Source organism: Chanos chanos, chromosome 6 (genome assembly GCF_902362185.1).
Source record: "Chanos chanos chromosome 6, fChaCha1.1, whole genome shotgun sequence".
In the NCBI taxonomy this organism is placed as follows: domain Eukaryota; kingdom Metazoa; phylum Chordata; class Actinopteri; order Gonorynchiformes; family Chanidae; genus Chanos; species Chanos chanos.
The window spans coordinates 35,193,468-35,469,482 of NC_044500.1; the positions used below are offsets into that span (position 1 = coordinate 35,193,468).

Here is a 276,015-nt window from a genome sequence, read left to right on the forward strand (position 1 = left end):
CTTTCTTGTTCTTTAGTGTCCCTAAAATAGGAGCTAATGTGGAGATCAGATGACTGTATAGTGTGCAAAGAGCCACGTGTTTTTTTTTTGTTTGTTTGTTTTGGGTTTTTTTTCCCCTAAATGTTTGTCAAATCTGCTCTTTTTTTTCCCCCCTCAATTTCTTAATATATTAATTTACCTCTCAATAAACCACAAAAACATGAAAAGATCCAAGTAGTTTTCATTGTTTAATATTTAGTGTCTTTTTTTCCCCCTTATTTTTTCTCTACACTTCATATTAATTCAGACTTTAGGAAAAGTCTGTAGGAAAATGAACTATGCAGGCTGTCATTGCGTTGCAGTTTCAGTTCAACGAGTTTTCAAATAGTCGCAGGCCCTTGATTGATTTTTTTGTTTGTTTTTTTTTTCCGCCAACCTCTAAATAACTGACAGTTTTCGTGCAAGCATAAGCTGTCGACAATCTCCATCCATATCTTTGACATGTTTTTGTTGGACGCCGTGCGCTTGCGATATCTTATTGGCAACGATTGGAGCAGAAAAAGAGGTTTGTGCCGTCGTGCTTATTGTGAAGTGGAAAATGCCGCGTGGAGTGATCAGTGATCTTGATGAGAAAAAAAAAAAAAAGTAAAGAAAGAAACTTCTTTGACTCAACTACCTCGTTTAGTTTCTCAGTCCACTTGTATCTTAAGTGTAGCCATTTTCACTCATAGGGCTTCTATTCTACTGCACCTGATGTTTGCTGTGTGGCAGTCCTCTGTTAACCCAGCGTACACAATGTATGTTTCACGATGGTGCTTTTCCAAATCTGCATGAAATTACAGAAATATTCTCTTTTGATTTGTGTTCTCACTGTTTCTCCACACGCTGTCGTTGCTCACCTTTTGACTGAATCTTTATACGGCGAGTGCATTTTGTGGATCTTGTGGATTCAGAATGTGCATTGTCCTGTGTCAAACTGTGTGCTTAATACATGTAACCCAAATGATTTTCCCCCTTTAGTTTGACACCAGTTGTTTGGGGGGGGTTTGCCCCATTGTTCCAAGCAGTTTTCATTCTGGGCTGCAGCATTCTCTCTGATTAGATTCCAGACTAGATTAAGAGACATATGGTAGTGCCCTTTTCAAACAGCAAAAAACAGTGTGGTGCTTTTCATATGACCGGCATGATAGTTTAGTTATTTGGGTTGATTCTTGAAGGAATATGACATGTTTTGGTTGATTACACAGGGAAACCTGACAATGCGTATGTTTGTTTCTTTGGATTTTCTTTCCTGCTTGCACATGTAGACATTTTGGGAGATTTGATCATTCAAAAAGTAAATCAAAGGTTCATTTGTTATTGTCATATTTCCTGTCTCTTTACACATTAAAAATGATGACCATGTGAGTTAAGCAGCTGCCATAAAACAATTTTGCCCTTTACTTGGAAAAAAATATTCTGTAGAGTAAATTCATTACATGTGGGGATGTACAATTTGTTGTTGTTGTTTTTTTTGTTTGTTTTTTTTAAAGACTCGATGATGTAATGATGTCTCAAAATGAAATATTCACAAGTCCAAACAAAACAAATTATGCCAGTTGATCTTGTTGATACACAGCAAATTGACTTTTTTTTCTTGACTTTTCTTTTTTTTTCTTTTTTCTTTTTTTTTGCTTTTGATAGCTAAGGTTAATGTGTTTTATTTAAAAGTAGTGTGGAATTGTCTAAGCCCTGAATTGTACGGTCTGTTGTTTTTATATGCCTTTAGTTTTCAAACAGCATTCATACTATCAATATATTATAATGACAGTTGATAGGTTGCTTTTGACAGTAATTTTGTGTTTTATGCCATTGACAACAGTGGGATGTCATGCCACTGCTTCTTTGTTGGTGTTTTTTTTTTTTTTGGATTTATTTTCTCACTCTTGTTTTCGGAGATAATTATGATTTCACATTAAATTGCTGCAGTTGTCTCCTGTACCACACATGGTCCTTCAAGGGTTCTGTCTCTTCTAAATTCTCAAATCTCATCAGAAATACTGCACTGACAAAGGAATTTTTTAAGTTCTTGAAAAAAGAAAAAAAATGTTTTGGGGTTGACAGGTTTTTTTTTTTTCCTAGCGCATAGTTGATAAAATTGGGGCATGTTTATGGGGTTTTTTTTGGGGGGGGGGTATATTTAGGAACAGATGTTAGGTGTTAGAATGAAATTGCAGAATTTTTAAAGATGAGGCAATATTGGTGTTCAAACTCAGACGTAATCTAGCCTCGACTTGCAGCTGTCTTTTTGTTTTTAGTAACTTGACTTGCTGCTGAATTCAAATGTAATGTAGTTAGAAAACGTCCTGAACTGGCTATCCTGTTCCGATGCCCAGTGCAGGCCCTCTCTCCCATGTCTCCAGTACTGTGCAGCTGGACGCTACTTATACATCAGTCACAAGCAGGCCCCTGTAGAGACTTATTGCACATTCTTTTTCACAATGCTTCTTGACTTGGTTTTATTTAATTCAGTTTGTGAATTTAATATAATTATCATAGCAACCTTAATAATAATAAATTCTCACTCCTTAAATATTGTCTGTCTGTTTGATTAACCATGTCAACAAGCTTGAGTGTTTTTAAGTTTTTCACTTAACAACTGGCTGGCTGGCACTAAGGACTGATCTTATCAGAAAAACATAAACAAGCCCATAGTAGGTTGTAACAAAGAAAGGAGAAAGGCTCATGTATGTGATTCTTTACAAGTATGATTAGATTTGAAGGGTACAGCACTCAATAAGGTTTGCTCTGCAAAGATGTGAACACGTAAACAATTTGCTCCAAAATGTACACCGTTCTTACTACTCAGGCTATACATAATACTGTGGTTTCATTGTGTGACTGCAAAGATGAAACGTTGTGCTTCTAAAAGAAGAAAAAGCCTTGAAGTGTTTGGCATGAAACATAATTTATTTCACAGTCACACACAACTGTTGCAGCGGTGGGACCGTGTCTTCATAGTAATAGTAACCATCTTTTCCGGTCACTCTGCAAGCTGCAATGTGAGAGAGAAAAAAAACACCCATGAAAACACTAACATCTTTTGTCTGTGGTTCTATGATACATTTGGTCATGTTTCATCCAGCTATGAATAGTTTTTTATGAGAGTAAAAAAAAAAAAAATCTAGCGCAATTAGTTGTCAAAAAGAGACCACATGAAGCCACATTCTGCTCTTCATGCAGAGTCAGTAGAAGGAAAGGTTTTGTATTGTGCCTTGCCTTATTGCCTTGCTCTCTGGTGCGGACGCGTAGCTTGTTGACCTGAGTCTCAGCCATCTCTGCTCTCTCTTCTGCATCATCCAGCTCATGCTGGACCTTCCTGTACTTGGTCAGGTTGGTATTGGCCTGCTCCTCCTGAAATGGACACCACACAGCTGGTTAGAGATTCAACCCGCCAAATGGGCATTGATATCGAGGCATGTACTGGTGTGTAGGAAGAGTATTCAGTGGTGTGTGTTTTTAATGTAATATGCGACTCACCGCTTCCTCAGTCTGCCTCTTGTAGGACTTCACCTTGGACTGCAGCTTGTCAATGAGCTCCTGCAGGCGGACCGTGTTCTTCCTGTCTTCTTCAGTCTGCAGAGACAGCAAGGGGGGGGGGGGATACATGATCTGACTGACTGCTACGTAAAGCAACTCAAGGACAAATACATTTCTATAAAATATGGAAATTTTTATAGGCACAGAGATGATAAGATCATTTTGGTAGAACAACAAGGTCTAACACAGCTGTACTCAATAGCTTATTATCTCAATAGACAATAAGAACTATCCAGTAAAGTTCTTAATATAATTCTGTAACAGCATCATCTCACTCTTTATTGATGTTTTTTTTTTACACAATTGAAATAAAATGAGTATAAGAGAAAATTTCAAAAGACAGAAGCATACAGTGTCTGGTCTGGTGAAACGTGGGGGTTGGTACCTGGTAGGTCAGTTCTTTGATTCTTCTCTCATACTTGCGGACACCTTTCTGGAACTCGTTGCTTTTCTTCTGCTCACTCTCCAGCTCATTCTCCAACTCTCTCACCTGTCAGAGAGAAAAAAACAGATAACACCATCTCTGCAGTCACGATGTAGTATATTCTCATCTCATTGTAAATGTGGTCTATCATTGCACGATGATGTGTTTGGTTTGTAGGTCTATTTGGAGTATCCACTGCTAAAAAATGCCACCAAAGACATTTGAAAACCCTACCTTGGTCATAATTAATTAACTGAAAAAGTACCACATTTAGAAAAAGCAGCTTCATTTAGCTTAAATACATTTCAGTGGTACTGCAATATATACCTCAAAAACACAACTCCTTTGAACTGCATTAATGGACATGTAAAATACTCAGGCATATACATGGAAATTCACCTAAAGTGTGCCTCTTCTCACCTTGCTCTCCAGTTTCTGGATCTGTTTTTTACCCCCTTTGAGGGCAACCTGCTCAGCCTCATCTAAACGTAACTGGAGGTCTTTGATGGTCTGCTCCATGTTCTTCTTCATGCGTTCCAGATGTGCACAGGTGTCTTGTTCTTTCTTCAGCTCCTCTGCCATCATGGCTGCCTGTATGGAGATTGTGAAGGATAAAGACATAAGAATACAAGAGTGGAATCGTTACTAAGCCAGAGAATGTGATCTCAGATATTAAAACTGGTCCACTGATTTAACATGATTAGATCCATGTAGCACAGTCTCAGCTTCACTGAAATAGGGGTAGATATGATGGGGCTCACATCAGTGATGGCCTTCTTGGCCTTCTCCTCAGCATTGCGGCACTCTTGCACTGCCTCATCCACCTCCCCGGACAGCGTGGACAGATCACCCTCAAGCTTCTTCTTCTGACTCACCAGTGCCATGTTCTGAGGGAGAGAATGCAGAAGAAGTTGTGGTCGTCTCTGTACCTCATTTACATCCCCACGTAAGAGTTATGTCCCTATTCTTATGTTTTCCCCTGGTTATGGTGATGATTATCATTGCGGTTATGATTATCATTGTGATTGTTATTGTGATTATAAGCATAATTATGGTAATTACTGTGACTGCAGGTATGATTACGATGATGGTCATGATTGTAATTATGACCGTGATTGTGATTACAATTATGATCACAATCAATTATGACTGTGATTGTGATTTTGATCAGGATTATGATCTTGGTCATGGTTGTGGTTATGAACATGACTGTGATTGTGATTTTCACTTTGTTAACTCTTGTTTGCTCCTGTCGCTGATGTTCACCTGTGAATGCAATAAGTTGACCCTCTCACTAGTTTCCAGGAGCTCATGTTCAGCTAGTTTGCGGGCACGATCATTCTGCTCCAGCAAGCCCCTAAGCTCTTCCACTTCTGCTGCCAGCAGGTTGTTCCTACGCTCTGTCACTGCAGACTGCTCTCTCAAATCCTCATTCTGGTGCACTGTTTCATCCAACTCCAGCTGGAGATCCTGTCATTTACACACCACAGCTTCTGTTAGGTCAATGTCTCATTTTGCAAAACATCACTGTTTACCTCTAAAATAATATTTAAGGCAAGAGTGAAATAAGGCAAGAGTGAAATAAGAACAAGGGTGGAGCTTGAGGTCATATGTGGCTGTGATCTGACAACACATACAACAGTAAAAGAAACATTTTTATTTTCAGGGCATTTGTTTCAGTCTCTTAGAGAAGTCAAGTAATAACTTAATATGAAAGGTTGTTGCAAAGTCTCGATGTCCTCTGTAAGTGTTTAGAACTTACTTTAATCTGGGTCTGCAAGTGGCGCACTGTTTTCTGGGACTCAGAAGCCAGTCGGTTGGCATGGTTGAGCTGAATCTCCATTTCATTCAGGTCTCCTTCCATCTTCTTCTTCAAGCGAATGGCCTCGTTGCGAGACTTTGCCTCTGCATCAAGTGTGGTCTGCATGGACTCCAAAGCACGCTGATGGTTACGGCTGATGAGCAGAAAATTGAGAGGCAGAATTTAGTTGTCAAAGACATTTGGTCTGGTGCTATTTATGATCCAAAGTCTTGAAACCTTTTGTTTTCATGAATGATATGATGGGTGAAACAATGGTCCTGAGTCCAACTCACCGTAGGTTGTCAACTTCCTCATCTTTCTCCGCCAGCTTCCTGTCGATGTCTGCTTTGAGCTGGTTTAGCTCCAGCTGGATACGCAGTGTTTTACTCTCCTCGTGTTCCAGAGTGCTCTGAAACATGTAGTCACTCAGTTAGACTACCACACTACCCTACCTTATGGTACAAGGTTATCTTTTCAAAGCAGCGACATCTACCTCAGCTTCTTCCAGCGCAGCCTGGATCTCACTCTTCTCAATGTCCAGGGCCTTTTTGATCTTCTCAAGTTCATGGATTGTCTTCCCTCCCTGACTGATCTGGTCTGTCAAGTCAGTAATCTCCTCTATGGGGTTAATATAATCAGCATATCAGCACTGATCACAGTAATGACCTTTACATAATAACACCAAATGACAAATACATTTTTTTAGGATCTTTTTGTTTTTTAACACAATACTGGTTGAATTGTTTAATTCAAGTGGTGGAGCTGTGTGCAGACCATACCTTGGAGGTTCTTGTTCTCCCGTTTCATTGTTTCCAAGTGGTCCAGAGCCTCCTCATAAGAGTTCTTGAGTTTGAAGAGCTCTGTACTCAGGGAGCGGGATTCCTTCTGTGATGTTTCCAACTCAGACTGGCACTCCTCATACTTCTGCTTCCACTCTGCCAGGACCTTGTCAAAGCTCCGTTGTTTCTTATCCAAGGCAGCAGCTGCAGCATTGGCTCGCTCAAGGTCCAAAACCAGGTCTTCAATCTCGGTTTGCAAACGGTGCTTGGTCTTCTCAAGGGAAGAGCACTTAGCATTTGATGCCTCTACTGACTCTTCAGCGTCCTGAAGCCGTGTCGCCAGTTTCTTTCTGTTTCGTAAAAGGTTTCATTATTTCACAGGAGGGCATCATGATTGTTTGTTTGAAAAGAGGTACTGAGATACGTATGGCTGTCAAGACTACCATTTCTTAATAGTACATCTATTAAGTCACGTCCTTATGTGTACTGATGCTTTCCCTTGGAAATTTCACTTAAAACTGAGAACCATAGCCAAGGTGTTTGAAGATTTTTATTTGATTACAGATGATATCTCGTCTACTAATACCCGATGTGTTCAAATACCTAAAAATGATATGGCATACTCACTTTGCCTCCTCCAGTTCCTCAGTCCTCTGGATGGCATCAGTCTCATACTTAGTCCTCCACTGGGCAACCTCAGTATTGGCCTTGGACAGTGATCGCTGTAGCTCAGATTTGGCCTCCTGTTCTTCTTCATACTGCTCTCTAAGCAGGTCACAGTCATGCCTGGATGACTGCAGGGCATGGGCCAATGCACTTTTTGCCTGAGGGCAGTAGCAAAAATGATTTAGCATTATGTTTTTCATCACAAAAACCTACTGAGCCAATCCTTGCTATCAGATAATAATTGCTGAGATTGGAAAGAATGAGTTAATAGCAAAAGGACATGCATTTTTTAAAACACTTCCTCAGCAAACTTGGCTAATATGGCCTTGTCTAAGTCAAAACTGAGTGTTGGTCTCAACACTGTCCCTTACTTTATTCTCCTCATCCAACTGCTTCTTGAGCTCCTCTATAGTTTGGCTGTAGGAGTTCTTGGTGCGTTGCAGCTGTGAAACCAGAGTCTCTCGCTCCTCCAACTTACGGCCCAGCTCCGCTGTGTCATGGAGCAATTGAGAGGCAAAACAGTCAACACAGGCCAGAAACCAAAGTGAAAGGTGAGAATTTGGAACTGTCTTGTACAATATGCATTTTGATACTTCTGTCAACATCCATAAGCACATAGCCTGTGACGTGACCCCTTCAGTAATGAAATTGTTATGTTTTGCTAGCTCTGCTAACAGAAGGATATCAATTTTAGAGGTTTTGAGAGTATGCTGCCTGCTGTATAAACCACGCTTAATACGTGGCACAGAATAATCAAATTACTTCATCCAGGTGAATCTGACTCACCGCTCTCAGCCTGAGCTCGGGCTTTATGCATGTTTGTATCACTGAGCTGCCTCTGGAGCTCCTCTGCTTTCGCCTTTGACTCACTCAACTGATCTTCATACAGCCGACACATCTTCTCAGTTGTAGCCTGCGTGACAAGACAAAACAGAGCCTCCTTAAACACATTCTATCAAATAGCAGCTTAGACAATATGCCATTATTTATTACCAAGTCATTATTTTAGATGATAAATGCAAATAATTTACATTATATATGTAACTGAGTACGAGATGTTAGTTTGCATGTTCTCACTGCAGGATGATATAACTTGTGCCCTTACACAGTTGTCATACCTTGCTCTTGGCCAGCTGCTCCAAGGTAGATGCCAGGTCATCTACTTCCATCTTGGTTTCACTGCGCTCCTTTTCCAGCTTCTGTTTGACTCGCTGTAGGCTGTCGATCTGTTCCCCCAGCTCAGCCACAGAATCAGCATGCTTCTTGCGCAATGCTGCAGTTGTGGCTTCATGGTGTAGCATGGCCTCCTCCAGGTCACGCCGAAGCTTCAGGAAGTCTGCTTCCCGTTTTTTGTTCATCTCTATTTGGGCAGAGGTGGCACCTCCTGCCTCTTCAAGACGTTCACTCAGCTCCTCCAGCTCTCTGCTCACATCACCCCGCTGTTTCTCCAACTTTGCTCTGGTGGCTCGTTCAGCCTCCAGCTCCTCCTCCAGCTCCTCAATACGAGCCTGAGATATGCAGCATCATCAAAAATCATTCTATCAAACATATGTCTTGAGACATGCTTATGTGAAATAAGAATTGCGTCAAATGAACAGAATATCGTGCTGCAAAAACACTGGTATTCCAAACCTGCAATTCCTTGATTTTCTTCTGAAGCTGAATGACTAGGGCTTGCTCATCTTCGATCTTTGAGCTGATTTGATTCATCTCAAAGTCTTTCCTGATAAAAGTAAAAACATATATATTCTTTTAAGATGCAATAAAATACAATTACGAAGAACAAAGTTAGAGATTTGAAAGGTTCTACTGTCTTAAACACAACACGTCCTCACTTTTTAAGCTTCTCCTCCAGCTGTTGTTTGTCATTCTCCAGGTCCATGACAGACTCCAAGGACAGCTTGAGATCCCCCTCTAACTTACGCTTGGCCCGTTCCAGGTCCAGACGCAATTTTTTCTCCTGCTCCAAAGAGCCCTCCAACTGAGAGGACAGAAAGGGCGACATTAACATATTGCGAGAAATAAATTAAGCTCATATTTTTGTGCGCATTGGATTTAGCCATTATTTAAGAACCAATAGCAGACACAGTGAAGATAAAGCACCAGTTAAGTTAACAATGGAAATACTGCAGGTGGCTCACTTACATCATCTACTTGCTGCTCCAGCTTTGCCTTTGCCTTGGTCAGAGTGTTAACTTTGTCTTCCTCTGCCTGCAGGTCGTCAAGCGTTGACTGGTGGCTCTCTTGAAGGGCCTTCTTCTCCTTTGTCAGCTTCAGGATGGTCTCATCTAGAGTTGCCATCTCATCAATCAGGTTCTTCACCTAAGTTAGGGATAGAGAGTTTCTTAAATATTTTACATGTAGCTGTGTGTTGAATGAATGAATCACACATCTGTCTTTTTCAGCAAATTCAAATGTGTTAAATATCTTCTCCTCACTATTGTTTGTCATCACCATCTTGAGTCTGTCTTACACTGCTCTCTTCACAAGAATGTTTGCTCATCTTCAGACTTTGCACTGGAGGTTTTCTTCTCTCACCTTGTTCTCAGTGGCATGTTTTTCTTTTTCAACTTTAGCCAGGGTGATCTCCAAATCATCAATGTCCTTCTTGAGCTCTGTGCATTCATCTTCCAGCTTGCGTTTCTTGGAGAGCACATTGGCATTCAGTTCTTCCTCATCCTCCAGCCGCTCAGTAATCTCCTTAACCTTGGCCTCCAGCTGGATCTTCGTCTTGATGAGGAGATCACAACGATCCTCTGCGTCCGCTAAATTATCTTGCTCCTGAAGGAAAAAAAAAAATTAAAAACTGGTTAACTTCAGCAAAAAGCTATGTCAAGAAAAGTTAAAGACTGACCATGCAGCCCCTGTACAGTAAATGTACAAAAGGAGTCCTGAGATCTCCATTTTTTAAATGATCTTTAGCACTTTAGAACAAGGAAGAACAAAGTGCTAGGCTTGGCTTCAGTTACAAAACCGAGCATGTTAGATCAACACGTGGGACGCCAAGATGAGTATTTTGACTTTATTTGGAGCATTTTTAGTTTTCTATGCAAAAAAAAAAAATCACTCGTCGAAAGACACTCACGGCCTGAAGCTGCAAGGAGAGGTCATTCTTCTCTTGGATCAGAGTGACCTGCTTTTCCTCCAGCTCCTTACGTTTTGCCTCTGACTTCTCCAGAGCCTCTTTCAACTTTTGGAACTCATCTTTCAAAGCAGCCAGTTCTTTCTCTGTAGCTGCACTCTTCAGCAGGGGCTTAATCTTAAAGAACAGCCTCATCCATGGCCAGTGCTTTACTGCGTTAAAGGCCCGAATGTTCCACTGTATGATCATCACAGCCTCTCTAAGGAGAAGAGGGAACAACAGGTGACACTGGGGACTGAAGATTATCTCTCAGACTGTTGCCAGTGTGACTGATATATCCATATTTAATGTATGATTGCAATTTTCCTCCCATGCACACTTCTCCCTTAAAATATAATGCATGCCTGATTGTGATCAAATGAAACAAGGTTTAAATAGGATTGTGACCTTCAAACACAAGTTCCTGGCTGTTGTCCATGACTAAATATGAAGGCCGGGTCAGTCCCACTTATTGCACGGGCCATTTTCAGATCTGTCATGTGCTACATGTCACAGTTCTTCCGTACAGGCAGAGTGAAAGCTTATGTATTACAGCAGTGCGTGTGTATGTGTGTGTTTTGTAACGGTGGTGGTGGGTGGAGACCTCTTGACCAAATACCGATCATGACTCTATACCCCAGGTCACTCAAAGGTGAGGTACATACTGTTTATTTAGAAACTAAAGTCCTCTGTCAAACCAACTACTTTAATCCTCTACAACGCGTCAGATATGCTGTGTATGTGGTCACTTAGAAGTTCAGGCGCCTTGACAGAAGAGGCCTGTGAGAAAGGGGCTGATCTGTATTTTTAGGTGGAACTAAGCAGCTGTCACATGACACACATCACCATTGGGCTTTTAAGACACCGTCAGTATTGTCTAATATAGGGAGGGAGTGGAAGGTGTGTGGAATTGTGTAAAGGACATTTCTGACCACATGCATACAAAGCAAATGCAAGTTTGAACACTCCCTCCTTAAATATTCTTGTTCTCCAGTATGTTCCAGTATGTCTCATATTCCATAAGCACTGAGGTATTACACTGCTAAAATACATTTATTACATAGGTATTATTGGCATTATTACTAATCAATCAGTGGGCTATTGCCATAAGATATGTGCCAGTATGTACTCAGCAGTACAGAACCCGGTGTGGGAAACACTTTACTACCCACTGTACTGAGCTACCCTGTTCACAGCATCAGTGATAATCAAAGGTTCATGTCTTACTTCCTCTCCATCATGCGTTGGAGCTCCATCCTCATGATCTTGCCGCGGCTTACGGCCTGCAGCATCGTGAGGATTTTAGCCAGTCGCTCATCTCTCATCTCCTCCAACTGACCCAACAGACCAGTCTTGAAAAACACCTACAAAATAGAAGAACACGCAGACATTTTGGCTCGGAACACAACACAAATGCTTCCAGGTTGACGTGTATAATTAAGTGTGGAATAGTCATAACCTTAGTGTGACCAAATCTATATTGGTTGTGGTCGATGTCCAATGATGCCAGAAGCTTCTCAGCAGCTTTTCTGCTGTCCACAAACGTGTCATCAGGAATGGCTTGGGGGTTCAGGATACGATACCTGTTAGGGAGAAAGGAAACATACATCTTTTTTTTCTGTTCAGCTTTGTTTGTTTGTTTGTTTTTTAATTCATTCTTCAAAAAACACAAGCAGTTTTCATATTCTAGAAACTTCAATGACTTTTTTTTCATACTTAACAAAAAAGATATCTATTTCTATCTGCAGATCCTGAACAAAACTGAGATTAAAATGTGATTATAAAAGCACCTCATACAAAAAACCCTACCTTTTTCCCCTTGTTGATTTGTGATTTTAATTCATTGTCCAGTAAACATTAAGTATATCTGTCTATGACTCATAGACTCTTTAGACCTAAATTGTAAATGCTTTGCTGACCTTTGTCTGAACTCTGCATAGAGGATGCGGTTAGGAAAGCCTTTTCGGCAGATACGGATGCCTTCCAGCACACCGTTACAGCGCAACTGATGCAGCACCAGGAAGGCATCCATGGTCCCTACAGAGATCAGAATAAATTTTAGACATGCACGCAAAGCACACAGCATGGCGCTCAGCACAGCATTCTGTTAAGCCTCGCTCAATGTGTTAATTCTTGTTGTAACATCATGACTGTTTTGGGATGTGGCTATTGCTCTGGTGTACCTGGAGTCTTGGTCTCATTGGGGATAATGCATCTGACAAAGTGAGGCTGAGTGCTGCGCAGGTTTGTCATGAGCTTGTTCAGATTTTCCTGCAGTCAGATAAATGGACAGAACGAAGAGACGCTGTCAGTAACAGCAAGTACTGTATATTAAAGCACGAATTGGGAAAGTGTTGCTGAACTGACAACAACATATTCTTTAGAGAAGACAAACTCTATGAAACTTACCTGGCCTTTGCTGGAACAACGATTAGCAGCACAAAAGAGGGGAGTCAGCACAGACTTAAAGTGATGTTCATGTATTCATTTCTCTAAACATCACTGCAAGTCTTAACTGTCTCCCTCTTATGGTGTTGGACTGATATGTGCCACCAACAATAACAGTTACACTGAGGTACTATGACATTTCTCCAACTTATTTTAAACACTGTAAAAGTATTCTGAAGACAAAAGATTGTTAAGGTTGAAACACAAGGAACAGTCTCACCTTGTGCAGCTGTGACACAGTCTGGAAAGACGCTGCCTTCTTCCTCTTCTCCTTGCCACCAGCTTTATGTTCGGAGGCTGAAAAGAGACCAAATTATCGTTTTCATTCATGCCCATATCCCTTAGGCACTCCCTAGAGGTCACAGATTCCTGAGTCTACTCTAATGTACCTGAGTCAGAGCCGACATAATTCTCATAAAGGGAAGCTAAGAGCTTATTAGCTGATTTTTGGAAGCAGGCCACCACCGTCTCATTCAGGGGGTCTTTGTTTTTGTCCAACCAGCCAAGGATGTTATACGGTACCTGAAAGAACAGACGCAGATCAGCATTTAAGGTATCTCAAAGAACACGTTCAACTTGTCAGAAGCTTTGTCTGTACAAATCAAACAGATCTAGAATATATAACATCAATACAGTTTTAATGTTGACGCTAATGAGAAAAATGTAATCATCTGGAATCATTTAAGATCCCTTTCTTTATTAAATACTCACCACTCCAGCATAGTGCACTAACTCAAAATGAGTCTCATACTTCCGCTTTTTGTCAGGCCGCGGCTTTTGGAAGTTTGGTGACTTGCCAGCATGATTGTCATACAGCTTGGCCTTGAAAGTTTGGTCTGTGGCCTTTGGGAACATGCATTCCTCTTCAAGAATGGACATGATTCCCAGTGGCTTGGAGGTGTAAGATGGAGAGTTTTATATATGAACAATCATTATCATATGCAACATGGAAATGCAAAAAAAAAAAAAAATCAAAGAGACCAAATACATACCAATTCATCTAATAGTTCAAATGAAGCAAGAAACTTTGATTTCGGAAATGACTAGTTTTTTCATAACATTAATGATCTTTTCAAATTTACTAAAATCAAGGTAATCTCATATTCTATTCTGAGAAATTTGATGCAAACTTTTCAGCACAGATATTGTAACGTATGCATTTTGTACCTTTTCAATGAGATCAATACAGGCCTGAAGGTCAAGACCAAAGTCAATGAATGTCCACTCTATGCCTTCCCTCTTATACTCCTCTTGCTCTAAGATGAACATGTGATGGTTGAAAAACTGTTGCAGTTTCTCATTAGTGAAGTTGATGCAGAGCTGTTCAAAGCTATTTAGCTGGGGAAAAGCAGATGGGACACAATCAGAGAAAGACACAACATTAAAAGAATCGATGGTGATTTAAATCTAACACACATTTTCTCAAATCACACACAAAAAAGACTTACGTCAAAGATTTCAAAGCCAGCGATGTCCAGCACTCCAATGAAGAACTGGCGAGGTAAGACTGTATAGAGGGTTTTATTGATGCGTCCTACCAGCCATTTGAACATGCGGTCGTAAGTGGCTTTGGCCAGGGCTCCAACCGCATAGTTTACCTATATAGCCCAAGTACACAGCCACACAACACACACATACAGACAAAGACACATACAGAGAACACAGATACCACGGCTGTCATTAACATGGATTCGCACAGTTGCCTGGAGATCAGACTGATTCAAAATTAGGTAGTGCCCCTGGTGTCTCATCAGATCATCAAATCATGGCTCAGCAGAGGATTTATGTTATACTCATCGTAATCAGCCAAGCTGTCAGCAGAGATTGATTAAAAAGTCTATTTCTCAACCCTGCATGTGCTTGCTTCTCTATGCATAAACACATTGCATAGGCAAAGAAAGTATTCATAATCATTTGAACCGAATTATTTCTGACAAATGAGGTGACTGGCCGCTGTGGCATCCTCACCTGCTCAACATTCTGTCCCTTCACGACATACTCGTTGCCCACCTTCACTCGTGGATGCAGGAGCCCTTTGATGAGGTCAGCTGAGCTGACTCCCATTAGATAAGAGGCCTTATCAGCACCTAGACGAGAAGAGACACAAACCAAATAAGACAGAGAAAACAGTAATTCTGCTCACACAAGCTGGAAAGCAAAATAATATAGTAATTGATTTATGATGACTCATATGTGGGATTTGAGTCACTGTGCTTTGATGCAGAGCTGAGATAATTTTGCAATTTTCCACACCAGGCAGAATCTCTCTCATTCTAAAAGAGGCTTTCGCAGCCTTCCTACAGTTTCATACTTACTTTCAGTGCCATCTGCCTCAGCCTGCTCCTCACGCGGCTTCTGCTTGAACTTCATGTTCCCAAAGTGCATGATGGCGCCTACTATTTTATAGCAGCCGTACTTCTCATCAGGACTGAAGCCAAGGATGTCCATGGCACGCTGATTAAAAACAGAATCATTATTTTTAGGTTAGGTCTTATTCAGTACTAGGGGGGCTCAAAATTAAGATCCCATCATTAGATCATAATATTAGAATGGCTCCACTAAACGATGACGTCACTGTTCCCAGCTCAGTCTCAGACATGTGCTTAGAGACAGCAGACAACTGTGGCTTGTCAGGGCTTTGGTTTCAGTTCTAGGGTTTAATGTGTCAGTCATGTGAGCAGATCTTACATCAGTTGCCAGGAGTTCATCCCCATCATCCATACTTTCCACTGTGGTCACTCCTTGAGAGCAGAAGTGATAGTCATATGGGTTTGTGGAGACCAGAAGCATATCTGTAAGATAGGCAAAGCATTAGATGGTATGGATGACATTTGGGGTCTGTTCACTGAAAATGACATGTATTGCATTGTTGGATGGCTCTGGTTAATGGTGAAGTGTATATTGCTGTGGAGTGATTGTAATAATCTGATTAAAGAAGTTACCAGATAACATACCTAGAAGTTCAGGTTTTTTCTGAGACATGATCTGATAGTAGATGTGGTAGCTTCGCTCCCCAGGTTGCTGAAATATAACTCTGGATTTTTCCAAAAGATCTAGAATTGCAGGAAATGTTTCAGATTTATTCTGGACAAGCCAACAGAATGATCTGTTTGGTCTGGAATTTAAAAATTTGATCCTAACACCTACTGCTTTTTACTTACATATGTCAATATCAGCAGAAGCAAGCTTCCCTGTAGGCCCAAAGTGGATCCTGATAAACTTACCCTGTTGAAAAGGAGGACTTATAAACTCAAAAAAACATTGAACAAAACAAGCTGACTGCCTGATACAACTAACCCTGTATCAGAATATTAGCCCAGTTCAAAATATCAGTAGTTAAAAGATCTGTTGTGCTTACTGTCTCTAGAATCTCCTTTCCAGAGCAGTTGTTGAACTACAGTTACCATAAATATGCATGCTGCCCTCTATCGGTCAATCAAATATTTACATTTTTACAACTTGTGTCACATATCTTGCAGATACTTACAAAGCGGGACGAGTTGTCGTTCCTCACTGTTTTAGCATTGCCAAAAGCCTCCATAGCAGGATTAGCTTCAATAATCTGGTCCTCTAGGGTGCCCTGAGAAGGACACATTGTATAGTGAAGTAATATGGATGCAATTGTTTGTTTGTCAACTACCCTCTGTATGAAATTGACTTACCCCTGTTTTAGCACCAGGACCCAAGAATTACAAATCATTGTTAATGTTAGTGCTACCATGAAAAAAATTCTGGAATTGGTTATAGAATAAAGTACTGTACATTCATGAGCCTTCTCTGGGGTGATGGAACATCAACAGAGCCATATCCTGGATATCAGATATACTCTACACCATGAAAATTTTAATTCAGAAACTGTGATAATAGTCTTTACCGTACATACATATGCCCTGTACAGCAAATTCACCAGTGTTATGTTAACTCTGATAGTGTTTATCTATTGTTAAATACTCATTAGTGCATGCAAATAAACACTCTGAGAGTGAATTTACTATATGGGTGGATGGCAAGGGTGACCAAGGGAACACCACAAGGAACATTTCTCTCTAAGGCAATGAAATATCATATCTAGCTTTGTTAGTCCACACTTATATCTCATGATGACCAAAGCCACTAGTACATAGACACAATGGAGTTTAAGGAATGATGGAGTGAAAATTTAAATAAAACCATTGGGAACAAGGTCAAAATGAAAACAATATCAACTTGAAACCAAAAAAAAGTAATTTCAGATGTTAATGACACATTGTTTTGAACAAGAGCTGAAAACAAAAATGAAAAAGGGAAAGTGAGAAAGCACAAAAATTGATTCAAAAAATGAGAGGGAATGTGTGGAATATGAAAAGTCAAGCCTCAAAAAAAAAAAAGCAAATAACAGCAGAAACCCCAAAAGACAAGGGCTGGGTTTCAGATTTCACACTGATGATTATCAGTAGGGTTTGGCACTACTTTACATTAGATATCCTTCGACATTATTGCATCATCTGTATAGTAGCTACTCCAGTACATATGACGTAACTTCTCTGTAGGTGCACATTTGGCCACTATTTATTCTCTGTTCACTACACTGCAGTAAATATGTAAGCTTATCTTCAATAATGCCAAATGTACACCTAAACAGAAGTGAAAAAATACATTCTGTGTGTGTGGTTGTTACAAAATTAAGATGGACATCTATTATAAAGTAGCAGCTGGTTTAATACTGCAATGAAGAGAAAGAAAATTTTGAAATGGGAAAAGTCTAAAAAAAAGAAGATAAAAAAGAATGAAGCTGCAAAATGAAGGGAGAAAAAGTCGAAAAAAAAAATTCAAGAAAAAGAAAAACTTCTGGTCTTACTCCTTTTTTAGCAGCTGCTTCACCCAGGGCCGCTACTATGGCAAAATACTGAATTACACGTTTCGTGTTGACAGTTTTGCCAGCACCGGATTCTCCACTAGGAAAAATATGTGACATATAGAAAAAACATACAGACCAGAGGACTCAAAAGACCCACACTTCACCATCCAAAAAAGTGCTATAAATCAAGACAAATGTCCACAAAAAAATGTTGAAAATCAAAGACCTTGTCCACAAAAAGAAATTTATGTTGTCAAAAATTGAAATCCATTTTATAAATGTCAAATATTAATGCATGTTCTGTAAAAAAAAATTGCATTAATATCTCTAAATACAAAGTGGCTGTATTTAGTACTTTTAAAAAAAATGTCAATGCACTGTCACATTGGAGACATGCATTTGTATTACAACTCTTTCTCAAATTAAAAACTATCAAAGAAAAAAAGGGGCCCACACTTACGTAATAAGCATGGATTGATTCTCTCGATCTGTGTGAGAAAAACATCATAGGATATATACATTAGACGCTGAACAAATCTGACCTCTGCATATTAAAAAATACAATGTTTTAAAATATTTTAAATGTTCTAACAGAGGCTGTCATGATAGCTCTCCAACAACACAGATTTCAAAACACTTTTAACGGAATATCACATTCAAATAATTCAGTCTTCGGTTAATGACTGTAAGACTTGCATGAAGGAAGGCATGAACTTCAGAGCGGATACTCACTGCGCAGCATGTCATTGTAGGCATTGTCGGCAATGGAGTAAATGTGTGGTGGGGCCTCGGAGCGGCGCTTGCCTTTGTAGGCAGCTACCACGGGAGCTGTATACACAGGGAGCCATTTGTATGGATTCACTGTGACACAGAAAAGCCCAGAGTAGGTCTGCAAATAAAAAAGAGAAACCAACATTTCATTAATTCTGTAATGCACAAATGATTAAATCATGTTCATGTTGTGACAGAACCAAAGTATCAGCACCACAGCCTAAAAGGAGTTAGTTTCAGTTATAGTTATATAGCCCAAAGCACTCTAGTAAAATTACCACCTGTTCTTTTATCCCCTCCCTAAAACATCTATTAAAATGGGCTTCATATGTGGGCTGATAAACATAAATGTACCATTAACGTTTATCCAGGACACATCTCTGGAGAATTTATACGATTTTACCCCTTGGCAAAGACAGGCAATAAATATATTATTCATTCTGTGATGTTCCATGAATAAACCTCACTATATTTAATGTCTCTTTAGGTTATTTGTGCCGACATAGATTAGTGAGAAAGGGCAGTTCCATTCTTTGCTTTGCTGTGATGGTACTAACATAGATCATCCAGTTGCTGTAGCGCCTCCGCAGATTGTACAGCACGGAAGCTTCATTCAGGTGCGTGAGCATAGCCATGTCTTCAATCATGTCGAACTTCGGTGGATTCATTTGTTGAATGTCACCTTCCTTAACAGTACGGGACTATAATTTTCAAGACAGAGAAAGGGAGATTGATAGAAGAATGAACAGCGCGGTTAATAAAGTATATTTTATTATCATGCGTTCTAGAGTAGCCCAATACATTTGGAAGAGAAGTTAAAACTTCTCAAACTTGTAAAACGCAATAACTGTTTCCACATATTGGGATTTTACAGCTGAACTGACGCGGGCCCATTTAAAGTCTCGATTGATGCACAGAATAAATAATCAGTGCAGCTTCAAGTAAGCTGTGTTTTGTGGAAAGCCACTCTCAGTCTTACTTTCCCATCCTTAGTTTCAACGATGACTTTGTCGCCGCTGGTTTCCTTGATCTCAACCTCGATGTAAGCCTCCTTGTCATCAGGTATCCAGACTCGTTTTTTACCTGTGCAAACGTATCAAAAGAAAAGGCGTCCGTCACTGGTGCGTAATTGCGCATTCTGGTTTCTTCATATGATGGTTGTTTTTTGTCACTTCTCTGGAAGAGTTTACAACTGCTGACCGCATACTATACTTTTTCATGGAAACTGCATGTCTGAGTATGGTCCAGATGAGCGTGACCCAAAAGCACGTGTTACAATCACTACAAAAAATAACCATTCAGTTTAACGACTGCAGTTGCACGATTTGCTTAGAATTCTAAAACCAACGACAGCTCGAAAAAATACATGAGTATCAGTACCGTCAGGCGCCACAGTATGCACGGACAGCAGTTCGATGTCAGTCTTGCGCAGAAAGCGCGCAGCCTCCCCAAACTCCTTCATCTCCATTAAGCGGGACATGGTGGTAAATCCACAGCCCGATTACGCATCGAAGTTCCAGTGAACGTTCACGTTGCAAATACCTTGGCAGAAAACAAATATGTTTTCCTCTTAATGTCAAAATCAATTAGCCAAAACGAAACAAAACAAATGCATCGGGGACTGATTTGGGAAAGAAAAACAGATGGGTTAATGGTTAAGGTCATTCAAAATTCAAACTTCACACGTGTGTCGCTGGGATTTAAAAAAAAAATGAAATCAGTAGTGTTTACTCCAGAAAGATGAAAGTTGCTCTTCAAAGTTGTTATGATCAGAAAGTAAATATTATGTCATAAAAAACTGAAGAACGTTTTTTTCAGCGGTTGAGTGGATGAAGATATCAGCAACGTGTAGGCTAGCATATAAAAGCGCACCAAACTGTTCTGCTAACATATCCGTTTGTAAGTTACGGCTTTATGAATAAAGAATTTAGAAACTAACCTTTACGCGCACGGAATGGGTGGAGGGACCGGAACGGAGTTGCTCCTTTTATTGTCTCCATCAAGGTCATGGTCAGGGGAGAGATGTCAGAAATTATCATATGTCACCTCCTCCACCGCCTATTGGTGCCGGCCGTGTGTCTCAATTGACACAAAAGGCAAGCTGCATTTTTATCTTTGCACAAACCTAAGCAGGTTATTTTTATAACGGTATTATGTTATGTACGCTAAGTGGATGGGAGGGGAGAAAGTAATGCTGTCAAAAGAACCGAATTTATGGCACTAATCGTGTCATTGACAACTATTGAATCACTGTCCAACCGTTAACTTTACAGGAGTTTTGATCATTTGTGCATAATTATTCAGATACTTTGAATAGTGCAGCTTTGTGCCTCACTGCTCATTAAATTAGTCAGAGAACTTTTGTGTTGTGAATTGTATTTATATTTAGCCCATTATCTGTTTTTGTGTATAATATATTTCGTTATTTTATATTTTGTCGTATTATAATTTCACTCTGTCGAACATGAAAGATATATTTACATTGTCCCAGGCTTGAAGTGTGTGGTGATTCCAACTGGTCCTTCCTACTGGGGGCACATTAGTGAGACCTACTCAGCGCCGACAAGCAACACTCTTACCAGGGCCCCTTTAACATCTCTCCAAGAACTCGTCAACAATTCTCTCTTCAACATACAGCTAGGTATTGGGTGAACATAATGGCCATGTGTTCAGTCTTCTCTCTTACTCTAATTGCTTGTTTGCGGCATCCTTTGTTGTAAACGCCAACAGGGAGGTCTGCCATTGTGTGTGTGGTCACAGTAAGTGCAACCCTAGACGAGATTATTTCAGTGCCCTTATGCTTGACATTAAATAGGGGTCTAAAAATATATCATAATATTAGGAGAAACACATTGCCCTTAATGACCGTGGACTGTGAGGAAGGTCTTGCGTTTCAGAAAAGAGCTGGATGTTTGGTGGATGCTCTGATTTTGAGAGAGAAAAAAAGATCATACAGGGAGTGGGAGTGTCCAGAGGGCATCCCAATTTTGCTTCAAAGGAGATATCTCACTTAGTTGGAAATGGACCCAGGATGGGATAGGTGAGGAAGACAGAGAAATATATTACTTAAAAAAAGCTTCCAGACATTGGCAGTGTGTTAAAAATCAATCATTCTAAATGTATCACTCTAGGGATTGAAACAGTCCTTAGAATTAGAAAGTAATGATTACACTGGCAGAAATGTTTAAATTGCATAAAATTAGATAATGTGGGATTGTGTACATGATTTGAAAGATTTGCTCCGTGTTTGCTGAAATGGCTGCTAACTGGCCTCATTAGCTGCCTTGGCACTTCACTTCACAACAGACATGAACTGTTGATGTTCAAAATGGCAGGCGCCACTGAGAACTTTCCAGATAAAGTGTTAATAGAACAGGACTATATTCAGCTTATTATTCCAGCAGCTAGTGCCACATTTCCACCATAGTGTCAGTGCAGTAATTGACCATGGAGTGGTGGAGTTCCTCTTTTTACACTGAGGCCCCTGAGGATTTGACCTTGAGATCAGTGTCCTTGTATGTGGAAGGGGTAAGAGTGTGGATGTTAGGGAGGGGGCTCATAGTGTCCCAAAATAGACAAGAATACACCCCCACATCAATGCCAAAGGCCAGCATTCCTGAAAGAGAGCTTTGCTGTTAGAGAGGTCTATTGTTAAAGACATAGAGCCCAGCTACACTGAACTGAATGTTGAAATGATGTGGCAAAACAATGAGTAAAAAACATCTTTGCCAAAAAAAAAGGGGGGGGGGGGAAATGGAAAGTGTTATATTCATGACTGAGCTTGTCCAAACACAGAGAAACACATTTGTTTAACAACATGAGCATACTCACCCTCTTAATACGGTTCCTGTGTGTTCCTGTGTAGATCGTATCTCAGAGCTATTTAGCAGAGTAAACAGAAATGCTGCAACTGATCTTTGTTGATGGCACCACAGCTATCTCTTGGCAAAGAGTGAAGTGTTACATTGATGACTGAAACTTTCTTGAGCATAAGTTAGATATAGAAGGCCTGTCTAGAGCTATTCTGGGACCTAGAGCACTTCAGAAGAGTGGAGTCTGTGTTATGTACAGACTCACTTGTTGTCTGGTTAAAAAAGGTCAATGCGTTGATAAAAAAAAAAGTGAGACGCTGAGTCCCGGCAGTTGAAAAACTGCAAATATTGACCATTAAAAACATATATTTTATACTTTGAAATTTACCAGATATGTGTGCAGGGTATGAACAGTTTCACATTTGTTGGTTCATTACTTTCCAAAAGGGATATTACAGACTACATCATCGGATCGGGAATACGTTCAAACTATTCAAGGATCAAGGGAAGGCTATTTCTTTTGACAGTGTTTATGGACATGCTTGATCTATTACTTTATTGATCAAAATGTTGGCTGATCTCATTGAATGAAATAAAGAGAGAGTTTTGGATCACCCAGTCAAAACTGGGATTCCTGGAATCAACTGTGGGATTGCAGTTGGGTCACAGTTGTTTTAGATCATCGTGCACCAAATGCCAGCAGGCTTAGACACTGAAGCGGAGGCAGGCTGAGATTTACAAGCCTACATACAGGCACTGAACTGACTAGAATATTATATGCAAACGTTCAGTTTAATCAAAAGATGCTGTTAATTCATCACTCGGTCTAAGTGGTAACAGAACAATAAAAGATGCTTTCCATTGTTTCAGTAACAACTCAAAGCTAGAACAACACTATCAATTAAAATCCTCCCCCAGACAATACTGAGGCATCCCCTTGCATCATGACTCTACTCCATCATCATTTGAACTTTTTGTCGTTGGCTAATCATTGTGCGATGCTTCTCAAAACCTTGCAGCAACTGTGTAGACTTAGGTCATCAGATCATCCAACAGAAGACATGGAAGCATGTTCAGCAGATGCCAGCTAATGCCTCAGTTATTCTGTAATCTCACTCATTGCCCCATCTAGCTTAGCACTAGCACACACAGACAGAAGTGACACTGGCCAGTCGGTCTTTTAGCTATGGGGTTATGGCGAGAGGACCCTGCGGTTACCCCTGTGGTTCCAGACAATGGACTGTCTTTCATTGTGTTAAGTCACGGCCTTTGGCCCTGTTAAGAGTTCCAGTACCCTCAGCTGTCTTTCTATTTCCAGCGTGTTGAGGCATACCTCTACCCCTTCATTTCATCTGCTGCCACAGGCACGTGGCTTTATCTAAACCAACGCAGACAACCAGTCGCACTCTTGGATATCACTAAAACCCTTGTTTCAGTCCATTATTTAGTGAGGATACGCATCAGTTTTCTAGCACAAACACAATTTGAACCAGTCAAGGTTTGTGGAGATTGCTGTTTTGGATTCTTTGTGGTTTTGTGCATCAGCTTAGTGGAAAAGGGTATTTTTACTGACCTTGTTTGATCTCTTTGTCAGAGAGTAGTTAGCATCATTTTCCACAATGATAAGCCCAGAGAATATGTTCACCTCATCTGTTGTGTCATCTACCAATGTGCAACACACAGATGACCTTAATTCTGTGGACCCTTTGGGGCCTTTAACCAGGGGTTATACTGTCTACACATGGCCTACTGCAGCGATTTTCTGAATATTTAGATATTAAAGCCTTAGGACAGAGTTACATTCCAGCAGGCCAGTGTTAGGCCTTAAAATGACATGGAATGCGGGGGGTTCACCCAACTCCTAAGACAGTTTATTCTTCCCCCACCCTCCTGCTGCTCCATGCTCTCAGGGGACCTTGGCACCTGTCTCCCACGGCAACTGCTCAAATACAGACAAACAGCCGATCCTGGATACGGCTGGCTCACACCATGCCTCTGTTTAGGGTTCAAAACCAGCCAGGGATCTGAAAGCCTCTCGGTTAACCATGGTTTGACTTTGATGACTACTGGCTCAGATCATTTTGTTTCACTGACTTATTCTGCGCATGTAAATCTACACTCTAAGTCAGTGTCTGATCTTTTGTCGCACATGTGGAGTGATATGTGTTTAATACGAATGCACAATGGGGTTTTCTTCAGATAAGACATATACGCATTGCCTACTCCAGCAATTTCTATAATACAGTTAAACAGTAGTAATCTGTCAAAGCCTCGTTATTACCCATTTTTTCAGCCGATCAAATATGCTTCATGTAAGCTCTACCTTAAGACTCACCGTTTATTGCATTTGGGTTTATGTTGGATTGTTTGCTTGTTGTGTTTGGTACGTTGGTATATATTTAGGTTTAGATTCACAAACCTTAATATGAATCATGGATCAAATCCTTTCATATATATATTTTTCCTTTTTATGACTTTCAAAATTAAATTTATTTTTATGAGGAAATGAATGAATATAGCCCTTAAAAGGTGAAGAACAAACGCTAACTGAAATATGTCCCTATTCATTATGTCACCGGTGAGCAAGAGGGCACCAAAGTCCTGACCTATTGCCAATCAATATCTAGGAAAAGCCTGTGGGTTGCCAAAATCCATCCTGCCAGACCTGAAAACCAGAAGAGGGTTCCTGAGCTGAAAGTGACAGGAGGGGCATTTGGAGAAGAGTCCTCGGCCTGTACAAGCTCCAACATTGTGGGCTAATAGTGTGATCCGCAAGGCATCCTGAGAAGTGCTACCTCCTGGCAGGGTGCCAGCCACTTGAGCTGCGTCACTCAGACCCATCTGTCCCTACTGTTAACGCTGGCATAAGATAGACCCTCTTGAAAGTGTAAACCTACATAAGAGATGTTCTGTGTCAAATGGAATAAGTCTCAACAAATTAACAACTCCATGCCAGCATAATTTCAGTTGGAAAACTCAAGTCTACAACTAAGTCTTGCAAGTGATGCCTAAGAGTTAATGCTTTAGTTTTGTAGACTGAGTGCCCACATCTTTGCTCCTTTATGTTATTTTTCCTCCATTTAGTTTAAAAAATATAAGCAAATGCTCATCTTAATCAATTATCAGAGAAAGAGAGGGAAAGAGAGAAAGAGAGAGTTAGTGAGTGTATTCTGTTGCCCTCTGCTGGGCCTCATCTGACCTACTGTCATCCAGATCTAGCTGAGAGTCTCCAGTCACAGAAAGACAAACAAACACAAATGGTTTGTTTCATCATTCCTGCAAGTTAAGTGAAAGAAAAAGAAGAAGAGGAAGAAGAAGAAGGGGAAGAAGAAGAAGAAGAAGAAGAAGAAGAAGAAGAAGAAGAAGAAGAAGATGAAGAAGAAGATTAAACAATAAAAGTTCAAATGTGTCAGGTCAGAAAGTTGGCTAGGGGACAGTAGACTGGCTTGCAATATTTTACACATAGGTAGAGATGCAATGATTTAAAAGCCATGATACAGAAGTGAACAACCTAAAACATAGAATTTTACTTGGCACAGAAACATGATCATTAGGGAGGAGACAGAACAAGAAGGGGTGAACTGATTGAACAATTTATTTGCTGTCACCTTTTCATTGAAAGATCATTTTTATTGTCTTTATTGCCTTGTCTCAACCACTTTTAATTTATTTGCTAAAGACACTGGGAATTATACAGTTAATCAAAAAATGGTTTCTAATACCGTAGATACTGTAAATCTGTCATTTTTGTCATTGTCATTGGCCCATAACTCCAGTCTAGTTGTTTGATCCATTTATAGTGTCTCTTTTTTACGGTTTTAAGATGTTTAAGGTCTTTTAAAGGGTTAAGGTAAAGTCAGGGCCAGGATGAGAAGCAGGACGTCTGTGATGTCACTGGCCCTGGATAAACATTTTTAATTCTCTTTTTGCCAACTCATGGCTCCAGAAAAAGGCTCCAAACAGCTGGTCAGGAACCACAAGTCTGAGACAGCAGTTTTGGCTCTTCTCTGTTGTACTTCTGTACTGTTCTGTACAGCTGCACTGTTGTCTTTCAACTCAGTAGCTATACCTAACATCCACCAGCAGGGGGATCCTTGTTCTTTCCTGAACGCCATAGTAGTTGTGGGTAAAAGGGTATTTATACATTATACCAAAAAAGCTGATATGGCATCATGAACATACATCATTGAAGATGATTTGCAGCCAGTGTCGACAACAATAATAATTGTTTGTGTTGTTTTGATTTTTGCACCTCTAGATCAGCGTTTTTATTTCATTTTTTTAATGTACTGCTGTCTTTAACAACTGTGATTTAAGGAATATACTGTGACTGTACTTTGCATTGTTTATAAACTTTGCATGGTTTGATGTAGGCATAGGGGCTACAGAAAGTGTTTGTGGTGTAATCGCCTATTCTCATATTATGAGATTTCTATAGACAAATGTGTTTCAGAGTCCAAGTAAATATTTTTTTTCAAAGTATTGTCCGTGAGTTCACACACCAGTATTGTGTCAAACATGACCAGGTAGACTGAGAAAACCCTTTTCATATGTGTGAATGTAGTGTAAATGACAAAGTCCCTGCACATGAGGGACCACATGCAACTTTCGCACTCTCTAATGGAGTCTGTTTATGAGCCCTCTCTTTCCCGCCCAGCACTCAGGCAGCCTGGCTGAGAGTGTTTATACAATACTTGGCTTCCAGCCCCGATAAAAATCCTATATTTAGAGTTTTATTTAAACATCCACGCTGTTGTAATTTTGTTTTCCCTCGCAGTAAAATCCTGCAGTCATCATCGCTGGCTCGTATCTCCGTGATGCAGTGTAAACTGCACCTCAGCACACTAGCTGAGATATTTAACCGCAGGTTAACAGTCAGCAGTGAAAACGAGAAAATGGCGTATCATTGATTAGATCTTTCAAAAATAAAACAACAACAAAAAAAAACCTCTCACTGACTAATGTTTCTTTTTTTTCCCCTCTCAAAGGATTTTCTCTGTGTGACGTTCGGACAGGAAGGGGTTATCTGAAAGGAAGTGGAAGTGCTCCTGCCTCCCTATCCTGTAGCTGAAATTCTGTGAGGCAGGAACCCTCTCCACCCCTTCACCCTCCTCCTCGCGCTCCCACCGGAGGGCATGGTTGCCCGCTTATGTTTGGGTAATCTTCATCTACCCTGACCTGCTGGCCCACTATTGGCGCCAGCAGTCTATGTGCCTCTCTCTCTCTCTCCACCCCAAGTACACCCCCGACTAATTCATACCAGCTGTTGCAAGGTGCCTCAGCCGCCCCCATCTAGTCCCTACACTTGCCATTTCCCTTACTAAAACACTGCCCATCCAGGAAAAGTCTGCTAGACTCTCAGCTGCCTTCAGTTTCCTCTTGCTCTTTCAATGGGACACATTCCATTATGACCTCATGATATGTGTTTACTGTGAAGAAAGATGTTCTCTGTATATACATGTGCACTGTCGGGAGAGTTTAATTAAGTTTTTTTTTTAAGCCAGAACATAAATTGGGTGAATGGGAATGGCAAAACATAATTTCCACATGGGATAATTAGAGTATGACACACACACACCCATTGCTGAATGTACATTATATTTTACAGTTTTAACTGAAAGACTGCACAGTCACGTAAAATGTATGTAATGTTACAATGTATATGGTTTCTTAATGTTCTTTCTCTTTCTTTCCCTCTCGCTTTCTCTCTCTCTCTCGCTTTCTCTCTCCCTCTCTCTCTCTCTCTCACACACACACACACGCTCATTTACACACTTATTTACACACAGAGACATTCACTGAGAGTGCTGTCTCTGTATTGGAATCACATGAAGAGCATGAGTGGAGGACTGAATGGGCAGATGATAGAGAAAACCCTGTTCCCTCCACTGTGGATGAGAGCAAAGGAATGTAGGATTATGAGGGGTGAGAAACTCCAATAAACACCCAGATCTGCCCCTTTGTACATGGACAAAGTTTAAGACAAATGAATGCAATTTGCTTGACTTAATACATCTGTGTTGTATATTTATCTGTGTCTGATAGCACACACAGTAAGTGGATACACCTCAGAGATATGTTTAAAAGTAAAGTACTGAGAAATGTGGGGCACATTTGGCTTTCAGATAACCCCTCAGGAAAGGTGCCTCTTTGTCTGTTTTTGCAGAACTGTTCTAAATGACCAAATGACCATGGGGACCACAGAGCGTTTGATCTCTCCCCACCAGTGTGTGTGCGTGTGTGTGCGTGTGTGTGTGTGCGTGTGTGTGCGCGTGTGTGTGCGTGTGTGTGTGTGCGTGTGTGTGTGTGTGCGTGTGTGTGTGTGCGCGTGTGCGTGTGCGTGTGCGCATGTGTGTGTGTGTGTGTGCGCGCGCGTGCATTTGTGTGTGTGTGCATGTGTGTGTGAGTGTGTGAGTGTGTGTGTGCGTGTGTGTGTGCATGAGTGTGTGTGTGTTTTAGGAGTTAGACACAGAGTGGATGTGAACTGTGGCCTGATGCTGGTGGAGCTCAAATGGAGGTCAGGTTGCTCAGGGATTTCCTGTCTTGGCTCTCTGATGTCTCCCTCTTTCTCTTCATCTCTCTTTTATTCCTTTCCACTCTCTGATTTTTTGCATTGTTTCATACCTAACTGTGTGTTCTGTTGCTCAGTTTACATGAATCTCCAGTTTTCAGAGCTGTACATATGAAATACATTGTTGCCAAGGTAATCTTAAAATTAAACAAACAAATTAATGGTCTTGTCAGATAAGTGAATATTTTATTCCGTAGAACTTAAAATGTGTGAAATAAATGGAATAAACATGGAACTAACTTAAAAACTACATGTTGTTTGAAGATTGCTGTTCAAGTAAGCACCTTTTTTATTACTGTTTGTTTCTCAAATTCACATATTACTGTTTCTGTTGCTGATTGTCATTCGTGTGTTACCTCATGATTGCTGTGAAAGTTGCAAAAAAAACCTCTCCACCTAACTGAACACAACACATTTCACACTACACCACAGCACTCCTGCATCCTAAAGTAAGAATGCTTCCCACAGCTGATGTTGCACAGGTGATTGTTTCAGACAGCCATCACTGGGCTTGAAAAGACAGGTGTTTCAGCATTTGCTTCCATAGACCTATTGTGGTGGTGTGAGCAGTCAGACCTGGCATTTGGGGGAGGGGGGGGCAGGGGGAGGGGGTGTTACTGTTAGCAGTCCTTCACTCATGTGTGACCAAAGCCCTTGTCTGTGAAACTTTGATCCAAGGTGCGAATGTCCACACTTGAGAACAAGTGTTAGTCATTTAGTGGTGCAGTGAGAGCAGGATGCTTTTGATGGAGCTTTGCATTAAGGTGGTGTTGTGAAAGGCTGGGCAGTTATCTTGGTGCTGTTAAATGCAGCCAAAGAGGAAGAACTCAAGTTGTTTGGGAGCCTGAGAATGGCTGTTCTTAATATAGTCTTTTACATCTGGGCTGGTAAACAAGGCGCTGTTAGGTTTGGTCCTTCCTCATAGATGGTTACATTTCTATATAAAGGTCAAGGGTTTGTCTCTTTTCAGACAACTGTGTTTGTTCTATGTCCTAAATCCATACATGAGCATGGAAAATAACAGAGTCCTAGAAACAGAATTCTCCTTTTCATGGTTCGATTTCATGGGCCACCAACAGCATCTCAATTTGACGTCAAGGACTTCGGGACATTTGGTGCTCGGTTTTAGACAATGGTGCTGTCTTTACTGACATAATTGTAATACAGTAAATCTATTAATCTATCTCAGAAGTGTTTTTACTCTTCAGAGACTTTAAGGGAGACTTTCTTGTGTGTTTTCACATGCTCCATTGCATTCTTTACATTTCAGGCTAACTTCCCATATCCTAAAGCTGAACTGGATGGCAAATCTTTCAACATTTTTCTTGGGTAGAGAAAACAACAAGCTGCAGGATAATCACTTCAGCATGTGTGTTGTAAAGAGGGGCTGAAAGTGGAGAAAGAGAAGAAAAGGGGTGTATAGCTTCCTGTGTGTGTTTGTGTGAGTACCCCTTAGTAGGTTTGGAACAGTTTCATCTCATTTCCTGTCTGAAATCCATGCCATTAATAAATAACACCCCCCCTCTCTTTCTCATAATATGTTAGTTTAAGATTCTAGGTTGTCAGACACTTACGAACAACAGGATGACAGGATCAGATTGGTCTTTTTCTTTGGATTAGAAATAAACTACAGACAAGAGTGACTGAAAGGTTGGAAATTGCTTCGTGTCAAAATATGGTTGCAGCCTTGGCCTCTGTAGAAGAAAAGAATTTGTGGGTATCGCAGAAAAGAGCAAGGTGTGAAGTTCAGAGACAGCACTTAACGGCTGTGTGTCTGAGTGTTTGTTGGCCTTTTTTACTTAAAATGGAGACACAGACACAGGCCACTTGTATTTAGTAGACTCATGTGCCTTGCAGAGGTCCTTAGAGTTTCTGTAGCGAACAAGAGCATCATTGATTTGTGTCCTCAGCTTTTAATAAGTAGCCATGACTTCTTTACATTCCACTCATGTTCTCATTTTCCCACATAACCCACCCAGTATGTTCATATTGTGCCTTACTACACCATCTCTCTCTCTCTCTCTCTCTCTCTCTCTCTCTCTCTCCCAGAAAACTCTAAACAAAAGTTCTCAAGTCAATGACAAGAGGGGATTTTAGTGTCAAAGGGTCAGGGCTGAGAAGAATTTCATTGATGTTTGTGTCAGTAAAAGTTTGACACTTGTCCATCTGGATTTGGTCCTGTGAACTGTGACACTCCACTGTCTCTGCTTAGGCACACATGCGTAGGGGGAAAACCCTGGGTAAAGGCAGGGAGTTAGCACAGGATACAAGCCAGTGTGGTCAGGAACACGTTATGACCCACAGGGCAGAACCTAAAATTGGACAACATCCTCCATGTGCCTCACTTCCTTTCAGTTCCAGTATATCAGCCAACACCTACATTCATGTGTACAGTCAGCGACATTTTTTTTTTTCACTTCTGACGACTACTTCTGTTTCACAAAAGAAGAACCTCTACATCTGATTGAGCAATAACCATTTATCATCAATCATGTATATCAGCAGTTTGTAATTTCTTACCAAAAAACAATGATTGTAATAATGTGTGGTGAAATACCACTGATAGTAATAATTTCAGAGTCTTTCATGATCCTTCTTTCACTAGATATTATCTCTACTGATTGGGAGCTGTTTGCGTGATGAGCATAATATGGATTTGAGCTGAGTCTTGAGACATGTTGGGGAAGTAACTGTACAGAAAGTGAATGGTGCACACATAGAGGGAGGGGCTTTTTTTTCACAAGTATGGTTTATTAGGATCACTTTGCTGCAGCGTGCTTCCTGCCCTGAATTTACATGGTTTATTTTTCCCAGCATATCCCCCCCTTCCCTCCCTCCCCATCCAGCCGCAGTCTCAGTGTGAGGCAATGTCAAAGAGAGAGAGAGAGAGAGAGGGAGAGCAGAGGCGCCATGCATCCTCACACGACTCCCCCTCTCTGAGCTTCTCACTGGCACCGAGTCCACAGCAACACATGTCTCTGATCAAGTGTAGCCTGCGTCATTGGTTAGTAAACTCACTGCTCCAGGAAAACCAACAGAGAGCACATTCATCCCAGGCAACCCTGTGACTGAGTGTGTGATTCATTATTCTGTAATAAGGCCTCTCCATTCCCCCAGCACCACTCCCCGACGGCCCTCTAGGCTAGTCCGCAGCCATCAGAGAGAACTCATGAAGCTTCATTACTGTTGTTTATTGTTTTGCTAAAATGTGATTATACATGGGAGACTCAAAGACAGAGAGAATATATAGCCTGTTCTCAGGAACCGGAGTGATGAGTTTGAATTCGCTCCTTGACAGACAGAGCTGAAGACGAGTGTGCAAAATGTTACGATGATGTGGCAACGTCGCCTGCCTTGAGAGGACACGGCTCATATCCCACAGAACATGATCTAACACACACCTACCTCTGTCATTTTGGTGATTTGTTTACGTGCACGAAGGAATCTTGTCAAATCCAGTTCATCTTAAATGCGGGTCCTGAAATGTGTCACCGAAGTGGAGCGACTGTTAGGGATAATACAGAAAGTTCAAAGATGCTTTGTCACTATATTTAGTCACACGAGTTGGTCTTGGAGAAGAGCAGTGAACAATTGTAACTGTGAAGAAGAGCGGTGTGTGTTTAATATAGACAGTAATGGCAGCCACGAAGCGTACCCCCCAGGCTCTATGTGTCACGGTTGCAGGACAAGTCATGTTTATAGGAGCCTGACAGCTTCTTCCTGTATCCCAGGCCCTGAGCCCTGGCGGCTCTCCCCCCTGGCTGACTGGGAGAGCGGGCGTGGGAGGGAGACAGTGTTGGGGGATGGGATGCTGCTGGAGAACGGAGCACTTCAGCCCACTTGTTCTCTCTCTGCTAAGCAGGCCAATGTAAACTCCCATTTCCTGCCTGGGACACTGGCTGTCTCTAAGGGAGAGAGATGATCCTCCCGAGAAGTGAGGCAAGACTTGCATTGAGGCAAAAAAAAAAAAAAACACATCTCACAATCAATGTATACTTATATATATACATAAATAGCCATGAGGAACAAGAAGAGGGCCAGGGATAGAGAGACAGTCTTAGAAGCACACACAGGCCCGGAGAGAGAGAGTTGGAATGTTAAACACATGCTTTATGGCATGAGCAGCAGCCACTTATGGTAAATTACAGTGAACGTTCTGGCACTTGGGAACACACAGCGGGGAGGAGTTCTCCGATTTCAGAGCCAGGCATCTTATTATCGCCAAGGAATGAGTGTGAGAGCGCATATTTAGTTTTCATTTCTCAGCAAAGAGAGAAATATGCGCTTCTAAATTTTGCTGCGGGTAACATTACAGTGAGGTTTTTCAGAGCTGGGAGCTTACTAACATGTTAGCACAACATAAGCCTTCAAGGTTTTTTTTTTTTTTTTTTTTATCACAGTTAGTCTGGAATTTGGCTGTTACTTGAATACCAACAGACTTCAAGACTTAAGTCTCAAATATATATATATTTTTTTTCTGACTCCTTAGAAAGCCTATTCAGATTTCCTTAGGTTACTCAATACAACTTGGCATGTACTGTCATCCAATTCATTCAGCAGCCTCACCCTTGCCTCTGGGCACGCTACGAATCTACCACATGTAACTGTTCTGCTTCCATTTGACACAGCTGTTTTCTGCTTTTTATTGGAGATGTTGAAGGAGTGGATCCTGTCTCAGCTGCAGAGCACTGAAAGCATTAGGCCTAGTCTGATTACATCACTAAACTCAGTACGTGGGCCAAGGTTCTTAGAGCCCCTTCTCCTCACTATCCCACACCCCTCAAGCGTTGTAAAATCTTTCCACCAGTAATTCCTGTGCCAGCAATTTCCACATGTATGCCTGTGATGATGTACTTATTAAACTGCAGATATCTTGATAACAATGAGGGGAAAATAACTGAATCTGTGTAAAAGTTTGTGGTTTGAATACTATATATGGAGCAGACAGGGGGAAGGAGGGTTTACCTCATTCGGTACTTCATTTGCTCAGGGCTTCTTGGGTCTTAAACACTCAGGAGGCTATGGGAACTTCAGCTAGTCTGACAGGCTCTGACTCACCGTCTGGCCCCTGCTGTTCAGCTCTCAGATACATACCTAGATTTGACTTTGCCAACAGGTCTGCAGTTCCCCTAGAGCACTTTAGATTTGCTCTCAAACCCTCATGAAAATATATACAAAAAATTCCATTTGCTTGCCCACGAGCGATTTGTCTTCGAAGATCTGCTCTACTTTGCATGGAGTGAACGTTAGGAACATTCGTATGAATTTTATCGTTTATATATTATCTACCAAACCATCTTGATACAACGTAAAAAAAAAAAGCCTAATTTATTCAACGTTCATGTGAAAGGGATCGACCTGATCGCACATGCATGCTATTCACACAGACAGACGTGGGATGGAGTGGCAGGCGGTTGTTAGTCAGCTGCGCTGTTTACTCAGAGTGAGTGGGAAGAGTGTATGACAGGTGCTGCGGTGGAGCAGGTGCATGCAGTTGTCCCTGTGCTGTCACTCAGTGTATTCACCTGCTCACCTGCCACCAAACAAACAGAAGTCACAAACAGACGCCTTTCAACTGAGAACAAGTAAAGAACGCATCCATTCATCAGAGATGTGATACATCTACCTATTCATCCAGAAACAGCTTCATTATTTAGACGTTTCCAGAGGAGCGAATGTTTTTTTTTTTGTATTCATTTAAATAAAAAGAAAATAAAAGCTATCTGTGTCGACTTTGGAAGAAAGAAAACATCTGTCTTGTTTAAAGAATTTGTTACCCAATTGACCATATGCTAATATAATTAACTGACAAAGCACCAGAGATAAAAGACATCAATAACAAAAGACAAATGCTTTTTTAAAAACATAAATTACTTTATTGAATGCAAATTTAAGACTGTACATTCAGAAAGAGTTGAAATATCATAAAATCTAGAGATTGCACTGCACTTGGTAACAAAATGGATGGAAAACACAGAATCTCTCACTGATTGTCTTTGGTCTGGTACATAGGACAGGCACTTCATTTTCACCTGCTCTCTGATATCATAATTTGGTCTCTTTGGTAGAATCAGTCAGGAATGAGACTGGACAGAATATTCAAGAATTTTCCTTTAGAGAGGCCTCTGGTCCTCACCAAATTAATATCTTCCTGCTAAAGGCTAATACTGCAATGTATTGTTATTATAACCAAAAACAAATGAGGTATTTACGCAAACTCTTTAATACCTGTATATTTTATAGAAATGGCTTTCATTTAAAACATCCTATCAACTTATCTTTTGCATTTAAAAAAATGGCACAAGATTAACACTTGCTGGAAAATTGAATTGTATTTAAAAAATAAAAGTTAATCACTGACAACAGGAAGACTATAATTCACATACAAAACAAACTGAGCCCTGCACAATAATTAAGATCTGGGTGCTTAAAAAAGATTTAAAAATCTCATTCAAACCAACTATTAAACAGGATACACTGACTTCATTTTCCTTTATCCATTAATCCTCTCCATGTATTCTCAGGAAAAGGGATGTATGTCACCTGTTATCATGGCAGTGAAGGTCAGGGCCAGCGCACCTGTTAGCATACTGCCTCCGCAACACAGTACAGAGCACAGCTGTCTTTCCACGTATATGTGTGTGTGTGTGTGTGTGTGTGTGTGTGTGCGTGCATGTGCGTGTGTGTGTGTGTGACATGCTGAGAGACGTACCCAGGCTATGTGTCCAACCCTCCCCCCACCTGATGGCAGCTGTCTCTGGGCCAAAATCCCAAGTTGCCTGGCACTAAGACACATTCATGGACAACTGTAATGAATAGTAGACCTGCAGCACCACCCCTCCACATTTCCTTTATTTGTGTCCTGAAGGGGAGGCCAAAAAAAATGGATTGGGAATGTGTAGCCCGTCCACCATTTAAAGTTTAAAAAGTCTGAAATGTTTGACTTATGGACCTCTCTTGTCACCCAGGCTGTGTTGCGTCTACTCGTGATTACTGTGGAGCGACACAAGGAGAATTTATTTTATCAGAAAAGCCAGCATGTCCTAAATAAACGCTTCTATCATTACGGAAACGTTGCTCTCCATACTTCAATGGAAAATGTAGCTCATAATGGTCTCCACTGCTGCGCTCTCTCATGCCGAGCTGCTGCTGCAGCAGCCTGCTGCGCTGTGTTTCTGGAGCAGGGACATGCGACTGAAGGTGCGGGAGCACGTGCCACACTGGTACTTCTTTACGTCTGCGTGTGTCTGCAGGTGCGCCCGCAAGTTCGAGCGATCGGCAAAAGCTCGGTTACAGTGCGGGCAAGAGAAAGGACGTTCTCCTGAAGAGATAAAAGCAAAGAGTTGTTCATCATTTCTTTCTGTTTCCACTGATCTTTAAAATGAAACAGGATATAAACATGAAAAAAATGAAATGGAAATAAAATGTCTTTACTTTGTCATGTTAGTATGGTGTGCTGGCATCAGTTTTGACACAGTGCTAAACATTTGTCTTTATAGAGGTTTTGTCGTGTTTTAGCTGAATTCACTGATGTCACATTGTATATCCCACAAGTTTTAAAATATAAATATGTTTTTTTTTTTAAACCCACTTAGTTATCTTTGATTCTGTAAAGCCATCTGACAAAACATTCAGTAAACTACAGTACTTAATAACTCCTTTCAGTCAGACTGATTGAATTAGCCACAAACTAATGTAAGGGGCACAAAACAAGTAAGTAGTCTGAAATAATGATAATAAGATTTGCTCCCTGTGCTTTTTGATCCCTTTATCACAATGCTATCCACATGCTGCTTCATGTGAATGCTACCGTGAAGATTACTCCCACTAAGCCATTGTTCACGATGCTGATAACACAATGAGTGATCAATGAAGAGAGCAATCAGTCAAGTCTCCTCACATGATTGTATCACTACGCAGAGTCTTAAACTAATCAGTTCTTACAGTGGCCTCTGACATCAGAGCTAATACCCTCAAGCCAGATCAGAGATCGTTACAATCTCTTTGACATGGCTAAGATACACAAATGTGCTAGAACATGGTATATTTAAAAATAATTTTGTTTTAATCACCAGATTCCATGGAAAAGTTATTCAGATGACTACATCTATCTCCATATGAGTAGCAATACCTGTGTGTGTGCGAATGTGCCCCCTCAGCAACCAAGGTCTGGAAAATGCCTTCCCACAGGTTGGACACACACAGGGTAATGTGTGTGAACGAATGTGCATCTTCAAAGCCCCCAAGCTGTTGTACTCTTTGGGACAGTGTTTACAAAAAAAGGCAGGGCGTGTTGCAGTGACAGGGGTTTCTCTCTTGTCCTCTCTGGGGCCTGCTCTGGTCTTGCTGCCGCGTCGTGGACGCTGTTGTTGGGGATGGTAGCTGTCTGTTGGCTCAGGACTGGGTGGGTCAGAGGTACGTCCTTCATCCTCTTCCCCACTGCTGCTACAACTCACACTGGATGGGGAACTGAGGTCCAGTGGCCCTGGGGTTGAAGAATGATTTTCTGGGGAGGCAGGAACATGAAGGGCAGGCAATAAACTCACATCCCAGACCAGTCCAGTTGTTAAACAGGTGACTGGAAAGCCACCATTGCCTGTTGGAAGTTCTGCTAGCGGGTATCTCTCAGGCAGGGTGTCTGCAAGTTAGGGTAAAGGACTGAATTAGAATAATATTACAGTAACAATGAATATCTGAGTACATGACATCATGTGTCAGCAGTTAACTCTGCGATTTCTCCAACTAAACTGTTAGTGAAAAACTTCAGCACATGCGCATCTCACATGAATGCATCTTAAATGTGTGCACGGGGTTGCTGAAGAATACGTGCACTGTCTGGTTGAAAAGGCATTTCATGGAAGAACGAGGCTCATCCTGTTTACGAACGTCTAAGACTTTTTCAGAACTGACAACTAAAATGATTCCAGTGGTTCAGTTTAACTTTTTTTCCCCCTCACTGGCTACGTGGCTGATCATGCAATGAACGTTTCGGCACTCGTTTTAGCTAAAAGTGAAACAATTCACTTGTTTCTAGACTTGGTGGAATATCAATTACTTTTTTTTTGTTTAATTTTTAAAAAATTGTTTCAGATTTGTAACTTACCATTCTGACATTCCAGTTCGCTATAATTCGGTCGTTTGTTGGTAAAATATTTTTTGACCAAGAAAGACCGAGGCATACTGATCTCTCTAGGTTATAGATTCCAGTAATGTCCAGAAGTAAATCCCGCAGATGAAAAGGTGAACTTGAATCTAATGTGAGGAGTCAAACTTCCTGAAGAAGTTAGAAAAAGTAATACTGCTACGTAAAAAAATGGTGAATGTGCTGGATATCTTAATTTTCGCAGAGTTAGTGCAGATCACAGTACCAAGCCTGTCTATAGACCAGAATTATTTGGGTAGACTGTGAAGGCTTCTCATTTAAAGTAGTATGACAGTGTATGTGGGAATACGACAGCTAAGACCCGCCCTGGGCACAGCCTACTGCAATCGATGTCGTCAGTGCTAAGTAGGCTAAATTACTCCGCAGTTAGATGAGTGATAGGTGTGAAGTGAGTCTTTCGCAAGTAATATACATCTGATATCCTATTGTTCAAAATTTATCCATACCTACAAAGATAATGTAAATTAGACTTCCAAATTCATCGCTGTCTTTCCAGGTCAAAGTAGGCTAGCGGCGTGCTGAAAAACTAAAACGACTGTCCATTCAGATGCATTGTTAGGGAGCCCTTGACGATGTTCCGTCGTCTGGTCAATTGAACAATAAAACAATGGGATGGGTTTTAGAATAATAAAGTAAAACGCTCATTCATGAGCCAACGTTTTTGTATTTATTCAGTTAACAGGTGCTCTTGCCAGTGACAATTTATGACAATTCTATTGGTGTGTTTTATGTAAAGTGACATTATACAGAATATCTACAATAAATTACAGTACGAACTCTATCTTAAGTATAAGAGATAACTTTCAGACTTGTCCTAATTCAGAATTTGTTTTGAGCGTGTTAAATATGCTCGAACTGTCCAGTAGGTGGCAGAATGTGCCCATGTTAGGTGATGTGTGCCCCGATAAAGGATGAGCGTTCACCTTTCGTCTACATTTACTGGCTCCAGTAAACTGCTTAGCTTGTTTTCTGAGGGTACATTTTGTTAGAGAGGAAGGCTTGACCGATGGAAATTATAGAGGAAATAATGTTATCTTATTATATAAGAGTGCCTACATCTTTACTGATATTTGCGGAACCATTGCCAGCTGTTCCTGAAATTAATTAAGCTGGCCTTGTGTGTTAATGTTCCTGCATGCTGGGGGTTACAATGACATTTCATAGTCTGTAGAGTTCACACAATCCCTCAGTGTAACATTTTTGAGCATCCAAATAAATTCTGACTGAACTGATAATGATTACATAAAAAATTCCCCTCATATCTACATAACAATTCTTTTGTGCATGTGGTTTGTTTTCCCAGTCTTACAAGCAGTAAGCCAGCAATTCTTCAGGATGATGGATGGACATCTCTTCTCCATATCGTCAACAATCCTTTGGGTTAGATGTCCTGGACATGAGTGTGAATAAAAATCATCTGTAGCTTTGTTTTTAGTGCAGTATCCTTGTGCTTTGGGTGGTAGCAAAAGCACACCTCTTTAATAAAATTCAAGGTTGTATCAGGTTTCTGTACAATGAAGAGAATTTTCAATTTTAATATTGGACAAACAAAAAGGACTGTATAAAATGAATAACAAAAGAACTGAAGTATACTGAAGTAATTTGCAAGCAACAGAAATTCCATTCTACTATTACAATGATCAGACAAATAACTCCTCTAAATGTACAAATGTACTTCAAAATGCAACAGATTTTCACCCTCAATCACTTAATCTATCACAACAAAGACATTTTTTCTGACGTTACAGGAAATATTTGGGGGGGGGGGGGGGGGGGTCCAAATCTCTCACCATTTTGGTAGGCCCTTAAAATCTCTGTTTGTTGATTGTACACTCTGTACAACTCTCTTCTCAATTCTCTGTAGAAATTGCTCAGTACACACTGTTGCAACTCACTGAATATTTGGCTTCATATCCCATATCCCATAAGATTAAGTCACATTTTATGAATTGCTGTGGTCTTTAAATATTCTTTGCCTCCCAAAGCTGTCTCACTGTGTATAAGGATGGTTAAGTCAAGCACATAAAACAATGTTGCTGTGGTTTTAAACACATTGATGGCCTAATGGTGGTAAGTGGTGTATTTGGGATATTTATTTTTGCAACAATCACTTATTTTGAAGGTCAGCTGCAATTTCTCTCCCTCCAGGACTTATTGGGCTTTCCCCATGATAATGGATAACAAATGGGTTTTATGTTTCTTTCGCCACAATTCTGCAAGACTGAAATGAACTTAGAATGACAATGGAAACATTATTTATTTATTTATGTGCTTACTTATTTACAATTTTATTCCTTGTATGGGAAACTATTGCAACTTTTGAGAAGAAACATACTACTCAAAAATATTTTCTCTGTGATTTTGTTTTCTAAAAATAAATATATAAACACATAACTATGACTTATCTTGTATGTATTTGCACTATGTATATTAAATTTATGTGGTACTATTTAAACATTGTCTACATAAAAAGAAATATAAGAACTTCAGATGTTAGGTGCACATTTCAGGATTTACTCATTAAATGATTCAATATTTGTCATAGTTCAATCTTAGTATTTTAGTTGTGAAATTAAGATAAGCAGGTGTTTGAACATACTTCCTGTGAATATAAAACGTAAATATTAAAGGGATGAAACCATGGCATCTGGAAAACAAGATGAAGAAATCAGAGAAGGGGAGACACCAGGCATATAGTGGCAGGAACTTAACATAAACAGCCACCAGTCTCGGGATATGAGAACGGAAATGCCCAGAGAAAATTAAAGTGATTAATTCAATTATAAGTGGAACGTAACACCAATAGTGAGGTGTAACAGGGTGGGAAAAAGACATGCACCAGGTAACTATTTCAGCCCTGTAGCGGACATTTTATTCAGTAGAACCAGGTTACATGCATACTTGTTAAAGGTCCGGGGGCGATTAGACCAGTGCAAGGGGTTTCAGGTATGGCTGTGCTCTGTGCAGGGGCAATCTGGGTCCCTGCCCCAGACTCTTGCTTTTATCCTGCAGTTAATGGGCTCCCATGAGTCACAGGTACTGCTCTTCATCGAGCACCCAGACATGCCTTCTTGATGTTTGTTGAAGACTTCTCCCCATGCACCTTTGTAAACTTTGTCTTACGCTGACATGGGGCTAGATAGCACAATGCTTTAATTCCATCGGTACATTGGCTCATAGATTCGCAGAACAAAGCCCCTCCGCTGTTGTTGTAAAAAACTCAAGGTGGTCATTTTCAGTCTATACAATATGCAGGCCCAAAGTCCCATAGGGGACTTTGCAATCCATCCACCCATCTTTCCATCTATCCCTCTCTTTGTTTCTCTCTTGGTTGGATGGCACAGTGGATAACACCTCCGTCTAGTATTGGTAGACTGGGGGTTTGATTCCATGCACAAGCACATTATTACGGGCAGCCCTGGTCTAAAGGTTGGAGAACCTGGCTTGTGATCGGAGGGTTGCCGGTTCGATTCCCAGGCCCAACATCCACAGGCTGTGTGCCCCTGAGCAAGGCACTTAACCCTAATGCTCCCTGGGCGCAGAGGAATGCTCCTGCGTCTGTTGTGTGTTCACTACTGGTGTGTTGGATGGGTTAAATGCGGAGACAAATTCACTGTTCACAGTGTGTTTGTGCAATCACAGAGACTTTACTTTACTCTCCCTCTCTGTGTAGAAATTCATATCTTATGTTGAAGCCAAAATGAAACAACAGGGAGTTATTTGAACTCATCCAGCACATTTCTCAGTGGCTTACTATGGTTGTTCACCTCTTTAGACTGAAAGCACACTGTGAGGGTTTTATGCTGTGTTTATTCCCCTGGCCACTGGTTATACTGCCACCTGTTCTGAGCTTTGCCAAGGACACAGAGCTGCAGGTTTTTTGCCCTTGTAAGGGATCTGTTAGCAAGACAGCAAAATGTTCTGGTAGGCACTATAGAGAGAGTGGGCCTAAAGAGGAACAAACAATGAGAAAAAATTCTTTTGAAATTGAAACACGCATGGGCTCCATTACTGCCCTTTAAGAGGTCAAATGTGATTAAAGACCGGTCAGTTGATCAGAGGCGTACGATTTCAATCATAATCCGTGTTAGAATGATTATCAGTTTGTACTACATCTTACAAAAGAGATCATACAAAGAGATGTGAATACCAACCCCGCCTCTGACTTTACCCATTTGTAACTTTTCATTCGCCCCTTATATTTTATATGAGTTACCTTTAAAAGTAATTCATTTATCATTACCTTACGGTGATCTATTACAGTGACATTTCCCTGTAAGCTGAAACATTCATCTGTGCAGTGAATGGTTCCAAATGTAGTTAGAATTTCTTGAGGGACTCCATGACAGTCCAAATTCTGATCACTCATTGGCAGACGACTGTAATGCAACATTCAAACCGGGTCCCACTGTGAATGGTCACTACAAAGACCAGTCTAGACAGATTCAGGTAGGTTAGACGAGTAACAGTACACTATCACTAGAGAGATTGAATGTTGTAATGATTACAGTATTTCAAAATCCTGTAGAACCTGTACCATCATAAGAAATAAAAGTTTGATTTTTGGTGTTTCCGAGTCAAGCATTCGTGATCTTATGGAATGACCAGTTCTTTTCTGGATCATCTCTGAAGAGTTGCATTTCGGTTCACGTAACAATGACTGGCGTATAGGATGGAACATTAGATAGCCTTCGTTACTGCACTGATCAATTTCAATACCACTGTTTCTGCTCAGCTAACAAAACACTTTCTGCTAGTTGTCTGCAGTCTGGGTACGGGAGTAAGTACTTTTACTTTCAGCATTTGTAAAAGTTAAACATTTTCTGCTTTTCAATGCCATGTTTACGTTTAAGAATACCAACTGTCACTCCTGTTCTGTGCCTGCTCGAGCTGGATATCAGCGAGACATATCGATTTAGAAATAGTGCTCTTGAAATTAAACTGATACTGTTCGATTTCTTCCTTTTTTCTCTTCATACGTTTAAGCTACCCAGACTGTTACGGGCCCGGTAAGAAATTTAAAAGAACAACACGCTCATTAAACGGGAGCTCCTCCTCTTAGTTTGTGTACGATTGCTATTGGACAAGCCGAGCTAGTGGGTGGACTGTAAACGGTTCTGATACCACAATCAGCTGTTTATTGTAGACTGTTATGTAGTGGCCCAATTTGAACATATATTGAAAGGAGTATACAAATGTGAATTAAAACAAGCTGCTTCCTCGCGTATATTTCTGAACAGGTTGAAAAATTACCAGTGTTTTCTTCCTTTTTTTCTTTTGGAGCGATTACTGGGTTAGCCCTCAGATCAAACTTAACCTGCTCCACAGAGTCTGGTAAGATTCATTCATTTGCTTCTCCAAACGTTTAAACTCATATAGGTTGTAGTCGATAGTGATACTGTAAGGTGGCAGTCTTACTCACACAGTTGTGTTTTTTGAATTTCAAATTTAATAATGTGCTTTTCAAATTCATGTTTTGTTTCCAGTTAAGCCGTCCACAAATATTTCGTGCATCATAATTATGTATTGTGTGTACTGTAGCCTACTGGAGAGGTTTCATTAGGTTACGAAAGGATGTTCTGTTCTATAGGCAGTTTTCAGCCGATCAGACTATAAAGGTTTGCGCTTACATGCTATTTGCCTGGAAGTCGTAGTCCAATACGTAAACACATACACTGAATAAAGTATTTATGTATGTATGTATCTATCTATCCATCCATCCATCCTGATGACGAAATATTTTGATTATTCATTGTATAATCTAGTAGCGTTGCGATGTGTTATGAATAATGAAATCCTCTGGACATTTGGTCATTGTGTGTTATGGTTTGAATCATCTGTTTCTAACTGGTTCTCAAAACACCCAGGCACTGGGTTGGGGCGGGACCTACGGTGACGTCAAAGTACAGTAGCATCCCAGATTTTTTTGAATGTCAAATCCTCATAGACATTCCGTTCAATGTACTGCCGACATAGGGACGTAAGAGCCATCAGCTTATTTGAATTTATTTGAAGTTACATGTAGGCAAATAAAGTAGGATTGTTTTATATTATTTACCAGCATTACACGTTAGGCATCGGAGGAATTTTATGCAAAGATGGCCACAGTATGATTTGTTAGGTCCAAAGTAAGAGGTCAAGGGATGTCAAAGAATGACAAAGAAAGACCTGTTGTATTAAATTGTGAAAATTGTCTACTTTGAACCACAATTTCACCTTGATGGAAATTTGAGAATTCTACAAGGGTGTGTATTCAAGCACTGTATATTTTATGGTATTTTTTATGGCTCTTTTCTTAATTAATTGTGCCAAATATTATATGTTCCTGTCAATTTTAGTAACAGCGTTTTTTTGGGGGGTTTTTTACTATCCAGGAGGTTGACTCAGGACACTGCGGGAGACATTTCTGCCCTAGACAAACCACCTGCCTCATTGGAGACACAGCCAGAGGAGAGGAGGGAACACATATAAAGACCCAAGCTTCGAATAACCAAACCAAGGAAAAAAAAAACAGAATTCACTCATGTTCCAGCGACTTACAAATCTGTTTTTTGGAAAAAACGATGAAACTTCCAACGAAGATGTTCTTTCAAAAGATGGACCCCTAGAAATGGATGAGGACGACTGGCTCTTTGTTAGCTGGCCCGGTGAGGGTTCTTATGTCACATTTTTAGTAAGGACTCAAAGATTTTATGCAGTTAAGTTTGTAATGAACAGTAAAGGATGTCAACAAATCATTCAGCCAGTATGACCCCTGTTTTAAACTTGATGAACTAATCTCTTCTTTTGACTGGGTCTACCTCCCATCTGCAAAATAAGCTGAGAAAATTTAGCACAGAGGCACCTCTCTCATGTCCACGTTAGCACTGTTCTTCATCTCATTTAAGCTCTTTCTCTGCAGAGGGAGAAACTTGCTCTGAACACAGCTCAGAAACTCCATTCACATCTGCTTGTAGGCCACATACAAGTCAGCTGAGCACTGAAAATAGTGCATCCACCCTGATCAGTGATTCCAGGTAAGGGAATGTGAAGAAGTTCAGAGCTATATTTCATAATGTGTTTTTCCTCAAACAGTGATATGTGAGCATATGTGTTTGTGTGCTCATATTTGCACAGCACATCAGGACCAGAGGTTCCTGTGGCAAGAAGCAGCACACCTGGTCAGGTGTACCATGGGCTGCTCTTTCAAACAGGAGCCCTGGCCAAAGTCACCCAGCTGTCCAGGGTGCAACACGCTCAGGCCCGAGCTGACCGTCACCTGCTCGGACGCCGTTGTATTCGGAGACGAAACTATGTTCAACAGCGGGTACCCCATCATACCGCCCGCAAATGCCCCAATCTCATCCACCAGCCTGGCCATCGCAACCTAAGTCGCTGAGAGAGAGAGAGAGATCAAGTCAAAACATTCACAGCAGGCAATTACTGTTGGGGTTACAGGCACTCAGTTTGTTTTCACACTCACACACACCACCTCACTGTCACTCATACACACCATTGTTGATCATGGGTCAATAGATTTTGTTCCATTACTTGAAATAAAATCTTGACTCAGTGATATCTTGTACAATGTTTTCACTTTGACTTTTTAATTTTGAGCTTCCCTCTATCCATTCCAATGACCACGTCAAACATTCTTGCGGAAAAAAAAGTCAAGTATGGCAGCTGATTAAGTGCATCCAAAAAGAATAACTGTAGCTTTTTTTTTTTTTTAAAGAAATGATACTGATAGCCTTGTCTTTGATTGTGTATTCGCAAACATTTTTTTAAATAAAACAATAGTACAAAGAGAATGGTAAAATAGTTATGTCATCAGTATGTGTTCTGCGGGTTTTGACAGTGGCAAAACAGCATTCATGAAATTCATTTAGAACTTTCATTAGCATTTTAGAAATCTACCTGACTGTTTTTCAGTCCATTTATGCTCCACACACTAGAGACTGAGTTTTAAAGATTAATAATCAAGCATTTGTCATGACTGGACAAAATACATTGAAAAAGTACACTGTCAAACATAACCAGTAATGTATTCAGCCACAGTACTCAAAAACAGTAACTTACACAGATTTAGAATTCAGATATTCAGAGTACATCTTCAAGTTATTTATACTGCATTTCTGCTTGTTCCTTTGCATTATTGGTTGGCAGCTTCCTTGACGTAATGCCTTTCTGGATAGTGAATTTGTTAATTACCCTGTGTATAGTATAGCACTCAAGTTGTGTAAACCATCTCTATTCTGTGCCGTTATCACTCCAGGCTGATTTAGCCTGAATCAAGTCAGATCATAAGGGGAAAAACTGTATCAAAAGTACAACAAATTTACACAGCTGACATAGTGTACAATTAAACATTTTATATGGGTTGAAATAAGCAAAAATAATCAAACCCATGCTTATCAAAATCAAACATTAAAGGAATTTTTAAATTTAAGTTTTCCATTGCTGCATTGCTGAACTAGACTGACTAAACTAAACAGAGGATATCCATGTCTCGCAAACTGCATTACACTATACAGTGAGAAAGTCATCCAATGAATGGAGGCTTTTGTTAGACTTCCCTAAATACTTGATGAGTTTGTCTTCCACATTTCTTTGTGGTCCACTCTTAGATCCAGGTCAAAAAAGAGAAAAATCATCCTTTTGTTATTCTGTAAATCTACAGAATCAGCCATTTTGTGCTCTGACAGGGCTGAGTCCCCAAGGCTGAACACGCACAGTCTTTGTCATCCCTGCACAGCTAGCAATGCTGTTGTGATCTGAGTATCCTGGCTCGAGAACAACTGTTGGAATTGAGAATCAGCTGTTGTAATAACTATGGATAATATGAGCATGGAAGTGCACTCAAGGCTGCTTTTCATACAGCTTTGTCGTAAAGGTGAGAATTGAGTGTGTGACATACTCCTCCAAGTAGGCAAATTCACTCCTATGTGCCTTTCATGTATCTGTTTCTTTGTTTCTTCCCTGCTGAACCCCTATTTCTGGTCCATCACAAATAAAGGTTTTGTAAAAGGAAAAACGGCCTGAGCATTTTGGGGGGGAGGGGACTAAATCCGGATAGTATGACAATATTTATAAAGTACTGTAAAATATTGCTGTGATGTAAAAGTAACATCTGGGCAGGTATAAGTTTCTCCCCTCGAGTGGGACAACGAACGGGCGCAAACAAAGCAGCATAGAGAGGTAAGTGGGTGCTGCTAGGGACTACATAAGGCCATGGTGCTCTGTAGTTCATTTTCATTTAGTCACACACGTTCAGTGTACAGCAGAAACAGGAACATTATTTCCACTCCCTGATTCACACTGGAGGTGCTGACGATAACGTCACGACCTGAGGGCGCCTATTATCGCGCTATATGCGGACCATCTGCCAAGTGCTGCTACGCGCTACCGGTGTATGTTACCTGCTGTAGGCTACATAAAAAGTAGCCTATAGTTCTTTTTGGAGGCACCAACGGACCCACATATTGGTAACACTAAATTTAGACACATTCACATCTTTTGCTTTTATGGGCAGCCAGTCTTCTGGAGGGAGTCGTTGTTTTTTCCAAAAAGGGGGCCTTTGTTTTGGGGGTTGGCAGAATGGCGTTATACCCCTCATCCCCAGCACATATCCCTCGCTATCGTTTTCGGTATCGTGAAGCCTGAACCAACAATTATCCTGATGCGGACTCGCTTACTTAACGTTCTGAAAACGGGTCCTCTAAAATTTCTTTCCTCGCCTTTAATAAATATCATTGAGTTCGTATTCACGGCTAATTGTAGAATTGTACACAAAATAATGATGCATGTAAAGGTAAACAGTAGTCTATATTAGGATTTCAGTCTGAGTTAACCTCCTCCCAATTTCGGTTTGTAACAGACACATGGACGGGTCTTTGCGAAGTCAGCCGAGGGCTGAGTTAGAAAAGTGCAACGAAAGAAAGCTTGTAAGTTGTGTTCCATCGCATTACAGAAGCTTCCAAGTAACCAAGGGTGTCGATTCGGCAAAGAATACCCTTTCTGGATATCAAGAAAAGGGCAACATTTTTTCCGAAGATATGTCGGGTAACAGCTCTGTGCCATCACCTTCTCTGTCCAGAGCAGCCATGTTCTGTGGTTGATATTCATGATTTGCTTATGAAATGTATTGTAAAATGCCTCTGTGGCCAGGCCTGGTTGATTGAAGCAATGTAAAATTCTGCATGGTTACAAACACAAACACACACACACATACACACAATGATGCAGTTGCCATGTTACAGACTAAAGTTTATTTATTTAGCTTGCTCACAACCTAGGCACAGACCCATCTGTTAAATTTGCCATTTCCCTTGCGAAGCTGACCCCTGCTTGGTTTGCCTTTGCAGGTATTGCCTTGCCCTCCTCAAAGGAAATGATGACTGACAATATGGCAGGAGGGCTCGGGAAACCTTACTGGGATGAGGGATTCAGTGCTGTTCTTGCTGTCTGTCTCACCTTTACACTGGGGATCACCATTGCTCTTGTTTTGCACATATGTATTGGACCACCACAGGCATGTGTACACACAATACCCTTTATCTGTATGTCAAAAATAGACAACTTTATTGATTTAATTAATTGTGTCTTAGGTTTACCACAGTGGTGTGGTAGTCACAGACAGCAAGATTTGCACATTGTTGGGGCGTAAGGTGTTGGAGGATCAAGGCTCAAGCATAGATAGTGCAATTGCAGCTGTCCTGTGTTCAGGCATAGTTCACCCCCATAGATCTGGCCTGGGAGGGTTAGTATCCAAGAATGCCATTTTGGATGTTGTTTAACATTTATAAGTTGTCCTTCTTTACTAACAATGTATTAAAGACCCTGGTGGACTGGAGGACTTTTTGGTGGTCTAGTTGTTCTAGCTTTACAGGGCAACTACTATTTTCACAGAGGTGGCATGATCTTGGTCCATGATGTGCAAAAAAATCAAAGCAGGATTGTTGATTTTCGAGAAACAGCACCCTCTGCACTCACTGCTGAGATGTTGCAGCAGGATCTGCACTTAAAGGTAATGAACTGTGAGGTGGACAAAAGCTTGATACTAGGGATGTCTACTGAAATTTAGTGGATTGTATGGTGTTGTCCTCCTTTAGCCAGGCCTGCTAGTGGCTGTACCTGGCATGCTTAGCGGGTTACACCAAGCCCATGAACTATATGGAAGGTGAGTTCTTCTAGTTCAACCTCTAAAAAAGTTACTATATAATGTTGTAGTCTTACCATTTGATAATTACTAGTGAAATTAATGATTCCATTTTGTCATTTAACTTGTGTGTCTACCTCACTAAGTATTACTGAACTTCAATTTGTGTGTTGACTTGTATTTGACATTGCTCCTCAGATTGCAGTGGAAGAATGTGGTCTCCAGGGCTGCTGCAGTTGCGAGAGAGGGATTTAGGGTTTCTCATAGTCTGTGTAGGTATTTTCTGGTTTTTGTTTTGACTAAAACTAACGAGAATTTGGATTGCGTCTTAAAACTAAAAATCAATCACTGTTTCACCCTACAGCAGAGGCTTTGTCCACAGTGAGAGATCAGTATGTATCAGAACACTTTAGGAATGTGCTCTTGCCAGATGGACAGGCCGTCCTGCCTGGTATTGTTCTGAGACAGCATGCTCTCGCCACTCTTTTGGACAGGGTTGCAGAGTATGGGGTGTCAGAATTCTACCATGGGCATATCTCACAGGATATAGCATCTGAGGTACTTTCCTCCCAAAGTAATCATGGATGTAAAGAATGATGCCTTCATATGGTTGTGCAGATTTAATTTTTTTTATGCTTTTCCCATGTTATGGATTTAATGTCACATTACATGGTTATCTGTGGGGTAATCATTCATTATTTTAAATAAAAGTAATATAAAGAGGCAGCTAATGGTGACTCGAGGGATTTGGTGACAGAACTTTCTATTTTTACAATGTTTTCCTGGTGCAGATACAAGCTAGAGGTGGAGTTCTTACTGAGCAAGATCTGAACAACTACACTGCTATAATCAGGCAACCTTTGGAGAGTATCTACCAGGGTGAGTCCTCATCTTGCTATAGAACTATGCACAACACTATCTTTCCAAATGGAGGTTTGGTATATTTTGTGTAAACAGTGTGACTCTTGCAAGTATTAGACATTACTGAATTTTGAAATCATACAGATACAGACCCCAGAAATAACTTTGAAAAGTTTAAAAAGGTGTCGTCTTTTCTGCCCTTTCCAGGGCAGCTGCTTTTGACTTCCCCTCCTCCCTATGGTGGAGCAGCCCTAATCTCAGCTCTCAACGTTGTAGAGGCCCTAAATCTCACAGCAAGAGACCAGAGAAAGAATACATATCACTGGATTGTTGAGGTATCACTGATGATATTCTCCATTGAAAATGAAAAAGCTTTCTTTTGTTTGATATGCTACAATAGTAAGGTTAGATCACGATATGTGTGCTGTGCCATGTCTGTTCATGAAGTTAAAAGTGTTGTGTTTGTCCTTGAGTCTCTGAGAGCAGCATTGGGCATGGGGAGTGGATTAGGAGACCCTAGGTATGACTCTGCAGTATCTGACTCTGACTCTGGCAACAATCATGAGATACCTAATGTGAATTGTTGAGATAATTCAGAACTATTTCAGATCTTATTCTGGATTTAAACTACATTCCCTTGTATTAATGACTGTTTGTTCAGTTTTTAGGAATATTTCATTCAAGATTGCTTCATTACAAACTTTGCCGAGCAATTTTACGCAAGTTTTGTGCTGTTTTGTGCTCGCTTTCTCAAGTAAGTCACAAGCTGCTGCTCTGTCTAAGATGATCAGTGATTCTCAGGCCTACCCAGCCAAGCACTATAAACATTTCTCCAGCCTAAAGAGTGGAGCTGACGCTAGTCAAGTCATCGTCATGGGTCAGGATGATCTCATTGTGTCAGCTGTAAGGTATTGTCCCGATGTCAGTACTATGAGCTTAAAATATTAATATATTCTGTAACCATTTTGTTTTGTTTTTGTACTGCAGTACTCTGAATAGGCCATTTGGAAGTAAAATCCTAACCAGTTGTGGAGTTCTCTTAAACAGCCAGATCCTAGACTTTTCATGGCCAGATAAGACTAAGGACATGAATCATTTCAATTCAGTAAGAGCAAATGGTTTGTCAAAGCAAATTTGCACTTCTATGTGTACATCTCTCAGTTAATGTGTGTCATTCAGGTCATCACGTGTATTATAGATCAAACTGCTCTGTTTTCATATGGGCAAAAAACAAATAATGAAAAAACTTATATCAAATATATCACTTCTATGATATATCACGCTAGAGCCTTGAATTCCAAGCACATACAAATGCAGTCATTTTCAGTTTTATGATCTGATGTGAAACAGTGAACTTATTAATGACTATCATGAAATGGTGAATATGTCAATCATAATACAACCTAATGGGAGTTACCCATCTTAAGTGTGTTTCACCTTGGCTTGCTTTGTAGCGAAACCAGATCCAGCCAGGAAAAAGACCCATGTCCTTTCTTACTCCCACTGTAGTGAGGCCTTTGTGGGGGAAATGTGGGACTTATGTGGCCCTTAGTTCCTCTAATGGTGACTACAGCATCAGTGGAATCACCCAGGCCAGTCAGAGGGTTTTTTTTTTGGGGGGGGGGGGGGGGGTTATTTCACTATTTGGTTATACGGTTTTTCATTCTGAATCATTGCTGCCTAAAATGTATAAAATCATTAATATGTGTTTATCGTTTCAATATGTGTATATTGTTTCATTTCAAAATAGCTAAATCAAATTTCTATTAGACAGGATGCTTTCACATAAATTGAGATATTTTATACAACATACAATGTCTTATAGTACAGCATGTATCTACAGCATGTATCTGTTTTTCACTGAAAGGCCTTGTGTTTTGTTTCAGGTGTTGGTCAACGTCTTATCATTCCACAAAAATTTAAGTGACAGCGTTGCCTCAGGGAGGCTTCATCCCCAACCAAAGACCAAAACTCTTCTTGTGGACAGTGAGCTTTTTTCTTTCTTTTATTTCCCCCCACGTTTACTGAACTTGAGTCACAGTCGTTATGTAACTGTGACCAACACCATTATATTTTTGCAAAAGCTTTTCAGAGTGGCAGCACTTATCTTACCTACCATTCATACCTGCATTTTTATGCAAAGATGAGACTAGGATAAGAGATGAGATTGTTATGAACAAGCTATATAAATGGCAAACTCTTCTCCAATTTGTGTGGTCTGCATCGACATGTATCGCTTTGCTCTTCAGCTGAATTTCTTGAGCGGGATGAAAAAGCACTGCAGCTGAAGAATCACAGAGTTCAGAGGGTGGCAGCACTGTCTGTGGTGCATGGAGCGGAGAGGATAAATGACATTGTCAGAGGCATAACAGATCCACGAGATAAAGAGGCTTCAGCCTTAATGACTTCAGAAGCATAATATCATAGGATATGACAACTGTCTCTCAGTTAATGTATTTGATTGTCTTTCCCAGTACTCTGTATAATGCAACATTATGCCTGATATGTAGTGAAACACATAGTATTCTGGAAAAATGCCTGTTTTGTTTTTTTTTAAATGCACAAGAATTTTGAATAAAATCTGTTGAACTCGTATATGAAAATGTCTCTGATTTGATGTCATTGATTAAATAATAACATCAAAGTCTTCACCGTGCTTTGATCTCTCAGCCAGAACACTTGTGCGAGAACAGATGGTGAAAGAGAATGCTGACCATTAAAAGTGGTCAGGTTGATGTGTTAAGGAAGCTCTGTGTCTGCTCTGAACTTATTACAACCTGCTTCTTAAACCTCCCAAAACCACGTCAATGGCTGATAGTCATCAATCAAATAGCTCTGCTGCCATGGCAGGTCACTTGACTTTTTTTTTTTTTTTTTTAATTTGCTGTGACGTTTTTGCTGATTATTTCCTCTGATACATTAGTAGAAAAAGAAAGACAGTTGGAATACCACAAATGCTGGTTTAGCACGCTAATGTAACAACAGTTCTATGATGGTCCAGAAGATTTGATTTTTTTGTTAAGGTTGTAATCTTCATCTCCACATGAGTTAATGACTGTCACATGATGCTGAGCACATAGGTTAGGGTAAATACACTTATCCTGGTATGTCAGGTTCACCTGGTAAACACATGAACTTCACCTCCAGATAGAACTGCCAATCATTCTTAGAAAGTGACTACTGAGTCAAAACATATCAGTTCCTTGCTCTTGATTTGATAAAGCATTGATACATTTGACTGTTCTGCAATGCTCATGATCAAAAGTTTTTTTTTCTGGGATTCTGGGACTATTTTAAAAAGACTGGCCACATTTTGGTAATTACCAAATATGCAGTACATTTTCTGTTTACCAATAGTGCAAAACCTCTGGCTTGGATCTCGCAAATATACTCAGTCTGTATTTTTTAAAGTTTTAACAAAGGTACAAAAGAGGCCTAAGGGTATCAGTAGTAGGAGGAATATTTTTCAGTTTGAGACATAGTACGTGCGCTCCAGGAGAAACCGTCAGGAAAAGGACAGATGAGTTGCCACACAGTGCTGAACTGCACGGCTCAACAAATTGTTAAAGTTACTTTCATATCGATCACGTAAACATTTGAATAGTCTGCGACAATTTTACCTTTGTCTCCACCATTCTATATCTTAGACCTGCATTAATTTTCGAATGCAGATGGTTTCCCGTTGCAGGTGCGCCTTCTCCCAACGATCTCTACAATTTAAATCGCGAATTACCTCTTACGACATAAACCTGGATAGCATTTGATACCTTTTACGAGACAAAGTATGTAACCGCTGAAGTTCGGTAAAAACCTACTCCTCGACACAAACATGTCAAATCTTGATTTTATCTGGCATCTCGCCAGAAACGTACGGCTTATCATTCATTTAAAAGCAGTAAAACGGTCTATAATCAAAGTATAATTTTAGCAATATGTTTTCAGTTTTGCTAGTCTAATAAGATCACAGTTTAAGATTTCTTAATTTGCAACACGGAAAAAGAAAAGCAGAAAAAAGCTTTTTTTCCTGTCGATGGACGAATGTAATACCGAATGTCGAAATATTTTCAGGTCTGTCTGACGAGTCCTCTTACTGAACTCTCACATCACCTGACTTTCAGTTGAGCAGTTTAACATGTGAAGAATGTTCTGTGGCATATCTTCAACATCAAGAACCGAGCTAGTGATAGCGTCACAACAAGGACACAATATTGTCTCAGTGGGCGTAGTCGGTGACAATAAAGTCACACCTTGCACCCTTTTCAATCGCAGTTTCCGTGGAACAGTTTCAGTCAAGTGCTGGAAAACAAGAATCTGAAGGACTTCTCGTTGGTCCCGGGGTAAGTTTGAGCCAGTGTTAAAATTATATGTGTACATTTTGATAAACAGCAAGACATTTTATGCAATCTTCCAACATGTGTTTGCTCAGACAATATGACATGCTTAGCTACTTTGTCGTTAATGTGAAGTACAGATGTCAGATGTCTACAAAAATCACAAAATCTTGACATTAAAAGTCTAAAAGAAACTTGACTGTGATGTGACATACTATATGTGCTAAGTGACCAACGCAGCACGTTCATAGGTTTTAATTCGTGGAAATGAACAGTTCTTCCCACTGCAAATTAGATAAGGCTCGGGATAAAATCCGGCAGATCCCTCTCAAGACTGCAATTATTGGTTTTAATTAGTATTTCCCTTTTCCGTCAGTTGTCAGAAACGCAGCAGCCGTCAGTCACAGCTGCTGCGTTGACAGACCTGCTTTATCTGCACATTCCCAAAGTTCAATAGTTTGGCTTTTTATGCAGGCGTTTGCACAATGAATGTTAAATGTATAAAAAACAATACATGAGGAAGTCCACGATGCAATTAATCGTTTAGCCTGTTGTGCAAGTACAATTGTTCGCTATCCTCTTTGCACGTTATACTCTAAATGGCTGCAAAATACAAGGTTTCTTGCGTCATTTCCCAGTTTGTATACTGTTGTGTCTCTCTCTTGATAAGGTGCCTAGTCACACACCACTTGTTCACTGCTTGGCAAAAGACCTAAGGTGTCTGAGGGCAGCTGTACAGCAGTTTGATTGTGCACCCATGGAGCGGAACGAGGAAGGAAAGGACCAGTTCTTCATTGTCACCAATGGGAAGAATAGGAAGGGCTTGACCCGAGGCTGCATCGGTTCTGTGGATGCAGAGACAAAGAGTGGAGAGCTGATTGTACAAGTTTACGGGGGGAGCAGCGGAGGCAATGCTGCGAGTAGTGCTACGATAAAGAAGGAGGACATTTATCCTCTGACTCGTCACCAGGCCCAGCTGCTGCTGTTTGTGTCCCCAGCCAGCAGACGTCTGGAGGTTCTGTGCAATGTTCAGCTCTTCAGTGCCATCTGTAACCTGGCCCAGGAGGACTTGGTGGTGGTGAAATACAAAAAGGGCTATGAGCCATGCCTGGTGAAGAACTTAGTACAAATCGGCAAAAAGGACAGTCCAGGAGACTTGCCCATGCTGGGCTTTGAACTGGAATTGATGGTGGGTGCATCTGCTTGCTCTTGTGTGATGACATAGACTGTATAGATATTCATGTACAATAGCGTTTGCAACCAAACTGAATTTGAATGCTGGCTGAACTGCTTTTTACAGTTTCAGAACAGCAAGGGTACTAAAGATGCACAGTGTTCAATTACTAACATTTGTTTAATTGCTTACGTTAACATTTGAACTTATTTTTGCAATCGTAATTATAACTTTTGCACAGCGCTTCATGTTATGCTCACTATTAGAAAGCATGAAGTAAAGCTGTACAGAAAAAGTGTAAAATATTTTGGTTCCATGCAAAGATAGGAAATCTTTTGAAAAAAAAAAAAAACAGATCTACCTCAGAAAGATTTGAAATGTTATCTTTGTGAAAAGGTCATATCACCAGCATCACATGACTGATGACTGATTTTAACTTTGTCAGAGCACTCGGTGATTGTTTACTTACATCTTGATAGCGTTGTTTCAGTAGATCTGCAAATTGTTAATAGAGATGGTCTGATTATGAAATTTCATAATTGCTATTTTTTATATTTTATCTATTTTTTTTTCTTTTACACAGGACCCTGAAAAGTTTTCATCCAAGAAAGCAGTCCCACTTCCTCTATTTAATGCAAGTGACATTGTCCAGGTGGCTCCGGGGTACCACTCAAACACACGACAGCCTCTGAGGGACAATCAGTCTTTAGGTGGGTATCGCTGCAAGTACAGGCCCATTTGCTTAGATTTTAGTATTGTAATCCTTTTAGCTGTTTACTTATTTAGGATTTTTGTTTTGTTTGTTTGTTTGTTTTGTTTTGTTGGTATGTACTTGCCTCAGGGGTTTCATGCCTTTAAGAGTTGGGCAGGGGGGGGGGGGGGGGTGTCAGTTGCTCACCTCACCATGTGATGCACCTGCAGACAGACAAAAAAAAACAGTTTCATAACTGAAGCGGGTTAGGTGCCACTGAAGGTTACAAGGAGATCTTATGACTCGGGAAAATTATCTTCATGCAGGACTTGAAAAACCAGCTTAGGAATTTTGAAGTACGAAAGAGAAGCGGTCACACTGTGTAACATACATGTCATGCTCAGAACTCCCTTCATTCCTCGTGCAAATATTGAGGATATTTTCTGACATTGGGTCGTTCTCGTGACTTGAGATATGCAAGTCAGATGATAGTGTGAGCCATCATATGACCTCTATCCTTTTTTTTCCCCCCGTAGGTTCAAATCGAAAAGGTCTCTCTCGGATCAATTCGATGCCTGCTCTGAGTTCTCGCAATGCTCAGTTGGGAAGTAAATTATCCATTCGGGACGTTTCTGCCAAACAAACCCTGTCTCATCACCGTCTGGAGGTGGGATCCGTGGTGGAAGTGATGTCAGGGAATGGGGTCATCATTTATGGGGTGATTAGATGGCTTGGGATTCCAGAGGGGAAAAAAAGTGACTGGGCCGGACTTGAGTTGGTGAGTTATCATATTATCACCATTTCCTATTTGAAAATGCAATGTAATTGTTATTTCCTCTTAATCTGAAACATATTTAACAATTCCTCAATCTGCAACTTTGCACTTATCCATCCAGGACAATGAGCTGACCACTAATTCAGATGGGAAGTTTGGTACTAAACGCTACTTCACCTGCAAAGGCAACAGAGCATTATTTGTGCCGTTGGACCGCTGCAAGCCAGACGGCAGATTCCTGTCCAACAGCCATCAGAATTACACTCCAAATGTCCCAGAGCCTCCTCCAGGTGAATCTCACAGTCATTGCTGTACTCACAACATGTGTAAAGGGGTCTGTTAACAGTCAAAGTCAGCCAACAAATTTTAAAATGCATACCTGTCATAAATTTCAAAAAACCCTGCCTTAAAATATGTGCCAAATTATTTACTATGCGCACTACTGTTTATGTTTCCATTACATTCCTAATATATTGAACTTTTTGGCTTTCAGTCATTCCTGTGGAGGAATTAGATGAGGATATTCCTCCAGTCCCTCAGTCAGAAGTCTTGTCTCTGTTGGAGGGGAGAATGAAAGGAATTCAGGGTCACTTTAACTCCTGCTATCTAGACGCTACTCTTTTCAGGTAGGTTTCCTCTTCAGTTTTCTGGCCTTGCATGATATCATGAGATATAACTGAGGTCTAAGCAACCAGATAATCTTGCTTTATGTTTATTACAGTACAAGAGAATCTCATTTTTATCTCCTGTTCTTACAGTTTGTTTTTCTTTATTCGTTTTTTGTAGTCTTTTCAGTTCATCTATGACCTTGGACAGTGTTTGTCACAGCTCAGCTCATACAGAGGGAAGCATTGCAAACACTTTAAGGAGGGACATTGTGAATCGTTTACGCAGGTATGAACTCTTCATATGCAAACTCATCATACAGGATCTGTGGAAAGTATAAATCTTTTATGAGAGTTACATAGTTGAGAGTAGAGAGTTGCCCAGGTTCATTGACGTGGTTTGTGAAAATACTTTTGGTACTGTATATTTGTCCTTTTGAACATTCTTGCTGCATTGTGTGTAACATTACTGCTCTCCACAGACAGGGCTTCGTGCCAGCTGAGAGTGTGATGACCTTCCGTCAGCAGCTTGGCTGTAAATCATTTGTGACCGAGGAGAAAGGTACTCATCTCATGTCAGTTGCTCGCTAGCTCGAATTGTTCCGAACAAACATATGAGGAGATGCGGGCTCTTTACTCTTTGTATTTGCATTGTGTCCTTGATCTTGTACATTTGATAGCATTTCGAGATGTTTTGTGCTCACTGCAGTTTGACTTCATGGAAAACTGGGCGCAGTGTTGTGTAAACATCCAAGTCCAGTAACAGGATGTTTTAGATTGAGACAGCAGGCTACTGATCATGATTGCTGACCTGGCGTTGCTGTGTTTTCACACAGATCCTGAAGAGTTCATCAACGTTCTCCTCAAAGATGTGTTGTGTATGCAGCCATTGCTTAAACTGAGGTATGCCAGCATGTCCCTTGGCCCTCTGTTTATCACTGATACATTTCCATTTATTCATTCGGCAGACACTTTTATCCAAAGCGACTTCCAAGTCAGGCAAAATACAAACCAAACCTACAGCCATTAAGGAGCTGTCTGTTGCACAAGGGCCACGACCAACTGTTCTGTTTTTCAGAACTCCTCACTCCAGATTTTTTTCATTTAATAATTTAAGGGTTACACAACACAACAGCATATTGACAGATGTTATTTCAGGCATTTAAGAGGAGTTGGAAGAGGCTTCTTAATTCTTTTAAACCTTTATTTAGCAACCAGTGTCTGTATTGCTAAAAAGTTTGGATTACTCTGCATATTTTAACATCCACATGTTCACCAGGTCGAACGGGGATACATTTCAAGAGGCTTACACTTACCAAATCATCCTGGAGAAGAATCAGGTTGGCCCCTCACCCTCTGTTCAGGAACTGCTGGAGACCTCTTTCCAGTCATGTGATCTCAAGTTTGAAGAGGTAGGTTAATATCTATAACTTAGACAACAGCAGACCTTTGCAACATATTTAAGCATGCCCTACACTTGAAATATGCCATGTCACACTGATTTCTCTCTTGTATTGTAGATCCCATCGTGTCTCATGGTCCAGATGCCAAGGTTTGGAAAGAAGTTTAAGATGTTTCCTCACATCATTCCCTCAACAGTGTTGGACATCACAGACCTTTTACACAATAGTGAGTTTAGCTAGGAATCATTTTTAGGAAACATTAGGTATTGGTATGGGTTTTAAACATAACACTTCATTGCTGACCCTTTGCTCCCTCCTTCTCCTACAGGCCCTCGAGAGTGCTTTGTCTGTGGACAGCCAGCTGAGTATGAATGTGCTGAATGCTTAAAAGACCGCAAACTCCAGCCAGGCAGGATCAAGCAGTACTGCTCTACTTGCAACACGCAGGTAAATACTCAAGTGTATTGAAGTAAAATAGCTCAGTTGTTGCACTGTCATCCTTGACCCTTGTGATTGGGACATCCTATTCTTCCTGAAGCCTAATAAACAATTAACTCCTCCTCTCCCTCTAGGTGCATACACACTCCACACGACAGGGGCACATCCCACAAATGATTGCGGTGTCAGAGCAGTTGCAAGAGCAAACTCCTGTGCTAAGGCATCAGATGCAGTTGTTTGCTGTTTTATGTATTAACACCAGCCATTATGTGTCTTTCGTGAAATATGGCCCTGATCCACACTCCTGGCTTTTCTTCGACAGCATGGCTGACCGATGCGGTAAGACGGCTGGATTTCATATAAAAGTGAAAGTTTGTGATGTAAAAATTACTGAATGCGAGTAGCATTCAGTGTGCGTATTGGCTCAAGTATAGTGAAGATGATTTCCGCAGAACATTAGATTACCATGTTATCATTGCAGTCACTTACACAATGCCATTCTGTTTCTAGCTGGTATAACCAGATGAAGAGATTCGTTCTTTTATTCATTTTGATGCTCAGTTTCATTTCATATCCCTCCCTCAGGTGATGACAACAATGGGTACAACATTCCGGTAATCAGGGCGTGTCCAGAGGTGGGAGACTTCCTGTCTCAACCTGAGGAAGAGCTTGCACATGTTGACTTATCTCAGACCAGTGAGCTGGTCAGTCGACTGCTCTGTGACTCTTACATGTGTCTGTACCAGAGCACAGCAAACCTCCCGTACAGATAAAGACGGCTTGGACTTTCAGAATATTATACTCTGTAGCAGGGCAGGCTTTTACTGGAGTGTTTTGGTAACCCTGAGACAGTCACCATGGCCTGTTGACATCATCACAGTAAAGCCCTAAGGACAATGGTAATGAACTGGACCTCTCCGTTCTCCTCTTTACAGAAAAAAACCCAAACAGAAAAAAACCCAGTGTGTCAATTTGAAATAGGTATTTTAATGAGAAAAGACAAAAGGGAAGGTCCCTGCTTATGCCACTTTTTTTGCTTTGTTTTGAGATTGTTATTCATGCAAATGTGCTATCAGATATGTTGGGGCAGGATTGTGAAGACATTATTTATTTCTAAGCAAATGCTGATTAAAAAGTTTGTATTTCTTATAAATAAAAATTTAAATTTAAAAATGAAATTGTATCAAATCAAGCCCATTATTTTTCAACATCTGTCCATACCTGTGCTACCCCAAATTTTGCCAGATAAAATTCTGGCCCATCAGAAGCCACCAAACAGTATTGCAAAAGACTCTATTACCTACCAGAACTCCAGTGGAGAGGTGTGAGGCCACCCTGAGAAATGTTATGTCTTTTGTTGTTGGTGAACATTGTTTACATTGTTTTCATATTCAACAAATGAGGGTTGGGGCTACATCAGCCTAGAAAGCATCTCTCCTGTCTCAACAGAAACATGACCCAATGTGATTTTTATAAACATTTATTAATTTATCAAAAGCAATGTCTGCTTATTACTTTCTCTGTAAGCAGCTACACAACACTAGAGCATCCTTGGGTTTAAGTGTCTTGCTTACGGATATATCAAATCGTCATGCTTTGGGATCTGAACTCACAACCCTCTGGTTATTGCCATTACTACACTGTAGACCATGATGACTTCTGACTCAACATGACCTTGTATTTACTTGGAGTTTAGCTTGCCCTTTTCTCTTGGACTCTAGCCCTGGGTAGACCAAAATCGTCCCGAGAAAATAGTACCCAAATGATAACAGAGCGACGAGAACTCTTCACCATGGGGAAGAGTACTCAGGCTTGTAGGTTTCTTTTAGTATGACTTTAACCTTGTGTATTAGACCAGTGATTCTCAATTCCAATCCTGGGGGCCCCCCCGTCCCACGCATCTTTGTTCAAACTCTTCATTATCACAGTTAATTGAGTTAATCAAGGGCTTGATGATTAACTGATAAGTAGAATCAGGTGTGTCAGTCCTGTGTTAAAACAAAGACATGCAGGACAGTGGGTTCCCAGGACTGGATTTGAGAATCACTGTATTAGACCATCCTCTATGTTATTTGTACCATCTCATTCACAAACATGAATTAATAAGAGGGTAACCACTACAACCTGATCATAGTATCCCTCTTTGAAGTTGTTGTGTACTGTTTTTGATGAAACTGCCTGGTCACACCTTCATATCTACAGTCAACTAATTCAGAGTTTCTCATCTGTTTCACATTGGATCTCAAACATATTAAACATAACATATGGGTATTGGTTGGAGAGTGTGTACTTTTAACTGACAGTGTTTCTCACTCAAACCTCCATAAAATTGCCTAAGCCACTGTTCCTCATGGAAAACTACCAAGGTAAGCCACCCATGTCATCTAAACACTTGCCAAACAAGCTTAAACACTTACTCTTTTTCAAAATCAATAGCCATAGTAACCAAAATAATAGGCTACTGAAGCATGACGGCATATTCATCGCTTAATCAACTCAGAAGCCACACCTGTGTGGAGGCAACTGCTTTCATTATACTTGGTATGGCCCATTCACCCAAGTTCTTCATTTTTGCAGTTTTCTCATTATTCATAATGTGTCGTGAGCCCTTACTGTTTTGAAATGTAAATGACTACCTGAGACTGGTATGGAACAAAAGGTAGAAACGGTAGATATGAAACATCAGGACACAAACAAAAATTCAAGAGAGAGATGGAGCGATACCTGCCATGAAAATCTATATATTATCTACATTTGGCATCATTAAGGTTATGCAGTTCCTTACTTGCGAACTTCCTGTACAGTAAGGATCATAAGAAAGTGCTCTGCTGGTCTGACCTACTTTGGTTTAGCTGCAACATCGTTTCTCAGTTTTCTACGCTTAAGCGAGTGTGACAGGTTTTGAAAATAGAGCAGGTTGCCATAACTATGAGTGAGGGAACTTTCATGTGGTCGTGGATGTTAATCAATTACGTGCTTAATTGATTAAAAAACTAACATTGTAACAGGTCTTCTAAAAGGCTTTTCCAGGCTACAAATGAATAACCTAACAGTGATATGCATACGAATTATAACAGGTACTGGCCATTGATGTTTGTGTAACAATGGTAAAGTATCGGTTATATCTGCAAGATCAGTCTGGTCGTCACAGTAAAGCATCTCCTCTCTTAACTGAAAAGGGCTGCTTATAGGACATGAGGGGAAAGATTAAGCAAAGGTAATTGTTTAAAGCTGAGTTGCCCTCTTGTGGACAGAGTAGAAAGTGCAGCTGTTCCTGAGACTTACTTGTTTACTTGAAACAGCATAAACATAAACTCGTTTATGAGTTTACATTCAGTTCCGCTCGCCAGTGTTAGTATACATAGCATTATAAGTATGGTAAAAGAATATTCTATGTATTACTATTGCCTTATCACAATTGTTGCATATGGTGAAGGGAAAATAGGTTGCTTCTACGAAACAGAGACATCAATTACTGCACAAACCGTAGAGTCACTCTCATGGAATTCGGGTTACAGGTCGAAATGCAACCAAAAGCTTTAAAGCAATTTAATTTGGCGGGGAAATGAGCAAAAATCAAACTGTCGGCATCGTGAAAGATACTGCTTACAGACATTGGGAATGAACACGTGGAAAAAAAGATGTTGTCGGAGAGCACTGTGCTGCCCGTAGAAGCTCTCCGAAGACTCCCTGATTTGTACTTTGACAGTGAACGTATACAGAGTAGCATTATCTTGGGAAAAAGATCAGAGCGGTATTTTCTAATCGAACAGAAACTACACTAGAATTGCGCAATACTGTTCTTGTCATAATACCAGTTACTGTTTCACACTGCCAATTCTAACGTGACAAAATACCCACATTTCATGTTATTTTATTTCTACATGGGTCATATTCAACATACCGAACCCCGCTTTTTTTCTTTGATGAATCGTGTTTCTTCCTATATATGATTTACAAAAATCAGCTAAAAAATTCTTTGAGTAGCTGACATCCTGAAATTAAAATAGTCCATTCAGCGAAAATTTCAATCAAATCCTGATTGTAAGCATACAAAACAATATACCGGAGCATGGCAGACTTTGCTTTGGAAGCCTTTTAACTTTACTTCGTTGCCACATCGATAGCGTGGAACTTCCCTGTCACTATGTGGGCAGGACAAACCACAGCGCTTTAAGTCTATGGGACTGTCGGCATCCCGAGATGGGAGGAGCTAAGGTCTGCGGGCCTCAACCACGTTTTTTCACCCTTTTAAAAAGACTTGAGCGTGCGCAGTGACTGAAATTTCGGACTTAGTCTGTTACACAACTGTGTCTTTCTTCATTCTGCCTACATCTCATCGCCGGCGTTTTAATCTTACGCGTTTTAACTTTGTTTTTTAAAAATAACGGCTGTGGAAATGAGTGGGGATTATTCCCACAACGATTCCCAGGTAAAGTTTGGAAAATGTTGAAGTGTCATCGCTTGTCCTATTTGATTATTTGTATAGTGGCTAGCTTGCTGATTTAATTGCCTCCGCAGCAGGCTTTTCCCAGCAAGCTAAGCTAGTTCGCTAACGTTAGCTTTTAGTTGGCACCAGACAAGTTGTATTTTAACGTACGTTGCTTTCAATATAACTTGTCAACCCATAATGATCTTTTCCGTGATTTGGAAACAGATGTTCTGTTATGAACCTGCAATAATTGGTATACACAATTAGTATGGCATTTTTAAGATCTACACTGTTCGCAAACTAGCCAACCTAGCTATTCTCGAAGCTATTATCAACCGGTAGGATGGCTGACTAGCTAACTGGCTAGCGAGCAGGTTGAAAGTTAGCAAGCAATTGACCTAGCTTTACTAAACCTATTAAAACATTTTGTGTTTCACAGATTGACTCTGGATCCCGATACAATGGTAAGTGTAATTTGTGAGAACGACACATTTCATTCAGTTATAGTTTATCACTTCCCTAAAGCTGACGACCTTACCATTCTGTAGCTCGCTTGACGGGCAGTTAGTTTTACAGACAGAAATGGCGTCCCAGAGACTAAGTCCCCTCTCGCTCACTAACAGGCACCTATTGTTCACATTGGGGCCTCACAGATCATATTTGTATTTCTTTTATGGAGATCCGACATTAGATTTCAATAGAGGGGGAGATATTTTGTCTGAAAATCATCATATATTGTCTTTTGAGTGAGGATGAAGGCTCTAATTCCGGATCTGAAAGTAGAGGTTTTGGGGTTGAGGACTTAGTCTCTGCGCCATTTTATTTTTCTCTGCCTAGCGGTCTGCATGTAGAAAACATAAAGTGCAGATCGACGTGATATGGAGGCGAAGTATGGAAAGGCGTTCAGGTTTGAATCCCGGGGCAAATCGCACGCCGTCTCCGCTTAAGTTGTCATTAGTTAAACACCAGTTGCTCAGTAATAAATAAATAAATCCATGATGCATAAATTGATTTATAGACTGCAACGGTCAGTTCAGGTACATCTCTCTTTTGTACCAAATTTTTTAAAAGTCCATAATGCTTGATTTAACCAAAGAGCAGTTAATGGATAGCTGTAGTGGTTTATGAAAAGTGGGTGGAAGTGGGATGCTTATTTGGACCTTAGTGAGCTTGCAAACATGAATAAGTATGTATTGGTTTGTTTAACTTGTACAAGTTTTTTAGGAAGTAAGTTTAGGTAAAGCTTGAAATTCATTAGTATACTTCTGAATTTTTCTCACATGGATGTGAGATCTCGATAAAAATAGTTAGGCTTGAATACAAGGAGAGGTTTTGTTTAGTTCCAGAATGGCGAGAGCTTTGACAAGCCTCTGCAAGCATCTCCACACTATTTAGACTCTCAACAATTTACCTCAGTATTTGTTTTTCCACAGAAGGCAGCATCAATATCCACCTTACTTCACATAAAATTGCACTCATGTTAAATTCCATCTGCTTTAGCAGTGGGCAGAGTGCTGAAGGGTTTGGTGTACAGATATTAATGTGCACCTACCTATTAAGTTTGAAAGAATTTTTAATTTGATGAAAAGACAAATAAATCAAAACAGTCACAAACTGGCAATGGTTAATGATTGCATTACTCCAGACTTGACGTACACTTGTACAGATAGAAAGCTTATAGGCATAAATCTATATATTGAACTAGTTACATATCTCATAGCTACCAGTGCAGACATAATCTCACATGAATGATCCTAGAATACCAGTTATTTTTGCACAAGGTTTTGTAAACATCACTGCACATCTATTTTCTGATAATCATTCCACACTTGGAAATGTTGTGGAGTTCACTTTTGATATCACAGCCCTAGGATGTATGCAAAACTGTTCTCATTTTATGACCTTGTAACTTGGCTGGGTAGAGGTTCTCACCACAAATGTCTTCTGTGCTGTGGTACACTAGCATCCTTTAAAGACTTGATTGGTAAATGAATGGGTTTTTGGCACTAGAGGGTGCTGTTTACTAATATGTTTCACCTCATGTATAAGTTCACTAGTTTCTGCACAAGACAAAGTTAATAAGATAGAAACCACTGTGTAGTTAAGTTGAACTCATTTAACATTAAATCGTCTTTTAAAAAAAGGTCTCTTTTTGATTGCACTGCAACCCCTCATATACAAACTGAGTTTTAATAAGTTCTTGGTTTGAAGAAAACTTGGAGTGTACTACGGTGAGGCATCACGTGTGCCTCTGTCTCTTTGTTTTGCACACGCTTGCTCATGACATAGCGTAAGGATTACTGTACCTGGGGCATGTTGTAACAGTTCTCACTCCCTTTATGGGCCCTGTCAGTCTGATAGAGTTTCAGTGGAACACTCTCACCCTCTGTAATTCGATCCACAGCACCATATACATCCGAAAGCAATGGTCATCTCCCAAGCAAGCGAATTCAGATGGGTCCTGCAGAGAAAAGGCTTAATGTGGGCAGATTTGTTGCTTTGTAGATGCATGCTGCACTAACTAACTAACTTAAAGTAGAAGGACGTGTCAAAAACTTACAGGGAGTTACCAGTAATGGGTGAGGCAGGTCAGACAGGGAATTTGGTAACTATGGTGTTACAAACAGTCGTGTTTTGTTTTTCAGTTAAGTTGTCTCTGTGTTTGCATACAGTAAGATGTCTTTCCTTGACCATCTGAAAATACGTTTCATGACTAGATGCAAGGAGGGTTCATTACTGTGGCACTTGCTGAGGCCAAAGACAATAGTTAAGTGTTATGTGTTAGTGTTAGAAGGTCCTCAATTTGACAGTGTTTATAGAAGCTTTAGGCAAGGGTTACCATGGAGAAGACGGTTCACAAGTATCATATAAATGTGGATATTTAGTGCTGTCATCTCTTATGATGTGCCATTGTTAATTTTTACTGCTAAATCAGAGTCTTGCAATTTAAGAGAGTATCCTGATTTGGTCTAGATAGTATTGCTTCTCATATTCATGGTATTGCATGTGTAACATGCTGTGCTCAATGTCAAATGTTTTTCTTTTGACAGATTCCCATAAGCACAAAGAGAAATATAAAGAGAAGGAACACAAACACAAGGAACACAAGAAAGACAAAGACCGTGACAAGTCAAAGTACAGTAATAGGTATGTTTCATGGCTTCTGTTTAATTCCATTTAAATCAGTTGTAGTGATCTGTCATTGCATGTTCAAGCTACAAGAGAACAGTAGTAGTCCAGATGACCGCAGCATTCTCTGTTAAAATCGGGGGATGTGCCTTGCTTTTGGTAATATGGATTTGTATGCTCTGCTACACATAGTCAGAGTTTTAGTACTCCACTTGGAGTGAAATATGCACAGATGTGCTCTCTCACACAGTGTTTGGGCTTTGTGATAAGCAGGGTGTGTTCCAGAGATTACTCAGGCCAAGGGGAAAGGAATGCTTGTTTTATTACCATTTCCTCTCATAAGCATTGCCTCCTATTGCTGTAAATATAGTTGATGAAGGAGATGAACTCACATGTTGTGTGTGTGTGTGTGTTTTTTTCTTTCTTTCTTTTTGCACCAGTGAACACAAGGACTACTCTGAGAAAAAACACAAAGATAAAGAGAAAGAGAGACTGAAGCACAAAGATGGCTCCTCAGACAAGCCAAAGGACAAGTACAAAGACAAGGAAAAGAGGAAAGAGGAGAAGGTGTCGCACTCTGTTTACTTCTAATGTTGATATGCAAGAATGAATCTATAGAGTTTCAAACCTCTCTTGTCGTTGCGTTCTTTTTTTTTTTTTTTTTTTAATGTTTCTTATACCGTTGTCCGTGTACAGAACACTCATTCGCTTTTGTTGGTTTTGCTCTAACAGCTGTACGATGGCAGGCTCAAGAAAGAAAAAGAGAATGGCTTTGCTAGGTGAGTGACAGCTTTAGTATAAGTTTTTGGATGTTTTATTTGTATGTGTGTGTGTGTGTGTGTGTGTGTGTGAAAATCAAATCAATATTTAAGTAGAGTTGAGCATGTTTTTATTCTGTTTATTTTATGTAACTTGCTTTCCTGTAGATGTTTTGAATCGTGATCCTTAAACAAATCTATGAGCTTTGTTACTTATTGATGTTTAAATTAATTTCTGACTGTTTTTGTATCTGGCCTTTGCAGTCCTCTACACGTAAAATCAGAGCCTGAAAGTGACGACTTCTACCTTTCTCCCAAGTCCCTAAAGCGAGAGCGTGACGATGATGAGTAGGTGGCCTTTTGTACTGGAGCTTTGTCTAATCTGCCATTCTTATGTCAGATTACAGAGTATGGGGAAAAAATCCTGCCTCTGTTGCCTATTTAATGATGTGCTTGATATTGTTCTTTACATACTCAGTGGGGTTTTTTTCTATCGAGGGGGTTTTCTTTAAAGGGTACAGAACTCGAAAGAGTATTGTGGTGGATGTGGGAAGGTATTTGATTTTAATCTTTGTTTTGAAACTGAACTTATGTCTGTGTGTCTTTTCAGTTCTGAATACAAGCCAAAGAAAATGAAAGTAGAAAATGAGGATAAAAGTGAAAAGAAGGCAAAGAAAAGAAAACAGGAGGATGAAGTAAGTTAACTGCTCTGTCCCCCTTTTCTCTGGGTCTCCCTTTTGTCTTTTTTTGACGGTGAGGGGAAAAAGTAGGCTCTTATAACCACTGCTCTTTCTCTTGAAAGAATACAAAAACGAAAAAGAAGACAAAAGATAAGAAGGGGGAAGTTGCTGATGGGAAGAAGAAGGCAAAGAAAGAGCCAGAAGAAAAGTGGAAATGGTTAGTTTCACATCCCACCATCCTAGATTCTGTGTTGTACGAATTGAATGTGAGCCGTATGACCGAGGCTGATTTTGATCTGTGTGTATTTGCATCGCTGAATGGTAGTCATGTGATGGTCCCTCGGGTTTTTGTGCGTACCTCTGACCCTCGGTGCTTTTTTGCTGACCTTTAGGTGGGAAGAGGAGAGATATACAGACGGTGTTAAATGGAAGTTTCTGGAGCACAAAGGGCCGGTTTTTGCACCACCTTATGAACCTCTTCCTGAACATGTCAGATTCTATTATGATGGTAAGTCTTAACTGTGTGGCTGCAGGCTTCCATAAACGTGTGTAACATCTTTTTGTGGAGATGGAAATCATGCTGACTTCCATTCCATTTTCTGACTGTACTTTAATAGTAGAATATTAAAGCTGTTAAGCACAGTATTGTTTCCAGGAGATGAATACAAATAATTCATCCTGTGTTTTTTCTTCTGTTAAATCTATTATTAAAAGCATAAAAGTTAATTATTTAAAGAAATTATGTGCTGTCCTACAGTAACCTGAAATATAAGGTGTCTCGTAGATGCACCCTGGTGTTCTGTATATTCTGTGAATCTGGTGCAAGCAGAAATGTTATCCACAGTTCTTAGCATTGTCTTAGAAATTTGAAGGATGATCTAGTGAGAGATTTCCTGTAGAATCAGCATTGATGTGTTCATAGATTAATTCATGTGTAACTTTTTTTTTTTTTTGTCCTCTCTATCCAGGGAAGCCCATGAGACTCAGTCCAGAAGCTGAGGAAGTGGCCACATTCTTTGCTAAAATGCTGGACCATGAATATACCACCAAGGATGTGTTTCGGAAAAACTTCTTCAAAGACTGGAGAAAGGTATCCTCGAAGTCTTTTGCTGAGTCAGTTTAATGGTTGTTTCTTACAGTGGAAGATGCACTGTTTAGAAAAAGCCAGTTGTGGAATGAAATTAAAAATGTTTCCTTTATTGTAGGAAATGACTTCAGAGGAGAAAGGCAAGATCACAGACCTAAATAAGTGTAACTTCACTGAGATGCATGAATACTTCAAAGCTCAGTCAGAGGCCAGGAAGCAGATGTCCAAAGAGGAGAAACAGGTCAGTCCAGAGCTCCTGCTCTTTTTTCCATCACCAGTGTGTAGGCAAAGGGGTTACATGGAAGGGTGTGTGTTTGTACTATGAACCAGAACTTATATTCCTGGAAACACCAATTTGAAATACTGGTATATATCCAAAAAAAAAAAAAGATATATATATATATATATATATATATATATATATATATATATATATATAAAATCAATTCTCATCCTCCACCCTTGTTCCCCTCAGAAAATCAAAGAGGAAAATGAGCGTATTCTCCAGGAGTATGGCTTCTGTATTATGGACAACCACAGAGAGCGCATTGCAAACTTCCGTATTGAGCCCCCGGGCTTGTTCCGTGGCAGAGGAGACCACCCCAAGATGGGTATGCTGAAGCGTCGTATCAGGCCCGAAGACATCATCATCAACTGCAGCAAGTAAGTTTGGCACCAGATGGCAGAGTGCTGTTCCACTGTCATGTCAGTTTCCTAGAAAATAACTGAAGGCCTTGGCTGCTGCCTGGTTCGCAGAGATTCAAAGCAACCCAAACCACCACCTGGCACCAAATGGAAAGAAGTTCGTCATGACAACAAAGTCACATGGCTGGTATCCTGGACAGAGAACATTCAAGGCTCCATCAAATATATCATGCTGAACCCAAGCTCAAGAATTAAGGTAACGTCTCCCTGTTCCGTAAGCTAATTTTTACTTCTTGAAACGTTAGGCTGTGTAATCACTCTTTTTTTTTTTTTTTTTTTTTTTTTTTTTTTTGACTTGATCTACAACGATAGACAAAATATGTATGACCAAATAAGGAGCCTGGGAGGCCTTTAGCCTCAGACCAGTTTTTGTTGCTCTTGGGATACTGTTACAGGTTTTGAGTGGTTTCTGGTGGGATTACGGCTGTGCAGTATAATGCTCCATGTTACAGTAGGAACCTTTGTACAGTAATGATGAGGTTAAAAAATGGAATATGTCTAGTTTTGTTAAAATGATCAGTAGGCTTAACTATATATAAAAAGAACAAGAGGAAGAAAATGCAGCGACTTATACATACAAACACTTCATGGCGCAGAGACATCCTACCATCATATTCTGTTGCCGGACATTGCACCCTGATAGAGTTTGACTACACCTCCTGTTTCAACAGTTGGGCTGGTGGACTGTCCTTCAAGAATATTTGTAGTTATTGGAGAGATGAAAGAGGTGGAAATCTGCTTCTCTCCCAGATATTCTCTTTGTTCCAAAACTTCCCAGAAAGGTTCATTGATGTTTAGATTAGAGAGGCCATGCATGATTTGATTCCATTTCAGTTAAGAAAAAAAAAAAAAAGAAACTCTTGAATCCACTCAGCAAAGTGGACAGCGGTATTAAAGTTTTGAAATATGGGAGCCTTTGGGTGAAACTGTGTCAGCGAGTTCTTTTAGTCGACTGACGTACATTTGTACTCTTTAGCCACGAGCACTGTGTTTCACTGTCAGGTAATGAACTTAAGGACCATGCTGTCTCCAACCATAATTCAGTCCATATGCAGGAAAGACAAAAACATATCGGTTGTTCAAATTATTTTTACTTGCTGCTCAGAATCCCAGATTTTGTACTTATGCCAACTTTCACATTCATATGTTTTGGTTTTGATCATGTGCAGTTTCTGAATGGTAAATGTACCATTAATATTAGGTTTTGAAGCTTGAAACCTATGGGTTTCCATGCTGCCAGATCAGAGTGCAAATGGACTCCTGTGGTAAATTGAGCCCATCAAGTTTTGTTTTTCAGCTGTTGGACAGCTTTCTTTTGAATCTCGTCCTTCAGTTGCAATTACCTTTACTTTGTCTTGATGCGTCTTTCCTGCTTTTGCATAGTTCATCATGATGTTACACAGTTTTTCAATTTTTGTATTTTTTTTGTGACTTAAAGCCCATTCTAAATTGCCCATTAACTGTCTTGGCTGTGTCAGCAGTGAATTTATGAACAAACTGTTTTCTTTTACCCCCTTGGCGTTCAAAATAAAGACCTATTTATTGACAGTGAAGTGATTTCTAAATGATGTGTAAACTTTTTGTTTTTACTGGTCCTCATTTGTGCTCAGAGAAGGTAGGGTGAAAAGAGCATCTTTACCACTCGCCTTGAAGACGGGACGCAAAGCTGTTGTCAGCCAAGAAATGGATTTTTTTTTTCTGAATGAAAACTACGAAAACTTTGTTACATGTTGGTCTGCAGTGATACGGTATCAGAAAAAAAATGTTATAGCAATATAGTTTCAAGGATGCAATTGTTGAAATTGAGCCAAATGTCAAAGGTGAACTTCCCCTTCAAAAGATTAAATTGTAAGGAATTTTTAATGGCAGAAACGTATTGGTATGGACTGTTGACCTTAATGAGAGAGTTGAAATGGTCCTGGATTTTATGTCTTTCCATCATTTTGTCTTCTGCTTGTATGTCTGTTTAGTCCAAGAACAACTACTTCACATAATTTTGTCCCATCCAGTGATTTTTGTTCTGTAGGGTTCACACTATTGTACGTTGTTGTCTATGTGTTTGCTAAACAGGGAGAGAAGGATTGGCAGAAATACGAGACAGCCCGACGGTTGAAGAGTTGCGTGGACCGGCTGCGCGCACAATACAGAGAGGACTGGAAGTCAAAGGAGATGAAAATCCGACAAAGAGCTGTAGCCCTCTACTTCATTGACAAGGTGAGATGGCCCGCAATGCGTGCAGCGCACGAAAGACGAATGGAGTCTACCGGTCTTAGCATTTGAACATTTGCCTATTTCACTTACTCATGCAGTCAGGATTTCAGTAGTGACCCTGTTTGTGGACATTTGACACAAGACAGTTTCAGAGCGTCACAGGATTTGAGTCATTACTGACCCAGTTTGTGTTCATTCACAGCTGGCTTTGAGAGCTGGTAACGAGAAGGAGGAGGGAGAGACTGCAGACACAGTGGGCTGCTGCTCTCTCAGAGTGGAACACATTACTCTTCACCCCGAGAAGGATGGCCAAGAGTTTGTGGTAGAGTTTGACTTCCTGGGAAAAGACTCTATCCGCTACTACAACAAAGTCCCCGTGGAGAAAAGGGTATGTGTATCTTAATCCAGTTTGATCTTCCCATCCCTGCTCCTCATTCTCGGAGGAACGCGTCATTTTCCCATTGGTCACGTGTTTCGGATTGGAATTCACGTCGGTATTTCAACCCTCAGGTTTTCAAGAACCTTCAGCTTTTCATGGAGAATAAGCAACCAGAAGACGACTTATTTGACCGTCTCAACGTAAGTGTTTCGACTTTGTGATGGAGTGTCTGTTCTTTCTGTTGATTCATATAAACAAGGGCAATTTTCATGAAATGTTCTACCGTTCTGCAGACCACCATTCTGAACAAGCACCTTCAAGAGCTGATGGATGGATTGACGGCTAAAGTGTTCCGTACATACAACGCCTCCATCACCCTACAACAACAGTTGAAGGAGCTCACCACTGGTAAGTTTCGTCTGCTTTAACGGAGGACGTCTCCGTATGGGCAGCTATCTTGCAGCCGTGCCCTTTGCCAGATGGGGAAGATGGTTCCGGCGAAGCCCAAAGATGACTTTAATTTAATCTGTACGCAACGTGATCCTTACTCTGTCCTTGTCGCACTTCACAGCTGATGAAAACATCCCTGCAAAGATCCTGTCCTACAACAGGGCCAACAGAGCTGTGGCCATCCTCTGTAACCACCAGAGGGCACCACCCAAGACCTTTGAGAAGTCCATGCAGAACCTTCAGACAAAGGTGCTTAATGGGTTAGGGCACTAACCGTAGTGTTCATTCTGACAGCAGTGTCAAATGGCAGTTCACATGTGGCTCAGTGTAGTTGTTTGTAAATTTCTTTCCTGTGTTCATTCACGCGTCTTCTTTTCGCATTACATCCAGATTGATGCAAAGAAAGAACAGCTTGCTGATGCAAAGAGACAACTAAAGAGTGCCAAGGCTGATCACAGAGTATGCAAAGATGAGAAAAGCAAGAAGTGAGTATGGAAACATTAGTTAGTTTGGAGCCCAGCGTTGAAATGGCCTCAGATGTTAGGGGACGTTTTATTGTGCAGAGCTCATTTTCTCTCTTGTTTATTATAACAAAGAGCTATGGAGGCCAAGAAGAAAGCAGTGCAGAGAATAGAGGAGCAGCTGATGAAGTTGGAGGTACAGGCGACAGACCGTGAGGAAAACAAGCAAATAGCCTTGGGTACCTCCAAACTCAACTACCTGGACCCCCGCATCTCAGTGGCCTGGTGAGCACTGACACACACACACACACACACACACACACACATCTGCTCACATCAAATGCGGGTTAATGAAAGCTGCACACTGAGACATGAGACTTCAGAACTCTTTGAGCTTTCACTAATGAGATGTTAATTAAGAGGTTCACCACTGTATTGTCTGTTTATCAAGTTATTTTTAGATGTTTCTCATTTATTCTGTTTTTTCTCCCCCCACCCACACACAGGTGCAAGAAATGGGGCGTTCCCATTGAGAAGATCTATAATAAAACTCAACGTGAGAAGTTTGCTTGGGCTATTGACATGGCTGATGAAGACTTTGAATTTTAAACCTGGTTTGCAGTTCCTTGTTTCTTTCCTTCATTTTATTTGGAAATATCTTTAAGCATAAATGATTCCAGCAGGTTGCAAACCTATCAAGGGAATAGAGGATTTAGAGAAATGAGTATGGTGACAGGAAGGCTGGAGCACAGAGGGTAGGGGTGAAGATATTTAGGCCATTACCTGGTGATCAGCAGGGTTTGGTTTGGGTTAGTCTCTGAATTTTGAAGACTGACCAAGACCTGTCACCTCAAGGTCACATGGTCGCTCCTTGGACTGGAGAACGAAACAGTGGCTTGATGTTTTCGCCTGTTCACTGATTTTTTTTTTTTTTAATTTTAATAATTTTATTTTTGTTTTTCCTTTTTATCCCCTCCCTGCCTCTGGGTATAAGGGCCTGAGGATGTCTGAACTATGAACTCTGTGGTCCTATAGCTACTGTATTCAGCAACAAATTGCTTTGTGTACCTTTTTTATTGTTGGTCTGTATTTTTAGCCATCCTGTATTATTAATGAATTCTATATTTTAATAGAAGAAAAGAGATGAATCAGAGAATTCCTTAAGTACACCCACACGCCTTGTTAGGAAACAGTTAAGTGTACTGAGGTTATGAATTAGGGGAAAATTTGACCATGAAAGCTGTGTGTTTGGGTGTATGTGTGATGTGAAATGTTTTTAAACTGGACTTGGAACTGTGTTGAACTATATTCATGCCACAAACCAGAAAGATTGCGGGAGAAAGGGAGAAACACAAGCTTGACATTGACGATTTCTCCATAAACAGGCAGAATGTGAACTTTTTTTTTTTCTTTTTTACAACCTTTATCAGGGACTTGTTTTGAATCTAAATGTGAACGAATATTTCCCTATGCATTGCCACAGTGATACCGCTCTCTCCGCTCTCTTCACAGTTCGAAATCTCCATCTGGTTTTAATTCAATCATTTCTAGTGACTGTTTCTAAGAGGAAAAGAAAAAAAAAACTCCCCTATCTGTTACTTGAAGTTATCACTACTTTAATGTGTTGTTTTAAAGGTAGTTGAAAGGAAAAAAATTCTTCCAAAAGGTATGTGAGGGATGTCGATTTTGCCAAAAAGAAAATAAGTCCGTGTTACAAGCCTAGGCAATTTATTTTTAATTGTGTAAAGATCAAGGACAAATATTTTAACATGAATTTTAATGTGAAATTCTTTGTAAAGTTTATTCCACTTTATCTGCCTTTACAAAAAGTAAAGTTGATGGCAATTTAACTTCCTCTTTCATTTTATCAAGTTCATGTCATGGCTTCTAATCATGTTTTTTTTTTTTTTTTCTCCTTGGTTTTGTTTTTATTTCTTGCCCCCCCCCATTGTAGGTTATTTAAGAATAAAACCCTACAACAATGAAATCATGATGGATGTTCTACCCAGTAACATTGTGTTCTCTTCTGGGTTCAGATTCATTTAATTTTTTTAAACACTGTATACACTCTGCACTGACCCTGGGTGTTTGTTATAAGTTGGCCTTACATGTGAGAATAGGATGCTTATTTCTACACTTACAATAACTGGATCAAAGACTTTCCTGTGTTCCCAGAACCTCAGTGAAATTCCAGTCTGACTTGAGAACAGTCTCCAAAAAGAATCTGGAGGGGAAAGGATCCAACTTGTTTGTCTTGGAAGCAGTGACTGCAAGAGGCTTAAGCCAAGCTATGGTTTCAGGCAGGGTTTCAGCAAAAAGTTTGAGAACTGCACCTTAAATCTCAAACTGACATTACCCCTCTGAAAAGTATGCTCTGTAGTCATTTGTCTCTGTGTATTGGATGTGCATGTGTTAACACATCAAGGTTTAGTCCAGTAGTAACTTGTAATTTTTGGGGCACAATTGATTATTCCTGTAGTCTGAGAAGCAAATAATGGCTTCTCAAACTATAACAATCGGTGGTTTCTGTATTACAGAAACATCATGGTTCTCTGATGTACAATACTTGAAAAGAATCAAAAAGGCTCCTATTGTGAAATTCCCTTTGGCTCTGCTCTGGTATGTGAATGAGCAGACGCTACAGAAAGTTTATTTGAAGATCCGACCCTTTTTCATTTGAATAAGGAGTAGGAATGTGCGATCTAAACAGCCTGCGAGGGTTTTCTGTTCTAAAAGCCAACCAACATTAAAGAAAATGCTTACTGATGAACAATATTCTTTTCACTTCATCACATAAAGCTTAATTTATTTAATTTATGTCATTTAATTTTAATCAAAGTCGATAATAAGTTCACATAAGGAAATGGTAAATATACACAACAACAGCTGCTGGTGTTTAAAGATCTTCAAGCAAACTGTATTTGCAAGGAGCAGAAAGGAACACTTTTGGATAACAAACATGTGAGTAAATGCTTGAAAAGCTATGGAGTTCTCTCTAAAATATGCTGTATTAAATGTATTGTTGAAAAGTGAAAAGGAAAACAACAGGCATAAAAATATAGTAAGTGCAAGGTTGTTTTTTTTTTTACACTATTCAACTGAAAAACAGACAATACACATAACTGCTTAGTGTGCTGGATGAAGAGCATCTGTGCATCTGTTCTTGCTGTGGATGGATTTGCATTCATTTTTCAATATATACAAAAAGAGCTCATTTGAGATGTTATTGTATAGATGTGATTGATGGGCCAGTAAACTACAAACAAAGGGATGTGTCCACTTGGCAGGGCACTTTTCGTTACTGTTCAGACTTTTTTTTTGGTTCTTTCTTTTTTTTATTATTTTGCTTTTCCCAATTTCATATTTAAATTTCTAAGTACCATTTCAGAGGTCCTTTTTTGGCTTCATTACTACCAATTTACATGTTATGTTTTTACATGTTTTCAAAGAAGCCAGGTGTGAAGCAGGTAGAAACAAAGTGTGTAAAACGTAAGAGTCACAGTGTTAACATTTCATATGTGTGCTGAGTGCAGACAAGGCTATGTGATCTTTTTTTTCTTCAAATATTCCTTCAGTTATTCTGTTAATTAGGTTTTGTGATGACACATGAATGTATCTGTTAGCTAAACTTACAGTTGTCCACAAAGGGTGAACTAAACTCAAGGCAGTGCTGTTTACTAAAAATAGTAAGAAAAATATCACAATGTCTCAATGACACCATCTTTCTCCAGTTTTAATACAAACACTCCTCCTCCGCTGTGCAGTTCAAATCATATACATCTAATTTCTTCTTCCGCTTGCTGTTAATCCACTTGCTCTGTAGTCCCCAGGTTTAGCCTGAGCATTAATTTAAATCTTGTCTCCCAATGAGGTTCACATCATTATTTATGTCTATTACCCATCAAAGATCTGATACAATCTTATGAGCTGTCATATCCAAAGAAATAAAATAACCCTCCATCAACAACAGTCCTCCATTCATTTCTGACTGAGTCTCCCTGACATGGAGTCCTCACACCTTCAGCAGCTCTCCTATCAGGCAGTCTCTGCAAACGCACAAGATACAATCATGTTCGCATCCAACATTACACTGAGCAATCTATGTATCTTTATGTCTCTGCAGACATAAATATACAAGCATATTCACATCAAACATTAAATTGAGTGATCCTTATTATTTGCATTTAGTATGACTGTTGTTTGGAAACACGACAATTCTCAAAGCTCAAGGATGACTGCTGTACCATACGTTACTTTGATCATTTATATACGTATATGAATTATTTATATACATATATTAACACACGCACTGAAAATATAAATCAGTGGCATTTGACAAAAGCAGATGATTCAGGCACACCTTTGTAAGAATTAAACCCCACATTAAAAATACCATGCCCCCCGGCCCCCCTTTCCTCTGACCCATCTTATTACAAAATAAGACTGATGTTGTTTGGCACAGTTAAATCTGTAAATTTGTGAAAGTTGTAATATTTACCAAATCCACTGCACCACAAGTCTTTAGCTGAATTCTAGAAGAAAAAAAATTACCTGGACTCATTATCTTGAACCTGATGACCTTTTAATCTGTGGCTGTCAGCAGGTGGTATGGGCTCCTTTTTGACGACCCAGCAATTCTGTTGCATTCCTTCCATTTCATCTGATTTGTCCTCTTGCAGCATTTCAGTTTCTGAGCTTTGAGCTGTACTCTGTTGTTCAAGGCTGAGAAGGCCAGGTTTCACCAACTGATCCGTAGTTTTGCTTTGTTCATCTGGCGTCTGTACCTCCAGGTTATCTTTAACACAGTGTTTATCCTCTTCAATAAACTGTTTCTTAGTTTCTTCTGGTGCATCCTGGGAGCTTTGCAGGCACTTCAGTGTCCCATTCTCTTGAGAGCGGCGACGGTTACTGGGCCAGCAGACCACCTCCACCTGTGGCATTCTTCTTTTGTTGGTCAGAGATTCAGACTGCTGAGTGCTGAACCACTGATTGTGGCCTATGTTTGATTTCTGGTTCAAAGAAACTTGTGAAAGCGGTGCTATTGTAATCTCAGATTCATGCTTGACTTCTTGGCCACTTTTTGCATCTGGATGAGTTAAATTGTGCATCTTAAGGTTTGTCTTTAGCTCATGAGAGGAGCTGCTGCCTTCACAAAGGTCTTTTTCTTCCTGCTGCTCTAAGACTGACGCCCCCTGCTCAACGTGGTGGACAACGGGGAAATTCTGGGACTGGACATTGGGTGCTTGTATGGCTACTGTTGGACAACTCTGTTTCTGAGGTGAAGGAGGAAGGCTTTTTGAGGGCTGCTTGGTTTTGATGTCCTCATCAGGAAGGTATGAATAATTTGAAGGATCGGCAGAGTGGAGAGATCTTGAGCGCACATTTTCCAACGAGGGTTCTTCGGCTACCTGTAAGCCTTTCAAACTGTGACCAAGGTATTTTCCATCACCTATCCATTTATGAACTTCCCTTGGCAACATGTCTGGAGCCCTCATAAGCTGCCCATCTTCGCTCTGATCTTGGAACTGGCAGTGGACAGAGCTTTGCCTAAGGTTTCCCAGCTGCTCATGGGACCTGACATCCTTACAGAAATTATTCAAGACACTGCCAGTTTGAGCGCAGGAATACCAGGATAGTGTTTGTGAAACTGCCTCCGTTTCAAGGCTGTTGCTGCAGCTAGTGTCAATGTTGACGGTTTTGCTGGTTTGATCTGAGGTGCTGCCTTCATCATTAGTGCTAATCTTAGAGTGAAGAGTGCTTTTATTAATGCTTCCATTGCTGGATCTGCTGGTGGTGTAATCTTTGCTGCTCTCATTAATATCACTAGCAGCTTTATGTGGGCTGAAGGTATTAAGGCCATAAGACTTGGAGCTGATGTTGGATGAGCTGATGTAATCTGAACTTCGGTTACATTTATTTACATTACAATCTATTTTCCTGACAATGTCAGTCAGACTAATTATGCTTCCATTACTATAAACACTGCGTTCGGAGCCATTTTTTGGCTTGCTGTCATGTTTTCCATTGTTGGTTTTATTAATGACAGGCAATCCACCGGCTTTGATGTTATTATAAGTACCCAATCTAATGTCACCTTTCTCGCTATGTTCATAATTAACTGAAGTGCTATTGATGATATTTCTGCTGCAGCTGGTGCCTCTGCTTGTAATACTGTTGCCTCCAGCTGTCCTTATCAGAACGCACTCTTCATTGTCAGTTTCCTTGAGCTTGGCCACACACTGATTGACTAACTGTTGTGTTCGGACAGTTGACTGTTGTTTTAAAGTAGTGACTGGGAGAGTGCCGGGCTGCGTAACTATGGTGCTAGACTTCCATCCTAAAACACCCCCCTTAGATGCTTTTGATTCTCTGTAGTTAGAGCCCTTAGATGATGGCTGGACAGAAACACTGTGTTGAGCAGCATAGTGATGGGGCTGCTGTTTTTTAGATGCTATTGGTGCTGCCTGAAATATAGTTCTGAACATCTTCTTGCGTGCTTCTTCAATTTCTTCAGGGGACCAGCTAATCCCCTGCCTCAAACGCTGAGCAGTGAACCAGAGCTTAATCTGTTCCTCTGGATAATCAGAAACTACAGTCAGGTAACAAAGTTCTGCTTTAGTGGGGTAAGGAAATTTGCTAAATGAAGTCTTTAGGAAGCTGCATGCATCCATAGCAGCATCATAGGTAGGAATACTACTCAAGGGAATCATAACTTTTGGGAGATCTTTGGTGGAATCAGCCGAAATAGCAGACTGCCAGAGAGGCCTCCTGTCCTGCATTGTTAGTATGTAAGGTATGTTTGATGCTTCCTGTACAGCTGCTGGAGTGAAGGACTGTCCTGCAGTCCCATTCATCTTTGTAAACGGTACATTGATTAGCTGGGTGGTATCTCCCATCAGCCCAACATTGCCTTGGTAAGCCTTTTGTGCCTCAACAGTGTGAGAAACCACGATCCTCTTGTAGTCCTCTTTGCCCATTGTCTTCATTATGGGTGTCTTCATACTGGAAATCTTAGACTCGCTTAAATTGTCTTCTCCTTCTATGAAAAGCGTCTGCTCGACAGTTAAAACACCATCCCTTTTAGTAACTTTCAAGGACGCCTTCACGTGGTTCCCGAGTTCAGAGTGTGCCTCCGCATTGTGCAGGGCCAAAGCTTCCAACTTAACAGCAGTGACCTTGCAGCTCAGACAGTAAAAGTTTGGCTGTGCATGGAAGTCCAAATGACAGCTGTCCATGTGATTGAGAAAATGGCTCAGAGCTCTGGACTCAAAACAACAGGGTGGACAGCAGCATATCACTTCTTTCCATAATCTGGTGTAACCCTTAGGTTTAGAGAAATCATGGGAGGATTGTGCTTGATCATCTTCCCCTGAGATGCTGAGGATACTGTCCTCAGGTATTGTGGGTAAGAGCTCAGGCAAGCATCCCAGTATGATCTCTTCCCGGGCATGTTTGCTTTTTGATGGTAGCATGCAAGGAACTGTGGACTTTCTTTTGCTGGCCATTACCAGAAGGGAGTATCCTGTAGGTTGTGCTAATGGATGAAGTGTAAAACCAGATGCTGGGATGAGATGAAGCTTCAGTGTCATGGATCAGTCATGATGTCACAATAATATGATTCGCTCCTCAGGTCTTAGGACTTCTTTCCCCATCACTGTATGTACGGAGAGACCCAGAAACTGACTAAAAAAAAAGGAGAAAAATAGTACTAATAGTACCAATTATTACTACATTTTATTACTAAAATGACATAACAACATGATATAAAATAACATAAATTGAAATATATTTTCTAAATAAACCAAGATGTAAAATCGAAGAGTAGTGAAAATGGAAGAAAATATTGAAGTAGGCATGGCTAATTTAACAATCTACATGAAAAAAAAACTTCACCACAAAACACTTCAGCTGATCATTTGATAAATTCTCACTTTACTATTTTTATCTATGCCATTCTCTCTGCTCTTTTGTTCTCCCTCTCATAACAAGAGGAAGAAAAGAAAACACTTCCACTGGGCAGCTGAGTTCAGGTGTGCTTGGATCCAGTGGTAATTTTATATGATTGCAATAACATGACTATTTGCCTGACACTGCATTCATTATCCTGTGTGGTTGGAACCAATTATCATATAATCTAAATGCTCTCACAGCTTGTGCTCTCCACCAGCACTTTTAGGATTATTTGTAGTCCAACCACTCAAATCTTTCATACATTGTTCATGTTGTTTTACCTTTATATAAAAGACAAATAGCTTTATTCCTAAACTAGATGCACTTATACTGAGTTTCATGGCAAAGCTAGGAAATAAACAACTGAAAAGATATTTTTTAGTGCTTCTTCGTGTTGCTTGACACACACTGAAATAATTTTCATTTGATAAAAATATGCTGGAATTCATTCTCTTACATGTGTACCACATCCACATCTCTGTGCTTTACAAGACACACATCTAAATAAATCTTCCCCTTCCTGCAGAGACTTCACTGCACAGTACACTTGAGGCAGTTCAGGGTTTTTTCAGGATAAGGTTCACCTGTGGTTCACATTTTTTGTTTTGTTTTTTTCTCGTTCTGTTTTAACAATTAGGCCTATGTAGATGTATTTTCATAATTCTATTGTGGGCCTCTGCCATATGTAGGCCTCTTTATGAGCTATCTTGTATCTTCCCCTTCGAATAACCCCCCTACCCTCCCTTTCTTAGCTGGTATGGAGTTGTGTGTTTATGACAGGTAGGAATGTCATATCAGCTGTAAACCTCCTTCCCTCCTCTCCAGGACAGCAGAGTACTTATATTAGTCCACTTCACCTGGAAAGTGTCACGTGTGAAATGACAAAATGAGTGGACTTCTATTTAATCACTCATATGCAGAGATATACAGCACTGCTTCATATTACCAGTAAGCATTCATGAGTTTACAGACCTGTCCAATTATTCCTCTGGATCTGGCTTTCTTCTCTAAATATGTTTTTTTCATGGGCATATTAAGCTTTCAGATGACTTCAGATAAAACAATGTGGCCTCCATGTGCATTTTCCACTGTGGTCTGCTAACCTTTAAATAAAAGATACTTTTATTAAGGATATTATTCTCGAATTAAAAACTCTGAATGCTTGCCCAGAATACATTGTGCTCCCAGACGGGCCATGACGTCCTCTTTACAACTGACTCTTTTAATTTCTCATGACGGCTGCCTTCCTGTTGAAAAAAAAAGAAAAAAAAAAAAGAAAAAACTAGGTCACCAGCATCTTATGCTGTAATCCTGGTCCTCTGCATTCAGACATGGGCATTTATTGTATGTTCAGCCCTTGGAGAGGTCATGATACAATCCATCAGTGATGAGACAATTCATCTGCTCCTTATAAAGAGTATTGTGTTTTCAGAGAAAACATGATGAGGGGCATCCAGGATAAGGATTAACCTTTTATTTTACATACATTCCAAGCACCTACAAACACTTGTGACAACCCTAAGTCTCCCCTAAAAATGTTTAAAACCATTTTACTATGAATACTACAATTAAAATGAGAACAGTCTGAGAAATGACACAGAAACATAATCATCGAACACTCAGCAGACAAGAAATAGTACAAAAATGTTATATAAAAAAACAGGTCACATATCAAAGAATGGGATGCTTTATCTGGCAGCTGAGACGTGCGATTAAACACAAGACAAGAGGTTTGCAGACAGTGCGCTATTGAAACGAGAGCTCTGAAAAGAGGGGCCTCGTGTTTCAGCACTAGGGTGAACTTTGTCATCTCTGACAAAACAGTCTCCCCAGCTACTGGGTGTCCTGTACTTTTGTTTCCTCTGTAACAGAACTAAAGGTCTTTTCATCTCCAGAAAATCACAGTGGTTGCAATGAGGTGGCCATTACTGCTCAAATTCAGCAAACTCTGACATCTACTACATTTACAGTTAGTATCATATCATTCCATACTATTTACTCTGCAAGAGTGGTAAAAGAAACGGCTGCTATTTCAACTATGACTATGTTGGAAAATAGGTTGCAGGGTGTTGGTTGTATGGGAAATGAAGTTTATCTTAATATATAAAATAACTACACACCATAAGAGTAAAGGAGAACAAGATAGTGATTTATAAGGTGCCTGTGAATGGAGCGGATTTCCAATTGTGAGATATATTCTTCCCCTTTCAATCCACCTTAAATCGAATACACCAAAAGTCCATTTCTCCCCATATCAAAGTGACGGTATCCAGATTAATGAGGCTGCAATGTCATCCTTTCTTTGTCACAACCATATATTATCCCTAGATCAGTTTCCCAGGCATGCAGGCTGACTGCATTGGTCTGATCCTCTAGTTTTGCAGAGGGAAACTTAACATTAACATTAACATTAACGTTGGGATTGAAAAAGAATTTTTGCTATACGTAAACAGAGGTTGGTAAAAATAAGACAATGTTTAATTAAACAATGGACATCTATCATCAGTTTAAACATAGCAAAGACTATTATTTCTTGTACTAGCACAAGATATCCACACAGTTTTGCCTTTTTCAAAAAAATATAATACTAACAGAGAAGACACGAGCAATGCCCTTAACATTGGCTTACTTTTATCACATTTCTTGGGTGCCCAGGTGCATGTGCCAACCTGCATAATGAGTGTGTAGTTATATGCTGCCATCTTAAAGTGTGCTATGTGGATATTATCAGCATGCAAGACCTCTGAGTCTAATATGTCCACATTAATTATAAATAGATGGAAGCTCCCCTGGGATATCCAAAAACAGTTCACCTTTATTAAAGAAGCGACTCATTAGTAGAATGCCAATAAAGCAGGTCTTTGAAGTACCATCAGCTATCCGTGGTTCTCCCATGCGTGCATACCTGCATGTGAATAATGCACAGAGCAGTTCTGTTCTTATTACCCTTTTTACACCCCCCCCACCAGAATGACTACAGCATGGTCTGATGAGAGACCAATCAGCACTGCCACTCATGTGTTAATATCGCCATAGCAACCTCTGTCTTCTCTTTGCCCACAATACAAACACACATACACACAACACATACACACATTGGAGGAAATCCTTGCCCCCCACCCCCCCACCCCCACCAGAAACACATACTTGATGGATTCTGCAATATCTCAGAGCTGCTAAAATACTGTGGTTTTCCTTGTACAAAACTATCCTCACACACATCACCACTGAACAGATGGAAAGAGAGGGACATCTTACATCTCTGAATTCAGGGTGTTATTATGAATGCTGCTAATATTTACTATCTGCTACGGGACACAAGCATCATAGGTGCTTATGGACATGAAGTAATTGTTCTAAGGTTTAAAGGGCAGCTTTTGCGATTAACATACTGGGTGGAAAAATCTCATTAAACTCTGGAAATTACAGCAGCCCAAGCCAGGACTGTGGCCTCTTCCTTATTCAAGATAAGCATTCAGTATTTAGTCTATTGCGTGCCTAAAACCATTCTATTCAGTAACCCACAGGCACATTTGATTGACAGTTATTAACTCAATGTCTAATCCTGTCATTTTTGTGAATTTCAATTTGGTTGCTAGGGCTGTAGATTTAAAAGCAGATAAAATCAGCAGCACACTGTGCAGTGTCTCATCCAGCGTGAAATGGCTGACATTTTAAGCCATTACAACTGCCATGTCTTAACTGTTCCTCCACACAAAATTGCTTTACCAGTTGAAATTCTGATTTGGGGTCTCTCCTTGGTCAAGCCCCCATGTGTTTTCGAATGGTACAAATCTCTTACAAAGGAAGCTGTGCAAAAACAACATGCCATCTCAAAGAGGCTTAAGGGTTTCTTTGTAATCACTGTGATCATCCATGTGTGCCGATAAAAGATACACAGACTCTTTATTTTAACAAAGCAGTACACATTAAGCAACGACACAGGGTTAAATGGACGTTTGTTACCATTTTTGAAAAGGTTGAACTTTGCGTTTTATTGTAACAGAGCAGGGATACTCGTTACTTTTGTTCACAGCAATGGTTAGAATCATTGTAGAACTGGTTAGTACTGAACAACCGATTTGCCATTCTTATTTGAAAGAATGTTAAATTAATTACCAGCAGCCCAAACATCTCTAATGCTAATACTATTTTACTGGAAACTGAAGGAAAGCTTAGTGCGTTCTAACATGTGACGTTCGCTTACTAATAAACTGAAATTACTGGCTAGCTCTCAGTTTATGCAAAATGGTACAGAATGAAACAAATAGAAAGGCAATATTCCTGTCCTCGCCACACCAATTCAGGTAGGAGAGTAAGAGGGATATTGCCTGGTTTTCTCAAATATGAAACAGTCTATAACTCAAGGAAAATATTTTAGTATCGCTCAAGTGTCAAACAAAATTAACACTAAATAGCACCATACACCTAAAACGTTTATCGACGCTCATAAAAACATTAGCTGTAGTTTTTCTCCTAAATTCGAACATCACAGCTGATAATGCTATCACCAATAAGGAATAAAATCTTAAAAATGTTTCATAAATGATATGCTCAACACTATCAACTGGAGATCAGTAGGTCTATTTGCCTATAATTTACCTAATATAACCGTCAAACTTCTTACTCTTTAGTTGTACCTTCGTCATTATAGGCTATCATCCTAAATTAAATTCTGACTCCCTATTTAAGTTTTAGCATTTTAATTATGCTGAATCGTATTCGGATGTGGCTTAAGTACTTGCGTAGAACATTTGAAATGAAATATCTTTAAGAGCACAAAATTAAGTTTGGACATATTCGGAATTTTCATTGGGAGGATAATTGGACATTTGTAATATTGTAACTGCTCATGCTATACTGTAACTGCGTATTTTTAATAAACAGGGATGGAATTCGTGACAAAGTTAACCCATGGTTAAGTTTAAATCTCAGCCAGAATTAGAGCATGGTTGTGCGGAGCAATGTATTTCCCTTAAAACTGTGTGGCAAGAAATTAGAGACTATGTATACGAAAAAACAGGTGAAAAAAAACGAGAAGCTCATCTTAGACTGAACCTAACATATCAAAATATTTACTGTAATTTGAACAGAAACTAATTTCTTGGTGTGTATCAATCCGTTATTACTTAGCAACTCATTAAACACAGTTTAACGGCTGGAGTTTTCACGGTATGTAGGCTACTAGTTGACGGGGGAAATGGTACAGAAATCTTGTTGTTGCGTGTGATTAAATTAACTAAATTGTACTCAGAAAGAACATTGAGCAACCTACATTCTTTGAAACACCAACAAACTGATGCGTTAACTCTTTCACTTCAGATTAAGTCGCTGGAAACCCCTATCCAGTAAGACATACTAAAGAGTTAGAGTGTTATTTATCAAGACAGACAATCATAAATCAGTCTATTCCAAAATTTAAACTGAGCTCTCCGCGTCTACTGTCGCCATTTTATACATTGACGACTTCATGTAAACTGCCCCGACTACTGCACCACAAATGAGTAGAATACCAAGCTATGGCAGCTAATGGAAAAACTACTTTAAGAACAGTCGTATTTCTAAGCGAAAGAAGTAATGGGGTCTTACCTTTTGCTTGATCTAGTGGAATCAAATGGAATTCCGTTATTGGCACAGAAATGATTAACATTACATTAGCTGCGCTCAGTGGAAGAGGAGGGGCTGAGACCTCTCCTCAGATGAACCTCGTGAACTAGCGTGAACCCACCACTGACCACGCTTGATAACCTAAATCCACGTATGTCCGTATGCACTGAATGTGTACGAGCAACACAAGCTGCGAGACAAGAATGGAACGAAATAAACAGCGTGCGTCCGTGAGGAGCACGTGGTTCAAAGCGTCACGCAAACCCAAAAAGCTTATCCGTTTTTAGGATGGAGTCGTAATACGTCGATACCAACAATCATGACCGATGATATCTGGTTCGTCGTCTTTTTTCGCTTTTGCTCGGAATTAGAATTCTTGCTGTGAAATCAGTTAGCTTCACTCTAAAACTGGGTAGGAATATAAATTTAACAGACAGGAGGACACTCACTGCTCATAAGAGGGTACTGACATTTAATTCATCCTTGATTTGCAGATGAAGAATACGCCCTACTTAATCTCTTGAAACCAGAGTAGAAAAACAATAAAAAGAACATTTTTGTATAGTAGGAGATGGCAAATTATTGGCTGGTGGTCTTCTTGAGGGCTTATACACAGCCTGTTTTGAAAACAGGTGTATAAAGACTCTATACATCTGTCAGCATTTGCCACAAGCATGTATCCCATTGGGCCACACATTTGTTGCCAAATGAGAATAATAAATAAATCTTCTGATATACTGCAAATGACTAAGAGTGCTATGGTATGAGGAACTGACACTAGGTAATGAAACAGAACTATCATGCTACAATATACCACTAATGTCATGTAGTGTACCAACAGAGAATGATCGTTGAAAAGCAGGTTTAGAGTTACAGTATCTAACAAAGAGACTCAATACATTGTCAAAATTGACAACTAAACTCACATCTATGCCTTCAGTGCTTCATGCAGCCACCTGTTCACAAATAATGTAGAGCTACAGCTGATTGGCAGAAACAAAGCTCCCCTCTGGCTGCTGCGTAAAATGCAATCTAATCCCTTATAGCTCTGGACAGACAGGAAACAGCCCTGCACAGAACTGAAAATAGATTCAGCTGGGATCAATTAGTCATAGATTAGATCATTCATTTAAGATAATGTTCACCTCTAGTGACGTATGGGGCCATTTCAACGATTACATCCTTGCAATTTAATATCCAGTCAAATCTTTCTAATAACATGTTTACGTAAAACAGTATTAAGAATGTTTGTGTTTATATTTTAAAATCCAGTATGACTGCATAACTTTTTGTCTGATTGCTACTTCAAACTTAACCTTGACATGACAGAAATCCTCTTCCTTCCAAAGGAAGGCTGCCCACTCCGTGACCTCTGCGCCACAGTAAACAATACCGCTATATCTCCGTCTGAAACAATAGCGTCAGAACGACCGTGGACAGGTGGCGGACGCTTGGCTCTCATCTCTCATTGACAGCTCAGCCTTGTAGACTCACATTTTACAACAGCGAAAGAAATCACGTCATTACCTCTGGTCTTGTCATTTCATATTGCTGGGCTACTGCACGGCTCTCTTGGCTTGACTCCCTATCTGTACCATTAGACCTCTGCAGTATGCTTGGTATTTGATCTCCCCAAATTCTCTAACGTCACTCCCCTCCTCTGTTCACCTCACTGGCTGCCTGTGGCAACCCTTATTCAATTCCAGATCCTATTTCTTGCCTGCAGTGCTGCAAAGGGAACTGCATGCCTATCTACAGGATATGATCTGTCCTCGCACCCTAAGTATGTCTACTCTGTTCTGCCTCATCCAGGAACCCTTACAGTTCCCAGTTCCATCACTACACCACATGCTCCAAATTGAAACTGCATTTTTTCAGGACACACCTCAACATCTCTAACCCAATATCTCCTCTCTAACACATCACGTAGAGTTACAAAAAAAAGCAATCCTGTGGTGAATACTTTCACTTTTTCATATAAAGGCGCTATATGATGATAATGACATTATGTTCATTTCCCATTCAATCTTAATGAATTTCTTGTGAGTCAGTCTGGAGAAATTATAATTTACAGGGTGGCTGACAAACAATTTGTACATTTGCAGAGTATCTGAGTGAAAATAGCCTCATATCTTAAAGACTGATAGTAAAACACACTGACTTGCTCCATGATTGCATGAGCACAGCATCAACCAGACTGTACACCATGTGGAACACCTTGTGCTGGCCAGAAAGAGGGCATGTTAAAAATGGGCGAACCCATATCCTCTGTGGTACCACCTCCTGGTAAGGAAGAATTGGGTTACACCAGCCTGGAAGCAGCATTATATGAAGAGACATAAACATATTCCAACATGGGGAGGCTAATTGTTTGAATCCCTTGAGTCAGCCTAATCAACAGAGACAATCACCATACGCACAACGGGATTGGGGGGGGCTACTCCATCATACTCTAGGTGAGCTCACACCTTTCCAGCAAAGAGATAAAGCAGGGTGCTGGGTGCTAATTGCCAAGGGGTGTCTGGTGTTGCATAAAGCAGGACCTCTCCCAAGAGCTACTGGCAGAATTTGAGGTATCAGAGTGTACTGGCAGCTCCAGATGCTTGTGAGGCTGTTCCTTGTTCTTAAACAGACTCCAGAATTGTTCAGTTGAATCCTAGGTGGGCAGCCGTGGTCTAAAGGTTAGAGAACTGGGCTTGTCACTGGAGGGTTGCCGGTTCGATTCAATTCCCAGGCCCAACATCCACAGCTGTGTGCCCTTGAGCAAGGCACTTAACCCCAATGCTCCCTGGGCGCTCCCCAAGGAATGCTGCCCACTGCTGGTGTGTTCACTACTGGTGTGTTGGATGGGTTAGATGCAGAGGACAAATCCACTGTTCACAGTGTGTGTGTGAAATCACAGAAACTTAAAAAAAAATTTAGACAGTCAGCCCAAAGAGTTAACTGATTTTTAATCTGCCTGCAGTGGTCAACATTTGCCATTACAGTGAGAGACTACTGAAGGTAATAATGTTCTGGTGGGGCAAGTAGCATCTGTCTGAAATCACACCAGCTTGCAACAGTTACAGGATGCATACCATCACTTTCTGCAGCTCTGTTGTGATTTGAGAATGAGCCACACACCAAGGTCTCTTTCTGTTTGCCCTTCTAGAGCACCATTTTGCAGCTGGTGTTAATGGTTCCACACATTGGTTCTGGCCCAGAGGCTGAGAGCTCATGATCAAGGCATAAGGGCTTTAAAGGGGAAATTAACCTTGTTTGCATATGGTGGCAATAAAAACCCACATCCTCAGCATTTGCACTTTTTTTCTCTTTTTTTCACAAAAATACAGTGGCTTCATTGACAGTGATTTTCCAGATAAATAATTTTGTCAAAAAATGTCAAGCGGATGAAACAAACAAACACCTGTTTCTTACCAGTGCAGCATCTTTGGTGTGATATGCAATTTTCTTGCTGCTGTTCCCATTGAGTTTTTTGGGAGGGCAGACGAAGCAGCATCTTTTAATACTGGTCTTTAAGACAAAATGTAGAGACATAAATTGATATACTTAAAATATGCCAAACACACTGGTAACTACTGTTTCATGAAAATGAATTTTTAAAAAATACTTTACCCATAGAATAAATGATAATAAGAACTGTAGAAAGGTTCAGATACTGATATGCGGATCGATAGACCACCAACAACGAAATAATACATTACTGAAACTATTAATCAAAATGGCCTAACACAAAAATTACAGTGTTGTGTCCACCCCTCACATGCAAATCACTCAAATAAAAATAAAAATCACGTAATTGTGATCATTTGTGTCAGCAATGCAGTTTGGTCCGTAGAGGAGTTCTCAAATAAAATGACGTCGTAGTAAGGTAATTGGCCGTATAACCGGAAGCTTGTGGGCACAAATCCCATATATTACAGCCTACTATATATACCCCTCGGAAAGGTACTTAACCTTAAGGTTACTCCAGAGGTGTGTAACCTCTGTTATAGATAACTGTAAGATGGTCATAACTGTCGTTCTGGATCAAACATGTGCACGAGATACTCTTCCGGACTGTTGTCAAGCGTGCAAAGTTCCTTTCTAATGAGAAAAGGAAGGTCGTCGCACTTTGGCAACTGTAAAAAGGAGTATGAGTTCTCATTTTGACAATGAGAATCTCATTTTTCGCTTGCTCTATGTACTCCATATAATTGTTGCGTTAGTCACCCTATATCAAATTCTTCCGACTTAGGTACAGACTGTTTTCATCCTCCCAACAAGAGGAAATGCGGCACCGACATGTGGAAAGCCCCATTTCCTGTAATACAGAATTTCGACGCGTTCAAAAAATCTGAAACGTAAACAACGTAAACGCAACAGTACCCAGAATATTATTCACTAGCTCTGACAAGTAAGGTTCTCCCTGTGCTCCAGATCGAGGAAATGTTTGCGTGTAAATTCAAACTATTGGCCAATGAACGCTAAGCATCCTACCGAATAGAGCTGCAAGTCAATGTACATGTGACAAGGTCAGCTTGCCAGACAACTCCCTGTAAGCCAATGCCGTCTAGTGGTGGGTTGGCTTTATTTGAAAAACAGGATACAAAGACACACTTTGAAAGGTTCAAGGGAGACGTTGCTGATCGTTACCTGTGAGATAACCTGCTCGGAGAGATCAGACATGGCTTTATCCCAGTGCTTAGAGGACTCACCGGGCTGGCGGACGCCAAGCGTGGCTCAAGATCTGAACTTTAAAGACTTGTATAATGAAAGACACCGACTTGCTCTAGAGGAGCTGGTTGCTGGAGGGATTGGATCTTTCATGGAATTCCTTAAGAAAGAGAAAATTCCCAACTTTCTCTCCGAGGACGAGATTAAACGGATCTCTCGTTCTACCATAGTACCACGGAGCATTTCTTTAATTGGCGAGGACGCGCTTTTGGACCATTCTGTCAGTGGAACAGTAGACTGCTCATCTGTAACTTATTTCCCTGAGATTTCAGATATAGAGCCCCCAATTTTAGAGATGGGATGGCCAGCGTTTACTACAGGATCATTCCGAGGGGTGACGCGCGCTGTCGCTTACTTCCAGCCGAGTTATGGAGAATGCATCTACAGTTGCAAAGAAGCGGCAAGAAGAATGATAAAAAGTGCAAAGGAGGTAATAAAGACGTTTTAGGGCGTGCTACGAGTATAGAATCTGACAGCCTTTTGTTGTCATATGTGGCCTCTCACCTTAACCTCGTATAAAAGTACATCAGGTTAAAATGAAAAACTGAAGCCACCTCGACTCTATACGTAAGATAAATCTTTCTGCATTTAAAACTGTAGTTACAGTTACGTTTTCTGTCTCTCTCAGTTTCTCTGTGATACAGATGTTATCAGTTGAAGTTGAGATGACTTTTTTCAGGATACATAACGGAACCTACTTTGACTTTTCCTCCCCCAGCAGTTGGAAGAATATTTAAAACCCCACTCTTAATTGTGTAGCATAAAGAAATGTTTGGACTGGAAAGTTCTACATCCTTGCAAAAGACCTGGTCTTTTAGTGAATTATCCTTGTGGAATTGTCAGAATGGAAACTGAAATCTCTTTCGAATGAAATGTAAACCCTCAGGAACTGCACCTGGAGCATTGAAGATGCTGTAACATGTCTTTTGCAGACTTGACTTTCAAACCTTCCATTTAAATGATCTGAATGTAGTGCAGCAGGGCCCCTAGGTGCTTGGATCGGCTGTTGAGTGTATCTGTTTGGAAGCCAAGCGAAATAGCAATCTGTCAAGGTGTATGGCTAAGGGGCTTTTAGTCAGTGCTGTGGAACTTACAGCTTCTTACATGCCTATGGCTGTCCCCGTAAATCTAGAGAGATTATGTTGGTTTTTGTAGTTGAATTCCCATGAATAGATAAATACCCTGTAACCAGAGTGTTTCGCGCAATGAATAACAGTGCAGACAGCTCTAAGAAGTCTGTCTCACTCTGATACATTTTGTGAGTTATAATAAAGTCCATCAGTCATTGTTCTCTCTTAATGGTGCTTATTACAGGTCATCGCCATAGTGACAGACTCCTTGACAGACCTTGATATCTTTCGGGATCTGCAGGAGGCCTGCACACTACGCAGGGTTCCTGTATACGTCCTCCTGGACCAGTCCAGTGTATCATCATTTCTTCAGATGTGCACCAATATTAATGTGCGCTTAGATGATCTTCGGGTGAGCCTACATTTGTGTGCTGTATTGCTGGAATGGTGTACTGTTTTTCATTCTTTAAAAAAGATACTCTTTTGGTAGCTTGAGATCTTTGGATTGCTTATGCTCCAAAACAGTGCTCAATTTGAAATTTATTTTGTATCAGTGAAAGCACTAGTCCAGATTTGTTGTTAGTAATTAATATTTCAGAAAACATTTTTTCCACTGTATGTAACTTTCTTTTTAGCACAATATCTGTTTCTCTAACAAATTTATCTTGCTTTCTGAAGCTCATGAGAGTGCGGACTATAACAGGCTCTACATACTTCCTGAGATCAGGAGCCAGGATCACCGGGAAGGTCCATGAAAGATTCATGTTGATTGATGGGAACAGAGTGGCTACAGGTTCGTACAGGTAAGCTTCACTTGCTTTTTTTCCCTTCTCTCTCAGACATATTTTTTCCACAGGTGAAGCGAGATACAAATAGAGACTGATGAAAAGAGTCGAGAGCATAATGGACAGAGCTGAGTTTTGCAAGAGCCTCAAACCAGGAAGTATTCTTAGGGTTGATTTTGTTGTTTAAAAGGTTGCATTTTTTTAGCATTAAATGAACTAAAACATGAAAACCTTTCTTGAATTTATATGTGCTTTTATATACTTCCTGTATGTAGAACAACATTTACTAATCAAAAAGAAAAATAACATCTCTCCAGATTTAGCCCCAGTACAGTGACCGTTATGTTTCCATATAAGACAATATTCTGTCTGTGTCGTGCCAGCTTTGACTTTGGATTCAAACACTGCTAGTGCACATCAGAAATCCATGCATAGAATCAGTTAGTTCTTTTCATTAGGATTCGTTTTGGGTTTTTGGTACATTTGTATTTTGTGTGCTTTTAGATTTAATTGGACCGATGGAAAACTCAATAGCAGCAATCTGATTGAGCTCTCTGGCCAAATCACAGAGAACTTTGATGAAGAATTCCGTATCCTTTACGCGCAGTCCCTACCATTAAACATGAGGGCACCGTCTAGTGCACGAAACAGTGGTATTTATGACCATCTGCTCCTCAAGCCCCCTGCCACCCCTCCTCCCCAGCCCTCCCAGTTGGTAGTGCCCGAACCTGTGCTACCTGTATGTATGACCAGCACCCCCGCACGCCCCAAGGCCCCAGAGGACCAGCAGCCCAGTAAAGAGACTGAAGACAAGGACCATGAGAGCAACCCAGTTTCTGATACCTCTACCTTCGGGGATGACTGGATGGAGCAAAAGCACAGGAATGAGGTTCTAACCTCAGATGTACCCCCATGTTTACTGAAAGAAGTGACTGACCATGCCACCAACACATCTGCGGTGGACATGATGGTCCCTTCCCCTCGACCCTCCTGTCATATTTCTACTCAGACCAGTTACTCGACGGTGGAGCGTGCAGTGCAGACTGAGAGGGACACCTTTCTCAAACCAACCAAACGTCCTTCCTTGATCTCCACCCCCAGCACTCAGACCAGCAACAGCCCAAGCTCCTCATCTGGTTCCAGCACTCGCGATCACTGTTCAGCCGCTAACAGGGTCAGCCTTCGTCCACCGATCCGGTGTGGACCTGCTCCTCCCGACAGCAGCCTGAGAGAGTGTTTCCGCAAGCTGACCAAGGAACGGCAGTACCATTACTCCACCATCCGCTCCAAGCTGGACCACATGGTGTCACTGCTCTCACAAAGACGGGAGCTGGTCGACCTCACCAACTTGGCCCTGGGCTCAAGCCCACACAGGGGCCGTAAGGCCCATCAGCAGGAAGGCAGGCATGTGTCTGGGCTGGTGGACAATGCGCTCATGGGTACCTGGCCAAGGTCCAGGTGTCTTCACTAAAGGGAATTATGTGAAGGAGGAGCAGGTGGTGGGTGACTATCGGGTATAAATTATGTGAAATATGTGGCAGTTAGGGGATTTGTATGAGTGCGTCTGTCTTTAAGGTTTCGCTAAAGAATGTTCTGGATGTTGTCTTGAGGGTACACTACAACAAAAACACTGTATCTTACTTTCACTGTAACTTCTTTCAGTATTTGGTGAATTTCATGTGGATTTCTTAAACACTGTATGGCTATGTGTACTGCTGTAAAAAAAAAAAATGAAAGGGAATGTTAATGTGTAGGAAAATGCTAAAGACACTCTTATGAGTGCAACACTCTTTTTTTACATTTAGGTGGTGAGATCTGTCTCTCGCTTTGTGATTACACAGTTTTAGTGCTAGACACCTAAGCTACTTAAAAATAGTGATATCAGATTTCATAGACTAAAAGATTCTGCTCTCAAGCAAAAAACTTGGATGTCAGGGCTACGCCAAATGCAGTTCTTGAGAATAAAATAAAGCAATAAATATTTCAATAAAAACTTAGAATAGTCATGTCTAATTCAAGCTGATCATCTTCTTTAAGAAGAAGCTATCACAGGCCTGGCAAATCATGTTTAATAGGATTTAATCATTTCTGAGGAGCTGCATAGTCTACTGGTGCAGTTACCTATGCAGTAGAGGTGGTCTAGAATTCTTTTATTTTACATATGATCATTTTATTGCTGCTGTTATCTGAAATGCTGGTTAAGTCATATTGCATTCTTTTTTTTCTTTTTCTCTCTTTCTCTTTTTTTAAATGTTTCCTCTTAATTATGATACATCTATGGCAGTGTTCCAAGTGCCATAGATGTGTCATAATAAAGAAGGGTTTTCATGTTTTTTTTGCACGCTCAAAATATTTTTGTACCTTACACTAATGAGGCTTGCATGTACACTTTGTCCATGTTAGAAATGAGAAGAAAATCAGTTCAAAGCATACAAAAAATATTATGACATGTTAGTACTATTGCCACATCAATATGCACAAAGCATTTAGGAGTTAATTTTCAGAACGCTAATTTATATTTAATCACCAAAGACTCTTATTTATAAATATGAATGTGTTCTGTAATGTTAGTTCCCTCTCATTTTAAATTGTTATATTATTAGTGATTGCTTTGTTGCATAAACTTTATTCCTCAAACTGTGTAAAAATGAGCAGAGTGGTGAAAACCAAAGTAATGTTTCAATTCCATTAAAACTCTCCCTGCAATCAGTGTGTTACCTAGGGTGTGCATTTTGTAATATTTAACCAAAGTGAAGAGGTATGTTCTACAGAGACTGCCAGGCCATTTAATTACCCAATGCTGGGTAAAGTTTGTTTAAAAAAACAAAACAAAACATTTGCTTTGTTTGGTGGTAATGACTTTTGTAACACTGACAGTGTGGGCACACTAGATTTCATTGTACAGTAATGCAATAAAAACAGTATTTGAAAACTGTCTGGTTGTCTTAAAGAACACCTTAATAATTATCCTCTTATGATTAAGAAAGTAATAACAAAATGTCAAATGATGTCTGGTAATGTTTTAGTATTATATGACTCATACCTCAAAAAATGAACACCAGTATTTCTCTGCTGAAATATGTGGGTGAACACTACAATGTGCAGATTTTATGACAAATGGGGAAACACAGTAACTATGTCAGTCCTTTTTACAATTCAGCATATTAACTACAGCAATAAGGAAACAAATTTGACTTAGGTGAAGGAAGGGAGCAAGGTGAAGATCCTTTTACTCTCCTCAGGGTTTTATTTGATCAGGAGTAATCAAAGGTTTTTTGAAGTTCATAAGCTGATTTTCCTCTCATATACGTTGACTTAGAGGTGAGATTGTGTCGTTTCTGTGGCGTGTGGGTGGAGGACTCTGTGAGAATAGATAAGGTCTTTTGAAGAGTGGGATAAATATCCACATCAAAGTGACGAACAGTCTGTACTGTCTTAATACTTAGGTTACCGCTTGCTTGTCAAATGTGGGCTTCTTAAGTGGAGGAACTCTACGGTCTGCAGAGGGTGCTATAACCATGTATCCACACCCTACTCATGTGCTCTGACTGTAGACCTTTACAGTACTGTAAGACCATACACCACAGAGCAGAAACAAATGTTTGCTGTGAAAATTTGAACTATGTCCTCTTTGAGACCAAATAACATGATATTATTTCAATGGACTAAGACTATTTTTCAAAATGATTTGATCATAGTAGAGACAGAAACATTATGCAGGACACACATCACTGCGATGATAAGGACTTTGGTGGTTATTCACAAATTGTCTCAGTTTGTCCAACATAGCTATGAACATGTAAATGCCAAGCCCATTTTAGTTATTTGTAATAAATACACAGGAATGTTTGCAATCACTCGCCTGCTTTGGATCTAGACAAACGCAAACAGAATTACCCATCTCTCTATATTGATTACTATAAAACAAAAAATCAATCACAAGGTGGATTTATACATGCACTCCAGTGACTTGAGTGCAAAGTTATTGATCAGTTTCTGTGGTCGTGTTCCAGTCTAACAACACAAAGAGGCCTTTCCAGAAAAATTCTTTTCCTCTGACTTCACTTTCTTTTCTATTTTCTTCCAAATGCGTTAGATCAGATCAGCTATTTGTAGCATGCAGGACAAAAGCTAGACCCACCCTTTGAATAATATCATATTCAAATGATGTTTTCATAACATCGAAGTGGATTAGGCCAAATGTAATTAAGATGGGACTGACTGTTAATTACTGAGCTGGCTACGAATGCCCCCACAGGTATCATATAAATGCCTGTTTTATGACCATCGCCTTAATGACGCCATTCCCTGACTCAGCCCATGCTGGTTCAGAGCGAATGCTAATATGGTTTATGAAAGTTACTTACTTAAACCTACGTATTCACTGCAGGCTCTAACCAGTGTCTCAGCACGCCACACACCACCCCGAGCCAATCATTCTGGAGCACTGTGGTGTTGGAACAAATCTTCACTAAATGTCAAGAATGATCCACACCTTACAATTCAATTACCCACTTTTTATCTCCCATTCATTTCCTTCCTTCAAATTTCATCACATGCACTGAATTTTAATTAAATGTGTGTGTGTGTGTGTGTGTGTGTGTGTGTGCGCGCGTGCATAGGTGGGGGGGAGGGGTGATACTTTTAAACACTTGGTTTCAAGAAAAAAAAAATCAAACAACAACACTGAGCCTACAATTTTTTAAAAATGTTTAGACAACTAAAGACTTTCTAAATATGGCTTATGCAGCACAGTATTCACTCTCAAGACACATCATTAAGATGATTAATCGCATAACAACAGCCTGTCGACAAGGAAGCCACTCTCAGCACTGGACATGTTTGTCAGTGTTACTGCTATGACTTCCTTAAAATAGTTCAGCTCCTTGAGGCAGGTGAATGGTTTCTTTGTGTTTAGTAGGCTTTAGTGTGGGAAGTGGGCTGACAGGTGTCCCTACAGGTGTGAGACTGGTGATGGACAGGTGCTGGTGTGGATTTAGGCTCACTGAAGTCATGGTATATATCTGATGTGAAGTTTTGTCCTTAGGACAACAAACTATCTCTCTCTCTCCCTCTGCCTCTCCCTCTCCCTCTCCCTCTCTCTCTGTCTCCCTCGCTCTCTCTCTTTTATGCAACTTCAGAAAATGTCTGCTCTAGCCATTAGCTTCATTAATCTCAGTTGCTGTTGTTGTGTAGTTTTAAAGGAGTGCAGCCAAGAATACATGAATATAATGTCGAGGGAAGTTTTCATTTTAAAGAACATTCATAGAATAAAACTCAAAACACATACACACACTCGGATAAGAGGATGAATAGTTTTTGCGTTGCGAACAGGTTTGTATGTAGGTGAATGGATGTTTTTTGAAGACTTGTATGTAAGTTGGAGACCTGTATGTAAGTGATGAATCTGGCTATGATCTAGTTCATAAGCTGATTTTCTCGTTATATACATTGACTTAGATGTGAAGGTGAGATTGTGTCGTTTCTGTGGCGTGTGGGTGGAGGACTCTGTTGGAATAGATAAGGTTTCTCTGAACCATTTCCTGTGTTTTCTGCTGCAGTGAATCTTCATCTAAACCCACTGTCATATACCACATTCAAATCTTCACCTCTGACAGTTAAACCATAAGCACTAAAAAAGGCTAGTCTGCTTAACCTGCTGACTTTCCAATAATCTCATCAGAATCTCTGGGGAGACTGTGAAAACAAAACATAGACTCATTACAGCTACTTTGCAAAACGGACATTTTTGGGTGGAATTAGGATTCTTGAGAATCTCTACATACAGAGATGCTTGCATGAGTGCATAATCACGTGTTCACAAAATTGTGTGGTAACATCTCACGCACACACACACACACACACACACACACACACAGGCACGCGTGCACACACGCAAACTAAAAAAAGCATTAGTAATACTGATCCATTATACATGTTGTTTGTTTATACCTGTTCTTGGCATGTATTTTAATTTAGCTGCATTTGCTTAAGTGCTGGTGGCTGCTGAATAGCCTGTTCCGCATTCTCCTTGTTATTGATGATAACCGTGCTGGATTCTGTTTCAAAAATTCTCTATCTGCCTATTGATTTGTTCTTTAAACCGATTTTCTATAGATTTGTGCTGTAATCATTGTGCCTCTCATATATCTGCTCAGGGCATTTAAATGATCAATCCAATTCAACCCTGAAGTATAAAGTTATATGTAAGTTAAGGCCATAAAGTTGTGATTTGTGTGATGTACTTAAGAAAAATAAATAACAGAGAGAAAGAACAGTGAATATAAAGATTCGTTGCAGAATTAGAACACATGACAAATGCCTTAATAAAAGGGTTATTTTCCCTTAACATTTGCACAGAAATCAACCCTCAAGTTCCTCCTGTCAGAGAAATTAACCAAAAAAGTTCTTTCTTAAGGGGCGTTCAGACATACAGAGGGCATTTAAAGGCAAGAGAGTGTTACTGGCAATAGATCCGCTGTGTCTGTTGTCAAGATTTATATGTAATTACTGGGGGGGGGGGTGATCCTGTGTCTGAAGCCTGTGTCAGTCTTTAATTAACCAAGGCATAACTGTGCTATTGACATCTCATAAACATTTGTCTTGGAACCATGCCGTGAGGTATTGATCCTGTGTGATGATCATGCAGAGAAGCCTTTAGATGATCAGGAGGAAGTGAAAATGAAATTCTAAGGAAACTGAGTCAAGACAACTGCAATTCTTAACTTAACAGATACAAAGGAGACAGTTCTACAGAATTGCTGTTTGTGGTGTTGACATGTTGACAGTTGAACCCAACAAAGAACAGCAAACCTCTCTCGATTGTGTGGCATTTACAAAAAATAATCTTTTCATATTATGTTGTACAAGTTACATCGATTAACGTATTCACATTTCATATCCTTTTCTTTACCCTAAAAATTGTTCTTGCATGAGGGATGATAGACCAAAAAATGTCTAGTGTGTGCCAGCCATGGAGCTTAAATGATCGAAAGACTGACAGCCTTATGCGATAGGGAAGTCATTAGTCAAATCCATTTAATCACATGAGCATGGTTGACCATAGTAACTGTGTAGATAATGCTGACAGAGAAATTCCACTTGGTCTTGGGCTCCAGTGTGAACTTGAAATCAGCTCAAGGCTATTGGATATTTCTTTAATTTTACCTGGATAAGAGAGGCAAATAAATTGGGCTGACACCTCACTCTGGTATTTATGATAGCTCCAATGTCAATAATGGGCTTTGACAAGTCATAGGAACAGTGGCCTATGATGAGTGCACGTGAGAAGGCTTGGGCGGGGGATGGGTGAGAGGGTTTAAGGGTAGTGAGTGCTGCCAGCAGATCTTGCAGTGACAGCGCGTCTTGGATGGCATTGATTGGGACGGCTACAGGAGAGATGCTAACACTAGGATTATGTAACACAGAGATTGTATTACAACACGTCCTCAGCTTCTCCTGTCCACAGCTTCACTGTATAGAATGTTCCACCAAGTCAGCCGTCATTATTGTCTTGAGCTAAAGGAACAGCTTTGCATTGTATTAACACTTACCCGTGGTTATTTTAACCATTTATAAATGAATGTATAAGATTTCAGATTGAAGGTTTGTCCATTTAAAGTGTGTGCCCTTAGGATAATCAATGTTGCGGAAGCACCCTTGCAGTATTGCTGATTACAGACCCAAATGTTCCACGTGTCATTTTGTTGTCCTATGGTCCATATTTAGCTCAGTTTGGATGTCACTGAGACTGACACAGCTGGTATTTTCTCACACCACAGAAACATATCTCTGTCCACAGATGCGGTTCATTCATACAGTCACCTTTTATTGTGGGTCGTTGTGAAGGCGTGGTACACCCTTGTTTTTAAATCACAGTTTATCAGTACATGTGACTGTAGCTTCACACATAAAGACACGATTTTTTTTCCTTTGGAGTATTCTCTTTTTAGGAGGGCCGCACCCAGAAATTTGTACTGAGCGCTTTATATTATTTCAATGTTGTCTGTACACATCGTCTAAATACTGAAACAAGTGGATTTGCACAAGTTAAAAAAGATGATTTGCATACATTTGTTTGGTAAAATCCATGAAGATTTAATATGCTGTTTCTCATCTTTGTCTTGGTCCTAAGTGTGTCTATTATTCAGAGCTTCGTTTGTTTACATGTAAATGATTCACAGATACAGATAAGAACGTGACTACTCCTCATCCTACACATGTTTATAAGAGCTGCGCATCGGAGAAAGGGTACAGGAGGGTGTCTATGAATGAACAGAGAAGATTTTATTAGGAAAAAGTGTATGTATTTAATACTGCACACAATTGTCGCTGTTCTACTTTGGCCTTGTGGGGCCATGTGAAAGTAATATATGTAAACAAATCAGCTGATTTGAGTGCTGATAAGTCTTCTGTCAGAGGGAGTAAAGAACTGTGAGATCCCTTCCCTCTCTCTTGTCCTGTGAGAAGATTTGTTCTGCAGATCTTCCACTGGCAACAAAAACACGTAATGCTTGTCTGGCAGAACGATGGGGGTTGGTAGATCAGTGAAGTTAACAGTGTTTCTCTCTGTGTAACTGTGAAGAAGGAACTCACCATGTTCTCATGGAAAAAAAAAACCACATGACAAATAAAACATATTGGCAAGACCCTGTCCCTTTATTTTACTTACTGTTATCCTCAAATTAATTGAAGTGTTAGATATAAACACAGAGGTGTTGGCCAAATCACTGGGCCCATGTGTTTTGGCACATAGTTTCAGAGAAACTGTGAAACAAATAAAGAATTTTTTTTTTTTTGGCTACAACCCAGGAAAAATTCAAGTCATTTCAGCACCAGTTTGGATTGCTCTTTGTAAATAATAATACTTGCGGTAACTGCCAGATCCCCTTTCTCTTCACACCCTCTTTGTACAGATCAGCTAACTGAGACAAACTCCTCCCATAACTGGAGTGAGTGCTGACAGGTGAGCTCTTAACAGGTGATGGTTAGAGCTGATAAAGAGGAGAGAGAGAGGAGTCCAAATAATCGTGGGAAAGTTCAGTTTCTCACTTTTCTGCATCCTTCAAAAACCGTAGTGGACCTATAGCACACTTTCAAATACAACATTTTGCCATAAGAAAAGGGGAAAAAAACCTCCAAAAAGCCACTGTTAGATGAAATCAAATGGGACAGAGCTTTTGTAGACCTGTGACCACTTCTCACTGAGTACGGGAGGAGAGAGGAGATTAGCAACAGTAAAAATGATTTCCACAGATTCTCTAGTTCTCTTGAACTGGAATGAAGAGCAAAAGGTTTAGCCGTGCCAATTTGCAAAAGGCCTCTTTTCTCTGTTTCTGACCATAAAGTAACTTGGGACATTCTGTGTGTCTCTTTCTCACAGGATGAGAAAAGAAAGTTCTCACTGCAGAATAATCTTAAAGAGCTCAAAGAGGAACCGTTTTCTTTTTTCTGAATCTGTGTGCGTCCCAGTGCGAGAGATTGCTTAAGACCAGTTCCTGTCAGGACTGATTTGAATGTAAATTTTGGGTAAATGTCTGTCATCTCCCCATTTCCACTGTACAATGACACATAGAGCTTGTGCTTCCTCTTTGACTGGACTCAGAATCATCTTGATTTAAGGGAAGGTTTGTTCTCTTCTCCCATGACATAAAAAAAACCCCAAAAAATCAAAAGTGCCTAAATCAAGAGTCAAGGGAGCATTAACTCATCCTCTTTCTCTCTCTCTCTCTCTCTTTCTCTCTCCCACGTATACGTGTCAACATGACAGTACAATCACATTTTATGATAATTTTGTTTTGCTGAATACTTTTGCCTTGCTGTGCACTGCATTTTCAGTATTTGAGTTGAGATTCTGGAGAAATCATCTAAGAGGTCATCATTTTAGAGCGTTTTGGACATAAGCTGGTATTTCATGCATGGTATAATAAAACACAGAGGGAATGCGAAAGAATGCTGAAATTCGTCAGAACTCAAGGTAATCTGGCTCTAAATATTCATCTACTAAAGAGGCCATTTTTACTTTTCCATATTTTGATTTCTTAGCATAAATAAAAATTGTGAACATTTTCTGCGCTTTGTTAAAATATCACCCGAGCACGGCTATACATTTTGACAGTGTAGCATATTTTATCCAGAGATTTTCACATATCTGTTTTCCAGGAAAAAAGGTAATTTGTTCAAAATAATGGTCCACTCTGATGAAGCTGGTAGGACTGTAAAATAACAGAAATGCTAAGGCTAAATGTTGAACATAACTGCTGTTCTGTGAACAGGTTTCTGATCAATATCTCAGGAGGGTTTACATGCAAAAACATTCACGCCATTAATGACTTTAAAAGTTACGTGAGTGTGGATTGTGTCAGCGACTTTAATTAAAACCTCTGTCACAAGGTATTGACACAGAGATAAGTGAAGCATCCTGAACGGAAACCACTATCACCATGGCTGCATGTTTTTCCTCGTCTACACCTCCCTTCACCCTTTTTTAAAGTCACTTGACCAAATCCTCATGTGGGAAGTGAAAGAGGAAGCCTATCATCCTTCCACACACACACCGCACTTCTGTGCATGTGAAAGCAGAGACAGACAAGGCCAAGTAAGGCTGTACAAGAACAACTTGTCAAGCAAACAGCCTGTAGTGTGACAAGCTTGGGGTATATATCATTTTCATAAACCTCTTTGATTGCAGTTTAAGAGACAGTTTATTAATCTGAATACGAACTAAGAGAAAGTTTCTTGAAATCTGTAAAATGCGTAACTGAGTCCTGCAAAAAAAAAGAAAAAAAGAAAAGAGAGTCAGACATTCAAGGTAGTACTGCAAACGATTTATAAAACGGAATATACCTATGAGAGATGTAGTGAATATATCAACATTAAGCTAAAGAAGTTTTAAAATTAAGAAAAAATTAAAAAAAAACCCTTTTGGTCTGTGGATCTGTCTCTTTTTGTCTCGGTGACCCTCTGACGCCACAGAGAATCAGACACCTTGGCTTAGTGCTGAGTCAGTGGTTTCCCTCAGGCGCAGTATGGGTGGGGGTAGCAGGATTCGGGGAAGAGGGATGTGGTAGCTTTAGACATCAGCCACTCAATCACATGCACGAGAAAAAGAGCAAACGAAGGACTTTCACAATAGCACCCAGAAAAACTGTCGAGTGGGAGATTGTATGACAAATGTTTTTCAGACTTCATAGATATTGTCTACCATAAAATCAGAGGATTACACCAGTTTATAAAACCATCCATAAACCATCCATACACAGCAGAAGAGGGAAAGGGATAAAGAAAGGAATTGCCTATGCCAAAGACTTACGACACGTACTTTTAATGGAGCAGAAGGGGAACTTTTGCCTGCAGTCTCCCCAAAGCAGTGCAGCCCTCCCAGCCACAGAACAGCAAAGCAAACAGAGACACTGGGTCGAAACATTCCAGAGAAAAATATATGGGCCTAGTCACACCATAGTTTTGAACAGCGCTCAGATTCAAATGGAGGGAAGTGCAATAGTTTCCCCATGCCAGATTGAACATGTTTTATTTAGAATTTGTATTTTTAGAAGACCTTTTAAAAGACATATTGACATAATAAATGAGAAAAAAAAAAACCATTCAAACTCGTATGTGGATGGTGCCTGACAAAAGGGAAATGTCAGAGGGGGTTTGAAAAGCAGAGCACAAAAAGTTTCCAAAGAAACTGAAACATTTGCATATTTCCATACAGGAAGTTAGTGAAAGTTAATGAACATTTTAAAAAGTCCATGTTATCTTACAAAATTGCATTTGTTAATTGTTTGGCTTTTTTAACCATTCACAAGTCCATTTTTTTTAGATATCCTAAAGTACCATGGTATGTTATAATTATCAAACTGTTTTGTTGTCCTTGCAAATCATATGATGAGAGATACCAAACCATGGAATGCTTCCAGAAAACACATTTAGATTTGTGGTTGTGCTACATCAAAGTAAATCTACACATGTGGTCTGTCAGTGGGACAAAGGCAATCTGTGCTGAGCTGTTGGCACAGTCAGCATAATGAGGTCCACTTTGGACAGACTGTTAAGAGACAGGTGACGCAAAGGTCAGGGATCAACAGCCACTGGGCAGCTTTTCGCCGTTCCCTTAAGACAAGAATTCTGTATAAGTCATTAAGACCTTGACTCTCTTACAGAGATAGTCCATTCATTTTGAGGTATCATATAAATGATAAATCACCGTATTTAATAAAGATGGTGTTAAATATCTAAAATGTTTTGATATTGTTACTTTTACATTATATACAATATATCAAGGTACGTAGAAATAATTCTGGTCGCAACATATTAGAAGAAATAAGGTCAACATGACAAGTTGACACACATCCTGCACCTGATACAAGACTTTATAAACTGAAACTGAAGTGCTGAAAAATATGAATTGCTGTCTATATTATTACAGTTCATTTCACACTTTCACTGAAGCTTTTATAATAGCAAGGATCCACAATTATAAAGGGAATTACATTAAAAACAAACAGAAAATGAATCTCACAAATAAACTAATGACACTAATTCTCAGCAGCTGTCTGCTAGTCTCGTAGTTCTAACAAAAACTTACTGTATGTCACCTCAATATTTTCAATATTGTGATGAATTGTGTGGGGACTTGAGTGGCATGTCGTGTCCTGTGAAAGAACAGGGCTTTCGCCATATTATTTTGCCAATTTATAAAATACAGTTCAATTTCCAATAACTTGACATGATCTGGAGCGGAATATTGATTGCAAAGAAGCGGATCTGTTGTATAGCAGAAGATAAGCAGTGCTTTGGTGGAAGCCCTTTACAGTTACAGCCAAGGTCAATTAGTAGGCCCTTCTGAGGTTTCTGTAAACTTGTAAAAAGGCTGCTTTAATAGCTTTTGATTTGATCGACACCACCGATTTGAAAATATGCATACAAATAACCCGTAGCCCATGTGTCAAAGACGTGTGCAAGACTGTGTTAAAATTGATGTTTCACGAGGAAAGAATATTTTCTTTCTTATTGTTTTTTTTTTATATTCCAACATACTGGCTTGCTGAACTGAATGTAAATATGTTAATGGCTTCCATAGCTTCTAATTCATAATAAAGGTTATGCTTTCCCTGAAGAAAATAAAACACTGAAAGTCAGAAACTGCTTTTAATTCATGTTGTTACTTTTATATTTGCAATATAACATTAAGAGTGTACCTCAATACAAACTGCTATTCCCTTTCGACAACAACAATAACGACGACGACGATGATAATAATAATAATAATAATAATAATAATATTAAACAAACCGAGAGTATGGAATACTATATTCAGCATCCATTCATCACGTTAATGCAAAATAATTACACAGTTAAAAAGTTACATTTTTCACTATCATTGTACAAAAACCTCGGGGAAAGTATACACGCCACAACTCCTCAAAAAGGTTTACACAATTAATGCGTAAAATAAACTTACGAAGAACCTACACTCGCAAACATTCAGCACCTCGTAGGAAAAGTGGAATCACTGTTAAAGAAAGAAGTCACATTTGACAATGCCTCCACATCAAAGACATATCGAAATGCTGCAACAATTTGTGTAATTATTCATATTCATATTATCACTCATCGGCCAGCATGCCCCCAATGATTTTATACAGAAATTTGTGATGATGAGCTTTCACCTGTAGGGCCATTTCTAAGACCCCCGGCTAGCCTCTCGAACTTGAGTTTGTATGCGTCTCTTTCGCGAGTCAGTATATTAAACTCGCGCCTCAACTGCTCCAGCTGAGTGACCAGGCTCGTCTTTTCATGCTCCAGAACGTGTTTCTGTTGAACCCGTTTATGTCGGCAGGACTGTGCATAACCCCGGTTCTTTAGTGTCCGACGTCTTTGTTTAAGTCGGATAACATCGTTCTTGCTTAAACCACGAAGGTGTCGATTGAGTTCTCTCACGGACATGGACAACAGCTGCTCATCTGAGAGGCAGACTTCGACACTTGTTTTTCGGTCATCTCGCTTTTGCTGTGGATTGATAACTTGGGCTGTTTGGTGGCAGAGCGCTCTTGCACTTGGGTTATTAACATTGTCAGTGAACTGAAATCCATCTCTGTTCTGCACGTGATCATGTGCGCTCTGATGACTGTGGAGAGTTCCGATGTTCGGTGGTATTTCTGCGTAATGTTGCTCTTGGTGCTGGAAACTGGGGGTTTGTCCGTGGAACGGGCGTGTCGCTCTGTAGTAGTCAAATTCTGCTTGATGAAGCTGCTGGCGGATGTGGGATATTGGGTGCCCATTTACTGAATCAGTGCCTAAACTCCCCACTGCAGTTTCGGATGTCAGGTCAAGAAGATTTGAGTTCATTTGTTGAGGATAAACGCTGGAATCCATTGTCCAGTATAAATCGTCGGAACTCTGCCCAGTTGGGCTGATACTTGGAGAAGAAGGCACCGAGCTGCAAGGGGTGCTCATGGGGGTGGTGGAAACTGATCCGGACGTATTCTGATTGCAAGGATGAGGATGAGGATACAGACTGTCAAATCCCGATGTTGTCTCTCTCTTTACATCGAATTGCATCAAATTAACATCACTGAAGTAATCCAGATTTCGTGGATCCTCATGGAGTTGGAATTGTTGTTCTGCCGGCATGCTTCCCTGCAAGATGCTGTGAATGAACCACCAATTCAATAAAAAATAAATTCGTATAATAAATCCCTTTAAAAGTTTTGATTTTCTAGATGGATCGAATGAGCATATTCGAGACAACTCCAGCTCTTCTAGAATTATCTTGTTCTTAGATTTTTCGGTTGCAAAAATTAGGCTTTGCAAGAACTTACCTGATACCCGCGATATCTCCCCGATGACATGAACTGACGGCTGTCACCAATGGTCATACACAATACACTAATGTCGCACAGCGTGTAATGTTTGTTGGAGCGGCAAACTGTGCTTTTAAAAGTCATTGGCTGTGACGTAATTACGAATAATTTTACTACCTTTACTTCCTTAAAAGAGTGCTCCATGGCCCAACCCACACTCATGTCCTGCTCCCGCCCATAGACCCGTCTGTCAAATTTATGATACCTGAAAATATATGCACGTATGTAATACGACAGAAATTTACATTGAACCAGCCAGGGTACTGCTTGGGGTTACTGTAAAGTTTCTGATTACATTTAGCCCTTTGTCATCTCAGCTACAAGAAAAACCTTGGGGAACTGGTAAAAAGGTTTAGGCCGATATAACATTGCCCGAACCTTCAGTGATGTTGCTGGAGTTGTGATCGCAGCTATAAGCTAGTTTTCGGAGGATATTAGTGATGCACTGCATGCCTTATTTACCATGTATATCGACTTGTGTATTTTTGTCGGCTCTTTGCTGACATCGTGTGGTTGAAATGGCCATATGACATACCGGTAGCCAAGTTTACCGATTACTAACTTGAGTGTGTCTATTACGTGCTCGTTGTTCATTTTATCACTGTTCATTGTCATTTCTTGGAGATAAAATTAGTGTGTGCGCAGGTTCTCACGCAAGTTATTCAAGAGCCAAGTGTGAACAGTGACTGCGTAGTGACTGAGAGAGAGGAAAAGAGGTAAAAGAGAGAGAGACTATTTGTGTACACAACATCCCTCCCCTATGGAGAATGAGTTCGTCTGATCATTAGATATTGGGTAAACATTGGAACACCACCCATAAGAAAAGGCTGTGTGCGAGTATCACAAAAGTAGGAGAAGAAACATGGAGAAAATGGGAAGCATTAAAAGAAAGGTCATGGCTAGACAGCACAAGGCTGAAGTAATGATTGCTGGAGAACAACTCAGGTATGACTAAGAGAGAGACAGAAATGACAGAATAGGGACAAAGAGTATTTATATTTAGATGTTACATAATAGATTACATCGCATTATTCTACTGAGTCTACAAACATTCTGATTTCTCTGAGACTTAATCATTTACAGAAGTCTGTGGGTTATGAGACAGTCTAGATACTGGTTGGGAGACAATCAAGATACATTTAAGTCTCTATTTCATACTAAGTAACAAAAAAGGTGAATCACATTCAGTCATCTGTGCCCTCTTGTTGTATGTTACCTGTATGTTTAGCAATCCTGTTTTTTCTCTTGAAGGATGCGGCTGCATGATGGCAAATTAATCAAAGATCGCAGATACCACTTGCGTACTTACCCAAACTGCTTTTTGGCACAAGAGCTTATTGACTGGCTTATTAGCCACAAAGAAGTACCAGACCGTGATACTGCAGTCCAATTAATGCAACATCTAATGGATAATGACATTGTACATCATGGTAAGGTATTGCTGAGCTCTGCTTGTCACTTAGATACTAAAGCTAATTTTAATCAGGAATGTTTCACTAAGATTTTTAACTTCTCTATGGATTCTTTAGATTGAGCTTTGGCTGATAAAACAAAAATTACATAAAATTTGTTCACTGTAATGTCCAAAGCTTCTGCAAAACTCAATGAGTAGCGTACCTCTAATTTGTAAATCATTTGGAACTTGTCATTTTAATTATGGAGAAATTCAGAAATGGCAGGCACATATATTATGATTTTATGAAAACTATCAACTCTCATAGTTATAACAAATATGAGAAGGCTGTGACTCATATCTGACTAAATACTCTTTGCAGAAAGAGTACAAGAAGCAATATATTATTTGTTATGTATTCATCCTTGATTCATTCTTTTTAACAGTGTGCGACAAACGGCCCATTTTTAAAGATGCTAAATTGTTGTATCGCTTCAGAAAGGATGATGGAACATTCCCCTTCAACACAGAAGTGAAGGTCTTCATGCGTGGACAGAGACTATACGAACAGTATGAGTGATTTATCCAAATTTGTGAAAGGGAAGGGGGAGTACTCCCTAATCAATTGACACAGTTTTCTCCCACGAAGGAATACATCACGGAGATCACAGAGACCCTTAAGATGCTGAACTAAATAGCCAAGCTTATAATTAACAAAGCACTCCTACGACTCTAATTTCTAGTGAGAATCATGCTGAGATTTGTTGAACTAAATGTCATAACAAGGAGTGGCCGGTGACTCAGTTCCTTTGGACTGAACAAAAATAAAACATGAGTCGAAGGAGATTATGCATGGAGTCAGCCCCACTTAAGCTGATATCCAGTTTAAACTGGCAAAGCAAATTATTGCCTGCATAGTTTTACCCATGTTTGCTGGGGTCATAAATGTTCTTTTGACCATATACTATGTATTGCATAATCATGACATGAATGTTTTGGGTTGTTCTGGATAGACTGGTCACCAGTAGAGATTCCATCTTGCAGCTGAGAGAGGAGAAAGGCATGCTTTATCAGCGTTCCTTTCCTGGCTGCCAGTTGATTGACTGGCTGCTGCAGAATGGAGAGGTGGAGAGCCGGCGGAAGGGTTTAGAGCTTTGTCGTGCCCTGCTAGAGCATGGCATTATTCAGCACGGTGAGAAAAATGTTCAATGAATGACTTATCATTATGTTCTTCGTACATTTAACCTCCATTTCTACTTTACAATGCGTTAATCTTAAATACGGTATTTCCCGCTCAAGACGGTAAGAAAGTGTATTTAGGATATGATCACTGAGTGCCACTGTGCAGCCATAGAACTGATGTAATGGTGCTGTACATAGCTGTGAGTAATACTGATTTATGACTCTCTCCCTCATTCTCTGGTGTCTCTATTCTCTTTGTTACTTTTCATTATCTTTACACTTCTCAATCAACTCGTACAGTTTCTCTGAAGCACCACTTCTTTGACAGTGGGCTGTTGTATCAGTTCTGCATTAACTTTCGGCGCCGGCGCCGGCTGTCAGAGCTGCTGAATGATTCTGAGCAAGAGGAGGTGGAGGGTGTATCACAGCAAAGTCAGGAGGACCATGCAGATAGCCCCTTTGTCCTACGCAAAACCCCTCCTGTAGAAGGCAACAGCTGCTTCCTGTCCGGTAATAGCTTACATGTTAAATATTTCATTCAATCAACAGTCCTGACAAATCCCATTTACTCACATTGTTTTGTCCGATAAGATTGTGTGAGTATCTGTTATATCAAGAATATGGCATGAGTCACTCCTGCTGTTGTGCTGGTTTTTGCATTGTTCACAGTCGAGCCCAGTAAAGAATTAAAGGTGATATCCAGTGGACGCCGAAGCAGTCTGACACATCAGCAACTAAATTCAAGTGGATACTCATCTTCTTGTCCACTCTCATCTATCCCTGTGGTGAGATGCAATCCCAAATCAGGTCAGATAATGAAAAGCTTGTAGGTACCTTTGGAGATTTCCCAATAACACCTATATGGAATTGAGCATAACACTTATAATGTACTTAATAACACATTACCTGAACGAAAAATAATGCCAGGTTTTTTAAATAAAGTAAACCAGTGTTCTTAAAATTGCAAGGAAATTATTTTACTCAAGGCAAGGTCTTTTACAGAGTCATTCCTACTTTATTTTTAATAATATTCCATGGATAATGTAGTGCGCAGTTTGTAAAGTGCTCTTACAGATTTATGATTTACCATGATTTACAGTGCTGAAGAGGCATGTGACATGTGAGGAACTGCTAGCCCCTGGAGCGCCTTTCATAAAAAGAGTCCTAACGGTAAGGCACCATAGTGCTTGAGAATCGAATGTGCTTGTGCAGTCCAGAGACGCTGAGAATATCCCTTCATTTTTTAAGATGTGCTGTGTTTTTACTTAAAGGTGATGGGAGATGCTCTGGGTTGGGGGTTTGTGGTTCGAGGAAAATCACCCTGCTATATTCAGGCTGTAGATCCAGGTAGCCCTGCCGCTACTGCAGGGGTTAAGGTGACCAGTTCAAACGCACATACCGTTTCACGCCTCTTTTTCTCTGTCTCAGTAATACAGACCAAATCACCGAAACATGTACACACAGAAAAAATTTACAAACATTAAATGACTTTCACATACTAATAAAGTATCTCTTCGCTTTCTACAGGTGCGTCAGTTTGTGTGTCAGGTGAATGGACGCAGTGTTCTCCATCTGGATTATTGCACACTCACAAAGCTGGTGATGACAGGACCCCGAGTTGTTGTTTTGGAAGTCATGGAACCAGTTGATTGATCATACAGGTTATAGCCGGATCTTTTCAGCCTCTAGTGTTCTTAACACCAAAAACTTGAATGGACACCAAGAATGTGGCAGGATATAAAGAGTATAATATATTTAGTCCACATAAATGAATACAATATTTGGATATTATATTTTGTGGATATCTTTGAATAAACATGTAGTAAACTAAAGGTACTTCTGTGCTTTAACATTGTGGTCAAAACATGCAATATAGCCTGTTTGCCAGCCAACCTAAAACGATTGTGGGGCGTATCCAATAAATATTACAATAATAAGGACAAACAAACATTTAAGGTCCATTTTGACAAACAGTCCAAAAATATTGCATAACTGGTAAAGAAAAGAATAGGTCATCAGCCCTGTACACCCACATCATGCCATTTGCTTCACCTGATCGTCGCACTAATGAAACCACCCACGGTTTAATCATTTGGATCAACTACACAGATTGTCCCAAAACACCACAGATTTTTCCCCCCTAACTTATATTCGAATATATGTCACTTCCGCTTGAAACCATTCGCCATTTTGAACAGGCTTGGCTGGTATGTGGAACAGTCTAGAATAGAAAAAAAGATGTTTTGAATATTTTCAGTTTTTAGGACGGTCAGATGAGTTCTTTGTATTTTGTTCACCTCTAATATAAACTCTGTCAGCTCTCATAGTTCCCCTTACGTTAGCCTCTTACTTACTGATACATGGTACGGATTCTCAAGATGGGCTGCACAGATCCACCGGCAGCAGGTCTAAAGCGAAGGACGACTGCAGCATCTTGTTGGCTCTAATAAACAAGACTGGGTCTTCCGTCTGTGGGTTGGGTTGAGAAGACGCTGTGAGGACATTCCATGATATTCTAACAGGGAAAGCAGGTAGAATGGCCACTGTCCTAGTATTAACTAAATACAAAACATCAGACCCTTAGTTGCAAGCGAGCTAGCTGACTAAGCTGTTGTACTCTCTCTCATCTCGCTAGCTAGCTACTTAGCAAACAAAGTCGTGTTTGGAATTCGAGACAATGTGTTGAAGTCGACTGCCTGAAGGGATTCATATATTTCACAAGTGAATTTTATTTGGAAACGAATCCGTTTTAATATCACATCATAGTTTTAGGCTTTGCGATAACATTGATTGAAGCCCCTTTGCTATTGACGTATTGGCCTGCATTGTCTAGCATGTAGCTAGCAGCTATTCATTGCTGGTACCCTCTTTTTTGCATCAAAATTATGTCGGTAGCAAGCTTTTGCATCAAAATTATGTGGATAGCAAGTTATTTCAGTGAAGTTATAGTGAGAAGTAAGTTTTGCTTTTCCAGTCCAATGTCGAAATATAATCAACCGAATTGTATATTTCTTGCAAACATACCACCGTTATTCTTGGAGGAATTCATCTATGCCACCCAAAATCTCGTCAAACAATTAACGTTACAAGTATTCTTACTAATTTTATGCATCGTTAATTGTGATTATACAATGAACGCTTTCCTGAACATCCTTGTCACAAATCCGTATAATCTGAAAGAGGAACAGGGAAGTACTCAAGTTCCCCTGGACCTTTCCTAGATTTAAGCCTATCATTTAATAGTGTAAGGTACAATTCTCATTGTAAGAGGGGAAACGTTTAGCTTGAGCCGAATCATTGCGCTTCTCTAGCGTGTAAGCAAACTTAGTTTGATCTTGCATTGTGTTGTAACATGATTCTAGTTTTTTTATGTTTTGGTTATCATTTCACACTCTCATATGTTAAGTACGTTATTTATCTGGTGTACACATAAAACCTAAAGAGCTTTTAAAGATACTAATACCAGTACCTGCAAAGATATGTCTGTAAACCAGTTGCAGGAAGACCTAGCTGTGCATCTTTGTTGCGCGTGAATTTGAATTTATGTCGTCGCCTTTAGAGAAACAAAGAACAAATCCAAGATTGCTGCTAATATGTGGAACACAGATATTTCTGTTCCGAAAATTTGATCTGAAACAACATTTAAGTGGGACGCAGAGTGCGAATGTAGACTGTATGGAAGTAGATCAGATGGTATTAAGTCCACCCTTTATACTTAACTGAACAAGTTATTCTGACATTTTTCATCTTAATGTTTTGCTTTTGGATAATACATCTCACTAATTTGTCATTTGATAGCATGGTTCTGTACCATGTTGAGTACACTTTATTGCACAATGTCTTGTTAATATATAAGTTATAAGTGATATGTTTGGATTGGAAATATTTGTGGTCAGCATGAAGTGGGGATATTGGGTTTATTCCTCCTCACAGGTTTCTGATGGGAGTGTAATGTAAGTATGTTAGTCACTCAGCCAAGACTAAAACTCAAGGGCTTAACTTGAAACTGCTGGTGGCAGAGTTTTCAAAATTTAACAGCACATAAAGTGTTTATTTGCTTAGTATATACAGTTGCACGTATACTCACATTGCAAGGAGAATGCTCTTTACAGAATGGTTCTTTACCTTTTATGTTTAACAGGAAAGATGTTTCAGCTCCCTGTGAACAACCTCACTCGGCTAAGGAAAGCAAGGAAAAAGGTCAAGAGGCTCTTAAGCGATATTGGCCTGGACTACTGCAAGGAGCATGTAGAAGTGAGCCATTTTGTTTTTCTGACTGTTTTTGTTTATTGTGAAAATATAATAGTTATTTATGAAACAGTGATGAATATCAAATCCCTTCTCGTGGGTTTCTGCAGATCTGTAATAGTGTATTGTATAATACGTGACATTACCTTACATTTGGGTTGAGTTATTCATATTACCTAAATGACATTCGCTTCAAACGTGCAAGAGCGACTTATGGGAAGGTCTGGGGCGGAGGCACAGTTAGATTTCGTTCAAATAAGTGTTGGTCAAAGAAGTGCTCTCTCTTCTTTGCAAGCTCGCACGAACATTTCAAACAGATCAGCCAAAACAGATGAACAAAACAGCTGTATTGGTTTGGAACATCAGACGTTTACTGTGTATAATTTTATCGATTGGCAACAGAATGTGTTGAGGGCTTAATGGATTCACTATGTATTGTTTTTAAATTTGTCTCACGACCAGTTTTATGCATATTACTAAAATGGCCATTCTGCTTCACTTTTGTAGGACTTTAGAGAGTTTTGTTCTGATGAGTTTTACCTGAAGAATATGTGCTTGGATGTTTGTATGTGGGATCCGTCCTGGACGAAGTCTCAGGTAGGCTGCTGTCCCCACTGAGTCAAGTGAATGCAGCTCTCTTTCTGCAGCTGACATGTGTAACTGTTTCTCTGCTGTTTGTCTGCATGTGCTACAGGACTACAGGACAAAGCAGTTTTGCTGTTCAGATTGTCCCTTTGCTTCCAAGTACTTCTCAGCATATAAGAACCACTTCCGCAATGTTCACAGAGAAGACTTTGAGAACCGCATCCTTCTCAATTGCTCTTATTGCACATATAGTGGGAACAAGAGGACCTTGGAGACACACATCAGACTCTTCCACATGCCTCACAACTTGATGAGACAGGGTGCAGGTAGCCCCCAAGGAACCTTAGCGGGGTTGAGAGATGGAGTACGGGTAGACAGATCTCTGTTAGGTGATCGAAAGGAACAGGCTGTATACTATTGCAAGAAGTGCACCTATCGGGACAGACTGTACAATGTTGTACGTAGACACATCTACAGGGAACATTTTCAGCACGTGGCCACGCCTTACGTAGGCAGGTCTTCAGAGAAGTCGCAGAACAGTGAGGCAGCTTCTGCTAATAGCGCAGGAATTCACTGCAAGAGCTGCCTTTTTGTGCCTCGCACATACGAGGCACTGGTGCAGCATGTCATTGAGTTCCATGAGCGTATTGGCCATCAAGTGACTGCCCTGATTGGCCACACCAGTGTTATAGTGTCCAGGCCTCAGTCCCACATTATCATAAACCAGAGGGCCACTATGATGAATGCAGCACAACACGTAAACTGCTTCTCTATGCCTAAGATGGTAGGGCTACCTGTGGGCAACCACCTAAAGCATGCTCCTGCAACGCTCAGTAATGTCAAAGGCCAGGCCCACTCCATTGCAGCCCAACCCATGCGTATTACGCTTCCTGACAAATCCCTAATGTCTGGGACGGTATCACCGTCTCACTCTGCGAAACACCTCATGGGTGGTAAATTTGATTCCCTGAGTTTTGCAGGCCGAGTCCAGTCTGGACTGTCTGTTTCACACTCTTCGCTCAAGTCCTTACCTCTCTCCTCAGCGATGCAGGCAGCAACTGCAACATTGTCAAGTAAGAGGGCGTCAGCTACTGCGTTTAATTCATCGCAAACCCAGAAGTGGAAGATCTGCACCATTTGCAATGAGCTCTTCCCGGAGAATGCTTACAGCGCACATTTTGAGAAGGAGCACCAGGCAGAAAAGGTGAAAGTGATGGCCAAGTATATCATGAAGATCCACAACTTCACCAGTAAGTGTTTGTATTGCAACCGTTATCTGCCAAGTGATACTTTGCTGAATCACATGCTAGTCCATGGACTGTCATGTCTGCTGTGTCATTCCACCTTTCATGAAGTTGAGAAGGTAGTGGCTCACAAGAGGCAGTTTCACCCAAACGACACAGGCGATCTTCCCACTAGCTCTCCACTTACATTTGATCTCACCCTTCAGCAGGGCAGTCCTAAGAATGTGCAACTGATAGTAACTACCTGTAGTATGAAGGAGGCAACTGAGCCGTCCTCAACACCCTCTTCACAGAGCAGTGCTTCAGTCAGGGTCTCGAAGACGTGCACAAAGACCCCAGAGAGCCAGAGAGAATCCACTCTGAAAAGCATATCACAAACTGCCGTACCACAGAAGACAGAAGTTGGCAAGACCCTTTGCCCACTGTGTTTTACCATCCTGAAAGGCCCCATTTCAGATGCACTCGCGGTCCACCTACGGGAGCAGCACCAGGTGCTCCAGACACTGCACCCCGTGGAGAAAAAACTCACATACAAATGTATCCACTGTCTGGGTGTTTATACTAGCAACATGACAGTGTCCACAATCACTCTTCACTTGGTGCACTGCCGTGGTGTTGGGCAGACTCCAAGAGGTCAGGGCAGCAAGCCTATCTCAACATTGCGCTCTACGGGCACAGTTTCCCTGAAACGTGAGTTAGCTGCCTCAGATGCGTCCGACCCAAAGAGGAAGAAAATGGTAGATCAGACTAGGTATTACCCCACAGTTTTCGTGGAGAAGCCAGAAGAGCCTGTGGTCTTAGCCTTAGACCCCAAAGGTCACGCAGAGGAATCATACGAGGCACGTAAAGCTTTCCTCACTGCTTATTTCAATAGGCATCCCTACCCATCTCAAAGGGAAGTTGAGAAACTGGCTGCCAGCCTCTGGCTGTGGAAGTCAGATGTCTCAAGTCACTTTGCTAACCGCAGGCGCTCGTGTGAGCGGGACTTTGTGACCAGGAAACCAGTTGTGTTGCTTGGCTTTAATATGCGAGCAGTAAACCGACTTAAGCATGATTTGAACTTTGACCCCGAATGGTTCTTTGAAAACAATAATGAGGATAAAAGCGAACAATCAAGAACCTCAAAAGGGAGACTGAAGGATTCTGTTGGTTTCTCTTATGGGGAGGGAAACAGAGCTGTCCAGCATAAGCTGGTGAGGCAGGCTCTAAACACTGGACAAAGTAGTCAGAGCAACTGTGCCTTCAATTTTAATCCTGTGTCTTTTGTAGAACCTATAGCCATTGACTCTGATAGCGAATCAGAACAAGAGGAGACCTCAACTGAGAATGTGGAACAGAGAGTGAAAACGGTCCAAAACAAAGGAGGACTTTATAAAGGGCCTGCTTTTCCACCATTCAATGTTCATTCACAAAGAAAAGTACACAACTTTTTTACTGAAGCAAAGGAGAGGGAGATGAGGCCATCTACCAGAGCGGAGGCCAAAAGCCTGGATGGCTCTGTTACCAGCTCTAGTCCTGAAGAAGAAATCTGGTCAGGTAGCATGTCCCCTGATGAAAGCCACTACAGACAAACAGGACTTTTTGAAGAAAAGGGGAATGAGGTGGGATTGATGGGTAGATGATCTGCTCCTGCAGCTTCTGTATTAAAAAAAAAAAATTCTTAGGTCAGATACACTTAGGCCAAACCCTTTACCTCAAATTGGTTGACGTCAAAGGTTACACCACAGAGTGGAGTATTAAAGTTGAGCAGCTGTATAGCAATACATGCCTGCTGAAAGTACTGTTTGCCATTAACATGTCATCAATTTAAAAAGCATAATATACTGTATCTCTTTCTCTCCTCAATAGACCCTAGTGTGTTTTGAGGATATCCTGCCCTCTGTATTTAATCACACACTTGATGGAACTGTAACAAAATGATTAAAATTTATCTTTTTTTCTGCTCTAATAAAATACCAATGTTAATTTAAAGTAGTAAGTGCTTTAATCCCTTGTTTTTTTATGTGTGCAATGAAAGACCACTGGTTTGGATCCCATGACAAAATTATTCTGGTTTTTAATTTTTTATGAGGACTCATTCTTTGCAGTCTCTTTGCGTATGTACATGGCTGAAGTGACTGGACACTGTTCTAAACGGTGCACAGAAATTTTGTGCATAAACCATACTTTTGGATACTTTGGGGAAATATTAATTTGCGCTTCTGTTTACCTCAACACAGAGTATGGCCATACTATTACGTAACCCGCGACCAGGCATCACCTTATTTGTGCCACAGCTAATGAATCTTTTAACCTGTCTTCCATTCCACTCAACTGTTGGAGACTGTTCATACTGATATATTGAGCTCTCTTTTCATTTTGCTGTTTTGTCCCATTGGACCAGAGTTTGCACATTGTTAGAGTGTGTGTGTGTGTGTATACCTGGCAGGAACAGTTTTATTCATGTTACACTAATTTTCTGATAGATTAACTTCTGTGAAATCTCTAGATGCAGCTTTTGAAATGTTTAGACATTAGACTGCTTCCAGTCTTGAACTGCTAAGATGATGGTGCTAATGGTTTGTAATGTGTTCTCTTACTTTTAATACAGTATGGAATTAGGTAACTTCGTAAGTCCCAGAGTCTTCATTTGAGCTTTCAATGATTTTGTGGTGATGCTCAATCAACAGCCTAAGAGAGCTTCTAAAGCAGAGCAGTCTGTTTTCAGTGTTAATTTAATAAAAAATCATAGTAATATACCTGCCATTCATCTGTGTCTTTCTGAGCACTGCAACACAGCCTTTTCTGGCCTGCTTTTTGTTAGCGATAAGTGTATGATTAATTATGGAGGAGTAAATAGTCATCAGTTACTTTAATACGTTGTTATTCTGGGTGGGCTGGATGGACGCTGCCTTTGTGACCGTTTTCTGGCTCGTTTTGAACAAAGAGGTTGAAAAAGAAGAAGCAGGAACATTAAGATTTAATTCACCCTCAGAGCAAATGTTCATTTCACAATACTTATCAAAGGAAACATGTTGAGCACAGAACTCATTGATAACCTATAGACCATAATAAAATCTTATTTGTTATAAGAAATAAATTGCTTTTTACCTTACTTGGTAAAGAAAATGATAATAATTTGCTCCATGGTAATTCATTAACGATTTTCAAAATGCGCTGGCATCCCAATGTAAGAGGTCTGGCAATCTAGAAGCTGTAACTCAGGAGCACTCAACTGTAATTTTGCAGGTTTGAGACAAAAAATACGGATGCTGATGGCCAGAGCGTCTTCAACAAAGTCTGCTCAGTAAACATGCTGTGCAAAGGTGAGTTTGTGGACTTTAAGGTTTTGTTGTGCTAACAGTGTGCAATGTTTCATGACTTGTCTAATTTCCATACACTGCTCGTATTAATTGCTTTTATCTCAATGCAAAAATTGGTATTCCAGTCACACGTGCATACCACATAATCTCATGTATCAGTAGAATCAAAGAAATCCCTTTTCGATTGTAAAACATGACGCTCATCCCATAGTTAAGGATTAGAATCATCTGCTTTCTTTCAAATTACAAGAGACAGTTTAAGTAATTCATTTTGATCTCGATAGACAAAACACATTCAGATGAAAAGAATTAGTTTGCCCACTTACGGTCAGTAATAGTGTTCAATATATGCAAAATCTATCACTGGATTGTATTTGGTTCATTTTGCCATTAGAGGTCACTCTCTAAAAGAATTTAACAGCAGTCAGCAATTTCTCAGTGGAATATAGGATAGATCTATCATGAGATGCCGTTTTCTGCCTGTATGGCTATCTCCTGTTTAAACCGTTACAGAACGGAGGCAATAAACTCAAAAATTGATACTCTGTATCTGTTATGTAATGCTGTGTAGACTGGCAGCAAAGGGCTTTGTCATGTTTTTAAAAAGTGTTTTGAAAACATGGTAGAGTGTTACAAAGACATGAAAGCATATGACGCTAAGCTAATAGATCAGCAGTATAAACGCTCACAAACTACTAATACCTCAACTTTGGAAATATTTTTGACAGTGGTAAATCAGAAGCCATCACAAAATCAGTTTTTCATTTAATCATCATATAACTAGCTTAACTGGATGATCGTTGATGTGCTGCATAAATGAATTCTTGGAAATATTTTCTAAAATAAAATGTGCATTATTTTAATTGTTGTAATGGAGGTTGTAAACCATAATGTAGACATGGTGATCTGAAAAAAAAAAAAAATGGGGAGGAGGGCCTAAAACAGAAAAGGCCACCAACGGATGACCTTGTAAGCTAGCTAGGTTGACTGTGTGGTTGCTAATCTCTCGCTGTCATTTGCAGCTATTTCCCCAATGCATAACTGGCCGTCCCAACAGATAAACTCAGTTAGGGGGAAAAAAGAAAAAAATAGAAACCCACCTGCCACTCATAGAATTCATTCAACCAATGAATCAACTTTCTTATGTCACGCATCTTTTTGTTCTTCATGCTAACTGTCTGATCCCGAGTCTTTATGTGGACCAAATTAAAGAGCTCGGGTCCTTACCCGACGTTAGAATTTGATAACGGTGATTATGTTTTAAGGAGAAAAAAAGCTTGATAGAACTGATGAATTTCAGTTCTCACAGTGATTAGACCAGTCTGATGAAGCATAAAATCCCAGAGTGATTAGAATACATTACTCAGCAATCTCTTCACGCCTTTTCATTTTCGGTCAACACAAATTACATGTTTAACACGTTGCAAACACCTGACCCTATGTGAATGTGTGCTATTTTGAGAATATGGTATGCATTTGAACCTTGGGAGGCAAGAACCATGAAGAGCGTGACTTCTAATGTAAAATAGGAAGTATAGTTTCTGTTGTGTAAAATGAACTGGGGTCGTCTTTGCGAAACCAATGAGTGACTTTACTAGAGGTTCAATGTAGGTACTATTGGCAGATGTTCTTGCTGACTCATAGAAGACTGTTGTGTTCCCTTGTGACGCCTTAATCAATCGTGCAAGGAAAGGCCCACAGAATTATGCAAATAATTGTTTATTTCTGGAGGTCGTTCATAAAATGTGTGGGTATTAATTTGTTTTTTTGACTTTTTAGCTACTCAAAATAAATAAGTGGTGACACCCTGTTAAGGTTTTTGTGATGTATCAATAGTTCGCTCATTGGATATGACCATCTAGATTTTGTCTACAGCTATGATCTAAGCATTTCAAAACATGATATTTAGTTATTTTGGCAATGTTACTTTACTCTATATTGTTCTGATTGCTAAATCTATTATTCCATCATTTTGTGGAGCCTTGGAGCTGGTTTCAGTTCTGGTCAGAAGAAGAAAACGGTCATGGTGTGTATTATGAAGTACAACATGTAGGAGGGTAGTGAAAAACTGTTTGGCAGCAGGTGGGAGTTCTGAGACTGGTGATTGAGATAAGTTATCAGTTTCACAGCAGTCTGAACTGAACAACCCTAATCCATTGCTTTGCATTAATGGAAAAAGACACCAGTCAGTTCTGAGGTCACAACATTCCCAGCCACTGGGTATATTTACTTAAATATTTATTGCTTGTATAGAAAAATGATAAGTCAAAGCTACTTTGGTCATTGCAGGTAATTTCATGAGTGGTGTTTGAATGTATCGACAAAGAAACTTTTTTTTTTTTCCTCAAATCAATGTAAATTTAGGTTTGGCAGAAGCAAGAACCCAGTTAAATGTTTCAACTCTCGGTAGCATTATGGAAAGTGGTTAATTTGCATGTTTGTTCCGAAGCTGCTCAACTCTCAAAACCTCTGCACAGGAGCCGTTTTGACAATGACACTATTATAGCACGGTTGCTGGGACTACAATGTCGCTACAGTGATCCTGAAACCACAGTGCCTAAAACAGTTCTGGAATTTAAATGCCATTTACACATTAAAATGGCAGCTTTTGAATACTCTGTGTCCTTTGTCCTTTATGTGAATTCAACCGTGATGTTAGTGTGTTTAGAACATTAATGGGCCGTCACTGTCAAATACTGCCTGATGTGCAAGAAAAAATACTCCACTGTCAAATAGTGCAGTTTACCGCTCCAGTTATTTTGGTCTTTAATATCAACTTTAAATTTAAATTTGTCAATTAAACTTTTTTTTTTCCTTGAAGCTGAGCTGGCAAGTGGTATTACTTTTGACTTTCAGGATACCCTCAGCTTTATGTCGCAGCAGACTATAATGACAAAATATATTTATTATATTCCAATATAATGCTTCATAACAAAAGTTCAGAGTATTTAAAATAATTCTGACAAAATATGAATCATTGTCAAATAGATATTTACATTCCTTGTGATACAGCAAATAGAAAGCAAAATCTGTTAATTTCTCTGCATGGTCTATGGTTACTTCATTTCAGCGGTGTTCACTGGATGACAAGATCATGGTTACAGAATACAGACAGCTTTTTGAATCATCTGTATACATTTTTAACACAACATATCTGGAAAACCAGCATACTGCTCAGCCAAAAAATCTATGTGCAGTAGTCCCAGAGGTTTTCAGTAGTATGCTCTAGTGACAAGATACTGTAGATAATATACAGAAGTTAGGGGTAGCCCAGTCCTGGCCTCCTGGAGCATGACTCAGACCAGTGTGGGCACCATGCCAGAATTTGGGTGGTGTGGGTAAGACAGAGTGGAGGATGGGTGGAGACCGGCAGTTGGTAGTAGGTGTGGAGTGTGGCTGTACGAGAGGAGAGGCCCTGGGGCCAGAGAGTAGGGGCCAGTGTGCTCATCAGTCGGAGGGACGTGGCTCATGTCTGAGAAAGCTTCTGACGCTCCGCTCTTCTTGCCCTTTTTGTTTCTGTTGGACACTTTGCGGTTCCGTGTTTGTATGCCATCTTTCTTCATAGTTAGAGGCCTGTTTACCTGTGGGAGAGGTATGATGTCATCTGTTATGGCTTTGGTATACAGTCTTGAGTGCTCTTTCTAGACAAACAAAGGATGAATGAAAGATTGAAGGTGCGCAAATTGAAGAATCCACGATGCGTTTCAAATACTTACATTGTGGAGTTTAAAGTAAAGCCCACAAGCATTACACACAGGTTCCCCGTTGGCATTGCGCCTCCACAGGGTGGTGGTGCTGGTGTGACAGTTGGCACACTGGGTTCCTGCTCGTTTGCTGACAATCTAACAAAGAAAAAAGGCAGAGATTAATTTGTTTACTGACGGACCATAATTCATAACCAAATACACAAATACATTAACTCCAAAATCATACCAGTCTCTTCTTTGGTCTAATCAGGGGTCTGTTCTGGCCATTCATCTTGTGATAGAGTCCACAAGCATTGCAGAGGTAGTGGCCTGTTCCATCACGGCGCCAAAGAGGGGTGGCAGTGGCCCCACAGTTAACACATTCACGCGCCTCTGTCCAAAAAAAAAAAAAAAAAGTATTGATCTTTCTTTAGTAAATCATCAGCATATACAAACGCATAGGTGATATTATCACTTGAGCAAAGGAAAAATGCGGTTTTGATGTAAAGGTCTCTCACCAGGAGGGGAAAGTCTCATTTTATTGCGTAGTTTGGGTGAATAGGCTGAGGGGTTTATCCAGGCTCCTGGGGAGGAGTACAGGGCTGCTGTGCCGTAGTCTTGGGGCGATGCCATGTACGAACTGTAGGGACTCAGCATGTGTGAGTGAGGGGAAGGTGCGTACACTCCACCTGCAGCTGAATTTAAATTTAGGAAACTGCTCCCACCCCCGCTCATCGGACTTAGCCGCTCAGCTTTCAGAGGCTCTTGCTGTCTGGGGCTCTCCTTACCGTCTTGGCTGGGCGAGGGAAAGCCGTCTTTGGACGAAGTGAAGGAAGAGGTAGCGTTTGAGGTATACAGGGATGTGGAGGTTTGGGGATGAAATGCTGTCTTTGCAAAAGGATTTCCTGTCCAAACTGAGGAAGGCGGATTGTACGGAGAACTCAGCGAGTGTCCTCCAGAGCCATCAAGCCACTGGATGTTGGTGAGGAGCGATGGCGAAGAGTAAACCTGGCGAACTTAAGGTGAAGGGATAAAAACTCAGTGCATTTTAATGTTCACATTTTTTTGGCTACACCTGTCAATCATTTATGCATCTTCCCACTCATAACTGGCTGCAAAGTGAATGCATACCAAGCGTAAATGCTTACTCTGAAAAGGAACACTAAAAATATCGTGAATTTCTGTTCTTACGAGTGGAGTAAAATGCTGCTTACCTGGGCTATGTCTGTAGGCCGATGAAGCTCGACCCTGATTTCCTGTGGAAAAGTATGAAGGCAGACTTGGGAAGTCTGTGTCAGAGCTGGAGTAGAAAGGCTCTCCATCTTCCTCAGGTGGCAATATGCCTGGCTCTGAGCTAAAGGGCACCAGTGGGTCAGAACTAACCAAGTTGGGGGACACCCACCGAGACTGCTCAGCTGAGTTTTCCATCTGTCAGACCTGTGCTGTTAGCTTCAAGATTTTCTTTTATCTGTAAAAGCAAAGGTTGTTTTTTTCACTATTTGTAATAACACTGTTTATCCATGTTATTTCAAAGAAACACAGGAACACCATTTCTGCTCACTAAAATGATGTTGGCCTTAATGCAGTCTTTCTCATTGGTTGTGCTGATTTCCAAGACTAAAGAAATCAGTGTTTACTATCGTTACTATCTCTCATACTATTCATTTTCATTAAACCCCTTTGGTGCTTATACACACAAATGGTTATGCCTGTGTACTAGTTTTTATAAACGGTCAGAAATTGTCAAAGAATTGATCTAATAGGTGAATGGTTCACACCTCAAAAGAAATGACAAATGTATCATAAAACTTGATTGTGGATAAGTTTTGCCAGAGACAAAAATAAGCCACTTTGTGTTTACAGCATTTACACTGTAAGAGCTGCTGCTGTCGTTTCTATTTTTGCCAAAACAGCAGGGTGTTAAGATACTGCATCAACATCGCTCACCATCATGCCTTCTCAAACTTCCCTTTAAAAGAACCTCATTTGACTGCTGCCAAAAAAAAATCCTAAAAATACGTAGGGTTGACTGTCTTTGTACCGGCTAACTGCAGCCTGTGGCTTTTCAAAGGAATTGACTAATAAAAGATTCACCAGGAAGTGATTTAATTGGACATGAGATGCAGAATTGTTTATAGGTTATCTGTAATCTATTGCTGTTTCTTAAAAAAAAAAAAAAAACAGCAAAGCTTTTGGGGCGTCATAAGTATGTCTTTATTTAGAGTTCAGAACTAAAATATTGTTCAGATGATTGGAGCCAGCCATTGTTAACTGGGATGTGCACCTCCACTATTTCATTAAATATGTGAACCGATATGGTTTATTAATGCAGCGCAGGTTTTTACATGTGGATGTGTTAAAATCAATGCAGGACATATAATTTGTTCAAATGGTTCCATGACAATGTGGTGAGCTTTTATAATGAGACACTACTTGAATCGAGCCCATATCTTTAAACACTTGTGATAAGAGGTAGGGAGTGCTGATAGGGCGTGAGAGAATCAGATAGGCAACATCATTATCACACTAATATTACACTGCCAGACCAGAAAAAAACAATCCAACATATCTCATCTGTCTAATGTCAAGGCTGATTAAATGATAAAACACTATTATAGCATGGTTTTCGAGGACTGATTCACCTTACTCATGATGGAGCATAAAGCTCGGTAAAAGAGATGTTGAAACCTTGTTACATGAGGAAATTTCCAACTCTACTCTACTACCAACTTTCCAACTCTACCTCTCAATTTCTACTCATGTAAAAGCTTCTATACACTGATATGAGCAACAACGTTTGTTTTACATGTTATTTGTTCGAAATTTTACTGGACAAAAATCTTAGTAATTATTTATTGAAAAAAATAATTCAATTAGGAGTTGCAAATTTGATCCTTGAATACTTCTAATTTTGACATTGTTAATTTAAGTGTGCTTAGAAAGCAAATTAAATAGAATTAGAATGATGTAAAACAATATTGAAAGTTTGTGATAGCTCATAGGAGCTATAATATATTTTATAACACAGTGTTGTAATACATTTTTCAAATGATCATGATTAAACATGTAAAAGTATCACATGATGCGATTTAAAATGAATTAAAGCTCAACAACTTCTGATTTTCTCTATAGTTGTGGTGACAGATATCTGGGTTAGTATGAAAACACCGAAAAAATCTTACATTGTCTGCGCTTGAAGCGAGACATTTCCCAGCTCGTACTAGAATATGACACTATACGGATGATTAAAAACATCAAACATGGGATTTAGTCAACACAGGAGCAAAATGACGTGATGAGCTTGATTGATCAAAGTCTCATCATCTTTCAGGATAATGCTAGACAGCATGTATATGAAAACTATTATTGAGATAATGGGGTTTAAGTTGATGTGCCTGATCATCATTTAATACCAACACAACATAGCAACAAAAGTCTAAAATATTATAAAATTATAATATTAATTTTTAATTTGTTGGACTTTTTTCTTTTTTGTCAAACTCAGCGGAGACAACCAATATGTAAGTCAAAAGACAACAGCCGGAACAGTTTGTAAATACTTGTAAATTACAGGTTTTGATATATCTCATGATTTAGATAATTTGATAAACCTTGCACGGTCAAGTGGCTTTGCTGTATCACTCTTGTTTCTTATTTATTTTATTAAATAATTCCTACATGTATTTTTGCACATTAAATAATTTCTTTCTGCATGCATTTTATGTATCTCTGCGTCATCTTACAACTGTTTTGTCCTTGTAATTTCCAACTGAATCTTCATATTCGCTAAGATTCCCTGTTAATTGTTTTGTAGTTAACTCTGCAACAAACGTTCAAGTGAAAGTATTAGACTTGGCTTAAAAGGTTGTCAGAGTCGCTTTAAAACTATCAAGACTATTCTGAATATCTTTAAATAACCTGCATGTCATCCATTGATACAGACCGTAACCATGCAGAGTTAAATATCTGTGGCTGAGCCTACCTGGATCTTTTGAGTAGGATGTCTCTCCAGTGAACTGAGCTGCACAGCCAGAGAACCAAAATGGGCACAGAGCAGGGCAGAAGACAGTCACACTGTGGGCAGTTCGTCACTATACCTTATCTGTTATGCTCTTGGAGTCACTTAGTAAGTTTAAAATTGTAGGGGACCAATGGGTGGGGTTGGGGACACTCTTTTTTCCAGCATAAAAGACACACCTCCTAGAGCTGCTATGCTAAGGGTCATGATTTGAATATCGTATTTTAGTTTTAGATACATGTCTTGTTACAACTGTGAGAAAAGACCGTCTCAGCATCAGAATTCTTTCAATTCTCAAATTCAGACCAATCAAACTGATCAATAATTTGTATTTTCCTGATCACCTGTGCACAAACTCTTATCAGAGTGACAAGCATAGTACTGTCACAGGTTCAGATAGGTGATATAGTTCATGTAGCATAAAACAATTTAGGCTGAATTGGGTGTTTATAGTTTCTACAATAATACATAATGTAATGATGCAACGCAGTGTGAGTTTCACTCTCAGTTTGAGTAAATATTGTATACGATAATGTACACAATTAGAAACATAATTAAAGTATTCATTAAGTGGTCTTTTGCATGTGCCCTGATATAAAGTGAGTAAGTGTAACATTGCAGATAAAAACAAGGACATCCGACGGCATTGCACTTCTAAGATAACTGTGAGGTGACCTCAGGCAAACCTAGACACAATATAAAGAACTCAAAGGCAGCAACCACAGTAAGTGTAACTGTAAACCATACACATTAAATGTTTTACTTTACAATAAAATGCAAACCTCAGTGTCTACAGATGTCAAGTAGAGTGAGTGGCACATAAAACCTGAGTACAGAAACAATGAACAATTGAGCAAATGAGTACAATAATTCTGCTCAAAAGCCTTGAATAGTTTTTGATGTCACTCTAGCTAACACATCATATGTCCATGATATATTTCAACACTGAAATTGCTCTCTGGAAGAAAATTCCATCAGCTTAATTTTAAAATTCTCATCATTTTTTTTTGATAAAGACTAAACCAAAGAAGAAAATTTGAAGTGGACACAAAACAAAGCCAATAAAAATGAAAAGACTTTCTTTGTGTGACAATGAAGTAAACCAGCATGGAACAGTAATGCAAATAGGGTCAAACGCTACAATCAGGGTGACAGATATGCTCCCAGCATGGCCATGTTGCAAACAGGCCTCAGACTGTCGAAGTCATTTGATAGTCAAACCATGTCTAGCTTTCCTCCTCTTCATTTACAATTTTAGGGGAAATCAGGATGGTGTTAGGAGCTGAGAGCCACTTTCCCTGTAGGGAAAACCAATTTTTTTTTTTTTTTTTGAGTTTGATAATATCCTGATAGGTGATTCAGTATTTAAGATCCTGCTTTGGTTTTTGATGGTTTAAAACTATCAGAAATCCTTCATTACGGCTTTACTTTGGCCTATTATACGAGAGATATGCGCACCATACATAAGCAGTGCAAAAACAATGTTGGCGGTAGTAGATATTGAGGAGTGAAGGAAGACTTGATTCTAAAGAGAGTCAAGCAAAGTTTGGTTTGTGAGTGGGGAGCAGTGGTAAGGGATGTGGCTAGTGGCTCTGTCTGTGCTAGCTGCTAGGCTCTGATAAGAGGTTATCAAGATCAGAGCTGGAGGCTGGGGAATTGCTAGACTAGCCCTTACTGCTGAGTACACGCAAACGCGCATGTTTAAATATTTATGTACTTTCCTTCACAGTCATACTTTAGCTCTTCTTGTCTCTCTCACACACAAATACATTCTGTCTCCATCTCTCTCTTTCTTTTTTTCCTCTCCCTCACAATAGCCCATCAAATAAACTTAGCCCTTGACAGAAAAAAAGAGGAAGAAAGTTGCTCAAGGTCTCCTTCAATGTAATTTGGTAACTTTAATATAGCTTCAGATTACAGATGTTTTTTTTTTTGTTTGTTTTTTTTAAATGACCGTTTCGGAGTTTTCAGAAGGTTGTAACCTATGCAGTGTGTTATGCAGTGCAGGAAGTTGAGTGTTGGAGGCAGACTCTGAGGCTGGGCCTCCAGTTCCAGAGAAAGAGGCTTCCATGAAACCCAACCCTTATCTCTGGCCTGCATGGTAAGTCAAGTTACTCTGTCCATCTCTTTCTTTCCCTATGCCACTTTCACATGTGCCTGTACACAGAACAACTTTTTATATCCGCATGTGGAGATGAAGACATGTGAATGGGGATTTCACTCAAAACCTCTATTATAATTTTAGATGTTCTTCTTATCCTTCTCATTTGAGTTCTTGTCAAATAATCGTTTCCTGTTCGTAAACTGGACTGAAAGTACACAGCCCTGATATCAGAAATGCAAAAATCTGTAAATGTAGACGACACTTGACGAAATCAATCAACACTTTATAAAGATGATGTTATTTGGATAGACTATTTGCTATTGTGTGTTTGCATCTAACGGCTTGAAGCGGTTAGGACCGTGGTATTTATTTCTCAGACAGGGGAGGTGATTTCTACAGGGAAAAAGGGCAAGTTTCACAACTTTCAAATAAGAGGATGTATAACAAACCTCAAAGCCACAGTTTCCACAGGTACAGTCTTAAGCTCAAGAGCATCAGTTAAATTTATCTGCTTTGTTTTCTGATCTTAACTATTTATTGGACAGAGAGATACCATTTTCAAAAAAGCAAGTACAACTGCATTCACTTCGTTCAGTTGGTGAGTTTACGTTCATTTTCAGTGAGACACAGACTCTGTCTGGCTTCCACACCCTTAACTGCCACAAAACACTGACACTCCTTCTTATGTTGGCTTTTGACTACAGTTTGTGACCATGAGGGGAAAAATGAAATGCTACAAGAGTTTATAAGGTGTCCAAAAAACATGGCCTCAGTTACTGTATGCTTAGACACATATCATAAATCACCAAAAAGGTGGAAAAGTACTTCATGGTTTTTTTTTTCCTCTAACTTTTGAATTGCTGTTCCGGTGCTAGAGATTACAATGCAGTTTTCATCACTTTACATGAGCAGAATTTGTTTCACAGGAATGATGCCAAAATATCTAAAGAAGAAAATGTATCTGTTGCAGGTGTATGTCGCAGCTGATGTGAAGCATTCCATATTGACTATAGTACAGTCACATTTTTTTTTCTTACTCTTACTTTTTTTTTTCACCTGTGCTATCATGGCAAGTTCTCTTGTCTCAGGACAACAAAATGCACGGAGAGAAGTAAAGATTCTCAATCATGACATCTAAATATGTTATACATGGCTCACAGGTTAGCACTGTTGCCTCACAGCAAGAAGGCCCTGGTTTTGAATCCTGCCCGTCCCAGGTCCTTTCTATGTGGACTTTACATGTTCTCCCTGTGTTTGTGTGGGTTTCCTCTGGGTGCTCCAGTTTCCGTCCACCATCAAAAGAGACATAACGCTAATAGGATTAATACTCCTGTCAGTGACCTTGACTGAGGCACTGGCAAAAAGACCTGGAATTGGTCTCTGGGTGCCTGTGGCTGCTGACTGCTCCTTGCTCCTAATGTGCATGCGTGCTCACTGGTGTTTAGGATGGGTTAAATGCAGAGGCTGCATTTCACTGCTCTAGTGTGTGTGACCAATAAAGTACTTCTTCTTCTTCTTCCTTTTTTATAAAAACAACCATTTACCTATTTTGGAAAATGAGTTTATTTCTTTATGCGTTCATATAAAATGAAATGATTGTATAGTTCCATTCACACAATAGAAAGAAAATCAGTGAAACAGGCTTTCTTATCTGTCCTTTGTTCTCGGCAGATATGTGATCATGTGTTGATGTCACCGCATGTAGCTCATATGTACTATTTTAGATGCGCTCATAGTTTTATGGAAAAAAACCCCATAACTATTACATTATACTAAGACATGATAACTGCTTGCATACACCACTGTTATACCAACAAGCACTTGAAGAAATGAGTTTCACTGGAGTGGCACAACGCCCTCTTCTGGTGCACCTAACATGTGGTTTTGATACAGGTGAAAAAAACATCTGTGTAGCTGAACTGTGTGAAGCAGAATCCAGAATCTTTTAGTATAGCAGAAGCATCGTAATAACCGAGAAAAACATTGTTACAAATGAACAAATTGCTTGGCATTTGGGATCTGAAGGTTTAGTAGGGCCCAGCTTAGAAAGAGATTCTACTGTGCCACAAAGCACACACAAATAAAAGAGCCATTTAGATGGGCAGGGCATATGTGCTCTCACTGATTACATTGTTAACCATTAGCTTGTTGGCTCTCTACCTTGGACAGTTTAAGATACGTTTGACTTATTAGGGAATACTGCACATGTTCATTAACCATGGTTTCATTCGTGGATTTGGGGAAAATGGACTATACCATGAAATTACATTTCTAAAAATACACCCACATACCTTTGCATATCATGAAAAAGTGGGTCACGCCGCACTTGAAAGTGATTATCATTGGAAACTCTGGGTGAGTGTCATTACGTGCATAACACAAGTTGTTGATTTCATACTGTTCTTTTTTCCCCACTTTTAGTGTACATTATAGTGTACATGTGTGTCAATGAGAAGGTGAGAGAGAAAATCTATTGCTTCTGCTGCCAGCTGTTTTTAATCCTAGTGATTTCTAATATAAGACTGGTTCCTATACACCTGCATAGATATTTTCATTGAATTTTGATCTATCACAATAATAGTAATGATAATCACATGTAGCTTCATGACAGTATTTTTTCATGGATATTCAAAGTACAACTGAGTCGTTATTGAGCCGACTACCTGTGACAGGAGCTCAGACGGATGGGATTAAATTGGTGTCATCAACCATCTGGACCTAAAACATATACACAATGAAGTCAAGCTAAAATATTCTTTAAATCACTGTGGGTACTTGATCTTAAAATGTAACTGTAACAGGATTTACGATAACTGTTAGAAAACTGTTCTTAAAAGCTAAAAGCTTGAATTACATATGCTCCTCCATAGGAGAACTAATGTTAACACTACAGGATAACTTGTTAGAGGAGGTCAGTATAACAATATTTTGTATGTACACAGGGTGGGAAAATCCTCCTTCATGACCCGATATGTCAATAAGCATTTCACCAGTAGATATCGTGCCACAATTGGGGTAGATTTCCTCACAAAAGAAATCACTATCGATAGCAGTTCAGTTATTCTTCAGGTGAGTTTGCTACAATTCAGTCACATCATTTCTCTTGCACATTCTTGGTGAGGTTAAGTTTCAATACCAACTTAATTTGAAAGAGTCAAGAACAAATTAAATAACAGCTCAAAGGGGTTTACACGGAGGACTACAACTTTGATTCAGATATTACTATTCACAGCAAAATCTGCACACTAAATGGCATGGTCACCTAGAAACTCTGAAAAGAAAAAAAGAAAAATTAAACTCTAAACAATGAACCATAGATGTATCCGGACGGTCTGCCACACATTAGTCACAAAGATGTGATGCACGGCGTACACTGCTGATGTAACATTATCATTGCATGAACAAATGCTCTATTCTCTTAAATTAAAGTGGAATTTTATAGCCTAAAAACCAAAGATTCGGTTCATGGTGCCTTCTTTTCCTCAGATTTGGGATACAGCAGGCACGGAGAGGTTCCGATCCATCGGCGGAACTTTGTACCGTGGGGTTCACTGTTGCCTCCTGATGTTTGATGTCACCTCATCTGCTTCCTTCGCTGCTCTGGAGGGATGGCGAAAAGAATTCCTGGAGCAAGCGCATCCTCCAGAGCCCTGCAGCTTTCCCTTCATAGTCATTGGCAATAAAACTGACCTGGAGAATCGTGAGGTTAACCAGCTCACACAGTGTTAATGCACTGAAGCAGTTTTACTCCATTTGTATTCACTGGGGGGAAAACCCCAATTGTTCAACAGAAAACCAGATAATGGCAACAAGTTTGTTTGACTTCTAGGTGTCTCACAAAGTGGCAGTACAGTGGTGCAATAAAGTGGGAGCTGAGTACTTTGAAGGTAGTGCCAAGGAGGACATCGACGTCGACAAGGCTTTTTCCAGTGCAGCTCGTGCCGCACTACTTCAAGTACGTTTTGTTTTTTGTTGTTGTTTTTTCCTGCTTACACATGTGCACACAACATTAAATGAGTCTTGGTGTAGTAAATATGAAATATACTCTCTTTTAATAAGTTCAAATGCGTCTCTGAAGCAAACACGGTTTTGGTTTGACAGTGACCTCTGTCTGTACTGAAAACGTAATGCACGTTCATTATTCCTTGCAGTACAAAAAACATGCACCAGAAAACGGAAGAGAATTTCAAATGACCAGCCAACAGCCAGAAAAAACTCCACATGCCAAGTGTCAGTGTTAAAGCATTGCTCCTGTGTTTGGAGAAAAAGAGGAGCAGGAAAGAGCCCTGAATGAAACATCAGTAGTCTTACCACAGTCACCTCCAGTCTGTGTTCCTCATCACTTCGAACAAATACTTCTAACAGTATAAGTATGAATGTAACCAGTCATAAAATTCTAATATCACTATTCAATAAAGATAACTATTAAATAACAAATTACTCTTAGTCCACAATTTCTTGCCAGAATGCACATTAGCCATGTAAAATATAGACCTCTCACAGGAAAGTCTTCTTTAGTCACATGAATCAAAACCAACGTGATTAATGGAGACACAAATACTGTCTAAAATGAGAATACTCGAGGATATCTCTTGAAGTACCTCCTATGTGCTTGGATGAGAGACCCGACTGGTTTGCGTGTCTAACATTGCTTTCAAAGCTTAGATTTGAAACTGTGTGGAATGCCACTCCTAAGGCCTGCATGAGAACTTCATTACCAAAGAGGGCAGCATAATCATGATATCTCAAAATGTGCTGGACATAATGAAACAAAAGTCAAAATGAGTAATCAGGGAGACAGCAGATATATTTTGGTTTCTTTATAAGTCAAGACACAAAAAGGCAATTAGGAGATGACCAACATGTAAAAACATTTTGATACAGGTACTTATATAAAAGGCCAAGATGTCATCTTTTCCTCTTGGTGTATGAAGGAACTATATTACAATTGAATCCATACTTGGCTATACCTAAAATTGGCAAACACCATTCTCCTTCACATCCCCCCCCCCACTGTTAGACATACAGGTATACATCAGACATTAAGTCGCATACCCCTTTTATGATCTGTAAAATACAGAATTCCCCAAGAGAGAAAGTAAAAATTTATTTCATAGCTTAACACAGACAACGTCCTTCACAATCTAGGGGAAAGAGGAAATCTACAAATTCATTCTGTAATACTCTAAAAAAGTAGGGATTGAGGGAAAGCCTGAAGAGGAGAATAAAAACCTAGTGATGGGACTACCGGTGGTTTGGTGGGCGGCAAATGGTATGGGAGGGAAAAAAAAAAAAAAAAAGCTCACCTTTTGAATTTGTTTTAATTACACTCTTTAAATGTCCAGATTTGGCAAACACAAACTGCAAGTGATACAAGCTTTGAAATATTAAGTAAACAAAATAAAAGCCCTTGCTTTGTCTGAGACCACTGTTAAACTTTCAATCCTTTCAGCACACATCAGAACATTTACCACGGCTAGTTCCACGTATTATCCCATTCACGAACCAACTAACTGAACCAAGTATTTGTAACTAACACGGCTCCCCCCAGCCCCTCTTCCCGCAAACACTTGATAACTATGAGGGTGAACAAGAGTAAAAAAATAGTTATGAGTTTTAAAAAAGAAAGCATACGGACATGAACATACACACACACGGGAAAAAAGCTTTAAAAAATACAAAAATAAACTACACAGAGATCCTCTGCATCATTGCTTGCTAATTTTTTGGGAAGTTTTTGCGAGATTTTTTTCTTATGTGTACCAAGAGTCTCGGGTTCTAGCAACCTCACCGTCCCTCCACAGTCATTTCTCTGCGCGGGTCTGTGCATCGACACTTCTGCTCCCCTTTCCTTGTTGCAAAAGTGCACAGTGATGATTTCACCAGGTGGCCAGAGTACAGGATTACATTTGTAGATGCTTTGCTTTTGTTGAACCATTTTCCTCCTACGTGGGAAATGTCTCCTGTCAGAGGCCAAGTGCTTTCACTGGTTTTCTACGTTGATTGGTTCGGCTTTTGAAAAAAAAAAAAAACGTCTGCACCGTCCTCTTGCCATACTCATCGTTTGTGGAGATCTCTCTTTCTTCCCCCGAATCCATTACAAAAAGGAAACTTTTAGCAGAGCCCAGCTGACCAAAAAAAATAAAAATCACACACTGTGTGTTTCCATGAACTGCCCATCCACTGAGACTCTACTGAAGCCAGACTATATGTATAGACAGGAACAGATTGGGAAGGGCAAAAAGGAAGACTAAAGAAATAAGCAAGTTTTTTTTTTTTTTTAAAACAAATATTCTGTCAAAATTGGAAAAAATATATATATATAATCTCCAAGAGCGTAATGTGCTCTTTCACTCCTTTTGCTCAAAAGAAAAGAAAAAAAAGCCAAAAGGTTGTGTGTAACAATCAGCACGTTCACTTCTTGCTTAGGGCTCAAGCTGTTGAAATGAGTGTGTGTCATAAGAGTTGTTGATGAGTTAAGTGAGATGGAGCACAGGGTGGAGGGATCAGTCTTCGTGGGAGGGAGGGTATGTGCATCTGCTCCCCCCTCTTCACTGGTCCGTTCTCGCTCTCTTTGGACCAGTCCCTTTACTGTATGGAAGACATGAATGAATAAGAGTCAGATCCCCCCCCGGAGTACAAGTCTTTACGTTATAGTTCATAGTTTATGTCTGTACGCGTTAAACAGTCCAACAATTCATTTTGATGTAGATAAACACGTAGACACTTACACATCTGGCGAAGAGACTGTTCTTTTTGGGGCAGGCTTTCCAGAGGCGCCATCTTTACTCGACTCTGAAGAAAAACAACAGGCACTGAGTATTATCATACCTCACAGGATTTTTTTTTTTGTTTTTTAAGTTCTCTTCAAGAAATTTGTTTTTTTTTTGCTACTAAAACAATCTAAGTAACTGCAGACTTGCCCACCTTGTAGCCATCGCACTTGTGTGGCTGGGCCGTAGCCCTTTTCATTGCGTGCAGCAATGCGGAAGATGATGGCGGGCTTGGTGGTGTAGTCTATGTGAGCATTGGACAGACTGGAGGACTGCACTAGGCATGAGGGGCTGGGGCCACAGTACACTCGCATAAAGGCAAGCTGTGCCGGGGCAGAGGCTTTGGCCTCTGTGGTCTGGCTGCTCTGTATGGCCAAGTAGACAGAATACTCAATGATCTTCCCTGATGTTACCGATGGGGGTTCCCAAGTGAGGTGGGCACCATCTGGGCTCTAGGGGGAGACAGAGAGAAAGAGAGAGGGTGTTCAGTACTGAGTGCATCACTGAGAGATGAAGAAACTGTCAGTGCTACTTCATGTTACTTGTCACTGAGAAAGATGTGTCTAAATAAGATGTGTGTGAGTACCTTGCTGATCTTTATGGCACATGGTGCCCCGGGGAAGCCTGGCAGACAGGTCTTGAAAGCAGAGATCTCAGAGAAGTTGCCACGTCCACAGGCGTTGATGCCAGCCACACGGAACTTGTAGGCTGTGCCTGGTTGCAATTCGACTCTCTTCATCTGGCTGTAGTCGGGGACTGTTCCAGAGTCATCCTACGACACAACAGGATGTTTCTGAACTTTCTGTTTCTGAACCTCCCACTTATCCCAAACAATCCTGTGTGGTCGTAGCTAAGACTTACCTCAGCGTAAGAGACGTCATCTCCAGGCACGTAATAATGCGTTACTACCATGTTTGTCACCTTGACAATTCCAACATCGAACCACTGGTTTTCTTTTTTCACAGGTGGCTTGACTGTGGCAGTTGGTGGTGTTTGTTTCTGCAAAACAAGTATGAGATGATCACATCTTCAAAATATATCTGAATTCTAATGAGGATACATAGTGAGGGAAATTCTTATTTGACTCACCCCTGCCTCGATCCCATTGGCTACTTCAGCGAGCGCTGTGGCTGCTTGCATCTTGGCTGGACTGGCGACAACAGCTGGTGCTAATGAGCTGGATGGAGCCAAGGCTACAGAGAGGAGAACACATTTAACTGGTGAGAAACACTATTTTAGTGCATCATGAATATCACATATATATTTGTTTTAATCCAGAAAAAACTTTGCTACATTACTTCCCCCACTGAGGGAGGAAAAGTCAACCACAGTCTACTATCTCATTTAATCACTGAATTGTTGACTTAAACTGGATCACATATCAATACAGTTAACATTTTGCTTTGTACTAATGAACGTGATGTCAGAAACATTTTGGGAGGGATGTCACATCAATAGATGAGCCCACTGATCTACGAGAGATGATATTCTACATGAAGGAGCCCATATGCAAAAAGTGCTATGGAAGTTCCTCATACATAGCATACAAACATATATTTCAGGGTTACCAAATAAATAATACCTTGAAATTTCAGTTTCAAACAGGTTATAAATTATTATTTTCGAATCCTGAAAGGAACATTTTTGGTTTTAATTGAACTATAATGTGGTGTCAATTTGTGCTTAAAGGTAATTATTATTAAATCTGATGCTTTAAAATCAGGAAACTTTCATTTGCATCCCCTGAGCCAAAATGTCCTGATTCAATACATTATAAAAACATCCAATTCTGGTGCAGAATTTTAAATCTCCACTCCACAGAGACTGGGCTGAGGAACAGTATTCAGGACTCACTCTCGGCAGACGTCTGAGACAGCAGGCCGGCCACAGCACTGGAGACCGCGGTGGCCATTTCGTTGTGGCCGTTGCTCTCGGACGTGGGGTCGTTGAGGCTGTCGGCCGGGGCCAGGCCCTCTGTGGGCAACGTGGACTGGGCTGTTCCCTGTTGCTGTGCTGCCTGGGCCTCCTGCAGCTGCTGCTGATGCTGGACCAGAGCTGCCAGCTCCTGCTGGGTCAGCACTATGGGGATACTGTGGGTCTGGTGCCCGTCAGCTCCACCCTCTGCTTCCCCCTCACCTGAACCTGTGTGGAGCAAAAAGAGGCCAAACAACTGAACATGCCTCTGACCCGCAACACAACTGATGCTACACTTCAAAGAGGGGGCGTCCGCTCCTTACACCTTCAAATTTTCACAGAGTGCAAATGTATACTTCGGGTATAGCATACGACCAACAGGAGAGACGGCACACTTGACGTTCAGGTATGTGATGTTTGATTCACTCACTCATCACTGCTTGCTGCGCTGCCTGTAGGACTGCCTGGATGGCCAGGGTCTGGGCGTCCTCTGTGGCTGCCGCCTGAGCGGCTGCCTCTGCTGCGGCAGTTACGGCCAGTTCCTCTGGGGTCAGACCAGTGACCATGAGTGTTGTGGGCTGGCCCTCCATCATCAGCTCTGCTGGTAAACCCTGTCCCTCCACGTCCTGGGACGCAGCCTCCATGCCCTCCATCTGACGTATCGCAATAACAAAAGTTAGCAATACTGATCAGCATTTCTTGTACAGCTGTATTTTCGTGCTACAAAGTATTATAACCTAAGGTTCTTGCTGGGCTAGATTCACTCACTGTACCTCAGCCGTTGGAAGCTGCACCTGAGCTGCCCCTCCTTCTGCTACACCCTGCTCCATAGGCATTGCTCCCATCTCGGCCTGGGACTCCGTCTGCATGGGCTCAGCTTCAGAGCCTGCGGCCTGGGCAGCAGACTCATCCTGCTGCAGCTCACCCACACCTGAGGACGCCTCAGTGATGGACGAGATGGACTACGCAGGGCAGATGACAGAAAACAATCAGTGCTGTGTAAAAACTCAGTATCAGATGTATACCCTGATGGTCAAAAACCTCTATTTCGTGTGAATTTAACCAAAGATATTCCTTGACCTGTCCAACTCGAACATTTGATTGACATATAAGGATTTAATTACATAGCTATTATTTCCCATAAATGTGTTTAAATGGTGTTGAAAGCGAGAGTAATTGTATCATAGCAAAATATGCTGCGTTTTTTAAAAACTTTTCAACTCACGATAAATCAAAAATGCAGTTTTGTATGACTTTTTTCATTTTGAGCATAAAGTGTTTTCCATAAGCAGCAGGGTTTAGTATATCTGTGAGCTGCTGACTCACTGGTACTGCAGGCCCTGGGGCAGGTGTGGCTTGGGTGACTGTGGTGATGGCTCTACTCTGGGTAGTTGTTGGGTTTGTTCCAGAAGTTGCAGTGGAGGGCACATCTGTGCTGGTGCCTGGCTCAGACGCATCTCCACTCTGTTGACCTATAGACACAAGAAAACAAGTCATAACAAACTCAGTGTTAAAGAATCATTAAAAACCAGCATTTAGAAGCACTTAAATGTCTGTATAAAAATCCAGTCAACTGTTCACTTGATTAAGTGTTCACTAGTTCAAAGGCAATACCTGCACCCTCTCCTGTCTCCATATTGCAGGTTGCCGTGGTAGCTGTGTTGGTGGTGCCTGTTTCATGGGTCTCACAGGGAGGGTTTGAGCAGACCCTCTGTACGGTGCCAGTCTGGCTGCCTGCCATGTTTGAAGAGGCTGTGGTTGCTGTATTGGTGGTGCCAGTTTCATGAGTTTCACAGGGTGGATTTGAGCAGACCCTCTGTACGGTGCCCGTCTGGCCAGAGCTCATGTTTGAAGAGGCTGTGGTGGCTGTATTGGTGGTGCCTGTTTCATGTGTTTCACAGGGTGGATTGGAGCAGACCCTCTGTACGGTGCCCGTCTGGCCAGAGCTCATGTTTGAAGAGGCTGTGGTTGCTGTATTGGTGGTGCCTGTTTCATGTGTTTCACAGGGTGGATTGGAGCAGACCCTCTGTACGGTGCCCGTCTGGCCAGAGCTCATGTTTGAAGAGGCTGTGGTGGCTGTATTAGTGGTGCCTGTTTCATGTGTCTCACAGGGTGGATTGGAGCAGACCCTCTGTACGGTGCCCGTCTGGCCAGAGCTCATGTTTGAAGAGGCTGTGGTTGCTGTATTAGTGGTGCCTGTTTCATGTGTCTCACAGGGTGGATTTGAGCACACCTGCTGCACCCCACTCATGTTGACTGTTGAGGTCGTAGCAGTGTTGGTGGTGCCAGTCTCGTGTGTTTCACAGGGGGGGTTGGAGCACACCAATGTCACATTTCCAGAAGTGTCACCTGGACCAGCGTCTGTTGAGCTCGGTTGCTCTGACGTAGGAGAAGCCAGTATGGAGACCGGTAGGTCCTGTCCTGGCTGGGCCTCCACTCCACTGGGTGTAGTTATAAGGGTAACCTGGGCAGGCTGATTTACAGTCTAGGGGAAAAGAAAACAGACAGTTGGACAAAGAGAATAACCTTCAATGATAATCAGGTCACAACAAACACAGGCCAATTTTAAACACAGACAAGCAAAGCAATTGAATTCAGACCTTTCACAGCCAAAGACCTGCGAACTCTAACCTGCATGGTAATGGCAGATGTGGGAAGCGTTGAAGCTGCAGTCAAGCTGGTCTGGGCTGCTGACACAGTGATGGCAGAGGGACTGATGACCTGGCTGGACAATGTTGCTATGGTGCCCAAGGTGGTAATGGGTGTAGCCAGAGAGGCATTGGCACTGGCAACACTTCCACCAGCTAGGCTGGTAGAAACCGTGCCTGTCACCGTCCCCAGAGTTGTAACACCTTAGAGAAAGACAGGACAAACCCTGATGATGAATGTTCTGCACCACACAGCCACAGCTAATATGGCTACAATGCAAAACAGACCTATGGTAAAAGACCCAATGTGTGAACATTAATGCACATGTATAAATTGTTAAAAACAAGCATATTCACCAGTTGTGCCCTTAACAACCAATGTGGTTACAGTTGGTTTGACGGCAGATACAGTTCCTGGAGAAACAAGACGAACTCCTCCCATTGGTACAGTTCGCAAAATAGTCCCAGGCTGGCCTGGTGCACCCTTCAAAACCACCTTAAGAATGAAACAAAGCATGGAAAACCAGGGCCACATCAGTCCTCCACTGTAAGCAAGACATTTTAAATATGGCAATGTTTTGATTCATGTGGATTTAACTTAATCTGATACCTGAGTTACTCCCTGTTGACCTGGTCCTGTACCAAGCTTAGGCACAGCTGTGATGATTTTGCCAGGAGTGCCTGTGCCAGAGGTCATCACCTTGGTAGTGATGATGGTAATAGGCGACTTCATCCCTGTACTGCTAGTAACACCTACAAAAGGTGGATAACAACATATAAGCACATGGAGCACAACCAACTATGTAATTAATTGAGATATATGGCATCCATTGGAAGGTCCATTGAAGGTTAATGTGCTCACCTGTTGCTCCAGGCTGGGTCATGATTGCAGACATGGGGATGGTCTTGATGATAGTTGTGGTTCCTGGCTTGGTAGTGGCAGTGGGAGACATACTGCTAATGCCAAGGATGGTGGGCTTGTTTCCTGTGCCACCTGCCTGCGTGGTCGTGATGATGGTGGTGGGTTTGCCATCGGCTGACGTCACCAGTTTTAGAATGGTGCCAGCAGGCAGAGGGCCTTTCGTCTAAAAAAAAAAAAAAAAAAAAAAAAAAAGAGAGAGAGAGATATTCCGGTCAGACTTGCAAAGAGCAATGATTACACATAGCCACTTCAGAACTGTAGACACATTTTGGCTTAGAGTCTTCTTTACCTTTATTAATGACCTACCTGTATAATCTGAGTGACAGGACTGGTGGAGGCCTGGCCAGTAACAGCTGAAGTCTGCACTGGTTTGGTCTGCACTACAGACATCACCTTGCCAAGGCTGGAGAGCTATTTACACAAGGCAACATATGCAAATGATTATGCTTTGTAGCAACTGCTTGGATCATAACCAAATGAACTCCATATAAGTACGTAACTCCACACTAAACTGTGCTCTTTTTTTGTATGCATAACAAGTTATTATTGCGTACCAGTGTGCCACCACCTCCCATGGTCAGAGGACTCTTGACGAGGGTTATGGTCTTGGTGACTCCACCCACCACAGTGGTGACCACCTGAGCCTGTTGTGCCACAGTCACAGTGCCAGATTTGTGAACTGTGATGATTGGTCGAGTGGGTGTGTTGGGGCTTGACACTGTAGAGGTGCCCACCTGGGCCGCAGCAGTCTTCAGCAGGCGGGTAGCAGGGTTACTCACCTAATGGTCAAGAATGAATGTGAAGGCTAGTATCTTCAGTCACGAAAGATGAAATTTCTGAGTGATAATAGAGGAACATCCTCAAAATCACAGTTTAGGGAAACTCTAAAAATAAATCACCGAATTGCAGTAAACACTACAATAAGATTAAAAAAAAAAAAGTCTTTTTCAAGGTTTTAAAATTCCTTTCAGGCACGGAGCAATAAGGCAAAAGTGTTTTTCTTTTTTTTTTACCATAAGAGGAGACGATACTTTGACGGTAGTGGGAAGTGCAGTAGAGCCTGGTGACACAGCGACTGTTTTGACAATGGTAGCCCCAGCTGGCACATTCAAGACAGTGGTCCCAGAGGAAGGAGGGATCTTCTGAGTAGCTGCCGCAGCAGCAGCCAAAGCTGCCATTCCACTCATCTGAGGGCTGCTGCCAATGGGCTGGAACACAAAAAAAAAAAAAAGCAAAATGTAAACTTGGACTTTGCTCTCTTATCCCAGCATTGAAAGTCACCAAGTAACTATTGCTTTTCATACCGTTCCTTGAGTGGATTGTGCAGGAACAACCATCCGAACACCTGCAGGAAGAGAGGTCACAGTGACAGGGGATTTCCCAGCTTGGTTGGCTTGTCGCACTGTGACAACTGAAGCTCCAGAGCTGGACTGAGGGGCTGCAACTTTCAAAATGGCTGTAGAACAATGAAATAAATAGGTTGAGTACAAAAAGCTGTTTAAAAAAAAAACAAAAAAAACAAGTTGGGATAAAAATTCTAAAACTACATTAGCCGTTATGCCAATACTGGTTATTCATTCAGTTATTACTACCCAGCTTTATTAATTACAAATTGAATCAATTCTCAAATTTCTGTCTGAAAAATATTTTCTCCAACACAGGGGTGGCAGTGTATACCTGGACCACGTGCTGAGGAGGCAGCTGTGGGGCTTCCTGGCACATTTGGTAAGACTGGAAGGCCAGGGGCTGTGGGTGAGGCAGCCTGAGGCACTAGAGTGATGCCAGTGTGTGGTAAGCTCTGGGTGGAGGGAGCGGCGGCAGCAGGTGCTGGACTCTTGGGCGAGTTTGCGGGTACAGAAGGCGTTGCGTTCACAGCCGATGAGGTTGCCGCTGATGCAGACGGGATATCGTATTTCTGAAGCTGCAGCAGGTAGGTGTCTGCGGTGGACACCGCACCCCAGCTGACCTCCAAGGAATTGGTGTTAGCTCGCACCAGCTGCACTCGCGAAGGAGCATGAGGCTTCTCTGTGAACAAAACGAATAAGATGATTGCCAAGCACAACCGCAAAAGACAATTAAAGCTTGCGTACTGAGAAAATGGTGTCTTAAATAAACAAGTTCACATCCGTGAGTTATCGTTCTCACCTGTCTCTAGGTACCACAGATCCTTACAGCAGACCTGATTATTCCATGCTTTCCGGTAACCATCACGACCACTCCAGACATACAGTCTGGCGTTAATGGCAACAGAACAGTGTCCTGCCCGAGCACGTGGTATGTTGTCTTCCAGAGTGTCCATTAAAACTGTCTCCCACGACATGGAATCTTGGGAAAGTCAGATGAAAAAAGAATGTGAATCTCAAAATAAAACCGGAATATACACGAGAAACTACAAAATCTGATGACTGAATAGCAGGACATTGAGGACAGTATTTGTTTTATTTTCCCCACATGCCCAGGACCACTGGTTGAACACACTTCTTTCAGAACACATTAATTCATGTCTAGATATCTGCACATCATACCTAAATTCAGGCAGGCCAGGGTATTGGTACATTTCCATTCTTTCTCATGTGTTGCCACCTTCACATCATCCATCACCAGGGGAACCCATCCTCCAAACACATACATCCTGCATGGGTGAATAACAGAGGGCGAGGGAAATTAACTGTGACTCACTGAAGAGATGCAAATTCCAACCGAAATACTGATGAGCACACTCACTTATTGGTAATGGTAGTGGCTGAGTGGAGACTGCGGGGAAGAGGTGCTGTGCCGCTCACTGAAGGCTTATTCCAGGTAAGTGTATCTGCGTTAAAAAAAAAAAAAAAAAAAAAAATTGGCATTAAAATGATTTTTTTAACAAACTGAAAAACAGCTGCTGCTCAAAGCTCTATTTATAAGATTCTTACCGATGTCCAAAGTCCATAGATCTCCAAGACGACACCCGCTCATACCTCCGTATATGACCAGACGAGATTTCTTACTCGTCTTTTCAGTATAAATAACAGCTGTGTGGCTCTCGCGTGGAGGGGGTAGCACCCCATATGTGATTGGGATATCCCAACTCACAACACCAGAACCAGGACGAAGCTCCAGGGTATACAGATCATTCAGATATCTGTCAAAAAAAGAGTAAGTGTATAAAGAGAATGGTTTGATTTGCTAGAAACTGAATCACCATCATTTGTACTTTATCTGGTCGAGAACAGGCACCTGGGAATGTTGTTTTTAGGGTCTTCACTGTCATTGGCCAGCCCTCCGAAGAGATAGCACTTGTTGCCCACCAAAGAAAAGCTGTGGCCCAAGCGGGGGCAAGGGGGGGGTCCATTCTTAGGAGCTTTGGGTTTTAGTTTTTTCCATTCCCATCGGCTTGCCTAATCAAAAAGAAAATGCTATGAATCAGCTGAACTGTCGTGGTCTTGATTATACGGTTTTACGTCAGCTGCGGGGTTTCATACAGTCTGGAGTTAATGGCAAAAGAACAAATGCCCTGCCAAAGCACATGGCATGCTGTCCTTCAGAGTGTCCATCAGAACTCTCTCCTAAGACACTGAGTCTAAAAAGGGAGAGTTCGATGAATCTCATACACTACGAACTTGAAGATGAAAGTGTAGCACACGGAGGACAGTGCTTGTTAATCCCCTCCGGCCAAATATTTTTATGAAAAAATTCAACAAAAAGAAAGCGTTATGAATCTAAATGGACTGCTGTAGACTTGAAGCGTTTTTGGAGTTTTTTTGTTTTGTTTTCTTGCCAAATATAGTGTTTCATCCTAGTGTGTATATAATCAATGACTTTTTTAAAAATAAACTTTACAGATTCATTCCAAAGAGAACAGCGACCGATCCTTTTATTTATGATTTAAAGTAATCAAAACAAAAACTGCTATTAAGCTGTACAACAAATGTTTATGGTAAAATAAGTTGAAGATGTCGTCATCAGCACTTCTTATTATTATCATTTATCTAAATATCTGTGGGGCAAGTTGTAAAAACTCAGAATCACAACCCATGATGTGACAAAGGAAGAGAGAACCCATGTTCACTAGGCTTGTGCCAACTGCTGATAACCACAGCCATTGTTAATAACTGACATTATTGACCACAGGTCAATGATGTCACAGATGACACACAGTGATGAGAACCTTTTCATTGTTCTAGGACCCTTGTTTGTAGTTCCACAGTGAGCACTGAATTAGTTCATTTAAATTAAAATTTCACATTCAGATAATACAATCTTAACAGCACAAACATTGGCATAGTTAATTTGTTTAACTCAATTATTATCTAATCAAAGTCATAATATAAGTATGTGATAAATAACTTCTGACATGTTGTCTCTGAAGGTCCTCAAGATAGCATACCCCTACACCACAGCATGCAGATCAGATAAACACTACGCACTAAGGGTTGCCTGAAGAGACTGCCCCTTTGCCTTCGCTGTAATATACCATTTTTAAACAGGCCAGTAAAATGAGTGTAGTTGGATGATTTGCGCAGATTACTGAACAAGACTGGTTCAAGCATACATGCCACAGATACAGAATGTATAAGGCCTCCTACCAACACAGCAACAGCTACATATGTTGTCAAATCCTATCACATACCTGTAGTTCATAAAGGTCATTGCTATACTTTCCATACTCCACCATTCCTCCAAAGACCAACAGACGGGTGCCGTCACACACAAATCCATATGCAGCACAACCAGGGGGAATATCTCCACGCACTGCTGGAATAAACCACTGATTGGTTGCTAGAGAGAGAGAGAGAGGACATTAGTTGAGTATGATGTTACCTTTAAATGACTGAGTTACTAAAGATTTACTAGTCTAGAGAAACACCAACAAAATTGTAAGTATTCATATTGGTGTCTGAAGCAAAGCTTAAAGGTCTTCATCAAGGCACTCAATCGAAACCATTGCTTTAATTCTTTCGTTACCTGACCAGCATTAAAGGGTGACATGTCTCGACAGTATGGCTTAATACAATCCATTAAGCACTTCTAAAACTTCACTCTCACACTAGTTTCAGTTAGACATCTAATTGACTACCCAATGAAAAGAGGACTTTCTGAAAGCAATGTAAAATACTGAAGAGCAAAACATGATGGATTCTTGAGACAAAGACTACAGCATCCAGTTTTACAGCACAGCCGCATAGTCTCAGCAAACCACACCTGATACTGTAAGTTAGGTACAGATCTTACAAATTCTTGTACTGAACTTCGCTCCACATCAGTTAGTCTAAACCTTATGGATTAATTGGACTGTGCCTATAAATGTTCCACATCAGTAGTGTATTAATGTGAGGCCAAGAAACACTGGTCTTTTGGAGGTTTTTTGTCATGATTTTAAGCTCTACTGTTATATGTGACCATGGTCAGCTGAACGCCAAGTGTGCAAGTTGAGGTAAGAAGCAAGAGGTGTTCCATTAGGCCAAATGTCTGTTAGCCAAACATTAAGACTATCTGACTATATGAATGCTCCAAAGCTCTTCTCCTATTGGACAGTTTTGACTTTTGACTCAAGGTATCTGGCTTTCTCAGGCATCAATCTTCATGGCAATGAGCACTTGTTCTTTTTTGTTTCTCTTTGTTTATTATTTCCAATCCTGTCCAGACATACCTTGCAAGTGAAGCTCATATAAAACACAATGATGACATGTTGACATCTCCAAATTAAAAAGCATGCCCCACAATTAAAAATACATGTTATTTTCAATTTAACAATTCAGACTAGTCTTTATCAAAGAGGTAACTTTTTAAAGTTCATACGGAGCAGAAGTATCCACAAGCAGATAAAATACATAACCACAAAACTGATTGGTCACACAAAACACTACTTTGCATTAGACGTGATTTATCATTTTTAACATTTTAACACTAAGCTACATGAAAACCAAAACATTTGTGACTGAGCTGTGATGCTGAAACAGCATTTTTTCTCTCAATAATTGCAGCAACTGGATTTTCTCATCTTATTGGGTGTGGACCAGTGCCCATCTATACAGTTTCTAGTGGTGCACTTAACACATAAGTCACACATAGGTCACATACAAGCATTAGTCAGAATAGGGTTTATTTTAACCTCTAATAGCTTTTATAGCTGGTCCACCTCAATATACAGATTACCAACACACACACAGACTCGTTTTAATGAATACACATAGACAAAAAGGAGGACACATCTCACTATATGATCACGGGGCATGGTTATATGTCCATATGTCATTGTCCATGGTATGCTGTGCCTTGAGTCTGGCATCAAAACACAGTAACACTTTTCCTCCGTGAAAGAGACACATCCTGATATTTTTTTGTCGTCTGCAGTAAAGCTCATATTTGTTTAAACAATAACAACCAAGTTGTTATCACGGATTGTTTTTTAGTTACTGGAAAAGCCTCTGTTGGACTAACATTGAATTTTACGGGTAATCTACTCAGCCAGAGTGTTTTTATCAACTTACAGTGATGCACAATTTAACCACAAGACTTCTGGTGCATGTCCAAGTGACAGAACCTGGACCTCTGTCTTGATTTTAACACACTGTTCGTTTAAAAAAAACAGTGTGCACACTGCAGCTGAACTAAGGCTTTGTTTCCACAATTAAGCTCTGGTGGGGAACCACCGTTTGAATCACACTCAACTTGTACACTGCTTATGGCCCAACAGCTGATCTCTTTTGAGGACAAATTGTGTCATCAGACTCACTAAATGTAAACAGAAGCTAATAATAATGCCTACATATAAACTCACAGAACACTCACAAGTTTTATTTTATTATTGGTCTTAGACAAACAGCTCTCCCTCTCCCAGTCTACTCCATGGAAGCCGATAAACAAAAATTAACTGTTAGATTTAAATATTATCTGTAAGTCTACTTTTCTTTTATGAAGGCTGATAAGTCCTAATGACAACAGCAAGAAAGTGAACAGGGGAATTCTACAAAAACAGTAGCAGAAAACCGGTCTCATTTGTAGTAAGTCCAATAAATAAACTGATTGACATGGTGCAGTAAGCGAGTTAACTGTAAGGACTGGCTGTGACGCGATGCATGTCGTCCATTTTTCCTTTAATGGCGCCATTTCTGCCTGACAGTAAGCGATACCTCCACAGTCGTAGGTTAAGCAAATCTGCAAACCAATACTGCTTACCGGTTATATTGTTAAATCTTTTATAAGTGGGTGACCGCAGTGCCTTAACGCTGCAGTTGCACAAGAGACTGGCAACGATTCTAGTTGAGAGAGTTAGGTGCTACTTAAATACCATTTTGGGTCGACGCTCAGCAGAACACTCAACGAATAACGTAAGCTCGCTAACTCAAGATATTCAGTGTTAACGTTAGCGGTGCCATCATATTAACATGAACTAAATATGACAGATAACACTAACCAAACATGCAAGTCAGATAGGTTGTTTGCAAACTCTACTCAAATATATCATATTACAACGAGGATGCACAGTTAGCTGACTAGCTAATATTAGCTTGCCACTGAAATAAAATGCTATCGTAAGCTTGACCAGTTGCGGCTGAACAGAGCAAACCGGCACAAGACACCTTAATTGAGCTCGTCATGTGAATATATGCGAACCTGTTATGTAGGTGTTAGTGAACTACTAAAGAGAGGTACGAACATTGTGTCTTACCTGTGTTGTAAACATGTAATTCGTCAACAATTCCTTCATTTCCACCCCCAAATACAACCATCAGCTCCTTGATAGCGACAGCTCTGTGACCGTGCCTTGGCCGAGGTACTGGGCCAGACCATCCGAGAACTCGTTTCCATCGCGGCTGAAGCACAGAACCAGTGGTCCCAGTAACAAGAGAGCCAGGGGACGACATGTCCTTTTACTGGAGAAAAGCAGAGCAAAATCTCAGATGTTTCCAACCTTGATGCGACCCCATAATCACAGTTTGCTAGGTGGTGATTAGGTATGGGCTACCTAGCTATGCTGACAAGCTTAGCACAATTAAACGTTAGGCGCTAGCAAACACCGCGCTAGTTAGCATTGCCAGAGGCTAGCTCGTTAGCATGTTAGCCAAACATACAGATTATTTTCATATTAACTTCACACATGTATCATTGGTCACAGTACCGAAATAACATAATAGTGTGTTTAATCAAGCTAATCCAACATAGTTTTCGCAATCGCATGCAAAATCAATTAAAATTAAAAGGCAAAATACACAGACTCCGCCATTTTGCCAAAGCTTTTGCAAAAACACAAAAGCCGGTTGACTTAGCTGCAGCAAAATAAAGTGCTGCATTAAAGCAAAATTCGTTCACACACACCACGGTAAATGGTAACATAATACACCTGCCTTTTTCCTCAAAATGTCATGACTCAAATATGTATTCTACATTTAAATGTCGCTAGTGCCAGTGTATCAATTCATGGAAGTCGCCATCTTGTAACAATCAAATAAACCTCCGCCAGTCTGAAAAATGGCGGAGTCGTGTATAAATACAACTAACTATTGCCAAGTTCACGTCTGGTTCTGGAATACAAGCGAATAACGAAACATCACTAGATCAACTACAGATAAACTAATTAAAAATTGGACAGACGATACAATGTTCGCAAGCATTAGAAAACCAATCGCAAATTGGTGCATAGGGCTATTTTCATGCCTCCCTGGGAGTCGCCATCTCTGTTAAGCATTCAGTGCACGAGCAGAGATTACTGTTTACAGTCAAATTTGACACAATATAAACACGCGCCCTGTAGGCTGTTCACCACAACGACGAATCCTGGACCAGATTATTTTTTTCCGAGACCAGGGTATGTTTGTGATAACAAATCTGACCCAAACTTGCAGCTAAGATTAACGTTAGCAACCCAGTTTAGCTTTTTTACTGGCAAGTTGTACGTACATTAGACCTCCAATTCTGCACTAATGCAAGCTTATTTAACGTCGTGTTGTGGTCAATTAAATCTGTGCATGAACAAGTTAAGCGAGATATCAGCGTCCCCCAGTGAAACATAATTTTATTCACGCTACCCTTGTGGAAGCAGCCATCTTGACAAATCAGCCCACTTTTTACTCCCTCAAGAAAAATGGCGGCGGAGTTCGCCATAAACAAAACCACAACCTTTGGTCAAATGCATTTCGTTATGATAAACATTTCTTACTTGGTTTGAGTTCTAAAATCCAATAAGAAGTTTAGCTGATCTTATTTTGAGACAGTTGTCCAAGTTCATTCGATTTGTTTGGAAGTATCCGCTCTCATGCCTGCCTGGAAGCCGCCATGTTCTCGACAGGGTAAGGGGGTGGAAAAACAGATGATTATCCCTTACCCACACCAAACATGGCGACTGATGAAAAATTGCACCACTGGATTGGCAAATCGAAAGAGCAAAACTCATTTGAAAGTATATGAATACCCTTCTCTACGAAGCATCACATATGTTCTAGTTTTTTTCTTAAATTATGCGGAAAGATGGCTTTAATTCTTTAAGAGAGCCACTCAGCTAATTCTACGAAAGGTTATTGTCCCACACTAAAGATGGCGGCTTTAAGACTTTACGCATTTTATTTCCCTTTATCTAAAACCGCGCGTCTTCACAAGGTATCATGTATACCGTAGTCATGATATCCTACTCTTAATTCAAAACTCATTAAATTAGCCGGAGAATTAATTGGGAAAACAGCTCGACTCTCGAATTCATATTTTTTATACCTGCAGGCGCGCCCCCACTGGCAGGGTTGGTCACTACAAGCAGAATGCAGAAAATGTAGCGGGAAAACGTTTTTCTGTGAACATCTAGAGCAAATTTTTATCTAAGTCACATACATAAACAGATACAGATTGCGTGACACAGAGAGAGCATTTATCATAACATGAGCATTTTAAAAAAAAAATCTAGCTTAATTTTAAGGTTTGTTGAAGATATGTCTAGCAGCCGCTTGTGCAATATTTTTGACACGTTCCCTATTTTAAACACATGAGCATATCAAAGACCAGTTTATTTCTCGAACTGTACTTTCAAGTCTTTCATGCATGCAACGGTTTGACAACATGTCCAATGTTCCTTTATTATAAGACAGGGGGCAGTGCTGCACTTCAAGGCACTACTCAATTTTTAAATTGAATATGACACTAGCCTGATGAAAACATATGCCAGTTCAAATAGAATAACATATGTTGTACTTTTTTATTTTGTTTTGTCGCACATAAACTGATATTAAAATATGTAACAAACTAGATTTTTGAATGAAAGAATTATTCCAGGACAGACCACCTAACTGATGTTCCAGATTTGAGTATCAAATTCAACACATTAGATTTTTAAATGAAAGAATTAGTGTAGACAGACCACCATACTGATATTGCAGATTTGAGCAACAAATTCAACATTTCATTTAGAAATAGTGGAACTTTATGTAACAATATCAGAACATTAATTTTTCCCAGTTTACCCCACCCACCCACCCCCCTGTCACTTTGACAGGATAACAGCAATTACTAATTGCTGTAACTCTGATTCATTTTAGAGGAATGATGCACAACTGCCAGAGAAAGCAATCAGTCTGATCATTCATTCATTCATAGAAATGAGTTTTGAATCGAAAATTAGTTTGGAATCATCTTTTGCAACCAATGACGACGTCCAGCACCTGATGGCGCTGGGTCATTCCTGCCTTATCTGTGCACTTTGGTGATAGTGTCTGGGCTCAGAGGAGTAAGCTCAGAAGGCTGTTGGCAGCGCATGCCATATGATCTTTGGTATGTGAAATCAAGTTTGCATAAACAACAGTAATGCACCCAGCCTGCTCCAAGTGTGATGATATCATATTGTGGTATGACAGTATGAGGTCCTAGAATTGCCTCAATCTGGCAGTTGTTACACTTTGTTTAGAATGAATTATGAAGAGACAGTGGTTACTCTTCACCACTGCATTGCATACTGACTGTAAAGCCAGTGCTGGGTTAAAGTTTTCTTAATACCTCGGAATAAACTGTAATAAACAGTGCTTCCTTTTGTCTGTACAAGTGTATATCTGCACTAGGCTGTCTATTTGCATATTATGTCATGCCACAGTAACTGGTGGAGAGGCTTCAGCAATGTTGCTAAATTTGGTATAAAGCCACTATAGTAATTAGTATAGCCTCAGCTCGCTCACTGACATGCTCCAGAGCTTGGACTTCCATCCCTATTTCAACTTTTGATGGCATTTATGCAGATTATTTGAATCAATCGCACACACCGAGTACTCAATGAGTGGCTAAAAGAATTCACATTTATACTTGGTGAAGTCCATATATAGTCTTTCTCTTCAAGTTGATGTTTTTCCCCATGACAGAAACAGGCAGCCATCTAACAACATTGTTTAATGAACAGTCTCATCACCATAGATTGTTGACAAGGAGAAGGTCATTAACTGACTTGTTTTACAATGGGAATGCAGTAGATGAATTCAGTTAAAAGGGTTGATCCCAAGCATAGGGAAAATGCAAAACACTTGATGACATACTCATGATAAAATAAGCCTTTTTCTATATAAGAATAGCAGCTTTGCATAAAACACTAAGATTTATTGGACTGATTCCACATCAAATTCAGACTGTGCGTGATGGGAGATTATGTAGGAATTTGTTGTTTTGTGCCTTAGAAAAAAATTAAAATGTCACCATACCTTGTATTTCTGCAGTTACAACAATAAAAGACAAGATTTGAATTTGAATTCAAACTGTTTATGGAAGCATTTTTGTGACTGCTGTTTTTTTAGTCAATCATAATTAATGTAGTGTTAGCCAGGAAGATCGGAATATCCTATATTATATCCTGGAACCAGTGTAATCCTTGTTTGTTCTTGGTTGTTTGTTCTGTAAATTGGTGAGCTGTCATGTGTGGCAAACAGTTTAAAGGAGTAGTTCCAATATTATTGCTGGTTTTCAACAGAATAGTGTCCCTCGTAACTCTCCAATGATTAAAAAAAACATGATATTATTTTTCTGTGCTATGATAATTGGTACATTGTATCCATCAGCAAATACTATGGATTGATATCAGTTTCTTACTAATAAAATATTGCACAGTTATCAATTAGTTTGTGGAACTGTACGTAATGCTCCAGCGTGTCACAGTTGCAGATGAACTGGAGTGTCTTTTTCTTATTCCAATGTAAGGACATGGAGAAATAAGCTAATGAAAGGAGGTGTGGCCTTTATTTTAGTCTAAATGCTTCCTGAGATTACTTAAGATTACTCTCACATTTAACTGATTTTGTAACTTTTCTACTAAATGACATATAGCTGTAAACATTATTCTCTTGATTAATACAAATCAGCATTCATGAAAATCCCGGTTCTGCCCAGTTTTGAGTTTACTGCAGAAATAGCACATGAATTCAGTGAATCTAAAGCCATTGATTAACTGAGTCAGATAGATGTATATGATCAGGTAAAACACTGAACTGAAAAAAGCCACTTCTAAACAACAGTTTTTCTCACACATATATGAAGTTAAAACAACTTGCTACCAATGACCCAGGAAAAATGTGATGTCTTGCAAGTTCATATGTTTGTATATGAAAGGAAAACTTAAGAGATTGTCTGATCATTGCATAGCTTCACTGTGTGACTAAAGTCACAAACAAGGAGACATAAGTAGGCCAAAGCAAGTCAGTCGGTTAAAGATGAGAGAGTGACGCACTTGGAGGAGTCTTCACCCCGGTTACCCCACTTAGCTGTTCCCTGCTGCCTACAGCTGTTAAGAGTCTTACTACAATTCTAGAAATTAGCTCTGAGCCGCTAAAGAGATCACCACACAGGTCATATAAGTGAGGAAGTCCAAGGATTTAGGCAGAGGAGAGGGGAGAGGACAAGGCTTTTAGCACAGATGAGTGGTTGCTCAGTATAATCTAAGAAAGAGAAAACAGAGTTAATTAAAATTTTCCACTGGCCAGTAAGAGAACTTAAATAAAACGACGCAATTAAAATACACTTACCATATCTTAAAAGCACAGATGATGTGAATTTCTCGGGTTAATATAGTTCGTGCATGTTTAATGCACAACCTGTATGGTAATCATTATCATTGGCACATTTTCTCACATAGGTCCTATGCTGTGATGGTGACATTTTTCTACTCAGTTTGGATGTGTTTCCTGCAAATTGTTGTGCATAACCATGTTTGCCAATTTAAGCATCCGACTACCTGAATTGTTTTTGGCTTTAAGTCAAAGAGGAATATGTATAACAAATCATATATAATGTTCATTTCTGTCTGTCTCACTTTCCCTCTTGCTCCCCTCTCTCTCTCCATTTCTCTGTCTCTCTTTCTCTTTTCCTCTATCCACCTCTGTCTCTCTCTCTCTCTCTCTCTCTTCACTCTTCCCCTACCTCCTGTCTCTCTTTTTCTGTCCCCTCCTACCTGTGTCTCTCTCCCTCTCTCTTTCTTTCCTCCACTATCCCCTCCTCTCTCTCTCTCCCTATCTCTGTGTTTCTCTCTCTCTTTTCTCCCTCACTCGGATTGGCTGGATATATACATCAGTGTATGGTACTGACACCAAAGGGTCTAAGTGGATTAATCGCTTTCATAGTTTTTTCCCCCAACTAAATTAACACTGATAGTTCCATTACCCATGATCTTTTTTTTTTTTTTTTCATAGACATAAATAAAGATTTTTAGTTTTAGCTACACACCAGTGTATACGTCCTGAGCTGTTTTATGTCTTGATAGGGATATGATGTAGCAGTTAATTGGCACTGGCTGTTTTTGAAAGTAAGAAAAAGGTTTAATTCATGCATAACTGATAGGTTTTATACTGTCACTTTTGTTTTATTTTTAATGTTACCATTTGTCCCTGAATTTTGACTTAAAACCTTTCAGAATTTACTGTTATATAACAACAATATGTACAAACAATATTTGTTCAAAGGTATCCAAGTCCTGGATGGATATACATTTACATTTTTCCAGTAAAATTATCTCTGACCTTATCACAGTTTTATGCTTTCATATAAACATATGTTCTTATTTGTATTCTTAAACTGTATTTATAAACAAAACCCATTACTAATTCTCATAGAAAGTTGCATTGATTACAATGCTTAATTTAATGAATATTATTCCTTACTGTTCAAGCAATATGAAAGATTTACTCATTCTCAAAGAGTCCTTAATTGGTCTAATGAGTTTTAAAACAGGTAACTTATTTACACAACAAACCAATATGGGAAGTACATATATTTTTCCGGTTGTCAGTTTTTTAAATAGTTTAAAGCTTTAGTTTCAAAAATTTTAGCTGTAAAGTGGACTGTTATTCCTCAAATTCTGAACTTTGACTGGCTTATCTAAACAAATAAATAACCAAACACATAATCAAATAAATAAGATTTTGTCTATTGACATTTCATGGTTTAAGTCTTTCACACTTTAAAATCAAGCAAAGTTCCCCATCTTGTTCATGGCATTTACTTTGCTGAATAGAAATCCAGCTACTGTCTAATTTAAGGTCAGTAGCCTACAGCAGTAATCTAATGGCTACCAGAGGATTCATGTCCCATCTGAACATATGGCATGTGTATAACAAAAGTTAACAGAAAAAAAATTATATGAAAAAAACAAAAAGCATGTGACTGACTGTAAGTGTGTTGGACATGTTCAGGTCATGACTGAGTGTTTTGCTATTTTTGTCATAGTTTTTTTTTTTTTTCTAGTGTAGTTTTTAATAAGTAGCATGTGCCTGGAATTATTTTCTAAGAGTTTGACAAAAACCTTGATTCATAAAGTCATGTTATCTGTCAGTTAGTTTAACCCTAGTCTATTTAAACAAAATCAGTCATTACTTGTAATTTATGATGCATCTGTTGAAGATATGCATTTGGATAGAGGCTTTAGCTCATAGTATTAACATTCCTTTGAGTACTGCATGGCTTTAATGATACATCCTTGGCAGTGGTTTTTGATGGGTTAGATGCACAAAATTTTGCTACACACAATTTGATAATTTGATATCCTAAATTGATTGATTTCATAATTTGATTGATCAGTAGAGCATACTGTCATTATTTGCCTTAAATGACAATATTAGTCTTCTGATGTCATGCTAGAAGATCAATCCTGTGATCAATGGCCTTTTCAATATTGAGTGTGAGGAAATGCTCGATGACACTCTTGGATGATCTACCAGTAGGCAGCATTTATGGTTCTGTGAAACACCAAGACCAAAGGCTCAAGACTGAAGCCAAGACTCAAGACACAAAGCTTGAGATAATCCCGTAAAGACTGGATTGCACTGAGCTCAAATGTGTATGATTAGCCGCTTTATTCACGTTGACTGGCAGATTAACCGCCTCTGCTAACACTGAACTATTCTCCATTGTGAATGGGATTATCCTTATTAGCCAGCTTTTGCTGAAGGAAATGGGATTAGGTAAAGATTGTGTGTTGTGCACAGCAGGTGCTGTTTCATTTGTGTATTTGGATTGATGGGACAAGTGTGTGTGTGCATGTACATGCTCATGAGAGAGATTGTGTTTTAGGGTTGATAACTGACTTCTAATCCTTCTTTTGTGAGCATCAGGGATGAGCACATTGATATCCCTTGGACCTCTATAAAAGAGCACTTAACACCTCACGCAAGATAAAGACGGACCTCAGAGATCCAGTGATAGACTTTGACATACCTTGCATTTAGCAATGCAGTAGGGTTCTCATACAAATCATATTAACAGAATCAGTCTTTGTGGTCAAACTTTTTAAGGTTACTAGGTGGAGGCTTTGTCTGGACCAAAATGAGGAATTCACGTCCGCAGGAGATGATGGAAGATTTCTACATTCCCGTTCCCATAGACACCGATAACATCTCAGCTCTGAGCCCATTTTTGGTTCCTCAGGACCACCTGGGAAGCCCTTTCATATTCAGTGCTATGGCTGTATTCATGTTCTTTCTTTTTATTGGTGGGACTACAATAAATGTCCTCACTATTGTCTGCACCGTTAAATACAAGAAGCTGAGATCTCATCTCAATTACATTCTTGTGAACCTCGCGATCGCCAACCTGTTGGTATCAACTGTTGGCTCCTTCACTGCTTTCTACTCTTTTTCGCAAAGGTATTTCATTTTTGGACCAGTAGCATGTATAGTTGAGGGACTCCTCGCAACTCTTGGAGGTATGGAACCGTGAATCACCCATGTTTTGTGTAACCAACTACTATATGTTCATTCTAATGATTTAAAGCAATTAAATGCATTCGTGTGTTTATTTGTTCTGTTAACAGTTATTTCACTTCCATTATTAAGCTGTTGTGGCACTGACATAATGATGTAAATGAGAAACAGGAACAGATCTTTAAAAAGTTACAAAATTCAAACTTAAGCTGTGTATCTACTAACAATGAATGAGCACCCTGACTCTGGAACCTCTGGAAAAGCCAATGGCAGGTATCTCCATGCTGCACAGAGATGAGAAAACAACATACTACATTTTTGTAAGCCACAGTGACAGCAGCACTGGAGTTAACAAAACGTCTGTAGATTAGAAGCTGGTAGACAATAGCTCTATATGAACATTTGTCTGTCTTTGTCGTCGTAGGTATGGTGAGCTTATGGTCTCTCTCTGTGGTGGCTTTTGAGCGGTACCTTGTTATTTGCAAACCTATTAGCAACTTCGCTTTCAAGGGAACCCATGCATTAATTGGGTGTGCAGTCACTTGGGTCTTTGCATTAGGTGCTGCTCTTCCTCCGCTCTTTGGCTGGAGTCGGTAAGTATACACGTTTTTGGTTTTTATTTCATTTTTGCTTCTCAGCGTTCTACCTCTTGACTGCTTCTTGTCTGTTTTTAACAGTTACATTCCAGAAGGTTTGCAGTGCTCTTGCTCTCCTGACTGGTACACATCAAACAACAAATACAACAATGAGTCATACGTCATGTACCTCTTCTGCTTCTGCTTTGGCGTCCCTTTTACAGTCATTTTGTTCTGCTACGGTCAGCTGTTGTTCACACTAAAATCAGTAAGCATAAGTTCCATCAAATTACAAAGAAATAGTTTTATGTGACTATTATAACAAGTCTTTAACATGTGACCACATTGTTGTTAGGACCTTGGAATACACTTTCTGGGGAGAATCTTTTAAAAAATGCTTTTATGACAATGTGGAGCACATACAGCGGAAATGTTTTGCTTTTTGAACACTAGGTGGCAATCTCAGAGCCCTGAATTGTATTTGGAGAGTAAGGCTTTCTCTATGTATCTATTAGGCAGCTAAAGCCCAGGCAGATTCAGCCTCTACTCAGAAAGCTGAGAGGGAAGTGACCAAGATGGTGGTGATTATGGTGTTTGGTTTCCTGGTATGTTGGATGCCATACGCATCATTTGCCTTGTGGGTTGTGACTCATCGTGGGGAACCCTTTGATCTGAGATTGGCAACCCTACCTTCCTGTTTCTCCAAAGCCTCCACTGTGTACAACCCTGTCATCTATGTCCTCATGAACAAACAGGTGAAGTATGAACAGTTGACTGGCAACTTATTGTCTGTCTACTAGCAAATGAAAACAGTACTCAGTTTTGCAGATATAACATCAGTTGCTATTTGCATGTTCATTCAAATCAGTACAATGTGTTTACCTATTCTTTCTGATACCTACTTCCCCCGCCCCTTAATTACAGTTCCGGTCATGTATGATGAAGCTTGTCTTCTGTGGGAAGAGTCCGTTTGGGGAGGATGAAGAGGCATCATCTGCATCTCAAGTCACCCAGGTCTCCTCTGTTGGACCCGCAAGCTAATCAAATTGAAGCATTAAGTTTATCCTATTACACAGGCACTGTGACTCTGGCTCTAAAACACATTTGTACATTGTAAATAATGAAAAGAGGAAAAAAAACAAACAAACAGAATTTTTGCTTTTAATCTCAATGTTATGATCATGAACTTGATGTAAAAGTAGACTAGTCACTATTATTTTATTAAAAAGCAAGAGATCAGTAATAAAGGCAATTTCCTGAGGAATTTCACTGTTTTAGTATGAAGTGTTAGCACAGTTGTACGTTATTAGATTTTAAAGATGGTTTTCATATTTTATCCAGTATCATGTGGATAATATGTGGATTTGCATAATCCCTCACAAATTTCTTTTTCATTCTACATGATATACTCAAAACCTATAGATCACCTGACATTTTATTTATTGTTGTGGATTTTTTTTTTCCAAATCTATGATGGAATAATGCATAACAAAATAATAAATAACAGACAGAAGTTAAACACTCAACCATACATAAACAGCACAATGACACATAATGCATTATGATTGTTAAACTTTAACTGCTCCATAGCACAATTATGAAGACCAGATTGTTTCAGACAGGATATTGCAACTCACTTATTAGTGGTCAGTGTCATCTGTCAAATAGACAGTCTGGAACTGTATTGTTTCAAAACATATATAAAATGCATTAATAGCTGGAAAGGGATATCTGGTTCAGAGCGGCATAAGATATGCATCTGTCTTGTATGTAAACTGAAGTCTCTGTGTTAAAATATATACACAAAACACTCAGTTGCAAGACAAATTATACTATCACTAAAAGAGCATTGGATTATACTGATACTAAAAAGTATTTTCCTGATTCACAGTCACCGGTACAGACCCTGTACTTATAAATAGCTGAAAATTAACTTGAATTTCCTGTTTTAAACGTTAATTCTGTACCATGTAACTATATAGTGGATCAGATTAAATTACTTTTATATTATTGTTACTAGGTATTATTGAGTTACATATAACCATCCCACTATAGCCATCGTAAATATTTCAGATTACTCATCACAAAGCAGAGATGACAGACATGCAGGTCTACCATTATTTTCTCCTTATTTATGGATGTTTCAACAGCACAGAATCCTTTAGGTATATAGATCTTTTAAATACATTATACCCATAGAATATTTATGAATACAAAATAATGCCTGAATCCTCAAATACTGTTATAATTTAAAATATAATTCTTAGTACAGCGTACTTACCATGTCTCTAACTCAAGGTAGTGCAAATGTACCCATCCATTCTCACCATTCTTCGTGGAATGTGCATCACACACTGAAAAAAAGAAGAACGTCAATAAACTTGAGCAGCCTACAGAATAACCTCTCAATATTATATAGTCAAGTGAATAATTAAAAGACAATGGCAAAAAAGTTAAAAGAAAGAGAATAAACCATAAATGATGTTAAAAAAACAAGAAGCTATGTTGTGATATTTGCCCCTGTTCAGATGACATCATTTACATGGTTTAAGTCCTTCCCAAAAAACAAAGGTCTAGATTTAGATTAAAATATTTTGTGATGTGAAGTGATAGAAAATACCAGATATCCAGTGGCAATTCATGCAAGTCAAAACTGTGCCATTAGCTGGAGTTTTCGCTGTATTTCGGGTGTAAATCTGAGTTCTGCTAGTAGTGAACTTTTGCCAATCATGAATAGTTCAGAACTAGCGGAATTCCAGACATACCTCCGGTAAAGTGCCACATCATGCGATGAGAGGAAAGGGGTGTGGAGAGCTGTTTTGTAGATCCACCAACTCTTTGAATCAGTAGTGGTTTTTAAAAGGTTAAAGTACAACAAAGCATGTTATGGTTGATGTTCCAATACATGCATTTATATACTAACTGTGAACATGCATTAGGGAATGCAAAATGGTAAGTTGCTCTAAGCAAAGATTCTAAAATTCAGATTTCAAGTCTATGTTTCGTTGACGTCGGATATCTAAGCTTTTTGAAGACAAGACTTCTCAGATGGTTTAAGCATAAATCATTATCCTATTAGACCACAAAAGGCATCAAACCCATTAAAATTCTTATTTACTAAACCAAATATAAAGAGTGTTAAAAATCAATAAAAACTTTTACAGACTGCAGTTGATCTTCATGTTGGCCCCATCTTCATCATGGTGTGGTCTCTTCAAGTCCTTGTGTTTAGGTCCTTTTGCACCACTAATAGCAATAGATGGAGGCAATGAAGTAAGAAAAAAATCTACATGGAAGGATGCTGAGAGAGATTAGATGTGACCCCTTCAAGGTTTTTAGATAAACCCTGCTTTCCCTAAACTGAACCATCAATCCTAGTGGATTAAGCAGGTTTGGACTGCATCCTTTGTCAATACTAATTAGAATGATGTGCCTGCCAGTTCAGTACCCCAATTGTCCTAATAAGCTGCTTTGGGCTAACACAAAATCTAAAATCTTAACCTACATATCTGCCACCCGGATACTCCCTGTCTAACCCATATATTATACATTTTAAAAGTATGTCATATCCACCTTGTAAGCATTGTCAACAAGTCATCTGAAACAAGACATTACAGAAAGAACAAGAGTAGAAAAAGGTCATATAGAAAAAGAGCAATCCATATTCTGCATAAGATTTACTCGAGAAACACAACCAAGATATTGCAAACATTACAATCTTCATTCTGAAGACTTTTGAATGAAATTTGGTTCATTGAAAATGCTGATTGCTGAAAGGTCTTTGAAGTATCTGAGCTTTAAAAAACATTTTTCATTATATTTTTAGCAAAACGTCTTCCTAAGGCTATACAGGCAATTTTTTCGTTGTTGTTATTCATGTTATGCGTTTCTTACTTTTGCCCTCACTTTCCCTTCACATTTTGCAGTTTGCAACATTTAAATAAACATATGCCATCAAGAGGAGTTAGTGCAAATTATGTCAAATTGCTGACCAGACAAAGCCCTCATTCATCTGCTTTAGTGGTGATAAGCCAACTGAAGGCAACTGAAATCGTGTCACCCTTGACTTCAACAAGACGTGCTATGATCCGATTTCCAGAAAGTCTTCATAGATATATTAAGCTTAGTTATAGCCTAATGCCAATTTGTCGGATTGTTTTTGAGCCACATGAAGACCCGATCATTTCAGGCCACATCTTTAAGTGGTGTATAAAAGCGCTTTGACAGTTAAGTGGGACCTGTCAGGGTGAATACAAGGCATAGTGGTGAAGAAGGAGCCTTGGTCTTAGAGAATTTTAGGCCCAGTTCACCTGGCCACAGCCGACAGCACACAAAGAAGGCCCACAGACTGTAATAAAGATTCAAGGCAAATTAAACGGTAACTTCAGCAGCTCCCAAAAAAAACCCATTTAGGATGGCAGAGCAGTGGGGAGAGGCAGTTTTCGCAGCAAGACGACGAAATGAGGATACAACGAGGGACACAGTCTTTACATATACCAACAGCAACAACACTAAAGGTAAGAGAATGATCTGGCTCACAAGTCAGCAGAAAGCAGGGCAACTAATCATAACTAATTTTCTAAATTGAAACATTTAAGGAGTTCTTAACAATGAAACTGAAAAATTTGTACTGAGCTTTCTATGTCTTGTATTTTGAAATTAATGTTTACATTTATTGTGAATGGTTCCATTGTTTGCTGAAAGATATCATAGGCTGTTTGGTTCTGAGAAAAAAAAACTGAACTCAATCTTAAAAAGGCAACTTGCTACATAAGTTTTTTTTACATTTGTGGGCAATACATATCTTTAAAAGAAAATTATCAGATACCACAGGGTAAGCGCTGCTCTGCTTTTAAAATTAACCCTGGAGTCAAATGTTTTAAGAGGAAAAGAGGAAACATTAAATAATAGGACAAGCACTGATACAAAGAAAAGTGCAAGAGTCCAATGCCTCTCACTTTCTTTCACAGATCCTTTTGAGGGCCCTAACTACCACATTGCCCCAAGATGGGTATACAATGTTTCAACATTATGGATGATCTTCGTGGTCATTGCCTCAGTCTTTACAAATGGCCTGGTGTTGGTAGCCACTGCAAAATTCAAGAAGCTTCGTCATCCACTGAACTGGATCTTGGTAAATCTTGCAATTGCTGATCTTGGTGAGACAGTTTTTGCCAGCACCATCAGTGTCTGCAACCAGTTCTTTGGCTATTTCATCCTTGGACATCCAATGTGCGTTTTTGAGGGCTACACTGTCTCTACTTGCGGTAAGAGTCCTTTTAACAAGGAAAAAGATTACACTTTCTAAGACATCATGATTTGATCATTTTGACTAATTCTTCTGTTACACGTTCATTTTCCACACTGTCACTGAATGTATACCACCTTACTCTACAGGTATTGCAGCTCTTTGGTCACTGACTGTCATTTCATGGGAGAGATGGGTAGTGGTGTGCAAACCTTTTGGAAATGTTAAGTTTGATGCTAAATGGGCCACTGGTGGGATTGTCTTCTCCTGGGTTTGGTCTGCTGCCTGGTGTGCGCCTCCCATCTTTGGCTGGAGCAGGTACGTCTTTGCCATGACCAGTCTAAAGGTACTTAATTCTTTTGTTTATTTAGACAACAGTGACATTTAGGCAGTCACATCTTCACCCATGTTCATTTTCCACTTTAGGTACTGGCCTCATGGTCTGAAGACCTCATGTGGACCTGATGTGTTCAGTGGAAGTGAGGATCCTGGTGTCAAGTCTTACATGATTGTCCTCATGGTTACCTGCTGCATCATGCCACTGGCTATTATCATTCTCTGCTACCTTGCAGTGTGGATGGCCATCCGTGCAGTAAGTTGACCTTTTAATAGAACCTAGGAAATGATTTAAACAAAGGGAATCATTACATGATTTGACAGATGTATTATTTCCATTTCTATTTCTTCTAACAGGTTGCCCAGCAGCAGAAAGACTCTGAATCCACACAGAAAGCTGAGAAGGAAGTGTCCAGGATGGTTGTTGTAATGATCATTGCTTACTGTGTTTGCTGGGGACCTTACACATTCTTTGCCTGCTTTGCTGCAGCCAATCCAGGGTATGCCTTCCACCCTCTGGCAGCAGCTATGCCTGCCTACTTTGCCAAGAGCGCCACCATCTACAACCCCATCATCTATGTCTTCATGAACCGACAGGTGAGTCCATCATAAACATCACTCCTGCTTTGCTAAATATAACAAACTAAATCTAAACACCAGTGCATCAAGATGCGTACAGGATTCATAAAACATTTCAAGACTGATTTTAACACTTTTTTTCCTCTCTGGCTATAGTTCCGGACATGCATTATGCAGCTCTTTGGCAAGAAGGTTGATGATGGATCTGAGGTGTCCACATCCAAGACAGAAGTGTCCTCTGTGGCTCCTGCATAAACCATCCTTCACCCTCTCCACCATGGAAAGATATCATGAGTTCGTGGGAAAGAAAATCAAAATCGAACTTTTTATAATTATTGTACATTTAATATTCTTCTTGGTAGCTCTGCATCCTAATGTTTTGGGGTGATGGAGAAATATATTGTTCCATTACAGTGTGTGTAAAAGCATTGCATCCTCTGCACTCTTCTCCACAGCCCTAGAGGGACAGTTACTTGAAATCTTCTCAATGTGATTGTATTCAAAATGTACTGGCCCACATCTAAATGGTCTGCCAGAGTTGAGGTTGGGAGATAGTGTTCATGCTCTGGTAAATACAGTGATCTGAAACAGATACAGATACAAATGAAAACAATAATATCTGCTCAAATGACCATGATGATTTATCATTTCTGACAGCATTTGCCTTTACACAGCACTGCTAAAGAGGATTGTGTCACAGTACAGCAAAACAAACTGGTAACTGCTGCACTGTGAAACGTTTCATGGATTGACATTCATCACTCTTGTAATACTATTACAGTATTGAATTCATTTTGTAGATGTCTTGCAAGATAAAAATAACAAAAAAAAGATTTCATAGATAAACCTTCATGTACAGTATATAATGTTGTAACATTGCTTTATTTTTCTTCTCATAAAAATAAAAAAAAAAAACATGCAGTATGCAGCAAATTGACAACACTCTATGTTTCTTTTTGTTGTTGTTGTTGTCGGTTTTTAGCCGTGTGGATCACCTGCACCTTTTTATCTCAATGATGCAGTTAATTCAAATGTAATTCATTAACTGTTAATTTCTTGACATTCTTCTTAAACAGTCCCTTCTAATGTGAACTCCAATACATACTCTTAACTCACTGAGCCAAGTCACGGCTTTAAGTGGATTCAAACACAGTGCTTTCGTTTTAAAACAACAGCAAAAGTTTTTTGGACAAATTTTCTCAGTGGATTATACTGCCATATGGTAGCACAGATTAGGTCCCCCAAATCTGTCTGACACTTCACTTTCATTCATATCCTGTGTCTGATCTTAGGTTTTCACTTAAGAGGAAAAAAGTTGTTTAAAAACAGTATTTTCAAACTGTAGATTTCTTAAATAGTATCAGTCTATATGGAACATTCATATCAGTACATCATTGATCTGTTGGCATGGTGTTTATATTTATGACATTATATCCTTGTCCTCATTTGAGAGGATCCAGTCAAATGCAATTTCTTGTTTCAGGCTTGATGGAGCTGAGCAATGTCACCTGTAACAGAACATGAAAACAGCTCTTACCCAAGGAAGATTAACCTTAAATTGACAGCTTAGCTTCAGTTTGACTGTGGATGTATGCAGAACTGTGTGTGGGTGAGTGTGTGTGTGTGTGTGTGTGTGTGTGTGTGTGTTAGTAGTCTTGTATCCGCATGTGCATTTGCGCATGCGTCAAAGTAAGGAACTTTGTGGTCAGTGCCATGATATGCATTGAGATTTGGGGATAGGAAATCACATGCTTCCTGCCTTGTTGGACACCGTTTACCATTGCCTTAATTTGGATAATCTACATGTTAATCTTGCTGACGAAAAGCTGGTATAAAATGCCACAGATCATGTCTCTCGAATCGTTGGTTGCACTCTCATCTACCGAGAAGGTAACATAGAAGCTTAGTAGGGTGCCAATCAACACGGGAAAAGTAGAATTCCAGGTAAAAGCAAAACATGCTGACAAAATAATTTAAACAATTTGTTGTAACAGGCACATAATTGCAGAAATCTTGCGTATTAAAAATTGTTATTTTTCCCACCCATTTTAGGTATTTCATTGAAGATGGCAGAGCAGTGGGGAGAGGCAGTTTTCGCAGCAAGACGACGAAATGAGGACACAACGAGGGACACAATCTTTACATATACCAACAGCAACAACACTAGAGGTAAGAGAATGATCTGGCTCACAAGTCAGAGGAAAGTTGGACGACTAGTCAGGGCTGATTTTCTACAGTAAAATTTTCAAGTTCTTAATAATCAACCTGAAAATTCTGTACTGACAGGCTTCCTACGCGTTGAATTTTCAAATTATTGTTAACATTTGCTGCGACTGATGTCATAATTTGCTGAATGATGCCATAAGCTGCTGGATTCTGAGGTTTGCATTAAAAAAAAAAAAACTAAACTTGATCCTAAAAGGGCAACATGCAACGTTGGATGGGTTAAATCCAGAGGACATATTCACTGCTCACTGTTCACAGTGTGTGTGTGCGATCATGGAAATTTACATTTTTTAAAAGAAAATTATTAGCCCATAAGCTAATTGAACTCAGATACCACAGGGTAAGCGCTGCTCTGCTTTTAATTTAATTAACCCTGGAGTCAAATGTTTTAAGAGGAAAAGAGGAAACATTAATTAATAGGACAAGCACTGATACAAAGAAAAGTGCAAGAGTCCAATGCCTCTCACTTTCTTTCACAGATCCTTTTGAGGGCCCTAATTACCACATTGCCCCAAGATGGGTATACAATGTTTCAACATTATGGATGATCTTCGTGGTCATTGCCTCAGTCTTTACAAATGGCCTGGTGTTGGTAGCCACTGCAAAATTCAAGAAGCTTCGTCATCCACTGAACTGGATCTTGGTAAATCTTGCAATTGCTGATCTTGGTGAGACAGTTTTTGCCAGCACCATCAGTGTCATCAACCAGATCTTCGGCTATTTCATCCTTGGACATCCAATGTGCGTTTTTGAGGGCTACACTGTCTCTACTTGCGGTAAGAGTCCTTTTAACAAGGAAAAAGATTACACTTTCTAAGACATCATGATTTGATCATTTTGACTAATTCTTCTGTTACACGTTCATTTTCCACACTGTCACTGAATGTATACCACCTTACTCTACAGGTATTGCAGCTCTGTGGTCACTGACTGTCATTTCATGGGAGAGATGGGTAGTGGTGTGCAAACCTTTTGGAAATGTTAAGTTTGATGCTAAATGGGCCACTGGTGGGATTGTCTTCTCCTGGGTTTGGGCTGCTGCCTGGTGTGCACCTCCCATCTTTGGCTGGAGCAGGTAGGTCTTTGCCATGACCAGTCTAAAGGTACTTAATTCTTTTGTTTATTTAGACAACAGTGACATTTAGGCAGTCACATCTTCACCCATGTTCATTTTCCACTTTAGGTACTGGCCTCATGGTCTGAAGACCTCATGTGGACCTGATGTGTTCAGTGGAAGTGAGGATCCTGGTGTCAAGTCTTACATGATTGTCCTCATGATTACCTGCTGCATCATGCCACTGGCTATTATCATTCTCTGCTACCTTGCAGTGTGGATGGCCATCCGTGCAGTAAGTTGACCTTTTAATGGAACCTAGGAAATGATTTAAACAAAGGGAATCATTACATGACTTGACAGATGTATTATTTCCATTTCTATTTCTTCTAACAGGTTGCCCAGCAGCAGAAAGACTCTGAATCCACACAGAAAGCTGAGAAGGAAGTGTCCAGGATGGTTGTTGTAATGATCATTGCTTACTGTGTTTGCTGGGGACCTTACACATTCTTTGCCTGCTTTGCTGCAGCCAATCCAGGGTATGCCTTCCACCCTCTGGCAGCAGCTATGCCTGCCTACTTTGCCAAGAGCGCCACCATCTACAACCCCGTTATCTATGTCTTCATGAATCGACAGGTGAGTCCATCATAAACATCACTCCTGCTTTGCTAAATATAACAAACTAAATCTAAACACCAGTGCATCAAGATGTGTACAGGATTCATAAAACATTTCAAGACTGATTTTAACACTTTTTTTCCTCTCTGGCTGTAGTTCCGGACATGCATTATGCAGCTCTTTGGCAAGAAGGTTGATGATGGATCTGAGGTGTCCACATCCAAGACAGAAGTATCCTCTGTGGCTCCTGCATAAACTTCCACCAACTCATGTCATTCATCAAAGAAAGAGACAAAAGGGACTTAAATGAGAAATGAGTATGTTCTGGACATGTTTATCACAACTAGAAATATGATATCAAATATGCATTTGTATAGTGTAAGATTCTTTGTAAGAAACTTCAGGCCATACAAGGGAATATCATCAGATTGTAACAAAACTGGATGAGACCTGTAAAGTTATTTTTTATTCACATTGCATTGTCCTGCAAGACAAAATGCTTTGAAATGTCATTGCTGTCTGTCATAAGACCACATTTCAAGCTAACTATGTTTATGGAAATTCAGGTATAATGTAAAAAGGTATTGATAACATATTTATGTTATTACTCTCAAAAAGCCTTTTATTTTATGTAGATTTGCAATTTAAGAAAAAAGTACAAAAAAATATAAAATATAATTTTATGTTACATTATTTTACTGTTTTCTGATGAAAATAAAATGTGCAGCAAAATGGCACCTCATTGTTGTTTCTTTTGTGCAGTGCACTGACAGAGAACATTTCTCCTGTAATTAGGATTAAAGATTTATTCATGCACCACTTGCAGTTTTCTGGATTGCATTAACTATTCCTTCCTTCTCTCAGACTACGGATAATTCTTATTTCTTCCTCATTCCCATTAAATGTTCCCCCAACTATTTGAAATTCAACCAATTCAATCCTGAAAAGAGGGTATAAAATATCTTTGTTACAACTGTGAACAAAAGTGATTACAATCTGTCTCTTCCACATAAAGTGGATTGAGAATTTCACCTGGACTGGCCAGTAAAGGCACTTCTTATGCTAGGAAGCTTACAGTGAAAAACTCATTAGGTTAAGACCACAGTGCTCTGTGTGTATGTGTGCACATGTGCTGTTTTTATATAAGCCTGTTCTTGATCAGAAACGTCAGCCTTACACTGAGGACTCACACTCACTGGCCACTTTACAATGTATACCTACTTTATAGGTACACCACACTACGTAGGTGTACAATTACAGACTGACGTCCATCCGTTGCTACGCAGAACTTGTCAGTCACTCCCTACCCTGTTAATGAATGGTCAGTTTCTGACCACATGACCACTGTTAACCAGACTTTATATGGGTAGGAGACCATTTTCAACAAAACAATGACACTGACATGGTAGAAGCTGTTTTACTGGTATTGGTGTACTACGCACAGCAACATTGCTGGGATTTTTTTCCTGAAATCAGTCCGCTACCTCAAAATATCAATCCAACAGCAATCCTGTGGTCAGAAACTGACCACTGATGGAGGGTTAGAGGATGACAAACACAAATTGTGCATGGTTACGGACTGGCCGTAGTCTGTAACTTTACACCAACAAGCTGCACTTATGAGCATGCATACATACATGAATGATTTTATTTAACTTCCAGAGTCAAAGGAAGCAGTAATGTGTATTTTCAAAAACTCATCAGTGTAGTAAGCCAATTTTGTGATTATGTAGATACGTCAAGACCTAGAGGGTAAAACATTTTGCAGCTGATATCAATCAGTTATCATGGTTATATTCAGATGTGTCACTATACCTCTTCCCATTACCAAAACTGTTCTCTGGGCTTGTCTGTATGGAATTGAACTGTTCAGCAAAGATCGTGTGTGCCTTTTCACTTCATGTGACTCTGGGGTGCCACTCTGTGGTTAAAAGATATCAAATGATGCAGTTACTCTTAAAATGCTCCTAGGTTTAGTTTAATGTAACACAGAACAATTCTGAACCCCATAACACAGAGGCTTTCTGCAGCATATTTTCAAACCTCTATATTTCACCAACCACTGGATTATTTTTTTTTCTGTATGAGCATGTATGAACAGCACAATGTTCCATGATATACAAATCAGAGTACAGTGAAGGCCCAATGATATGATACATACAAACACTATCACTGTGCACCACAGTTTTCCCCACCACACGACCTGCAAGAATTTTAGCTGGTATTTTAGCTGGCGTTGAAATAATTTTCAAACACTGAAAAACTACCAAGACCTAAATTATATCCCACTTGTCAACACCGTCTGTGACACTAAATAGACTGAACTGCACACATGACAATATCATCAATGGCTGTCATTCACGGTGGTTAAACAAACTTCTGCCATTTGGTTAAATGCAATGGGATAATTTTCGCACAGTTTGCCAAGAAAAAAAAAGACTTATAGACCGCATGCCTAATGCCGCCGAACCAATCGTTGTTTAAATATTGGCATTCTTTTTCTTTGGCTATGGGTTTTTTTATTTTGTTTTTCTGCTTATAAACTTCGAATTAATCCAAATGAATGAAATATCAATAATAGCTTCTGCCTGAAAATAATGTTTGCAACCTTAAAGTGACCGTTTTGAGTTGAACTTTTTAAAATCCAAATTTATTTCATATTTGGTGTTCTGTTTTCACGCACACCACTGATCTCTGGCTAATTCATCTAAAGCGAAAATCATGAACCGGAAGTTATGGCTTTGAGGAAAATCATTTCCGCCGTCTTCCCGTTTCAGCTGTTGTAAACACGTGTAGTGATGTCAAAAGGCAGTGCGTATTCTTGTTTTTCTTACATAGTTTTACAGTGTCAGCCGTTTTATTGAGTGGCACGGGAATTCATTCTCATTCATTGTCTTATTTTTCAGAGCAAAAACGGGCGAAACGACTGGGGTTTGTCGGTAAAAAGGTGCGTGGGTAACACTTTGGGTATGCCATTAACTATGTGGAGTGTGAAAGTACTTACATGTACAACGTTTTTTGTTTCTTTGTTTTTTAAAACTGAGCTTTGATAAGGTGCCACGGGTAATTGATTGTTGCTTTCTCAGAGAAAATTTAAAATGATTTTGTTTGTATGGTTTTGCGTGTGTTATTTTTAGGGATGGTTGTGAGCTAAAATGCTAACCAGAGCGTTCTGAGCAGCACAGGCCGTACCCTTTTCATGGTTCATAGTTCACTGTCATACAGTGATCATAACTATATGAAAATTGACCCGGCAGCATAGTTGTAAAGTATTTATATTTGTGGGGACATGATATTACTACCTGACACTCCTCGCATGCACTCCCCATGTTGATATGTCTGAAACCGCTGTGGTACCACTCATTGGTTCATGAATGTTTACAGCGCAGTATTATGTTTTCCCTCCTCATTTGAAGGTTAAAGATGGTCAGCAGACACACCAGCAAGGAGGCAGGAAGGATCCTGGCTTGCCGAACGTACGACGCTTCAAAGAACATGCTCAAAAACAGACTGAACTCAGACAGAAGAGGGTGAGATACGTGGTGCACAATGAGGGTCTGAAATGGGAGTGTAGATAATGTTGTTTCGTAATTGAAAGTCCTGTCCGGTCTTTAAGATGCACAGTCATTTTGCAAATTGTGATTCCAGTTGGAAGAGCAGCAGGAGAGACAGAGATTGTCTCGGGAGAGGGAGCTCATGAAAAGAAGGAGTCTGGACAGCTTCCAGAAAGATGTTGAGCAACGCCAGAAAGAATTTGAACAGAAGGCTAGTACTTAACTGTTGAACAAAAAATGCTTTAAAAAAATGGTATCAAACAAAATCTCATTATTCAAAGCTTGCTTTTCTTCACCTGATTTCATATGTTCCTTAAATGTCAACTTGCCTTTCATGGCTGAAGGAAGCAGAGATGCAAAAACTGGAGAAACATGTGAATTTTGAAAATGAAAATTCAAGGAAAGCATATTACAGAGAGTTTAAAAAGGTAAGTGAAAGGCTGATTTGTGTCCACATTTTAATCACAGCAGAAATGCTAACTTTTAACAGTTTTCTTAAAGTTCAGTGTGAACCTATTGAGAATTAAGTAAAATTTCAGTTGGCTCTTGCCTACTACTACAAAGTTTTGAACATGTTCTTGCCTACAGGTATACTGATCTAGAATGTATAGGCTGATGCCAGCTTAAAGTATTCTGACAATATGACAGTGATAGGTCACATGACCGGTTTGAAATATTCAATAAAGAAATGTTAAAAGAGAAAAGGTGGAAAGTATGATTATATGTCAGAAGAACCCTTTTTGATCTCCTTTATTTTTAAAGTTCAGCTGTGTCTGTGCTGGCTTTGAACTGTAACCCTGAGAATTTTTTCCTTGTCTCCCTCTTTGTTTAGGTGATTGAAGCTGCTGATGTGATTTTGGAGGTTCTGGATGCTCGGGACCCTTTGGGGTGTCGATGTCCACAGGTTGAGCAGGCTGTAATCCAGAGTGGTACTAACAAGAAAATAGTTCTTGTGCTTAACAAGATTGGTACGTGAATTTGAAATGACGGTTTAAAATACACATTGCAAATTCAGCGCAAAGCTCATGTAAAGGTATTTCAATTTGTGATCATTTCATTGGAATATTCTTGTAAAATATATTACCCAAACTTATCTCTAGATCTAGTGTCTAAAGACATTGTGGAAAAGTGGATCAAGTACCTTCGCAATGAATTTCCCACTGTGGCTTTCAAAGCTTCCACTCAGCAACAGAACAAAAATTTGGTAAGGGTTTCAAGTCGCATTAGTTGGAGAACCTGTCTATGAGTTGCCATATTTTCTGTCCAGATATTTATGTGGCTGACAGAGCCTTAGAGCAGCATTGCATTACTTAGTGTCGTAATGTTGTATGTGGTGGTGTCTTTTTTTTTAAGAAACGTAGCCATGTGCCAGTAACCCAGGCAACTGCAGAGCTTTTGAGTAGCAGTGCCTGTGTTGGAGCTGATTGCCTAATGAAGCTACTTGGCAACTATTGCCGTAATCAGGACATAAAGACAGCTGTAACTGTAGGTGTAGTTGGTGAGTATGCGACTACATCTCATTCATACAGCGATAGTTGGTACTCCCACTGCTCTGAAATTCATGTGAAATTAAGTCATATGTAATTTTTGTCGCAAGTCATTTATGCTTGTTCTTTGTTTTTTTGTATGTATTTTGTATTTAGTGCTTGAATGCTGTTTGGGTTTATTCCGTGTTGTGATTACTTTAGGGTTTCCCAACGTCGGAAAGAGCAGTTTAATTAATAGTTTGAAGCGTGCACGCGCATGTAATGTAGGAGCTACTCCTGGTGTTACAAAGTAAGTGTCATATTTCAGTATTGTTTTGTTTGATTATGTTCAACATTCATCATAACCTAATTTCACATTTCTGTCCTGTGGCACAGGTGTCTACAAGAAGTGCATTTAGATAAACACATCAAGCTTCTGGACTGCCCAGGCATTGTCATGGCAACCTCGACCACAGATGCTGCCATGATTCTCCGAAACTGCGTAAAAATTGAACAGCTAGTGGACCCTGTAGCTCCAGTTGAAGCTATCTTGAGACGCTGCAATAAGACACAGGTTAGTTAATCACTGCTGCATCATTTCAGTTTAGTGTGGTAATAATTCTATGTTCAGGTGCTCCATAGAAATGAATATTTATGACTTATCAGTACGTAAATTATCAGTGTAGTTCCATCCAGGCACCTTAATAACGAACATTCTCACAGACTGGGGCATTTTATTTTCTCAACTTTCCCCACAAATTTGTTTATCGTAAGGGTTCTAAACACGGTAATTAAGTATGCACAAAGATCTAAGATAGGCGGGTGTTCATTTTCTGATTTATTTAGGAGATAAAAGATTCGGTTGTTGATTGTATATATATCATGTGTCATGCTCTTCCTTATTTGCGCTATATCCACATTTCCAATCACAGATCATGGGGCACTATGGTGTTCCTGACTTCCATAACACACTGGAGTTCCTGTCCTTACTTGCTCGTCGTCAGGGCAAGCTAAGGAAAGGAGGCCTGCCTGACTGTGACAAAGCTGCTAAAAGTGTTCTGATGGACTGGACAGGGTAAGTATAGAGTACTGTGATGCTCCATATACTAAAGGCCAGTTATTAATCAACTGTTGCTAATGAATTTCATCCTGTTGTGAGCTTCGTTGGCAACAGTTCTTTAGATGTGATATATCAGTAGTACATTCCTTGTTTGTCATTTTTATTATACAACTGCTAAGTTATCGAAATGAGGTCATGGTTCTCCAGATAATTTCTTTCTTAAAGTGTGAAGCAAAACATTTTGATTGATGTGAGTTCTGTGTCTGTCTAAGAGGACGCATCAGCTACTTCACACACCCTCCAGAGACACACACGTTACCAACGCATGTTAGTGCGGAAATTGTGGCAGAGATGGGCAAAGCATTTGACTGGGATGAACTGGAGAAGGGAAACCAAGAGGCACTGGAAGGTAAAACATTCAATTTATTGAAAAGAAAAATGTAATTTTAAATAAATAAATGTTTTTAAAAATGTTGTTTTGGTTCATTTTAAATAATCTTAATTTGTAATCTGACAAAAGTGCGTTAATGCAACACTAGCAGTAGCATGTATGTATATACGTAGGAAAGAATGAAAATCCATATCTCTTTTATTTTATACAAGATCGTTAAAACCGAAAGTCCCCAATCATCAGAAGTGGCTTGTCAAAAACTGAAAAAGGGCACAAGCATCCACTGTGGTTTTAGTCACCTCACTGAATCACTGTCATTGTTTATTTTCTGTCGTCTTGTTTGTGGCAGGCTTGAATTCAGCTGACGTTGAGATGGGGATCTGCATCACGACTTCAGGGTTGACACAGGGGTCTCAAGCAGTAGCCCTGACAGAACAGGAAGTGGATGGGGAAGCCTTCGAAGAGATTAAAGACACAGTGGAATCCATGGAGGGTGATGAGGACCCAGAGGTACAGCAGGATACCACATCTGTTTAATCATTTGATTAACATGAGTTGTAATTCTGCCTTACCGGATACGTAACCAAATTATTATGTTTCTGACATTAGACTATAACTTGCTGCCGCTGATGAAATCTCTTTTCTTATTATTGTTCTTTAAAGTTTGGTCCCATGACAGTTGAGTTGAAAACAACCAAAGTGAAGAATGGTGGTGTAATTGAGTCAGCTGTCCCAAAGGCTGTGGACTTAAGAGATATCTTAGATGTTGACCCGCTCCAACAAGGACAGGCTCTCTTGGCAGCTAGTAAAAAGAGGAAAAAACAGCAAAAAAGAGCAGGTATGATCTAAGATATAGGACACTGTAGCAATATGTAGTATGTTTTGTTTTACAGTACATTGTTTGATTATTTGAATAGTTAAATGTGCTTTGCCAGTTAAAAATATCCCAGTGTTCTTTCAGAGCCTAGAGAAACCATAGTTGGTCTTATTCTGGCTGTAGATGGTCTTTGTCTTTACACAGCAAATGACAATGTCCAACCATACCATTAAAATATGCACACTTGAAAGCAATAAGAATGCAAATTAAGAAGTGATCTACTGTCAGTATATTGCTCTTGTTTGTTCCAAGTTCTTCTCTGATTCCTGTTTTGTTTCCCATTTTTTCTACTTATCTACAGATAAAATTGCCACCAAACTTTCAGACTCTCTCACATCTGCCATGAACTTTGCTTTTATGGACTGCTGACATTATAATCAAGAAGGGCAGCTCTTCTAGGGATGGAATATATTTTGCTTTCAACCAGCATCACAAGGTCATTAAAATGTACATTGTGTAAAAATGCAAATAAATACTATCCATCACTGATTGTTTAAGTTACTGAATAATTTCTTAATCACTTCAAGCCTCTTATGTATTAAAGGCCCTGTCGTTCTGAGTCTCTTTATATTTATTACTGTGAGCATAATGTTATCTTTGCATTTTGCTGTGTAAACATTATTTGTCAACAATAAAATAATCTATCAACATGACTTAGTGCTAACAATCAGGAGATTTCAGAATAATTGCCTGTGTAGGGTTTATTCACAGTTTATTCATCTTTGACTATCATAAGCCCCTGGTCCTATCAATCAAGTTAGACAGGTGTTCAGATGATGCATCTTTATGTACAGAATAACTTTACAAACAAACGAAAATAAGGTACATTGTACTCTGAAAGGTTTACATAAGCTCGGTCTCCTTTTTTGAAGGATATTAGTGAATAGGGAGTTATGATGAAGGCAATTAATGGATGGTTAAACTTTAAGTAGCCTTGTTTCCACCAGATAACAGACATGACATTCTCAGCCAGATGGTGTGGTTAAATTCAAGAGTTCTAATTGATGGGGGAAAAAAACCTTTATTATGTTCCAGATTTAGTGAGATAAGTATAATATTTAGCAATGATATTGCGGACAATGATGGTAACATTTTATACTTAAAGGAATTTTGTAAAATATATGGGATTATCTGTAATGAGAATCCAGTATAGTCGATTAGCAGCTGCAATCCCACAGATAAGGAAAATTAAACTAAAGAAGAAGAAAGATGGATTAAATGTGTGCAAACCTCGTACTAAGTCTCATAAATGACCATCTAACATTTAAGGTCAAAATACCGTTGCAGGATACAGAGGAATATGGTACTGACAATAATTTATTTGCATTCCTACTGTGATCTTTTGCTTATGAGGTAGTTAACCAAACTTGATTGACGCCCTAATTGTATGTCGCTTTGGTTTAAAAGCGTCTGTGAAATACCAAATTGTAAATTGTAAGATCATTAGAACCAAATACAAATTTGTATTTGACACTGAAACCATATATTCATTTCACTCTTGCTTGAGGAAACTTGACCTACCTATCCCTTGGGAAATATAGTATAATATAAATATAATATATAATATAATATAAATATAGTATATAATTTGATGTGCAAGACAAAATATTCTACTATGCATGTAGTTCAATTAAAGATATTACTTAAGAAATTATCTACTAAAGAGATGTTAGATGTGTGGGGAACTGAGAATTCTGAATTGTTGTATCTGTTCTGATGAAGTAGAGGATATATTAGATGTTTTTTTTTTTTGGTATTGTCCAATAGTTGCCAATTTTTGGACACAAATTCAATACTGGTTATAGTCAACATAAGATCCTGATATTTCTAAGTACCTAGTGATATGTGGAGATTTAAGAGATAAATGCTATATAATCTGTAATCTGATTATTTTATTTGGGAAGTATTTTATCATTAGAACTCAACACTGCACGATGCTTACGTTGCATTCCTTTAAAAGGATGGTAAGGCATTATTACTTAGCATACTTGAACAACTTGTTGCCTAAAACAATGGAGTGCTGTCAGAACATGAGAGAATGGGATAAACTGATTTTGAAATAGCATGGCTATCTGGGTAAAAGAAAATGCAAGCGTATCTTATATTACACATTGTATTAAGTGCTATGTGTAGTCTTGTAGTATGCAACAATTAATTTTGTACAGTTTTTTCCTTTCTTTCCATTCTTTTTTGTGGAACGTATTGTTGTTGTCTGTTTATCGTGCTGTATTAATTGACTGATATTATGTTCTGCTGTTACCCTTACAAGATTTTTTTTTTTTTTTTGAGCGATTGCTCAATCGGAGTGAACCCCACCTTTCTTCCATATCTGGTTCGACGCTTGCTATTGGTGTTTACAATGTGGTTTGTTGTGATTGTTACTAACTGGGTATACCCTGGTAACCAGAGAGTCAATTTTTAAATAAACTGTGCACGCTGAGAAGACTTTGCAATACAGTACCCATGAAAACTACCTACTAAATTTACGCACCGTCCGAGGTCCTTTTTATCTATACCAAATGACGATCCATGCAGTGAGGTACTCGATCAAAACAAGGAAATTGTGATGACAAGAGCAAACACCATGTCGGGCTTCGTCTCCTAATCCAAGGGTCCTCTGAAATACGTCGTTGTAAATTAGCTACAAAGTTCAGGTAAGAATTTATGCTTGGCCAGTTGAGTTATCCAAACTTTGCAGTGGTTGTTGATAATAAAATTAGATGATTAGGTAATCCTTGTAAATTATTGTTCGATAGAAATGCTGCTAGTCTGTTTTAATGTCAAGCTACCCAACCTGGCTAATTCACAATACTAATTTATCCCTGAGTTAGGGGTGATAAGTCTTAGCCTTGTCGACATTTTGGATTAGTAAGCGAGTTATTATCAAGAAACTTTAGGAAGTGTCATACCATACTAACAAACTTAGCTTGGCAACTAGATATCATGTATTTATGTATTCAATTTGCTTAAGTGAAACGAAGTATGTCAGTTCTGCCATGCTAGAGTGATAAACTAGGATGCATTCTGTTGGTAAGCTAGTACGTTGGCTAGCTAGCTGGTTCAGCTACTAAGCTGTTTTCGTGATGTGATATCAGTTCATTTGAATGATATTTGTAGATAATTGGGTAGCAGTGGTGTTGGTGTAATATACCATTTTATTCACAAGGTTTGTTACTTGTCCAAGTCCAGTTTCCAATGTAGTTGGCCTAGTGCGGCCCGGTCCATATATGCTAACTAGATGAGCGTTAGCCATAGTTAGCCAGTCTCTGTGGGGCTGTGTGGTATGCCAACTCTGACACGCTCCTGGTAAAGGCCTTTTAAACTTTGACGGGCAAGACAGTATCAACATTCAGTGACCCAGTATCTGAGTATAGCTCCATACATAATTAAGTTCTGAGAGCATGTGCATTATTAGTGAACCGCGAAGCGAACGGATGACAACTTCCCGAAGAGTGCAGCTACTTCTGTTGTAGTTCACTTGTAGTTGACAGCACTGCTTTATCGTAATGAACAGAATGTCACAACTTCCAAATTTGGTAATCCACAACTTACTAAATTAGACAGTATAAACAGACTCGACTAGTTCTCACACGTTATAACTAACTTTACATTGCTATGTGGGTAGTGGAAATTTATCAAGTTTACAACGTATAAGTGGTAGTAGCCTTCTGCAAGCTCTAAGAACAGGATCTGTGCTTTTTAGTCTCTCCTTTCAGTTGATTTACAATAAGGTAGAAGACTTAGATGTTAAAGTTTCATATGGGCTCACCTAAGAAGTAAATAATTTAGGCAGTTAGGTTTGTAGTCTCTTACCTCCATCACATGGAACTCTCCTCATATTCTGCCAGATGTTCATAGTCAGCCACTGGATTTGCTTTGTGTGTTAAGCAGGACAATTAACAGTAGCGACATGTGGACTGACTTGTTGTCAGTTAAAGTGTGATCACTTCCCTTGTCTGTGTGATTTGTAATATGCAGTTAATGATATCACAAAACATCACATTCATATTTTGATGAGACTGTTTAATTTATGGTTTGTCAATGGCTCTCTTCCAGCTCCTTCTTGACTCCTTTCGTACCTGCATTGCAAAGCTCGCACAACCATGTCGTCGCGTGTGTTGCTGCGGCAACAGCTCATGCGGGAGCAAGCGCAGGAGCAGGAGAGGCGAGAGGCACAACAGCAGGCCTCTGTGGCTCAGCTTCGAGCCACTGACTCCACTCCTGCTATCTCAGTCACTGTGCCGCCTTTAGCCACTCGCCCTCCTCCAGCTCAAGTACCTGTGGAGGTGCTTAAGGTGAGCCTCTTTTCACAGTAATAAAAAACATCTTACAGTTACCCAGAGTAATGTAATATGTTTTACATATTCAGTAAACAACTGGGTTTTCTGCTTGTTAGCATTACCAAATCGCAATTGTGTTAATATATATGTTGGTAAACTGGGTCATAGACTGTGGCTTATTACACCTCTCTGTCTTAGGTGCAAACTCATCTCGAAAACCCAACCAAGTACCACATTCAGCAGGCTCAGAGGCAGCAGGTAAAGCAGTACCTGTCCACGACACTGGGAAATAAAGCTGCCTGTCAGAGGCTTGCTGCCTCCCCAGTGCATCAGTCAAACTCAGCCCCTGAAGTGGCACCTTCAGCCAGCAGTGCCCCCAACAGCCCAATGGCTCTGCTCAACCTTGGCTCCAACAAAGAAGAGGTATGGACTCCTTTACTTTTGCACCTCTTATCACATCCTGCCCCATTTTGAAAGTTGTATGATAACTGCTAATCTGTGTTTTGAAAGCAAATTGTAATTTTTTTGTTTAAGTTGTAACTACTTCTACCTAGGGCTGGGCGACAGGGCCGATAAATAATATCGGAATATTTTAGGCTATATCACGATACACAGTATATATCTCAATATTTTGAAATCTCCTCTAAAGCACTTCAGAAATGCTTGATTTAACCCTTTGATGTGTACAGTCACACCAGTATGATGATTCTAGTAGTCTCTGCAACATATTTCAGCATTAAAGCATTCTTGGTTATATTCATTAGTGGTTTCTATTGGAACAATTTTTAACTTACATGCAAAAGGGGGGAAATCACAATCAAGTTAAACTTAACAAAAGAGTATTTATTCAGCATCTTCCTTGCAATACCCAAACCAATACCACACAATGGATCCAGTGCTGTTTGTACAAATATAACCAACCTTTCATTTTTTGATGGCATTTTCAAAATCGATTGATGATACAAGACATAAATCCTATGCAGGACGACACTGTTGAAGGATTCTTACCAGAACAAGGAAGTTTGATCACATCACTCCTGTCCTGGCTTCCCTTCATTGGTTCCCAATTCATGCAAGGGCGGACTTTGAGGTCCTCTTATTAACACATAAAGTTTTACATGGGCTTGCGCCAGCCTACCTGTCTGCTTTAATTACACCCTATAACCCTCCTCTTACCCTGCGCTCTCAGGATTCTGGACTATTAATCGTTCCAAGAGTTAAAACGAAGTCCGCTGGCTACCGAGCCTTTTCCTACCACTCTCCCTTCCTCTGGAATGGTTTACCTACAGAAGTGAGGGAGGCAAACTCTCTCCATACCTTTAAAACCTAACTAAAAACTTATCTTTTTTTTATCTATTTTCTCTAACTTATGGATAATATAATTCTGATTTGACTTTGTTATAGACATGTAAAGCCCTTTGAGACTATAAATAGTGATATTGGACTCTAAATAAACTTTTTTTATTTATTTATTATTGTTATTATTATTATTATTAATAATGATAATAATAATAATAATAATAATAAATATTTCTCATATTTACTCCCTCACCTGCAGAATTTCTCTTGAGATTGATGTGGTTACATCACCTCAGCTCTCTCTCTCTCCTGTTACGCCTATTATTTTGTTTGCATTTGTTTTGGTACACACCATGCAAACAATACTACAGCGACATAATTATTTTTCTACTTGTGTTTAAGAATATATTTTGCTTTTGACGATTGTCTTTTTATCAGTCATTTGAGAAATGAAAGTAATTCTAGTGGCAGAGGAAAAGTAATCACTTAATCAGTTTAGTGTTTGTAGTTGTTTTAGATGATTGATTTAAGACATCCATCTGATGATGGTTTATCAACAATAGAGAAAAACAGAAAGTAACTATAAGACAAGACGTGTGATTATTAGTACACATTGTGTTATCTATTCACTGGTTTGCCAATCTGACAGAAGGGCTCCAAGGCAAGGACTGTTGTTGTTTGTTAATTTTGTTACAGTTCTGTTTTTACATGGTACAGTGAATGTGTGTTCTCTTGGGCATCTTTCCCTCTCAGGATTTATGTCACAACGTGCTGTTAAATGCCACACAAGCATCTTAATGATATATGGACCCCTCTTAAACACTATAGGGTACCCCTGTTTTTTAGGTGGTCCAATCTCTATTTTTTATTTTCTGTTTGCTTGTATGGTATTATTGTTCTGTAAATTTGGATTGCAGCACTTTGACTGTACACATGTCATTAAAAATTCTGTTCTGTTTGTATCTGCGGGTTAACCTAAAGTTTAATCATTCCTAATTATATGTAGAGTAGCTTGCTCCAGCAAGTTTTCGTAATAGTGTCACCTTACTTCTCTCCTCAGATTGATGATGTAATTGATGACATCATCAGCCTTGAATCCAGTTTCAATGATGACATAATGTCATTGATAGACTGTGGACTGCAGCTTCCAAACACGGTATGTTAAGCTTTCACACCGCTGTTTCATCTGAGATGTTGTAGACATTGTCTGAGTTGTCTGATTTTGACAGCTATATGTTGATATCAATGTATCCTCTTAAGTTCACTGTTCAGTTGTCTGAGTCATTTACTCATGGCATTCTCTGTGCTAACATATCAGTTAGGTAAATACTCAAAGTTTAGTGCATATGGATATACATTAAAACTTAGTTTTGGGCTGAAAGCAGCTGTGTACATCTGAACTAGCTGAGGTTGTTGTATAGATCTGATTGCCTTGGGCTCTCCCTGCTGCACTTAGAAGCCATATGAAAATGGAATCTGTCTGTGCAGTGGGAGTAAACATACACTTCTGACACATTGCTAACACTCACCAGGCCTGAGTAGTCAGGGTGAGGTCCAGTGAAGTTTAAGAGAGACGCAAGGAGGCATTCCAGGCCACGGCATTTGGTTCAGTGTGCTGTGTGGAGGGATACACAACTTCATGATCTTTAGCTGTCCTAACTAGGGAAGTTGATTGTTAGACTATGAAGATCTAGTTTTTCTACAGATGCATGAAAAGACAAGAAAGAATAGTGAGGTAAACTGAATGTTTCTGTTATAGAGGGAAAAACTCAGATGTAAAATAACTTTTCCTTGCGAAGCACTTGGAATCCAACCGGCTTTTCAAATTTCTGTCACCTAGAGACGTTGTAGCCGTCGTAAAGTTGTAGCGCATCGCATTTACTTACATTTTTGTGGTGATGCTGGTATAAACAAACCTATTACGCTGCCAATCATATAAAAGTATAGCGCATACAATTATGTACAGAATATAATACTTGATAATGAACAACTATGTTACTGGTTTATGTATTTACTGTACTGTACTTTTTATTGTTATTTTAGAGTGTACTCCTTCTGCTTATAAAAAAAAAACTTTACTGTAAAACAGAATGCTGTGGTATGCTGGAAGCAGCCTCGTGTTTACTGCGTCCCTGTACAAGTTTGTAGCCTAGGAGCAATAGGCTATACAATATAACCTAGATGTGTAGTAGGCTATACCATCTAGGTCGGTGTTAGTACACTCTATGATGTTCGCACAACGACGAAATCGCCTAACGACGCATTTCTCAGAATGTATCCCCGCTGTTGAGCGATGCACACCTGTATTTGAATATACATAATGAGATATCCTGGCACCAACAGAGCGTCAGAGCCTCACATGAGTAAGTGAGGTCAGGTGTAGAATTTTCCCACTTGTGGCGTCATGTCAGTGCTCAAAGTTTTGAGCATTCTTGATTTCAGATTTTTGGATTAGGGATGCTCAACCCGTAGTAGATTCTTAAAATGTTCGAGTATAAGCCTTACATTTGAACTAAACATGCTTTGTAACTGCAGTACATGTTGTTTTAATGATATTATTCTAGCTTCTTTCCAAGAAGAGTTAATAATCCTCAGAATATGTTGATGATTGTAGACTAGAACAGTAAACACATTTTTAATGTATTTACTTTAGTTTACATCTAAATGGCTCCGTGGATGTTTTGAGCCTTTGACAGAAAATACCATGCTGTGGTAGTAGCTCAAACCAACCAGCATTTGTCTGTATCTGTCCTCTGTATGAGGATAGTTGTCCTTGCTTTATTTATCATTTCATTAAGGGCAGGATTTGGAAATGTCTGGTTGTGACACAACACTTTTAACAGTAGTGTAGTATTTACAAAAATGGTGTTTCAGTGTTGTAGCCTAACATGTAAGTCTAATCTTGGTCTCGGCACAGAATCTAGGTAACTGGTCATCATCATAATCTTTAACATACAGATTTTGTCTGGAATGTACAAACATTTGCAGACATTATATCGTATTTCCTACCACTACATGTCATACTTGTATTAAAATATGAATAATAATAGTTTTAGTCACAACGAAAACATTTATTAGCAATTATTTGGTTTTGTCTAAGGCACACTTATATTCTTATTTTTTAGTGTGTGGTTTCGTAATGCCAAATAGTTCAGCATTTTTATACAGAATGTTTTTTTGTTATTATCACAGCTACCAGGCAACCTCCTGGAAGTCCACAGTAGTCCTGGAATGGCAACACCAACTATTACAGTCAGCAACTCCTGTCCAGCTGATCTCCCCAACATTAAAAGGGAATTGACTGGTATGTGCTTTCTCGAAGGCATGTACGGCTGTTACTCTTTCTCTAGCTTTTCTGAAAGCGTTTCATCTCTTATGCTGCAAATCATTTACCTTCCACCCAGTTTCTTGCCTCATTTCTTAACTGAAAAAAAAAACATATGTAAAAGATGGTAGGTTTCTGTAGCTACAAAGAAATATATTTGGTCTGAATGTTTGACCTAAAATATAAAAGTCACCCACTCAGTAAACTCATGATACTTAATACATGTGATTGTTTCAGATGCAGAGGCCAAAGCTCTCATGAAGGAGAGGCAGAAGAAAGACAACCATAACCTTAGTAAGATCATTTTTCCACGTAACTCAGGTGTTTCATCTGACATGTTGTAAATTGTCAGACTGCTTATGTGCTCCTTACTGTATTTTACTGTGTGCAGTTGAGAGGAGGCGGAGATTCAACATAAATGACCGTATAAAGGAACTGGGAGCGCTGATACCCAAGTCAAGTGACCCGTGAGTGTCTCTCTCTAATATCATGAAGAATTTCAATTTTATACATCTGTCGGGGGATGCTAACATAAAATCCAGTTTCCCACGATAGCTTTCAACTATGCCTTACCATAAATGGGAAAAAGTTTCTATTAGTATCAGTAATTACCTGAGGACCATAGCTAGCATTGATATTGTATACGAATGCACTGAAAGTTGCTCCTGTCTGTATAGATTGCACATTTGTTTATACTACTGGAAAAAATCAGCATGTTAGAGTTCCAGTCTTTTATTGTATTACAACATTTCTTTCCTTTATATTTTGCCCTCTTAAATCACATCACATCAAAGTTTAAGTCCTCTGATGTTTGTTAGTAATCATTTTACAGAAAGTATTATTTCATGATCTGTGTAGTGACTCAGATAGCATGAACGGTAATATAGTTTTAATCAAAGAAAATCACAGCCTTCACCTTTGTTCACATTATGTTCTGTTTTTCTCTCCTGCCGGCAGAGAGATGCGCTGGAATAAGGGCACAATTTTAAAGGCTTCTGTGGAGTACATCAGGAAGCTCCAGAAAGAACAGCACAGAGCCAAAGAGATTGAGATGAAGCAGAAGAAGCTGGAGCATGCCAATCAGGTCCTGCTGCTCCGCATTCAGGTCAGCTGTCACTCCTCACAGTGTAGATAGGCATATATATTTGGTGTCAGCTCTTCACCAGTAATTCAGAAAACAGCATTTGTCTTTACTTTGTCATGAGTCGTACGCTTGTTGGCTAGTTTGTTAGGTAAGCAGTCCTGACCACAATAATGTATCACTCTTACAAACAGTGAGTCACATGTAAATGACTTGCTATATAGAGCAGGCAGACAGATGTAAAGGGATCCAGTTACTGTTTGTTTGAGTGGTTTTTTTTAGCATGGTATGATGGTCGCATTCTGGTTTCAATATGTTAGACAGCCATCCTCCTGGAATTTTCACACACTACAGAGTCTAGAGTTTCCTGAGAATGATGTGACAAAAAACAGCATAGAGTCATCGCAGTCCTTTGGGCAGACACCGCTTGTCAATCAGATGGGTCAAAAGAGAATGGCAATGTGACAAACTAAAGAACGGGCCTCAAAAATGCAAATAAAGGTGTAGAACAGAAATTCAGAATACACAACTCATCAGTTTTTGTCACAGATGGCTTATTGCCACAGATGAGCAACCCAGCCTGACCAAACACACCCAAATCATCAGTTAAAAGACATTTAAATTTAAGAGTGGACAAAACATGGCTGGATCTGATGAATTCCAGATCTTGCCGTATCATATTGATAGTCAGGATTGGGCATAAATAGCATTTGTTCATAAACCCATCTTCACTTGTATTAATGGTCCAGGCTGGAAGCAGTGATCTAATGACATGGAATTTTTTTTCTCATACGTACACCCAACAGAGCACCACTGGAACACCACAGTATACTGGGACACTGTTGCTAACAAAGTGCTTTCTCTGTGGCTAAAACGTACCCTATGTCACAGCGATACTTCCATCAGGATTCCAAATCATGGGGCATATTGTCTCAAAGTTGTTCCTGGGGTATGAGAAAGAGTTTTTCTTTGAGTAGCCTGTGCAGTTCCCAGACCTCAACCCAAGATAGTGTATTTGGGAACAGATGGGATTGGGGGTTCACAGCATGGAAACGGCCTAGATTGTCCAGTCTGCAGCAACTATGTGGTTCCATTGGGTTAGCATGGACTATGAAATTTTCGGACACTGTAGAGTCCATGATCTAAAAATTCAGGCTGTTCTGGAGAAAATGAGCATCTGATCCAATACTGCATGGGTATACTCAATAAATTGGACACAGTTCTTTAAAGCACATATTTAAAGTCTTTTGCCCTTAGATGATTTTAATGCCTAATCAGTTGCCACTGACTAGGCGTTACAGCACAACAAGGGTGTAAAATGGGTGAGATATATTGTTGTTCCCAAGGTAGCACCTCAGTCAGGTAATTCCCCCAGGTTTGTACTTTTTTTGAAAAGCAGGGGAAAGATCTAAAATCTTCCTATTGAAACACATCGATCTGTAGTAGTTTTATGGGGTGAAGTTGATTCTTATCGACAAATAGCCAGGTGTCCCCAAACTGTTGAGGCACAGCATATGTGACAGGCTTTTTGTCCACCTGCTGAAGCAGTAAGGGAATAGGATAGCTGTCTAGGTCATGAGAGGACAGTCAACATAAAAAGAACACCAGCTCACATGTGCAAGTTTTGAGATCCTAATAATAGGCTATTACGACAACATTTGATGTTGTAAAAGCCTGCCAAACTTATTTTATTTGCAAGGGAATTCTTATAGTATTTCACTTGCTCACTAAATTATGACAAAGCCTCTCAAGGATTTCTAATTCTGTAAAGAAGAACTGTGGAGTAGTTCATCGGTGCAGTTATTAAAAAAAAAAGCCATAGTGCCTAATTATGTATAACATACAGACATTTTGTAGTTTTATGAAGACGATTTTAAAGGTTTTGTGTGGAATGTAAAATGCTTCATAGTTGCTTTTAATTTCATTTGTGCATCACAGCATAATTTCATTTTGGAATCTTTCAAAATCCATCCTTCACAGCACAGTTGTAAAGATACATTTATATTTGTCTTTTTTGAAGAATCTAGACATGTCAGTTCGTGTTAAGCATAATGTAAATGTAACCATAGATTGATGGGCATTTAAGAGTAGATAGTTTATAGACCAGGGAACCAAGAATAAGGTAGACAGTAGAGGGCTGTAGTTATTTCAGACTTATACATTTGTGTATTTTCAGTCAATGTTTTATGAATGGAATATTTTTTCACATTTTTTGAGACAGCACCAAGGCTGAGTGATCATGCCAGAATACATGGTTATTTGATAATTGTATTGACAGTGCTCAGTAACAAATGCCTTCTGGTTGTTTGTGGACAGGAGCTGGAGATGCAGGCTCGACTCCACGGCCTCTCCAATCCTGCATCTGGCCTGGGCTCGGACACCCTCCTTCTGCAGCAGCAACAGTCTCAGGCCAGTCAGCCTCTGCAGCCCACCTCAGGAGAGACCCATCCACAGGCCCTCCTCAGCCTGGACGGAGCTGTGGGACAGACAACTCCCTCTACCTTTCTCTCCCCACCACCTTCCGGATCTCCATCTGCAGGCACCATCAGCAGTCCCTTGGACTTGGGCACTCTAAGCTTTGCCGAGTTGGGTGACCCCGCTGCCTCTGCCCTGTATGCAGATGTAGACTTGGGGGACATGCTGATGGATGAGGAGTGTGCCGTGCCTCCTGTCAGGTGCACCGACCCGTTTTTCTCATCGGTGTCTCCAGGTGCCTCCAAGACCAGCAGTCGCAGGAGCAGCTTTAGCATGGATGAAGACTTGTGACAGGAGAGTGCAACTGAAGAGACAATCAGATACTTGTGAATATGTCTTTCTTTGGTTTGGATAGGGGGAAAGAAAAAACCCTCTTGATACTAAGACAGATTGTTCCCGCTTAATTAAGGTGCTCACCAGGTGCTTTCTCAGATGGCAACATTTTCCAGAGTAAATGAATCATATGTAGACCTTTCAAACGTAGAGAGTGCTCTTGTTGTGATTAGAACGTTGAGCCCGTCAAAAGAAACATAATTATACATTATCGTGAGATGAACTCAAAATACATCCAGATGTTCACAATATTGGTTGCAATTTAATTCAAATATTTTGGGTATTGAAAATGTACCCAATAACAATGACCTATTACCACTTCTTGGACATTGTTTTTGCTTTAGCTTTCTCACTGAAGGTGAAAAGGAATTGTTTTCAGATGTCTTATTGTTGAACAGACTGGTTATGGGGTGTAGGAAGTCCAAAATACGGGTTTGTATCTAATAATGAAAGCACACGTTCTGTAATCGGTCTTATTAGATACAAACTCTGCAGTCAAAGTTTATGTGTGTCTTTTATCAGATATTTTAATATTTTTACCAATTGAGACATGGCATCAGAGGCAGAGGGAGTGGCCCACAGTGATTCAGTGTTGAGTTACCAAAGGGATATTTTGAAATTTGAATTTTATATTATTGATACAAAGGACATAAAATACTGAATAGTGGTATTTTAACATATAAACTGTTTTTTTGTTTTGTTTTTGTTTTTGTTTTGTTTGTTTTTTTGTTTTTTGGGTTTTTTTTTTTTAGGTTGGTTTTTATTTTGTTTTTTATTTTAAATTATGAAATCTGTATTCACCAACATATACTGCACCTGTTTGGTTTTAAAAGTTTGATCACTCATTTTCAAACCTTTTGTTGCAACATTAGTCGTACACCCACATATTCTGCACACTTGAAAAACCTCCAAACAGATTTTGGCATTCACAGTTAGGTACATGTATATAAAGTAAATAACACCTCTAACATGCTGAACAGAAACTTTGCTAATTAACTGAACTACATAATAATAATTTCATAAGTCAATAAGCAGTTTATAAGTTCTTACATATACAAAGTAAACAAATACAAATTAAAAAAGGGTTTGATGGTTTTAGCTTCAGCATTTATCTTGTGGACAATGTGTTGGTCACTGTTTTCAAGGACTTTCTCTGCATCTTTATTACTGAAACAGTTTGGATTTTATTTTCCAGTTTACACACTTTTATGGCTGTTTAAAATATGTTCTCTTTCAAGTTTTGCTTCACATAACTTAGAAACAGCTTTAATAATGAAACTTCTGTTAGAATAAGTTATAAATCCTAAATAATTTCTCTGGAATGCTTCTATATAAATGTTTTCGCCAATATTTTTCAACTTATTATTCTTTAAAGTGCCTTCATTGCAAAGGAGCAGACAACTCAATGTCAGATTATTTCTCATTGTCGACTAATATGCAAAAAAATCAAAATGGCTCAATGTGCCTGCAACTTTTGTTTAAAGTTATACAAAATCTTAATTAACCTTTTACGAGCAATAGTGATTTATTTTGAAAATCTATTTTTTAGCTTCAGCACAGACTTGAATTTTCTGGCCGGTCACTTGGTCATGTTTTCTGCACATGAACTCACCAGTTTGAATGTTACCTGACATTTAGTAAGTCCAATCTATATTTATAATCTCACTGAGCACATATTGTTTAAAATAACTATTTCTGTGAAATGTATGAGTCACACATTTGTAAGACTTACCGTTTTATTCTTGTAGCAGGCACCAAAGTACATAGACCGAGTGTAAATCACAGAACAAATAGATTTCAAAGAGTGTCTTATTTGAGATACAGTTTGCATGAAAACTGATAAGGTGTCACTTAAATCTCCACCAAAAGATCACCGTGGCCTAATAGCTACTGGTCCATATTAAAAAAGAAAAGACATTGTACTAATAATTGACTTGCACACTCTTTAGCATTGAACATGACTGATGTTGTAGACTAGTGCCCCATAAATAGACGTGGGACAGTACAACACGTGTCTGTATAGAAATGTGCTATCTAATGCTTATGCAACTAAAATGTTTTTGTTTTTTTTTTCCTATGTGCTTTTCACCTTTGTAGCAGTGTACTCTTCATGCTCTCCTGGTGAATTAAAGGGAATGTATTTTTTTATATAAAATTCTATTTAGATTTTAAGTGGTTCTCATTTGCATATTTTAATTTATAGAAAATTATATAATGTTTGATGTGCTGATGGCCTTTAAATGACCCAAATAAATACTAAAATGCTGAAATGCCATCTGTGTTGGTTGTTGTGGCAAATTCATGTCTTGAGGAGAAGAGTGCAAGGTATACAGCATTATGTATTGAGTTTGTAGATGGCTATGGTTAGTCCATTTTGTAATCTTATTTGCTGGTAATTGTCAAGGATTATGGATGTTGTTTTATAACTGAAATGCACTGGTTTATGTAAATTTTACCACAAACTGATGTACAAATGAAAAGAACTGTGCTATTATTGGTGACTAAAGTGATGGCACAGAATGCACAAGTGCCTACTATCACATGACTGTATTTTTTAGACATTTTTGTCCACATAACCACATTAATTTTTGTGAGCTATAGCAGTCACTTAGCCATGCCATATAAGTATGGTACAAAGCGGTTGAATGCTGCTGGCGTGTTGATGACACCCTCTCTCCCTCACATGCTCCTTACTCTATCCAGCATCTTCCATTCCACTCACCCCACTTACCCCACTCACTCTCTTCTATGTCTTCAGCCTAAATGTACAAACATGTCTCTGAGGAGTTCATGCTGACTCATTCGTCGGTTTCTGAGAACCCATTTGATGAACAGCGGTATACTCTGGCAAACAGACAACCCTCGTATGTGGACCTAGTGTTAGCTTATGTGTGGTACACATAGTTAGGCTCGCAAGCCAATATCATTGCTTCAAAGTATATAAAATATTAAGTTCAAAAGCCTGTAAACAAGGGGTTTGGGCATAAGTGGCATTTTAAGCTGGAAGGAATGCAAACAAAAGCTATTTATGAGGTCCAATCTCTGCCAAATGTATTTAATTTTACTATAATTTGAAAGGTTGGTCCAAAACTCAGTCTATTCAGTGCCAAGAAAGAATAATACACACACAATACCCAAAACCCTGATGAGGCTTGAGAAATGTACACTGAGAACAAAGCAGGTGTCCATACAAATGTGTTCTCTAACATAAGCTATTAGAATTTCATGATTAGGGTCAAGTATAAATATTCTGGGCAATCCTAGTTATGCATCATCCCTAGTGCATGAAAGAAGAGTAATTGTTTTGGCATCAGGTATATACAACGCTCAAGTAATGCTGGCATGGATGTCTATAGGTAACACAGCATATACTGGACTCTCTCAAATGGATATGTATAAATGATGACATTAAAAATCTTAATTTAAATGGTTCATTATAGTAATAAACAAAATTTCAGCACTATGTTATAGACATGTAAAGCCCTTTGAGACTATAAATAGTGATACTGGGCTCTAAATAATTTTTTTTTTTTTTTACTTTTATTAATAATATTAATATTATTAGAAGTCGTAGTAGTAGTAGTTTCAATATGAAACTCTGAATTTATATTAAAAAGCTTTGCTGAAGCAATAGTTGTACTGAATGAATACATTTTTATTAGACATTTAAGATCACTATCAGCAAGATAATACATTCTTTAATATATAAAAACACATCCGAGCTGTATGTAAGGGTATATCATATCGAGATTATGCTGCCACTGGTGAGGATGAAGCAGTTTTGTCCTCAGCATCAGCATGAACAGAAAGGCAGATGAAACATTACATATGGCTCTACAGAAAGTCTGAGAACTAACAGCTGTCCTACAGCTTACCTACACCACAAACCCAACCAGTCGAGCACATGTGCTTAGTACATCATCTGCAGTTTAAGCATCATAGCAGCAGAGTTTCACTGTCCACGGTTCAGACACTGTACTGAGACCAGAGGCAGATTAGCTCACAGAACAGACAAGCAAGAGCATAATCATCCACAGTTATCTGCAGAAATAAACATACCTCCCGGGAAAAATGACATGTCCACAGGTTTGCTGTGTCCATAAAGACTAGAAAAATGCATTTCAAATGATTTAACATGCATTCTGCAGCTGTCATGGAATTGTGTTGATAGCATACAAAAGGACTTTATCACATCTTGTCAATGGTTTAAGCTGTCAATAAATCAAGCAGAAGTGACGTGACTAAGATAAGACACTGAGATGCGGTTAGATTTATATTAACAGGTATGTAGACCATGTCTTCTATAGGCAATAACAGCCCTAATTTAAGTTGTTCAGTTGAGAATAAATATGACACTATAATATTCCATTTCCCCTCATACAACAGCTTTAAAATGACTATCAGTTTAACACTTTGGTCCATTAGTTTATGTTTATCAGCTTGTTGTCGTATGGTTGTGTCTGTGGTGTACAAACGTTTGATGAATCACCCAGAATACCAGTGTGATTACAGCACAATTCAAATACATGCTCAGTTTTGTAAATGTTTGCTTGACTAGTCAATGAAAGAGTAGCTGAGAAATCTCCATGCCCAAATCTAGACACTCAGTAGCTTGTAAACAAGCATCACATATGGAACAATCAACACATGGTCCTCCATACAGGAGGCAATGTTCATCCAAGCACCCAGTACAGTCACACTCAGGAGAGGCACCAATGAGGGGCTCGAGGAGAGAAGGGCTGCAGCAGCACACTTTGGAGCAGAGGCAGGAACAGAGTGAGGACACACCAGCATGGCAGGCCTCACCAGTGATCAGTAGACAGTCCCCAAACCGACAGAACAGGCAAGACAGAACAAAGGATGCACACAAGTCTGGGGGTAAGAGTAGAAGTCATGTGTAATTACAAGCTCATTGCATCAGAGGTAAAGATATTGAGAGATGCAACAGAGAATGGCAAAACATAACAGAGAGCAGAGGGTAAAAACTTGTTTTAAGTGTTCATTTATAATGAAATTCCCTCATATAATTTCTGTGAACCAAAGAACACCTAATCTGAGATGTTCTTGGCTCTGAATCCAACATGTCTTATTTACAGTATGAGTTCCATTACAATATTAACAAAAAATGTTTGGAGGAATATTATTTCGTACCATCTCCAGCCACCTGCTGAATCTGAGTAGCAGCAGATTTTAGGCTGTGTTGGCTCTTTGTCGTTGAAGTGGAGAATTGGCGAATTTTGTTTTGGTGGCAAGGCCTGGGATCTTGGTTAGCGGCAGACTTGGGAGACAGTGTCTGTTGCACGTCTGTAGCTATGGGTAGTTGGGTGGAAGTGGTCAACGGTTCATAGGTCCTTCCCCGTGGTGAACTTTCTTTGACAGGGCAACCCACCTTCTGTTCTGTCAGATCTTCTTGGTTTGTTATAACTAAATCTAGACTCAAGCGATAATGATAACTTACCTCTAATTCAAATTAAAAATACTGGTCAGAAAATACATGTTTTAAATTTAAGACACTTTTGAAGATTTAAAATTTACCCAGACCCAGAGATTTCTTCACTTTAAGAGATGGAATCAGACAGGACTTTTCCAAAACAGAAGCATCATCTGTTACTGAGGGTTCACTGTCGGGATCCGCTCTGTCTGATTCTAAAATCTCCTCTACTGAAGATGCTATTAAACAGAGACATTCATGTATTAACAGAGTTTTCAAAACTTGTCAAACTTGTCATAATAATCCAGTACATCACTACCACATGAGCAATTCCCTCACCAGGTTTCCCAGTGTTTTGCAGAATGAATTCAGTGGGCTCACATGGTGTGCAAGGGCCTTCTCTGTGAATAAATGTCTTTGGGCTGTCTGGAGCAGCATCTCTTGATACATCTTCCAGTTTGACATCCATGGTTTCTCCTGCCTTTAAAAATACTGACTGCCACATGAACAGATAAATGAACCTCAAAACACATTCAATTAAACCTTAAATGTATATTAGAAAACAAAATCTATTGTAAAATGTATTAGAAAAATACTTGAAGAGATGGTTTTGAATTGATGAAATGTTTTGTTTTATTTTGTTATTGTTTTTTATGGATGAGGAAAGAAAGCCTAAGCAGAATGACAGTTTTCAGAGCCATTATGAAGTGCAGGACCAAGCAGAAAATCCACTGATAAAGCAAAGAATAGCACCATTATTAATCTATTATTAATCTAATTCCATTTGGCACACACATTCATAATCATATAAGAGGCAAGTGTAAGAATCGCTGACACAAAATAAAGCTATAAATCTCTGTTTGCACCATCAGACATCTAAACTATGACCACTGTCTAAATACTGCAATATTTCAAAAGCCATTTGAACCATCAAACCGAAAACACTGTTGTATTTCCTATGCAAAAAAAGCATTTGGGAGGACCAGTTGCTAAAAAATTACAGATAGCACACTTATTTTTCCGATGAGGGCATCTTCTTACGTGGGATCATTTTCAGTTAAAATAAATGTTAACTGATCATGATTAGGCTATGTCATCTGATAGTTAATACATTACACGCACGTGTAAAACAAAAAGCAGTTCACACAAAGCCCTACAAATGCTTAATGAAAATGTCGGCTTAGTGAGAATGATGAATAATTTCATCCAGCTACTTAGATCTGATTAGTGCCATTTGTGTCTTTAGATTCAGACAGATAAGTATGACATGATCTCGTAATTCATAATCGTCGACAACCTATTTTTGTTCTACTACATTTAAGGGTTTGTTTTGATACATTAATAGGTTAATCAATTTAATTTATAATTTACAGAGATTACTGTGAATGTCAATTTGAAATTTAAGATTAAGACTAGACTACGTTTAGCTACTGCACTCTGAACCAGACATTAAAAAATAAACTTACATAATTAATTTTCTGCAGAAAGCCCTTTATAATCCAGCTTCGTGCATGTCGAGACAACCCGCCAGCAGGAATCCGCGCATGATTTGGACAGTTAAATTCGCAGCACCAAGAGTTGCCAGGTTGCGATAGACAGTGCCACTGGAAAATCAAGCCGACAAAATAGTTTCTGTGACAGTCCCAACCTTGTGTTAGCACAGTGATGCGAGACCAAGCTTAAAAATAAGAACATAAATATTACTTACATTTTCGTCATTTCTATTGGTTCAGTGAGACAAACAATCCATAAATGAACTGAAAGGCTTGTAAAAATGCTTTGTATATTTCACAGATGTAAGCAGCTCGATACCTTCCATACTAAACGTACCACGGTCTAAACTTTGCACAAAGTTGTTCTAGGATTTATTGCTATTTTTCAGTCGATCAAGTTTTAACTTTTTTTTTTATTCCGCGTTTACTGACATGATTTCCGCCTTTATGAATGTTGCTTGTAAACTTTCGGAAAATCACGAACGGTGAGTGACATCTGGCAACCATGTATCGCTTGCAACTCCCTTCTCTCCAGTTGAACTCATCGCCCAAACATTTTGCGCGTGCAAGATTTGCCTCTATAATGGTCGTAAATAAATTTTTTATTTTGACATGATACTCATTACCCACGCGTTCACAAAGAATAAAGATGTTCCCTCCTGTATTTGCTTTTCCCACATCACCTGTGTAAAGAAAGACAAACATTTCTAAGGACAAAAACAAGAAATAGATACCTGATGTCTAATATATCTGATGCCAGCCTCATGTCAAAAGAACTGATGTAGCTATTGGACAAAATACACAACTGCTGAATGGCTGCTTTAAATAAAGAATAAGTATACAGGGGATAGACAGAGTAGTGATAACATCAACAAATGAATTACAAATTTGAATTTATGTGCAAAATACAAACTGGTGATAAGGTAATTCGGAGAGATAAACCATAACACCGATTCCAAAAAGATCAAGAAAAAAAGCACCCAATCAATATACTGAATGCTTTAAGTAAAACCATTTGGTAATATAGGCAACACAGGAGTACGAGAAAGTGAAAATAAATGCGCTGCATAGAGTGGGATGAAAAAAGGTTGTCATCTGTGTATAAATTTAACACCCATCTGTCAGTTTGACCAGGAACTGATCTGATGTGCAGATCAGTTGCTGATATCTCAAGGCATCAAAAATATTTGGTAAAAAATAAATTCCAACATCTTTTTATCCTGGGCTCCACACTGACAGTGATTGGTGTACAAATAATCCAAATAAACGATCAAACTTCACTAATGGACACCTACACCCCACCCAAAGCCCAATCTAATGTACAGTATGCAACAGCAGTTCTTTGTGACGATCAAAGATAAAGTTACAATTATGGTGCTTATTTCAACTTTCTAAAGAATCCTCAGAGAATGTGCTGATGGGCTTTGTCTCCAGCAGAGATTAACGGCTCACATGCCATATGATACTGTGATAATGCTGTTTTCTAAGCATCAGATGCCACTGTTATGGGTGAAACTGTGTAAAAGAATCATCAGTGTCTTTAAAGCTTTACCATAGAGAAATAACACTTACAGGTTTTCTACCTTTATGGTATGGTACCCAGTACTTACTTATTACACTAGGTATAAGAAAGTAGAGATAGAGGAAAATAATAAAAATAAAAATATCCAAAGAAGAACACTATGTACAATAAACACAAGGTACAAGAAAGTAGAGATAAAAGAAAACAATAAATATCACAGGAACACTAGGTACAATACACAGGGTAGAATCCTGTGATGAATTGTCTGTGCAAAAGTCTTGTGCAAAAATTCTGTATGCAGACAGTGGGTAAATGTCTGTGAGTGTGCAGTGTGGAGTGTGTATATGTGTGTGTGCGTGTATGTGTGTGTGTGTGTGTGTGTGTGGGGGGGGGGGGGGGGGGGGGGGGGGGGGCAGAGTGTAGCTTCCTCTATGGTGAGGTGGGTTAGGGTGGGGGCAGGGGCAGTGGACTGGATCTGTTGATCAGTCTGACCCTGTTTACACCTTGCATGAAGATCCGATTTTGGTGATCCGATCACAAGTGGACAGCTTAAAAGTACAGGTGTAAACGCATCCAATGCGCATTGAGGTCACTCAGACCACATTCGGAGGTGGTCTGGACCGCATATGACCACATTCTTATAGCAGTGTAAACGCGATTGCGAACTCGACCACATTGAACGACCGCCTACTCAACTGACGTCCTCTCCTCACGCGGAAGTGTGAACTCATTCGCGTATGTACACATTCGCTGTGTACAGGCAACAACAACAACAGGCAAAATGGATATTGTTTTGATTTCTTCTTCTTCTTCTTTTTTTTAAATTTCCGACAGACTAGGCACGGGAAGTGCGCTGATGCCTCCCGCCGATTCAAAACAACAACGTTTAACTTGAAAAAGCTTAGCGTGGCTTGTTCCAAAACTGCGATCAATGATCATCAGATGTCTCTCGGACATCTCTTGTCAGAAACGCCTCCTCCTGTTAAAAAATCAAAATCGAAATCCTAGGAGTATGGTTGTTATCTCACGTTCAGCGTTTTCATCTCCATTGACGCCTATTATAAGAAAACAGCTTAACGTGCCTTAATGTCCCAAAACAGCGATCAGTGATCACCAGATATGTCTGACATCTCTAATGTCATAAGCACGATCTCCAATCAAGAAAGCAAAACTGAAATTCAGTGAAATTGGTAACGTGTTGTTGGATTATTTACGTGCTTATTTGCATGTAGAGCGGGGAAGTGAGATCCGATCTCAAGTGGTCGCTCAAAACACGGATTCTAAAGCCAGGTGTAAACGAACGTACTTACAGCTGTCCACTTGTGATCGGATCACCAAAATCGGATCTTAATGCAAGGTGTAAACAGGGCCTCTGATGGCCTAAGGATAAAAGCTGTCCCTCAGTCTAGAGGTCCTGCATTTCACACTTCTGTACCCCCTGCTAGAGAGCATAAATGTGAAAAACCTGTGTTGAGAGTGAGTGGAGTCTTTGATGATGCTACAGGCTCTTCTATGGATTCTCTGGTGGTAGATGTCCTGCAAAGATGGTAGGGGCGCCCTGATGATCTTCTTAGCAGTCTTTACCACTCTCTGCAGGCATGGCAGTGCTATTCCCACACCGCACAGTGATGCAGCTGGTCAAGATGCTCTCTATTATGCAATTGTAGAAGCTGCTGAGAATCCTTGGTGACATGCTGAATTTCTTCAGTCTCCTTAAAAAGTACAGTTGCTGTTGTGCTTTCTTGACCAGCTGGGTGATGTTACATGTCCAGGCGAGGTCATCACTGGTGTGGACGCCCAGGAATTTAAAGCTGTGGACCTTCTCCAACTCTGACTCATGGATTTAACAGTGAACAACTGAAGGTTGTATTTATAGAAGAGCTTTCATTCACAACAGACTTTTAACCATGGCTAATGTTTAAGCTTTTTCCTACATGCACTGATGGGCATATCTCTAAAGAAAATCAAAGAATGCCTTCAAATGACATTGTATTATATCAGTTGTAAAACTTGGTGTGACTTCTGTCATAGTACGGGAAGCCATCTTATAGGGGTCACTGGGTCTAATGGTTGGTCTGTATTATAGAATATTAGTCAGGGAATGTAGAATCATTTAGGTCAGTGGTTCTCAATCCTGCTCCTGGGGGACCCCTGCTCTGCACGTTTTCCATCTTTCTCTGCTCTACCTACCTGGCTGAACTCATCAATGGCACTTTTGATTGGCTGAACACACTTGATATAATCAAGAGCATATTAATCACACTAATCAGGTATATTTGGAGCAAGGACAGACAGAAGATTTGCAGAGCAGGGGTCCCCCAGGGCAGGATTGAGAACCACTGATTTAGGTGACTAAATGTACCCTATTGCACCAACACTCTCTCCTCAAGATGGTCTCATATTCCTCAGAAGACAGTAAGAACCACATATATACTTTCAAAGCAGCCCATGGTCTAATGGTTGGAGAAGCTTGCTTGTGACTGAAGGGTCGCTGGTTCAAGTCCCAGGACCAGCAGGAAAAATATCCATGGCTGAAATGCCCTTGGGTAAGGCATTTAACTCCCAACTGCCTGTGAGTGTGCTGCCCACTGCTCTTGTGCCTAGTGGTTGTGTGTGCTCACTACTGGTGTGTTTGGATGGTTTAATGCAGAGGTCAAATTCACTGTTCACAGTGTGCGTGCAATCACGGAGACTTAATCTTAAACAGATTCAAGAATGGTTGAAAGATTGAAGCTGCTTTGAAGGCAACGAGTTACCCATCACCTTACTGGTCACTGCATAGCCATATCTTTAATGTTTCCAGTAATTTGTCCATCCACTATACGCATCACACAACGTGATCCCAGTTCCCAGTTCTACTGTAATCACTTGCCGATACTGAATCAATTTGACGAACTGTTAGAAGATTTCTGAAAGGCTGCAACAAAGTGAGGACTTTCAGAACATTTGATTTTCAATTAATGACTTAGATCAAACATTTGAAATAAGAGGTTAAATCACTTATCCGTAATAACTCACTTATTAATTCAGACCATCAGTTATGTCAGTTGTTGAAGTGTAACGAGAGAAACTCACTCACTCATTATCTAAGCCGCTTATCCTTATTAGGGTCGCGGGGGGTGCTGGAGCCTATCCCAGCGCTCATATGGCGAAAGGCGGGGAAACACACTGGACAGGTCGCCAGTCCATCGCAGGGCAACGACAGAAACTGATCTGCACTACTAGCCCGTGGGAAGACGTCAGACAAGAGGCGGATCACTCCACTTGTTTGCAGACAGATGGCGTTCTGTCAGTGGGCAAGCAAAGCTAGTTACCTGTTTGTTATTATAGCTTAGCTGCTAAGAATTGAGCTATTTTCTAGCTGTAATTATTATTTTCGCTGGTAGTTTTCTTTTTAGTAAGAAACACAGCGCTTTACTGGTCATTAGCTTGAATGAAAGACGGTGAGCATTGGAAACAAAAGAGGGCGGTTGTGTTTTAACATCAACGGATCGTCACTTGAGAACACTCAAGTCAAGTCCGACTTGCTACGAAGCACTCTCAAACAACGAGTTTAGCTATCCTAACAAACGTGATGGTGAGTTATGCACGTTAACTAAACGCGATAATCTTTGTTGACTAAGTTACTGTGTTACTTCGATAACTGGACTGAGCAGACGCAAGTATTTAAGACATCTCGGAAGGAATGAGTTGCTTTCAACAAATCTAGCGCACGTCTCTCGAAAAGCTAAACTAACAAACGCTAGCTAGCTAAGTTGGCTACCGATTGCTAACTGGCTAACCTGGTGATCACATAAATGTGTGTTTAAATATCAATAGACAGGCTTTCCGTAGAAACTTAGAATCAGAAACATGGTATCGACTGCAAGACGCTCTGTTTTGCTGTAAAATACTTCTCAGTGAGCGGCGATGTGTCTTAGTTAGCTAACTAGAGACGCGTTAAAAGTAACCGGGATGCTAGCCAAGCTAGCTACTAAGGACTATTTTAATATAAAGACGTTCTTAGAGGGGAAAGTATGATACCGGTGCTCTAGCTTTTGCCTAATTTTTGTAAGTTGGGCAGAGATGAGTCACTTCATATGATTATTCTGATAAGAGCTGTTAACCAAACCTAACTCTAGCTGTCAAGACAGCTAGATAAGCCATAAAGATGTGATCCGTTATATTAAGTGTTAAGCACATCATGACACTGTTTACTTTACATTTGTGTGGTTGTTTTATGGAGTTTTATGTAGTTATGTGTAAACTTTTCCACCGAAGAATTACTGTAAAGTACCCAGTTGAGCTGAAGTCAAAATCTGCCATTGAGGCTGTATTACTTTGAAGTCTTTTTCATACTGGTGTTTTATGGGATGTAGTATAAAGCAACGTCCTGTATGCGCTCGCAACATTATCAGTACATAGATTTGAACATTATTAGGTTAGCTAGTACTGTTATTTTGTCTGTAGGGTAGTGTCGTATCTCTGTAAGCAATTTTCAGCATCAGCGTTATTCCGATTGCCTGTGTGACATTTCAGATCGCTGTGAAGGAAGTTTGCCTATTCTGCTGTACATTGCTGAACAATTTTTTATAAGATGGCTTGAAGTTATTGCCTATTCTTTGGTGTTATTATACCTCTGTATTTGTCACACACAGGACAGTGAGGTATCAGACCTTGAGCAGCCTCTAGGTATGGACAGCAGTATGGAAGGAGAAAATGCACCTTTGTACTGCATCTGTCGGAAACCAGACATCAACTGCTTCATGATGTAAGATCTGCATTTATATGTGTATTTTTTTAAAAGAACACAGATATGTTTGATATACATTATTTGATGTTTAATTTGTACTGAAAAGGCTTGAAATTAGTGTTTGGTTTCAGTATAGAAGCATTGATGTTAACATGGAACATATTTATGTGTACCTGCAGTGGATGTGACAACTGCAATGAATGGTTTCACGGCAACTGCATAAATGTGACGGAGAAGATGGCCAAGGCGATCAGGGAGTGGTACTGCCAGCGATGCCGAGGTGAGAACACCAGGTTTTCCATATTCTCTACTCTTAACTGGCTGACTCAGTTAATATAATTGGTTCATCAATTATGTTAATAATCTTGATAATGTTATGGTCAATGCTGCGTAAAATGGCAACCATATCTCTATCTGCTCTGTGTCCTCAGATAAGAATCCTTTACTTGAGATAAAGTACCGGCCTAAGAAAAACAGAGAGAAAGAAGTTGAACAGGACAGAGTTGAAAAGCAGTGTAGCACACCAGACTTCAAGATTGACAAGCGCCGTGGATCCAAAGTATGTTCTATTCAGTATAAACTCATGTTCTCACAGATGAATAAACAGTTATTTGTGTGAACATAGTGCATAAACTGTCAGCACTGAAAGCCTGAACATTCAGTAGTGGTCAAAATCATGAACCATATTAAGGGAAATATCTGTTATGTGGACACCTTTTGCAGGTAAAGCGCTCTGCTCGTATGTGTGGAGAGTGCGAGCCCTGTAGACGAACAGAGGATTGTGCTCAGTGTGATTTCTGTAAGGACATGAAAAAGTTTGGAGGCCCAAATAAAATCCGTCAGAAATGCCGACTGAGGCAGTGTGTGGTTCGTGCTCGAGTGAGTACACCTTATAATGTTTTTTCAGATTGTATGGACCACATGTTTTGCAATTTTTAATTGTCTGTGATGTAGTTATGCCAGTGTTATAGCCTCTGGATATGGTTTGCAGTACAGTGTTTTTTTTTTTCCTACTTGTAGAAAATGCTACGCGTTCGTGATGAGGAGTTTTCTCTGCGAGAGCGACGGGATAATTTCTCACATAGGGATCGGCGATATTCAGATGACTATGATGAGAATGAGATGGAGCTTTACCAGCAATACAAAGACCAAAATATGGTAACACCAGGGTCGTGCTTATTTAACACTTTATCCCAGATGTTTCATTTGTCATCATACAAGATTTAACAGTTCTCACTTTTCATGGGTCTCTACTGTAGTCCTGGAACAGTGATGACGATGATGGACCACTCTTCAGTCCTGTTCAGCGCAAGAAAGCTATAAAAGTCAAACATGTGAAGAGGAGAGAGAAGAAGTTTGATAAGAAGGTGATGACATAAAATGATATGCACTGAACGTTTTAAAGGTTAACATTGGGGTGGTTCCGAGAACTAATTTGGAATTGTACTTTTCATGAACACTTCAATGTTTTTTGGTGTCTAGAAAGATTCTCGACGTCACAAACAAAAACAAAAGCACAAAGACAGGTTGAGACACAGTGACAGAGGTGATGGCCACGACAGCAAGGACCTGCGGCAGTGCCTAGGACCCAACTGTATACAGGCAGCTCGGCCCAACTCCAAGTACTGTTCCGAGGACTGTGGAATGAAGCTAGCTGCCAAGTAAGACACGTTATTTTATTCCGTTTTGGGGTTTTGGTACAAGTTTTATTCAGATAACAACTACAATTGTAAATATGTGCACATTTTATTCTGGATGTGTTTTTGTGACGGCATAAGTGACCCCAGTTACTCGTAAATGAAAAGATTTTATATTCATTTTTGCAGTCGTATTTACGAGATCCTACCTCAGCGCATCCAACAGTGGCAACAGAGTCCATGCATCGCCGAGGAGCATGGTAAGAAGCAGCTGGAGCGTATACGGAGAGAGCAGCAGTCTGCACGTATGCGCCTTGCCGAAATGGAGAGGCGCTTTCACGAGCTGGAGGGCATCATAGCTAAAGCCAAACAGCAGGTGGTCCAACAGGACGAGGAGGTAAGCACAGGGAAACTCAAGCCAATACAAAGCCCACAGCACAACTCCACTGAAATGTAATCTGTATCATCTTGTTTCCTGCTATTAGGTGAATGAAACAGACAGCGATGATACTGATCTCCAGATCTTCTGTGTGTCCTGCAGTCACCCAATCAACCCAAAGGTGGCACTGAGACACATGGAGAGATGTTATGCAAAGGTAAATATGCAGACACCTCAACGTGTAGAATATTAAGATTTTCATGCATACGAATATCTTCTGCTGCCCTCTTAGTTCGTATTCAGCCTCCTTGTTTTTACTCAAGTTAGTTTTTGTTTTTCTATGAAAGATCATTCTTAATTGTTAATTAATTAAATTGTAAATTATTATTTTAAAGTTGCCAAGGCTGTCCCTAAACATGCAACAGTTTGTCTGGAAGATCAGGTGGTTGTTCTAATGACATTGATTTTCTTGTGTACAGTATGAAAGCCAGACTTCTTTTGGTTCCATGTACCCTACACGAATAGAAGGGTAAGATGCACCCAAGTTTTGAGCGTTCGACCAATTTTGAAAATTTGAAAATGTGTGTGTGATATATATTGTCCAACACATCTTTCTTCCAATTTCCCTTATTAGAGCAACAAGACTCTTCTGCGATGTGTACAACCCACAGAGCAAAACATACTGCAAGAGACTTCAGGTCTTGTGCCCAGAACATTCTAGAGACCCAAAGGTCAGTACTGTAAGGCAAACTCAAGCACATGTTTAAAAACCTTTTTGTTCAAAACTGAGCCAAGGCAGAAGTTTTTCTATGCTTTCAAAAACTCCTTTCAAAATAGCTCTCAGTGATATACTGAAGGTTTTTTTTTCTTTTGTATCCAGGTCCCAGTAGATGAAGTGTGTGGATGTCCACTAGTGCGTAATGTATTTGAGCCAACAGGAGAGTACTGCAGGGTGTCCAAACGCAAGTGTAATAAGCACTACTGCTGGGAGAAGCTGCGGCGAGCTGAAGTAGATCTGGAGCGTGTTAGAGTGGTCAGTGAAACTCCACTGATTTAAATAACAGCTCCTAACACATTCAATTTTCATTATGTGCCCTTTAACCATTGTGTCTGTCATGACAGTAACATCTGTTTGAAATACTGTATGTTAAAATAGTTTACCAATCTCTATGGTGTTTGTTTCTTTTTTAACAACAGTGGTACAAACTGGATGAGCTGTTTGAACAGGAACGCAATGTAAGGACAGCCATGACCAACAGGGCGGGATTACTAGCCCTAATGCTCCATCAGACTATCCAGCACGATCCACTCACCACAGATCTGCGCAGCAACAAAGACAGATAGCTGTCTGCACAGTGACTCTTCATCATGAAAGATTCCTCATTCTGTTTCTGTTTGACTCATCACCTTTGTCTGTCAGAGGGAAACGTAAACCTCACTGAAAAAAAAACAGCCTATGATGTAGCTGTGTCTGAAGGACTGCATTTTCCTACTGTATTCACTGTTTCACTTTTCCTTGTCCTGAAATAAATTAAGCATTACTAAAACAAGTTGCCTGTAACTTGAACCACTGAACTTTGCAGCTTCATATGCATCATACAGCATAATTGTGTATTTGCTATTCACAGGTAACTTTGTAAAAATGTTTTGAGGGAGGAGTGGGCAGATCAGAACTGGCTCCTTTGCATTATCAAACATTCTTCTATTGTTCAACTGTATTACAGTATTATGACCAAATGTCAGTTTTATGTCAAGTATCCTTCCCTCAAAAGAACCATTAAAAGGTCTTGTATATAAGAGGGCATATTTCATGTTCATAATCAATGAGGCATGAACTCCAGCTTCTGCACAATGCACACAACCATTCCTTTTAGGCGGAAATAAAACATAGTCGAATTCTTTTTGCAACTATTTCCTTTTTTTAGCAGAGAGGGAATTTTGTCAGGCTTGAGTCGATTGTAACTGAGGTCCCAACATCACCCATTTAGAACCTTTTTTTACCTTCCACACTAAAAAGTGCTTTCAGTAATGTTGTACTTCTTATGATTTGGGCTTTCAAAATATTTAACTATGCATATTATTATTACAAACACAAAATTGTTCACTGTTCTATTCATTCATTTTCAAAGCTGCTTATCCTAATTAGGGTGGCGGGGTTGCTAGAGCCGATCCCAGCGATCATTGGGTGAAAGGCGGTGAAACTCCCTAGACAGGTCGCCAGCCCATCGCAGGGCAGACACACAAACACACTCATACACACATTCACACCTAGGGGCAATTTAGTGTCACCAATTCGCCTGACCTGCATGTCTTTGGACTGTGGGAGGAAACCGGAGCTCCCGGAGGAAACCCGCGCAGATACAGGGAGAGCGTGCAAACTCCACACAGAAAGCACACTGGGAATCGAACCCACGATCCTCTTGCTGTGACGCGACACTATGTGCCCCTCACTGTTCTAAATTATTTAAAAATAATTTTAGTGTCTGTTCATACGTCTATGGAGGATGAAATGTGCCAAGTATTTGTTAAAGGAGTATTTTTAAAAGTTGTGAATGTAACTGTTAGGAATAAAGTTCTCTCTATATTTTTATTTCCACTGTTATTTTCCGCATATTTTACAAAATGCGTATTTTCGCTGAACTTTTAAATATTGGTCAAACGGTCAAACGTTTCGTTTGATACGTCCGTAACCACCGCTGGAGACTGCTATTGAGCGTTTCCTATAATTTTATGGTGTCTGCATTTTGATATTTGACAGTTCTTCGTCCGAGTTCACCGGGTATACTTCCGGTACTTTGAAAGCTAGGCTATTTTAGAGCAATGATTCCCGAAACACATTCTGTATGTTCGGAAACCTTTGGTGATGTGTATGGCATATGATAATTTGTGATGTTTGATAGAGGAATATGGTGAGCTACTAACACTTGTGACGTTAGGATAATTATTTAGGATAGCTTGCTAGCTTAGTTGACTGCGTAGCAAACGATGCTTTTGCTCAGTTTGACTAACTAGCAGAAAAATCGCAGTTCTTAGCCTGTCGCCCTTGAAGTGTGCAACAGTTAAAAGGACGCATCATTAAGAAAGTAGGTTAATTTAACGTTAGCGTTAGAAAAGACCTAGCGTTGAAATGATGAGCAAGAGTATGATGACATGGTCGTTCTTTCAGCTACTCATCTCGCCAGCGTAGCCAATCACAAAAGCGGGCAAAATTTTACTAGCTACCTTCTCCAACTAGTTTGAGGTAAAAAATAAAAATGAAAAAACAAACAAACAAAAAACAGCTTACTGAATAGTTTGTCGTCTCGGCTTTATGTTAGCGAGACAATTAGATAGTCATGCATAGTAGTAACACGCTTTGTATTGCTAATAACATACAGCAATTACTGACCAGGCTTTAAAAAATTCAGGTGTCAGATATCCCCAATCTCTAGCTAACCAAAAATAACAGCACACTGATAGAAATATGTGATTTGAGGAAACTTATGTCCTATTCATACCAGTTTACTTGTAAAAGGAACTGAGCGTATTGCCTGTCTGGCTAAAGAAATTATGCCTTATTTTCAGTGTGCTAGGGTAGTAACTGAAAGAACAGAGCATGATAAAATAACGGGAAATTTACTGTACAGTTAAATAAGTCGATTGAGAATGTAATGCAGAACTAAAGTATAAAAATTGAGTAAAAAATCCTTGTCATTGATTCTTTTTACAGCAAGGATTCATGGGTGAGGGAGAAATCGAGACATTACAGGTACGATGAGCAGGACTAAAATAATGAACGTGGATTCACCAGGTCACCTCGCTGAAGAGCCTGAAGAGGATGACGTCGAGGGAAAAGACGCGGATACAGATAGGGGTGGAAGTGAAGCTACTACTGAGCCTTTGAATGAGGAGGAAAATGCTAAACCTGAGGACAGTCACAGGACTAGTAATCCAAATATAATATTACCATTGGGTAGTCAGGTGTGCGCTAGAAGCACATTGAATAAAAAAGATGCTGACCTTGCCAGTGTGGCACAACGTCATGAGAACACTGGGGAAACTGGGAGGGGAAATGGCGAGCCTCCTATGGACTGGTTAGAGCCACTGGAGGACGATGAGGATGGAGATGACACTCAGAGCTGGGAAACAGACTGTCCATGGGAGCAGCTCAGAAATGGCAGCAGGGAGGCGGAGGTTGATAGTCTCGCTGGAGAGAGTGAGAGGAGTGGAAGTGTAGCTGGAAGTGAAAGGAACTACAGAAAAAGAGCTGGGAGGAAGAGTGGGTAAGTTTAATCTTTTTGTTGTTTAGATCAGCTATTTATCATGAGGATGTTAAGGATGTCTAAAAGAAATAATCTTCCTGATACACAAAGTTTGTAGTGTTTTTGAGTTGATCTCATGTGTTCACAGCTTGGAATATATTTGATGTCAGCTCTGGTTCTAGGAGAGGAAAGCAAGCAGTAGATGAAGATTGGGTTGACTGGCCCATATTAGGTGAAGGATGGAAACGCAAAGTGGTTTTTCGCCGATCTGGATTCAGTGTTGGACAGAGTGACACTTACTACATGAGGTACAACGCAATCACAAAAGATGCGAAACCTTATTTTTGGTAATAACAAACAGCCAGAAATGTCTGTCTAAAGATAGTAAGTGCACTTAAACAGTCAACAACTTTATTTTGTTTTTGGCAGCCCTAAAGGTGACCGTGTCAGAAGTAGGATTGAGCTTGTCAGAACCACGGCAGGTTTGATGGATCTGACATATTTTGACTTCAAAACGGGAACTTTCTTAGACGTGGCAGCCCGTAAAAGGAGGGTAAAGGTAGTAACTGTTTTACTGTTACAGAAGAATTGCTTTTTATTGTTCTTGGAGTTTCTGCTAACTTTTTTCATAATGCACATTGTAAATAAGTTGGTAATAGCTGTTCATGTCAAGCTTAGCAGATGTAGATTATGTTTGACAAAGTAAACATGTTCTAATAAGAATATCAAAAATGAGACATCAGTTCTGTCATAATTTAAGTGTATTTTCATGTTATAAGCAAATAGCAAAAACTTTGACTTTAGAAAAAATCTTTCTCAAAGTTGCTGAGTTCCATTTGATCAGCTAGCTATCAGAAATGTGAGGTTTGAGAAGTATGCATTAAGCGATGATTTCTGCATGCCAAAAATCATGCGGTTCTGGGGTGCTGTACCTAAATAAATGCAAAACTGAATTTCTGTTGGCCAGGATTGTTGAATTAAGATGCTGAATTCAAAAGAAACATTTTCAAATTTTCAGCTTTCAGCTGACCACAGTTTGTAATCAAATTATCCGAAGAACTGTCTGTGTTTTTTTTTTTTTATTTCTTCAAACAGTATGCCGCTTTGACAGATTTATCAGTTAAGTAGATGTAATTACTCTAAAACACCATTCTTTACATCCTTTACATGTGGATCTAGCGGAGTCGAAGGGAAACCTCTTCCCCTGCAGACTGTGGCTTTTCCTCTGAATCCAGTTTTCCTAATGAAGGAATGGACCAAGGGGACAGGGACTACAGTCCTGACACCCAGTTTATTGTGGGCCAAAGTGTCCATCTGAGACCAAGCTCCTCCCACAGTCATAAGGATGACAATGGCAGAGTTGTGTCTCTTGTGAGACATAGCACCAGGGCCATGCCAGACATGGATCAGCCAGGCCCCTACTTGTCTCAGCTGGATCCCAGCCTGACTCCTGTGAGTCCAGCCTCTGGTACTGTCAAACAGAGTGGTTCTCCCCAGGATGCTGATGGCTTGAGGTCCAATCCCAGGCACCCCACAAGTCCAGGACCCAGGTTACTCTCTGGGGATTCAGCGCTGCTTGTCAATGGAAACACCAGAACTCTTAGTCATATTAGTTTTCAACCGTGTCTCTGGTGAGTCCACTCTCTTTCTGAGACTTTTTTTTTTAAAAGTATAGCCACATGGAAAATAATGGTGCTATATGTTTACATTTTCCTGTTTACAATCTTTACAGCATCTGCAACAGATGTAAAAATTCCTTCACAGGAATGGAAGGGCAGACATTGTGCCGAAGATGCAGCCATACATGTATGTGAAAAATTCAGTTACTTTTCATGTTTGTGTTTCATATGTATAAAACTGAATTTAAGTATTTATTTGCCTTTCAAATATACAGTATAGGCTAAAATACTTAATTGAAACAAAGAAACAATAAAACCTTACTGGCCAGTACAAAGAAAGATCGAAGTTTGACAACTTTTCCTTAACACAAACGTTTTTATAATTTTATTTTTTGACCACACAATTACAAACCAATGAACTGCAAATAATAAGACAGCTAAAACCATAAGCCTCATCAATGATGGGTTCAAATGCTCTGTAAAAAAGTAAATGCTCCTTCTCTTGTTTTAGTTAAGAGTCAGGACAACCGAAACATTACCTTCAGAAAGGTAAGTTTTAGCTCTAACTTCATTGCTACAGTCATTTCAAAGCATGATGTAACACTGAACATTTTGACCTGCCCTGTGTTCTGTAGTGGCTTCCATGTGGTCAGTGTCGGGCCTGTCAGGTTACACAGGATTGTGGGTCATGTGCCAGCTGCAGAAACGGTCGACTCAATCCCGAGTCTCGCAAACCTGTCAGGTGTCGCAAAAGAAAGTGTTTATGCCCTATTCGTAAGGTAATTATTAATGTGAAGAGAGCAAGTCAAAGGATTTATGATTCCTGAGAAGATTTGATTAACTAACAGTCTTCTTTTTTGTAGTGTGCGTTGTTACTCAGAGTATTCAATGTTGTCTTTTCAGAACAGAGCTGATGACTTGCCTCTTGTGACACAAGTCAATATCTTGGTAAGTAAAATGCTGCTATAGTTACAACTTCATTGATTTAATTCTCAGTTGAAACAAACATTATTAAAATAAGCAGTCATTATCAAAAAAGAAACAAACAAACCAAAAAAAAATAAATAAAGCCAATGACAGTAACAAAGATGGAATCTTGGGAAAACATAGAAAAAGAGACTCTTGAAGTTGGCAGTTGATAGTCATGTGGTGTAGCCGTTAACGTATACATAGAAAATCACACACATACAGTTGGATGAATTTGAGCAAACAGGCTCTGTATGATGTCTTGGTCTGTTAGTGAGAATCACTCAATGAGCTAAAATCTAAAATTCAGGGCAGTTACAGGTGATGCCATTTAACTGATTTTTTTCCTTCTCATTTTTTGCATTTTTCCATCCTGAATATGAGGAACTTCAGGTCATTGTCTTGCACCTGAACAGTGAATCATCCCTCTGAAGACTGCACATATATTTTAAAAAGGTATCGTCTTTCCCCTAACAGAATTCCATTCCCCAGTGTAGCGATTCAGAAGATTTCTCAGTGCAGTTTGATGATGATGACGATGATGATGGCGATGACGATGATGATGAGGTGAGAGTGCTTCACCATATACATTTTGCTTTGGTTTAGTACAGTGTGGCTGGGCATTGACCAGGAACACAACAGAGTACTGTAAGTTAGTCCTGTTGGACATTAGCTCCAAGGACGCTCTGTAGAACAATGCTGTATCTTGGCAGATGCCGATTCTATTACAACTTTGGCCAAGGAGCGGCTGAGCCAGGGCCGTGTAAAGAAATTTGGTGGCCCAAAGCTAAGAAAGGTTTTGGGCCGTTACACAAACACATCAACACACAATGTTAACGTCAATAGCAGCCTAAGGTTCAACGTAGTCATCTCCACCCCCCCCCCGTGACCCTAATTAGGCTAAGCGGCTTAGAAAATGAATGAATAAATATTTAATCCGGCAACTGTCTCCGCAGTTGAACGGAAACGCAAAGGCCTTTGGTGACGTACGACGGCCATTTCTTGCGCCACAGATTTCGCATGCTCCAACAACAGACACGCTGTTTGCATGTGTAATGGAGGCTAATTAATTTATCATGACAATGAAAGTGGTTATGCAAGTAATGCTGCAGTGAGTATTTGTTACAGGTGTCGTACCTTCTGTTTTTTTTTTTAAGGAGATGTGGAGGGAAATGATAAATCCCTGGTGCGATAACCATTTATACCATAGCATCATAAATTGCTATGATGACGCTATCTAAATGTTAGTCTTTGACATTCGTCTGAAGACTAATTTTGCTAATAATATTAACACACCGCTGCCAAAATGCTTACCGGTATTTGGGAAATATGCACTGCTATCCAGATACAGAGTGGGGAACTGAAAGTATGTTTCTAACTATAATGCTGTAGCATTAAACATGTTTAGCCAAGTTCAGCAAGATTTCGTCGTAGCTATTTTTAAATGTTTTTATCTAAACTTTATGAAAACTGTGACGAAATTTACCAAAGGTAATCAATCATATCAGCTTCTATACCTACATCAGGAACACTCATTACACGTTTTGTTTTGTTGTTCTAAACCAGTAGGGCGCGACGACCTCGCAAGTGGAACGTGTGGTCACGGATCTCTCACTCGCAAAGTGTAAGGGGGGTGGATTACAGTTGCACCAACAAATCAGACACCTTTGTCTTCAGCCTGGCCAATGAAAACTAAAAGTTATCATTTGAAATCTCAACAATGAACTTTAGCAGACGACCACAAGTACATAAGACAGTTCAGACATGGGAAACACCACTTGCATATCGATGGTATCACTCATAATAGATAAACCAAAATCATGTCTTTCAGTTTTGGGAAATATAGGCTAGCACACTGTGGATAAATTTTTAACTTGCGAGAAAAGAGCGGCTCCGACTGAGGAGGCTTAGTATGTCGTCTCCCAACGTATCGCAAAACTTGGGAAGCCACATACCAAAGCCGAGACACTGATTTTGCCTGCAGCACAATATACGTGCAGAATCATGCATGGGGAAAGCGCTGCCACTAAACTCTGCGCCATTCCGCTTTCAAATGACACGGTGGATCGCAGGATTTCGGATCTGGCAAATGATGTGAAAGAGCAATTGCTACAGTATGTTAGGCAAAGTCCATATTATGCACTGCAATTAGATGAGACTACTGATTTTGCTGGGCAAGCCCAGTTACTTTCCTATGTAAGACTTCTCAAAGACCAGGGGATTGAAGAGAATGTTCTGTTTTGTGGTCCTCTTCAAACCCACACAACTGGTGAGGCGATTTTTGATGTGCTTGACACATACGTCAAAGATGCTGACTTGTGCTGAGACAAATGTGTGGGAATTTGTACCGATAGGGCACGATGACAAGACGTGTGAGTGGCCTGGGAATACGCGTCCAGCAGGTAGATCCACTGGCAAGATAGACTCATTGTATGATCCATCGTGAGGCACTCGCAGCAAAAAAAAAAAAAAAAAAGTGCTGAAGCCGTTAGTCTGTCCTTCATTAAGCAGTTCAGATAGTAAATTACATTAAAGCAGGGCCACTGAACTCGCACTTATTCACAGTCCTCTGTCAAGAAATGGGCTCTGAGCATGAGCAGCTCCTCTTTCATCCGGAGATACGCTGGCTTTCCAGAGGGAAAGTGCCTTTAAAGCGCCTTTACGAACTGCATGAAGAGGTGAAATTGTTTGAGGTAGAAAGCAAATCGGAAGTCGCCAAACACTTGGCCGATTCCTTGTGGCTAGCTTCTCTGTGGTATTTAGTCGACATATTTGACAGGCTCAATACTTTGAACTTGCCTTTGCAAGGCCGAGATGCCAGCGTATTGCTCCCAGCTGACAAAGTGGATTCGTCCGAAAACTTGACCTTCGGCATGAACGCATAATTGCTGGAAATTACGAAATGTTCCCAAACCTTGCAGATTTCATTGCTGACGTAGGTGGGACAGATTTCTCTCCTTTCCTTCTCTTAGCTGTCAGTCACTTAACTGCAATGAACAAGCAGTTCGCTTCATACCACAGTTCATTCATGTGGGTTCGGGACCCATTTGTCTGCACAGTAGAAGATTTGTCTTTAGAAATGCAGGAGCAGCTTATTGAGCTGAAGAGTGACGGCAGGTTGAAGCACTTGCCACCTGCTCTCTTGCAAGCTTCTGGGTAGCATTGATGCGGAAATACCTCCAACTCTCCGATACAGCCTTAAAACGTCTCCTTTTCACTTCGACATACTTGGACGAGGCAGGCTTTTCCAAACTGACCGCGCTCAAAACAAAATACTGCAATCGCACTCAGATTGAGGACGACTTGAGGCTGTGTTTTAGGGGTGTGCATCTGTCCCTTAAAAGACGATCCGAAATGATAAAAGGACAATACACGTTCATTTTCCATTATAAATTAAAACAAGCCACTTTTATAAAAGTGGTATTGCTTACCTTCAAATAGATATATTTCATGAAAGACCAGGGAATCCCAAGTATTATTGTTACTTTTGGCACCGGAAAAATGGAAGACAAATGTGTCATCTCAGAATTACACGTCATTGTGTTTATTAGTTTTCCAGTAGACAGACAAAAAGACTTACTGTATGAACAAACATTTTATGCCCTTACCAATAGAATGGGCTATAGATGCCATGATTACCGTAGACCTTGCGGAGTTGTGGCTGGAGAAAGTGTTTAATACAGGAATGCAAACTCGTCACCTTTCGGCGAAAATCGCCGTTTTGAATCCAAAATAGGTCATTTGTGTGATTCGTGTAGATCCGGTGACTTTTTGAAAGAGGTGTGGGGGGGGGGGCTCTTGGGTCTGCGAGGACGGAGTCACGGGAAATGTGGACCACGCCTTCTGAGTTGTTAAAAAAATAAATGAAAAGCCGGCGGGCTTCTGCGCTTCGCACGTGCAACGCACCTGAGAAGCGTGAAGACTGTAGATGGTCGTCTCTGGGAGGTCAGTGACTGCCCGTATGCCTTAAGATAAGAATCTCTTACAGTAGCGTTATGATAACCTTAATTGGGTTATGTTAACCTTAACTGGGTTATATTATGATATGTCAAACTTGGGACTGTTAATTAACCTGATAAGACTGAGTTGTTTTTATTTAGCGAACGCTAGCCATCACAATTTGGAAGTGGTGTTAACGTTATTTTCATGGAGTCTGACGTTAGCTAGCGTACTTGTTATTCCAAACTTCTGTACAACGTTGATAAAGTTAGAGCTCTGGGACTGCTCGTTTAACCGCTCTAACGTTTTGCAGACGATTACATTTTGCAGACGATTACAACATGAGTTGAGCTCCTCAGCCAAAGTGCGAACTTAACGTTAGCCCCTGATCGTTCCATTTTCTTTATGTTAAGGTAATATTAGTAAGGCTAATACCGTCATAATCACGATATAATTAAACAGTTCGCTTCTGGGTTTGTTTTGGAACATGAGACTAACTCGAAACAACCGTGTAGACATTTAGCTAAAATGGACCTTATGATGTATTGGAACGGAATGGTTTTTACAGTAGCCTAATTATATGTCACTTGAGAAGGGGGCAAATGGCAAGCTCACTGAAAACGACAGAAACTGTATTGAAATTACCTTGTGACCGTTTTTCCTTAACTTGTAGTGGTCGCGAAAAAAATTACAAACCTCATATGTAAGCCCTGTCATTTAAGTGACCAAACAGTAGTTGCAGTAGCTGTAAAGAGCAAAAAACACATTCATTTTAAGGACTCTCTCTCTTTCTCTGTCTGTCTCTCTCTCTCTCTCTCTCTCTCTCCAGGCCAAAAAGAAGAGATAGGGACAGTCTCTCTTTCTCTGTCTGTCTCTCTCTCTTTACCAAAATAACAGAAGCATGCCACCGGACCGCCTATGTGGTTCGCATCTTTGTGACCTTTTTCACCTCTGATAAGTTTGTATCCCTGTTAACATCGGTGTCTTTGAATTAAGTGTTCTTGCTTGTTTTAGCTGTACTAGCATCCACAGATCCCTCGTCGCCCTCATAGATTTCACCATGCCGTCTCACCAGGTGAGTGGCAAGATTTGTCGTGCTACGGCTGTACTTAATCGCTGTTCTACAGACCTTGCAAATGGTCAGACTTTTGTCCAATTATCCTTCCTTGTCATAAATCCAAATGTCTTCCAAACTTTCGATTTTAGATTTGATGGTGCACCGTAAACCGCGTCGGCGTTGTCGGACTTATTGTTCTTGTTTTTGCCTCGCAAGCAACGCTAAAGTTACTCTCGTAAAAGGTCAACAGGAGACGCTGTGCAGATTTATTAGCGAATGAAAGGCGGTCATTATTATTTTGAAAGTAACATGACTTATAACGTTAGGTCAATGAGTCTTCCGCAGCAGCTTAGTCTGTACTAAAGTACAACTAGCAGGAAAGCTTCAGTCAACCGATTCATGGGCCGATTCATAGTAAATTTGGATCGATCCAGGTGTCCGCGTATCGATGTAATCGCATCTTTAACGTTAAAATTGGTCTCCGATTCGTATCGGTTAATCTGTACAGCCCTAGTGTTTATCCAAAATTCAGCCGAGAATTCATCAACTTTGCAGAACAAAGCGGGCTCATGTTTCACATTGAGCTGAGACTTAGCATAAATGCAGGCTTTGTAGGAATGATGATAATAATAGTAGAGGATAATAATAGTAATAATAATAATAGTAATCATATAGGCTAATAATAACAAAAATACTTCTGAATACCCTAACGGTAGCTATACTACTACTACTACTACTATTAGTTATCTGTCTACCTTCCTAGGGGAGGTGGTACAATTACAGTAAAACAGTTTGGGGGTGGGGGCTTGCAAAAGTTTGACATTGCATTTTCCTTGAGGAAGAAGGGGTGAACATGCATATTTAGAAACAAAGTCAAGGTACAGAAACAAAAATTGTGAATTTTAACAAAACTTTTATTTTTTACAAAAAACTAAGTGGATAATGACCGAAACTCATTCTGATTTTACTGACAGTCGCTCGAAACGAGAAGATTCCTGAAAATAATGTATGACAACTCTCTTTTCCATGTTGTTCACTTTCTGTGAACTGGCTAGCCCCTCAGACGTTCTAGAAAAGGACGCTGGGCCGCACTGTCTCTGCCTCTACGTTATGTTTGTTCATAGTTTCTTGACATTGGCACAGGTGTACTCGGGTGTCTTTTTTTTTTTTTTTTTAATAATAACATTGATCATTTAACATAACATCATTTTTGATGACACTGTGTTGAAACTGAAAGCACCTTAGCCTACTTTTAAATAGTAAATCTGATACTTCATTTAAATTAAGTAAAACAGTCAACTCAGTTCTTGGATTCAGAAGGCGCCAGTATAGTATGAGTGCTGTGCAGCTTACTGTTATGGAGTGGAAAGCACATGATGTGAATGGTATGATATGCCATCCAGAGACAAATAGGTTGAATAACAAAAATGGGCCTATTGAACATAAACTATTTTAAACTTTTATTTTTAACACAAAAAAAATTAACACTTTCATTTTAAAATTTGGAAAATAGTACACGGATGCAATATTTGTGAATTCTTAGTGTTAGTAAATTAAAATGTAATCTTGAATATGACCCAGGTTCGGGACATGCCAGTGCAGGTATTTGACAAGTGGATAGAGTTGGAATTTAAGGAATTTCTCAATTAGCTGTGAGTGAAGTCTTGTACGTTGTGATATCTCAGGTTGCAGCTTTTTCTAAGACAAAATCAGTTACCCAGATTTGTTCATTTCTTCTTTGATTTTATGTCTTGGGAGTTCTAGAAATGGCATAATTGAAGGTTACTGGAACAATCCTGAACATATGGGTAATATAAGTACATCTGTATATATGTAGCACTAAGCACTAACACTGAAGCTGACTTCTGTTTGTCATATAGGTACTCATTACCATACTGCTCAAATCGCCTTGTGATTTCTCAGAGCATACAAAGCTGTCAGATTTGCATAACAGTCATTACTCTCACCTTTTCCTGATTTGTTATTGTAGGGGGGACCAAAGAAACGCAGTCGGCGTTCCTGTGGGACATGCGAAGCCTGCGTTTGCACAAAAGACTGTGGGACCTGTGATTTCTGCATGGACAAACCCAAATTCGGGGGCAGCAATAGGAAGAGACAGAAGTGCCGTCTGAGGCAGTGCCAAAGAGAAGCCATGGTAAGCCTCTTTAATGTTGAATAGTCAGTTTTTCACCACTCGTTTCCACAACCGTGTTTAATATACTTAAGGAAATCTCACTGTAATGTTGGGTCCCATCAGTTTTTTGTCAGCATCAGTTTTTTTGTTTCTCTCCGCGTATGAAATATGTTCAGATGTCCTCTTTGCCGTCTGGACGTGCATCAGTGTTGAACAGTTCGACTTTTGTGTTTATGTGTGTGTTTGTATTTATGAACGTGTTTGACAGAGACACTTGTTGCCCTTTGAGTTGGGACAGTCTGAGGTCCTGACACACGAGGTCTTGGAGCTCAGTAAACCCAGGTCATATTACCTGTACACTCGCAAGGGCAGCCCACACAGCAGCAAAGGCAAGTTGGACTTTGAATTTTCAGACAACGAGGCTGACCATGAAATGAGAAGCAAGGGCTCTCTTGTTGGACTTCGGAGGCAGGAAGAGGACAGGCTTCGCAACTCAAGTTTCAATGGACAGGTGAATGGACACTGCATCCCTCAGACATAAAAAAAAAAAAACACAACAAAGCAGTGCTTATGTTTAAGTTTGGATTTATATCACAGACTTTAATGGCTAAAATTTGACAGCAGGTGTGTTAAAAGTTGAGCAAATATACATGGCAATTAACAGAAGAAAGCCTATAAAAAATGTAATGGTCACTGAGTCTATGACAACTGTGTCCAAGGGGATAAACACCCCACCTTAATGAAGACTGTCTGAAACTGTGATTAAAATTCTTTTAGCTTTAGAAACACTCGGGAGTTTGGTCCACTTTTTATAACCTCTTGAAGGCTCACGGGAACCCTGAAGCTTTTAACTGCTACGAGCCAAACAGTGTTTTTATTAATTACCACCTAATATGGGTCTGGGCTCTGCATCAGTAGCTTCATTTCAACAGCGAATCATTGGATTAATGGTCAGAAATGTTTTGCTTTTACTACCCATGATAATGCACATATAATTTAAAATCTTTCTCTTGCTCTCTCTCGTCTCCCTGCTTTATTACAGATAAGTAAGCGAGTGGATGCAGGGAGAATGGGACTTATCAAAGAAAAGTATCTACCAGGAAGAGGACCTGAAACCAGTACTCCTCCTCTATTAGTAAGTTGCATTCTTAAAATGTATGGGACCAGATTTATTAAAGTCTTGTGGATGTTGGTAGATGATGAAGCATTCATGTTAAACAATCACAGCCTGTGGCTAGTGGAGTTTTTTTTTTTGCTTTACTATTTAATATGCCAAAGATGTTAACCTTAATCAGCTTTAATGCAGCTCTCTCTTTACACAAAGTCTACCTCCATATTGTCAGGACAGCTGTAAATTTAACTAGTTTTAGCTTAGATTGGTCTTCACATCAGGTAAACAGCATAATTTACATTTGGTTTCCCATGCTGTTCTGAACAAACTTGCTGCTGACTGAAATTACAGCACTACTATTAGTGAAATGAGACAAAATTTCTTACATGATAAATTTCTCATTGCACAGGAAGCAGATATTCGGTATAAGGGGAGTGATGCTTCCCTGTTGCCACAGAATTTAGCATATCAATCAGAACATGCTGAACAGAGGTCAAAAGGAAGTTCTGAGTCAGTCCAATGGACCAGAGAGACTGAGGTATACACAGGAGAGCAGCATGAAGAGGGCACCACACCAATGGTGAGGCAGCAACATTTAGCTTACAGTTTTTTTTTTGCAATTTAATATCTAGTTCTTTTCCATTTTTGCCTACCATCTTGAAAATCTGGTATTTCCTGGAGGCAAAAAGGCAGTAGATTCTTGTCAGAATGCTTCATTTAACTTGCTAATCCAGAAATCATGTTAATTAAACATGAATGTACAAAATTGCTTCTTTAGTTCTTTGGCTCCTTTGAAGTTACAACACAGTAGTGTATACTCACCCAGTGTTTTAGTAAAGCACCTTTGTCTTGAAGGAAATCAGTTGCTCTTTGTTTGGGGTGTTCTTACTTAATGGATAAGCTTGCACTGTGTATTATCACAAAACTTCTGAAACATTGAGACGAAGTCATAAACTCTTAGTTAAAATATATAACTCAAAGGGCAAAACATTCAGTATTTTGCTCTTTAAAAATGGAACATCTGGAACATCATTTCAGTTTACGCTGACGGGTAATAATATGTCTGAGAAGTAATTCCATTGAAAGTAGACAAAAGGTCAAGGTGTTTCTGCATTTTTCTTTGTAGATCACTCAGATATTCAGCCTGGCAGACGATGCTGCTGCGGTGAACGGCATCGACTTGAACCATGAGCTGCTGCAGCTGCTGGAGTCTCTTCGTAGCGCAGTGTTACCAGTCCTTTGGTTCAGTATCATGGTGGAAGGCCCACGGCTACAGCTGCTGCAGTGCTCCAAGCTTTCCACCATGGCAGACACTGTGCTTCAGATTGAGCCCAGCTTCTGCTACCACATCAGCGTACAGGGCCAGCCTCTCCTGCCAACACACCCACTGTATGAACGTCATCCCCGACGCCTAACCTCTGTGGCACAGGTGGTCGCTCTCCTCCTGGAGCTGGAGAAATACGCCGTTTGCCAGGGCTTTGCACCCAGAGAACCTGTCCAGGGCCAGGACCCTCTGGTCTATGAGAGAGCAGCTACTTGTGATTTCCTGGTGCCGCAGAAGGCAGAACGCTGTGCTAGTTGTATGCATCCGTCGCAAAGGCATTGAGTAACCAGGCAGAGTGGAATAGAAATCAAATTGTAGTTTTATGGATTCCACAGACTGACAGCTGAGGAACCCTTCGAAGAATTCTTTATTATGGATTTCTCTTGGTTAAATATAATCCCTGTATTTAGCGTTCCTTTATGTATTTTACATTGGCAATGTTATCTGTGATTGGGGCCGTTCGCCATGGCCACTGTTCTGAGGTTTACTAAGCTGATATTTTTTTAATACTGTTAACTTTGTTCTGTTCCGTGCTCTGCATCAAGACTACTGAATAAAATCTCCTGATAGGTACGAAGAAGACTTCCCTTACCTCATTACACGCTGATGTACCACATGGTACAGAGAAACCAGAAATATCTGATGAAGCCCCAGGTTTATGGTAACCAAATAAAATGGGTGTGATATTTGACATTACCTTTGCATTCTTTTGAAATATTGAAGGTTTTTGCTGACTGATTACCCTCGTATAAAGAATGACTACACTTTTAGTGTACCTAGATACCACAAGATTAAAAAAAAAAGACACCAGAGCTGATTTTAATCTGTTAGAATTTTTACACATTTATATTTAGTTAAAACTAGGTTTATTTTGGTTGCAACTGAAAACAATTTGTCATTGTTTTCATTAATATTCTAAATTTTGATGGGTCTTTTTGTTTCTCTCCATAATTTCAATGTTATTCTCGGGGTTAAATCATTTTCTCTAAGGGCACAGATGCATGAATCCAGTGCAGGATTAAGATGTGACTTCACTAAAGCACAAAAATAAGTGGTGTGACTGATTACTGTTTTGAATAGAACAAGGTGTCCTTGCACTTATGATAAATAATGAGTTTAGGGGACAGGGGCTTACAGCTAGGAATGAAAGACAGGCATTTTTACTTTTCATGTTTGCAATTATGGTCTCTATTTAAGATTGTTTTGAACTTCTGGGTTTTGTGACCCTCGAAATTATGATGTAACAACAGTAATTATGTTCATTTAATAAATATTTTCTCTTACAGGCCTGTTGTTTAATATCATGTTGCCATCAAGTAAACGTTGTGAATAAGCTGCACTCTTGAATATCCTAAAAATGTTGTCAATCGATTATTCATCACCTGATGTCGACTCCAGTGAAAAAAATCACATGGGTAGTATTCCGATTTTCTCGAAAGCATTTTTACGACGAGGCAGATCCATACCGACATGCGATTCCACGTTTTTTTCCCCAGGTAATTTAATGTCTCGGAACTCATTTAAACTGAACTATCATTGGTGAATGGTGTACCCTGCCAGTGAATTGTAGCCAACCCTACGGTTTCTGTCCTGTCACCCGCGCCTGCAAGTGAGTATCAAATATGTCATCCTCTCTGTTTGTAGTGTCAGCTATACGACCAAGCTGCATATGCCTTATGACCAGCAGAACACCTGTAAAATGTAAATTAAACATTTAGTTTTACCTGATATTTTGGGCCCTTAAAATTGGAAACACCACATGAAATGCACCTGCTGGTAGAATGATTAAAATATATTTGTGGTAAAGTTTACGTGTCAGATAGTTCACTAAAGATGGGAAAGGGGCAGGAATACTTCGTCTCTCACGAAGGGGTTAACCAGCCTAGTGGACCCGTGTTGCACTGGCTGTGTACGCGAATCTAGTGTGACTGCAACAGCATCGTGGGAAACGTTCGTTATTGATAACATCTGGAACCGACGTTGGTTCTTTGCCTAATTTTTGAGTAGCCTGAGACAAGCTCATCAAGAGTCCTGTGATGTTTTGGGATTAGGTAGGAGTTCATCGAGAGGAGCAGCTGATGATTTTAGTAAGAATCGCCGGTTTGCATGGATAGATGATCTTTTCTAAATTGTTCGACCCTTTGCCTTAATATCGTAAACACAGATTGTGCCTTAGGAGCATCAGTCTCATCTTTTGATAGTCGATCTCAGAAGCGCCCGAAACGTTGACTGTTTTGATTCTGATCATTTGTAGTTTGACCCAAATGGTACGATTCAGTGCCGTTCGTAAACATCAGCACACAGCAAGAGGGGATGGTAAATGTAACCGACTGTTTGAATAATTGCACCAGTGGAATACCGTTTCACCATCACTCGCTCTCCAAGCAAATTTATGCTAGTTTCTGTGATAAGAGGATTGCAGGCTGCCACACCATCACCTGGACACCATTTCTGGCAAGTGATATTTTCTCTCCTCCTTCTCAGGTTTCATGGGTTAGGTGAATGCATTTACAGTCCCCACGCGTAGCCTATAGGTTATTTAAATCTAGTTTTAGTCTGATACAATGACGTAATTAGGGGGTTAAATCTTAATGTCTAAATGTTGCCGAACGCAAATTTTATTGGAGTAACTAACTGGAAATCTGATACACTGAAACCAGGTTCTTCTGACGAATGAATAAAATCAAGCCAGTCTGCCAGTTCTCCATGCGTCTGCTGCACCACGATCAGACTTAATATTCTGGTGAGGTTTTCCTAGACAATATACCGACCTCTGGATGCCAGTCGTTTACATTTTAAACCTCTTCTTTGCCTCCTTTACTCACATTGTCAGGTACCCTGATTTGTATGTTAACAGGAGAGAATTGCATGATGAGATTGGGGAGTGATTTTTTTTATCCGTTGCTTTACCTTGAATGGGGGCTGTTGAGCGCTGGCGTCCCTCTCTATAGCTGAATTAGTAGACAGTTGGTTTGCATTGACACCTGCTAGGTTTCCGTTTTACCCTGCCATTAAACGAAACATTTTACCTGTGCTTCTTGATGACGATCAGCTTTACATCGTAATAGCATGTGTCGGACTGTCATTTCAAAAACGTATTTGAGCTTGACCACGCTTCAAACCATTTACAAAAGCGCTTAACTCTCTAGCAGACTGTTATCATCTTATGTGCAGTCCCTCCTCACTATAAAGGGATTTGACAGTTAGAGGCAGGCTGAAGTCTCAAGATATGAGGCCTGCGTTCACACATTTGGATTTACTACTCATCGTTATTGTAGGGGATATAGGTTACTTAATCTTATCTGCCCAAAATGCAGTGTGGCGACTACCTGTGTTCTTAAACCAAAGACATCGTGTGCCAGCCTGCATAACCTTGCCTGTGATGCCATCACGAACAGACTGAATATCTTGTCACAGGTACAAAGTTTTTCGCAACAGATGACTACTTAGATTATGGGTTACACGACTTGTTATTTGCCTGTTCCCTTGTTTTTGAAGCGACATTTCTGAATGAGACTGAAAATATTTTTTTTAAAAAAAAGGCCTTGAAACAGATAGTTTAAAAGAAAAATGTATTTTTCCATTCCAACATGGATTGATGGAAAGTGAAAGTGTTAGAATTTGACCAATCATTTGAATACTTAAAGAATGAAAGCAGTAGAGTCTTTGAGCTTATTATGTACTTTATCAAAGAGACATGATCAGTGGACAGATTGAGAAAACAGGAAAGAAGGATTTTAAACACACTAGTATTCAACAGCTGTCATTCTAGATGAAATGTAAAATTTTGAAAGTCAATACAATATTCTGTGAAGTACCACAGTATGTAGGCCTCATCAGTGGAAATTTCTGTTTTGCTCATTCATCAGAGTGGTACGAAGTATGAAGACTTGATTTAATTTGTCGTAAAACTGTTTTCTTTTTAATTACAGTGTCTGAGTGGTGTAGTAGGAGAGGTGTACTCACACATGCCCTGTAGTGGCAGCAACATTACTCCACATCACAGCTTAGGTTGGTGTGAGTGTAGTTTGAAGCGTCTAGACCGTGAGTCACTGCAGTTTGAGCACAGATCTCTGGCTCCAGCAGGATCTCATTCGATGTGTTTTTAGTCAGGCTCTCTTGTTGTGAACAGTCATCACTCCAGGGAACAGGGCAATAAAGAGCTCACACTGAGTCAATTGTTGCTTAATGTTCTAGCCCCGTGCACACAAGCCAACAAAAAAAGACCCACACAGGGAATCTCTGAGCTGAGTGATAGAAATTTGTCTTGTGACAATCCCTTCTGTCTCACAGAAATGGTAATGCTAAAAACCAAACTGCAGCCCTAAAACTATCTCTTGTAATAAAATACTTTAAATCCGTTATAGAATTTCAGTGAACTCACAGTGTGAGAGAGAACATGTTTTAAGCATAGATTAAAAAAATTATTAATCATTTGAAGCTTAGAATGTGTGCATACCTCTGGATTATTTTCAGTTTTGTAAAAATTTCCATGCTGTGTGAATCTGACCAAGTAAGATTTGCAGGAGTCCAAACTTTATCTTAAAGCAAACAAGACAGACTGCAGAAAACACTCTAAATGTGTAGCCATATGAGAAAACACACAGTTTTGCGTGACCACATTATTTCCCTCGTAGCTACACTGTTGTGAGTGCTAAGTGAGAGACGGGGCAAATATAAACATGGTTCTCTGTGGGTATCTGACCACTAGAGCAGTACTTGAGGGTTGAAATAGTTTGTCCCCACTGGCCTTGCTCTGACATGCCACTGTTTTCAGAGAGGGATTTTGCTTGTTATTGTTCCTGACTGCCTGTTTGTCCATGTTTATTCAAAAGTGAAGTAGTGAAAACATGTCTGGCAAAAACTGGCCTGTGGGAAAATGGGAAGGGGACAGCTCTGTGATCATTCAAGCAAAAATAAAAACATTTATAAGCTTCTATACCTCCCTTTTGACGGGAATAGTAGAAATCATGTGTGCTGTATGATATTTGTGCTTCTCTCCCATGGAAGGTGCAGTTCGTCCTACGAACACAACATGTTTTTCCTGCAGTTGATTGTTTGGGCTTTTATGTGTTGGGAGAACTGAACAAGACAAAACAAAAACAAGATGCCGGGCAGGCCCAGAGTCTTTGCAGGGAAACCATTCTCTATAATTACAGTGAACAACATCAGATCAAAGACTCAGAAAAACTCTAAAGAATCTGTCTTTTTTGTGGCTATGCCACCAAGCATACTCATTTGAGACCTTGCTACATTTGATTGAAAGGGTAGATATGGAGAGATTCATTCACTGTACACGTTTTAAATTAATGGGTTTAGTCAGGAATGAAAGTAAACAAGAGTTTACTTATCCAGAGTAAGCTCTGAAGAAATCCTGGAAGAGGCTGCCTGGAAATGAGTTCGTTTGGTGCCAAATTGGCACAACTTGTTTTGCAAAAATAACTTGAACTTTTTGTCTTTTGCAGTGTGAGAGATTGATTTTAAACCACTAGGATTCAAATGTATTCTCTGTCTGCTGAGGTCAGAACTTTCTTCCTTGTAGTAGAACACCTTTTGTTTGCAACATCTTATAATCATCCATGGATTGACTTAACACCTTTGGATTCAAACTTGTTTTTTTTTCCTTTTTTTCCACAACAAAACACCTTTGTTAGTGTGACTCTGCAGGTTACATATGCCTGCAGAGATCAAAGTGGTTTGGAGTATAGGGGCTGGCAGGGGAGCATATTGTAATTCTAGAAAATGACCTGTCATGAATAGGGGTCACTGCAGGTCACTCTCCCAAACACTAGTCACTACACAGTATGAAACCCAGCAGCTGGATATCAACAGAGACCGCTGATTATTTTTCAATAGATTAAAGGTACTATATCTTTGATCAAGTTTTCATAAATTTCACAGGGTAATTTACTTATCTATTTTATAACATTATCTATTCCATAACAAATGATTTTGACCTGTGGCATTGTTTGTCTACATGTAGAGGAATCCTGGTAAATAAAAAATTGAGCTAAATTCACTGAAGAGATGAATAAAGTAATCTTAGCAGGTTGCCTGTAAATAGTTACTATGCAGATGATTCCTATCATACCCCAAATTACAACTCTGTAGACACTGGGAACTGCAGATTATTCTTAAAATGACTAACATGGGATAAAGCCTCTGCTATGCTCCCTGTGGACACCAGTGCTTGCCACTAAGGACCATAATTACACAATTTCAAAATCTTCCAAAACATGCTCGCGCAAATTCTTTGACTAATTAAATTTTTTTTGCTGTTTATATGATCCATATGATGAAAACAGCTGTGATGGTAGACTGGAGGCAGCCAAAAATCATGATTTCTTCTAAACCATTTAGTTTCTCACCTTCCATAGAGTTCCAGTGGCTATGCTAAGACAGGACCTGTCAGGGAACAGCTCATGATAAGTCCCTAACATTGCCTTAGTATGTCTGGATTTGTTGAGAAACTGTTTGTGTCTTTGTAGCAGTTTTTGAGTTTCTTCAACAAGAGTTCAGACTTGTTTCAGAAATTGGGATTTTTAAATGAAATATAAGAGACATAATTTGGGATCATTAAACATGATCTCACTTTTCATCTTCATCTTGTCTTCCACCCTATTATACCATTATATTAACAATGTGATCTCCCTCCTTTTGGGAAGTCTGCACCCAGCTGCATTGTTCTTTCCTTCTCTCTCGCTAGGTGCATGTGGATGCAGACATCAAAACACAGTGAGAGAGGGGGGTCACAACACACACACACACACGTGCTTCAAACTCTCAAAGCACCATTTGTTTTTTTCCCCTTATTTGTTTATAGGGTTTCAAACATGTGCATGCATTGCATTAATGTTTTTATAATGTTGCATCTCATTGGAAAATCACTGACTATAGAGGTTGGAGATATGTATGTGCATGAATGCATGTAGGCATTACCCACACAAATTATTTCTGGTTTCAAAATGAGCACATTTTCCCAGTTAAGATGAATAACTTCCTGACACAAATATATATGTCTTCTTTTCATGTCCTTTTGAAAAGGACAGGCAGAATTCTGTTTGTTGGATGCCTTTAGACTGTTGAGGTTTCAGTAAGCCAAAGAAAGCAGAGAGGAGTGGTATGTGCAAAGGTCAAAGAAGGGCAAGGTAAACAGTGCCAACAGTGCTTTGTTTGACCACATTGCTCACATTTCAAAGATCAATGTATCTAGAGACCTTAGACCACTGGGTTTCCCATGCGTTCCCCAGCCCTGGCCCTGCATATTTGTTTAAGCCCTGCGCTCTGACACCTGATGTCACTGATCAACTAATCAAGCCCTTAATTAGCTCAGCCATGACAATCAAAGGCTGTAACAAAGATATGGGGCAGGGGGTGAAGAATGGGCTGAAAACCAATGCCTTAGATGATTGCTTGTCTCTTCTGAAGGAGGATGTAGGTTATTGCTTAATTAACAGTAAATTGATAATATGAACATCTGTATCACAGGCACCATATCAAAAAGTTCCCTTTGCGGTTTGGAAGTTTCTCCTATGAAGTGCTGACTTTATCCATCGGGTTGCTCAGATGAAACCAATGAGGGAATGTAGGTCTTACGGTCAGAGAGATTGTCATATGTATATATCCAATACCGCCCATAAAATAACTAAAACTTCATTTGGGTAGACACAGGGATTAATTCACACAGACAGTATACTTGTTGCTACAGCTATGTTCTGTTAGGAACTGCAGTCTCCCCCCACAGTTCACAGCTTGGTGTCGTCCACTTTGCCTTTGAGTCTGCCTGGAACATCTCACTTGCGAGCTGTCTAGACCCCCAGCCCACCTGGGGGTCTAGACAGTGTAGTCTCCTTGCAGTGATTTTACTAAACAGGTTCCTAGACAAAGACAATAGATGTACTCAGCGCAAATCCACATTTGGGAGAATAATTTTTCCATTTCTCATTAAAATAGGACACTTAGTATTACTTGGGAACAGCATAGATGATGTTGGGCTTTATTGTGAGACTTACAGACGCATACTCGTACAAATGTCGTTAATTAAAGACTCGGTTACCACTGCAGACCACAAGATTATTGAGCCCACTTCACGCATACTGACCCCGCCCCCCAAAGGAAAACCTCGCTCTTGCTGTTCACTAACCACACCTACTCCGAACAAGCCGACGATACCACCTAGTCAGTTGCTGAAATGGTTGAATGAATAAGTATAGACAAGAGCAAGACGCCTTTTGGAACTGTCAGTCCAGTTTATTCACTCATCATCTCCTTGTTAAATGCAGATCCAGTTCGTACTGCATTCCAAAGCGAACTGCGGCCCTGTCTGCCACTGAGATCTCTCAAACTGGTCGTTTGTCCGTTGTCGTTTTTTTTAACAAATACACAGTAATCTCATACTCCACCTCCCCCCGCGCACACACCTGTAAATAAAGAGACAGAGTATCACGCCCCTTTGTCACTCACTACCACAAGTCTCACAAGTGAAATGCTGACAAAAACCACCAAACCCTTTACGAAAATGTTGAATTTACACATGCATTACCAACTAAGCATTAACTTATCATTATAGAGTCGGCATGTTTAATTTGATATTCCTGTGGGCTTACTTTGACAAAGTCGAAGATCCAGTTAAGCTTAGAATGTTTAGGGTCGGCTAAACAAGGCCGTTAAGCTTACGTGTGGACCTTATATGTTATCTTAAAGACAGCTCTTTTTAACAGGTGAGTTTTGAAGACCGCGAGGACGCGTTTCGTAGATTGCAAAAAAACCCCATTTCTAAGCAGAACACGGCTGCTTGTCTTACTTGTTTTGAAACCGTTTAAAACTATACGCTCAAATATACAGTGGGCTTTTCTACTGAGATGCATGTCAAAATAAGCTATGGACTGTTCTCAAGACACTTAAAGTAACTGGGGACGGGGAGTAAAACGTACGATTTGGGTTGTGGCGATGCACCAGATATGCATTCTTGTTGATGAGGGCGTAAGGAGTAAAATGAGCTACAGATATAAAGTTAGTAATATCTCGATTTAGATGAATTATTCATTGACATCAGACGTTTCAGTATGCTTAACCAAAATTAATAGTTTTCTATATTTGATCAAATTATCCTACTGTTTGTTATGCCTTGAAAATTAGTTTCATGGCAACGGCAGCTGTTCACATAGGAGCTGGTTTCAACGTTATCATCTGTCCTCACAGTCATTGATTTCAAACAGTTCCCGACACTAAATGCCTGCTATATGTCAAAAGCTTTCGTTAAGGGTGAAGGACTAGATGAACTTTACTATCTGGCTTAAACGTAAGGTTAATGGGCTCTTTGTTTGGTCGCTTTTATTACGGCGTCATCATCAAATCCAAATATGAAACAAGAGAAGCTTCTTCTCTTATCGCTGTGATAGAAACCTAACCAAAAATCTCAAACTATAGAGAATGTCAAATTGGGAAAAAAAAAGTTTAATGGTTCCCATTAAAAGTTGATCACGTCGTATCTTGGATATGTCAAGTCAAACAATCGGCTTACCTTCCAGCGACCCTTTTATTATCAGAGGCGACTGAAATGAAGTTCTTTAGTGAAGTTTGATTTAATAGGCTGGGCTGGGAGAGAGTACATGCAACAAGGCCGCTTCACGCCCTGGACTACGCTGTTCTTTGGACTATAATAGTAAGCACCTCATTGGCGTGATTTGCGTAGCCCTTGGGTTGACTGTACTCATTGCGCTGCTTGTCCTTTAATTACTGTTTTCCCACATTATTACTAGCGGTATCCTCACTTCATTCTACCATCCTTTCTGCCCTGTGCTATATAGTACTATTCCATCATATTGGCTGCTCTCCCATCTCTCTCTCTGTTCTTCTAATCACCATTTGAGATTTAGATTCTCTCTGTTTTTATGGCCTTTCTTAACCACTACTCTGTTCTGTTCAGATATGCTTGTGTTGGTGTGCTGAGGTATGTGGTGATTTGTTAGCGTAGGCCCATCAGATGTCCTGGGGCTTTCCCTTCACTCACTCATTACAGTAGTTATATGTTGTATCTGAAGAGTAGGATGGAGTATGTTAAGTACAATAATAATACCCCCACCCTCTTTTTAACCAGTGAACAAAACTGTAAGATTTAATGGTGTTGTACATTAAGCAGTGATTTGTTCAGTTTGTTGGATGAAATGCTCTCCTACCTAATAACCAGCGAACCACTTCCTTACTAATGTGACTTTTCCCTTCACACTTCTCTGCTCCCACACCAGACCTCTTACCTTCCTGTGAAGAATCTGGATGGGACACCAGTGTGTCAGACAAATGAGAAAAATATTGCATATGCAGGCAACAATAATGTAAAATGGATTTATATGTTTTTTTTAAGAACTTGTTTGTGAAACTAACTCATCAGTGAATTATCACTAAGATTTGCTTAATTTAGGCTCCCTTTTGGCTATCAGGGAAGGCATTGTAGAGCACTGTTTCATGCCATATGTCAAGAGGAATTCTTAGTTGCATAGATTTAACATAATACTGGTCACAAGCAGAGGCTTGTTCACCTTGTTACCATCACTAGCTATTTAAGAAATTGAGTGGTATATAACAATACTATTCCTATAGGCTTTTTCTTAAGCTTTTTAATTTGGAGTCATATATGCTGTATTTTGCTCGTGATGTTGCCTTGTACTTTGCATGATTTTACAAAGCAATGCTGTGTGACAGACTTTGATGTAATCATAGGTGACACATAATCCTGTACTAGTTGGCTGTGTCAAAGCAAGACTTTGGGATAAGACTTAGGAATATGGAAGCATTTCACTTGTACGTGTCAAAACGGCCTTGCGGTAGCAGGTGGCTAATAAGCGCCACTGCTGAATCAGTTCTGAGCCATGTAGGACCGTATATCAGAGACTAATATATTCAAGTAAGAACGCTGCACACAATGGTAGATGCTAATGTGGGTGAAAACATGCTAACTGTACAATCGACACATATTGTCCAGGCAAAATATCAGATACCGATATCATCACTTTAGGTGATCTGATAGTAGAATTGAATTTGAAATTTGTGCAAGATTGCCCATAGAAGCTGCTGGAGAGGGGGTGAGTCTACTTCCGGCATGGTTGAAACTTGAGTAACATGACCGTAAAGTTTCATGTTCATGGATTAGTGTGCTGGACAGATATGGCTCACTTCCTGTTTGACAGGTTTGCCCCTGATATGAATTACACAAGTGATGCCATTGAAGAAACTAATAAGTGACAGTGTAATCTATGTCGAGATTAAAATTCCGATGTAAGTTCTACAACTTTGGGTGTAAGGCTGGCATTAGAGAGTGGGATAGGGTCTCCTGCGTCTAAGAGTAGCCAGCCTTGTTTGAGTTATTCTGTGTGTTACTAACTGTTACCTTATTAGCTGTTGACACAAAACAAACACAGGCTGCATTGCATCTCCAACCACCTGTTGCTCTCCTTAATTCATTATTGATTATACTGCCTCTGTCCTGTCTCTGGTACTGATCGTATTTTCTGCCTCAAAATAATATTATATTATGGTGTCTAATTGTTTTCAGAAGTGCCACTGGGGTTGTGGACATAGCTTTGAGCCATTATATCCAATTTATAAATATTTGTTAGTGTATTAACATATATTTTGGTTTTGTCCCATGTAGGGCTCTGCCTGAAACTCCTGAACAGAAGCACAGTGGCTCCCCCATTGGGCTGTTTGGATAATTGCAGCATTGGGACAAAGCGCTTGCAGAAAGTACCGAATGACATGTATCACATGACTGAAATAACAAGGTGAAATGTGGACCCAAATCTGAGTTTATCTCAACTGTTTGATAAATTATTGCGTATTTACAATATTAGAACAATAGAACAATATCTTTTTACATAGGAGGTGAGACGTGGACCGGTAATTTGACTGACAGGACTTCTCAAGTTACGCCTTATGGAGTTCAAAGGACACATGATTAGCACTATGGGCTTGGGGAGTCCTGGTGAGTAAATCAGTCGCAGTTTGTGAAGTGTGAGTGTTTGCAAACTAACAGCATTCTAATGCTAAGACGCCTGGAATTATTGCTTTTTGGTATTTAAATATTCACACTAAGCACTTTATTATTAATGTTCAGACTTGCAGGACTGCCAGGACAGCAAGCTGCAAGCAGAGCGCATCTCAGAGCTGCAGGAGAGAAAGCAAAGCCTGCAGAGTCTTCTGAGCAGCCGTCTAGGGGAACTACGACAAGTGTGTCTCCAGGAAGCGGTACGTTGTTCAGTATGTATAAACAAAATCTGGAACAATCATTTTACATGGCTGCGAAAGGATTATACTGTCTGATTTACTTGTTATCTCAAAACTCTCTGTGAAAGCCAGCAGTGGTACTATATGTGCATATAACATAGACCAGAAGTTTTGGGATTTAGTCTTTTGTCCCTTCTTAGTGTTGAAAAGAGGGCCCGGGTCTTGATTTGATTGAAGAAGCTGTGTCCAGTGCTGTGTCAGATGTTTATGATCTCCATAAAACTGTCTCTCCAAGCTGTCTCTCAAAACATTCCTCACAGCTTCAAAAAAGGATCTTTTTTTCCCTCTCTCTGCTGCATACAGCACCTTTTATGTAACCTCCTTTGTAATACAACTCAACCTCAACCAGACGTTAATACAGAGGCTACTGTATGGTTTAATGCGGGTGGAGGACATGTCTGGCCAGGAAATGATTACAGCTGAATACTAATGTAACAGAATAAGTTTTTAAAAGATGACGTTCTGTTTACGCTGAAGTATCATATAGACTGCTGTTACAATTTGTCTGTAAGTTTTCCTCTAAACTACCTATTATCTCCCAGAAGGATAGATTTAGGTAAGAGTATAATGCTTTGATCTGGTAAAACATCAGTGAACTCCGGTAGTCTCTGTAGCTGTGTGGCTAACTCTGGTGATGTCTTTTGTTATCTGATTAACTCTCGGGTGATGTCTGTGCAGGAGCTGACTGGAAAGCTTCCACGTGACTATCCTCTAGAGGCAGGGGAAAGACCCCCTTTTGTTCCGCGCAGGGCTGGACTGGCACCCCATGTTACCTCAAAAGGGGAGGTGAGTCAGAGCATTCAGTCCAAGACTAGACCAATTACAGTCTACTTTCCTCTCAGTGAAGTGATAACTGACTTTTTGTATATTGTGCAGGATGACTGTAGTCAGAGGAAACAGATGAAAGCACTGTTTGGTGGTGCCCTGCGTCGGAACACAGAGTCTGACAAAAACACCCTACACAATAAGAGGACTGTTCACCGTGGATGCCACACAGGTGACGCAACAGCGTAACACATCACCTCAGAATGTTGTAAATAAACTGTTGCAAATTTGCGGAGCGGCTTTCTTTCTAGATCTTTCCACAGAATTATGTGCAGTTAATGTAAATACATAGATTTGAACAGGTGCTTGTGCTCAAGGCAGTCTTAAATGTTGTGGTGAGAAATATTATGTCAGTGATTGTGAAAATGAATCAGCTTAAACTGATGACCATTGAGTATTGCTATGGAGGAATGGATGTGTCTGTGTGTGCATTGGTTTAGGGGCACTTTGTAATCGTTCCTACGGATGTACAAAATGTGTTGCTTTTAATTAGTGATGGTATTTCTGTTCTTTTTATAAATTTGCTCCACTGGAGGCAGGAAACTGTGAAAGTGCTTGATATGAAGCGCAGTGTACAGAGTCATTTCCTCTCATTATTCCAGGCCATAGAGCATCTTGGGAAAATATCATTGTAAATGCGATGGTAGAATGCAAACATGGTAATCATCTCCAGTAAAAGCAGATGCTGTAATGTTCTCTCTGCCGACAGCAGTTTGATCAGTGTTCAAGGACCGTTTGAAATGTAATCAGAGAGAGGTCTTGATGCTCTGTGATATTCAGTGTGTTGAAATATTGGCAACCACAACACCACCACCAAAAACCACAGATTGTAAATGAAAGTTGATATCTTAACAAAAAGTAGGAAATTGCTCATCTGTGAATAGAAAAAAACAATGGGTGGCAAGGAGGCTAAAAGCCCTACAGTCTTGTTACTTAAACTCTACAAGTCATCTGTGAAGTGTGTGCTATGGTACACATTGTTTGTTTAATTCTCTTTGCGTGTTTCATTTTTTCCAGAAGAAACTGTGAAGTCAGAGAGTAGCTCCATGTCAGACTCAACCTCCCAAGACAATGGTGAGCTAACAGAGGACTATCAAAGCACCGAAAGTGAATCCTCATATCATGTTTACCTTTTGCAGTATTTAAAATGTACTCCAACTAAACCAAATACTGAACTCCTGTGCTTGCACTGACCCACAGAGGACTCCTCTCCCAGCGTGGCTCCAGAACACCGGTCCTTGTCCCACCCCCGGCTGGCCCCGGGCAGTCCTGACAGCAGGCTCTGCAGGAAACTCTCCCCTGTAGAAATCTACTACGAGATGAGGACCCGCCGCAACTCTGCCTCTAGCTCTGTCAGGTAACGCGTGTAAAAGATTGTCTGAGGTTATCCCTGCCTTCGGCCCTTTTTTTGTGTATTTCAGTGAATTTAACTGAATTTGTGTCTTCCCAGCCCAAGTCATTCTCTCCCAAGAAGTGCATCCAATGTGGAGGGAAGGAGTGTTCCAGCTACACCTCTCCTGTCCCGGACAGCGCCAATTAGCATTCATGTCAGGTAATGCCCCTGCTTTGTCCCTGCAGCACTAGTGACCTACACATTTTTACCCAAGGGGCTGAGCATGAATTTGCCTGAATGTCTGGTTAGTGTTTTGTGCTATCTGCGCCACAGAAGGGTTTTAATTGTTGTTATTTAAAAAGAGTGCTCAAGAGAGATGCCGTCAGTGATTAGCATACACATTAGAATAGCTCGTATTTTGTGAAGCCTCAAGAATATGAAAATTCAGTGTTGTTATTTATCTATACAATTATGATTTGGCATTCCTATTAACAAAGCAACAGTAATCTCACCACCACCTCTTTGTGAAGGTTTGATGTTTCTCTTATTCTTCAAGGCCAGAGATGTCTGGAGGCATTGCACTGAAGCAGTGGTGTGGCAGTCCTGATGTTCCTCAGTTTGTCCCTCTGGCATCTTTAGAGGGTTCCTCCTCTGAGCGACGGAGCTGCCCTTACAGCTCCCGTGCGAGACGCAGTAACAGCTCAGAGGCGCTCCTGGACCGCTCCAACCTACCAGAGCCTGGGCCTCCGCGAAACGGCATGCCACCCCGAGGGGGCCCGTATAAGAGCTCAGAGACCCTGACAGATGGTAAGCTCAGGCAAATCTACCAAGGAAGCCCAGAGAGACATCTCAATGGCTCCAAAAACCAGGGCAGGATGCGGTCCTCCGTGGGTGGGCGTGCAGGTGGTGGAGGCTACAACGAGATTTTAATGGACTACATCTGGGGTAAACAACAAAAGAGGCCAACTCAGCTTCCACAGCACCAGTCCGTGGGGAGGATTTGGCCGGACATGTCCTCTCCATCTTCGGCTGCTCCTCCTCACTACAACGGCCTGTCCCATTCACAGGTGCATCTGGCCGCAGCACCACCTCCTTATAGTCCCATGTTGCTGAGGGGACAGCAGGCTGAACCACGCCGGGTCAAAGTCACCAGGACAAAGTCATGCGGGCCCTTCATCCCTCTACAGCAACACCCTCAAGATGCTATTCTGCTCTCTGCTTACGAGGCTCCACATGCCTCCTCTTGGTCTGCTGCCTCCTCCATTCCTAACCTCCTGCCCCACCAGGCTGAGTTGCCTCCAGCAGCTGCTTTCAACCGCAGGCCTGCCCAGTTCTCTCTGCCCACCCCAGAAGACTCCACTCGTAATCTGCACAAAGCCCTGGCACTGGAAGGCCTGCGAGACTGGTATCTGAGAAATGCCCTTGGCTACAACACCACCTCGAAGGGGCATGACGGAGGTCCTGCTCGTCATTCGCATGCCCAACACCTGATGCACCAGCCTCAGTCCGTTCCCGCCGATCCATTCTACTCACATGGTCCACAGATACCCCAGTCTGCCTCCTTTCACGGGCTCCCGCTTCACGGTCGGTGAGTGATCTTGCTTTTCTTTGCCAGTAAGAGACCATTTCCTACTACAGGCTCATTTATAGAATGACCAGAACTAAATTATATTCAAGAAATCCCAAGAGTTAATGCAGGATTATGTACATTGCGTGCATTAGCTTACAGTCAAATCATTTCTCTCCATATCAGGTCTGTTGAGCTTTCTCTCTACTCAGAGCCATTCCCCTCCCAGATGCAGGAGGCCACTCAGAAAGAGCCCAGTTCTGATCCGCCTGCTCCAGGAACTCTGGTCTGACGGACTTCCAGCCGATGCCAAGATCTACATTAGATATATTGAAGTGATGGAATGTAAGATACAGTGAGTAAGTAAAAAATGTCATAGACTTTGCAAAATGACTAAAACGCTGGTCTGATTAGGGTCATAAACTAAGATGAGGTGTGTGAAGAGTGATGAGAAAATTAGCAATGACTGTAGCTTGAATATAAATCAGTATCTTTGGAGCTGTTTTATTATTTTGCTATATTCTATATCATAGTCGTATAATGAATTATTATTATTGGATTGCAGAGAAGCATTTACACTTGAAAAATATAAATATCATCTCTTCCTCATCTCCAGATATATATATATATATATATTTTCACATAATATGATGTATGTATACAGAATTACTATTTTGTAACCCTCTGGGTTTATGTGAGCAAAGTAATTTAAAAGAATATATCAATCATATGCCTTGTGCTCTACTTAGAATTTAACAAACCCATGCATTTAAATGTATTATAACAGCAGTGAATGTGTAGCATACCTGTTTGTTTATGTATCTATATGTAGCTTTGAGAGGTACAATATAATGAATGGTGTATTGAATTAATGATGAAGAGGAATACAAGAACATGGAGGCTGTCATAAGAAAGATTCTTTAATGCTGAAAATTGAGGCCTGCAAGCAGAATGCTGCGAATGTACTTATTTTGACACACATCTCTTTAAAACAGTATATTTGTTTGAAAAAGTAACCAAACGTGGATCTTATTTTACCAGAAAAACAACATTGTTAGGTAGAACATGAGTGTTGTAAATGGGAACATGATATCATGTTTGCTTCAGTTTGGACTAGTTCTCTGTCCATGACTGGAGAAGACTGTTTTACAGTGATATGTCCAATGTGTTGATCAATGGCATAAGCAGGTCTTGTGTCCATTGTTTGTGAATACCCGGGACAGAGTTAAAAATATTTGTTTTCATCTCCCCAAAATGTATTGTATTAACAAACTGTCAAAGTTGTGTATGGGTCATTAGTCTCTTTTTGTTTTTACACTCTTTCAGCTTATTTTCCTAATGTATGTCTTTATTATCAGGTTCAAAATCAAGCAGATTATTTAAATATAGTCAGGGCAAGGATTCATTTCCCTTTTTACATACAATGCCGTTAAAATATGGTGCATAGTGATAGTACTGTGTTATTAACCAAACCATAAGTTTCGTCAGTTTGGAGTGGAGGGAAGCACGGTTCAGTGTCCACTGTCCACCTCAGTTTAGCATCCTTGTTTTCAATAGCATGAGGAGTACATAAATCAAGTGAACTGTAAGTATTTTTTCTACTCTAAGTCTGAGACCAGTGTAACCCCTTTTGGACAATTTGATTACAAATCCCCTGTTAACATTTTGAACGATGATTGATGGCTATTACTTGCTTATGTAGATTTTAGGGAAAGTGATGATATAGTTTCAGATGTGTTTCTCTTTACTTATTTAAGGCAGTTTGTGAGGTATGTCCTGCTGTTAAAAACTATGACTGATGACCAAACCGCTGTGCATTGAGAGTTTTATTTGTGTATTTCAGTGACATCAATGTCTGTACTGTAAGTAAATAAATACATATAAAAACCCATTTAGAGTAACTTCGACTGGAATATAACAAATATATATATTGTATATTTATGTATGGATTAGATTTTGTATTTATTTGCAAAAAACATGCATAGTTCTATTAAAATAATGCAGAAATTATCAGCACCAGCACTGGGATGACATTCCGATACTGACTGAATTAGACCTCAATTTCCCTTCAAAATGTGCTGCAAATGTAAAACATCTGACTGAGGCATGGATACAAACAATATTTGCATGATGGCATCATTTTCACACATTGAGAAAATTTGATGAATTGATACTTATTTAACCAATTTGGTAAAGTAATTTCTCATGTGACTTTGAGAGCTCTAGTTTGAATCCATGCCTATAGTATGTCAGTGATGGAAAAATAATTCAGTACTTAATTGTTTAGCCCCAAGTTATAGTATAACTTATTGTCAGTACATAAACTGTATGAAATATATGCATTTATAATAAAGTTTTTAAACCAGTCTTTTATTTTCAATCTCCCTATGAGATTGATCTGGTCCTTTCCTGTGTGTGTTTTGGGGAAGGGGGGTGGGGGTCAGTACAAAAGAGGATTTAATTCATGTTCAATCGATTACATTTCTGTGTCACTTTTACACGTACAGACACACACACACACACACATACCTATCTATCTATCTGTGTGTGTGTGTGTGTATATATATATATATGTATGTGTGTGTGTGTGTGTGTGTATAAAATAAATATCATAGGATGTGCATTATATACATCTACAAAGTATCTACAGCAACATTTGGTCTACTCCCATTACTTGCCTCGTGCACAATTTCCAGCTGCTGTCACTAAGTTGGCAGGCAGACCTACTACAAACTGTTGGGAGCACTATCAGTATCTGTGATGGAGGCTATCTGCTTGGTCAGTGGTGAGACTTAAAAGCATGAACTCAACTGACAAAGTGTGGAGAGTGGCGGCCTAGAAATAATTACCATGGAGTTTGTTTATACCTAATCAGTAGCTAACTCACGGCTAGCAAATTAACCACTAGCAAACGACGTTAACAGCTCGTAAGCTAAATCGCTTCACCTTAACAGTCTTACTATCGATCGTTGGAATCGGGTAGCTACATTCTTAGTTGACTGTTAACAACGAAAATCGCCTAAATTTTGTTTTTAGGTGTCTTAACCTGAAAACACCCAATATTGTAAATATTCCTCGTATCAAGAATACTTCTCGCTGTTGCTACCCTTCAACTTTCTAGGCTTGCCCCGTGGGTGAGCTATTTCAGTTCACATTCCTCACATTGGTATCTAGTCTAAAATAGAAACGGTCACTTGTACAGAGTACCCTAAACTTGTCTCAACCAAATCTATATCAACCGTCATCCCAGTGCAGTTAAATAAATATGTCCGTGCTCTTGAGGCATAGTTAAATACGAGGTGCATCACTCAGTCCCTTTTGAGATGCAGAATGTATCCACAGGGGTTAGTTGTTTTACAGTGTAAATATTAAATCAAGGCTGAATTCCCCACCACATTGTTTCAAGAACCTTTACTTTACTGGATTATCAACCATGCAGACTATTTTATTTGTCTGTGTCCTTTGGTCTAGGGTCACACAGTTGTCTGATGAGCAGCACCCTCATAAATCTCTTTAATCTTCTAATATCTTTATCATTTTATATGTCCATTTATAAAACCCAACTCTAAATAGACCCCACAAAACATGTTCACCACACCCGTAACTACAAGCTCACTGTACTGCTCTCAAGCCACTGCAACATCAACTCCCTCAAATTTTGTGCCATCTCCTCATGAGCTGGTGGGATCAGATGGTGAAGAGCAGGAGGATCCATCCCACTACTGTAGAGGTATATCATCTTAGATTGTTTAATCTTAAATAGTTGTAATCATTGATTAAGTCCTTGTTACCCATAGTGATTGATTTCTCACAAGCAAATGCCATATTAGATTTTCTAAATGATTGCATATTCCCTTTATGTTTGTTTTCCTCTGATGGAATATACCAGTCCTATTAGCTGGACTTATATCAGGGCTCCTGGCACTCCGGTCTTTCATTTTCTAGTTCACTGATGACTGACAGCATCCTTAGGGATTAGCAAGGCAGAGGGAGAAATTGGTGTTAATTATTCCTGTAACTACATCAAAGCTTGTTATTTTTCTCAGGAGGATATTATCCGGTGCGAATTGGAGAAATATTAAATGACCGTTATCAAGTGCTCAGGAAGCTTGGGTGGGGCCACTTCTCTACTGTATGGCTCTGCTGGGACATTCAGTGAGTGCAGCATTTGTTTACAGTTTGGTTTCATGTAGTTTTAGGTCTTATTAACTGTCTAGTCACTTATCTTATTCATATAGAAAATCAGGATATTGTCTTGTGTACCCACACAAAAAATTTGTCAAATTGTTACAGAAGTCCTTGCTAGAGTACGCTCTACTGCTAGACTGGCTAGTTTACTCTAGTGTACTTATTAAAAAGAAAAAGCAACAAACAAATCGACCCATAACCAATTTGTCAACAATTTGTCTGTCTTAAATTAACCATAAGTGAATTTTCAAGGCAGGTTTTTTTTTTTTTTTTTAATCTTTGGTGACAGAGTGCTCTGCTTTAAGAATTTAGACGAGCATTGCCTTAGAGGGCACTGATAAACTTAATTTAATTAAAATATTGCATTAAAACATAATTTTAGCAGTCCTTTTAGCAGTTTCTTTCTTTCCTCAATTATTCTTATTTGATTTCCATCAGATCTGTTGTTTATAATGTCTAATGGGTTGAATTTAAATTGAGGAATAAATTGTATGAAAAGTGCTGTGCAAATGAAGCTATGACAGATTGGAATATATCTTATCAGAGTGGCTTAATTGTTTTTAATAAACAGAAGGATGTGTTTTGTGGCTCTGAAGATAGTTAAGAGTGCCCCAAGCTACACAGAGACAGCTTTGGATGAGATTAGGCTGCTGAGATGTGTGAGTATACCACTGAATCTGTTGTCTTTTTATGACATTTTATAGTAGCTCTGTATGTAAATAATATGTCTTTAATTCTATACATATATTTGCTTTTAAATAGATTTCAGTTTAATTGTAGGCTAATTCATTTATTGTAATTAATTCATTCATTGTAAAGATTACAGTAATGACTTGATGACTTGATTGGCCATGATTTAATTTCAGGTGCAAAAAAGTGACCCTTCAGATCAAGCGAGAGAGACCATTGTGCAACTGATAGATGATTTTAAAGTGACAGGGGTCAATGGAGTGCGTATCCTTGACTTAAGTGATCTCTTATTATATCTCTCTCTTTTTCTCTCCTGCATCCACCCCCCCCCCCCTCTTTTACCTCTGCCAACTTTAACAAACTCTCACTCATGTACATGCAAGTACAGTCAATTATTTATTATAGAGGGAATTCTCCTGCTTCCCATCCTCCATATGTGGATCTAGGCTTATTCCTTTCAAACTGTACTGAACTCTCTTCCCATCTATAGCTGGCGGGCAGGAATTGTGCTCGCATCCTCCTAGTGTTGGTTTAAGTCACTTCTGGGCTTGATGTTTTGATTGCTTTTGAGTTGTTGGGGTTTTAGCAGCCCGTCCCTAGTGTGAAGGAGTGCTCTCCTTAATGTTCAGATGTGTGCATGGTGCTGGAGCTGTTGGGACCTCAACTGCTGAAGTGGATCATTAAGTCTAACTACACAGGCCTTCCTGTGGGCTGTGTGAAGACCATCCTCAGACAGGTGCTGTATCTCCAGTCCTCCCAGTGTCATCCTTGTGAGAAATGTCCTGAGAAAGTCACCCATGTGGACCTTTGTTTCATTTACACAGAGTATAGGTTTTATAATAAGACATTGGTGATCTGTTCTGAAGTGAAATTCAGCAGAATATCATTTGCAATCATAGAAATGACATGTAATTCAGAACAAAAAGTCTGCAGGTGATGACAGCATTGTGTGCAGCAGTGGAACACAGATATCTTGTCATTTATATAAAACAACAGACACGAGATGAAACTGAATGCAGAGAGTCATTAGAGTTTCACAGACAGTTCAGTGTAGCTGTTCTGGGTTAATATGTTCCCATTACTATATACTCTCTACTCAACCACTGGGAGAGCCAATGATGTGCTTTGGTACTCTTTTCTAGGTTCTACAGGGCTTGGATTACTTGCATTCAAAATGCAAGATCATCCACACAGATATTAAACCAGAGAACATATTGATGAGAGTGGGTGATGATGTGATCCAGCGGATGGCGGATGAAGTGAGGCTTTGGCAGCAGGGAAGGTCATTTGACCCCGTTATCCCCTCAGGCAAGAAGCATTATGATCTCTTACTGTTTGTGTCACTGTTGTCAGACCTTTTGTGATTTAGAAGAACGGAAAATATGCAGCGATTGCTAAAAGCATAGTGCTTGCAAAGGTTAATACTTCTGGCTATTTTTTAGGCTTATGTATGTATTTGTGTATATGTATGTATTTATGTTTGTAAGTTTGTATGTGTGTATGTATGTACGTAGTTAAATCACATTTCGATACACTAATTACGCCACATATTAAGTCCAAATTTACTATAAAAGACTGGAACCACAATTGTTTACGTAATACTGTTCTTTTTTTGCTTGTGTCTGTGTGTGTTCTGTTTATTCTTTTTGCCATTCTCTGTGATGTTAGCCAGTGGCACTTCTGGGGGAAGGCAGGTGTGTAAAACTATATCTTGTTTTGACATGGGAGAATCAGTCAAAAATGTGAAGAAATGAAAAACTATGATGCAAAACTAAAATGCAGAAACTAGATTTATTCTGTTCTGCTTCACTTGTCCACCTCTTACCATATAATTTGCTGTGTTAGCATAACTGGCTGGGGAAGGTGACTGATGTGCTCCAGACTCTTGGTGTGTGGGTAAGACAGCTTGGCATTGTGAGACTGTGTTTCTTAAATACAAGTCATTTGGGATTTTTGCAACGACATCTTGAAACATAAACTCTAGACATTTATGTTCAGTCACATCAAGTCAATCATATCACATTTTGGTAACCAACTGCAGTAATTTAAATGTTTGAGTGTAGTTTCTGACTAACATGTGTATTGGTGCTGCATTTTGTGTTTTATACTTGCTTTTAATTTGCACGTAACAACTGTAAATGGACAACAAAGGTTAATTGACATTTGAAGTTTTGTTTGATGTATTTGTGAGCATGTGCTGAGAAATTTGCAAAATGCAGCCATCAAGTTAATAACAGTAGTTGCCATGGATTTTCTGTTTTCTGTTCTGTTCCATTACCTAACATTCATCACTTTGGAAAGCTCTTGATGATTAATGATAAGAACTGAAACCTCTCCACAGTTTGCATTAGTAGAATCTGCGAGCATGTACTATAGCTTAGGTATATCAATGGAATTTTTGTGAGGTCAAAAGAATTCCCGTGTCTGAGATTATGTGATTATTTCCTCACAACGTTTACTCTCTAAGTCTGTCTTCATGCTGTATTATTGTAATACGTTTTACTTTTTGACCAATGCACGTGTTCTCCCAGACTAGAGCCATTGGCAGGGGACAGAAGAGAAAAGAAGAGAGGAAGGAAGGAAGAAAGAAAAAAACAAAACAGGTTCAAATGGCAAAGCTCTCCGAAGAACAACATGAAGAAAAAGAGGAATCTGTCAGGGCAGCCTCAATGGATAGTATGACATTTGGCTGCATCCCAAGAGCTGTTGCTCCCAAGTCTACAGGTTCTCTGCGTACTACGTGGAGGCAGAGCCTGCTGCTCTCGCCCAGATCTTCCCTTTGTAAGTGGTTTCAGTGCTCTACTCTGAGTTCGTAGTACAGAATAATCTTGATACTTCTTCAAGTAAGTGAACTTTCTCCTTGAAAAGTAAATAAACTTGATGTTATATTAAATCATCATTTGACATGCTGAAGTTTAGAAAAAAATTCCAGTTTGCCTGCTTTTAAAGACAATATAATCATGCTTCAGTGATAGTGATAATATAATGACTGATATGAAGTGACAGATTCAATGTGCTGAATTATGTATTCAGTTGCTCCATCAAAACCTCTGTTGCAGCACGCTTTCCACACTCAGAAAACACTGTAAATACAGATGGTCCTGTGAGGGGAGCAGACTGTGGCTTCAGTTCACCTCATCCCGAACCACCTGTATCATCTCCACTACAAGGTAGTCATCAAGGCATTACCCCAACAGCTGTCTTCAGCACAGTGTAACGGACACAGATGATTCTGTCTGCAAAGTCCTTATGTTGTGAGGCCAGAGGGTCCACATCATCAAGCCTCTCAGCCGAGAGGATCAGAAGAATGCTTATCTTTTGTTAACACTTAGTTTTTTTACCTTTTGAAGAATCAGTAAGTCAGCGTGACTTGATCTCTGTATTGTTAATTTGCGTGTTTAATTCAGTACCCAGAATGGAAGATATGTCAGGTAATCCTCTGAAACCTGATAATGCAGATAAAATCAGCGTGAAAATCGCAGATCTTGGCAATTCCTGCTGGGTGGTGAGTGACTACGAGATTAACTCTCTTTAATTAGTCCATGCTAGCTCTGTTTGGACAACACTTATCCCTAGTCCTGCAGTCAGTGCATTACCTTAGTGATGTAATTTGATACATTTTGACACTGTAAAAATTATTGATATAACTGATGAAAAAAAAAAGGGATTGATAAAAGTGTAATGTTTCAAAAGAAAGAAATACATTGAGACAGCCCTGTAGACAAAATTGTCACTCTGCTCAACGTAAGATGTTTCCTTTAGGTCATATATGTAATATTATGGGAGGCAGTAAAATACAATATGGTGTACATAATTATCCTAATTTATTTATGATATTAATCACTGTCTTTGCTTTGTCTTGAAGCACAAACACTTTACAGAAGACATCCAGACCTGTCAGTACCGCTCCATAGAGGTCCTGATTGGAGGAGAGTATGGCACACCTGCTGATATATGGAGCACTGCTTGCATGGTGAGAGCACAGAACATGCACACAACATGGCTTCTATTAGCATTTACTTATTCAGACATTCCCACCAAACCAAAGCAATTAAACGACAATTAATGCTAAGTCAAACTTGAACTTGGTTTTAGCTCCAGGGATTAAGACTCTAGTCATTTTAGTCTTTAGTTTGTGAATTGTGAGAACAAGACAAGACTTCATCTTTCCATTTGATGTAGAAATTGATGTTGGTTAAGGGCCACAACGTAGTCTGGATGCAAACATTGGGAAATGCAGTGAAGCTCACTATGATTTGTAAAGTGCTTATTACATCATCTTATTACATCATCTTGCACAATGGCACTGAGCAGTCATTACATGGGATTCTACAGAGCACACCTGTGAGTTGAAGATTAAGATTGCACTCCTGTCTCGAATACACAATCACTGGATTACTTCTGTGTCCGGTGATGGGCTCTGGGTGGGCCCAGATTTAGTGGTGTTCTTATACTTGATGTCTGAAGCCAGGGCATTCTCATCTATAGATGTATGTGTCTCAGTGTCTCTTACTCGGTTTGCTGTGTGAGAATGATAAACATATGCTTCTAAAAGTGACTCTTCATTTCCCCTCAGGCATTTGAGTTAGTCACCGGAGACTACTTGTTTGATCCTCAGTCAGGAGAGAATTATACTCGAGAGGAAGGTCAGCCCTCTCTCCTTTTTTTTAAATTTTTAAATTTTTTAAACATTCTTATTTGCTTGTGTTCTTTAGCTCTTCGCCTCATCAAAGTTTCATTTGCAAAACTCAAATAATATTCATATTTCGCCTCATCATTTTTTACCAGTCAACACTGAGAGACCAAAACTTAAAAAAATAACTCTAGCTCTGTATTGACTTAAAGATTCTGTCTGGAAGATTTGATTGATCTGCTGCATGCTGTGTCCAGTATTGGGTTGCTTGACTCAGGCACATCATTTCTTCAGTTATATGGAAAAGAATGATCCGCATGTATGAAAACTCTGACTTCTCTGTCCTGTCAGATCACATTGCCCACATTATTGAGTTAATTGGTCCCATTCCGTTGCACTTTGCGCTCTCAGGGAAAGAATCTCACCGATACTTCAGCCATAAAGGTAAATAAAAGTCAAATCATAACGGTTTTACCATAACAACAAATGCCATTTGCCAGCTGTGAGCCATTAAAACCTGTTGCTGTCCCACAGGTGTACTGAGGCATATCTCTAAACTGAAGCCCTGGGGCTTGTGTGAGGTTCTGCAGGAGAAATATTCTTGGCCCCATGAGGAGGCGGTTCAGTTCAGTGACTTTCTCCTGCCCATGCTGGAGCTGCTCCCAGAGAAAAGAGCCACGGCTGCCCAGTGTCTTCAGCATCCTTGGCTCAACTCCTAGAACCACATTTCATGTTTTCCTAGGTTTATGTGTTTACATATTTATTACTCCAGCAACTTACCATGAAATCTCAGTTATTAATTTAACATATTTTTAGATGTGCCAGACAGTCTTTGGTATCGTTAATCTATTTGAAACATTGATCTGTTTGATAAGGAAGTGGAAAAAGGTACCACAGTTTCTTGCAATTCTTCATTCCACCAACAGGTGTCAGGATTTTTACAGTGTATTTAAGGGTTGGCAGGGCCTGGATTCTACAGAGTGCATCTGATTTCTTACATATTGCTGGGTTTCATTCTGTTTTAATCTTGTTTCTTTCTCTTTTTTTTCTGTTCAGTCTAAAAGATCCATGGAGGAATGTGTTAACTAACTTTTTGAAGCAGCTGATAAGCCATAAACAGCATGATGCATTTAAATTGGTAATATATCTTGAATTACAATGCCTGTAAAAGTAAATGCCATTTAATAAATATGAATATTAAAATACGTAGTGTAATCTATTTTGCTTTGTGAATCCACAAAAATGATTATAAGTGGGATCATCAGGGCTCAACTGGTATAACATATAACACAGTGTATAACTAATATAATACAAATACATTGTGTAAGACATTTGTTGATGTCAGATCCCTGTTTTTACGCAGGAGAAGGTATTAAGTTTGGGATCTTTCTCTAACTTTCTTTCCTGCAGTCAGTTTTTTCTCCTCAGCACATGTAACTGTGTGTATGTATGGATAGTATCTGTCTGTCTGTCTGTCAGTCCATCTTCCTATCTGTCTATTCATCCGTGCATCCTATTTTATTTTATTTTATTTTGGTTAATCTATTTCCTTAGGAGAATCATCTTAGTTTAATTCCAGTTGGTAGCATAGGGGTGCTATTAAACAATATAATGCACTGTGTGAATTAAGCAAAGACAACACTCTGTGGTCCCGTGTGTATCTGCCAGCTGGACACTCAGCCACACATTCCTCCCTGCTCACAAAATTAAAAGTGATGAGAATTAGAGACAGCAAAGTGAGCAGCTGGTCAGGAGAGAATGGGTGTGTGTTTGCATGTGGAAAAAAGGAGAAACTGGTGGACAGAGGAGTCTCAGAGAGAGGGAGAGAGAGAGAGAGAGAGAGGGAGAGAGAGAGAGAGAGGAAGAGAGAAAGAGAGAGAGAGAGGGCGAAAGAGAAGACAGTTTGAGAGGATCGGAGCACTGATAGGGAAAACTTCCACCCTTCAGATACAAGTAAGGTCCCTATTTATAAACTGTTTCATTTTTGCATTTGTTTTGTTTTCTTATGTGTGCATGGAAACAATTGTTTTGTTTTAAGCTTGCACACTTTGCTGTGATTTTAGTCTTATTTATCTTGTACTGTTTGTCTAATTATGAATATTTGTTCAGAATGTTGTGAAAGAACATATGTTACGTGCATTCTTGGCCAAAGACTTTTTGTACTTTATTTTTAAATGGCCTTGCATTTAAAAATAAAATGAAAGTTTTTTAATGTACTTTTTTTGGTTCAGGACATGTTACAAGCAGATATGGTGAAAAGCTCTGCAAATTAGACAAAATCCTATTTTGGAAATAGGCACTGTACGTTTTCTAGTCATCCCATTCCAATTAGCAAGTCACAACATCTAACTGCTAGGGGATGCTCTGCTATCAGCAACAATCTCAGGGCTTATTCTTAAAGCTCTCCTGTGACATCTGCCTTCCATCATGTTCCTTTGAAAAGATTGTGTCTTTAGTACAGCACTGTTTTGAGTGTTTTGTCTGTTTCAAAAGTAGCATCTTGTTTTACCACTTTTAAAAATGTGTTTAATGTTAGCCGTTTCAATTCAAATATAATAAAAGTAGTGTATGATCCTGACAGTCTATAGTGTTTATGAACAAGCATAATCCCGATCAGCAATTTCCATAATATTCGAAAATTTTAATTACTATCCAAATTTTGCACTTTGCAGTGTGCACTGTTGTCCAGCTATGGTCACCTCTCTTCAACGTTCAGCCGAGTGGATTTACCCTCTAACAAAAGCGGTCTAACAAAGTGGCTGAGTTCTGCATTCCGCTCGTTTGTGTATATGTTCAAAGAAAAACAGGGTACAAATAGTCACAGCCCCTCTTGTGAGGTACCATGTCCTTTTGTCTCACAGCTCTTAACCCTGAGCCTGTTGCCATGCAACTCTAAGCCCAACTTAAGAGCAAAATCCTAAGCATCTCTACTCCTCTCCTTGTATTCTTCAGTGGTATTGTAAATGTGTAGATCAAATGCAATCCTTTTTTTGTTTCTTTTTGATGTTGGTTTTGCTCTGGTGCTCCTGTTTTCCCACTGACTTAAACTATGGAGTAGGTGTATGCGGTAGGAGGTCGGAGGCAGAGGGTTTTATCTGCTGCATAGTAAACACCCATCTCATTAGAACCCGACAATGAGAGATGAATAGGGAGGTGAAAGCAGCGCGTGGATGCGAGCGGCCATTTCCATAACCATTCATTTCATTATAAAAAGATAACTGCATATTTACAAGTGCATGAATTAGGTCTCCGGAGTTGTAAGTTCTTTGCAATCAAATATCTTTCATGCATGATGCCGTAATGATTAAATCTAATGAAATATTAAGGCATAGCAACAAAATCCTTATAAGAATCTAAGAGGTTCTTTTTTTTTCTTTTTTTCTTTGCAAACTCAAGAAATACTCAACATGGCACACTTCTATGCTGCAGTGGCCTATTCTGAAATACAATAATACTAGTGATAATACAACAGCCTCAAGTCAGAGCTTCCATCAGAACTGACTAATGTAAACTGGTAGACATGTATGATACTGTTACATTACCCAGCATTATATCCAAGGCATTACCCTATTTCCCAATACATTATTAAATAGTAAGCTATGTTAGAATTACCTACATACCCTAACAAAGTCAATGTGTTCAAGAGTGGTATCCATGAAATCTCTTATTATGTATGATGTCGACCGTGATTGTTTCACATTAAGATTACTCCTCTCCATGTCTCTGTCTGTGTAGTATGTGGCTCATGCTGGTGGTATGGTTTGCTGGAGCTGCAGCTGTGCTATATTCTCTGTACTGCTGGGTGATCCCTTCAGCTGTGCAGTATAATGGCAAATTAGCACTACTGTGGCATGATGTTATTGTTGAGCACCTTCTTGACACTCTGACCAGAACAACTCGACCTCAGGTAATATTTTCAGATTTTTTTTTAGCATGATTTTCATCATTTTAATACATCTCGTATATCAAGGTGTGCAGAATTAAGCTCAAAATTAAGACTCTGATTTGTCTTTGCACTGCACCCTCTTGTCTCTTTTTGACTCTGGTCAGCGGCTGCTAAGAGCAGTTCAGAAAAATGCCACCCGCAACAACCCTTTAAGTGTGATCTCGGCTATTGACGATTTTTGCCGGCACAGAGAGTGGGCCATGAATGTAGGGGATGAGAAAGGTAAGGCTGAAATCATTTTAATGAAACTCTGTTTGGGACAAGTATCTACTTCTTTTTTTAGCTATTTTAAATCAGTTAATCTATAAATGCTTATTCAATGTATTTGAGCGTGTCTGTTTTGTGTTTGATCGAATACAAACAGGTTTTATCCTGGACTCAGTGGTCAACGAGGTGAGTCCGGTGACAGCGCTTGAATTGGGTGCTTATTGTGGATACTCAGCAGTGCGCATTGCCCGCCTCTTGCCTCCTGGTGCTTGTCTCATTACCCTAGAATTCAACCCCGATTATGCTGCCATTGCTCGTCAAGTCATTGCATGGGCTGGTCTGGAGGACAAGGTAAGAATGGAGTTGCTCTTTACCAGATGCTGTATTTAGAGAGCAAAATACAATTACATAAATCATTTCAAAATCACTGAGAGGCTGAAATTATGTTTTAATGTAATTGTCATATTACTTTGAAATGATGGGATCTGTGCTTTTTAGGTACAACTGGTTGAAGGAGCTTCTGGAGACTGGATCCCACGGATGAAGGAGCACTTTGGCATTGAAACATTTGACTTTGTTTTCCTTGACCACTGGAAGGATAGCTACCTGCCTGACACCAAACTGCTGGAGGTATCCCGTCATTATCATTAGTGCATGAATCACCATATACAGTACTTTGTTTTTGAATATAATATTGCTTTTGAGTATAAAATTCTCCCCATGACTAGGAACAAAAGCTGACAAAAACACCAGACTTCTCTTACTCTCTGTGCAGGAATGTGGGCTTCTTCGGAAGGGCACTGTGCTGCTGGCTGACAATGTTATCTGCCCTGGAGCTCCAGACTATCTGGAATATGTTCGGAAAAGCCTTTCCTATGAGAGTCGTTTCTTCAAGTCACACCTGGAATACACCAAGGCTGAGGATGGCCTGGAGAAGTCTGTGTATCTGAGCTAGAGAGAGAACAAGGAACACAGAATTCGGAATCTCTCCTACGTGGTTCCTTCTACAGCGGGTTCAATCTGTGTGGTCTGCAAAATTTTAAAGAGCTTTCGTCTGTGATGCCATCTGGATCTGTTTGCTTTCGCCACAAACAAATCAGTGTAATTCTTTGAGAACTGTAATCTGAGTAGGAAGAGTGCACATAGGTGAATTATAAAACGTAACTTTCTGTCAATCAGAACGGTTTCATTTTTCAAATGAAGTACACAAAAATTTGAGTGCATCTTAACGAGAAGATGTAGCACGACATATCATTTTTAAACAGTAGAGGGCGAAAGAACCTAGAGAATGTGACCGAGGACTGTTCGTCTCTCACCCTTACATGCTTAAGCATTGCTGTTTTTTCTTTCTTTCTACAGAACAGCTACTTATCTCTGCACATACATTTACCTAGGTAGAATTCCCTCCTTACTTGAAGGTGATGGGAAGAAAACAACAGTTCTGTCAGCTAGGACCGCTTAAAGCCATTAGGCACTTCTGCCTTAACCTCTGCCTCTCTTTCTATGCTCCTGTGGATTAAACAAGAATTACTGCATTACTTAATTACTCAATATCTGAAATGAACTTCCAGATTTTTGTCAGCTGCAGTCTTGTTTGTCAAATGTTTTTCTTTGTAACAGTTATGTATATTTATATTATTCTTATCATGTCTGTAGTTAGGTCATTTGAGCCCATGTTTGAGTTTACATTGTAATCTGAAGTAATCTGTTGCCTTTAAAATGAACTGTTATACAAGCATTACCTGATCTTATATTGACAGTAGTACTGGGTGACCGTAGTACTGAGTCACCACGATCACTGAAAGTCCTGTCTTAGTCGTCTGTAGTTTAATTTCTCTCACTGACCACCTGTTTGAGAGTTTCAGACTGCATGCACTTTGTTGCTCATTGTTCTAAAATATACAGACTGCATGTTTTGCATTTGTTTCAGAAACTCACACCGATAGCCTACTCTTGACCAATTAGCGCCCCCGCTGCGGATTTAAATATCAGTGTAATAAATGTTTGCACCTACACAATGTAAATATTTTTCTTCAGTATATAAATATGGACAATTTTTAACCATTTATCCAACCCATTTTCAGTATTTATGTAACTCTATGTCCAAACTGTCACCTTTACTTTCAAAATTTCTTTCTGCCTTCCGCAGTTAACGTTGTAATGAAATCGTCAAATCATTCGCGAAAAATACAAATTTGTGTGGTGTATATTGCCCTTAAAGCGATAACAGTTAGTGATGAGCGTTTGTATTATATAGCCTATAGTTATATTACTGTTACTTCTTATTGTACTCTGACCTAAGACCCGCGTAACCTCGTAATGAACTAGATACTACTTTTCTGTCGCTCAAAAATCGCCAAGCATACAGAAACAAACCTCAGACAAAAAACACTCTAGGACTCTCACCAACTGGCATTTATATGGATCAGATATTTTTGTGATCACCCAGCATGGTATATTCAGGAAAACTACACTCGAGTGTCTACATAAAACTCAGTGAATCGTTAGGCTGTCCCTATAAGGCATCTTAAATGCAAGCAAGCTGTAATCCCAATCTGTACCCATTAATGTCCATCGAGAGAGCAACAGAGGAAAAGAGAGAGAGAGAGAGAGAGCGAGAGAGAGAGAGAGAGAGAGAGAGAGAGAGAGAGAGAGAGCGAGAGAGAGAGAGAGAGAGAGCTTTTAAGGGATTTGACAGTGATTTGTGGAATCACAGTTATGGAATGTTGTGCTTTTCTACTTTTCGCGAGAAGAAAATAGCCATGATGCTCCACCAAAGCCTCAAAAACCTTCATTCTTAGCTATTTTCACCACATTTATTATTCTTTTAGTCATTTTCATAATTTCACATGTCTTGCCGTCATTGTCATCGCATCTTGGAGCAGCAGGAACATACTGAGATGATAGCTGACCGCTCGTATATTAGAGACACCAGCTATGAACATGCCTCCAGCATCATCAAATACCGCTTTCATATGGAAGCTTACTGCCAAATCCATCAATCGATGAACGTTAAGACGGGATAAAATGATAATGTCAGGTGAGTGGTCCTGTAATTGTTCTGAATACTGTCACTTTTACGATTTTAGTTACAATGTTAGTTTGACCTAAAAAACGCAGTATATTTTCAATACAAGTTAAATTAAACATGGAAATTACTGTTATTTTGTGGCTTATACACCAAATCGACGGCACCTGAAGGTTTATTTATTTATTTTTATTTTTTTCGAAAATGTCAACCACTACACGAACGAGTGTTTGCTTGCTCGCTGAAAAAAAAAATGTTCTATTGAAAACGTTTTCCTCTTGATTCCTTGACGGAATAGTCTGCCGCCGCCTCCTTTTCTCTGTCAAATCTTGTATGTAAAGCGCTTTCCCGCTCTCATGTTTGAGGAATATTTATCAACCAAATTTGCATATGTTGTACATATAGATGTATTGGTTCTGTGCGCCAGCTCAGTGGACTTTACAGGTGTACGTTTAGGTTTTGTTTATTTATTTTGTAATCAAAGTTATTTTGATCACGGTGCGTATATATACACAACATAGACAACTATGCAAAAACCATGCCACCCTCCACAAAAAAGTGCAATACAGAAATGTAAGTAAATTAATTAATTATTAACTCATATTTCTTGTCTCTCGTCCTCTGTACCCAAGCCCTAAAACAATGTATAATTTTTCAAACTCATCTCCAAATATTATTGAAGTGCAACATGGTTTATCTTTTAAAACACTGAACTGATCGTTATTAGAAACACGTTTTTCCCCCCACAACAGAGAGTCCATTATTACATGTTGTGAACAAAGTAAATGGAAGTCATCAGTTCTTACAGTGGTCAGTGGTCAGTGCAAAATAAGGATAAACCACAGCTTGTTTTAATTGCACTTATGTTATTGCATTTCACTTTGAAACACTTCATATACCAGTGGACTATTTGGGAGTAGCTTTTCAGTGAAGCAGGTGTATTCTTGTGTATATGCCATCCACTATTTTCTTCTCTCTGTGCAGTTGCTGATGGGGACTCTGATCACACAAAAAAGATTTCTCTTATTGCTATTTGAGGAGAGATTTTTAGGGCAATCAGACTTGCAGTTCTGATGATAGAAAGGTAGAAATTGGAGAGTACAACCTTGTTAGCTTTTTAGTCTGATTATCAGTTAATCTTTTGGGACACTGAATCAAGACAGCTCAACTGCAGAACAGCAGCTGGATAGAGGCAATGTGATAGTGAATTAGTCATGCTAATAGAAGATATATACTGCCACTAATCTTATCTGTATTAAATGCTGAACAAATGTCATCAAATAAATGTCCTCAGAAAGTATATTTTTTCCTGTTTGTCTGTCTCTGTTGTATCTTATTTTCCTCTAGGAGCCACAGGTAGAAGGTCAAGCCTTGTGCTGTAGCAGTGGAAATAGTAACCTGGCACGGTGATGACCATGACACTAAAGCACCACACGTCTTTGTCATGTTATAACTGTGTTAGCTTTAGGTCATTTAGATGTTGTGCTCTTACCTGGATTCACCTTCTCTGGATGCTGTTGGTGGTATTGGCCCCAGAGTCATGGGCTCACCAGGGTACCCAACCACATTCCATCAAGATTGAGGGGGACATCACACTGGGGGGGCTATTTCCAGTGCACTCTCGTGGACCTGCTGGAGTACCCTGTGGAGAAATTAAGAAGGAGAAGGGCATTCATCGTATGGAGGCTATGCTGTATGCTTTGGATCAGATCAACAGTGATCCTGACGTGCTGCCCAACATAACCCTTGGGGCAAGGATACTGGACACATGCTCCAGAGACACCTACGCATTGGAGCAGTCACTCACTTTTGTCCAGGCCCTCATCCAGAAAGACAACTCAGATGTGCGCTGCTCAAACGGTGAACCGCCCATCATCCCTAAACCCGAGCGTGTGGTTGGGGTAATCGGTGCCTCAGCCAGCTCCGTGTCCATCATGGTTGCCAACGTTTTGCGACTGTTTGCGGTGAGAGCTCTTTTATAAGATTATCGATGCCTACCGTCTTCCTTTGGGTCAAATTCATTTTGCACTTCCACCAGCTTCCTGTCATGCTAATTCTCTCATTTTCATGCTTGCTCTTTGTTTGCTTAAATGGGTAAAAACACTTCCTGATCCAATGGGCTTTTTCTCAGTATCACATACAAGGCAGTTGTCTGATTTAATTGCAGCGGATGGAGACGTATTCACTTTCATGAGAACTGCCTTGTGATTGGGTTCTGCAGCGAAACAGATAGGAGAGCGCTATGGAAAGTGTAACTAATTCAGTTCTGAGCTGTTAAAGGCTTCGGATAGTGTTTCAGCTCTGTGGCTGTGGCCTCTGAGAGAGAGAGAGAGAGAGAGAGCTGCTTAAGAAAGACCCTCTTCTTCCTCCTCTCCTTATTTTCCAGGGAGAAATTGATCCGCAGATCTGAATAGAATGTGGAGTTGACGGATGATTTCAAAACATGAGCGCGGCAGCGCTCATGAATATTTGAGCAAAATCCAAAATAACTGGGAATATATGCTGAGAGAGCACTTTATTGTGGTCCTACCTTCCCAAATATATTCATCTTCAGACTATTTTTCATATGATCATCCAGTCTACAAATCCATCTGGAACCAAATCCAATTTTACAGCTCTCTTTTAAAATGATTCATGTTCCCTGTCTGTTTTTGGTCCCTCCCACATGCTGCTTGTGTTTCCATGCTCTGTCACAATAAAGTAAAAGAGGGGCAGTAAACCCACTGAACAGTTAACCGCATTCACAATGACGTTACACAGGTCACGACTAAACAAGAGCTTAGGAAATTAGGGAGTCTGTGACCTAGTGGTTACACCATTGAATTAAGTGTCTTTTTGGCTATTTCACAAAATGGAATGCATCATCTCTAATTATCACAGTAATACCTTTTTCAAGGTTGAATTTTTCAAGGACTCTTTGTAATTTACTTTGCTGTGAATCTTTTGTCCAAAACATTTGAAATGTCCACTATCGAGATAGACTGTATCCCGAAATTAAATGATTTAAAAAAATGAGTTTTAAGAATTAATGGGGTACTTAGGATTTGTCATTTTCATGATGGGTAGATCTGCCACACGAGTTCAACGTCCTAGTTATCAGATCAAATATGATCTGACAACGCAACAAAAAAAAATAAAATGTTTCGATTTGAAGACTTACAATACTAATAGTATTCCAATCTATAGTACTGTGAAACTTTATCTTTCCATAATGAGTGCAAGGCCATTTTCCTTGCAGATAGCTATTAAGTAGGGGCGAAGGAGTCAGCTTGCATGCAGGGGCAGATGTTAACTACAGAATTATGGAGGCTGTCCTCCATTAAGCCCCTCTCAGCAGCTCAGACTCCTGCTGGAAAATAGAGCATCAGGCCAGAGAGATGCCTGGTACATCAGCTACGGGCAACTTCTGTTTGACGGCATTAACAGCATGTTCAGAAGACAGCGCTAACTGCAAATGTACAGCGGCCGCTATTACGGGAGGTTATTAAGTATATGTCCATGTCCGCATGCTTTTGACCCCATAGTCTCTAACTATCCTGGGGCACGTAATCCAGAGAAGGACTCTGTGAAATTAGCAAAAGAACAAATGTGTTGTGTTTTACTTTTATGGATTTTTATGGATATGCACAATTCCTTTAAAGATTACTTGAAAACATTCAGGGATTTGGAGATTACACATTTATATATTTATATAATTCTATTTTTTTTTTCCACATCAGGAAAAAGTTCTTGCAAAATTTTGGTGAGTCACAAAAATGTGTCACAGTGAATCAGTAATAAACAATATGTACCTGGTAAAATGATTGAGGATGGTTAGATTGATGCAGCTGTGAAGACCTTTCTAAGAGACCCGAATCCACATAATACACACGTTTTAAATATAGAGTGACAGACAAGTAATAGTGCACTAGATAATATCTTTTCACTTCTTGTCATAATTGTGCATTACAGGATGAGATATGCATACTTTTGTGAAGTATATGTATACAAGAGGAGATGTGGATGTTTTCATATGAATCTTTGGTCTTAAAAGATATTTGTTTCCCACGTTTCCTCATCTTACTGATGTGCATTGATCTTCAGGGTTTGTGCAAAGACAACATTAGTGTTGTTTCAGATTAAGTATACCCTAATCTGTCTCAAGACCCTGGTTCCCGTGAGACGCACAACTCAAGAACTGGGTTGTAATGACCATTAAGACACTTGGTAAGGATAATGTCTTTGAAAACTTTAACATGCAGCATACAAGAATGAATTGAATTTATTAATATGCCAAACCATTCTTCAGGGCATGGTTGATAATACTCGTTTTCCCAAAGATAGAAATAACAAAAATGGGTCATTTTATTGTATTCTAGTGGTAGAGACAAAAATAAAAAAGGAATATATAGCTAATGACACAAATTAGAAATTGCAGCCAGTGGCTCACACATTAAAAACAAAACTCTCCTCTTCCTTGCACCAATAAAAAAATATAGTCAAGGCCACAATCCTGATTTCCTTTCATTAAATTTCCTTTCTGTGAAATGTGGGAGTGGCATATATGTTCAGAGAAATTTCTAGGTTATTATATTATGAATTGTGGCAGTATCTCACAAAGATTTCAGAGGCAAACATTTTATCAAACTGAAAGAGACTTTTAAAAGGTCATGAATTTATAATAACATTTGCTAAAAAAAGAGAATTGTTAGGGTTGTTTGTTTTGTTGTAGTTGCATCAACAGCTTGTCTGTCATTCTAATATGTCAAAGCTAATTCGGTTAATGCTCATTTGCCTCTTTATTCACAATTCTCTTGTGTGGTTTCTGTGGGAAAAGTGTGGTTCAGATTTGATATATTCCTTAATGGAGGGTTGTATAAGCTCTCAGTTGATCAATCACAGCCATGGGAAGATGCTGTAACAGGATGCAACATACACGTGCTTCACGATGAGGGTGGAGTTGAAGGGGTTAAACCAGCCAGAGCAAATATAAGCCACATGTAGCCATCAGAATTAAATATATTGTATGGCTTACAGCTGAGAAATGGCAACCTTGTCTCTTGATCTCTATCTCTCTCCCTCTGTGCTTAACGTAATTTGACTAAAACCCCTCTAATCCTTCCAGATAATCTGTCAAATGGTCCTCTCCCTCTTCCCTCCTTCTCCCTCCTCTGTGTCTACCTTTCTCTCCGTGTCCCTTTGCCCCTCTTCTTTAAAGAACCCTTCATTAAGCCAGCAGCCAGCAGACATTAGTCGGTGTAAAGCCAGGTCCACCGACATCAACTGGGTCATTAAGAAACTGGCACAGCAGTAAATTAATCTTCTCATCCATTTTTTTCCCCCAAACAAATGCTTTTACAGCTCAAGCTTAGACCATCGCATCTGACCATGATTTTATGTACTCCAGCCAATGTAACACAGTAGTTACAGCTTTGAAAAGACTATAAAAGTGTTTAGTTCTACAGTATTTGCATGCATATGCACTTTGATATTGGTATAAATACTTTAACTACTTTGGATTGCTTGTAGTTATGATATCCAGTTTAGTCCAGACTAAATAGAACTTTTTTGAATGTTGGAATGTTGGCCATGTAAACAAATAGAATGATAGGTTATTTCTTCAAAGGGTGAGTTTTTTTCAAGTTTCTTTGAATTTTCATGCTCTTTCTTTCTTTCTTTCTTTCTTTCTTTCTTTCTTTCTTTCTTTCTTTCTTTCTTTGTCTTAATTTGTTTGTTTGTTTGTATTCTGTAGATTCCACAGATCAGTTATGCTTCCACAGCACCTGAGCTGAGTGACAACAACCGCTATGATTATTTCTCTCGAGTGGTACCTCCAGATTCTTTCCAGGCTCAGGCCATGGTGGACATAGTTAAAGCCATGGGCTGGAACTATGTGTCCACACTAGCATCAGAGGGCAATTATGGAGAGAGCGGAGTTGATGCTTTCATACAGATATCCAGAGAAGCAGGTACAGTATATGAAACATCTTTCGAGATGTTCACTTTCATCCTTGTCCTCTGGCCAAGTTGATCTACCTTAGGATAAAAAAAGCTGGTGCCACAATGTTTTGGTACACAGTGCTTTTTTTTTGCAAACATTAAGAACTGACCTTCAAGCAAGGTCAGATTTTGAAATTCCATGTATTTTTATTCTATATGGATATTATGCTTATAAACCTGGGATTATCCTGCTAATACTGGCATATCTTCATCTATTTAGGAGGTCTGTGTATCGCCCAATCCATCAAAATTCCTAGAGAGCCCAGACCTGGAGAGTTTGACAAGATCATTAAGAGGTTAATGGAGACCTCCAATGCCAGAGGGGTTATTATCTTTGCTAATGAAGATGATATCAAGTGAGTAGCTCCCTGGAATTCTCAGTGATTCTCGTTGGCAGGATGTGTTTCTGCCAGTGATGATCATGTTGTAACCATAAGGTCACGCACTTGGTGACTGAGTGTTGTTGATGTTTGTGTTCTGAGAAACTACAGCAGCTGAGCAAGCAAAGAACTTCCATTACGGCCTATTACCCAAATGACACAAAACTATGTGTAGAGAACAGCTGAGGCTAAAATGATCTTCTGTGTTTTTTTTCTCTCTCTTTTTTTAAAAATGATCTTGTACACTAAAAATTAAGCTGTAAAATCAGGTTACTGATATTCATGCTCTATTGTAGACGGGTTCTTGAGGCGGCAAAGACAGCCAATTTGACGGGTCACTTCCTATTTGTGGGCTCTGATAGCTGGGGAGCCAAGATCTCTCCCATTTTAAACCAAGAGGATGTGGCAGAGGGAGCTGTCACCATCCTGCCCAAAAGGGCATCTATTGAAGGTATGACGATCAGTCATGTGTAACATGTAATAAGAAGTATTACATACATAATGTTATTATTTTTTGCCTTCAAAGACAGGGGACAAGACACATTTAATTTACCATTTAATTTCAGGACGTTATATTAGATAAATAATACAGTAATTGGTGAGTTTGCTTGTTGATGACATGAATGGCAGTAACCAATGTCATTGTCTTCTCTCCAGGTTTTGACCAATACTTCACCTCAAGATCCCTGGAGAATAACAGGAGAAACATCTGGTTTGCTGAATTTTGGGAAGATGATTTTAAGTGCAAGCTGACACGACCAGGCGTAAGAGTAGACACTGGCCAAAGGAAATGCACAGGTAATGGAACACATCGTGTCTGTCGATTTTGTCGAATCTGTGAAAAATCTATGATCTCAAATGAAAAAACCAGAAAGTGAGTTTTTAGTTATTTAAACGGCTTTCGCACTTAAACTGATATTGCCACGACATAATTTTTAAAAGTGTATTTATCAGCTGATGTTTACTGTATTTATTTTGTTGCCTGGTGTACCAGGCGAGGAACGGATCAGCAGAGACTCTCCGTATGAGCAGGAGGGGAAAGTACAGTTTGTGATTGATGCTGTGTATGCTATGGCCCATGCCCTACACAACATGCATTTGGACCTCTGCCCTGGAGCCACAAACGTCTGTGACAAAATGGACCCTGTGGAGGGAGGCATGCTGCTTAGTTATATCCGAGCAGTTAATTTCAATGGTGAGTTAGAGGCTTCTGGAGTGCTGTGGACAATGGAGAGTCTACAGGAAGTAGGTAGTGAGAGAAGATACAGACTTTGCTAAATGAATGGAGTGAATATACATTTAGCTAGTTAGTTCATTAGTTAGATAAATGAATGAATGAATGAATGAATGAATGAATGAATGAATGAAAAAAAATGAATACTGATAGAATGTACCGATATAGGCTGATAAAGGATCATACTGGATAAATTTCAGTTAACTGTAAAATGTAGGATATAAGTGGTTACACAGTATATTCAAACCAAAGAGACACATTCTAGAAAAAAGAGAGATTCGCTTCGTGTATCATTTTTTTTTTAAATGAATATTCAGTGATTTCTGGTGCTCAAGAAATCTTTGCAGACAATACAATCGTGTCCTGTACTGCATTTATCATTACTTGAACAAAATGTAACTTGTTAAGATGATAAGCAAATTTTTCAGGTGTTGTGATGGTACGATACAAAAGTTTCAAAAAAGAGAATAAGCCATATATTTTCAAAAAAGAGCCCTGTGTGCTCATGAGGGTCCCATGGGTGAGTCTGTGAGTGGAGGGAAGAGGTCAAGCTTAAGATGGTGTCCTATGCTAGCCTGAAGAGATCCACTAATGCACAGTGCAACAGTACATAAACCATAGTTTTAAATCCACTCTCTCTCCCTAGGGCAGCCTCTCTTCAAACTCAAAGCACATTTGCTTTTGAGGGCTATCTTTCAGTGAAAATCCTCCTTTTTCTGTCACTGGTTTTGAGTCCAAGACGTTTTTTTTGTTGATGAAAAGCACTGGCATTCAGTTTTCCTCAGTGTAAGCATCTCTCTTTTGTTTGGAAATCCTCTTGGCTTTAAATGCCTTAGGGGACCTAGACAATCACACACTCACATTAAGACCTGAGAGCCTGAAGAGGACTCTTGTATGAATGGAGACAACCCTTTTGTTGCTGGACTCTCGGTTGTGTCTTTCTAGTTTTGCACTGATGGGATGAAAAAATCTAAGTGTCAGGATTGATTATTCTTTTTTATCATACAGGCTGAATTAGAGGTGAATAACCTCTAAATGTGAAGAAGTGTCTCACAAAATGTCATACAGATCAAAATGAAAAAAAAGAAGAAAAAACATGGTTATGCTGATGTGCCCCATACATCTTGAATGCATTCTGAACATTGTCTACTTTGCATTTATATGAGTTATTCCACACACATGTTCCATTTCTGGAATATATCTACATCTGTCCTATTACATCCAGCGCTAAAACCTTCTCTGTTTAATCCATAGGCAGCGCAGGAACCGGGGTGATGTTTAATGAGAATGGAGATGCACCAGGACGTTATGATATATTCCAGTACCAGCTCTCCAATACTACTAACCCTGGCTATAAGAACATTGGCCAGTGGACAAACCACTTACGACTGAATGTAAGTAATGTAAAAAACAGACTTTATTTTTGAACATTCAGTGGGTGATACTTGGCTGGTTGTATCATTAGATAAAAGTGTATAGTTACTGTTTGAAAATATTTTCTGCTTGAATTTTATGAGAAAGCTTAAAGCTGTTCCATTTAGTGCACTTGGAATGATTGTCAGTGCATGTTACTAATCTTCTTCACTAAATCTTACATAATAGTAAAGGCTTTTGGTAAGAGGATAACTAGGTCACTTTTAAGACGAACTGTCCAATAAATCAATAAAAAGGCCTTTAGATGTTACTGATACGCATGTTCTCGTAATCAATACCCTTTACGATACCATTTCCCCTCTCTTTCTCTTTGTCTGGAAGGCTGAAGAAATGCAGTGGTCTGGGGGAGACAGGCAGGTTCCAGACTCTGTTTGCAGTTTCCCTTGTGAATCAGGGGAGAGGAAGAGGATGGTGAAGGGCGTGCCGTGCTGCTGGCACTGTGAACTGTGTGATGGTTACCAATACCTCCTGGATGAGTTCAACTGTGACACCTGCCCCTTCGACATGAGACCCACCCCGAATCGCACAGGCTGTCGTCCTACCCCCATCATCAAGCTGGAGTGGAGCTCTCCCTGGGCCATCATTCCTGTTTTCTTGGCCGTGTTGGGCATCCTAGCGACCTCCGGCGTCATCATCACCTTCATCCGCTTCAATGACACGCCGATCGTGCGTGCTTCTGGCCGAGAGCTCAGCTACGTGCTGCTCACCGGCATCTTCCTCATTTATCTCATCACCTTCCTCATGATTGCCGAGCCAGGGGTGGTGGTGTGCGCCTTCCGCAGACTGCTGCTGGGTTTGGGCATGTGTATCAGCTACTCGGCCATGCTCACCAAGACCAACCGGATTTACCGCATCTTTGAACAGGGCAAGAAGTCAGTCACGCCCCCCAAGTTCATCAGCCCTACCTCACAGCTGATCATCACTTTCATTCTCATCTCAGTGCAGGTTAGGATGTGTTTTTGCATCCATTCTGCCCACAGTCTATTGGCTGCTCGGTCTTAGTTTATGGAAGTGCAAAGAATGTTTTTACATTATAATTCAGTGAGTAACAAGGACAGTCATAACTTCTTTACTGATTGCCACAATTTACTATCCCACGTTTAATTCATAATGAACTTAGGCAGGAAACTGCAAGGCAGTGTTTGAAAGAAAAGTAATTTGTTTTGCCCTCACGCTAGCCTTATAATGAATTATTCATATCACAATCAAAAAGCACACAAAAAAAAACAATATGTTATTGCCGTAATAATTACATGGCATTTACTCAGTCCGTAGCACCAGTACGGAGCTTAATATTGACTGTGAGTGCATTTTAGAGGTCTCTTATTTCTCTTTCGACTCTAAGCATACTCTCTCTTTACTTCAAGACATTTTTGTTCATTTTTTTCTCTTCTGTAAATTATTGATTACTGAGACACTAAATTTAAAAATTTATAGTGCTCTTCCTAAAAGTTTTATAACCCTACTATGACCAGTACTGATGTGCTTTGTTTGTGTTTTGTTTTTCAAATACTTTACATTGATGGAAAGTCCAGATAAAGACTGAACTTAAAGATAAGTGAGACTGAAACCTTTTAGGCTGTGTACATAACGTCACTAAAACAGTTTCTCTCTTTTTGCCTTCCTACAGCTTTTAGCGATTTTCATTTGGTTTGGCGTGTCTCCCCCACACACAATTATTGATTTTGAGGAGCTGCGTCCCCCCAATCCGGAGTTTGCACGCGGTATCTTGAAGTGTGACATGTCTGATCTGTCTATTATTGGCTGCCTGAGCTACAGTATTGTCCTTATGGTCACGTGCACTGTCTATGCCATCAAAAGCAGAGGAGTACCTGAGACTTTTAATGAGGCCAAGCCCATTGGCTTCACCATGTACACCACCTGTATCATCTGGCTGGCATTTGTGCCCATCTTCTTTGGAACAGCTCAGTCAACTGAGAAGGTAAAGTGTTTCATGTGTTTTGAGGTGATTATTTTGAGGTAGAGGAAATACAGGTTGTAGACACAACAGTGGAGACAACAAACAATATATAAACAGCCTATTTATTGATTATTCATATATGTTCTGAACAGCTCCAGATCTTCTTGAAGTACTGTTTTAAATGTTATGGCAGGTTTTTCAGGATTCAGTGTTATTTTTTTATGATGGAAAGTCATCGGTTCCTGTACTGGTTTAAGGAGGTAGAAATCCACTCCGAGAACTTCCCAAAAAGGTTCAGAGATGTCCCCACCATAGGGTGCACCTATGTTTAAGATGGTTGTATTCCCTAACCATAACTCTGCTGCAATTCTGACGGATTACTAATCAGATTCAGTGACTGCCATGAGATGGCTTCCCATACCATTAGAGGTCCACTACTGTGTTTAATAGTTGAGGAAAGGTAATATGGGTTAAAGGCTTCCTTTGGGGTTTTAAAAACAGTAAAAATACTTGTTTTTGATGTGACAATCTGATTTTTGTCCTTATTTCCAAAATAAGGTCAATCCCATATTGTGACTTGTGCACCTAACAATTCAGCTTCCAATAATCTGGTTTCTTTTAAAATTTGTAAGATGCTTTGTATTGCGTTTGGAATTCAGACATTAAGGCAGTATTCTTTTGATAGCACTATAGTAACATCGCACATAACAGAAATTGAACTTTAAAATATCATGACAGAATCAAATCATCCTGATCCTTGGATGGCTTTGTATTGGGTAACAGTGAAGTGATTATTAGTGTGAACTCATGCAGCATGGTATACATGCTGAAACTATTACATATTCTTTGAAAGTGGTTTGGTGTTCCTCAGAGTAAGACATTTATTGACCCCAGTCATTGCAATACCATTAATACCACTCATTATTTTAGAACTGGCAGCATTTAAACCTGACCCACCTAAAATTTGAATAATGTACAAGTTTTATTGGAATGCCAGTCGTATGTACCCTACCTCCCAGATTGGATGCACTTTCAAGCCATCCACACATGAATTCAGAGTCATTTAATTACATGTCTGTGTTGCCTCAGGATGATATTTGTGCATACCAATCACTAGAATTTCAATAGAGTCCAAACATCCTGACTAATAGAAGGCTGCATTATGAATCAGTCATCTGTAAAACTATTCACCCCCAGGTGCTTTTTATGTCTTTTCACATCTTCAGAGAAAGAAAGTATACAGAGACGAAAGATGAAAAAGAGGTCAGATGTGCTTGCATGTGTCCAGGATCTAAACAATCCAACACATTGTAGAAAACCCTCATGAGGAGCAGACAGTTTTTCTTTATTTATGTCATGGTATTCATTAACCTCAATCACAACCAAAAGGTGTTATTGCTTTCAAAGTATTGCTGAAAGCACTGAAAGCAATTTAAAAAAATAGTATATGTTGTAAGGGAAATATGTCCACGGGTCCTGTGGAAGTGTATAATTTAATGTTGATCACTGTTGTATTTGAAATGCCTGTTGTCACAACCTTTGGATTCTTGAAGAAAACTCTTCTTAGACTCATACATAGGAAAGAGCCTCGTGCTTTAATTTAAATGTCTATCTCCTATATGAGTTATGTCATAGATGAATTACTCATATAGTGAAACATGTGATGTATCTGATCACAGAAGAGGTCTGACAGGTGTATCCCTCTGGCTTTAATTAAAACTATAGTCTGTATAGAAGTGCAGTCTGTGTATAGCTATAGTCTCCCCTTTCCTTTAGCTGAGCCACATTGAGATCTGACCCTAAAACTGCAGCTAGTCTCATGTGAATTACTGATCTCTGGTTATCATTCCAACTATCATATGTCTTCCAGGACAGAGACAGGTTGGAGTAAGACTATGGGTGGGTTTTGGGGACTGGCGCTTCTTCTGTAATTAGAGTACTTTTTTTTTTTAAATATGAAATTAAAACAACAATTTAAAAAGTACTATTACTTTATTTGAACATAAACCAGCAAAACTGTCTTTGTTGAACATATCGGAACATAACAGAAAAACAAGACAGATATCAGTTGCTCTACATATACATTCACGTTCCCTACTGGTTTCAGTGGTCATAAATCTTTCACTGGATGCAATACACAAACACACTCTCATATTCATGCATGTACATGCACACACACGCACACACACACACACACACACACACACACACACACACACACACAGTCTTGCTGTGACTTAAAAAGTAACATAGCCATATGTCGAGAGGTGTCCTGTTTCAACCTTTTATGCTTGTTATCAGTTTCCATGTTCAGAGGAATGCATCTGAGCCAAAGTAATGTTGTCTTGCTGTGTATTTTGTAAATACCTAGAAGTATAATTATCAGTACTGCTTGGATTATTCTTTTATTTTGAATTCCATTGATCCACATTACTTATTAAATTAAATATTAGGTCAACTGGCTTTTAATTATGACCATCAAAGTAGTTGTGGTAATAGACCTGTATGCTGACTCTCAGTCTTTTTCCTCCTGAGCTAGATGTTCATCCAGACCACCACTCTGACCGTGTCCATGAGTCTTAGCGCCACTGTGTCTCTAGGCATGCTCTACATCCCCAAAGTATATGTCATCATTTTCCACCCGGAGCAAAATGTGCAGAAGCGAAAACGTAGCTTCAAATCCGTTGCCCAGGCTGCCACAGTCTCCACACATCTCTCCCAGAAATCCAATGACAAGCAGAACGGGGAAACCAAAATTGAACCAGACAGATCTCAGTAAGTTCCAGGAAGGAGTGCCGATTTTTATAGAGGTTTCTCTTGAAATATATTGAAATATACTGATTCATTTATCGGTATTCATATAGATTTGGAATATATTCATTATGTAGTATTACTGATAATACTTTAAGGTATTTCATCTACTCTTTGAATAAGATTATCTCACTTAACAGTATATATTGTATGTGTGTGTAATTGGTAAAATTTCATGATTAATGTTTTATAATGACATATTTTCCTCATTTTCAGGTAACCTTGGACTGCCAAGAAATTTGAACAAACTTGACCATGTAGCTGCTGAAGACTGAGGAAAACGTAACTACTGGGTCTACTGGGTCAAGAATGGGCGGACGGTCATGTTCAGGTCCATGCTGAACCTTACTAATTAGATGGATGAAGCCAAGATCTTGAGAAACTGGGATGGTGTTAATGATATTTATAGCAACAACCGAAAGACTAAATACTGACCCGAAATGAGAGGTGCTGGATTACTGAATTTAATGTACAATATGGACTGAAATAGCCATATGTGGACTTATGGATTCTATATACAGAGAAATATATTTCAAGTCCTACAACGGAAAGAATGTTTCCCCTTTTATATGCTTCTCTCCCCATCTAATAAGTCTGAGTTTGAGAATAACCTCTAGAAACAACCATATCATGCAGAGTTCCTTTTGACAGAGAATTAGTGTTAAAGTTTCAACTTTCAGCAAATCTGCATGGATTGTGTATGTGTCTGCAGTATTTGGATATTTGGGTAGGTGTTGATATGAGCTATAAGACATGTGACACCCTAGGATTAACTCGTAACATATGTGAACCTCATATGAAACTCACAAAATACGGTCAAGTCTTTATATCTACGCTTAACTGTTCTTTATTTTTCCAACTAGGAACAGTGTGAGCACAACACTGATAAAATCAATACTGTACAGGCTAACATTCATTTTAAGACATTTATCTTTGAAATTTTTAGCAAATCAAGTATAATTCAAAACATACCTTCAACTAAAGTTCTAAAGTGCTCTGAGATTAGTAATATAAGTAGTGTCAGAATTTTAATATATCCAGCAAAATACATTTGCAACAATGTAAACAGTTAACAAGATGAATATTATTGTGGTGTTCCACTGACAAAAGAAAATTACTGTTCATTTGAGTATAAAACATAGGCTTTGCATTTTGCATTGTGCCATATAACTTTTATGTTCTGCTGTGTGACAGATCATTGTTCTGAAAGATTCCATGTTAGTTTCCTACGATGACACTTTGTGAAAACATCTGGATTATGTTGATTACAGAAAACATGATTATCTACCTCGTGGTTTGTGTAATGAGGTGAAAGAACCTCTAGTGGTCCAGTTGAAAGTAAGATCACTTTGTTAAATTACTGCAAAGCCAGCAAAATGTAATAGTACTGTATATGCCCATGTAATTTCTGTATAAGCCTATTCAATATATTCACTCACGTAACAAAAAAAGGGGGGGAAATGCTTGTCCTTTATATTGGTTCAAAGATCTGACATAGTTGAATGGTCTAGAAGATAACTGGCATAAGGTGTAGCTGACATCACAGTGTTCCTTTCATGCTGATAGATGGCTTTTATTTTTCTCAACCAAAAGAGATACATTTAGCACATTCACATAGACTTCTATTTCAGAAGAGTTGCTGTTCATTTTACATCGGTACTAAAGAATAAATGTGATTTAACTGGTAGCACTCCCATGGTAAAACACAACTCATTCTCAATCATGGCAAGATATGAAACTCAGGATTTAAATATAGAATAAGTGTATTTTGTGAATTTTGTGTAATCACTTTAATGAGAGTTTTTCCTTTATGATAAAAATGGACTCTAAAACGTATCGGTCATATGCATGGTGGAATAAATGTTTTAATATAAAAACTAAATTCTGACCTTGGTTTATTATTTGCATAATGAACAGTACACCACTGCGGTACATTATAGACAGACTTTGCACAAGATACCTACTAGTTATCCGCTACAGTAGATGGCAGTATAGTCCTATACTTTGATACTTTGTCATTTAGAGGCGCAGAAAAAAAGGAAAAAAAAACAGGAAGTGATGCAATACGTCATATATGGTTTGTTGATGTTTGTGTCAAACTCTCGGACGTTCTAGTGAAGAAGAATCCCGAGACTAGCGGAATAAACACTGACTGACGAGGTTATTTCTAATAAAACTAAAGGAAGGGTTACACACACATAGTTTTGAGGTACATGTAGCAAACTAAATATTCCACAGAGGAGCCGTAAACCGAATATTCTGGCTAGCTAGCTTTTGATTAAGCTTTTTTAGCTAGCTAGCAAGGTTAGCTATGACTATTCTTCCAAAGAAGAAACCGACCACGACAGTCGGTGTGAATGAACACCCTGAAGATGCGGACAGAAGAGGCAGCTCAGATTCGCACTCTCATACCCACCAGCACTCTCATCAACTCGGTGGCAGAGCTGGATCGAGGCCCCGAGCTTCTCCGCCTCCTTGGTCATACCAGGCCGCGCCGCACACGTCGAGAGAGGATCGGCGGATTGAGGCAACCACTCGTCCGCAGCAGGCCTCTCCACAGCCCGTGGTAGCAGGGTCCTCTGTCGTGCAGTGTGAGGTTAACTCCAACGCTGTCGTTACATGTGTAGTTGGAAACCGCGGTGAATTACCATGTGGCACAGGCGTTGGAAGTTGTTGCTCTGGACCGGGTCTGAGCAAGAGGCGGCGACAGACGGTGTGCCCCAGTGGGATGGCAGGTGGAGGCGGTGGAGGTCCTGGTACTGACCCCGAAGAGGCAGCCGGTGGCAACAACAGCGAGGACGAGTATGAGAATGCGTCAAGACTACAGGCTCTAGATCCTGCAACAGTCGAACAGGTAAACCCTCCAGTGAGATGATGCACAAGTCTTCTCAAAATGGAAGAAGAATTATATTAAATGCACCATAACATACCATGAGAGTGAGAAAAACTGGCAGCTACAGACACTGAATAGATATTCAGCTGTAACTGTCATTGCACAAATATTTCTATCTGATTCATTGAAAGATACAGCGAATTGTTCAAGTAGCTTAATGAAATACTGAGCTTGAAGGATCCTCATTTGGATCCAATAGTTTGCCTGATTTGATGTAACCAAAGCGCAAGACTGTATGCATGTGTTCCTGTATTGCTCCTTTGTAAGGCATTGATGTGGCAAGCAAAGAATCAACAAAAGAATGAAACAGCAATGAAGTATGGGTGTCCAGCAAAGCTTCATGGAGTGTTTATTCAATGTTTTCCTTCTTTGTTCCTCTTTTCCATTTCATGTGTAATAATTGCATGCAGTCTAATGAAAATGGTTTAGTATGTTGCTCTTTGTCATTCTACTAAGATGACAGAACTGACACTGTAAAACAGCTGATTTCACTAGATTGCTCTGTGTGAACTGGCTTTATCTCTAAACATTGTTCCCATGTTTAAACCAGAATGACAATCTGAAAAACAAAACATCAGCTGAGTAGAGGCACACATTTGTTTACAAATAGTCATATTTATTCTAGAATAATGATCTTTTCATCACTTTAGAGTTAGATTGTCCCTTTTACAGTTTCTGGAATGATTAACATTTATAACGCTGCTGCTCCCTTTCTCTGGAAACTGGATGTGACCTCATAGAACAAGATGTGTTATTATGATCTGCTGTAATGTTGACAGGCTCAGTGATTTCAATTAATTGACTGGTTCTCTGTTTTTCTCCTCAGCAAGAAGAATGGTTTGAGAAAGCTCTTGGAGAAAAGAAAGGATTTGTGATCAAAAAGATGAAAGAGGATGGGGCGTGTCTTTTCAGAGCCGTTGGTCAGTATTTCTTCTGGTCTCTGTCAATGTCCTAGATGTTTATGTCCAAAAAATGGGTGACAATTAAATTCGTACATTTACTGAATTTTTTGTTTTCACAGCTGATCAAGTATATGGGGACCAAGATATGCATGATGTGGTACGAAAACATTGTATGGATTACTTGGTGAGTTGCCGTTGAACATTCCTCATTTAGGTGTTTAGGAGTTGAACAGTAACTGTGTTGTGTGTGTATTTTACAATCCATAGTCCGGTTTTAATAGAAAATTCACTTGACTCTCTCTCTCAAAGGTTAATTTCATACACAAATAATTCTATGTGATATATTGTAGATTGTCTAATCTTCTTAAATGTATGACTCCATTTCAGGTGAAAAATGCAGATTACTTCTCTAGTTATGTCACAGAGGATTTCACCACATACATTAACAGAAAGAGAAAGAACAATTGTCATGGGAACCACATTGAGATGCAGGCCATGGCAGAAATGTACAATCGACCAGTGGAGGTCTATCAGTACGGCATAGGTTGGTCATAAGCCTGCTCCTTCTCATGTTTTATATCACTTGTACAATATCAGCGAAATTGTAACAATACATCATGGAGCCTCACTCTTGCCTACAAATACATAGCACATGGATTCAAATTGCAGTAGACCATTGGTTGGTAGCTGTCCTGTGTGAATGATATATGAAGTATTTTTTAAAATCAAATGTATAGAAAGTTGTTTACAGAACGATTTTGTTTTTTCCTTAAAATCACTCTAAACCAGAACATGAAATGTTCTAGAGCAGTGTTTCTTAATCCTGCTCCTGGGGGTCCCCTGCTCTGCATATCTTCTATCTGTTCTTGCTCCAAACACATCTGATTAGTGTGATTAACATGCTCTTGATTAAAATGAGGTGTGTTCAGCTAATCAAAAGTGCCATTGATGAGTTCACCTAGGTAGGTAGAGCAGGGAAAGATGGAAAACGTGCAGAGCAGGGGTCCTCCAGGAGTAGGATTGAGAACCGCTGTTCTAGAACACCAGGATTTCATCTGTCTCACTTCTAAACTTACTCCTGTCAGACACAGCCACAGGTTTAGACCCCAGTGTCATAGATGTCATAGAAATTCACTCACAAAACAGGGCTATTTCATTTAAAATCAGTGTGTTTATTTCTTTGTGTGGTAACTTTTCAAGTACCCATCTTTAACTGTGAAACTTCAGGTTTGTCAGATTTGAAATAAAATGCAAACTGTCAATGTTCATTGTACTCCCAGAACCAATCAACACGTTCCATGGCATCCATCAGAACAATGACGAACCTATACGAGTTAGCTACCATCGCAACATTCACTACAACTCTGTGGTGAATCCCAATAAAGCCACCATTGGAGTGGGTTTGGGCCTTCCCTCCTTCAAACCAGGGGTGAGTATCATTATACTCAAGTTATGAGTCAGAAAGTTAGAATTTCACTGTTAAATTTAGTATAAGAAGGCCATTCCTGTTAGGTTAGAGAAACGGGCTTGTGACCGAAAGGTTGCTGGTTCGATTCCCAGAACCGACAGGACAAAAATCCACGGCGGAAGCGTTTTCCCAAGTGTGAATAAGATAAGTATACATTTTATTTATGGGTCACTAATCCACTTTTCTCTCTCTCTCTCTCTCTGTTAGTATGCTGATCAGTGTCTAATGAAAAATGCCATCAAGACCTCAGAGGAGTCCTGGATCGAGCAGCAGATGCTGGAGGATAAGAAGAGAGCCACAGACTGGGAGGCTACCAATGAAGCAATTGAGGAGCAGGTGGCTCGCGAGTCCTATCTGCAGTGGCTTCAGGACCAAGAGAAACAAGGAAGACAGGTATTAATAAAAACAAGCAGTTTCCTCATTGTTTCTCATATGTCCTCATGACTCCAGTAATAATGATTATGATAATTTGATGTTTAATGTTTGCTTTACCAGCGCAAATATCAGATGTCAGTCTAGTCTCACATAACTATCCCTAGACGCAAACTCGCCAACCTCACTCAAACGCTGTTTATAGTTGTATTAAACACTCCCTCCGTCGGAACATGCGCTGATGCACCTCAGTGATCTTTAACTTTTATATATCGTTTGTAACGCACATGACTGTCTGTCGTTTCCTTTTAGCCACGTAAGGCCAGCGCCACCTGCAGCTCTGCCACCGCTGCCTCGTCCAGTGGTTTTGAGGACTGGAGCTGCCGCTCCCCCCGCCAGCGCAGTTCAGCCCCCTCTCCAGAACACCCAGGGCCCGCACACTCTGAGACGCCTTCGAAACCACCCTCACCCCCCGGAGCCACGCTGATGCTCCCCAAACCCCCTTCTCCATGCACTCCAGGTCTCTCTCTTTCTTCTTCTTCATTAAACATGCTAACGTCGTTATTAAACGTTATACTTGTCTATATAAAACTCAGGATTGAATCCCTTGTTGTATCTTCCAGGTCCCAGCAACCAGTGCTATGTGGGGCAGGACCGATCCTCTTCCTCTTCTCTAGTGTCTCTCTACCCATCTCTTGGTTACCATGCCATCATGCAGGAAATGTCACCTACTGCTTTTGGTAAGATAGCAAACCTAACCAGATGTTGTTTTCAGTATATTTGTTTCAGCAGGCTCGTCATTATTTAAAACTCTCGACTAAATGTGCTAGCACAGTCTCAAATGGAGAGACTAATCGCTGGGAAACCGTACACTTCTTCAACTGTACTAGAAGTGATTTATTGAAAGGGGGTCTTTACCCTTTTTGATAAACGGGCTCAGTAAAACATTTCCCTTGTACCTCATTCATCAGCGTTTTTTTTTTTTTTTTCATTTTTCATCAAACATGGTAATTTTCCATGGTGGCCTGAACTGTTCTCAAAACTGCATGTATATATTGTGCCAATAATGGTAGTGACACTCTGCTAGTAATTCGGTGTGTTCACCCCTGTATAGTTGTATTAAACACTCCCTCCATCTAAAGATGCTCCGTTGGACCTCAGTGATCTTTAACTTTGGGCGTATTGGGTGTATAACAGACCCTCTGAACCACAGCTTCTTCCCCCAAGCCATACTTACGCTGAACTCTCGTCTGTAAATAGACCTCAGTAGCACACCACACCCTCCTCACGCTTTCATTAATGCACTACTGCCCTGCACTGCACTTTGACTTAATATCTAATATGTAAGTATTTTATGTATATTTTTCGTGTTGCCTGTCCTATGTATGCTGCCTGTGACTGTGTATATGTCACAGGGCTGTCTTATATCTGTGTGATGCTTTATGCTGGAAATGAGAGCATTTTTCTGCCTGTACTGGAAGAGGCTCCACCAGCTTAGCTGTGTGGCAGGAAATGCACTTGACAGGACTTTGTGAATTGTAATTGCTGTATTTAGAAATATATACAATGCAATATATATTTTAAGTAGTGTGACACTGAAAAGACAACTATTTACAATGATTCTAACTTGTTGAATTATATGGTGAATTTGAGTGAGTTTATTAATGCTCAATCGTTACATTTTGTCAAGCAAGTTTGCCTTTGACCACAATAAACCTTGTAATCAAATTGCAAACATGGTGTTAAAGAATGTTAAAGCACTGTTTGAGAACTTACATTGTCGTACTTGCATAATACTTGATACAGAATTCATGTGTCATGCATATTTTACTGTTTAAGGAATCCTTCTTATTCTTCTCTGTTGCTTTGACTTTAAAGGCATGACAGACTGGGAAGACGATGAAATTTTGGCCTCAGTTTTGGCTGTTTCACAACAAGAATACCTCGATAACATGAAGAAAAATGCAATGCATAGAGAATCCTCTCCAGACAGCAGTTGATGTACAGGATGGCAGAGCGGGCAACAGAAAAAGTGGAAGAAATACAAGCCTCTTGACAACTTTACACCATTTTGACAACATACAAGTTTTCTTTGTCTCTCTTCTCCCTCCCTGTTTTTTTCACACTCACACTCTGTGCTTCCCTCCTATCCCCTTCAAACCTTCATCTCTCATAACATTGAAACTCATGGACCTAGTAGGTGCATGTTAAAATAAATATCATAGAAAAAGTTAATGTTATCCTTATCATTCTGATTGTTGGTTGTTATCAAGTGTTTTTTTTTTTCATTTTCTCTTTTGGGGTATAATAAATTCATTTCTTGGAATAAAACAGACACAGTCTGAAAGCAATACAGTATTTTACAGCATTGTGGTTAATGAAATGAATCAAGAGTCACTGTCATGTTTTTTCAAAAACACTCATTAGACCTTTTGGCACGTATGTGAAAGTTGTGAGGAAGAAAGCCCAGGATTTACCCAGGCATTTGAAATGACCGTGGATTTCTCTGGAATTGTAAAAATGATCCAAAAATACTTCTGGTTTCAGGAAGGGGATAAGTCTGGTGTAATTCTTTCAAGGATATGTAGACACTAAAGACAGCATTATTTCTCTTCTTTTTCTTTTTTTCTAAATCCAAACCACTTTTTCCCCTGGATTTGGAAGGATACATATGATAGATTCTTTTTACAGTCCCATGTCTGAATTTTAGGCTACTATCAATATGATCATAAACATTGCGTGCTTTTGTCATGAATTCTAA

General features: G+C 39.8%; 25 protein-coding genes across 31 annotated transcripts; 19 read left to right on the forward strand and 6 right to left on the reverse strand.

Annotated features, from left to right (window-relative positions):
* Positions 1-3,001: 3,001 nt before the first annotated feature.
* On the reverse strand, positions 3,002-19,885 carry myh7ba (myosin, heavy chain 7B, cardiac muscle, beta a). Its single transcript, XM_030778299.1, has 42 exons — positions 19,786-19,885; positions 19,385-19,488; positions 18,963-19,106; positions 18,367-18,523; positions 18,095-18,122; positions 17,636-17,731; positions 16,460-16,481; positions 16,285-16,377; positions 15,959-16,022; positions 15,752-15,850; positions 15,486-15,589; positions 15,113-15,251; positions 14,766-14,884; positions 14,246-14,395; positions 13,965-14,135; positions 13,509-13,688; positions 13,187-13,319; positions 13,018-13,094; positions 12,533-12,620; positions 12,269-12,386; positions 11,809-11,932; positions 11,577-11,713; positions 10,314-10,569; positions 9,767-10,009; positions 9,374-9,550; positions 9,064-9,209; positions 8,861-8,951; positions 8,347-8,736; positions 8,015-8,141; positions 7,600-7,718; positions 7,190-7,386; positions 6,563-6,912; positions 6,277-6,401; positions 6,077-6,192; positions 5,745-5,937; positions 5,249-5,452; positions 4,744-4,869; positions 4,403-4,573; positions 3,944-4,048; positions 3,499-3,594; positions 3,238-3,372; positions 3,002-3,013 (listed from the first exon to the last, which is right to left on the reverse strand). The coding sequence occupies exons 1-42, from the start codon at positions 19,883-19,885 to the stop codon at positions 3,002-3,004; spliced, it is 5,826 nt and encodes a 1,941-aa protein (XP_030634159.1).
* Positions 19,886-34,710: 14,825 nt separating this feature from the next.
* On the reverse strand, positions 34,711-38,126 carry snai1a (snail family zinc finger 1a). The gene is made up of 3 exons (XM_030777227.1): positions 37,892-38,126; positions 36,920-37,426; positions 34,711-36,109 (listed from the first exon to the last, which is right to left on the reverse strand). Exons 1-3 carry the CDS (start codon positions 37,965-37,967, stop codon positions 35,922-35,924), a joined length of 771 nt encoding a protein of 256 aa, XP_030633087.1. The 5' UTR covers positions 37,968-38,126; the 3' UTR covers positions 34,711-35,921.
* A 9,859-nt stretch (positions 38,127-47,985) lies between these two features.
* Positions 47,986-52,368, forward strand: LOC115815342 (glutathione hydrolase 7-like). Its single transcript, XM_030778300.1, has 15 exons — positions 47,986-47,992; positions 48,295-48,461; positions 48,538-48,689; positions 48,839-48,956; positions 49,042-49,109; positions 49,287-49,360; positions 49,453-49,646; positions 49,880-49,967; positions 50,157-50,284; positions 50,423-50,493; positions 50,687-50,857; positions 50,937-51,054; positions 51,404-51,541; positions 51,836-51,935; positions 52,199-52,368. Exons 1-15 carry the CDS (start codon positions 47,986-47,988, stop codon positions 52,366-52,368), a joined length of 1,764 nt encoding a protein of 587 aa, XP_030634160.1.
* A 1,874-nt stretch (positions 52,369-54,242) lies between these two features.
* On the forward strand, positions 54,243-60,248 carry cyld2 (cylindromatosis (turban tumor syndrome) 2). The gene is made up of 16 exons (XM_030777200.1): positions 54,243-54,286; positions 54,951-55,469; positions 56,038-56,156; positions 56,618-56,625; positions 56,682-56,923; positions 57,042-57,210; positions 57,414-57,546; positions 57,707-57,814; positions 58,008-58,087; positions 58,215-58,239; positions 58,342-58,428; positions 58,805-58,937; positions 59,046-59,154; positions 59,257-59,375; positions 59,501-59,705; positions 59,952-60,248. The coding sequence occupies exons 2-16, from the start codon at positions 55,038-55,040 to the stop codon at positions 60,137-60,139; spliced, it is 2,157 nt and encodes a 718-aa protein (XP_030633060.1). The 5' UTR covers positions 54,243-54,286; positions 54,951-55,037; the 3' UTR covers positions 60,140-60,248.
* A 3,434-nt stretch (positions 60,249-63,682) lies between these two features.
* On the forward strand, positions 63,683-75,642 carry top1a (DNA topoisomerase Ia). 5 transcript variants are annotated; one of them, XM_030776302.1, is made up of 22 exons: positions 63,683-63,798; positions 64,238-64,262; positions 66,837-66,945; positions 67,368-67,494; positions 67,660-67,706; positions 67,950-68,033; positions 68,296-68,384; positions 68,444-68,451; positions 68,506-68,582; positions 68,758-68,873; positions 69,334-69,455; positions 69,571-69,693; positions 69,928-70,115; positions 70,209-70,353; positions 72,228-72,371; positions 72,571-72,756; positions 72,879-72,947; positions 73,041-73,155; positions 73,319-73,446; positions 73,588-73,682; positions 73,794-73,943; positions 74,165-75,642. In XM_030776302.1, the coding sequence occupies exons 1-22, from the start codon at positions 63,766-63,768 to the stop codon at positions 74,265-74,267; spliced, it is 2,283 nt and encodes a 760-aa protein (XP_030632162.1). In that variant the 5' UTR covers positions 63,683-63,765; the 3' UTR covers positions 74,268-75,642. The 5 variants fall into 5 exon arrangements, with proteins under 5 accessions (XP_030632162.1, XP_030632161.1, XP_030632159.1 ...); XM_030776301.1 differs by having other exon boundaries at positions 66,849-66,945; XM_030776299.1 differs by lacking the exon at positions 68,444-68,451 and having other exon boundaries at positions 66,849-66,945; positions 67,368-67,506; positions 68,296-68,380; positions 68,488-68,582.
* A 1,724-nt stretch (positions 75,643-77,366) lies between these two features.
* On the reverse strand, positions 77,367-82,593 carry zhx3a (zinc fingers and homeoboxes 3a). The gene is made up of 3 exons (XM_030776297.1): positions 82,581-82,593; positions 78,210-81,341; positions 77,367-77,704 (listed from the first exon to the last, which is right to left on the reverse strand). Exons 2-3 carry the CDS (start codon positions 81,245-81,247, stop codon positions 77,671-77,673), a joined length of 3,072 nt encoding a protein of 1,023 aa, XP_030632157.1. The 5' UTR covers positions 81,248-81,341; positions 82,581-82,593; the 3' UTR covers positions 77,367-77,670.
* Positions 82,594-91,881: 9,288 nt separating this feature from the next.
* fam83d (family with sequence similarity 83 member D) lies at positions 91,882-95,257 on the forward strand. Its single transcript, XM_030778301.1, has 5 exons — positions 91,882-92,361; positions 93,246-93,413; positions 93,680-93,804; positions 94,291-94,862; positions 94,950-95,257. The coding sequence occupies exons 1-5, from the start codon at positions 91,882-91,884 to the stop codon at positions 95,255-95,257; spliced, it is 1,653 nt and encodes a 550-aa protein (XP_030634161.1).
* Positions 95,258-107,377: 12,120 nt separating this feature from the next.
* Positions 107,378-108,687, reverse strand: mafbb (v-maf avian musculoaponeurotic fibrosarcoma oncogene homolog Bb). The gene is made up of 2 exons (XM_030778534.1): positions 108,612-108,687; positions 107,378-108,439 (listed from the first exon to the last, which is right to left on the reverse strand). Exon 2 carries the CDS (start codon positions 108,421-108,423, stop codon positions 107,428-107,430), a length of 996 nt encoding a protein of 331 aa, XP_030634394.1. The 5' UTR covers positions 108,424-108,439; positions 108,612-108,687; the 3' UTR covers positions 107,378-107,427.
* A 352-nt stretch (positions 108,688-109,039) lies between these two features.
* On the forward strand, positions 109,040-112,881 carry LOC115815627 (DEP domain-containing mTOR-interacting protein). The gene is made up of 10 exons (XM_030778595.1): positions 109,040-109,050; positions 109,506-109,598; positions 109,905-110,083; positions 110,493-110,616; positions 111,060-111,238; positions 111,529-111,738; positions 111,898-112,035; positions 112,328-112,398; positions 112,500-112,604; positions 112,756-112,881. Exons 1-10 carry the CDS (start codon positions 109,040-109,042, stop codon positions 112,879-112,881), a joined length of 1,236 nt encoding a protein of 411 aa, XP_030634455.1.
* Positions 112,882-113,580: 699 nt separating this feature from the next.
* Positions 113,581-118,927, forward strand: adnpa (activity-dependent neuroprotector homeobox a). The gene is made up of 4 exons (XM_030777034.1): positions 113,581-113,759; positions 115,370-115,482; positions 115,984-116,073; positions 116,171-118,927. The coding sequence occupies exons 2-4, from the start codon at positions 115,375-115,377 to the stop codon at positions 118,925-118,927; spliced, it is 2,955 nt and encodes a 984-aa protein (XP_030632894.1). The 5' UTR covers positions 113,581-113,759; positions 115,370-115,374.
* Positions 118,928-123,617: 4,690 nt separating this feature from the next.
* On the reverse strand, positions 123,618-128,381 carry gata1a (GATA binding protein 1a). Its single transcript, XM_030777289.1, has 6 exons — positions 128,276-128,381; positions 125,508-125,761; positions 124,812-125,309; positions 124,541-124,686; positions 124,324-124,449; positions 123,618-124,188 (listed from the first exon to the last, which is right to left on the reverse strand). The coding sequence occupies exons 2-6, from the start codon at positions 125,719-125,721 to the stop codon at positions 123,904-123,906; spliced, it is 1,269 nt and encodes a 422-aa protein (XP_030633149.1). The 5' UTR covers positions 125,722-125,761; positions 128,276-128,381; the 3' UTR covers positions 123,618-123,903.
* Positions 128,382-132,717: 4,336 nt separating this feature from the next.
* Positions 132,718-134,656, forward strand: LOC115814729 (ras-related protein Rab-7a). Its single transcript, XM_030777669.1, has 5 exons — positions 132,718-132,770; positions 133,358-133,484; positions 133,902-134,120; positions 134,245-134,370; positions 134,567-134,656. The coding sequence occupies exons 1-5, from the start codon at positions 132,718-132,720 to the stop codon at positions 134,654-134,656; spliced, it is 615 nt and encodes a 204-aa protein (XP_030633529.1).
* A 2,107-nt stretch (positions 134,657-136,763) lies between these two features.
* Positions 136,764-151,911, reverse strand: hcfc1a (host cell factor C1a). Its single transcript, XM_030776987.1, has 28 exons — positions 151,812-151,911; positions 150,324-150,528; positions 147,282-147,430; positions 145,889-146,049; positions 145,585-145,793; positions 145,397-145,481; positions 145,198-145,304; positions 144,818-144,997; positions 144,350-144,697; positions 143,977-144,128; positions 143,686-143,880; positions 143,227-143,451; positions 142,979-143,083; positions 142,613-142,835; positions 142,361-142,503; positions 142,108-142,246; positions 141,734-141,954; positions 140,717-141,587; positions 140,429-140,574; positions 139,876-140,064; positions 139,533-139,755; positions 139,043-139,330; positions 138,278-138,381; positions 138,050-138,187; positions 137,775-137,960; positions 137,343-137,640; positions 137,147-137,210; positions 136,764-137,006 (listed from the first exon to the last, which is right to left on the reverse strand). The coding sequence occupies exons 2-28, from the start codon at positions 150,517-150,519 to the stop codon at positions 136,967-136,969; spliced, it is 5,385 nt and encodes a 1,794-aa protein (XP_030632847.1). The 5' UTR covers positions 150,520-150,528; positions 151,812-151,911; the 3' UTR covers positions 136,764-136,966.
* Positions 151,912-158,422: 6,511 nt separating this feature from the next.
* On the forward strand, positions 158,423-160,424 carry opn1sw2 (opsin 1 (cone pigments), short-wave-sensitive 2). The gene is given in 5 exon segments (XM_030776474.1): positions 158,423-158,801; positions 159,224-159,392; positions 159,477-159,642; positions 159,890-160,129; positions 160,299-160,424. Coding segments are annotated over 5 exon segments (1,080 nt in total).
* A 2,240-nt stretch (positions 160,425-162,664) lies between these two features.
* On the forward strand, positions 162,665-165,792 carry LOC115814007 (red-sensitive opsin). 2 transcript variants are annotated; one of them, XM_030776720.1, is made up of 7 exons: positions 162,665-162,674; positions 163,814-163,891; positions 164,345-164,641; positions 164,772-164,940; positions 165,049-165,214; positions 165,316-165,555; positions 165,694-165,792. In XM_030776720.1, exons 1-7 carry the CDS (start codon positions 162,665-162,667, stop codon positions 165,790-165,792), a joined length of 1,059 nt encoding a protein of 352 aa, XP_030632580.1. The 2 variants fall into 2 exon arrangements, with proteins under 2 accessions (XP_030632580.1, XP_030632579.1); XM_030776719.1 differs by lacking the exon at positions 162,665-162,674 and having other exon boundaries at positions 163,789-163,891.
* A 1,811-nt stretch (positions 165,793-167,603) lies between these two features.
* LOC115813902 (red-sensitive opsin-like) lies at positions 167,604-169,690 on the forward strand. The gene is made up of 6 exons (XM_030776581.1): positions 167,604-167,706; positions 168,243-168,539; positions 168,670-168,838; positions 168,947-169,112; positions 169,214-169,453; positions 169,592-169,690. Exons 1-6 carry the CDS (start codon positions 167,604-167,606, stop codon positions 169,688-169,690), a joined length of 1,074 nt encoding a protein of 357 aa, XP_030632441.1.
* Positions 169,691-172,188: 2,498 nt separating this feature from the next.
* Positions 172,189-177,292, forward strand: gnl3l (G protein nucleolar 3 like). The gene is made up of 15 exons (XM_030776811.1): positions 172,189-172,246; positions 172,342-172,382; positions 172,852-172,965; positions 173,084-173,200; positions 173,334-173,417; positions 173,822-173,957; positions 174,090-174,193; positions 174,343-174,487; positions 174,678-174,765; positions 174,852-175,029; positions 175,388-175,530; positions 175,788-175,924; positions 176,256-176,416; positions 176,570-176,744; positions 177,085-177,292. Exons 1-15 carry the CDS (start codon positions 172,234-172,236, stop codon positions 177,150-177,152), a joined length of 1,704 nt encoding a protein of 567 aa, XP_030632671.1. The 5' UTR covers positions 172,189-172,233; the 3' UTR covers positions 177,153-177,292.
* Positions 177,293-179,193: 1,901 nt separating this feature from the next.
* Positions 179,194-190,251, forward strand: tfe3b (transcription factor binding to IGHM enhancer 3b). The gene is made up of 9 exons (XM_030776286.1): positions 179,194-179,437; positions 180,840-181,078; positions 181,262-181,486; positions 183,423-183,518; positions 185,555-185,666; positions 185,925-185,981; positions 186,079-186,154; positions 186,645-186,792; positions 189,085-190,251. The coding sequence occupies exons 2-9, from the start codon at positions 180,887-180,889 to the stop codon at positions 189,532-189,534; spliced, it is 1,356 nt and encodes a 451-aa protein (XP_030632146.1). The 5' UTR covers positions 179,194-179,437; positions 180,840-180,886; the 3' UTR covers positions 189,535-190,251.
* An 11,116-nt stretch (positions 190,252-201,367) lies between these two features.
* On the forward strand, positions 201,368-206,274 carry cxxc1b (CXXC finger protein 1b). Its single transcript, XM_030777308.1, has 14 exons — positions 201,368-201,599; positions 202,660-202,772; positions 202,934-203,034; positions 203,186-203,313; positions 203,478-203,633; positions 203,775-203,912; positions 204,014-204,121; positions 204,237-204,415; positions 204,581-204,788; positions 204,877-204,987; positions 205,250-205,299; positions 205,405-205,501; positions 205,651-205,803; positions 205,968-206,274. Exons 1-14 carry the CDS (start codon positions 201,597-201,599, stop codon positions 206,112-206,114), a joined length of 1,692 nt encoding a protein of 563 aa, XP_030633168.1. The 5' UTR covers positions 201,368-201,596; the 3' UTR covers positions 206,115-206,274.
* A 3,924-nt stretch (positions 206,275-210,198) lies between these two features.
* On the forward strand, positions 210,199-221,676 carry mbd1b (methyl-CpG binding domain protein 1b). Its single transcript, XM_030777236.1, has 11 exons — positions 210,199-210,642; positions 210,744-210,817; positions 211,142-211,179; positions 211,266-211,409; positions 211,534-211,578; positions 212,074-212,163; positions 218,583-218,747; positions 218,995-219,237; positions 219,769-219,861; positions 220,247-220,417; positions 220,964-221,676. The coding sequence occupies exons 1-11, from the start codon at positions 210,263-210,265 to the stop codon at positions 221,441-221,443; spliced, it is 1,923 nt and encodes a 640-aa protein (XP_030633096.1). The 5' UTR covers positions 210,199-210,262; the 3' UTR covers positions 221,444-221,676.
* Positions 221,677-233,092: 11,416 nt separating this feature from the next.
* ccdc120b (coiled-coil domain containing 120b) lies at positions 233,093-237,460 on the forward strand. Its single transcript, XM_030778582.1, has 9 exons — positions 233,093-233,141; positions 233,274-233,404; positions 234,122-234,229; positions 234,320-234,440; positions 235,286-235,342; positions 235,469-235,625; positions 235,719-235,820; positions 236,158-237,189; positions 237,355-237,460. The coding sequence occupies exons 1-9, from the start codon at positions 233,093-233,095 to the stop codon at positions 237,458-237,460; spliced, it is 1,863 nt and encodes a 620-aa protein (XP_030634442.1).
* A 3,293-nt stretch (positions 237,461-240,753) lies between these two features.
* LOC115815344 (SRSF protein kinase 3-like) lies at positions 240,754-247,398 on the forward strand. The gene is made up of 11 exons (XM_030778302.1): positions 240,754-240,898; positions 241,215-241,323; positions 241,928-242,015; positions 242,223-242,310; positions 242,676-242,782; positions 243,189-243,354; positions 245,454-245,551; positions 245,912-246,019; positions 246,623-246,692; positions 247,031-247,123; positions 247,214-247,398. Exons 1-11 carry the CDS (start codon positions 240,754-240,756, stop codon positions 247,396-247,398), a joined length of 1,257 nt encoding a protein of 418 aa, XP_030634162.1.
* A 3,017-nt stretch (positions 247,399-250,415) lies between these two features.
* comtb (catechol-O-methyltransferase b) lies at positions 250,416-251,787 on the forward strand. The gene is made up of 5 exons (XM_030778303.1): positions 250,416-250,586; positions 250,730-250,847; positions 250,990-251,183; positions 251,331-251,462; positions 251,608-251,787. Exons 1-5 carry the CDS (start codon positions 250,416-250,418, stop codon positions 251,785-251,787), a joined length of 795 nt encoding a protein of 264 aa, XP_030634163.1.
* A 3,488-nt stretch (positions 251,788-255,275) lies between these two features.
* Positions 255,276-267,587, forward strand: grm6b (glutamate receptor, metabotropic 6b). The gene is made up of 10 exons (XM_030778304.1): positions 255,276-255,824; positions 259,592-259,808; positions 260,060-260,195; positions 260,516-260,670; positions 260,877-261,017; positions 261,214-261,414; positions 262,708-262,847; positions 263,209-263,832; positions 264,518-264,829; positions 267,348-267,587. Exons 1-10 carry the CDS (start codon positions 255,276-255,278, stop codon positions 267,585-267,587), a joined length of 2,715 nt encoding a protein of 904 aa, XP_030634164.1.
* A 2,195-nt stretch (positions 267,588-269,782) lies between these two features.
* On the forward strand, positions 269,783-275,517 carry otud5b (OTU deubiquitinase 5b). Of its 2 annotated transcripts, none has more exons than XM_030777002.1 (9): positions 269,783-270,473; positions 271,339-271,432; positions 271,534-271,598; positions 271,802-271,958; positions 272,695-272,843; positions 273,090-273,305; positions 273,567-273,774; positions 273,878-273,994; positions 275,133-275,517. In XM_030777002.1, the coding sequence occupies exons 1-9, from the start codon at positions 269,931-269,933 to the stop codon at positions 275,252-275,254; spliced, it is 1,671 nt and encodes a 556-aa protein (XP_030632862.1). In that variant the 5' UTR covers positions 269,783-269,930; the 3' UTR covers positions 275,255-275,517. The 2 variants fall into 2 exon arrangements, with proteins under 2 accessions (XP_030632862.1, XP_030632863.1); XM_030777003.1 differs by having other exon boundaries at positions 273,090-273,275.
* The last annotated feature ends 498 nt before the right edge of the window (positions 275,518-276,015 follow it).

Excerpts from the sequence above, each read along its gene's own strand:
- myh7ba (XM_030778299.1), bottom strand. The coding sequence starts at position 19,885 with ATGTCCCGCTTAATGGAGATGAAGGAGTTTGGGGAGGCTGCGCGCTTT. Across the intron at positions 18,524-18,962 it reads ACAGCAACTGGATGATCTAT|ACCTACTCTGGGCTTTTCTG; the intron begins GTTAGTACCATC and ends TTTTATTTGCAG. Across the intron at positions 14,396-14,765 it reads AGGGACAGAATGTTGAGCAG|GTAAACTATGCGGTTGGAGC; the intron begins GTGAGGATGCCA and ends TGGGCTATATAG.
- snai1a (XM_030777227.1), bottom strand. The coding sequence starts at position 37,967 with ATGCCTCGGTCTTTCTTGGTCAAAAAATATTTTACCAACAAACGACCG. Across the intron at positions 37,427-37,891 it reads CGAACTGGAATGTCAGAATG|ACACCCTGCCTGAGAGATAC; the intron begins GTAAGTTACAAA and ends CCTAACTTGCAG. Across the intron at positions 36,110-36,919 it reads GCACATTCGCACACACACAG|GAGAACGTCCTTTCTCTTGC; the intron begins GTATTGCTACTC and ends TTATCTCTTCAG.
- LOC115815342 (XM_030778300.1), top strand. Across the intron at positions 48,957-49,041 it reads AGCAGGATCTGCACTTAAAG|CCAGGCCTGCTAGTGGCTGT; the intron begins GTAATGAACTGT and ends GTCCTCCTTTAG. Across the intron at positions 51,542-51,835 it reads GCATCAGTGGAATCACCCAG|GTGTTGGTCAACGTCTTATC; the intron begins GCCAGTCAGAGG and ends GTTTTGTTTCAG.
- cyld2 (XM_030777200.1), top strand. The coding sequence starts at position 55,038 with ATGGAGCGGAACGAGGAAGGAAAGGACCAGTTCTTCATTGTCACCAAT. Across the intron at positions 58,429-58,804 it reads CAGCCATTGCTTAAACTGAG|GTCGAACGGGGATACATTTC; the intron begins GTATGCCAGCAT and ends CATGTTCACCAG. Across the intron at positions 59,706-59,951 it reads CAGCATGGCTGACCGATGCG|GTGATGACAACAATGGGTAC; the intron begins GTAAGACGGCTG and ends TCCCTCCCTCAG.
- top1a (XM_030776300.1), top strand. The coding sequence starts at position 63,766 with ATGAGTGGGGATTATTCCCACAACGATTCCCAG. Across the intron at positions 64,263-66,848 it reads CTCTGGATCCCGATACAATG|ATTCCCATAAGCACAAAGAG; the intron begins GTAAGTGTAATT and ends TTCTTTTGACAG. Across the intron at positions 66,946-67,367 it reads AAGTCAAAGTACAGTAATAG|TGAACACAAGGACTACTCTG; the intron begins GTATGTTTCATG and ends TTTTTGCACCAG.
- zhx3a (XM_030776297.1), bottom strand. The coding sequence starts at position 81,247 with ATGACACTGAAGCTTCATCTCATCCCAGCATCTGGTTTTACACTTCAT. Across the intron at positions 77,705-78,209 it reads GTTCAAGATAATGAGTCCAG|AGACTGCCTGATAGGAGAGC; the intron begins GTAATTTTTTTT and ends GTGCGTTTGCAG.
- fam83d (XM_030778301.1), top strand. The coding sequence starts at position 91,882 with ATGGCTTTATCCCAGTGCTTAGAGGACTCACCGGGCTGGCGGACGCCA. Across the intron at positions 92,362-93,245 it reads TGATAAAAAGTGCAAAGGAG|GTCATCGCCATAGTGACAGA; the intron begins GTAATAAAGACG and ends TGCTTATTACAG. Across the intron at positions 93,805-94,290 it reads GTGGCTACAGGTTCGTACAG|ATTTAATTGGACCGATGGAA; the intron begins GTAAGCTTCACT and ends GTGTGCTTTTAG.
- mafbb (XM_030778534.1), bottom strand. The coding sequence starts at position 108,423 with ATGCCGGCAGAACAACAATTCCAACTCCATGAGGATCCACGAAATCTG.
- LOC115815627 (XM_030778595.1), top strand. Across the intron at positions 111,239-111,528 it reads GCATGGCATTATTCAGCACG|TTTCTCTGAAGCACCACTTC; the intron begins GTGAGAAAAATG and ends CAACTCGTACAG. Across the intron at positions 112,605-112,755 it reads CCGCTACTGCAGGGGTTAAG|GTGCGTCAGTTTGTGTGTCA; the intron begins GTGACCAGTTCA and ends CGCTTTCTACAG.
- adnpa (XM_030777034.1), top strand. The coding sequence starts at position 115,375 with ATGTTTCAGCTCCCTGTGAACAACCTCACTCGGCTAAGGAAAGCAAGG. Across the intron at positions 115,483-115,983 it reads ACTGCAAGGAGCATGTAGAA|GACTTTAGAGAGTTTTGTTC; the intron begins GTGAGCCATTTT and ends TCACTTTTGTAG. Across the intron at positions 116,074-116,170 it reads CGTCCTGGACGAAGTCTCAG|GACTACAGGACAAAGCAGTT; the intron begins GTAGGCTGCTGT and ends CATGTGCTACAG.
- gata1a (XM_030777289.1), bottom strand. The coding sequence starts at position 125,721 with ATGGAAAACTCAGCTGAGCAGTCTCGGTGGGTGTCCCCCAACTTGGTT. Across the intron at positions 125,310-125,507 it reads GGCCTACAGACATAGCCCAG|TTCGCCAGGTTTACTCTTCG; the intron begins GTAAGCAGCATT and ends CTTCACCTTAAG. Across the intron at positions 124,450-124,540 it reads TTAGACCAAAGAAGAGACTG|ATTGTCAGCAAACGAGCAGG; the intron begins GTATGATTTTGG and ends TTTCTTTGTTAG.
- LOC115814729 (XM_030777669.1), top strand. The coding sequence starts at position 132,718 with ATGAAAAAGTGGGTCACGCCGCACTTGAAAGTGATTATCATTGGAAAC. Across the intron at positions 133,485-133,901 it reads GCAGTTCAGTTATTCTTCAG|ATTTGGGATACAGCAGGCAC; the intron begins GTGAGTTTGCTA and ends TCTTTTCCTCAG. Across the intron at positions 134,121-134,244 it reads CTGACCTGGAGAATCGTGAG|GTGTCTCACAAAGTGGCAGT; the intron begins GTTAACCAGCTC and ends TTTGACTTCTAG.
- hcfc1a (XM_030776987.1), bottom strand. The coding sequence starts at position 150,519 with ATGTCGTCCCCTGGCTCTCTTGTTACTGGGACCACTGGTTCTGTGCTT. Across the intron at positions 144,698-144,817 it reads TCTGTGGTACCTAGAGACAG|AGAAGCCTCATGCTCCTTCG; the intron begins GTGAGAACGATA and ends TTTTGTTCACAG. Across the intron at positions 142,836-142,978 it reads CTGTCACTCAGATTATACAG|ACGAAAGGCCCTCTGCCTGC; the intron begins GTAGGTCATTAA and ends TTTTTTTTTTAG.
- LOC115814007 (XM_030776719.1), top strand. The coding sequence starts at position 163,789 with ATGGCAGAGCAGTGGGGAGAGGCAGTTTTCGCAGCAAGACGACGAAAT. Across the intron at positions 164,941-165,048 it reads CCCATCTTTGGCTGGAGCAG|GTACTGGCCTCATGGTCTGA; the intron begins GTACGTCTTTGC and ends TTTCCACTTTAG. Across the intron at positions 165,556-165,693 it reads ATGTCTTCATGAACCGACAG|TTCCGGACATGCATTATGCA; the intron begins GTGAGTCCATCA and ends CTCTGGCTATAG.
- LOC115813902 (XM_030776581.1), top strand. The coding sequence starts at position 167,604 with ATGGCAGAGCAGTGGGGAGAGGCAGTTTTCGCAGCAAGACGACGAAAT. Across the intron at positions 167,707-168,242 it reads CAACAGCAACAACACTAGAG|ATCCTTTTGAGGGCCCTAAT; the intron begins GTAAGAGAATGA and ends TTTCTTTCACAG. Across the intron at positions 169,454-169,591 it reads ATGTCTTCATGAATCGACAG|TTCCGGACATGCATTATGCA; the intron begins GTGAGTCCATCA and ends CTCTGGCTGTAG.
- gnl3l (XM_030776811.1), top strand. Across the intron at positions 172,966-173,083 it reads CTGAACTCAGACAGAAGAGG|TTGGAAGAGCAGCAGGAGAG; the intron begins GTGAGATACGTG and ends TTGTGATTCCAG. Across the intron at positions 174,194-174,342 it reads AGCAACAGAACAAAAATTTG|AAACGTAGCCATGTGCCAGT; the intron begins GTAAGGGTTTCA and ends TTTTTTTTTAAG.
- tfe3b (XM_030776286.1), top strand. The coding sequence starts at position 180,887 with ATGTCGTCGCGTGTGTTGCTGCGGCAACAGCTCATGCGGGAGCAAGCG. Across the intron at positions 181,487-183,422 it reads TTGGCTCCAACAAAGAAGAG|ATTGATGATGTAATTGATGA; the intron begins GTATGGACTCCT and ends TTCTCTCCTCAG. Across the intron at positions 186,155-186,644 it reads ATACCCAAGTCAAGTGACCC|AGAGATGCGCTGGAATAAGG; the intron begins GTGAGTGTCTCT and ends TCCTGCCGGCAG.
- cxxc1b (XM_030777308.1), top strand. Across the intron at positions 203,913-204,013 it reads AATACAAAGACCAAAATATG|TCCTGGAACAGTGATGACGA; the intron begins GTAACACCAGGG and ends TCTCTACTGTAG. Across the intron at positions 204,122-204,236 it reads AGAAGAAGTTTGATAAGAAG|AAAGATTCTCGACGTCACAA; the intron begins GTGATGACATAA and ends TTTGGTGTCTAG.
- mbd1b (XM_030777236.1), top strand. The coding sequence starts at position 210,263 with ATGGACCAAGGGGACAGGGACTACAGTCCTGACACCCAGTTTATTGTG. Across the intron at positions 210,818-211,141 it reads CCGAAGATGCAGCCATACAT|TTAAGAGTCAGGACAACCGA; the intron begins GTATGTGAAAAA and ends CTCTTGTTTTAG. Across the intron at positions 211,579-212,073 it reads TGACACAAGTCAATATCTTG|AATTCCATTCCCCAGTGTAG; the intron begins GTAAGTAAAATG and ends TTCCCCTAACAG.
- ccdc120b (XM_030778582.1), top strand. The coding sequence starts at position 233,093 with ATGGAGTTCAAAGGACACATGATTAGCACTATGGGCTTGGGGAGTCCT. Across the intron at positions 234,441-235,285 it reads TCACCGTGGATGCCACACAG|AAGAAACTGTGAAGTCAGAG; the intron begins GTGACGCAACAG and ends CATTTTTTCCAG. Across the intron at positions 235,343-235,468 it reads CTCAACCTCCCAAGACAATG|AGGACTCCTCTCCCAGCGTG; the intron begins GTGAGCTAACAG and ends ACTGACCCACAG.
- LOC115815344 (XM_030778302.1), top strand. The coding sequence starts at position 240,754 with ATGTTCACCACACCCGTAACTACAAGCTCACTGTACTGCTCTCAAGCC. Across the intron at positions 240,899-241,214 it reads TCCATCCCACTACTGTAGAG|GAGGATATTATCCGGTGCGA; the intron begins GTATATCATCTT and ends TATTTTTCTCAG. Across the intron at positions 242,783-243,188 it reads TGAAGACCATCCTCAGACAG|GTTCTACAGGGCTTGGATTA; the intron begins GTGCTGTATCTC and ends ACTCTTTTCTAG.
- comtb (XM_030778303.1), top strand. The coding sequence starts at position 250,416 with ATGTGGCTCATGCTGGTGGTATGGTTTGCTGGAGCTGCAGCTGTGCTA. Across the intron at positions 250,587-250,729 it reads CCAGAACAACTCGACCTCAG|CGGCTGCTAAGAGCAGTTCA; the intron begins GTAATATTTTCA and ends GACTCTGGTCAG. Across the intron at positions 251,463-251,607 it reads CTGACACCAAACTGCTGGAG|GAATGTGGGCTTCTTCGGAA; the intron begins GTATCCCGTCAT and ends CTCTCTGTGCAG.
- grm6b (XM_030778304.1), top strand. The coding sequence starts at position 255,276 with ATGACACTAAAGCACCACACGTCTTTGTCATGTTATAACTGTGTTAGC. Across the intron at positions 255,825-259,591 it reads ACGTTTTGCGACTGTTTGCG|ATTCCACAGATCAGTTATGC; the intron begins GTGAGAGCTCTT and ends TGTATTCTGTAG. Across the intron at positions 260,671-260,876 it reads CAAAAGGGCATCTATTGAAG|GTTTTGACCAATACTTCACC; the intron begins GTATGACGATCA and ends TCTTCTCTCCAG.
- otud5b (XM_030777002.1), top strand. The coding sequence starts at position 269,931 with ATGACTATTCTTCCAAAGAAGAAACCGACCACGACAGTCGGTGTGAAT. Across the intron at positions 271,599-271,801 it reads AACATTGTATGGATTACTTG|GTGAAAAATGCAGATTACTT; the intron begins GTGAGTTGCCGT and ends ACTCCATTTCAG. Across the intron at positions 273,306-273,566 it reads AAACAAGCAGTTTCCTCATT|CCACGTAAGGCCAGCGCCAC; the intron begins GTTTCTCATATG and ends GTTTCCTTTTAG.